The following is a 270000-nucleotide window of genomic DNA, read 5'->3' on the forward strand; positions in this document are numbered from 1 at the left end:
TTTTCAAAACGTCCAAATATATAGTTTTGAATTTTATATCTGTTAAGTATTAGCGTTCTTCTGCTAAATATTAATGCTCGCGAAATACAAAAAAATACTACGTGACAGACCCGCTCGTGCGCCAGTGCGCACAATGCTTCCAGTGCTCCCTAACGTTCCGCCTACGAACGACCATCGCATTTGCCCCATTGTGCTGTCTCGGCAGGGCTGCAACGATGGTGGTGGCTTTACGATGAACACGTTTTGCTATCGGCCACAAAAACGAAAACCGCTGCGACTGCTTATCACGGTCATGAACCGGTACGAAAGAAACGTGTCGTTGGTACGCGGACCGTTAGGGAGCACTAGGATCGTCGTGCTTATTGACGTGCGAGCGGGTTTGTCACTTCCGTATAAATTTTAGATATAAAGTTCGAAACTATATATTTAGACGAATATATATATATATATATATATATATATATATATATATATATATATATATATATATATATATATATATATATATATATATATATATATATATATATATATATATACATTGATATATAGAATAAAGAAAAGTGGATGAAAAAATAACCAGCCGTGAGCATTAATGTCTGTTAGATCTCAATAATATTGAGTCAAAACACGGAAAAACGAGCCCTTAGGTGTACACTTCTTTCCCTTATATATATATATATATATATATATATATATATATATATATATATATATATATATATATATATATATATATATATATATATATATATATATATATATATATAGTGGGAGTAATAATTTAATGGGCCAGTTAGTCTTCGTGAAGGTATGCGATATGGCACAACGGGAGCGTTGTCAACAAGGATAAATATCTTTATTTCCCAACAGTTTCGGGAGGGGTCCTCCCTTCATCAGGGGATGAGTTATACTAACATGAACTTCCACACTTCGTTGCTGCCGCGTCCCTCTTGCCTTGAAAGATGTTTGCGAGAGTGACAGAGAACTAAAAAAAGAAAGAAAGAAAGAAAGAAAGCAAAAAAAGAGAAGAAAAAAGACGAAAAGAAAAAAGACGAAAAGAAAAAAAGAAAAAACAAAGAAAGTAGACAATAGGAAGAACCCCTGTCAACACTGAGAACGAAACCAAATGTCCGTGTACGTCCACATCCGGTTATTATGCCGTGCTGGTCAGTTCTCGACGTGTGTCGGGCCACACAAGATTGTCGCCACGGTGGCGGTAGGGGCCCGGGACGGTGTGCGTAAGGAAAGGGTTTCCCCTTAATGGGTCGGTCGGCTCTTTACTTTTCATCTTCGTCCGTTTCCCTTCAATGGTCATCAAGTGGTAGGCGAACATAAACACTTTGTATGTGCATGTGAAAAAAAGAAAAAAAGAAAAAAAAAGAAGAAAAACAAAAAAACAAGACAGGACAGTGTACACGTACGAGTCAGTCAGAAAAAACAAGCATGGTCTCCAGCTATCAATCTTTGTCACCAATTTCCTCCTGGCTTACTTCTCGGAGGCAGGAGAGTCTTCCGGGGTCCTCGTTGATGCCGGCTACTAATGTTCGAAATTTGAAAATAAAATATGCCTCACACTGTTCGCGCTCGCGCCTGTTTGAGAAACCGGACTGCGGACTGCAAAAGAGTTACGCTGATATTTTCAAAACTGTGGTTTGGCAGGCGCAGATGTCTAGATAAAGGTAGCTTCGGCAGTGAAGTGGCGTGGTACCGGTGATTATGGAACCGCAGCCGAAATGGGGTGTCTGTTTGGCCGATATATTCTTGTCCGCAGATATTGCAATGTAGCATGTATATTACGTTACTGGAGTCACAATTAAGGGTTTCAGTTATGCAGAATTTGAAATCCCAGAAGTTCGCTTTGGATTCACGTGTTGTGATCATCTGTGGGCATACCTTGCATCGAGCTTTTCCGCAGGGATGGCACCCTGACTGAACTTTAAGACGTTTGTTTTTGCTCTGACAGGAATGTCCTTCAGATTTTTATCCCTGCGGTACACCACGTGAGCTGGCTTGACAAAAATAGAAGTTAGTCGTTTGCTTTGCCTGATTATGTTGAAATGGCGGGAAAGTATGTTGTTGATTCGTGGCGCTGATGAGGAGTAAGTTTGTACAAGGTTCGTTTGGGAAGTCGTTTTAGATACTCTGTTTGGTCCCTTAACTATATCATTCCTGTTCACGTTGCGAGCACGTAATATGGCATCGTCAATAATGTCTTCCGGATAATTTTGTCTCAATAAGGAATGCTTAAGGTGTTCTGCGTCGCTGTCGAATTCCCGCATATCGGTGCATACCCTTCGGTACCGGTAGGCCAGAGAATATGGTATGCCCGTTTTACAATGCTTTGGGTGGCTGCTGTTGAAATGTAGGTACGATTGACGGTCTGTAGGCTTTTTGTAAAGGTTTGTTGAGAAGTTGTCATTTTTGACCGTGACAGTGACGTCCAAGAAGTTAATGCTAGTTTTGGAAATTTTGTGCGTGAATTTATATGACGGGTGGCACTTGTTAAAATGCTCTATGAAGCGGAAAAGACTTCCCTCATCGTGGTTCCATATCATAAAAATATCGTCTAAGTATCTTCTGTAGTAAAAAGATTTCAAGGTGTGTCCCTCAATGAATGGGATTTCAAGTGAAGCCATAAAGGTGCTGGCGAAGTTTGGGGCCATTTTCGTGCCCATTGCAGTGCTACTGATCTTAAGGAAATGCTTGCCATTTAACTCAAAATGATTATAATTTAGTACAAGTTCAAAAAGTGTAAACAGTACCTCGCCACTTACATTAGTTGATGAGTCAGATTTTACATATTCAGAAACCATAGCCGCTATTACGTCCTGGTGGGGTATGTTGGTGTACAGTGAGCAGAAGTTCATGGTCACCAGAAAACAACCGCCTGGTATGTTGAGACTTGAGGTTTCGCAGATGAAGTGGTTTGTGTCCTTTACGTTATAGGGAAAATTTGGGGGGTGTTTTTTTATTAAGGAATTGATGAATTCTTATATATTTTCTGTTGATGTGCTGTTACTGGATACTATCGGACGTCCCGGATTGCCTGCCTTGTGTATATTGTGGAGCAAATAGAATCGACCGGGAACAGAATGGGCCGGTAACATTGCTTTTAACATTTTGCCGGTAATTTTCTCATCCCGGCGGAGATTATTTAGGGTTATTTTTATCTGCCTTTCAAATTCGGGAGTCGGGTCCGTTGGAAGTTCTTTTTAGAATTTTGTGTCTGATAGTTGTCGTTCCCCTTCCTTTAAGTAGTCCGACGTGTTTAGAATTACTATGCAGCCCCTTTAGCAGCCGGTTTGATGGTAATTTCAGTGTTTTTTCGTAGTTCATCGAGTGCCCTTCGTTCTGACTTTAATATGTTGTTTCGATATGGCCGATATTTTTCATACCGGAATTATCCGGAAGACATTATTGACGATACCATACTACGTGCTCGCAACGTGAACAGGAATGATATAGCTAAGAGACCAAACAGAGTATCTAAAACGACTTCCTAAACGAACCTAGTACTAACTTACTCCTCATCAGCGCCACGAATCAACAACATACTTTCCCGCCATTTCAACATAATCAGGCAAAGCAAACGACTAACTTCTATTTTCGCGAGGCCACCTCGCGTGGTGTACCACAGGGATAAAAATCTGAAGGACATTATTGTCAGAGCAAAAACAAACGTCCCAAAATTCAATCAGGGTTCCATCCCTGCGGAAAAGCTCGATGCAAGGTGTGCCCACAGATGGTCACAACACGTCAATCCAAAGCGAACTTCTCGGATTTCAAATTCTGCATAACTGAAAGCCTTAATTGTGACTCCAGTAACGTAATATACATGCTACATTGCAACATCTGCGGACAAGAATATATCGGCCAAACAGACACGCCATTTCGGCTGTGGTTCAATAATCACCGGAACCACGCCACTTCACTGCCGAAGCTACCTTTATCTAGACATCTGCGCCTACCAAACCACAGTTTTGAAAATATCAGCGTAACTCTTTTGCAGTCCGGTTTCTCAAACAGGCACGAGCACGAACAGCGTGAGGCATACTTTATTTTCAAATTTTGAACATTAGTAGCCGGCATCAACGAGGAGCCCGGAAGACTCTCCTGCCTCCGAGAAGTAAGCCAGGAGGAAATTGGTGACAAAGATTGATAGCTGGAGACCATGCTTGTTTTTTCTGACTGACTCGTACGTGTACACTGTGCTTTCTTGTTTTTTTTCGTTTTTCTTCTTTTTTTCTTTATTTCTTGTTTTTCACATGCACATACAAAGCGTTTATGTTCGCCTACCACTTGATGACCATTGAAGGGAAACGGACGAAGATGAAAGGTAAAAAGTCGACCGACCCATTAAGGGGAAATCCTTTCCTCACGCACGCCGTCACGGACCCCTCCCGCTACCGCGGCGACAATCTTGGGTGGCCCGACAAACGTCGAGAAGTCACCAGCATGGAATAAGAACCGGATGTGGACGTACACGGACATTTGGTTTCGTTCTCAGTGTTGACAGTGGTTCTTCCTCTTTTCTACTTTTTTCTTTTTTTTTTCTTTTCGTTTTTCCTTCTTTTTTCTTTCTTTTTTTCTTTCTTTCTTTTTTTTTAGTTCGCTCTCACTTTCGCAAACATCTTTCAGGGCGAGGGGACGCGGCAGCAACGAAGTTTGGAAGTTCATGTTAGTATAATTCATCCCCTGGTGAAGGGAGGACCCCTCCCGAAACTGTTGGGAAATAAATATATTTATCCTTGTTGAAAACGCTCCCGTTGTGCCATATATATATATATATATATATATATATATATATATATATATATATATTCTCAAGTAGATCCTCCATGAGCAGTCAAAACGTGGTTTAGTTCGACTTTTCAGCCAGAGTCTGGCCTTCTTCAGGAATGAGGGTACAGTTTGTTGGTTGTCAGCTTTATAGAATCCTAAATTAGAGAGGGTGCGCAAAAAATAGAAAGAAAGAAAAAAAGCCAACGAGAACATGATGTAAAACCCACTCCCCCGTCCGCCCCCTTCCACTCCTTTTTTTTTTCGACGATCACCTTTAAGATGTCCGTGGTCTGCATATCCTGTGCGCGGACAACTTAAAGGGGATCGTGGAAAAAAAAAGTACAAGGGGGCGCCAGTGAGGGGGTGGGATCTACATCATGTTCTCGTTGCCTTTTCTTTCTTTCTTCCTTTCCTTCTTTCTTTCTTTCTTTCTTTTTTTTTCGCGTACCCTCTCATTTTTGATTGTATAAAGCTAAGCACCAACAAACTGTACACTAATTCCTGATGAAGCCCCACAACGGTGGTCTAGTGGCTAAGGTACTCGTCTGCTGACCCGCAGGTCGCGGGTTGAAATCCCGGCTGCGGCGCCTGCATTTGCGATGGAGGCGGAAATGTTGTAGGCCCGTGTGCTCAGATTTGGGTGCACGTTAAAGAACCCCAGGTGGTAGAAATTTCCGGGGCCCTCCACTACGGCGTTTCTAATAATCAAATGGTGGTTTTGGGACGTTAAACCCCACAAATCAATCAAATCAATAATTCCTGAAGAAGGCTGAAACGTCGAAAAAAATAAACTACGTTGTGACTTCTCACGGAGCCATCTGCTTGACTATTTGTATATATATATATATATATATATATATATATATATATATATATATATATATATATATATATATATATATATATATATATTGCCGCGCTCGAAACAGACAGAGAACGAAGGCGATGTGTGCGCCAACAGTCTCGTGAAAAGGGACACAAAAGGAGACGACGTGCTTTCGTTAGGTCTCTTGCTCTTGACTCCTGCATAAAAACACACGCCGTCGGTTCTCGGACGCAACATCTCTGTGATCTGCTTACGTTGAACCGCGACACTGGTGGTGGTGCTGGGTGTCGATCCCAGTACTTCTCGCAAGCGACAATATCATCTTGCATTACAAATATTTAAAAGCGGGTACCATTAAATAAACTCCTAGCATCGCGTACGATTGAAGTAGCCGTATTTATTTTGGCATGGTTTGTTTATTTAAACAACTTCATTTCGGTAATGAGGTCCGCCTTGGGGGCAAAGTGGTCATGGTTCTCGACTGCTCATCCGAATGTCGTGGGTTCAATTCCATCTGTGGCCATCGCATTTCGATGGAGATGAAATGCTGGACGCCCATGTTCAGTGCGTCGTTAGTGCACGTTAGAGAACATCCAGGTTGTCGAAATTTCCGGAGCCCTCTACTATGGCGTCTCTCATAAGCAAGTTATAGTTTTGGAACGTAAAACCCTAAATTTTATTATTATTGACTTTGCTAAATGAGGTCTGTTTGAGGTGTATGACTCGCAGAGTGTTATTGTGTTGGCACTGGTCATCCGTCGAGAGCATATTCGACACACACTTTCTCTTGCTCTGTCTTTTCACACTTTCTTCTACCTTTTTCAAACTCACCTTTCGCGTTCACCCATGAAGGGTAGTAAGTCGTCTTGGTCTGGTGAACCTAGCTCCCTGCTTTTCCTTCTCTACCATTTTTATTTCTAGGATTGAAACTGTATAACCTCATGTTTCGTAAGCCTTATCACGATGCCACAAAAGGTGTTTTGCCTATGTGCTCCTCCCGTAATTCTCCACTTGTTTTGTGCACTTCAGCCAAATTCGACTGATGGTAAAAGCTGCGAGGACGTTGCAGTTTCTACGTAAACTTCCTAAGGTTGATTCCTACCATTATGTCACGATATATGCTCAATGTCACTTTTTCCCCCTCATGCGAGATACCGAAGCTTGAAGCAGCTAGAGTACAGACCACTAACACCTGAACAAATTAACTGAGTCATGTTTGCTTCTGCCCAAGTACTTCATTTACTATTACTTGTGCTGGCGGGTTTATCCTGAGTCGAAACACTTATTTTACAATACATGCTAAGTTTCAACGCAGATCTCTTTTGAAAAGGTCCTTTTTACCGTTTGCTCCAATTTACATTATTCACATTCACCTATGGAGTTGAACTCACGCGTAGCATGCCGGCAGCGTGGAAGCGCTTCACGATGTCCCGCATCGCATCCTTGGGCATTTGGGCGAACAGCGTGCAGTAGCGGCCCTTCAATAGTACCTCACCCTGGTAGTCGTGAACACGAGTCTTGAGGCACTGCTCGTAGCCGCCTAAGCTCACCAGGCTGCCCTCGAGCAGGTTGGTCGGAACCAAGCCATTGGCGGTCACCACTGTAGAAACGCGTGGGTAGTCACGGTTTATTATTTATCAAATCCGTTTCCCAATAGCGCAACAAGCTTACAGAAACAAGTTAGCGACGTAAAAGGGAAACGATGGACTTTTAACTGCAAAATTGACATATGAGAGTCACATCATGTAGCACCACATAGGACGCGCTAATCAACATAACCAGAACAGACTCGACTAGGCGTAGAGACATCATCGCATGGCCTGATTAATGCCGTATTCCGGTTTTTATCGGAGATACTGAGGCCCATGCTTGCACAGTTCTCTGCTTGTTCCTTACTTTACACTCCACGAATATTTCGATTTAAAATTTTCGCGCATACACACAACAAAGGTGTGGCCCATTGCTCTGGTTCGCATTCGCATACTTTGCAATAATCGGATAGCTATCACTGTGCCACAAGCGTTTCATTGGAAGCGATGAGTGGCACTAATCACAATAAAAGCCAGTGGCACTTCCCAAGCTCTTCATTAAGTCTGTATAAGGTACTTTCGCTGGTTAGATATATTTATCGGTTTTACTTATTTCAACATGCTGCCTTTTAGAGGGACTATGACTGGAGTGTGGAGAAGCAGACACAAAAATAAATGCAAAAATGCAAAACAAGACAAGATGCACATAACATGACTCTTTATACTTAGCATTATATTAAAGAATTCAACGACTGATAAGAATAAGAAGTGATGACGATGAAGTACAAAGGATTAGTTTTACCCGATAAAGCAATTGCAGAGTTCTCCACAGCTGTAAAAAAATTTAGTAGACGTTCCCCTACAATGGAAATAGCAGCAAGAAAAGCTTAGCGTGTACCCACCTGACCTATAATTTTAACGCGATAGCGTTAAATAGCCCTTTTCGCAGATATACGGCGTCGGTATGGGAGTAGTTGGTTGTGAGCGAAAAGTAATGATGTTGTCCATGATCGAAAAATTGAAGAAAGTGCAAATTAAATAAATAAGTAAACTTTCCGGGTCTGAGTGAGGATCGGGCCCAGGTCGTTGGTGTGGTAAGCAGGTGTTCTATCTCACAGCCACGTGTTTACTTGGAAATACTCTGAAAATAACTTACTTTGCTCAGAAATGCGCTAAAAATAACGTTCATGCTTTACAAACACACCTGTCTTGTACAATACAACAAGTACTATCGAAGTAATATTTTAGGGTACAAGCGTGCATTGCCCTCGGCAGTCAGAGCATGTGATTACCATAACAACTTCATGTTTTAAGGTTGGCCACTCTTTACAAAAGGCACCGATGTTGCTGCGCGTATTAACACAACGTAGTGGGTGCATATATAGCAAGTTCAAGAACATTTCACGCGCACACTTGCTCGTGGTTTAAAGCGCGCTACATGTTATACAGAATACAGCCATATGCGAAAGCTTAAGTGGCACAAGCCAGTTTCAACTTTATTGGTTACATTTTAGAAATGCACAATTTAAATATATCGAGTAATATCTTATGATGAAAAAAAGTATGCACTAAGTGGTTGAAGTACGCACTAGAGACCGGATATCTCTATTGCATTTAACTAGTAAAGTCGAAGCTTAAAGATCCCCCAATTTATTTAATTAAATGCATTGTGTAATGCTCTCTTTTAACTATTTAAACACTATCCTACTCTGGGCCAAATAAAGTTGCTTCACTCACTCCCTCACTCACTCACTCCTCTATGCCGATGATCAGGGCTTCACCCATGTGTTTAGCAGTGAGATACTTTTGTTTCTACAAACAGGCATGCGTAAAACAATGAAACGCAACAATAAAAGGTGACAATACAATGTGACAATGTAAAGTTACAAGGGACCTCAGCGTAAGCTACTAATTTTATATCAGAAACGGCTGATTGTTGACGCAGCCCGCGATCGAGGGAATATCAGTTATGAAATAATACCGCGCGCAAACAGGAATCTGACTGGTGCACCTTTGTTGGCCTGTTTTAATTACCTGTATTTTTGTAAATTTGACAGCGTCATGTTTTCAACGAATTGCAGTGCCACAACCAGCACCAAAATATGTGACTCATGAAAACTTAGAAGCTGTATTAAAACTCATCGGTGCGGTGAATGAAAGAAGACATATTCAATTCATGATGATGCTTGGTGGAAATAGGTTTAGCAGTTTTGATGCAGTACATAAATATAATAAATCGTGGAGAATATAAAAAAAGAAACCTTGAAAATTCAAAGCGAAAACTAAAACGTTGGAAACGACGTGAAATTTACCTGTCGTAGCAACGATAAATGAAGCCCATAGCTTTCATCAGGACAGATTCCATTTTGTTGTACCTAATATTTTGCGTGTTCGTCATATCCATGTCGGAGTATTCGATGAAGCAGTGTTTTACAAATGAGAGGTTTTGTGTGAGGTGAGGCCGAATGAAATGTACGTTGTATTTGCCCTAGTCTTCTACGCCCGCTGTTGCAGATGAGTTCAATGTTATGTGACATGGCGAGATTCTTTGAGGAGTACAAAACCTATTGATATTTATGGTACTGCAACACATTTACCAGAGGAGTACAAATAAACCAATGAGCAAACTATGATAGGATGGAATGTTTGGTAGATCACATAAACAGTTTTCCGGAAATTATTGACATCTTCCGAGTCTCAAACCGTGATTGGTAGATGCAAATAAATCATGAAATTATATTCTCATAGCCACTCCGCTGTCCCAATGAGCCTGCATTTATGAGCTGATGTTACTGCACACTGTGTTGAACTACTACAGAAAAGTACGTTAATATTTTAATGGTTGTAATGTATTACGTATGTCATATCATCTAAGTGGCATTAAACTATACGAAAATCATATCACGTGATTTAAAAAAAAAGCTGCGTTCAACAGAAAACAAACGCCTATACACACACTAAATGTATTATTTATTATCATTTCAACGGTTGCAAGAAAACAAGAAGGGCTGTTTGGCAGTCCACCATTATTTTGCAGTCATAGGTAGTCATTTTCCGCAAACAGGTACATCTATTCACTAACGCGTTAAACATAAGGCAGCCCATGACGTCTCATTTTATGAAACTGTATTGATGAAATTTCGTGTCATAAGGAACGTTTAGCAGCATATATTCGTAAAGGCATTCATGGAGGCTGATGCAAGCCCGAGCACTGTGCAAAAATGGTTCGCACCTTTAAAATGTGACCAGTCGAGTACAGAATTAGAGGGGTCACGGTCGAAGAGAACGGACGGAAGTCAAATTAAAGACCGAGGGTAGGTTAATCAAAGACAACATAATAATAATAATAATAATAATAATAATAATAATAATAATAATAATAATAATAATAATAATAATAATAATAATAATTGATCTTTTATTATTATTATTATTATTATTATTATTATTATTATTATTATTATTATTATTATTATTATTATTATTATTATTATTATTATTATTATTATTATTATTATTATTATTATTATTATTATTATATTTGGAGCAAAAGGTGTTATGAATTGATTTTTCGATTTGATCAGAACTTGTATCACATGGAAAAGGTGCGAAGAGTGCTTAGACATACACGCGTGGAGAAGGTTCTTTACGATTGTATTAAGTTACGCTCCTTATACGACAGCTGTTTTAAATAAATCACCAGCCATAGAACCGCAATAGGTCATCAGGGCTGAGAAAAAAATCTTCTGTTGTTGAATCAAGACATCCAGCTGAGCTCGACAAAAATGGCAGCATATCCACGGAGTGAATGATGGGGAGTGGGGCGAAGCATTCGTCCGTCCATTCGTTCTTGCTTCCGTCCGTTCCTGCGTACGCCTGTGTAAGCGTCCATGCGTCCATTCACCCGTCCGTGCGTGCGTCTGTTCGTGCGTCCGTCCCTGCGTTCGTCCATGCATCCGCGCCTGCGTCCGTTCATGCGTCCATCCATGCATCTGTCTGTGAGTCCGTTCGTCCATCTATTCAGCACTCCAAGTACCACCATCTCGCATCTTTTCATCATATATTCTCCATATAGAAGCACCGCCATCCAGCGGACATTTCAAGGACTAAACGGGAGGTGGCACATGCACACTTTTTTACGGCTTGCGCTTCGGGTTTACTTCCCACCTTTAAACACCTCGAGTTCATGGTATATACTAGTTCACTGTATTCATGGCTATGCGGCCCAACACTCGCTAAACCTATCTAAAACCAAGGAGGTTACACCCATCGAGTATAACGTAGCAACCCTTTCTTGTCAGATCGTGCTCAATGTACACGCCAATAGCTGCTAATGGGGATCGCAGCGTGCGCGTTACCGAAAGGCCGAATGCTCCTGTCTCTCATTCCCCCTTAGCAGCCATTAACATGTGCATTGAGCACTATCTTTTATTGTTCAACAACGCGCAGGAGAAATCTCTCACCGGAACCACCTTGGAGGTCAAAATCGTAAGGACCACTATTTCGGGTATGTGCCACTGGTGGTTAGGTTCTACTCAGGGACGCACAAGCCACGCCATGAGGAGCTTCGCCCCTAAAAGGGTGATAGGATTGTTTAGGTGATTAACATAACAAGGCATTACATTTTTTACATCATAATTGAAGTGAAGATCACAGTTTTGGCTGCTGCTCGCTTTAGTGACGACAAAACTTGGCGTTGGCCCACAGGTGTACTCACTGCGTAATGCCCACGGTTCCTTGAGCCTCAAGTGAATGAAGAGTTTGATGAGGCTAGAGGAACAGGCAGGGCTGAGTTCCCCGCTTGTTAACAGCTCCGAGACCATCGGTAGGGCCTTTCGAGAAAGCAGGTTGAGGGCTTCGTCCACATCGGCTTCGAAGCTGCGCGTTGTTGCCGCAGTGGCCGTTGGTACTCCCGTCACGACGTTTGTGGTCTCGTGGGCCCCTTCGACAGTAGCAACAAGGTGGGCGACGATGTAGCCAAGAAAGCGAAGCCTGTTGCTCCCAGTCATGCTAATTGGGCTTACTATTTAGCACTTACACACCACCCTCGCTCTTCGTACGCCGAGTGATACCTTCTTAGGGCTTCCGTCCAGCTCGTCGGCCTGACGAGCAAGCTGACATGTCCTATTTTACGTTGCCTAAGCAACACGCACTTGGTCAGCAAGTGCTTTGAGCTGCGTGGACGCACTATACTTATAGAGTAGCTAATGTCAGCGCACGCGGGCGGCTATAACTTAACGACCTGCCGACAGGCACAGCAGACCGCTCAAGCGGGCCTCCGGTGTCGAATTGTCTGCGTCATCGGATCTCCGACTCGGAACAGTGCATCGTCGTACACGCTCCGTTGAGCGCAGATTATGCGGCACTCGCATCGATAGAAAAGGCAAAATACGCGGCAGAAGCGATGAGGAAGACGACAGGATGGGAACTGCAGAGCGGCCGGGTCAACAAGGGCTCGCCTTCGCGCGCATTTAGAATAAGCTTGAACAACACGGGAAGGGAGGAAGTTTAACATACCGTCGAGCGGCACCCAAAGGGACTGGAATGCCGTCCATGGAGCGTGGACTGCTTCGAAGTAAATAAAAGCCATCGTGGAGGTCACCATGGCACGCTCGATCGCGGCTGCGCCAATCTAAGCTCTTTGTTGTGCGAGTATTTTGCATTCGGCAGCGTCACGGGCAATCGAAGGGCACCAGCCATGCCGCGTAACCGTGACAACTACGCAGGCTAATGCAGGAGACAAACAGCGTAAGCACTGTGTGAAAGACAAGGCAAATTGTGACCGTATGATGGAACCGATGACCGCTGCAGCACCCACATCACTTGGAAGACAAGTTGTTGGGTTGGAGTGCCGTAATGGACATGGAAATGACGACAGATGTGCGGATTTGACCACGCATATAAACCATCTAGCTTAATATTTACCACATTGTTCTAGTAAAACTGCCTGCAAGGCTTCTCGTGTGTTCTTTCTGTACCTGTCAGAGCACTGCCTGTGCTAACCAGTGCCTTTTGAAAGCTTTAGACCTGACTTCGGCAAGGAAGAATACATCTTTATCCAACCCAAGTATTGAGGGTTCGTATGTTGTGAGCATTATTGTGACATTTTATTGGTATTTCACTTCTTATCAACCAGTTGTTATGATACATATACATGTAAATAAATAGAAAAAGTGCGGAGCGATACAATAGTATTTTATTGCATGATGCGAAATTGTATGGTTTTATGCCACAAACGCACACATGGGCATGGCAATTAAGAGCCGTCGTAGACAAATTTTCAACAGCAAGAGGTATTTTACCATTAGTGGAGAGACATTTCCTGAGACAATTACAGCGCTTTGTTTAGTATAATACGTTTAAAAGTGGGGAGAAGCTGTAAACGTAGCAGTATACCGTGCGTCGGCCATTACAATAGGATCGCGACGGATTATTATTCGCTGTTACAGGGCTACGCATGATCGCGGCCATGTAACAGGCGGTAGTTTTACGATATTGTTAAGCTGCGTGCAATGAATTCATATGTGATGAAAGTTTACACATGTTATTATGTCACTAGGCTACATTATTTTAACTATTTGTTCCTTAAGTATAACCTTCTGGTTTCACCGAAGTATAACACCGACACGTAGGTATACATTAAACTGTTTAGAACAAGGATCGAGAAGCGAATAAAAAGAACACCATAGGAACGAACAAGCAAATAAACAAAAAAATAGAACAAGGTTCGTTCCCTTAGTGTCCTTGATCTATACGCACTGTTTGAAACTTAGATGTCACTGTTGTACTTGGGGAGACAAAGAGTATGCTTGAAGGGCACATACTGACCATGATCTAGCACTGTGAAGTGAATATGGGAATTGAAAACGTTCCTTTTGCATCCACTGCTTGATTTTTGTTACACTTTTTTACCCTATGTTCTAAATATGCACCAATCAGGCCTCATCAAGTGTGGTGAATTTCTGATCCTATGAACGTTCTCATATGCGACGCTCGAAACTTAATTCGGCTGTGATCAGATGCAGATGATTCAGCAGGTCAAACAACCATAGTTAGAACCAAAAAATGGTTTACACAAATCGCTTCATACGTCGTATAAAAAGAACATTCGGCCACCGAGTCAAACCGCCTTCCTCAACATCTCGTATTTACAATATCCTGATCTGCTTTGTATTTCCTATTATGACTTCGTTGCACAAGAAAATATATGACAATCTTGTGGAGTGTGTCAAGGAAAACAAATGTTAATAAATACTGATGGTTCTTGAAATATAGGCTGTGGTCTTTTCAGGGAAAAAAAGAAAAAAAAGCTAGGTAACGGTCAAGAATGTCAGTGAACTGGGGAGGTTGTGCTCTGAACTCATCAACATGCAACTAATAATTAAGATATTGGAGGCTCTCTATATCAATGACATTTAGTGCAATGGTTGTGACCTGAGGATGTATTAAAGTGTAGCTTTGCATGGTGTTAAAGGTACAATGGTTGTTTTTTTTTTTGCATCAGACGGAGACGAGAGAGGCAAGCAGTATCACAAAATTTTAAAGATTTGAGCGGACAAATGAAAACACGGTGGGCTGTTCCACGCTTTGTTTCCATCTGTCAGCTTGCATCGAACTTCGACAAGCGATCTTGTTTTTATTGCGATAGCAATTAAATGACATTCTTGGCTAGACTTTCCCGCCGGCCTCGACGTCGCCGTCGCCACCACTCACCGTATATGCATACGTATTTATATATACGAAAACGCAAGAAAGAAAAAAATCTACAAAAAAAGACTGGCGCGCGGAATCGAAATTCGGACCTCTGAAACATGAGTGCGAGGCGTTAACTACTGAGCCACGGAGAAGCACGCGCCTGAACGTACAGACGACAAACTATTCATAACTACCACTTACCGATGGTGATGGGAATTGGGGGGAGGGGAGAACTATCGTGCTGTAAGCATAACCAGCAAGATAGTGCATTGAGCGCGCGTCGCCACATCATCCCGACGCGGAGGTGCGCGCTCTCATCTCTTACGCGTCTTTTTTTGTCCCGCAGTGAGGAGGTGGTGGACGCTCAGTCGTGCGCTGTAGTCTCGAAGTAGGGAGGACCGTACTTCTTAGCTGGCTTTTTGGTGTAGAACGATTCTGTTGTAGTTACCGGGCACACAATGGTCACTGCAATCGTTGCACAATCTTTGCGAAAAGAGCGCGCTTTTCAGACACAGCAAAGTAACAATTAAGACGCTTATTCGTGTTCATCTGTACCTGTGAGTACGTTTTGTGCTTTATTTGTGCTTGACAAACGAGGGGCACTTTTATATCTGCTTGTCATTCTGCGCATGACTTTCCAGTTTGTTGCTACTGCATTCATTGCTTCACCTTTGCGGCAAAGCTGCGACTTTTTTCCTGGCTACACTTGCAGCCTTGAAGAAAACAAGACCATTGTTGATGCGTTAATACAGGCGACACCCCTGTACAATGATTTCCCATTCAATGTGCTGAAATGTTGCTTAATGCGATGTAAGAAGCTTTCGGCTTCATATAACCGACGTGTCACTATAGGTGGACCTATCTTTGTGAAAGAGGGACTCGTCATAATTGGCCGGATAGTCCTAAAGGAAGGACGAACAGCGCAATACTCTACACGGGGACACAAAAAAGGAGACACAGACAAGCGCTGCCACATTCAAACTCTACTTAGTCTTAAAGGGACAGTGTTTGAAGACACGTGGTGGCGCTGCCAGTATATGCCGTCAACAGAAGATACTTTGAAAGGAGGTGAGCATTGCCTTTTTACGAATATCCTTGCTGTATTTTGCTGCCACTTCCCATGCGATCACTCTCATTTCTAACATGCGTTAAATGGCATGGTGAATCCCCCTCCAGTTTTTTTTTTTTTTGCAGGTGGCTGATACCTGTAGAGCCACCAGTTGTTGTCCACAAGCAACCCTTTAGAACTAACCAGACAAGGATGACGAGGTGCCTTTCGACAAAGACAGGTCTACATATATCGACACTTGGGCCGCCTGGACTGGTGCTCCTTACATCTCTTTAAATAACTCTTAATGCATTGAATTACAAATTGTCGTCTGTATATCTGTATCGCTCAACCATGGCCTTCACTTAAAGGCTTGATATTTTTTCATAGAAAATCTGAGCAGATTCCTAATTGTGGTTTAGGGTTTTTCACATATCAAACTCCATAATAAATCGGCGTCTTGGATGACCTAGTAATCAGTGAGCTTTGTATAGGAAACATCCCACGTATCAAAACTGGGCATTACGCCCTTGACCTGGGTATAAGTGCCATTAACGTACACTCTTCTGTCTGAATACTCCGGTCATGATTCAAGTACCATGACGTCAAGGTCACGTCCCCTTGGAGCCTGTCACGAAACTGCAGGGATGCGTCACTACAGATGCGCTGAACCACGTGTTCCCGTTCGTATGAAGGCCTGTGGTAGTCCCACCAACATTTATGAAGAAAGGATAGCACTAAGCACTCCGTCTTGTGGGACACCGTGGCATGTGCTATGGAAAGTTCTAACAGCCGTAGTTAACAAAAAAACTAAACATTTTGCGCGGGTACGGACCGTACGTTAATAAAAAAATCAGCCACCGAGTTTAACTGCCCGTAGGATAATACTGCTACGTGATCGGCTCTTCAGCATGGTGTTTTAATCGACCTGCCTAGCTTGGCGCCACTTGTAGGCATGAGACTTTGCGACTGAGCCTATCCTGATTAGTTCCGGGTTAGCACTCTCAGAGATGCGCCAAAGCTGGTGACAGCATGACAGTAGTACTTTGAATTTCGCAGCCCAATCGCCTCCCCTCATAAAACCCTTTGAATATTTCTGATCGACTGACGGCCTATAAGAACTGTCTAAGCTGTTTTGCAGTAAAAATGGCTTAGAAATGGTGGTCATCTGTTCGTTGCAAAGGACAATAAGGCAAGCGTCTGGGATTCATGTTCGGGTTCATATTCCACGTTATTCGTGTTGCCTTCATGCCACCGTTTTCCAGAAACTTTGGGCTGCCCAGCGCCGCAAACTCATCACTGCAGCGGACCACGCAGTTTATGTGCACGTGGTAGGAAAATGTAGTAGGAAAATGTGATGTCATGTCAAAGAGAAATTTGCATTGTTCTTTAGTTCGCATGTATTATCAGCGAACGAGGCCTCATACGAAGGGGAGGTCAAATCAGAGCATATCGGCCTACGTTGGAAAAAGTAGCGTGTGTAAATAGGAACGCGTGTATCCATGTGCACTTTTTACGTGCCTCACATGCAAACATTTAAAGCTGATATAAGTAGTTATATGAGGTAGAGATATAACACACAACATTCAGATCAGGCATACATTTTCTCATCAGCGATCACTTGTGAACTTCGCTAAGATACTTACTGCACTGAAAAGTCTAAAGTCTACGCTTCCCAACAGCCGTTGAAATATTCTGCAAAGCTTGAATCTGTTACCTGAATACAAATGTCCATATCCAGAAAACATTTCGGACCTTTTTTGGCATTTACGTAATTATCACGTCTTCATGATACATATCACTATGGTGTGGGTGTTTAAAGAAGAAACGCTGTGCGACAACATATCTCCTATCGCGGGCCCAAAACATCAGTCTGCAAGATTGGCGATCAGCCCACCATGCAATTGATTTACTAATTTTCCGCATTAGCCTTGCAGGAAGTATGATTTATTCCTTGTTTATTTTGCGTTCCAGCTATGACACATAAACGTTCATTACCGACTGTAGGAGCCCTCAGAACGTTAGCAATACCAATATAAAATTTTGTTGCTGCCACCTCGTTATTCATTTAATAAAGCAGGAGGAACATTGAACACTATGGTCATGGGAAATGAGAGAAGAAACAGCACACTCTCCCCGATTTTAGGCGGGGCCATTGCTGACCACCTCAGCACAGGGTTTTGCTGCAGCTTCGTTTCCTGGACGAGACGTCGCTGTCTTCTTGAAGAGAAGTCTTTCAATCTGCTGCGTTGGGCCATCGCAAATGATATACAGCAGGTACGCCAACGCAACGCTGAGGCCAAATGTTCCTATGGAATTTCTCAGCTGGAAGAGATGCATGGGAAAAGCATTAAAGTTTGTCGTAATGCAAGTGTCCGCGTGTTCTCAGCTTGAAAAATCAGAAATGGTGCACTGCATTGTATACCGAACATGTATTACCCCAAGCAAATCACATATTCCAAATGGCTTGTGGTACTAGGCAAAAATTAATATTTTTAAGAGGTGTCTAAATTATAATGATAATGCAAGAATGACTGACTCCATTGTTGTGGCGCGAAATTGCACGTGCTGTAGGCAGAGAAAATTCACTTCCCTATCGCTATATTTACTCGCACGCATACATGTCCCATCTATAAATTGGGCGCACGCATGTATTAAGCGACGGGGAGTGGTACATGCCTACACGCAGATGAGTTCGCCAGCGTACTGCAAGCCCACCAAAGAATGGTTTATGACAAGTGCAGGGGACTCACAAAGACGCAATTTTTTTTTTTACAGTAGAGCTGCTTATGCAAGCCGACCATTGTAATCCACCACCAGAAAACTATCACCATGATGAACCGGTCCCCTTCTCTCATCATCATTTTTTTTCCTTTTCTTCATCTTCTTCTTCACTCCCAGAATACGGGCGCCGAGGCGTGATCAATCAAGGAACAACGCACAAAGAGTGAGAACGAAAGAAAGAAAATAAATAAATAAATAAATAAATAAAAATAAATTATAGGCAACAAAATTCTTCTCGAAGTGTGGGCAACAATTGAAGGCAAGCATTGTAGTCACAAGGCTATCAATTATTGTAATCCCAAGGTGAACACTGTAATCACAAGGTCTTCACGCTAGCTTAAAACAGCCTTGCATGGTTTAGCATACCAAAGGGGCGGGAGAAAGAAATGAGAATGAGGGAATGAGATATGAGGATGTGGAGTAGGCAAGGGAGCACACGAGAGACTTAAGAATGACATAGAAAGAAAGGAAAAGAAAGAGAGAAAAAAAGAGAAAAACAGAAAAAGAAAGAAAGAAAAAGAGAGAATCGAAGAACGAGAAAGAAATATATATAAACAGAAAGAGATCAAAAGTAAGAGGAAGCGTGATATAAAAAGAGAGAAATAAATAAAAATAGAGTGATATAATTAAGATTAACTAGGGAGGGGAGAATAAACAGATGAAGAAAGAAAAATAAAGAGCAACAAAGAAGGCCGTCCGTTTGCGCACTTCTATCAGGCTTGGAGTGACTAATCTTAGGCTCACTTATATTTTTTATATGTGCTGTGCATTTCAGTAGGCCGAGCTGTCGCATGCTGGGATTGAACGCTGTCGTTGTCGCTCTGCGTAAGGCAGGCAATACCGCACAAAGCTTAGCCATCTCTAGCGCGTGCTCGCGCCAAGGAGAAGTATTCTGCCTCTTCTTCTTCTTGGAGCGCCTTGATAGTAATATAACAAACATAAACACAACATAAACACTAAAAAACGAGAGGAAAACACCAGGGAACCACCACTACGCACCTCGTATAGCTTTCACGTTGAGTACAACTCCATATATTTGTTTTTGTTCCATGCAAAAATGTCCTTTTTTATTTAAAATGTATTGAAAAGAAGATTAGTGCCTATTCATCTCTTTCTGTGAAATCGACAAGGTTAATTTGAAGGTAAACTAGAGCTGGACGTGAAGGCCCCTTCGAGGTGATGGGAAAGAGTGTGCTAAGAAATGTAGGGGGGGGGGGGGGGGGCATACTATAGTGCCTAGACTATACTTACTATAGCCATAATACCAGTGTTACAAGGGAGGCATGATGCCTGTGCGCGCCCTGTCTTCCCTCTATTATAGAGACGCGCTAGGTTGACCTCCCGGGGAGGTTGCTACAAACTTTGTGTGTGCCTTTCACGTACAAGTTTCGTCACAGCCGCAACGCAAACGGTGGAGGGCGAAGCGCAAGTGGACTGATTCAGAGGCCATCGCAGGGCACCAGTTGAACAAGACCGGCAAAATACGCATTCTATGTTCGCTCAGGAGACTCCTGGAGAAACCAGTAAAAGTGAAACGTCACAAAAAATTTAAATTTCAAGCTAAATTGCTTTAAAATGGGACTTTTAAAGTCAGTTTGGCAATTGATTTAAATCTCCTATTTCCAAGTCTTTAAAAACAATGTGTCCCGAGTCTTATTCTTCTAGTTAATTATGCGCGTATTTTCAGCGTTAACAACAAGTAGAGTGATAATTTTCCTACAATTTATTGATCTCACGGACATGATAGATTGTATCATAGCGTTCTGTGTATCACTTTATTGATACTTGGCCTCAAATTATGATAATATTTATTGGTTAAAGGGACTGTTCACGACCCTTCACTGCTTTTCTGTTTGTTTAAAAAATAAAAATAAAAAGCTTATATCTGAAGCGTATAGCCTTGCAGCGGTTTCTCTGGAAAGTGCATAAAACTGAACTTTTATGTCTACTTTTGGTCTTCTTCTATCTGTCGGATGAATTCCCCCAACAATGGTCGGTGAAGGCGATGACAATTGTACTGCCGGTGAATGTCGAAAACTAAAACCACGTGCAGTTTCGCAGGCTTCATTCAGTTTCATTCAGGAGGCGGAAACGTTGTAGGCACGTGTGCTCAAATTTGGGTGCTCGTGAAAGAACCCCAGGTGGTTGAAATTTCCGGAGCTCTCCACTACAGCGTCTTTCATAATCGTATGGTGGTTTTGGGTTGTTAAACACGACAAATTAATCAATCATTCAGTTTTGTTTATAATAAAACAAATACATTAGTGGTTATTAGGGGAACGCACACACTTTTTTTTTTGTTCTAACGAGCAGTGGCAGAGGCCTAGCTCGCGTTTCTCCGCCGTTTGCAGGCAGGCAAATATGCAGGCAAGCGAACACACCACCGGCAGCGCCACCAGGTGCCTCTTTCAACGCGTGAGAAAAAAAAAACGCAAAAAATTGTTTCTGGCGCAACCTACATTTTGAAGGTATTGGTTAATATGTGAGGCATTAAGTCTTAAAACCGCCATATGTATATGAGAAACGCCGTAGGAAAGGACACCAGAAATTTTCACCACCTAGGTTTCTTAAACATGCACCCAAATTGGAGCACTCCGGCCTACAGCATTTTCGCATCCATCGACAATGCAGCCGCTGCAGTGAGGATTCAGCCCCGCGACCTCCTGGTCAGAAGCCGGGTACCTTAGCCACTAGACCACTGCGGTAGGTCAATATGAAGTTATTCATGTTTTTTCTAAGCAAAATAAGGCTATATTTGATGATTTCTTGTCCTACCGGTATATTAACCCCATTGCTGTTGGGTAATGCTAGAGGTCATTTTTTGTCGGCTGTGAACATCAAGTTAAAATTATAATTCTTTTTTATGAGACTAAATTGTGCCCGTTTCCACCGATGTGATGAACAATCTTCTCATTTGTGCCACATTCAGAAAAATGTTTTCTGAGCGGTAGACAGTCCCTTGAAACCTGCGCACAAACCTGCCTTTTTCTGCATGAACTTCCAGCAGCAGAATGACACGAACGATAACAAAGGCTACAGCAACACTTGCTATTGTACATGTAAATAGAAATACATACTTGTAAGAACTCGTCCACGTTTATCGGTGTTTTCGTATTGGCCATGCGTAGCAGATGAAAGAGAAGGTGTGTGAGATAAATTCCATAAGTGAGCCGTGACAGCGGCAGGAACGCCTTCCATGCCAAGAATTTGTAGAAAAAACCTTCGTAAGAAAGTTAGAATAAAAGAAGTCAATGTAAGCTGGTGGAGATGAGAGCGCTGCAAAATATGCTCCTTCACATACATGTGTTTAAGAAACAGCACGTGGTTATCTATGACCTGTGACATTAGGATTAGCTCCACGGACGTAGCGAAAAATTCGAAGTGTACCTCGTTAAAGACAAGGCGAAAAATACCTCGAAAATGCAAGAGGTGGACACCAAAGGTTTTAAATGGCCTCACGGCGTATCCTGATTTGTTTACTGAATGGACTACCAAGCTTTGATCAAGGTATGGTTCCACCACTTTTTATAAAGATCACTGCTCTTAAACATGCGAAGAACAAAAGCGCTTGTTGCCGTTTGTGAAGACTCTTCGCGTATTTGCAAATGATGACTACTCACAATTTTTTTTCTCTTTACCGTCTACGAATTCCATGATGCCAGAAAAAAAGCGCTCAGGAATACATGAACAGCTCACGTACTTCCTCTTCCAGTTGCACAGGCAATAAATGGCCAAGACAGGCCCAGAGCCCACACAAGTCTGTGGAAACCTCCGTACAGGGCAGTAACAGATTCAGCGGGGAAACGACCATCATTCCACGGAATTGTCACAAACATGACTGAAGAAAGAAGACAGGCAGACAGCAACCAACAAAGAGCTTGTGTTCTCTGTAATTGAAAGAAGGACATCTTCAGCAAAACAAACTATTAGGGCAGTTTGGTCCGGCAGCATTAACAAGAAGCCCTTCCATGATTGAAATTTTCTGGAGGGAAAACATTAGCCTGTTCTGTTACTAGACATACTTTATTGAAGGACGTCGGGCAGTGTCAACAAAGCGCCAACTAACCAATGAATTTGTGATATTAAGCCCAGGCGAGAAATTTGTGGCGTTTCTCCACAACTTGGTATCCCGAACTGGGGGCTGGTTTTTCTTTCTCCTCCTGTGCTTTTTTTATATGGTAATCCTTTGTTTCTACGATGTAAGAGTGTACTTTTACAACCTATAGCACAATCGGCGTTTTGTGAAGACCTGAAACAAATCAGGGCCTCTGTCACAAAAATCTTTTACGGTAAAATTTTTCATAAGTTGCCAGGTCTCACCGATGAACGTATATATACACTGCAAAATTAACGCCATTCATTAGTCATTACATTACGTGCAGAAATGAAATAATTGTAACACTTTACTGAAACGCTTGATATAAAAGCATGATAATAGAGAACATAGCCCTGCACACGGTCGCGAACGCATTTAGATTATAGCACTTACGTGCTCTCGTCGCTAATCATCATCTAAATACAAAGTTCAAATTACATCTCTCCCCAAATAATTTTATGGCGCAAGCTATGACCCGCAAGGTATACTAAATTAGTTCAACAATATATCAGCGCTCTGCGTTTGTCTGCGTTAAAATAAGTAAGAAAACACTTTTGTCGCAGTGCAGCCAGAAATCAGGTGGGCACTTATTAACTGTGATAAGATTAGTTTGCCGTTCCGGAGCCCGGGGCGTCGATGTTGCAAGGAAATAAATACGGCGCACATGACCAGCCAGTCAGTGTGGAACCCGCCAACGTACGTGTGTGTGATTCGGTCCAGCGACTGGCATGGCCCAGGACTATGCGGTTATCACAAGTGGTGACGAGGTCGACTGACAAACCGGACGGGCACCGCACAGGTCGTCATGCCTGTCGTCGGGAAGCTAGATCCGTTCGACCCGAGTACAGCGGAGTGGGCGGAATACCGTGAGCGGGCCGAGCTGTACTTCATCGCGAACGACATCCCGAGTGACAAGCAGACAGCCGTATTTTTGACATGCTGCGGTCCAGAGACTTATTCTCTGCTACGAGGCCTCCTAGCACCAAGCAGGCGCGCCCAAGCAGGACTGACCGAAATTTTTACCACACTTGGCAAGCACTACGCCCCTCGCGTATCAGAAGTAGTGGCAAGTTTCAAGTTTCTCTGAAGACATCGAAAAGAGGGGGAGACCGTAAGTGACTACATTGCCTCGTTGAAGAAATTAGCCGAAGACTGTAATTTCGCAACATTTCGAGAACGCATGTTGCGCGACCAGATAGTCAGCGGAATCAATGACGTAACCATGCAAACACGGCTGCTGGTAACGACGTGTTTAACCTTCGAAACTGCAAAGGACACCGCCGTAGCTATGGAGGCTGCGCGTAAAGATTCACGCACATTGAGCTGTCAGCAAGCACAGCTACTATCTCACGAAGCTCCGGAGCAAGCGAACGTTGTCACCTCGGTGAAAAATGATAGCTGTTGCTTCCGTTGCGGGGGAGGTCATTCTGCGCGTCGGTGTAAGCACGGCAGCACGATCTGTCACAACTGCCGCCGAAAAGGGCACCTTGCAAGAGTTTGCAGAGTTCAGCCGGGAAGTAGAAATTTCGACCGGAGCCAGTCTAGTCGCGTGAACAACCTGGGCGACCTGCCTGTCTCTGCTGAAGAGCCCGAAGTTTTCGACATGTGGACGCTTCACAACGCTAGTTCGGAGCCAATGCGCATAGCGGTTGAGGTTAATGGCATAATGCTCAATATGGAGTTGGACACCGGTGCTAGTGTGTCGACCATTGATGATGGCAAGTTTGCCGAGCTTTTTCCGTCGGTGCCGTTGGAGCCATCGAGTGTGCAGCTGAGAAGTTTTTTCGGCGACATGAAACGCGTCCAGGGAAAGCTCGAAGCAATGGTCAAACTTGGCGACAAGGAGCGCCAGCTACCACTATTTGTCGTGAAATGGGCGTGTCCTACGCTGTTTGTACGAAGCTGGATGAAGGCCTTCAAGCTAGGCATCGCTCAGACGGAGGAAGTGAGCGTCGTGAAGTCTACGGAAGACCTGGTAAGCCAATATCACGAAGTTTTTTCGGAGCAGCTTGGCACGTTTCACGTCGTTACAGCGTCTATATCCGTACAAAAGGGTGCGAAGCCACGTTTTGTCAAGGCACGTCCGATACCACTTGCTTTGCGCGATAAGGTTTTTGAAGAACTACAGAGGATGGAACGGGAAGGCGTTATCAAACCGGTGAAAACTTCTCAGTGGGCCGCGCCCATCGTTCCTGTATTGAAGCGCGACGGCCGGGTTCGGGTCTGCGGCGATTTTAAGATAACCATAAACCCGGTGACAGTCGTCGAGTCCTACCCTATTCCTAGGATTGAGGAACTTTTTGCGCGACTTACAGGGGGCAAGAAGTTCACAAAGCTTGACTTGCAAGATGCCTACCAGCAGGTTCCACTCGATGAGGAGTGCCAAGAGCTAGTCACCATTAACACTCCGAAGGGGTTATACCAATTCACAAGGCTACCGTTCGGGGTTTCATCAGCTCCGGCTATATTTCAGCGAGAGATGGAAAATCTGTTGCACGACCTTGACCATGTCGTAGTGTACTTTGATGGTATTCTGGTCACAGGAACCAGTGACAAAGAGCATTGGGAAAATTTGGGCCGAGTGTTGGATCGCCTGAAGACCGCGGGACTGCGACTGAAGTTATCCAAATGCGAGTTCATGAAACCAGAAGTCCAGTACTTGGGCCATATCATTAGTGCGGCTGGGCTGCGTCCAAACCCGGCTAAGACTGAAGCAGTGCTGGAAGCCCCCGCACCCCGAGCGGTCAAGGAACTTCAGAGTTACCTCGGGTTGGTTAATTTTTACACAAGGTTTTTGCCGAACCTTTCTGCCGTATTACAGCCGCTCAATAGTTTGTTGGCGTCGGGAACACCATGGCGCTGGGAAACTGATGAAAAGCAGGCATTTCGGAGAAGCAAGGAGCTATTGGCCTCTGCTGCTACATTGGAACACTTTGACCCAGGAAAGCCAACTGTGCTTGTCACTGATGCATCTCCCTTCGGGATTGGAGCAGTACTGGCGCAACGAGAGTCATCTGGAGAAGAGCGCCCCATTGGTTTTGCCTCCCGCAGCCTGGCAACCGCGGAGAAAAACTACAGCCAATTAGATAAGGAGGCATTGAGCCTGCATGTGGACTATGCCGGTCCTTACAGGAACACCTATTTTTTTATCGCAGTCGATGCGTTTTCGAAGTGGATTGAAGTGTTCCTGGTCTCTACACCCTCGGCTGAAGCAACTATTTCCTGCATGCGCATTATGTTCGCAAACCAAGGCCTTCCAGATGTGGTCGTGTCGGATAATAGGCCAGCATTTACCAGTGAGCTTTACTCCACATTCCTCAAGAAAAACGGGGTGAGGTGAATGCTGGTGCCGCCGTATCATCCAGCGTCAAACGGTGCTGCAGAGCGGGCCGTGCAGACTGTCAAAAACAAGTTGCGGATGGCTGGCCCTGGAGATATTCGCACTCAAATTGCCCGCATGCTCCTGACATACAGGTCAACACCTCACGAGGTCACGGGTTGCTGTCCGTCGGAGCTGTTGTTGGGGCGGACGCTGAGGACTGCGTTGGACCTGCTACACCCAGACCTCAGGACCAAGGTGCTGCAGAAACAACTTAAGCAGAAAATCAGATGCGACCAAGGAACAAGACTCAGGGTTTTGGGCCACCCGGGTGACCAGGTGTTCGCAAAGAACTTCCGTCCAGGACCTGCGTGGCTCCCTGCAGTCGTCACCGAACAACGCACTTCGTCCATGTATGTTCTACTGGAAGACGGACGACGGTTAACTCGACATCTGGATCACATCCGCCAGGCCCCTGAGGAACTGAGTGCAGACAAGCAAAAGTCAGGCAGCCCAGTATCTACTGGTCTTGCTCCAAGCTTGGACGTGGGTCAGACGCCGCTAACTGGTCTTGCTCCAGGCTTGGACGTAGGTCAGAGGCAGCTATCTCCTGATCGTCTTCACGACACAGAGTCTAGGCAAGATCCCAGGGAAGACGTGGCGAGAGAACCGGAACTTGCTCTCACAGCACCCAGTACTCCTTTCCTGCGTCTAAGTACCAGAATTCGACGACCAGTATCGCGCTACGCACCTTAAACAATGGTTTGCAACCATTAATAAAGGAGGGAAGGATGTGATGAGATTAGTTTGCCGTTCCGGCACCCGGGGGCGTCGATGTTGCAAGGAAATAAATACGGTGCACATGACCAGCCAGTCAGTGTGGAACCCGCCAACGTACGTGTGTGTGATTCGGTCCAGCGACCGGCATGGCCCAGGACTATCCGGTTATTACATTAACAATATAAACAAACTACGTGACCGAATAGCTCATCAGAGCATTCGAGAGTATTCGAAACTACTCTTGGCTGTTCTCGGGGCAGCCAAAGTACTCTCGCTCTATCCCTAAATCCCAGTGCTCCTACTTTCACTCGACGACTGGAACACTCCGGCTCTGAAGAAAAAACTTTCAGCGTGCTTTGGAGTGTTCCTCTTCTCCCAATGAAATTCGTCATTAGCTCGCTGCCACGGCAGCATTTACGAAAGGAGTGTGCTGCTCCCGAACGATAAATTAAGAGTTGTGACAGTTTGCACTCGCCCTGTGTGCACTTGTGCGTTCGTTTCGTGCATCTTCTTTTCAATTTGAGCAGCGCGTTTAAAGTGTAGAGCTGTGACACTTGTTAGTCCGCACTCATAATGTACATACGCACATTTTAGACGTTCTTTCTGCTTGAGCCGCGTGCTGAAATGTTCGAGCTGCTTGCCTTTCTTCGTGTGATATTACAATTTGTTGCTGTAGCATTTATACCTTCGGCCTTGTGACCAAACAATGCAAAATAAATGCTTAACTGCTTCTGTGAAGGTAAGTGTGAAGATACGTGCTTCCGTAAAAACAATTTTGTGTTATACTCATTCTAAAACACAGGCTTCAACCACGTTTTTTTCAAAGGCACAGATCAATTGATCTGTGGGGTTTAACGTCCCAAAACCACCATTTGATTATGAGAGACGCCGTAGTGGAGGGCTCCGGAAATTTTGACCACCTGGGGTTCTTTAACGTGCACCCAAATCTGAGTACACGGGCCTACAACATTTCCGCCTCCATCGGAAATGCAGCCGCTAAAGCCGGGATTTGATCCCGCGACCTGCGGGTCAGCAGCCGAGTACCTTCGCCACTAGACCACCGTGGCGGGGCTTCAAAGGCACAGACAACCGCACAGAACCCAAATTGTGATAGCCCCAGTAATAGTAAGATATTTTTATTGTATAGGCCAGTACTAATCCTCTTTCTCGGATTAAATACTAATATATATTTTTTTTTGCTTAAGTTGCAAAAAGTAACTTGTAGTGCACCACGCGCAAAAAAAAAACGAAGATGCATACAATCCGAGGTTACGCAGTTATCTCTATGTTGAGGTTTAAAATAGTTCATATATGTTTTTTAATGTCTTTTTAATTTAAAATTTGGATTTACGGCTTCGTTTGTGCTGAGCAGAACAGTGGCGCTGCCCTCGCTTGACCTATGACGCGATGCTCATGAGGAAAGTGGTTGGCTGAAGGCCTAGCAGCGCCTGCCGACGAGTTTCAGAAGTACGAAGAACGCCTGGGTGGCAAGGCCTTAAAGGAACTTTTGACGAGGGTTCCAGACTTGACCTACTTTTTTCTATGGTCATCAATGGCTTAAAATGTCAAAATGAAGGTGAGTGACCACAATGGCACTCACTCACTTTAATGTGGAGCGTTGAGCGCAATGCATAGCTTGCGAGAGTGCTTACTGGAATCACTTCTCAGTTGTTGAAGCTTACTTTTTTTCAGCTTCCCAGAAAAAAAAATCGACAAACAAAACATCCATGTGCTTCTGAAATCACTTCCTTCAGATTTAACCACTGCCAGAGAGGGGGGAATCGTTTATTTGCAACCTAAAAAAACTGGGTCGAGAAGAATCGGTTGTCAGTACCTTCAAGTATATATTTATATCTCTCTTTTCTCACCAGTACGCTATGTTGGACTAGTTGGTGCATGTTACTACAAAAATAGTCACAGCTTTTCCACAAAGGCAAATCAATGAATGCCATAGCAACAAGTTCACGCGAAGAATGGGAGGCAGATCGAAGCGTGCCCCGCATCGCTCATGTACAAATAACGCACTGAACGTACTCACAGGTACAGATGAACGCGAATAAGTGTCTCAGTTGTTACTTCGCTGTGCCTGAAAGGCACGCTTTTTTTTTGCAAACAGACGCTGTGCAGCAATTGCAGTGACCTTTGTGCGCCCGGTAAATACAATAGAATTGTTATGGTAAAATTTTGGGGCGTGCGATTTTCCCCACCGCGAGACAAGCGCATGCACGTGTGAGCGTCTACCCCCCGCCTCTCCGCGGGGCAAAGTACGCGTAAGAGGTGAACGCATCAGAGCACTTCACCGCGTCGGGTCGATCTAGCGACGCATGCTCATTGCGTCATCTCGCTGGTAATGCTGAAAACATGATAGTTCCCCCGAGATCGTCATCGTCAGTGGCAAGCGGTTGATATAAATATTTTGCCGTTTTAACGTTGAAGGAGGTGCTCCTTCGAGGCTCAGTGGCCAACGCCACGCACTCAGAAGCGTTGAGCAGACGTTCGATTCCGCACGGCGGAGTCTTCTTCTGGAATGTTTTTTTTCTTGTGGGTTCATATATATAGATACGTATACATATATGGTGAATGACGGCAGTCACCAATGTCGACGCCGACGCCAGCGGCAAAATCCAGCCGATTGTGTCCATATGATTGCTATCGCAATAAAACGTGACACAAGTAGAAAATCGAGAAAAACCAAGAACAGACCAAAAGTACGCAAAACCTTGGCGCCAAAAATTGGCGTTTTTTTCGTCTGTTCTTGTTTCTTCTCCATTTTACCCTGCGCCAGGTCTTTCAAGATCTGTTTTATATCTTTTTTTATCTTCCTTCTGTCAGTCCTATCTCAAAGCAGGAAAACGATTTAAGTACTTATCTCTTGGTTAAACTGCCCACTTTCTACAGCACATTTATCTTTATACCTTGAGCATGTGACATATGAATACTGCACGAAGTACCGTTTTGCAGGTGCTTTATGGGGCAGTACTTAGACGACTACGACCATTTCCCAGCGCACATAGATGGCTGAGGCGTGTATGAGGCTGAACATGACTTATGTGTACTACCTGTCGCAGGAGTGTTCCTTTCACTCTGTTGCAGAGAAAACCAGAGACAGTCCCACAGACGTAGGTCGGGATGTGGACAAACGGCTTGAAGTGTACGTATTCCAGCGTGTTCGAAAACCGCCTAAAAGACACAACATTAAAATTAGCCAAAACAATAGAATCTTAGGGTAACATGTTAGTAGACTTTGTTAAGCGTTGTTAGACATTGTGACGTATACTCTCCGTATAGGAACAATGTGATTAATACCTCACATCGCTGTTTCCGAAGGTAATTCCATGGAACAGATGCCAAAAGTATGTTTGCACGGCAGCCATGCTTCCGAATGTTACACACGTCACGAAAGCTAAAACAAGGCTTGCTTTTGTGTTCCTGGGAAAAATAGGTTGAAGGAAAAGCGGTGCGACAAAATCTGCTTAATATCCATGGTTCCGATCATACTTTCTCTTATATGCACTGTGGGATGCCCTACCGATTTAGAAGCACCACCATTGGGAGGGCGACCACTAGAAATATTTGCATATCAGCAGCAACATACCATAAGTGGGTTAAGCACTGCAAAAAAGAAGAAAAAATAATTAAAGTAATTTCGGGATTGCACGAAGCTTTACTTCCTATTGAACTTGGAGTAGTGTGTGAAAAAAGCCACAAAGAAGCTTCTTCGGCTCCAGAACCTCCAGCTCATCATAACATCGGACACAAAGAACGAGGTTCGAGACATTGGCACATGGTAAAAACCAGAGTAATAGAAATAATCCCCTGATGTACAATGTCTGCAGATATGCGGACGGCACTTCTTTAGGTAGTTTTTGAACTGATGGCCGAGAAAACGCAAACTACGTTAACATGAGAACAAGTGAGCCTTCTGTGGAATTCCCGGGTCTTGACTTATTATCAAGGGGTTGTGTTTGTCCTGGTCAAATTTGCTAGAACTGCATCAAGCACCAGTTATCCTACTCGTTCCAAAAGTTGAAATGTCCCGATCATACGCTGAATTGTTAGCTTACTTTATTTGCTTAGAATTGAGAATGTAATCACTTACCATATTTTTCTGAGGCAAGAAATCATTAAAGTGGACCAACAACGCCCACCAGTTAGCGTAGCAGCCGCTCAGCTGCTGTGGCAGTAGTTCTGAATCCGCCGGGCCATCGGCAATTAGGGGCAGAAGGAACGCCATGAGCACAACCACCATCACTGGAAACGTAAGCCTGGACAACAGTTCACAGCCAACCTGGTACTCATGCGTATACCATTAACATTATACCTTCCCTTCTCCATACACAAAATTATCTGCAGATGCACCAAGCTTTATCTTTTATTGGAATCTAGGTCGGGAGCATAATAAAAGTTTGTGCTAATATACATGTTGTTGCTGAAGCACGTACTATCACTGTGGCCTGTAAGAGTAACTTGTTTTCTGGCGCGTATACCTATAAATTTTGAGAGACCTCCGTAATACGAATCTCGTCATTTGCAGTAACGAATAAACGCATGATTAAAAAGAGGTGCATGTTGTGACCGGTGTGAAATTAGCGAACTTTTCTAGCTGACCAAACAGTGTTCAGCGACTGTCAAATTCGTTTGCCACCGGGGATCTGAAGGCTGCAGACGAACACGTATCTCCATAATACTCATGAAGTAAGCGATGACATTGAGCATACGGTATAAAAACATATTGCTACAAATTAAATTGAATATTGTTGGCGCTATGACATATGTTTAGGTTCATTCGAAGCCTTAAAGCGACCTGTGTGTATGCGCTGATTGGCAAAATGAATTGACAAAAAATAAAACAAAATCTCCTTTATCGGCATAAAGCTTAATCTACATCATAGAGTGAAACTCAAGCCAACTGAAATCGTCAGTCAGTACTTTTCGTAAGTTACTATTTCTGAAAATGATTCTTTATGCAAATGCTTCTGCTATATAGCCATACCTAATACTAGCACAATCAACAATAAGTTCAGACAGCTATTGATTGGAGAGCATGCAGAGTGGTTATTAGCGCTGGAATGCGGGTCTATAAGATAAAATGTGATATGCGTTGTGACTCCGGGGTACTTTTTTTCTGCTTGTATTGAAAGCAGCTCCTTTGTAGGATAAAGAAACTTATCATTTAAGGAAACAATCATTGTGAATTTTCATAGAAAACTATTGATAACAATGAGGCGTTAATGTTTTTTTTTCAATTTTGGTCACGCGTTTGGTTGGGGTGGGAGGGAGGCGATGAAAAACAAAAGAAACAATACTCTTGTTTGTTTAAGCCAAAACAGCGCATGCTAGCTCTGCATTGTTTTTGCAAAAAACTACTTACCGTATGTATCTACGGGCAACCGCCACCCAGAAAGAACGGATGGTTGAATTTGAGCCAGCCATGGAGATAGACAGGGCGAAACCACTGTCGGGCATGAAAGAGTAGGCATTATAACAATAAAAATCCGCATTGAGAAAATACAAAAGAGACAAAGTCACAGTAATACAGGAAATGCACTATCGCATGACGACAACAAAATATTTTCGGTGCATTGACGTTGTGAACGACATCCCCAGTTCATTTTCCAAAACAACAAAATCCGGCAAAAAAGACCCATGCAGGCTCTTTCTTACTTCATGTAGACCTACCCAATCACAGAAACCTTACTGACCTCGACATTTCACTTCATTGAGGGTGTCATCGCCTATATTTATACGTGTAAAATATCCTGCTTGAATAATGGAGGACTGGCCATATTATAGGTGCAATCAAAGACTCGTGTAAGTCCAGTATACTTCCGTTTATTTGTCACTTATGTGGCATTGTATGAACAAATTCTTATTTGATGCGTTGTCGTATTGCCGTTTAAAGGGTTCTTCCCAAAGAAGTGCAGTAGCTCATAGGGGCTATGGGTTGCATTGATTCTTTGTCATATTCATGAAGTAAAATTAGAGCAAGTACACACACAAAAACAAAAGTTTTTAGCCAAGTTGGTTCATGAGTTTACGTTACACACTTGTTTCTGGCGAAAGTCATAAAGTGAAAAGGGGGAAGAGAAGCATTAGATTGAAGTGCTGAACAGGGGTTGGCAAGCATCTTTTCAAAGCTCACTTGAGATTATCTATAAATGTAGCCAGGACTGTCCCCTTCATAAATTCACGGCGGTTGAGTGAAGGCAGCAAAATTTTTTTTCTTTCGTTCTTGGTCTCTATTGTAATGTTTCTTCCTGTAATACTGGAGAGATTTTTTCATCTCCTAGAATATTTTCTTTTTTTACTTAGGAGACTTGCGTGTTGGCTTCTTTTATGTCAACCTTTCAAGCATCATTAACCTGCCTTGGCTTCTAGCGCTTCTCAGATAGGAGCATAGGAGTATATATACTGGACCATAGGAGTATATATACTGAACGCCATCGTATTTACACTCCAGTTCAACATTGATATATTAGGTTTATCGTCCCGAAATTCATAATCATAATTGTTTATGAGAGACACTGTAGTGGAAGGCTCCGGAAATTTTTCCCACAAGGGGTTCTTTAACGTGCACCCAAATCAAAGCTCACCAGCCTACAGCATTTTTCCCTCCACCGAAAAAGCAGCCGCCTCAGCCGGGATTCAATCCCGCGACCTTAGCAGTCGAGCACCTAAGTCACTAGACCACCGTGGCGGGGCGTTAAGTTCAGCCACCTTTCACAAAGTGGGTGAACAATGTCGTCATAATCAAATGGTGGTTCTGGGACGTTTACTTCTAACAGTTAATATAAAGTACACTTTTACACTTATAATGTTATAAATACACCTATAACGTACAATAGATGCCGACCCGATAATCAGCTGCTTATGTTTTTATAGCCTAGCACTTTGTGTATCAGCATTCTTCTGAACTTCCTCAACCAATGACTATATATATATATATATATATATATATATATATATATATATATATATATATATATATATATATATATATATATATATATATATATATATATATATATATATATATTCTTCAGAGAATAACGCAAAGCTTTAAATGAAATCTCAACACGCGGTTCTCATTACAATTTTTCAGATTTGAACAGAAGCTTAACATAATGTGATTTGATTTAGACAATGTAAAATGTCTAAGCAATAAAATAAACGGGCAAACAATTAGTCAAACGTAGCTGCCACTACCCCCCGTGCAACTCGTTTCACTCGTGCTCTGCCAGGTTACACAGTGCTACTCGTGTCAATGACATACCTCATGAAGAAAAATGTCGACACACTTAATACACCATTGGTAATAAACTGGAACCAAGGCTTCGATGACAGTCGCATCAACTCAAACGGGCTGTCTGTGAAAACGTGGATAGAATAAAATGTGTTTTGTTTTTCAAACAATAAATAATGAGGTAAGTAAAGAAATATCGATTGTGCATAATATATTTGTGAACCATTTCTCGCATATCTATTCTGGCTTCTAGAAAATCATATTATTCCAAACCTTCAAATGTGGGCTATGGAGTGAAATGCTCGAATAAATACGTATACGTTAAAAAGATACCTATACTAAAGGCACAAACCACTCTTCAAATTTTCCTACCTAAACAATGTCGAAGGAAAGAAGGCCTGACATAAGGGCTTGTTTTGTTCGTTAGAAAGAATATTAATGTGAACTGACAGACAGGCCAAGTAAACTATAGATCTATTATTATAAGTAATTGTCCCGTGAATGTGAAGAAAGAGAAATAGAAGAACAGATTACTTGTCGTGGGCAGGGACCAAACCTGTGACCTTTGAATAACACGTCTGATGCTCTACATGCTCTACCAAGTGAGCTACCACGGTGGCTATCCCCCAATCCTCCTGGCGTGACTGAAGCTCCTACGTTTAAGTGCACATATATACCCTATAAAGTGGATGGGGGAGGATAGCTGCCGTGGTAGCTCATTGGTGAAGCTTCGAACGCGTTATTCGAAGGTCGTAGGTTCAGTCCCTGCCCATGGCAAGTTATTTTTCTATCCACTTTGCTTTCTTCACATTTACATTATAGTTACTTTTAATACTATCCCATGTACTTTTCTTGGCATATTTGTCTGTCAGTTCTTTTCAACGTTGTTTCAAACAATGTCGAATGTCATAAAGATAACGAATATTTTTCTTTCAGCTTTATACTGATAAACGAATTGTAAGATCGTTTATGTCACTTCGAGATTTTGCAACACGTCACTTGGCGATTTCTCGCCAAATGATTTGCACGCAGGTTGGCCGGTTCGCCAGTTCTACATTAATTCATGCGTATTTTCGTCACAACAAACTGTATTCTCGAGCGCAAGATTATCGAAGCAAACGTCCGCAAGAAGTAATTCAAAACACTTCTGCCGCTGATCTAAAATGCTCATGCCTTAATATAAGAGACATGTTGAAGGAACTTCATTCGTTTTGCAAAGCGAAATCCAAAACGGTACTTCTTCGTGAAATGGCGGAGCGACTAAGTGTGTGCTTGCTTTTAAAACTATAGTACTTACGCAAAAATTCTGCCTGAAGGGCAATGTACTCATGATCGAGCAAAACCCAGTAGGCACAAAATACTTTCAGGCCACTCAGAAATAGAAGGGATTGATTGAGCCCGGTGTTTTCGGTCTTCAGAAGCGACTTCGTGTTTGATACTGCCGAAAATATTTTTGCCACCTTCAGGAATGGTCCTGTGAAATAGCACAAAATTGAGTCATTCATCTTTGCGCGCAAAAATTGGTCGACAAATTAAATTTATTGAGGAAACAGGGCGTGAAAGTATAATAGCGTTTGTCACGAAAGATCACAGACATCTTGAGCAGAAGACGTTGTTTTGCAAACCAGGATTGACGGTATTAGAAAGTTGGTTGGAGCAGTAGCACCCTGTGTTCTCATATGCAGACCAAGGCCACCTTTGATTACCTCAATGTTTAGTTAGAAGGTTAGTTCTGTGAATGTAGTGACTGTGAAGGACTGAGGAGCTGTAACTATTGAGTGCAATATTTCAGCCTGCTATGCTTTCGGTGTCGCCTAAAACGCTGTAGAGTTCAAATCTTCGTTTATGAGGCAGGATCATTGTAAAATTTGAGATTGTCGTTACGTCTGTGTTGAGTTACGACACAAGAACCTACCTGACAAACAGTTGTTATAGATACTCCAATATTCAATTGCGGTGGCTACAAGCACCACACAGACAAGTGTAGAAAGCACTGTTCTGCGCAAAGAGGAAAAAAATGCCACAAGTGAGCCCACACTACTTCAGTAAACGTCTGTTTTTCTCGTCTGAGAGTTTTCTCACATTGATAACACCTGTGCCCAAGTCCACATTTTCGCTTCACCGGAACACCTGCATCCATTCACGGAGGCCTGAATTCCGTACTGCTGTAAAACTAAGAATTTTCGAACGTGTTAGGCTCTTAATTGCGATAATATGGAATGTGTAAAAGATGAAATCATGAATACAATATGAGAGCAAGCAGCATCAAAACAAAAACTATCCTTTGTGTGAGGTACCATAAACGAATAACCATGAATACACACTGAACCAATAATTCATAAAATGAAAGTCGCCACGCAAAATTTATTTGTAGCTTGTTACCTTTACTGAAGGCCTAATAATTGATGCGTATTAAATCGGCTCTCGTTCAAGACCACGCTTCATAAGGGAAGTGATACTAAAGCAATGAGTGACTCTCAGCAAAAATTAAATTGACTGGCTCTGTGTGGTAATAGGCATATCAATTATCAATGCAGTCACAAATTTTTTTTTGCTTTATGTTTATCGGAGTTTTCTGGCAAACGAAACAAAAAGATCTTGGATATAAGTCGCTGCTAATTTTCGATACAATCACGTGGTTATAACTCCATAAATGTCAGCTCCGCTAACAGCTACCTAGAGAAACTTTGCATGGATTCACCCTGCAATCGCATTTGTTTATTTACTTAATATAAAGCACCTTTCACTTGTGTTTGTGTCTCTGGTTCTAGGCCTAAAACGACCATATGATTATGAGAGACGCCGTAGTGGAAGGCTCCAAAAACTTTTGACCACCTTTAGGGTTCTTTAACGTTCACCCAAATCTGAGCACACGGGCCTACAGCATTTTCGCCTCCACTGAAAATGCAGTCCCTGCAGCCGGGATTTGATCCCGCGATCTACGGGTCAGCAACCTAGTGCCTTAGCAACTAGACGAGCTCAGTGGGGCAGAAAACTTTAGCAAATATTCCGATATGGTAACTCGGGAAAGCATATTTCAAGTAGGGGTAACGAATGCTTAATTATTAATATGCGTAGACTTTACATTAACAGTGAAAACTAACTGACGATTACAAGGAAAGTTTCATGGATGGGAGGCGCACTGCAATTCTGGGGTCGGAGTTTAAGTTTACTCTTAGATCGTAACTGACTATAGCTAAATTAGGCTATGAAAAGTATCAGCTTTATCATAGCGCTAAGATGGATCAGTGGCCGAAAAGTCGTAGGTTTGATCCCGGCCACAGTGGACGTATTTCGGGGGAGTCGGATTGGTAGATGCCCGTGTACTGTTTGATATTAGTGCACGTTAAAGAACATGAAATGGTCCAGATTTTTGGAGCCCTCCAATACGGCATTTCCCATAATCATATCGTCGTTTTGAGACCTAAAGGAACACTAAAGGCAACTATTAGGCCGACGTTGATTGTTGAAATAGCTGCCCAGAAACCTAAGTAGTATTAGTTTTGTGCCAACGAAGTGCTCATTTTGAAATAAAGTTACATTATAGTAGTACGCACAGGGTTACCACACTTCAAGTTACCCGCTTCAAGCGGAACGTGTCACGTCACTGTTGCCGCGCACAACGTTACCCGGCTTTATTGCGTGGCCGCCGGCACTAGTAGCAGCAGAACGAAAGGAGCGGGAGGTATAGCAGCAACAACGCCCGTTTAACAACTTCATGTCATGGCCTGCGAGATGGCAGGCGTAATTGGTTGAAATAAGCCCTGTAGATGGCGCAAACTGCCCCGTTTAACCAGGCGAAAATTGAACTTTTGAACCACTCACGATTATTCCCTATAGTAACGCCCGACGGTTCTTTTTTCCATGAATCAAACAGACACGAACAATTAGCATTTTTTTCCTTCTCATCATGCTAGGAAGATTCCTTATTTATTTCAGCTAGTTTGATTACTAGTGATTATTTGTAGACGGTATGTCTGACGTAATCGGGGTCATTTTGCAAACTTTCTATCGTTGCGCATGTGTTCTCGTGCATTTACCTTAATTTCTCAGTAAGTAGGGCACTGCTGTGCATAATCTTGTTGTTTTGGACGTTGTCATACATTGAGTTTTCACTATGACATAAATTGTTATTTGACTTTATGGTCCTTTTAATACCTCAGAAGTTATTATTGTAGCAAAAATGATTTCATATATGGTTGTAGGGCAGCACGCTAACGGCGTAACAGTTATTCAGCTTGTTTTCGACCATGCTCGTGTGTGCGTTCGTGCGTGCGTGTGTGCGAGGGGGGGGGGGTTGTATGTTGCTGATAAAAAGCTGAATATTCTAGCGTATGCCAACCATCACATTTCATTAAAAAGGGTGTAGTGTCCTGTAGCAGCAGATTTATGCCATCATCATTCAGGAGCGAAATAACACTTCTGTGCTTTCATATTGGCTATCATCATCTTTAATGTACGTTAATGATATCATAACATTAGTATGTGTGCGGATGATGTGAACTTACATTTTACAGCTAAATCTATAATGCAAGCCGTGGGTGTGGTAATTGGGTACGTTGGTAACTTAATCTCGTGGGTACGACGCAAAAATATTTTCTTAAATTTATGTGAAAGAAGTTACATTACTATTAGGCTAATTGATTCTGCTGATTTATATAGAGTAATCATCAACATATTGCTTTTTTGAAAATAGAGAAATAAAAACCCTACTTCTATATTCATTTAGGCAGCAAAATTATAGCCAAAACGATGATCCGTAGTTGATTTATAATGTCATCAAGAAAACCATACCACGTGATACAAGTACATTCAGGTCATTGACTGTGCAGGCCGACGGCGTACAGATACCAATACGGACGCTCGGTCTTCCACTCTTTGTGTCAGCCGTGGCCATGAGGGGGTTGAAGCGACCCTGAAAAAAATTGATTTGGGTTTTTCAGAACTCTACATTCCAAGTGAGGAGAACAGTTCAGCAAAGAAAACAGGCAGAAGCAAACCGTAGGTGTAACGTCATTTGGACAGTAACTGACAAGAGTGTTCAATGTATTCCGAGTTCTGAATGACTAAAATTGTCACCTGCTAGTCTCCAAAACAATTCAGGTTCATTTATGCCCTTTTTCGGAATCATCAGCTCCGTTAAAAAAGAAATTAAATTTCAACTGCCTTTGAAAACCCAACAATTTAGACGATGCTGGGAATCACAGCTTATTTTTATGTAGTGTTGTCAATTGCTAAAATTTAGACTTTAGGCATTAAATGTTGCATTTCAGGCACCAAAAATAGGCTAGCAATACAAAGTTCTAGCCAAGCAACAACGAAAATATAAATAAATTTTTACAAAATTCATACAGATACAATAACAATTTTTACGGAATGGGAACAAACTAAAACACGTGTACGACCTATATCTGCAACAGAAAAACAGGAAATATTGTTGTTCATGATGCCATGACAATGAACATAGCAATACAAACGATGAACATAGCAATGCAAGTGTCCTTTTTCTCGCTCCCTATTTTTCCTTATAATCTGTAGCAGGGAGAGTCAAGTGTTCATGGTCGAAACAACACACCCCTTGGTGTCATTCTTTTGGGCATATTTATAGGGAATGTCAGAGCAGGAGCCCATTGCCGGACCACTAAACACCAGAATGAAGGCATGCTTCATAATGACTGGGTCGCATCGGATGGTTTGTCCCCTGTCAGGGAACAGTTTTCAATGTATATTGCAAGCAAAACACAAGCCGCGTGCACACCACGTTTTTCTTCCTGCCTTTGTTCTCTGCGACTTCACACTCGTCTGCCGCTCGCACCATTTCAGCGGTGCAGTGCATCCGGTGTGTCACGTTCTGTTTCACTGCTGCGAGCGATGGCTTTTTGGAAGCTTGCTTAACTAGAGTACTAGGTCAAACCCGCGTAGCGTTTTGCAAAGTCAGTATTGCTGCGTGGCAAAAACAACAATTTGAAACTGCCTTTCAAAGTGTAGCTTCAGAGTAAAAAGTGCTTATATAGGCGCCTATTTTGAAAACAGACATTTACAGACAGTAATTGGCATTTAGGTACAAACGACAAACAAAGGAAAGCATAAGCCCTTTCAAAACGTTGTAAAGGCCTTTCACAGACTCCACTTCATGCTCTTATATCAAGCAGAAACAATAGCACTGCAAGGAACGAAATAGACATTCGCCTGTAGTACTGTCTGTAGTAATTACTCACCTGCATGTCTCCTTCCTGGTTAAAACGACGAACAAGATCTTCTACTACATGACGAGGTGGCTGCAGAAAAAGGGAGCAATACTGGCCTTTTATGTAGACGTCACCATTGGCGTTGCGGCTCACAGTGTGTAGACATTGTTCGTAACCTCCGAGGCTCACTACACCACCTTCCAATATGTTGCTAGGCATGAAGCCATTGGCGAGGAGCACTAAAGAAGCACGAGTGAAACTATAGGAGAGGTAACAAAAGGTTTACACAGCCATCTACCTCAAGGAAAACTAAGATAAGCACAGAAAACTATTATATTTTTGTTAGCTAAGTAGCGCGTTACGCATTTTGCGGAAAATATTTTATCACAAAAAAATACGGCAGATCCCACGTGCTTTAGCAATATATGTTATGCGAAGAATGCAGATGGAAAGTGACTGTGTTGTAACTATTTTATTTAGTAACACTTTAAGAAGTGGTGTTAAAGATATTTACAAATGCACGCAAAGACATATACGTATAGGTTAAACAGCCGCATATGTTTTATGTAACCAGTTGTTTACAGCTGTGCAACGATGTCAACAGTAACATGAGTATTATCAACGCCAGACGCGCTAAGCTGATTTAAAGTGAAATACTTGCGCAGGCACACGGGGACACTGAATGGACACACAAACGAGTGGAATTTTCGTACCCGTATGTGTGTCTATTCAGTGTCCCCGTGTGCCTGCGAAAATATTTTAAAATGCAAAGAATACATGGTAACATTACGGCTAACGACTTTTTATACTCTATTGGCATCTGATAAATACAGATGCCTGTTTGTCCTATACGTGGAAGCAACTGCTGGTGCAATTAAAATTATGTATCCCTTCACTACAGGCAGTCTGTAAATACGCTCATGTATTTTCATGTAGTATGCGTGGGAGATAAGAGCGCGTGCGATGAGGTGACGCGCGCTGCTTGCGCCATCTTGCTGGTAATGCTGAAAAGACGATTCCCCTGAGATTCCCGTCAGCAGGGGTAAGTTGTAGACATAAATAGGTTGCCGTTTGAATGCACGCGCGTGTTCCTCGGTGGCGCAGTGGTTGACGCCTCGCACTCACGATGCAAAGGACCCAATTTCGGTTCTTCGCGCTGGAGTCGTTTTCTGTTTTTTTTCTTTCATTTTTATATATATAAATACCTATACAGATACGGTGAGTGACGGCGACGATGACGCCGACGCCGGCGGTAAAATACAACCAAGAGTGTTCATATAATTGCTATCGCAAGAAAACAGCAGCTTTGCTAATGCTTTCGTGAAGCCTCAAGTTCACCGAGCAGTTTAGTATGATGTTAGTTCAGATGGTGGCCAAAATTTGGGGGTAGCCCCGCCGCGGTGGTCTAGCAATTCAGGTACTCGGCTGCTGACCCACAGGTCGCGTGATCGAATCCCGGCTGCGGCGGCTGCATTTCCGATGGAGGCGGAAATGTTATAGCCCCGTGTGCTCAGATTTGGGTGCATGTTAAAGATCCCCAGGTGGTCGAAATTTCCGGAGCCCTCCACTATGGCGTCTCTCATAACCATGTGGGGGTTTTGGGACGTTAAACCCCACATATCAATCAACATTTGGGGGTAAATTGTCGGCTCTAGACTAATTGCCGGCCAATCGTTGAGCAAAGCAAAGTGTTGGAGCGTGTCAGTGAAAAAAGCGTACGTGACATACAAGAAGCTTTCGTGATCTTGAGGCTTGGCCCAGATAAGTGCCTTAGCGAGCCATCTATTTACACAAAAAAAAGCTTGCATTTTTAAAGTAGATAAAAGGCCATGAATATTTTGTGTAATACTCTCACGATTTATTGTTCGCATGTGTGTTGTCAGAAGCAAAAGCTTGATGTTTTGAAAACATTGAGTTGCCAGTCCGCACCCGTCCTGTCAAGTACTTCTACTTGTGTTGCGTCACCGGCGCAGTTTTATTTCCCTTTCAGTGGCGTACCAACTAGCCCCCTAACGCACATTACTCATTTCGTGCTAATTGGCGCCCCCACAAGTGATATATCATGCCCCAGCCATTCGAACCCTTCCTTCTTTTTCGGGTCAGTTTAAAATTGCGAGTTCATGGAATTTCGTCTTTCATTTACAAACTAGACACTGCAAAAAAAGCAAAACTGCGATTCGGCCTACTTGGAACAATCCATCCTGAAATATTTGCGCAGGCACATGGGGACACTGAATGGACACAAAAATTAGTGCAATTTTCGCACCCGTTTACAGGTCCATTCAGTGTCCCCGTGTACCTGCGAAAATATTTCAAAACGCAAAGAAAGAATACATGGTAAGATCTCGGTTAACGACTTTTTATACTCTATTGGCCTCTGATTAGTACAGAGGCCTGTTTGTCCTATACGTAGAATCAGCTGCTGCTACAATTAAAATTATGTATCCCTCCACTACAGGCAGTCTGTAAATACGTTCAAGTAGTTTATGACGCTCATGTCTGTCTGCGATCCTCCAAGTAGCAAGGATCCGACCCATCCAACCATCACGTAATTCTGATAAAACCTAACTTGAGGTAAGTATACAGTAGTAGCATCGCACAAATGCTCTTAGCATGTATTGTGACATAGTGAATAATGAGCACATAATCTCGACTTCTAGTGGGCAGACGCAATACCTAAAGAACCACGACAGGGTTTTCGCATACCACGAGGTTATAAATGCAGAATCATGCAAATAGTTAGAACAAATACAGGAGTAATAACTAGTAGAAATGATCAAAGCTTGGAACCATAAAACGTTGAGTTATCTTAAATAAATTCATTCCTAAATAATTAAAAAGTACACAAAAGCAGACAGCACAAACACTAGCCATCAACAAATTAGCCCAAGATATGCAAAAGCACGGGCGTGCTGTGATGCTTTATTCTAGTCTCCTGCCTGCCTGAAAGCTTGTGACGAACTGATAAATGTGTACTTCATATTTGCGTACAAATATACATGTCTATCTCCTCCCCATATTTCTCTCTCCTCTTCGCTTTTTTTATGCAATGTAACCAACCCGTCGGGGCACGGCTAACCACCTAAACCTTTTTCTTATTACTCCTCCCTCACTCTTTGCGTATAGTTCACGAATGCAATATATAATGACGTCAAGTGTTCCAATATTATTAAAGAAATACCCTTGGCTATTAGGGTAAGACTGATTTGATGCTGATGCGGACAAGTAAAAAAAGGTAAAAACGACAGTAGAGCTGCTAAAATAAACGTCGCGTGCACAGCAGTCAGAAAAATCTGCTTGCTGTTTTCCTTTTACTGAAAGACCTACACAATTTCATAATTTAGAGTCCAGTTCACCCGGATCAACCGACTCAATACGCTGTTTATATGTGGGATGCTACTCACTCTTGATGACCCATGGCTGTTGCCGTTTCAATGAAGAGAACATCTTGAACAAGGCGGACGTACATGACACGCTGACGTTGGCATCACCAGCCAATTCAGAGGCTATTGGCCACACCTTTTTTAGCAACGCATCAGACACATCGGCTAGGTCCCTTTGAATGTTTATCCACTGTTGTTCAGCCACGTCCGTGGAACAGCATTGCATAGCAGTCAAGACAGTCCAGATAAGCAAGTGCTTTGACGCTGCCATCCTAACTAAGTGTCCCGCAGCTGCCTAAGAGCTCGAAATTCAGAGGCGGAAAACCTTCCCTCTTAACCGGAAAGACTGATGTGTTTATTCTTTCAAATGTCTACCGCTCGCTTTCTTCCAACAGTTCAAACATGAAACTCAAACATTTGCATGGTCTAACTACATTTTTTATCTATAGTTTATTTCGCCATCCTTATAGCCTGGTGGTGTTCTTCCAGGAGAGCAAGCCATACTCGTGCCCTCTTGAGGGCGTTAGTCGATTTGCTCACAGCTTACATAGGTCGGGACCACACATAATCATGGATCCACTAGACGAATATAGACGCAAATGGACTTTGTCTTTGTTAGCGTACAATTGTACATTGCGGAATGCTTGATATACGAAAATTGAGGAATGTGAAACACCTTATGTGTTTAGGTGAAGACAATGAAGGCTTATATTACTATTTAGGTCTTTTTCCAATATTCGCGTCATTGTGGGTTTTTGAAATTTTGTTTTAGTTAAATAAAGGTTTTCAAAATAGTCTGGAAGCACAATCGCTGAACGCGATGGCCGCCACAAATGGTTAACAACTTTACGATTTAGTTAGAAACTTCGAAGAGACGCAAAGAAAATAACGTTTTTTTTCTCTTATTAGCCTCTTACAAAGAATCCTTACGCCCTATTGCGTTGCCGGTGTTCATTGCTCTAAAACAAATTTTAAATGCGAAGTGAACAGAGCCCATTCAATCAGTTATTTTGTTTTTGGGGCGGGGGGGGGGGGGGGCACCGGCTATTGCGTATTAGGAGGAAACAAGCGCAGTAGAAGGCAAGAAGTGGTAGTTGATAGACTGACTATTTTGCGTAATAATAAAAATAACAACATGTGTCTTCCGCTTATTCATAGGTTATGTCACATAAAAGAAACTGACTTGACTTATATGGAAAAATAAAAGCAATAAGAAGTATCAAGCCTAGATGTGGCAATCGTTCTGTCTTTTATTGTAATTGCTTATAATCTGAATATTCACAGATAAACCCCCGTCCCGAAATATACACAAGGGCTCTTGTAAAACAGGCACAGGCACAATGGCGCCAAGAAGAACACAACGTATGTATCATTGCTGAAAAAAAAGTGATCGTGACGTCATTTTACACGTGCGTTTTCCTCTAAGCGCACTTATCAACAGCAGCATAAAAAAGAACACATAGGAAAATTTGTTTACTTGGAAACTCAGTAAATGCCTTTACATAGCATATCCGACTGTGATGAGAATTCTTGGTACAGGCTACGGCTGTCGAACCTGTGTTTATACAGTGGTGTACATGGGGAAGCATTTTTGTCATGGCTGCAACTTCCTTAGCTGTGCTTTTGTGTGCGGCTAGGAGGAGGAAGAGAAAGAGAATAATCTTTTCTGCAAGGAAATATTTTTTCGCAAGGAGGTATTTTTTTTAAGATGCAGACATCAACTACCCTTCTCTGCACAGGAGCTTTTATTTGCTCTCGTCACCCACTTAGGATCAGGAAAAAGTGAGCTAGCCTTATGCAAGAGCGCGATGGAGGCGAAATGCTAGATTCCCGTGTTGTAATACGATGTCAGAGCACGTTAAAGAGCACCTGAAGGTAAAACTTTCTGGAGCCCACCACTACAGTGTCTCTTATTATCATATTGTGAATTTCAGGCTTAAAACCCCTGTTATTTTTAATATTACGTAAGGATAATGCTACAGAAAGTTAATATTGCCCCTCGCTGAAACGCTGACTCGACAATTTTTTTCGACGACTTCTCATCGCGATTTGTTTTGCTTGTTTTTTTTTCTTTTGTATTCATCAACAGGTGCGTCGAGTACGCACAAACATAATCGATAAAGGTAGCAGAAACCAAGTGACTACTGCCCGAGAGAGTGTGATATGTAGCTCCGCTTCATTGCCCGTAAGGTGTAATTGTATTGCTGAAATGGTTTAATGCCGATAGAGTGTTGAGTGATGGTGTCGTGAAAAGAGTGGCCGAGCTTCAATAAATGTGATAATGAGGGCACTCGCACACTGTAGCGGTTACTTTTCCCGCCATGTATTTCAGAGCAGGCATTTTGCTTAGAGTTTTCTTGTATGCCTTTATTTGGAAGCGTTCACTCCACTGCAAGTTCAAATATGCGTAGACGACAGATCTGTAGCCGTCACCATATCACGCATCTTTTTTTTTTGTAGTCCATGCTTGCGTTGAAAGACTGTTCAGAGCTTGGACTTCTCAGAGTCGGTCTGGAAGGCCTTGTTATCGACGCCAGCTTCATTCACGGCCATCTTGGCATCTTGCTCCATGGTTAGCCTAATGTCGAAGCCCTTCTCGAGAGGATCCTTCTTTTTCTCCCACTCAACAATGGTCTTTTTGGCTGGTAGAGCTTCTTCAGGCTTCTTGACACTGTTCATAATAGCATCCTTCCGTTTTCCCTCGAATATCAGCCTTTCAAAGTGCGTCACAGGTGCTTCCGTGGAGAGATACAGGAGGTATGCCAGGAACAAGCTCATGCCGAACAGGCCGATGGCAGTGTTGAGCTGTAATAAGGAAACTTAGGTTACTTACATATGTGGTAATTTATTTCTGCAGTAACTAACCACTCTTACCCTCACTGCTTGAAGCATGTGTTTTCGTGTCTGTATACTACTTCATATTCGCCACAGACAAAAAAAGGCTGGTTACAAATGTTTTGCGGTGTTTTTTCACGTAACCACTCTGTGATTAGGCACACGGAGCGGTAAACGTTCCGTTGAGCTGCATGAAGTGGGTGTCATGAAAATTGGTTGTCTGTCCCTTTAAAGGAGCAATGACATCAAATTTCAAGATCGAGATGTACCCATCATTCGATCGCCTGGTAAGCATAGGTCTTATTGGCCAAATTTGAATGGCATCCGTCACGTGGAAGTTATTTTAATTCGATGTCAAACAGCGTAGAAACGCCACGGAGAAAAAACGAAAAATAGACTGCCTTGCGACATCGACACTAGTGCTACGTGTTCTGTATGATACATTTCACAAATATCATTCTGAGTGACGATATGCTAGTAACAATGACGTCGACGATGTGAGTGTGTTGGGGCCGACTCCCGGCCATGCTCCCTCTGATGGAGCTCCTTGCTGGGTTGAAGCGTGCGTGCGATTCATCATGTCACATCGACTGATTTTACATGTGCTCAACAGCGTGAGTACGATCATTCAGAGTGACAATGCGTGTCAAAATGTCGGGGAACCGCTGCGCAGTGAGAACCTGCACGTCGAGGCGCGGAAAAAGCAGAAATCTCGTGGCGTTTCATGCATTTCCAAGACACGAACCTCAACGCAGCCAGTGGGTTAACTTTGTACGCGTCGATGAACAGAGAGACTGGACGCCTGTGAAGAACAGCCGCATTCACTCGCTTCACTTTAGCCGAGCTGCTACAGGGTAAATCATGTGTTGGCGATCCAGTAGGGTTTCACTCGCAGTACCAGGCCCCTTCTCGAGGCCGGGGCTAAAGGGAGAAGGGAAGTACAAGTGAACGCTACTTAACCTAGCCGGCGGAAAACGCATGGAGTGGCTTTGGTCTACATCTTTAGAGACATAGCTGTAGTGACTGCACGTGTGCTCCTAGCAGACGAAATGCCAGTGTGTGTGACGTCACCATTTTTTGTAGAAGCAGCATCAGCTGTGCAGCGGCCTCGACGTGTCAGTGAGGTAGCGCTGCCAGCACTACAATTTGGCGGGCTTTCGATCTATTTTGAACTACGTTCGATAGCGGATATATTAATCAATATTACAGATACTAATTCGTACCTCAGATGCGTTCTAGATCGTGAATCGCTGCTAGGGGGTCGATAGCTAATAATTCCTGCAAAAATCTTGACATGAGTAATCTTGATCTAAGTGCTCCTTTAAGCTCTAACTTGCCTCCAGAGCAACTTTTATCATATTTTTTGTCCGCGTGGCTTGACTCAATTATAAAACAGCGGACAAGTGAAAAGAACTGAAGAGAGAAGGATAATATGACGCTCGTTAATGGGGTCCTGGCTGGAGTTTTTTAGTCTTCAAACTTCACTGCGCGCGAGTGCTGAAGGAAGAACATGAACAAGTTTCATACGTAATGCCTAGTCTTAGCTTTCAAACCATTTTCCTTTTTTATTATTATTCGCAGTAGCACTGTATCCGCATAATGTAACGAATGAAACCTCATTTTCCTTATGCGGATATTATACCTTACCTTGCCTCTATTTTGCGCATAATCACATTGTCGTATGTCGCAGTCATTGTTAGTTTGCTTCTCGAAGCTATTAATTGCTTAAAGAAAAGTGTGAGTTGACACTCTTTTCTTTCGTCTATTCTTCCCCTGTGGCTTGAGTCGTCTATTGTTCTTGTAATATGCACGAACTAGCCCAACAACAAGTTTACTAAAGTATTGTTAATTCCACAGGTTATAACTACTGTACTGAAAGCCAGCAATTGCAGTCACGCAGCACAATTCAGTGCCTACGCAACTTGTGAATAAGTAACCAAATCACAAAGAAGGTTTTGTAGGAAAGCTATTCATTGCGTTTACGTGAAGTAGCCATGTGCACTGATTTCATAGCCTATATTTCATTTACACCGATTGGAAAAATATGCTTCAATGAACTTTGCTGAGCTGATTCAACTTTTCTCTTAATAAATGATAATTCAATGATTCATGCATGCGCCTATACCAGCACGTCACAGCGCTCTTTTTAGTGCGTTGAAGTAGACGCCACAGTTTTTAATAACATCACGTGGCCATCATGGCTTGTTTGTTTCTATTGTGTCGGGTGAAAAACTTATAGAACAATTCATGTCGCAACAACAAGTAGGGTGTGTTTATTTTATATTTCGCTTGCAAATTGTAATAAATATTAAGGCTGTTAACCTGCATAACACCCGCCGCGATGTTGTAAAGATTTCAGTGCTTGACTGCTGATCCGAAGATTGCAGGATCGAATGCCAGCTGCGATGGCTGCATTCCTGTGGAGTCGAAATGCAGCCCGGGTACTTAAATTTAGGCGTACCCTGAAGAGCCTCAAGTGGCCGTCATTTCCCAAGCCCTCGACTAAGGCTTCTCTCGTAATCTTGTCGTAATTTTGGAACCTAAAACAGCAACAACAATTAGCATTATCTCTTTCATAGTTTCAAATTACACCGAACAGTGTATTCACATAATTGAATGTACATCCACCCAATTTTTTTAGTTTTCAAGGGCGAGCGTCGACCGCTGAGTTAATAAGCGCCGTATAACCAAGCATGGCGGCGAAATAAACGAGAATATGTGCACAGGCACGATGAACGGTACTGTGCAGCTGCTGTCTTCTGCCTCGTTGTTCTGAGAGACGGACGCCGGGACGCCAGCAACCGGCACTTGTCGACTCGGCAGTTCTCGCTTTTCGCGTTCTGGTTTTAAAAAATTGGCAGCCGTACATGCACTTTCACAGTGATTGTTCGCGTGCAACAATTAGCTTGGTTTGGCGAAATTCGGTGATATACCCTCCACTGCATGTTAGCAAAATCATAATCGTATTGGCAAGGCACACACTTGTATTAATTTCACAACGGTGTCTCACCTGGAAAAACTCGTTGAGGCTGATGTGCGTTTTTAGGATGCCCATGCGAAGGTATAGAAGAGGAACATGAACTAGATAGATACAATATACGAGCCTAGATAATGGCAAGAACGCCTTCCAGGAGAAGAAGGCGTTTAGCAAACCTGCGTTAAAACAAAAAAAGAACAGAAGAAACGAAATCATCAGCCGTGCTTGACGAGGGTGAAAGCTTGTCGGCGATTACGAAAGTTCAGTCACAAGAAAGAGCTTTATATATAGTTGATGACAGTTGTATACCACATTTTTCTGTGCTGTTCTGTTGGGGTAGTTAAACGAGCGAAAGAAGGGCTACAAGCCAAGCAGAGAGCAGGCTATGAATAAGCTGCTGCAGAACTAGAGGGAAATATGCTGTAGTGCTCTAATGCTACAATAAAATATGCAGCCTCTACAATTATGCTATCTGCCCTAAATCTTACACATTTCCTCATCATCTAAACTATGTACCACGCATTTTTTAGCTTTCCTGGGAAAGTCTAGAAAGATTGCGTTAACTAATAGGTGTATTTCGGTGCTCTTGGAGAAACTGCAAACTATAGCATGTTGCCTGCAAACCTTCAAGGTAACGACAGTGTCTTTAACAGGTTGAAACATAGGTGGTCGAGGATAAACCACAGGCTTTCAATTTTGCATGATTGCTGCTTTCAAATGAGCGCATAGGGTATACTATTCGATAAGACAATCGCAGAACCAAGTTTACTATACGTGATTATGAAAGCTCGATTTTGAAGCTTATTTAGTTGACATGGCGCTAACTTTTACGGTTGAATTTTTTAGCGATAAAGCGATTATATGGACACTCTCGACATTATTTAGCCATTGCCATCGTTGTCATATTCAGTATAAAGTACAAATTTATAGCATGTTCTACCCGCGTGTAAAAGCGCGTGAACGGGAGTGACGAACGCAGCTGAAGCAGAGAGAAAACGAGCCGACCGTTTCCGTCGCACGGAGGGCACATGCGATAACATCATCCTGTGTGTGAATCTTGCTCAATAGCTCTGCAAACCGAAAAGAAACGCCTGGATTCTTTCTTCTCGTGATTGGAAAAAACATGGACGCCAGGGTGAGGTGGGGGGAAGCAGCGAAAGTTCCTTTAGTGCTAAAGCATGCCCATGTTCGCAGTGGTTTGCATCACATTGAAAGTTATCGCTGAGAAGTGCAGTTCATCAATTCCGCCAGACATTAGCCTTTACTTCGTTACGTTGGTTAAAACCATGCATAAAATCTAGAGTTCCGCGAGATCGGATCCATAAAATTTAGCTGCTAGTCCAGCTTTGTATACCTATAAAACTTGTTGCTGTCATATTCAGTGCTTGGCCCTTGCATATAAAATGCTATTTTTGGCGTTATGATAGTAAAGGCATACTAATTAACAAGATGAAGCTATAGTGGACAATAACTTGCATTTTTGGCAACTAAGAATATCAGAAAAAAAACATGTAAGGTACTATGACGTTAATGTTCTTGACGTCAGTGTAGCATCAAAGCATTTATCAATATTCACGCTATAGAGATAAGACAACCACATGACTAGTATCTGGCGACACGTGCACGTAGCCCCATCTTTCTTGGGCAACAGCGGTGGCTTGCCATGACTGAATGGAAAATAGGCAAAAAATCGTATCAGACGAAAATATCTACTTACCAAAAACGACTACTCGTTATTTGCAGCACAGGCCCAGTGGAACATACTGGTAAAATTAGTGTCGCTCTACAATGCGCGTCGCTTCCCAGAGCATTGTACAGTGTGGCACCGTGTGTTTCCAATGAGCCGTGTTCAAATGTTCTGGGAAGCCACACGATATGCAGTGCGATACTGAAATTTTACCAGAATGTTCCAGTTGATATCTGCTTCATGTCACCGGAAGTAGCTCTTGATAACTCGTTTCTTTCACCAGACATACTTTTTTCGCGTATTTCCCAATAATTAATGGCACAACACTGGAGCTGCTGCCGAGTGGTCGCACGACGTACAGATGTCACCAAATTTAGCGAATGTCTGTGTCCCTTACCCCTGCTCAGGGTAGCCAGCATGTCTGAGAGTGGGCTAACCTCTTTATCCTTCCATTTTTGTTTTTTTTTTTGTTCCTACTCCTTCTCGGTGAGCAATTAACAAAACACACTTTAAAAGTGCCAAAAACTCGCCCAGCCACATTTTAAAACATTTTTGAAAAATATTGGCCAAATGCAGAACATTTTCAACAATGCGACAAAATAACCGGCACTGTAAACGAAAAACTCCAAAACACAATATCACGGTAATATTTTTTCTTATTATTATCGGAAAGCAAGAGCTGTCGTCTCACTAATTGCATAGCCTCTGTAAATAGACGCTATATACCGATCTACACTCGTTCAGCACAACTCCGTATCACACCTACGACGTCCATGTCCATTAGCGCATAAATTAGAAAACGTACATACTAGTCTGTGAGACTTCGAGGTCAATAAGTATCGTACGACTCTGCACAGCTGTCAACCGCACAGATACAAGCTTCAACTGCCTCTTTTCATCACTCGTACTGAGTTAATATTCACGAAATCGTGGGCTGAACAACGGGTTCACTATCTCTAGAGACGCTGCGGAGGAATTCCTGGTCGACAGGCGCATATGCATCATATCGATGACGCTGCTCCCTTCCTCACCTCCTCGACCTGTGGCGCAGGCGTACGCGGGCCACACGAGCCCCACTGACCACACCAGACGGTGGAATCCGCCGTAAATGGCCGTCGTAATATCGTCTGGTGGATTGCCTCGATTCCATGGCAGCGTGATGAAGAGCACGAAGCCGGTTAGTGCCAGTGATATGATCCATTGGGCCAGCTGCATGACCTGCGCAGGTTTTTGAATGTTGCAGCATGATGACGAAGGTTTCTCAAACACCCAGGTCGTGCGAAATACTTGTAGTCGACATGTCGATAGCCCAAGCTTCGACCACTGCAAGTTCCCATCAACAGTGAGTGCCCGAGAACACGCGGATCAATTACCAAGTTAGACATAGGGTATAAGCACTGTTGCGAGAATAACGCACACCTGAAGTATTACGCTACTCCAATTTTTCAAAAGTTGCGAGTTTCTCAATACTTTATGCTGCGTTGCTACGCCCAATGAATATGCTAAACCAGCAGCTTCTCAGGGTACATATCTTACGTTTTTATGAAGCTTGTTTCGCAGGAAAAGAAAGAGATAATGAAAGGCGTGAAATATCGCCTAAATGAGAATAATTTCCCGACAGTGATTCAGCAAGAGCAAACTCAGATAAGCCTAAATAATGAGATGTTAAATAAGATATTAAAGAGTGCATCCCTTTTTTTAATCATTCTGAGAAAGATATCGTTTTCTTTCATTTCCAGCCTTACATTTACACGCTTAAGTCGGCTACACGCTTACGCTATTCAAAAACACCGATTCATTGGTAATCAAATACTTTGTTGACAGAAATAATATAAGCCATTTTGTTACAAAACATATGAAAAACTAAGCGATTCAATTGTATTTTAAAGATACAGGAACATTGCGAACGCCTTATGAGCACACCTATGCACTTTTACTGTACTGAGGCTGAAAATGAGTCGTTATTGCATAATAATCTTACTCTGGTCTTGTCAAGACCACTTCTATTTTTGATTATCAGAACAGCACTTACGCCAGATCCTCACAAATGTTCTTTGGCATAGTATCATAAAAACAAAACGCTAAAAGGTGTTTTGTTTTCAGCGCCTGCATGATGCGTTCTTTGCTTTTGTTTTCCGTATTTGTGCTCTTCGAAGCCGAATATAACCCAAGCAACAAGCCTTGCTAACCACTGTTTTAAAACTTTCGGTTACTTACCACGCCAATTTTTACTTTCCCGTACTGCATCGTCAAATATCCGGCGACGACGCCAAGAATATACGTTGCGACATGCGTGAAAGGTCGGAAGTAGACCAGCTCGATTGTTTCTACAACACGCCTGTAAAACAAAAATTGAGAATGATTAACAATGTCATGTTATGCCCTCTTGTCCTCTACTATTGTGTTTTTCAAGTCCTAATCAAAAATAGCTATATAGCATCTATGTTTCTGTAACTATTTACCCAGTAAAAGATCTCCAGTTTCGTTAGGAGGCTAGAGCTTTCTGCAGGCTTCCATATCTTCCTATAACTTGCTTTCTATAACCATATGTACTATGTAATCTCTATAACCATATGTATTATAAACATGTACAATCGCGATGGAAAGAAAGCCGAACGATGCCACATCTACGCGCTGTGCTGTTGTGCATTTCATTTCGAGCAGTTGGTTTTCGGTAATAATAAAAAGCCTCCAGACCTATCTATGGTGCACTCAAGAGCCAAGCTAGCATCTTTTTATTGCCATGAAGGCGAGATTAAAGCTGCGCGGCACACTGTTCGCGTTTCTTTCTGTCACCCCAGCACAACGTCTGTTTTCAGTGCGCGCTTTGCGCCAATGCAGGTAACAGGCCCCAAATTAATGCTAAAGTTTCTCATATTTCTCTTTATTTTACCCCTTAATTGTAATGAAAGACTAGTTTAATTTTTTTTCCTCTCGCATTACCATTGCTGTGCTGTAGAGCACCTGACTGCACCGGAAATAATAAAAAATATCAGCTGTCATCGCACGCCCTAGAACAGCTTTCGCTACTTCCATAGCATGCCATATTATTTATGTTGGCATTTGAAGCTCACAAAATCCCTCATTTGACAGAAGGCATTGACAATGAAGTATGAATTCTATTACTGGAGCATAACTGAGTCATTAAAAAAACCCTGGTGAATATAAAGGCGCCTTACAAGAAAGATTCCAGGGGTAAATCTCGGCAGGCTAACAGTGAGCACGAGAAAAGCTGTTTTCTTACGTGTTGTAAAGAAAGTGTTCGCATTTTAATTTGATGAAATAAGCTGTAATCACATAATAGCTAGAAGTATGCTAGAGCCTATACCGGCAAGTCACACTTACAAACTGACTTTGCCAACCATTGGTTCCTCAGTCTCATGCTCGTTTTTTTATTCATTTTAAAACAATACTTTTATATTTATATAATTAGAAATGGATCATGTATTTATGAAAAACTAAATGTTCACCATAACTTTATGGTGAGGATGTCCACTTTTGGTTTTGCTATTTTTCTACCTTTGTGCCAATGAAGTTGACCATAAACTTCAAAGGGTGTTGCCATGAACTTTTGAGGCTATTACAATCGAAAAGTCCATAAACAGGGGTTGTGTAGAGCAGACGTTTCGACAAGCGTACTTGTCTTTCTAGAGGCTAGGACCGAACTGATTTCTTTAGCGCTAGCATGTCTGCGCTCCGTACTGTCTCCTTAATTCTAACAAAGGAGAGGGAGATAGAAACATTGGGAGAGCGGATGGGGGGGGGGGGGGGGCACTGTGACCATAGAGTTAAAATTAACTCTATAACTGTGACGGATTGTGTGAGTTGAGAAAACAAAGAAATGTGAGGGGGGGGGGGAGTGAGGATGCACCATTTTCGCTGAATCTCGGTTCACAATGGTAGTTGGAAATTCTGAGAGGGAGGGCTTAACTCGCATTGTTCTTTTTGTGTGTATGTACCATACCGAATGAATTCGAGATACCCTTTATAAATATTTATACCTGCTAACTAGAGTGTATTGAGCTTGTGAACAAGATATGACTCGATATATTTTCTGTATCTTGTGGACCGGAAGTTTGACTGAAGTATGTAGTGTTTGAGATCATTCAAGTTATGTCCTGCTACATTAAAATAATATACCATTGTTTTGGTAATTTCTTTGTAGTTTTCGTACGATGACTATTTAATGTAACATTATAGCATGTAAGATTAAAGTAGATTTCGCGAGCTAATTCAAGCCCAAATGAAAAGTTCTTATCTACATGAGCCAAATACGAACTGTACTCCTCAATGTCCACTATTTTGAGCTATGTAATTTTTAGATACAATATAAATTTGAAGTATTTATGGAAGAGGAACATACTGGCGAAAATTGCTTAAGCATGTCCGATTAGTAGAAAAAAACACGTTTTCCCAGTGTTTGTTGAAATGCATTTGGCTCTTTTAGAATAAAAAATGCCGCATATGAACGTGTTGAGAAGTTTGAGAACGATGCAGGGAATGCGTACCGACTATCCAAGTACGCTAGGCGGGCAACATCTTTAAACCTAATTCAAGGGCTAACGTGACAAGAGTTTATGCATGGCCTCTGAGATATGCATCCGACATTGGATTTCTGGGGGCAGCATTTGTTGCGGTGAAACGCATTCCATCTTCTAAATAGTGTCAAGAGGTTTGAAAGCCTTGTGACGTTAAAGTAACGCTGTGAAAGAAGGACCGCAAAAAGGAGTGCGCGTATCGCCGAGCTCCAGCGAATCAATGAAGGCCGAAGTGGACAGTCCACAAGGTAGTCACATCGAGAATCACACCCCTGAACTCCATCTAGAAGGGACCTCTCTCCTGCGCCGGCTATGGATAAGAGTGGCTTTCGCGAAGTCATATTCCTTTAGCATACGAATGAACGACAACGCTCTGTCACGCGGAGGCCCTGCACCGCATCCTCGGGGACTGTTCTCGTTACGCTGTGGCGACCCGATCACTCGCAAGCGCCTCAGATCATTTTGCTCACACACTGATCTAAGTAGAAATCATTCTGGAATGTTGTCCTGAGGAGTCGCCAAAAATAGAGGCGACCATTTTGTTGTTAAAATGTTCAAAAAGAACGGACTTGCATAAAGTAGACCGATTGTGATGCATACTGAACAAGCCTGATGGGCTGTGACGTTCTATGGGCGCTCTTTTTTGTGGCTTTTTTTTTGCATACCTCTAACTTTAGAACTCCGCCATAGATTTCTCTCATCGTAGCGTAGCATACTGGTTATGCTGAACTGGTTTAAGTTCCTACTTTTTCCATATCTCCTATTTTTCTTTCTTCCTTGCAATGCATGTTCTTGTACACATATTAGTGGTCAGTCTATGTTTGCTTGCTTGTTATCAGCTTTAATCTGCGTGTATTTCGACAAAAAGAGTATACTAACTTCATTGAATCTTATTCATAAATAATTGCCATGCTTTCTGCATACTTACACCATGTCGTTGGATGAAGCCGTGGCGGAGTAAGCCAGGTGCCAAAAGTGAGTTTGCAGAGATACCAAAATACAAAATGCCAGAGAAATAGCACACGACAGCAAAAGTGCGAACTTGGGGTGCCTATAACAACAAAAAAAAACATTCTTGCTTTATGTTCTCGGGATCACAATGTCATTTTGGATATTTTGCATGCTCTTTTTTTCTAATTTATCAAGCCCTGTTGGAAAAATGATAATCGTCAAATTGCTCTCGTGAAATCAAATGCTAGTACTGCTGTTTTTAATTAAAAAACCAGGTCACTAGTTGTCAAAAGTAATTCAGAAACCCTCTCTATAGCATTCGACGTGACTACACAGTTCTGTTGTGACAGATATAGTATTGAATTTCAAATATCAATGCTGTTCGTTATTTAGAGCTAACTGCCAATTAAAAATCCTAAATTACTACCTAAATAAAATAACGCCCTCAGGAAAGAAATACCTCCTAGTTTATTCGACTAAAGGGGGGAACAACCTGAAGATCACCTGAACTTCGCGTTCAGGAATAGAACGCAATAGCGTATTCTGGCCGCATCATCGCCGTCTTAATTACTAGGCTGCATGCTTCGGTTATCGGTGCATGCCTCAACTCTGCCACAAAAGAACAAACGATTGCACCACGCGAAACATTGGCCGTTTCGAAGTACCCTAGAATGCCCACATCAGGTGGTACTGTTGCAAAATGCCCACAACGCCTTAATTATTACGCTTGCCAATCAGCGAAGGGTCCACTACGAATCCGTGATGCAACACACGAACATACGCAGCTGGTGACTTTGTTGATTAATAACCTCCTTGCCTTCTTCGTTTATCTTTTTTCTCTCTCTCTTGCGGCTCTATGGTCACTAAATATGTCTGAGCACTTTGTAATGGGTGGTTCTTTAATACACCCACTCGTTGCGCTGTTGACATTTGTGGACACCGGGCATGATTCGACGCTTCTGCCACGCAATCTCATATGCGTTAGGGAGACTCCTCCCGCCACATGCCATTCATACAGTATTTCTTTTTCCAAAGCAGTTTCGAGCAGTGTTCTGACTCGGTGAGAACATCAGCCTGCCATGCTTAAGGCCGTGGTTCGATTCTTACTCTAACCAGATATATTTATTATTTATTTAGTGTGCATTGTTCTCAATATTTTAGTTTACGGAGAACGTTGATTTTTCACTCACAACCAATTTGGTTTTCTGCCATCAACACCACATGAGGTAAGACAAAAATGGTGATTTTATATACAATTCTGCCGATATTCATACGAAAGACCTCAGTCAATACGCATATAACTTTAGCATGTTGTCGATCTATTTGTTTATTTGTGACAACCAATACGGTAAACGTAAGCACTGTCATAAGTACAACAACTACAGGCAGTGGCTTGCATTTCCTTTACAGCGAAAACTATTATGGGATAACAACAACAGCCGATCTTGGCTAAGTACTAGTCCGCCACCGCCGACAGTGTTCATAACATTTATCGCGCACAGTGAAGGAAACGAAGAAGACAAGACGCAAACCGAAATTTTAACCCATACACTTTTCGTGGCAGTCGAGTATTCTACAGCAGAACCACGCCTGTACTTGAAAGTCGTTCGGAAAACAATGTTATACACGGGGCATGTCAGTACATGTCATATATTACACGTTAACATATGTGAAATTGATTGGTAGAAGATTAAAAAAATACCAGGCATAACACAATGTGAATTGCGTAACGAATGAATGGTTTAAAGCTTTACAGTCATTGGAAAGGATTCAGCCATAAATATTCATTTTAATCAACCACATCATCAACAATGTGCCTATAATACCACACGGACGCGTAGCGGGCACCACGCTTCTCCGCCTGCGGAATGATGAATAAGGACATAGCGGGTGATTCCCTACTTCGCGAAATTTTAATGGCTTCTGGCGTAGTGGATGGGTGTGCGTGCTTTTTTTTTCATCTTCTTTTACTTTCCTCTTTTCTCTCCTTTTTTTCCCCTCCTGCCTTATTTTCCTCTATGTCTCTCCTTCCCGAAGGAGAAGGCAGGTGGTAATGGTATGGTTAGAAAATGAGAAAAGGCACCTAATTTCTGCAACCCGGTCGGGAGCCCGGCGCAGTGCCTAAGGCAGGTGTTGTGCCCCTATAGGTGGCACTTGTCAGCATGTTTGTTCCCTCCCTATTTCCTCTGTGTCTTCTACAAACCAAATGATAATAATAATAATAATAATAATAATAATAATAATAATAATAATAATACTAATAATAATAATAATAATAATAATATTAATAATAATACTATAGCTGTACTTGCACTAATCCCTCCAAGTGAGTTTGCAACGGACTTCTTCAGAAAGGCTACCACTTTACCTTCCACAGTGGCTGGGATGTCTGTTCGGCGCAGGACTGGCGTTTTTTTTTTTTATTGAGTTTGCTACGTACCACGCGTGGTATTTACTGTGCTGCTTCGAACAGTCCATAATAAACAAACTTGATGTTGGTGTGTCTTCTTTTTTTTTTAGTGCAGGGAATTATCACATAGAAACAATACCCGAAATTTCTCCTGAGATTTTGGTTGTATATATTGTAACGGAAGCATATTTCACAGTACAAGACCGATTGAGCACAAGCCTAAAATTTGGGAATTATTGTAAAAGCTCACCTCATAAAAGCACTTACCGGCACAATGTAATATCTTTATAAAAATACAAAAAGTATATTCACTAAGTTCGCAGGACGCACTGTTACTTCATTGTCTATTCATACTGCTTATGAATTGAAGCACTGTGATAAGTGGATCTTTTTGTTAATTAATTTCTATTCTAAGGAATAGAAAGGTATAGGAGCCTGTAATATAAGTGTGCTTACCAGACGAAGAGGATGGTGAGCGGAAATGCTATGACGAGGAATATTTGAACGTCGGTGCTGACGTACCACAGGTGAATCATGCACTGCAAGATGACAGAGTACAGGAAAACGAAATATCACTTCTACTGCGGAAATTCATCTGTAATACCAGAAAGTAAACTATATTGGCACGTGAGTAGTTTATGAATGTTGTGCGCGCACACAATGAAGTCTGCACGGACAGTTCTCAGGCAGTGAATATATATTATAATATTTTGAGGTGTTTATTTCTTTCAGGTGTTAACGGCAACTTCAACTGGTTTTCAGTATATTAAATCTTAGCAAGAATCATGCTTATAGGGGCAAAGCTCCTTAAGGTGTAAGTCATTTCCTCCTCCGTTTGTGTGTAGTACGTATGTAACCACCGTTAGCGTATGAATTGCTAACTAGTTGGCGTTCTGTGTATATGTCCTTGGAAATAATGTCACTAGATGGCATTAGTAGTTTTTGTATAGTTGACGTTGAAAGAGGATAGATGGTGCTGTTAATATAAGAAATTCACAGCATATTCACGGAGTGAATGATGATGAGTGGGGTGAAGCGTCCATCCATCCATCCATCTGTCTGTCTGTCTGTCTGTCTGTCTGTCTGTCTGTCTGTCTGTCTGTCTGTCTGTCTGTCTGTCTGTCTGTCTGTCTGTCTGTCTGTCTGTCTGTCTGTCTGATCATCCATCCGTCCGTCCGTTCGATCCTATGACACCAGAGCACCCATCGGATGAAGGTGTGGACATACTGATGAGTGGAAGGACAGACAGACAGACAGGCAGGCAGACAGACAGACAGACAGACAGACAGACAGACAGACAGACAGACAGACAGACAGACAGACAGACAGACAGACAGACAGACAGACAGACAGACAGACAGATGGACGGATAAATGCATGGGTGGACGGATGGACGGATGAACACTTCGCCTTCTCATCATCATTCACGCCGTGGATATGCTGTGAATTAATCTTATGATGGGGCCCACTCGATGCAAATAGGAAGTTGAGTTCATGGCTTTATAGCGGATGTGCAGAGCCACGTCTTCGTCTCTGTATAGAGTGAGCGAGCAGCCTGTTTTTGTGGATTTTTGTAGGGTGCCTCAATATTCACCCCTCCACCCCTCCTTGTAAGGATGGCGACATTCATTGTTGGTTATTATAAACTGAGGGGCGCGAAAATATGGTACACAAGGAAAACAAGGACACAGATGATGTGGTACTAGCAACTGTAAATTTTTATTCGGGAAAGACATATTCAAAGCACCATGCAACCTTATGAATACCCAACGAGTTGACAAAAACTAGAAGCTTTGCGCTCAGTATGCCAACTTCAAGTGACGTTTTAGACAATTCATGCTCCCTTCCTGCAACTCGATAGCCAAAACCAACTGTGGTAGTGAAAAGCAAAACCAACTCGCCCAACTTCTTATCTTACTGTATTCAATGTTCATATGTCCACCATTAAAGTGCCCCCCCCCCCCTTCACGCCTCGCGTACGAGAAAGGTCTTTCGAAACCACGCGCCTACATGGGCGCCATCAAGAAATAGGCATCGAAATGGCGCAGATGTAGAAGGAGGAGCATCGAGCATGTATGAAAGTATGCTAAGAGCGCCCTTTCACAAAAGGGCAGTGACAAGACAGCCACCAGACTCGACGAATATAGAAAAAAGTTTTTTTCCCTTTTTTTAAGTTGACCTATTTGTCTATGTCGAAAATTTTTTTCTTACTATAGGAAAAAAAAACTCAAATTTTTATCGCAGTTCTCTTCCCTTTACGACAGAATATCCTTTATTTTTTTTCCACAACCTACTTTTGTCCTTTCCAGTTTTCGGCCACCAGTACTCTATCATCTCATCACGCACTTATTTCCATTGCTGGCCTGTTCAGTTTTTGATTGCCGACTCGAACCCCCCCCCCACACACACACACACGCACGCACAAATGAACATATATGCAGCCGTCGAAGCGTGTGTGTGTGCGCGCACGCACAGATGCTTTCAAGACTTGTACTTCTACCTTCACAACCAGTATCACTAATCATCTTTCACTTTAGGACAAACGATTGTTTTCTGCTCAATTTTTATGTACCCACCCCTTATGTAATGCCCCGCAAGGGGTCTTTAAGGAAATAAAATGAAATGAAAATGAAATGAAATGAAATGACTGCATGCTGCAGGACCCAAAGCGAATCTTTCTTTGTTTTCTTGTATTTTTTCAACGCTGGCCTAACTTCACTATAGTGAAAACTTGTCATTGGTATTGCCCATCTGTCTGAGCAGCACGCGTAAACAGTATTGCTCACGTTTTACGGAGTCTTGTCAGTGTCTCTCAATCTATGTTAATATCCTGAACTATATTCCGCGTTGCGCCAAAACGTGTTGACCATCGTAATAGGGGACAATTGAGTGGATGCGAAATTCTGTGCAAGATTTCGGCAACACGTAGTCTTAATGGTTTATTAGTCTTGTTCGGAATTCACGTGACCCTAAAGCCAACACCTTACATGTTCTCCGAAGCAAAAAAGAAGAAGAAAGTGACCCAAATATGCTAACTTGCTTTGAATTTTACGATATTGGCATGCAGGCCGATATTTTTACCTGCAGGTTTGTCTTTATCTGTAATTATAGAAGATGACAAATGAAATATTTTCAGTTTACAAATTGTCCTAAGGTATGATTCGCGCTTACGCGTAAAGGTTCGTTTCACTGTGCGGGACGCAGCGTGGCGTACTCTGGCAGCACGATGCTGTTAGACAGCCTGCCGTGCTGTTCAACTGTATATATGCCGTTGTGGGAATATATAGCTTAAAGACTGACGTCAGGACATCAACCCCTCATTCCGTTAGATTGTACCACAATTTTTTGTGTAAACACAGTATGTAGTTCGTTGACATTGGGTTAAGTGGTTTTCGTTTTAATCGGAGACAATAACTTTGATGTGCTTGTAGCTAGAGAAGACATCTCACCATTTTGTCAACGGGGTAAAAGTTGTTGAAACTGAGTAGAACAGCCCACCAACGTTGGATGCATCCGTCCACCTGCTGCTTCAAAAGTTCTTGGTCGGCAGGGCCATCGGCAAAGTGCGGTAGAAGGAAGCACGCCATCACCACAGTTGCAATGGGAATCATTAGCCTGGAGAAAAGCATTAGGCAGACACATAACGAGATTTTTTTTTAGTTGCAAGCTGAATTACGAAAATAAAAGTTTACAGGTACGGGTTTTTGCATCAGTCAAAGTTGCATTTCCCGCGCGAGTGTTAGTACATAGTGAGCCTGAAATGGACCTTAGTCGTAGTTTTTCAATGCCACCCTGAGCTCACTTCAGGCTGCAGTGGCGGCCACTGGTGTGTGGATCACTTTGGTCATCGCTTACCTAAGCTTGCGCTCGTGATTTCGTTTACAACACGTGCTAATAAAGACTAGTTCGACAGTGCACGTGGTAGTTTTTGCAGGGCTTTACAGATTTGGTGACTCTAACAATGAGCCATGGTAGCTCCTTAGCGTGGTTAGCTTTGCAAAAAATAAATGTAGTGCGATCTTCTTTCACTTGTAATGATCATTCGCTAAACATAACAAGACAAACGGCTTGTGCACATGAGAATACAAGAGTTGTGGAATTTAGGGGCAAGGTGATATCGCCAGCGCTACTGTTGTAATGGTGCACAAGAGCTCCATCGCACGGGCGAAAATTATTACGTGAGCTGCGCAATCTTACCGGATAGTTTGTTCACCCGAAATTTCATCACACGTATGCTGAGTGGCATAGGCTTTTTTTTTTGCATTTATCCCCTTTTTCCTTGTCCCGTGGGTGTCAGCTCACAAAACGCTCTGTGTCTTCCTCAAGCAGTCAGACCTTGCCCCTCGATTGTTATGCGTGACATATAGCAGCTGCAATTAGCAGGATCGGACGACAAACTCTCTTGAAGAAGTCACTGCACAAATCAAGCTTGAATAGTTATGTCGCTTCTCTGTCAACATGAAAATAACTCTCAGAATATTCTATTTCTCTCTCTCCCCTTTTTTTACACCACCGCTTCCACCCTTGCCCCTACTGACCTCCGTTCACATGTTAGCCGTTTGTGCTGCACGATTACATCGCGATAGGCAGTAAATGTCAATTTTCAATTTATTCCTTTACTTGTTTATTTATTTCTTTTCTAAATAAATAATATAGCAATGCTACCGCCCTTCTTCATTTGTTTGTCACTTCTTGCAGTGCTCATTGCTGTTGATAACATGCTTAATCGATCAACATAACCCATTAAGATATGACACGCAGAGGGTGCTATATGCTGTGGAGGTCTGTCTACACCGCTGCAGCATTCTAATGATAGCCTGGTTTGACTTATGCATATTGCGATCTGAGACAGTTATTAAGGCAAATACATAATCCTACGGAAGACGTAGATGAATCGCGCAAGAGATACAATGCAAATTAATGGTGAGCAGACCAACCAAGTTGCATTTAATTTGCTATGCTACTCTGACACTGGGAAAATCAGGGCAGCGAAAGAATAAGAGAAGAGAGCCCAAGTCATACACGTGCACGCGTAAAAGCGATCATTGTGCATTCACCGATGGTCACAGAGCTCTCCTGTGCGATAACTACTTCAGAATTCGTAGTGGGGTCGTGGCTAGGGCTAGAAGGAATGTCATAATGATTGCTATTAACTTGAGAAGTTGGGGTGGCGCCGCCTGGCGGGATGCCTGGATGACGTCACGGCAAGGATGCTTCGACGCCTGCCGTGGTGCGCCTGCGAAACATGCACTTGCCCTGTACGCTGTTCCGCTGTTTCCGACAGCTTTTCGCTTGACTCAAACTTCAGATCAATTATGCAAGCAGCATCGATAATGATCCTGGTAAAACGATCAAAAACTTTGTTCAGTTAATTCACCAACGCGTACCGTGCTCCAACTTATGGACTTAAATCAGGCTTGTGTTGTCGCGCAGATGAATTCGAGGATGCGTTCGAATTTTCGCCGCAGCAGCCACAATGCGACGTGAGTAAAGAGCAAGAGCGTGTTTGTGCTTGGATATAAAGTTATTCTAAAGCATTTTCCCGTATTTAAGTGGTGGTTTTTGCCGATAAGATAGCATATATACGTTAACGAGCAGTTCCTTTCAGAACTATGATGTTTTTTTTTTTACATCCAAAAGTTTTATTCGTTTCGGACACGTGCATCAATCAAGCCACGTATATTTTTTTTTTGCCTGTGTACCAAGCTCTACGCAATGCAGTTGCAGAAAAAAACAAAAAGAACATGCAGTATCGAGGCTCGCGAAGCAAATCGCTTGGCCGAGAATACTAACGTAACTGTTGTATTTGTTTTTTTTTATGTACTTGCTCACTCGTCATGTAGTTTCACGCTTCCTTCGAAGTAGTTTCGGGGCTTCATCTCACTAGAAAAGAGCTGAGGTTCATTGCGAAAACTTCATTCAGCATCGTAGCAACAGTGCTGTTACATTCGTATTATGTACCGGTTAGGTAGCCCACCCGTAAATTGATTTTCTTTGCATTTGATTACAGCCGAGCTTCATTAACTTTTATGTGGATATGACGTACGAGACGAGGCACTGACTCACCGAGGCAAAGATTGTTTAATTATTACGTGGGCCAAGTCACCGAGAGCCCTATCGAAACCGTTCGCAACGCTATTTTCGACTTTCAATCGTGTGCTTTGCAAATAATTGTTGTAAATAGTGCTCCTACGTGAATTAACTATTACCGGTTGTGGCGCGGCATTTACTCGGATCAGTACTTCATGAAAATGGTAATATACAGGCACATAATAGTGGTTTAGAAGAAATATTTGCGGAATTCAAGTACACCAACATCTCAGCATTTTCCTGAGTGTTTTGTGTGGGATTGTATCATTTTTCAACATTCCGGATTTATCAAAAGATTTTTATGGTAGATTCATCTAACGTATTTTTTACCAAGACGCGCTACTTTTTTCAAATCACCTGAATAATCTCCATAAAAACCACGATCCACTAAGTGAATTTGAAAACATTCGAATTTTATTTGTATTTCTCTAACCCCGAAATGTACACCAGCCCCGCCGCGGTGATCTAGTGGCTAAGGTACTCGGCAGCTGACCCGCAGGTTGCGGGATCGAATCCCGGCTGCGGCGGCTGCATTTCCGATGGAGACGAGAATGCTGTATACGCCCGTGTGCTCAGATTTCGGTGCACGTTGAAGAACCCCAGGTGGTCAAAATTTCCGGCGCACTCTGCTACAACGTCTCTCACAATCATATGGTGGTTATGAGACTTTGAACCCCACGTATCAATCATCTATCAACAATGAGCAGTTATCACCACCCTAATGCGTGAGAGCGGGCACATGGCAGGCGCAGAAAAAGGCGATATTCAGTCGCGGGGCAAGCGATTCCTGGCCGTGACGTCACTTCACCTCGACCGCCACCGCCAATGTTCGTTCTTGGGGCTAATAGCATGAACTGAAAACTAAGACAACATCACACATGAACACGAGCGCTTTTTAATCTTATTGTTCTGCGGCTTTTGCAGAGCGAAAGCTCCCAGACGATCGCATGGACATTGGGTTTTAAGTACCAAGATGTAACAGATGTTCGTCAGCTGCCAAAGAAGGTGAAATATGTTATTGCCAGCAACTTTTCAAGCGTCGTGTGCAATTATCTTGAAAGGTTATTTACGGACAGCCATGGTGGTATATATAGTGGCTAAGGTACTCGGCTGCTGATCCGCAGGTCGTGGGATAGAATCCCGGCTCTGGCGGCTGCACTTCCGATGGAGGCGCAAATGTTGTAGGCTGATTTATCAGCGCAAAAAAGACGGAACTTTTAGAAAAACACACACCCACACAGCGCTGTGTGTATGTGTGTGTGTCTTTCTGAAAGTTCCGTCTTTTTTGCGCTGATAAATCAGTCTAAATAATCATGTAATCATTATGAGCCAAGTCGCCTAAGCAACAGTTTTAGCAATGTTGTGGGCTCGTGTGGTCAGATTTGGGTGCCCGTTAAACAACCCCAGGTGATCTAAATTTCCGGAGCCCTTCACTACGGCGTCTCTCATAATCATATGGTGGTTTTGGGACGTTAAACCCCACATATCAATAAATAAATAAATAAATAAATCAGCGGTGTACCAGTGGTTCTGGTCCTCGGCTGCTGACCCTAACGTAGCGGATTCGATCTCGACTACGGCAGTAGGGATCGAACCCGCAACCTGGAGGCGAAATGAAGGCGAAACGCCAAAAGCATGCGCACTGTGCCATTTCGGTATGCGTTAAATAACACAAAATCAAGAAATTTACTGTCATTATTGTATCGTGAATTCGGGACGTGAAACCTCAGATTATTAAAGGTTATTTACAAGTAGTATATTGATATCTGTGCCACTGCGTTGATTAAATACTTTTGCGCCCTAATAATTTCTTTCGATTACATTTGTTGCTGGTACTTTCTAAATATCTGTGACAAGTGCGCGTTAGGAGGTTTCGCGCACACCGGACAAACTGTTATTGTTTTGGTCTAGCCACATACGGCTTTGCTGTAAAATATAATCGCTAGGCTACGCCATTATTTTCACTAAGAGAGCAGAGAGTTTGGGATAGTGGCCACTGGCTGACTTTACGCATGACAGAAAGAAGATAGAGCAAGCGTAATAAGAGATAGGACGATGTTCAGTTTGTTTTTCATCTTTTCCGTCGTCCTTTTACGTGCCATTTTATTGTCGCTGGTCTGCATTTTGTTTTTCACTACCATTACCAGCTAGTCAATAAACATGTCGCATTAGGTTCCAGAAAAGAGTGGTTGCTTCATAGAGGCCTTCATATCTGCAAGCACCAAGGTTTTTTTTTTCTTTTTGGATTTGGGCTCGGCAACACACCCGAAAATCACGGCGTTGAGCCCGAACACAGCGGTCACTTATCGATAGCGGCGAAATGCTAGAGGCCCATGTACTGTGCGACGTTAGTGCACGTTAAAGGACACCAGTTGATCGAAATTTCAGGACCCTTCACAATGGCGTACATCTTAATTATATCGCGATTCTGGCTCGTAAGAGCCCCCAACATTATTACAGTCAAGTTAATGGACCTATGGTGTATATGGCAAAATGGCTTGCCCGACGCAGACTACGCCTTTAGTTTACATCTCATGCAAGTACTACGTCACCGATGACGCTTTGTTTTGGGCGCGCGGAGGCGTTTGGGGCATGTGTTACTTAAACTCTGCATAGTTTGGCAGCAGTGGCTTGAAAGCTTATTCTCTCATATTTCTTCCATAGCTAATAAACCTGTAGCAAACTGTGTGTACAAACACCACGGCTTCCTGCCGTAGTTACACTAAAAAAACTTTTATTTCTGACCAGGGCTAGACATTACAACAGTACAAGAAACTACACCGTCAGGAACTACAAATTTTTTGCTTCTACTAAACTTTTCACTATGGGAAGGCAATGGTGTTTTCATACAAATTTTTCAACTACATTTCAGTTTTTCCAGTGAAAGTTTCTTACCTGACGTACCGACGAACAGCGGCAATGATGTAAACAGCTATAGGATTTTGCTTGCGAACAACTTCCCGGGACTGGAGCAATAAATATGACATCACAAATCCACTGCAGAAGAAAAAAAATACACATGCCCTCACTCACACAGAAACTTCAATAAAAAGAAAATATGAGCACTGCATTTGATGCCTGTGATTGTGCTGACCTTAAAAACAAAAATGTTGACACGCTGAGGAGGCCATTGAGCATCAATTGAAAAAGTACTTTCTCCGACAGGTCTACAAAGATAAATGGTGTTCCTGCAAAAAAAAATGACGAAATTGGTGTTACAGTCACGGTTTACTCAACTACACACAACGCCATGTTGCTTACTCGTCCAGCTGAGACCATAGAGATTGAAAAGGCGCCCTTTCTATGGTTTTAACATGCTGGAAAAGTTACTGTATGGATTTTTGTGGAAAGAAAGAATGACATTCCGCAGGGCGCGGGTTCGAATCCCGACTGCGGCGGCTGCATTTCCGATGGAGGCGGAAATGTTGTAGGCCCGTGTGCTCAGATTTAGGTGCACGTTAAAGAACCCCAGGTGGTCTAAATTTCCGGAGCCCTCCACTACGGCGTCTCTTATAATCATATAGTGGTTTTGGGACGTTAAACCCGACATATCAATCAATTATCAAAGAATGACATTTATTGACTCCTAATATCCATTCTGGTAAATCAATACAAAGAAGAGGAGGAGGAAAATGTCTAATAATAAATCCAGAACGAACGTATGTATGTCGTACGTGTCGTATGCCGATCGTCAATGGTATAACTAGGACAAGTCAGTCATAATCAGCTGATTATTGGAACGCAATATTATCAAGCGAAAGAAATTGATAGATTGCACCAGCCCTTGCAGATCTCCTGCAGATTTGTTACATATGTTTACATACGCTAATGTCCGTGCAATAAAAACAAATTAGAGATATTTATAAGTCAAAGTTTTAATGCATGTAAAATGCCTCTCAATATTTTTTCTATTATTTGTACAGCAATTATATGGACACTCCTGGTAGACTTTCGTCGTCGCCGTCATGTCCCGTATATGTATACTTATGTGTATATGGAAAAAAAGGCAGAAACATATATCAAAGAAAAAAATTCAAAGCAACCGACCGGGGATTCAAACCAGCGATGACTCGCTAGACAGCTCTACCACGCGCCCTGCATCCACCTGTATACTAACAGCGGCCTGGAACAGCGGCCTACTTATATATAACATTTATGGCTAGCCGTATGCATATATCAGAGGAACTTCCCGTGTATATGTGTGCGTCTTTCTTTCGCATTCTTCGTTGCGCTTCGGCGTGCTCTGCAAGTTTCGAACTGCTTGTGGTTCTTCGTATGACATTCCGATTTCTTGCTATTGCATTCATGACTTCGCCGTGATGGCGAAGATTTGACTTTTTCCTAATATTCCATTTTTTTATCTTTTGTATCTTCGGTACTTTTTTCTAGCACTCATTTCTTAGTGACAAGATAGCCCCTCTAGCGTACACTTCGCCATGTTTGTCATACATAAACACAAAAAATTAAAAGCACCTCGTGACACGTAACGCTATGCCACTTGATCAAGGGAATTAGTTGTGGCGTGCTGTCCGTAACTATTTCCGCCAAGCAAGCAACACATACGAACTACGTTTTTTTTTTCACACTTCCGATATTTGTCACAAAATGTTTAAGAAAAGGTCATTAACAAAGCTAGTGAATTAGCCATTTATACTGTCGATTGATATATTTGCTAATTCAATGCGCACTTCTTCGGGCATTCAGCATAATTTGGTACTCAACAGCCATAAATGAGCTACGTACCTATATTATGGTTTAGAATAATTTGTTTGTATCGATAAAACTAAAAAACGCCAGGACTGCGTGTAAAGCGCCACACAGCCACAGCGAAAGCTGGAAGAGGGGCATTTCAATAAACCATAGTATGCTGTCTTCGGGCTAGTAATACGAGTATCCAATACGCCATTACTCGTTATTTTGTCAAGGTGGGAAGCACTTACTACGGCAATATTCGTCATTTTGCGAAGAAACGAAGTACCCTCTGTTCATTTCCAAGGCATTATGCGATAGTTCTTCACGCCATGCCCGATGACGACGCAGAATAGTGGGTGATACATTTGTAATCGGTTGAAGGCATACAACGATCCTAAAAGAAACCTGATCACTTCAACAAACCTTCGAAATTTTGCGAGTTGGTACAGGAATATTTTCAGAATGAACTTCTCAGAATTAGTTTATTGTCAAGCTGAACACTGCGTTCGCCACAGCAAGCAACCTTTGGCTTAGTTGTACGTAAAAATAATCTATATATAAATACACTCTCCCTCCACACCTGATTTTTTTACAGCGAAAGTTGTAATGAGATCACAAATCCGGTCACGCGTTGCGCCGTGGTTGTCCGCTGCCAGTATCCGTAACCACTGTCGCACGAAATAACAATAAAATCCTAGTACCAAGCACACAGTGGAGCTCGAACCCGGGTCCGCTGCGTGCTAGCACAGTATTCTACCACTGAGCCATGCCGGTGCTTAGGACTTTTTGCAAACTTGCCTTAGGCAGGCTTGATGTCAAAAGGAAATCGCATATTATGAGTAATAAAGTGTTTTAGAAAAGGAAAAAGACAACCACGTGTCACACAATGTGATTTGTGTAACGAGTGGGTCGTCCAATGATCAAACCCTTTACAAAAACGTGTTCTTGATCACCTATTAACTGTTGCGCATACCCACTTCAGGTACAATTCGTATTTGCCATCAGCCACTGCATGGAGAATTGCCCAAAAAGTCATAGCAAGTGTTTAGCGGATACCACGCTTCTCACAAGGGAAAAAATGGCATATTGAATGCTGGCCTATAAACCAGAAATTATTATTATAATGCCATATTGGGTACCAAGCAAGTGTGCCTGCAGCAGTTGCCCAATGAGTCTTTAGAAAGGCTCTGCAAGGCCGCTCTTTTAGCTTTCGCTGTGACTGTGCAGCGCCTTCAGTAGAGGCCTGGCGTTCTTAAACACTTGTGGACGGGATTGGTGTTTGGGCTACCGTACTATCACACACACTACCAGCAACAGTTACCACTGGTTTATGACGGATTATACTGGGTAAACGACAGGGGCCCAGCCAGAGCTGTGGGGGGAGGGCAAAATTCTCAGGTTGGCCTCTCTCTCTCTCTCTCCCTATATATATATATATATATATATATATATATATATATAGAGAGAGAGAGAGAGAGAGAGAGAGAGAGACGTTGCAAGGAAGGAAGCGCACTGGCTCCGTAGTATAAACGGAAGCGAAAAAGCACGAATAACAAGGAAACACTTTTATTAATCACATACGTTTCGGCTGGTGGGCCAGCCTTTGTCAGTGTGACACGTACCCCGCGTTTTTTCACGCACAAATGACGCATGAAATGTGCTCTCAGGTACAGATGAATGCGACTAAGCGTCTCAATCGTTACTCCGCTGTGTCTGAAAACAACGCTCTTTTTGCAAACGTAAACTGTGCAACAATTACAGTGGCCTTTGTGCGCCCGGCAACTGAAAGACAATAGTTCCGGTAAAAGCCGAACGCCAGCCAAGACGTACGATCCTTCCTACCGCGAAATAAGGGCACGCGAGTGAGCGTCAACCCCCTGCTCGTTGCGAGTCAAAGTGCGCGTGGAAGAGCGCGGCTGCCGCGTCGTGATGATGTTGCTACGCGCGCTCATTGCGCCATCTTGCTGGCAATGCTGAAAACACGATAGCTCCCCCAGAGATGCCCGTCAGCAGCGGTAAGTGGTACTTATAGATAGCTTGCCATTTGAATGTTAAAGCACGTGCTTTTAAGTGGCTCGGAGGTTAGCGCCTCACCCTCACGATTGGCATCGCCATCAGCATAAGCTTGTGCTTGCTGCGCTTGGCCGGACGCTGCTGACTGCTTCGCTTTCTGCGTTCTGCGCTGCAAATAAACCCCGTTACAAGTGGAGGATTCTGCTGGGTTTCGATCACCCTGGAGCTTCGGAATCGCATTTTACCATCCACTATGCCTACCGACGCAAGCGCCGCTCCAACTCCTCCACCGGCACCGCCTACTGTTCTCTGCGCCGGTTCTCTGCGTCTGCGAGATCCCCCTGTTTTCTCAGGCACAGAGGGCAAGGACGTTGACGACTGGATTTCAATGTACGAGCGAGTGAGTACTCACAACAAATGAGATGACGCCGCCAAGTTGGCCTACGTCTCCTTCTACCTGTCGGACGTGGCCAAGCTGTGGTTTATAAACTACGAAGCGGAACTCCCTACAGGGTCGGTCTTCAAAACGAGCCTCACACAAGTTTTCGGGCGGCCTGAGGTACGCAAACGCCGTGCCGAACAACGCTTACATACTCGGTCCCAGCAGCTTGGTGAGAATTTCACAAGCTATGTTGAGGACGTTCTGGACCTTTGCAAGCGAGTCAACGAGTCGATGTCCGAGCAGCTTAAGATCAAGCACATCATGAAGTGCATTGAACCCGATGCTTTCGAAATGTTGCTTTCTAAGAGTCCTCGCACTGTCCTTGAACTGATCGAGTTATGCCAGAGTTTTGACGAGTTGCGCAGGCAACGTCTTTCCACCCGACGTCCCTCGGTGCTCGACGACTCTATGTCCAGCCTTTCCACCCTTGGCATAGGAGAAGACCATGCCCCTCTTCTCTCCAAGATCCAAGAGTTCATCCGCGCTGAGGTCGCTCGTCAGCTCTCTTTGATATCCTGCGTACCCGATCAACCACGCAGATTGACGCCTACACTCCGTGACTTCATTCAAGACCAGGTCGCACAAGTTCTTCTTCCCGCCCGTGAACCGCCCCCAGTCGCCGCACCTCTCACGTACGCCGAGGCCGTTGCTCGACCTCGACAGCCTGCGTTCCAGCCAGCGCCTATGTACTCACCGCCGCCCTTTTCGCCGCCGACCTGTTCACCGCCGCCTATGCCGATACCACATCGGCCGCAGTTTTCTGTCCCCCAGCCGCAAGTCGGAGTCTACTCCGACCAATGGCGGATCTACGACAACCGTGGCGGTGTTGGCCACGTGGCACGTTATTGTCGTCGTCGCCAGGCTGCTCAGAACATTCGACGAATGCCCTCTTTCGACCCTCAGTTTTCTTCTACGCCTTCAAGCCCTCCTTCCTCTTCCTTTTCTTCTGATCCTCCACACGGCCCAACCCGCCGCTCCCCATCTCCACGTCGACGTTCGCTTTCCCTTATGCGTCGCCGTTCCGGACCCACCGACCAGGAAAACGAACGACCGCAGTTCCCGAGGCACGAACTGCGTCCCCGTCGCCATGCACAAGTCCTCGCCCCTGTCCAGCTAACGTCATTGAAGTGTCAGTCGATGGTATCGTCGTCATGGCGCTTGTCGACACTAGAGCCGCTCTATCCGTCCTTTCCATCAACCTGTGCTGCAAACTCTGCAAAGTTCTGACGCCATTATCCGGCCTCGCTCTTAGAACGGCTGACGCACAAAGTGTAACACCTCTCGCAGCCTGTACCACACGAGTCGTCATCGAAGGGATTGTGTATATCGTCGAATTCGTAGTGCTGCCCTCGTGTTCCCATGACATGATACTCGGCTTGGACTTCCTTGCGAAGAATAATGCCGTCATTGACTGCTGTCGCGCTGAACTTGAGCTATCTGCACTTTCTGATGTTGACGCTGTCGAAGCCTCCCTGCTGTGTTATAAACTGTTTGTTTCCGACGACACCACCGTACCACCGCGCTCTTCTCTGCTGGTGACTGTGTCGTGTGACGCTATTTCCGACGGTGATGTTTTATTTACGCTCTCTGTCTTGTTCATTCAACGCAAATGTTCTCCACTGCCCGTTGCTCTCTTTACTCTCCACCAAGGCGTCACGAAGACGCTCGTGTACAATACGCTAGAAGGGCCTTTACCTTTATTCTATGGTGAATGTCCCGGTCACGTACATCCGATCGACGCCCGTCACATTTTTGACGCTCCATCTAGTTTACTTTCTTCGGACCTCAGCACACTCATTTCTGACTCGGTTGTTGACCAGTCACTCCTTGACGCTTTCCACCACTCCATCGATGTCGCAACGTCTTCTTCAGAACGAAGCCAGTTAGTGAACCTGCTGCAAAAGTTTCATACTTCCTTTGACAGCCACGCTTCTGGCCTCAGTCGCACATCGAACATATCACACAAGATTGACACAGGAAGCCATACGCCTCTATGGCAGCGCTCCTACCGAGTCTCAGCGTCGAAGTGCCGTGTTATTGACGACCAGGTTGCTGACATGGTCAGCGGGGTATTGTACAGCCTTCCAACAGTCCCTGGGCATCACCGGTCGTTCTTGTTAAGAAGAAGGACGGCTCCATTCGGTTCTGTGCGGACTATCGACGTTTAAACAAGATCACCCGTAAGAAATTTTACCCGTTATCGCGAATAGACGACGCCCTTGACTGTTTGCAGGGAGCAGAACACTTCTCTTTGCTCGATTTACAGTCTGGATACTGGCAAGTTCCTATGGAAGCATCTGACCGACCGAAAACAGCATTTGTCACACCTGATAGATTATACGAATTTACCGTTATCCCTTTCGGCCTTTGTAACGCTCCAGCCACTTTTGAAAGAATGATGGGCACTATTTTACGAGGCCTCAAGTGGAACACATGCTTATGCTACCTCGATGACGTAGTTGTCTTTTCCACTGATTTAGACACCCATTTAAATCGTCTAGAGCACGTCCTCACACGTCTCACCGACGCCGGCCTTCAACTCAACCTCAAGAAGTGTCGCTTTGGTGCCCGGCAGCTCACCATTCTCGGCCACGTCGTTTCGCGGGACGGCATACTTCCCGACCCCGCCAAGCTTCGAGCAGTCGTCGATTTTCCGAAGCCAAAGAACTTGAAGGAACTTAGAAGTTTTGTCGGCTTGTCGTCATACTTCCGACGCTTTATTAGAAATTTTACTTCCGTTTGTGCGCCCCTTACGGACCTTCTTAGCGGCGACAAGGACCTTTGCACCTGGTCACCAGCATGCGACGATGCATTCACCAAATCACGCCACCTGCTGACTTCACCACCCATCCTCCGCCACTACGATCCTGCCGCTCCCACGGTGGTTCATACTGATGCCAGCGGGGTTGGATTTGACGCTGTGCTCGCGCAACGAAAGGCAGGGTTTGATGAATATGTCGTCGCCTACGCAAGCCGAACTTTGACGAAAACCGAGGCTAACTACTCCGTGACCGAGAAAGAGTGTTTAGCTATTATTTGGGCTCTTGGAAAATTTCGCCCCTACCTGTATGGTCACGCATTCGACGTCGTCACTGACCACCATGCCCTTTTTTGGCTATACACACTTAACGACCCTTCCGGACGACTTGCTCGCTGGGCGCTCAAACTTCAGGAATACGACATCCGCGTTATTTACAGATCCCGTCGTGAGCACACGGACGCCGACGCCCTTTCTCGCTCACCCATATCGGATTAAGGTGTTTGCCTCTCTTCCCTCGAGCCTGCACTTACGTCATCCGCCTTGCGCAACATGACGGTGGAACAACGAAAGGATCCCTGGATCAGTGGCCTCATAAGCATTCTTTCTGATCTTCTCACTCCTTCGCCGTCTCGCGCTCTCCACCGCCAGGCTAGCAACTTTTGCCTAAGGGATGATCTTCTTTATCGACGCAACTACCTTTCTGACAATCGCAAGTGTCTCCTTGTGATACCCCGCCATCTTCGAGCTGCTATCTGCGAAGCTTTTCACGCGGACCCACAGTTCGCCCATGCAGGCCTCTTCAAGACATACGCTAGGCTTCGACTCAGATTTTATTGGCGTGGCATGTATAACTACGTGCGAAAATTCATTCGCTCGTGTGCTCAGTGCCAACGACAAAAGTTACCTCCCGGGCAAGTCTACCCGTCACAACCTCTTCCTTGTCCTAGTCGACCTTTTGATCGCGTCGGCATTGACATTTACGGACCACTACCATCAACTCTAGCTGGTAATCGCTGGATTATTGTTGCGATAGACCATCTGACACGCTATTCCGAAACAGCTGCGCTGCCGACTGCCACAGCCCGTGACGTTGGAACGTTTCTGTTGCAACGTTTCATTCTGCGTCATGGTGCCCCTCGCGAGCTCTTAAGTGACAGAGGCCGTGCCTTCCTTTCTGACGCCTTGAAGGCATTGCTCAACGAATGCCGAATCGTGCACCGCACAAGTACAGCGTACCACCCTCAAACGAATGGCATGACGGAGCGCTTCAACCGTACTTTTGGCAATATGCGGTCGATGTACGTCGCCTCTGATCATTCAAATTGGGACCAAGTTCTCCCGTTCGTCACCTACGCGTATAATACTGCCGTACAAGCTACTACTCGGTTTTCGCCATACTTTCTTCTGTACGGACGAGAACCTTCAAGTACAGTAGACACTATTCTTCCATATAAACCTTACGAGTCCGAAAGTACAACTCTGTCCGAAGCTGCCCGACATGCTGAAGAATGCCGCCAGCTTGCCCGCTCTTTTTCTACCGAGGACCAGTGGCAGCAGCAATCCCGCCAGACTGGGGACCGTTCGGCTCCAAACTTTCCACCTGGTTCATTGGTATGGCTTCGGGCACCTGCTACCACACCTGGCCGCTCCGAAAAACTTCTTCCCAAATACATCGGGCCATACCACGTTGTAGAGCGAACGTCACTCGTCAACTATATCGTGGAGCCCGTCATCCCATCCACAGACCTACGCTGCTGCGGCCGCGACACTGTCCTCGTCTCTCGTCTCAAGCCATATTATGACCCATTAGTCGTTTCTTCTCCCTAATCCGCGAGTATGGCGTCTTTTTGTGCGGAGGGCGATTGTAGTGAAGAAGAGGAGCTTCAGCGGCATTTCTCGGCGCCTCAGGGGCATCGCCTTCAGCATAAGCTCGTGCTTGCTGCGCTTGGCCGGACGCTGCTGACTGCTTCGCTTTCTGCGTTCTGTTCTGCAAATAAACCCCGTTACTATATATATATATATATATATATATATATATATATATATATATATATATATATATATATATATATATATATAATTATATATATATATATATATATATATATATATATATATATATATATATATATATATATAAGCTCAATACACTCACTCATCATACAATAGTTTCTCGTCTAAACCATGGTCACTTCAAAATACCACCCCAACGTTACATAACCTCCCGCCCGTGCGCTTTGATCGTATTCATCACAAGAAAAGAGTTAAACCACCATTCAATCACCTCAACGTACATAAGTATTCATTATTTCCTCATTGTCTATCATTGTGGAACAAGTTACCGGGAGAAGTGGTTAATGCAATCGTTCGCCCATCTCGTCAATAATCTATCTCTTGATTTTTTTAAAATGCTGCTATATCTTATTTATGTTCGTCATTGGTGCTGCGAATTATATTTTTGTATTGCTATATATTTAAGACATTCCTCATTCATGTTGCGAATTTTCGTAACTTTTGTACCTTTATTGATGGTTTTTCATTAATCTCACTGACAGTTATGTACCCACTCCTCCTTGGACCCAGATACGGCAGGGCCAGCAGTATTTGTAATATATATATATATATATATATATATATATATATATATATATTGTGAATATGTCCCAGCGCCATACCTGATTACTAGACTGGTGTGGTGCTGGACACTGGGACGCTGGCACGCTGGACGCCTGCTTGCTGCACATTGGGACTCCCATTATCGGCCGAAATCTGGCTTTTAAATTCTTTTTTAAAAGTTTAGTCATGCACACGTCGTAACTATTTCTTTTCCCCAACATTTGAGAGGCTTGGTGGCTACGTTACTGGTAAATGATGACCATTAGTATATCCAGGAGCGTAGCCACAAAGTATTTTAAAGGCAGTAGGTGGTGTTACCCATACTTTATGTGTATTTGCGCGTGTATATACACTAACTTCAAGGAAGGAAGGAAAAGAAGAAAGATGAATAATTAAGGTCTTCCAACAGGAGGGGAGGGGGTGTGTTCCCTTTTATCCCAGGTGCTCCAGTGCTAATACCCGTGGGTGTTGGGGATTTCTGTGACTGCTGTTGAAAGGGATTAAGTCCATGTCCGTGAGCTTACGAGCATGGCACCGTGCCTGCTAAGTTACCATGGAGGCATTGAAGTTCTTAGAGCGCGTAGTGAAAATATGAATACTATTCACTTACGTGCAAATTCTGGTTGTATTAAGACGTAGCAGTGTGCATAGATAACCCAGAAGATGAGGAAAACCTTGAAGCCACTGAGGAACACCAGGTTCTGGTTATCTTTCCTAGCTGTGGTCTTCAGGAGGCGTTTTGTGTTGCTGATTGCAGAGAAATACATGAACCATCTCAGTGGCAACCATACGCGCACTGCAAGTATCAAGAAAAAATAGAGAGGGGAGGAGAAAAAGGGCGTACAGTGGGTTAAGAAGAATGTTACAAACACAGATATGCGATTCAGCAGTTACAGTATCACTGCTGTGACAAGTCACGAACGGCCACATGAGTAATGTTTTTAAAATTTTGGGAGTTCGACGTCTCCAAGGCGTGACGTATGCGGTACGTCAGAGTGCGGATCTGGAGACTTCGACTTCTTCGATGTTTCTAAAAATAAGCATATGGGTGTGCTTGCGTTTTGAAAGTACAGCTGCTGTCGCCTTACGTCGTACCCACCCCTTTAGGCTTTGAAGCAAGACACCTTACCTGCTAGGCCACTTTGACCGTCATACTTTGCGGGAAGAGCGCAAAAGCGCGATGGACAAAGAACTAACACACAACGCAAGCCCTGACGAACAACTGTGAGTAAAGTTATTACACCGGAAAATATAAAACCTAAAACAGAAAACAAGAATAAACCCATCACGTGCACACAAAGGTGAAAAGCAAAACGAATCTGCAACTTGGACATTTCGACTCATGGCGGATTCGTTTTCATTTTCACCTTCAGGTGCACGTGATGGCTTTATTTTTGTTTCCTGTTATCAGTTGTACATTTTCCGGTCTAACTATTTTACACACAATTCTTCGTCAGTGGTTGTGTTGTGTGTTCATTCTTTCGTCTGTCCCACTTTTGCGCTGTTCCCCTCAGATACCATGTACCATCTGACCCTTCAACACCCTTCTGCACCGTGGCCGTTTTCATCAATAATGCGTGTCAAGCTATGTTCGCATTTTCGCCAATTCGTCAGCACCTTATCATGCATAGTGTTTGGTTAAGAAAGAAAGGACAATATCGGCCTTATTCCTATACCACTGGTAGATGGAATAAAAAAAAAACTCTAATAGTTTAGTCGGCTTTGATTGTTAGCAAGACTAGGCTTGCTTATCAAGCTTTCATTATGACGCCTTAAAAATCCCGTGAAAGGCTTTATTCACAAGCAACACAACATTGCGAGCCATCTGTATTCGCAGTGGCGAAGCATTTTAAGCTGCTCGAATACACAACCGGCTTTTTTTCACATGTGAACGTAAATTGCATGCTTAAATTCCAGTACTTGTCTCCATTTTTTACGTCATCGCTTATGCATCTGTCAATTGGTAGCATGACCCGAACCCCATATCTCTATTTGTGTCACCTATCATCACTGATTTAACATTTATCCATTTATTTTTAGGGTTACTGACTGAACTATTGTCTCCAGTTATGTTAATATGTCTTCTGCCACATAAAACAACTTTGAGCTGGCCTACAAATATTGCATTGCTCATATCTCTAATATATTCAGGCGCTTTTTTTTTCAACACTCTGCGTTCTGACATGCTCGCGACAGGATAGCTATATATACCACATATCAACTAGTTCTTAAAGTCATCTTTATAGTTCTTTATTATTACATATAGAGGTAGAAGAGACAACAATATTTTTGCAGCACCAGATATGTCCTCACCCTGTCGAATATTCAGTTGCGTTTTTTCGACCCATCTCTAACAAGCCACTTGCGCCTTTGAAGAAACACTAGTAGCAAATCCTAAGTCGATATTCATTGCGGAAATAGCGGTCCAGAAACCTCGTAGTGCTACTTTTGTGCCAAGGGAGAGCTGATTTTGAAATAAAATCACGTTTTAGTGGTCCGCATCGCGTTATTACACTTCAAGTTACCCGCCTCAAGTGGAACCTCTCACATCACTGTTTGCGTACACAGCGTTGCCCAGCTTCACTGTGGTGACGACGAAACTACCTGCAGCCGAACTGAAGTAGCGGGAGCCACAGCAGCAACAACGAACATCGAACGATTTCCGACCATGGCCTGCGAGATGGTAGACGTGAGTGGTTCGACTGGGCCCAACCAGATGGTACTGCCTGTCCAGTTTAACCGGCAAAAATTGAACTTTATAACCACTTGCGCCATTCCCCATAGTCACCTCCGGTGCTTATTTTTTCGATGAACCAGACATACAGGAACAAGCAGCAATTCGATACGTCTCTTGATTCACGGAAAGTTCTTTACTTAAGGCGGCTAGTTTGATTACTAGTGATTATTGGTAGGTGGTGCTTTTGACGTAACTGGGATCCTTGTGTGAATTTATTTTCGTAGCGCATGCTTTCTCGTGCATTTATCTTGATTTCGCAGTAAGTAGGGCACTGCTTTTGATAATTTTGTCGTTGTAGACGTTATCGTACATTATGCTTTCACTCTGACCTAAATTGTTATTTGATTTTAGTGTCCTTTATTAGCCTAAAGCATGATGTCTCTTATGGTAACGTAATGTATACCTGACTGTCGAACTGTCAAGATGTTTCTTTTTGCCAAGGCATGCTTGTTTCTTACGCATGCTTGTTTTTTATTCTGCATGTTTCAGCTACTGGTCAAGATATCTTTGACTCTTCCCGTTTAAAACGCTTGCTTCACTGTTTCTCTTCTAGGGGAAAATAATTTTTTGTTTAGACAAACCACAGTTTTGTGCAATAGGGTGTAGTTTTCTACACATTTGCAGATATTTTTTGTTTATTTAATTTTGCTACAATAACAAATTGCGATTCTGAAAGATTCACTGCAGCATGCTCAACCCAATCTTACGGTCAGTTGTTCATTTAACAAAAAAAATTATTGCGTCTCATACCCTATAGTATTTTGTAACTCGCGAAATAAGGTAGAGGTATGACACGCTGACTCTATAAAATTTGAAGCGTAGGAGTCTACATGATACAAACACAGACTGGCTTCCATGTCCGGTGCCGGGAGCGAGATCACGATCCATTCAATAAGCGTCCCTATAATAAGAAGTAGTCCAAGAACGCTCAAGTAATATCTGAAATACAAATAAAGAAAAAATAAACATCAATGAGACAAAAAAGGACAATATTTTGTTCATTATATGTAGCTTAACCTTCCAACAGTGTGAAGCATCCTACGAGTACCATTCTATGGAAGTCGAGGTTGTTCATGAAGCGAAGAGTGAAACAATGATTATCGAATACACACACGTAACACGCGTTACTTTTTGAGCACGCGGTGACAAGAAAACACCCACGATCGGCAAAAACAAATGCATGGGTTGGGGGGGTCTTTTTATATTAGTACGTGTTCAAAATCATCATGACTGAACTAATCCTTTTTCACTGCTCTGATAACATATACAGGTTTTGGATTCTTAAATTGACAGTATATTAAACGAAAGCATGATAACAGCTACTCAAAATAATCTTGCACAAGCAGTTTTTACGATTTGCTTGGTGTGATTATCGCGAGCAGTTGGAGTTGTCAGCGCCATAATAAACAAAATCTTTTTCACTGCCTTCTTTGTATCATTACTGCGGTAAATGTTTGTATTTTAAACGAAATCAGAATCTTACCTCCTGACAACCCCATTTTGCTTGATCCACCTGCCCGACTTGTGTTACTGTAGTTTATGATTTGATTTTACACTCGCCCAGTTCACTTATATTTCAGGGACATGATGTAGAAACAACATCGAGGCATAAAGGAGCAGAGCACGAGCGTGAAGAAACAGGAATGAGTCAGACACTTGTTTTTGCCAATCGATAGCAACTGCGCAACTGTTATCAGCTGCGTTTCATCGTGCTAGTGGTCTGCCACAGGCGCTCAGCAATAATCGAATGGGGTCTTGATGTTGTGTCGACATATGCTCCTGAATAAGAAATTATTTGAATATGTGCCAAATTTGGTTACGTCTGAACAGGACCGTTCTGGGAGACGAACAAAAATTATTGAATCAATCACCCGCGGAACAACGTTGATTCGTTGCAATGTCGCGACCGTACAGCTAATTTCTCTGAAACTGATCTACAGTTACAACCTTCACAACGATAGCGTTTTACCGCCAGAAAGCTCAATTGACGAAGAAGGTGCACTTTGACAGTCAGCTGTATGTAAGCTAGCAATCACCACACCTTTTCGTTCGTTCTTAACAAGCTTTGATGCGTCGATCTAGTACTCACATTGAAGCATATTGAAGTTTACTCAGTTTCTTTGGATCGTCTGTCCGGCAGCCGGTAACCGTTGTGTTTGCGCCATATTGCTTGAAAACTGTAGAGGTTGTTAGAAGAACAATATTTGCGACTCCCCAAATAAAATGTGAAATAGCATCACCAGTTTTTTACTAAGGTTCAATAGTGGAACAAAATGCACTTGAAAGCGTACATCACTACTTTACCTCCAGCTGCTAAGAACTTGACTTCCTCCTCTGTGCATGAGTTGAGAGTGCACAGTCCAATACGCAATGCCTTCTTTCCTATTTTTGCATTTGTCGTCACTGTTAGAGGATTCAGCCTGCCCTGCCAAAGGAGTGCAGCAGCAAAAAAAAATTAAACAATGGCATAATTATGAAAACGTTCATTTGCTCACAAGTGAAGAATATTGGAATGACATTGGCTTATTTGATCATAGCATGAGCTGTGGCATATCGCTGAACTCGATTTTGGTATGAAGTGGTAGACAGCACATGACAAACCAAAGATTTGGTTATATTTTAGACAGTGAAAGAGCGGTGACCTTTTCCCCATCCTTTGTTTTGCCCTTGAGGGTCGTTCTTTTACCAAACACAGAGCCTGTTTATAACCTAATGAGCCATGTAGATAGGACATTCTTTTAAAATACAAATTTGTGACGTGTAGTATTGTACCTGGCACAAGCAATTGCTTATTCGATGAATATCACTGCACGGGTACAGTTTTATGTCATGTCTCCGTAGATTTTAGTTGCGAAGTACTTCATAGTGAACCGAGGCACTTTGCGAGAAAGAAAGAGGTAATATAAGAAAGGTAGGGAGGTTAATTACACTACGTCCAGTTAGATAGATAGATAGATAGATAGATAGATAGATAGATAGATAGATAGATAGATAGATAGATAGATAGATAGATAGATAGATAGATAGATAGATAGATAGATAGATAGATAGATAGATAGATAGATAGATAGATAGATAGATAGATAGATAGATAGATAGATAGATAGATAGATAGATAGATAGATAGATACGCTAAAAGTCGCTGAAGTTCGTCAAAATCTTGAAACCCAGTCTCGCACGTGGTAAGAGCATTTGTTCCAGACATGTGTGGCATATACGCGCATACCGCGACCAGCGGTATGCCGGTATGTGACATACCGGCATACCGCTGGTCGCGGTATGCGCGTATATGCCACAGAGAACTGACAGTTTTGATAGGGAATTGACAGACACACAGATTTTGCATCTTCATTAGCAATCTATCGTGTTTTCATGACTGCTTCACTTCTTAAGACTGGGATTGGTTCTTGCACGAGGTTTTCGTGGGCATATTGAGAAGCTTCATAGGCATGTTCATTGCCCGATATGCCGCGGATTTGGAAGCCATCATTAATCTCATTAAGAGACGACAAACCATGAAAGCCTCTAGTTTATCCGACAAAATAGAGCTACTGTAGATATCGAAGTTAATCAATAGGCGTAAAGTAGCCAACATCGGAAGGTATAACATGGAAAGAATTTAGCAGGCTGTAAGAAGCGGCAAAATCCTAAAGGTTTTAAGGCAAACTTGTGCATGTGCAAAAATCTGATGTGTGTATCAAGAGAAGAGAAACGCAATGTCATATAATTAATATGTATAGGATAGTTGAGGTGGTGAAGGAGTTATACAGAGAGCTGTAAAGAAGCCGAAACAACGAGGATGATATCGTTAGAAGCAGTAAAAGCCCAGAGGAATCGGAGATCCTTGCAATAACGACAGGGGAGGTAAAGAAAACCCTAGACGAAATACAAAGAGGCAAAGCCGCGGGTGAGGATAACGTTACAACGCACCTGCTTGAAGATGGCGGAAAAATCGTGTTAGAAATACTGGCCGCCTTATATATGAAGTGTGTCTTGACAAAACTATTACCAGATTCTTGGAAAAACGCCTACATCATTTTAAATGAGACATCACGGACTTGAAAATTACAGGCCTTTCAGCTTACTGTACGTTCTCTAAAAAACTATTTACAAAAATAATTGCTAATAAAATGAGGGCGACATTAGAGTTTAATCAACCAAAGGACCAAACAGGATTTTGTACCGGCTACCCTACAACAGGCCATATCCATATATCAATCAGGTAATTGAGAAATGTGCTGAATACAACCACCCCCTATACGTAGCTTTTTTAGATTATGAGAACGCGTTTGACTCAGTCGAGACATCAGCAGTGATCCAGACACTACGTAATCAGGTGATCTTCAGCCTTACATAAACATACTGGAAGAAATCTACAGGGGATCCACAGCCACCATAGTTCTGCTTAAAAAAAAATTAAGAATCCCAATTATGAAGGGTGTAAGGAAGGGAGACACGATCTCTACAATGCTAATGACCGCGTGTTTACAGGTGGTTTTTAGGGCCCTAGATTAGGAAGAGTTATAGGGGTAAGCGTTAATGAAGAGTATAGTAACCTGCAATTCGCTGATGACATTGCCATGATGAGTAACTTAAGAGATGAATTGTAGTTCATGATTACTGAACTGGACACTAAAAGCGGAAGAGTAGGTCTGAAAATTATTATGTACAAAATTAAAGTAATGGACCGCAGTCTCGGCAGTAAACAGCATTTTGCGATAGGTGGAGAGACGCTTGAAGTTGTGGAGAAATATGTGTACTTAGGACAGGTAGTAACCACAGAGCTGCACCACGAGAGTGAAATAACTAAAAGAATAAGGATGGGGTGGATCACATTCGGCAAGCATTCTCAAATTATGAATGGTAATCTGCCACTAACCCTCAAGAGGAAGGTATGTAACAGCTGCATCTTGCCGGTGCTTGCCTACGGAGCAGAAACCTGGAGGCTTACAAAGAGGGTTCAGCCTAAATTGAAGATGACGCAGTGAGCAATTTAAAGAAAAATGATATGTGTAACATTAAGACACAAGAATAGAGCAGAATGGGTCAGGCAACAACCCGGGGTTAATGACATCATAGTTGAAATCAAGAAGAAGAAATGGACATGAGGTGGGCATGTAGCACGTAAAGAATAACCGCTGATCATTAAGGGTGGCAGATTTAATTTCCAGAGAAGGCAAATACACGAAGTGGAGACAGAAAGTTAGGTTAGCCGATGAGATTAAAAAGTTCGCAATTATAATGTAGCAACAGAAAGCTAAAGACTGGGTCGATTGGGGGATCATAGGACAAACCTTTGCTCTGTAGTGGGCGTAGACATGATGATGATGATGATGATGATGAAATGTGATTTTATGTCCTTAGATGAAGAGGTGGTGGATCAGCTCTCTAATTTTTAGCAGAACTTACGGCACACGTATATAGGCTGGACCCGTCTTATCAACTTCGGCCTGCGCCCCACCGCGGTGTTCTATGGTACTCGGTTGCTGACCCGCAGGTCGCGGGATCAAAACCCGGCGGCGGCGGCTGTATTTTCAATGGAAGCGGAAATGCTGTAGGCCCGTATGCTTAGATCTGGGTGCATTTTAAAGAACCCCATTTGGTAGAATATTTGTGGAGCCCTCCACTACAGTGTGTATCATGATCATATGGTAATTTTGGGACAATAAACCCCACACACCAATCAATATCATTGACTTCAGCCTCCTTACGGACTCCCTAGACTCGAGACAATGGCGCTTTGCCGACTGTGACTTGGTGTCGCCTTCACCAAGTTTTTTGCCTTCGGAATCAGCATGGAAGAGAGTAGTGCTTGTGATCATTGCTGCAGTGATGGAATGATAGAGCACGTTGTTTGTGATTGCCCTCGCTACAGAGTGCACAGACTACCGCTGGCTGCTGCGTTAGCCCACCTTGACGACAGACCCTTGTCAGAAGAGTCAGTACTCGATTGGCGACACGATCTGTCTTCGCGCAGAAAATAATTCAAAGCCTTATTGAACTTTTTGCATGGATGTGGCCTACTGAATAGGCTACAGCACTTCTGCTCTTATTTTTTTTTTTCATGCGTATACTTCGCTTGAGCTTTCCTTGTCATCTTTGTTCCCCTTTATCTCTCCCCTTGTGCAGGGTAGCAAATCGAATGCCACAATTCTGGTCGACCTCACTGCCTTTCTTTCAATTTTTTTCTCTTTTATTCTCTCTCTACACAGTTACAGCAATAACAGACAGTGGTAATTTAAGTGAGGGCCTGGTAATAAAAACTGGTATGATCAAGGTTTACCCGATGAATGCAAACAATAAAGATCAGAATCCCAGCACAACTCTAACTCGGGAATTCTGCGTGACAGTCAAGTATACTACTACGACAGAGCCGCGTCTTATCTTAAAATTGCTTAGGAAAAATACCCTATGCTAGCTTGATGCTGGTGCAGCGTGAATTTTGCTTGCATCTCGGGCTATCTATTATTAAAGAAAACCAATAAACAATAAAATATACTCCTAGGTGTCACGTCGCGTTAACGTCAACTGTAGTTCCAGTGTTGGCTTCTTTTTTTACAGTAGAGTAAAAAACGTTACATTTGTATTCCTATATTCTGCAAGCTATATTCAAGTCACTTTTTTCGTCATCATTATCAACACTTTCCTTCTACTTTCTTTTCCACCCCCTTTCCTGCGATAAGCCTGAGTAGGAGGCCAAAAAAAGGCATTCAGGACGACTTCTCATCTTTTTTGCCAAATACCTTTCTCTTTGTCTCTGAAGCATACGATTTGTGATTCAAGCTATATACACATATTCGCATCATCACACTGTAAAGCGCACGTAGTTTCGAGTACACTGACGTATGTGCTCTAAATTGAGCGCTCACTTTATGTCAGACCACAGGTTACTATTTAAACGCCAGTGCTGTCGATGTTCCCGGCAAGCTCAAAACGTATACACACATACTGAAACTTGTCAATACAGCGCGTAAAACTGGGATTGAAAATGTAGCATAAACAATCACTCGCCGACTGCTTCGCATGAAACCAATTCTAGCAAATATTTGATCTGCCTAGTTTTTTTTATTCTCATTTCTTAGAACTCAGATCATGTGCTACTTTCGAATCCTGTGCAATTTTTTATTTTCATTTCTTAGAACTCGATTGCGCCCGCGATTTCTTAATGTGAACAAACGAGCACATGGGCGTCTTCGCATTTCGTTCTCAGAAAAAAATCGGAAACAATTTCACCAAGCCTTAGATGTATGCAGCAGCTGCGAATCTATATTCTCAACCCAGAAGTTGACGTTAACCATAAAGACATGCCGTGTAGATGCTACCTTAATGTTTTTACTTGCCTCACTCTAGCTTTGCAATTCCAGTCCAGCATTGGTAAACAAACCTACATGTATACTCATAGGTTAAGAAGGTCTCCTTCTGCTAATCCGGCATTGCCTTTTTTTTGTTTCGTTCATTAAAATATACTTAGTCATACATAAAGGCACACACAAAGTGCCACCAAGTTCACTAGTCATGCAGCCAACCTTTCATTTTTCTGCTACCCTGCGCGCTTCTCTTTCTAACAAATCTGTTAATATTTTTTGTTCGTAGGACCCGATAACCGACGCATGAAGACAAACGCAAGGCGTTGAGAAAGTTGTTCGTTCCGAGGATCCCGCTATATTTGGTGCCTGTCTAGCAAGCGCTACCTATGACAACAAGAAACAAAATCTGTCGGTAGGTCTGCGCGAACGCAACATTAGAAGATGCGTCAGTAACGTACGCATTCCTATGCGTTCTTTTTCAACAATTGATGCTGTCTCGATCGTGTCCTCGGTAGGGTTACCAACTCTTCGATGAAAGAAGTCGGGGTAGTAGCGGAGGGGGGGAAAGGGTACGCTGACAAGGAAAGCCAGCGAAATCAGTTCGCCTCATCGCGCTATGTTCCAGACAAATTCATTTTTTCCTTATTGTTGCGGCCTTTTATAGTGATACTTTATCTGGCTACACGTGGCTCGCCATACTGCTACAGGCTGGAGGATGTACTCGTTGTTGCGTTAGATACGTGTGCACTTAGTGTTCCGTAGCGTGGCACACGTTGTTGGGCGCATAGGGGTGCCCAGTGTTCCCCTTCAGGGGGGCGGGGGAGGAGGGACAGGTTTTATTGCAGCATTTCTTCCCCAATTAGGTGAAATTATGGGGCAAACTGCAATGCATGCTTATGGTTGGGTGTGCGTTGCGTCTCATAAAAATTGTTAACTGGACGTTTCGCAACACCTCCGGGAAACGTAGCTGTTTTTAGCAAGTTTCTTATCTAACGGAAATTTTCACTAATAGGCAGGTACCCATATGCTTTAATGCTGTCATAAACTTGGGTTAACGGTGGATCAGTGGCTAGGGTGCTCTGCTGCTGACCCGAAGGTCACGGTTTCGATTTCAGACGCAGCGGTCGCGTTTGGGTGGAGGCGAAGTGGTAGGCCTATGTACTGTGCGATGTTGGTGCACGTTAATGAACACCGAGTTCATTTCCAAAGCCCTCTACTATGGCGTCCTTCATAATCATATCGTTGTTTTTTGATGTAGAACCCCACATAATTAAAATTGTTTTTGTGGGCTAACGAACTAACTTGATCACCAATGCTGATGTAATGAAAGTTTTTCTAAAATAACTAATTTTGTCACATACAGGTTATTCTTTTTTAGCATCCCCTTCACGCTAACATCTGAACACAGCAGCCGTTGTCATAGCATTATTTTTGACAAGGCTAGACACCGCGGCCATGCATCAAAAAAGCTGTCCCAGCTGCTTTTTTTTATGCATGGCCGCTCATATACCAAATGGCTCATATAACAAAAGCGCTCATATACCAAATGTCTTCATGGTCGGCGGCAGTTGCCTTTGTTATTTTGTGATTTTTGCTAACAGTTCTCATTGACCACCTTCCCGTCAGCCTGTCGTTCAACTTGCTCTCGCAACCATTTCATTCGCACTGCCCTTCTGTGAATTTCGACAGCATGTCCTGTAGATTCACTTGAACCCTTCACCGTATTCAGAAAAGCTCCTTGATTTTAACGTGACTTGCCACCGCCGTTAATGCAGCGCGCTTGAAACGCGTTTGCACGTCTGTGCTGCCTTGGCGCCGCCTGAAGCAGTGCGCTCGAAATGCCTTTGTTCTGCATTAAAGGTGGTGGCAAGTCAAGTTCAAGTCTAGGAGTGTTTCTGAATGAGGGAGCGGGTAACTGCATCGCCCTGTCATGGAGCCGCCATGTCCAGCCGACATTGGAGGCTCCAAGTCCGTACCACTCTCAGACTACCCTAGAAAGATCTTTTTTCACATGAGCCTTGTGGGATAGTGGCAAGCACAATGCCGCGATAGCTAGTTACGCTAGAGTTTCAGATATCCAGGGGACTAAAAATCTTTCTAATTCTATGACCCTCCCAATGTAATGAAATATATTGAGTGTGATTGTTACTTCATTAAATAACGCTTCGACTGTATATACATTATTGAATTCCTAATAAAATACACGTCTACACCGCAACCACAAATTTTTAAAAAATCCCCGAATTCAGCTAAAGTAGCTTACTGTAAATTCACCAACAGCTTGAAACTTCTTCACGAGTGTCTCTAAGACCGACCAGGGTGGGTAGACGAACAGGGTGCAGTACTGTCCCTTGTGTGTCACCTCTCCTTCGGAGTTGAACACCCTGGTCTTGAGGCACTGCTCGTAACCTCCGAGGCTGATGAGACTTCCCTCGAGGATATTGTTAGGTAGCAAGCCATTAGCCAGAATCACTGCATAGAATGGAATAGCACCAAATTGGAACAAGCCGCCAGTCTAGTTAATGCTGTTTTCCTACCGACCTTTGAATGTGAACGCTCAAAATAACACGTTTTTCATAGTAGATAAAAAAGTAAAAACTCTTCGTAAGAAGACGTGCTAGCAAGTTTAGCGTTGCTGGTGCAGGGGAGCCCTCTTAACCTCCTCCTTTACCGCTTCTAGCCTTTTACGGCTGAAAGAAGAAATTCCCTTTGATTCTCTACATTAATAACCGCAAGTGCGTAAGCAAAGCTTTCTTTTTTTTTTTTTGCTGGAGACGCACAAAACCAGTCAGTTTGCGGTCAAATTATCGAGCTATATTTGCTGAAGACGTTCACTTATGCATAAAGGCATACTGAAGAATAACAGTGGCTTGGCTTAGATTGACAAACTACATTCTGAGAACTCTAATGCCATATGTTTTACTATCACAAGTACATCATTATCGGAGAAAATCAAGGTTAAAGTTCCATTGTTATATTTCGTGCAAAAATCTCTGCGTGTGATGTAAAAAATGCAAAAAAAAATTTGGGTATGTTGGAGGCATTGGCTTGATGAATTTTTCATAAACTTCGTATACGAAGTCCATGGCACCCACAGATTACAATGTACTTCAGTTTTCTTGATTGAAAGCTACGTAGGATCCAGCTGACGTCTCGGTGTTTGATGCGGCAATCTCAAGGTGGCGTCGCCCGCAGTTTCGTTGCTTGCGTTTTCTCGCTTACTAAGGATCGTGTACCGGTATGAGCGGTATTTTTTTCGTGATTGTGAAATTGTACTTTGCGAATACGAACACGAGTTCCGCTCTACGCATCACCAGTGACACATTGATGCTTTTTTTTTAATCGAAGAGCTATGTATTTGTAATACAATGAGTGATAAAATATTTATGCTTGCACACAGCCCTTGTACATGCGCTTATATGAGAAGAGGGTGAGCGTATCCAGCTGAGGAAAACGAATCTCTCAGTTCGTGAGTGAAAACCAATAGCCAATCCCAGTTATACAGCGAAAACGTTCTATTGAGTGTCAAAGCACCGTTCTGTTACTTAGCAAAGTCGCAAGTGTATTCGTTAAACTCAAATTTTGTTTAACGAATATTCTTCGCACACGCGAGACAGGATAAAAAGTTTGAAAATTACGAGGCCTCCCAATGTGACTGGTAAAACATGCCTTCTCTGCATGCTTTGCGGAACGCAAAACAGCCAAACCAATGGTAATATGGCTCTTTCATTAATGTAACAGTCGGAATGCCACAGTAAAGGCGAACAACTAGCACGTTTTAAACTATTACCCCATGTTCGCCCATTGCTGACATTCGAAATATCCGGCTGCACAAAGGTAAACGTAAAGAAAGAAAATATCTGCTTACTCCTGATGGCCCATGGCTCCCTTGCTCTTGTACCCTTGAGTATTTTGAACAGGCTTCCAGCGCACTCTGGGCTTAGCTCAGGGCTGGTGGCGAGTTCCGATGCCACTGGCATCATTTTCTTCATGAGCATGCCACCAACATCCGTCAATTCTGCCTCGAGGCTTTTCGTTGATGTCTCTTCACCGCTGACGAATGGCGAGTTGAGCCACGTCTGCCCTGCGAGCACTATAGCCATCACTAGACACACTCTTTGGTGCATTTTCGTTCACGCTGGCTTGTTGATTGCCGACGAAATCTTGAAAACACTGCGTCAGGCAGTGTTTAAGTCGCCCAAACCTTTCACTGGTGTCTCTAAGTAGAGTCACTTGCTGTCAACCATAGCTTGATGTATCACTCTTAAATGCACTGTCACCGAAGACGGAGTTCCATCATTTTAACTCTTCTACTTCTGCTAGGTAAGAGACTCGATCAAGGAGGCAATTGGATGTCGCCTTGTTTTGAAAGTCAATTTAGAAGTCAAATACTGGGCGCCCTTCTCAAATGCCGATAACACTACAATCAATATAGCATTTTTCCGAATTCGGCGCGTTCGCCCCTGCTGCTCGCCGAAGAAACGTTCTTTCGCGAAATCTTGCCTCACGAAAATACTTTGTACGCGACTTCGTGCGATGAGCAGGTAACTTCGCTAAGTTGTCCCGAAGCTCACCCTCCTCGCCAACAAGGGGCAGTATGTATCGTATAATGACAGCAAACATTGGGTGTCTATTGGACGAGTGGGCTTTCCTGAGTCAATCTATAACGGTGGACACGGAGGTGGCTCACTAATGAGTAAAATAAAGAGAGAAAGAGAAAATGCACGCCGACAACGCGCAGCGAAGGGCCTTTCATGCATCACAATGTCGCCCTCGCGAAAGCAAGATTACAGACGATTTGGCACTCATCCCAAATGACCCTGGCGCGAGATGCGTGGCGCGTTCGTTGGCGTAATGCTGCGCGCAGCAACCACAGAGTTCTGCCTTCGATAATTCGTGTTTACAATCATTGTCGGGTTGTAGAGTACATATTTAGTGATCACCGATAAAAATTTATTTCACTTTTCATGCCTTGATGGGCGTATTGTCGCTTCTAATAAACACGTGTGAACATAGTGTCCAGGTTTGTCCAGACTTCCGTTGCCTAAATGCAAAATAAACGCAGACGTGAACGGAAAGACTCCGGAAGGTATGACTGATTCAACGTTAGCGCAAGAAACTTGGCTAAATTCATTTTAGTTCAGTTGTTTATTTTACTATAGATTATATTCTTAATATCATCAATGCAGAAACAGCTTTTTAGCTTTACTCTATCTCTACCCAACTTCTAGGAATTGTGACGACGGACGCATTTCACAAACAAAAAAAAGCTTGAAGGCAGCAACTGATTGCCACCTCGACTACTGCGTTTAAGCAATCCCATTAGGGCTCCAAGAACTTGACATGGAATATTATCATCTACGGAAATGATCTTCTAGTAAAGCACTGGCTCGTATAATTCAGCTTTTCTTCACACTAATAACATTATAATAGCTAGGGGTACTTACTGAGCCGCAACCACAATATGATTATAAGGCATGCTGTAGTGAAAGGTTCTGAAAATTTAGACCAGGTGTTCTTCTTTAATGTGTTCTCACATTAAATGGTACACGGGCTTCTACTGTTTCGCCTTTATCAAAATGTGCCCACCGCGGCCAGGATCCAACCCGGGACTTTCAGGTCAGTAGTCGAACACAGTAACCACTATATCGCCACGGCAGACTGTTGTTGTCGTTGTTGTTGTTGTTGATGCTGTTGTTGTTGTTGTTGCCGTTGTCGTCGTTGTGGTTGTTGTTGTTGTCGTCGTCGTCGTTGTCGTCGTTGTTGTTGTTGTTGTTGTTCATTGCGAAACATATCTCAGCGAACTTCAGAGCCTTTGGGCGTATCTATCTATCTATCTATCTATCTATCTATCTATCTATCTATCTATCTATCTATCTAACTATATATTTATCTATCAATCTCTCTATCCACCTACGACTTTTCGCTCTCCTGGGTGTTTCCAAATTGGCACCGATACCAAAATTAGTATGGTTTAGCATGGCTGTATAACGAGAATAAATTACTAGTCATAACATGAAAATCATGACATGTACACCATGAATGTCATAATTTACATTTCAAGCTCTTGCTGCCCTTGCGGTGGTTTCGATCACATGACACGTTGCAAAATTGATATGGTATGACATGACTGCATGGCGAACACAAGTGACAGACCCTAACGTGGAAATCATCACATGAGTGTCATGTAAGAACATGACTACATGCCACGCTCATGGTGCGCTTGCGGTCATTTCCCTAGCTTTGCATATACCAAATTTGGTATTACGTGACGTGAATGGATGATGAAGGTATATCACCGGTGCGAACATGATACCTCTCGAATGCAGCTTGCCGCATTCAACGTTTCGTTGAAGATGCGAGTTTTTTTTTGTTTTTTTTTTTTTGACGAGGCTGGCCTGCTGGGCAAGACGGTAAAGCATAATAAAACAGCTTACAGGACGCAAATACGGAGACAAATTCAACAAAGAAGAAGAAAAAGCGCTTAACGCCAACTGATACATTATAGTGAAATTGATCACCGCATATGGTACAGGCTCGACAAGGCAATGAAAAGGTGTGCAATACGAAACATCCGCTCTTTACTTATTGGGCGTAGAGATAGCCAATTTCCTTTCCTAAGAGGGTCACATAGGGAATGCTTAGTCAATTTTCTTTATCGCAATCGATTTCACATGCTTCGATTGATTCACGCGTCAACTTGACCTTTGCTTCCTCAATTCCTTATCTCTCCGAAGATTTTTTCACCAGCAGAAGTTCTACAGCGTCATAGTAGTGTAATTAGATAATCACTTATCTCTCCGAAGATTGTTTCACCAGCAGAAGTTCTACAGCGTCATAGTAGTGTAAATAGATTCTAGCGATCCCTAAAGCTATCGTTTGTACACTTGCCCGCCTGGTCGATATATCTTTTCCCGCGGATGAAGCGGAAATTGTGAGTTATTCCTTCCTTGCGATTCACGAAATGTTCTCTGTGTGTGTTATTCAGTTTCATATTTTCTTCATGACATCATAATTGGCCAGTGAACAAAGTTTAGAATATATTTAGGGGTGAAGAATTAAATATACACCATTGCGCACATCGATATCTTCTTGGTATCATGCGTGATTCTTTGCGAGGCTGGAGCCACGGCAATCATTTACTTCTTTTGCAGTGTAGCATAATATGGCAGTATACGGTTCGTTGTATTTTATATGCGTAGCATCTTATGGCGAAGTGTAATGCGGTGTGCGTGTGGCGTGGCCACGCTTACTGCGCATGCGCCATCTCTCCCCCCTTTAGCGTCAGCTTGCGGAGGTGGAAGGACACTCTCCTTACGGGAGTGGCGTGAGGAGGTGGGGTGGAAGAGTTGCCGTGAGCGCTGCCTCCCCTCCACACACTTCACGGCAGCATCGGCGCGAAGCTGCTACGTATGAAACGCGAGCTCTACATGCCCAAACGCAAGGGCAGCGTCGGCGAGCAAACCTCGCCGTACGCAACGTCGACGTCGAAACCAAGCGTCAGCGTCAAGCCAACCAGAACGCAAACGATAACGGAAACGTTAACGGAAACACCGAGTCAAACCAATGCAGATGTGGTGTGCGCCCTCCGCGCTGCTTGACATTGCCTCATGGTCCTCTTTCACGAGAGAGGATGTAATTTTTTTACTGTGCGCCGACAAAAAGTTCCAGGCATATAAAGCAAAATAAAATTTCTTTGCCCGACTCGAGACTTCAGAGCATCGAGATATTGAGACATCGAGATAACGAGCTACCGAGCTACACTCCCATGCTTGAGAAAGTGGTTGGTTGATTGCTTCCTTAACACCTTGGCGCAACCCACCTAGGGGGATAGGCCATGAATGGTATGGTGCCTTGCTTTTTAAATTAATTCACTTCTTGAAAGGGATGATTGGATTAATTAGGTAATATAGGTAAAAATTTAAAGGTGTTAGATTTCTAAAAAAACAAACAGAAAAACCTTGAAAAGTAAAACATTATAAACACACAAAAAAAAGAAAGTGAATGGTGCAAAACACTTGTAAAAAACGAAACACTTTCATTTTGTCGACATTTACCATTGTGGAATGAAAGTCCTCTGCAGGAGAAGATGCAAAGCTGACATGCGAAAAATTGCTCAATTCAGCAAAATTTTCACTGAGCGAAATTTTGCCGCCAAACATTTGTTTCGATGGTCGCCTGATACGGCTTTTGGGGGTGTGCTCAAGATGCTGACGAACTCTAAGAAGAACATGCCAAGGTCATGCTACTCAATGCTGATCAAGACAATAATCTAGCTCATACCGTTGTTCAAAATTCTGTATAACCTCTGTGTCATGTGTTGGCCCCTTTACTGCTGAACCAGCCTCAAAAAGCCGATGAGCTCCTCAAATTTTTTCTCCATAGACTGACTATCCTGACACACCACGAGCAATTGCTATGAACAAGGCACTCATAAATGACGTTTAAGCTGGTATCCAGCCGGTGATCGAATAAGTGCCTGATTCTGCATTTACAAGCTATGCAAGCCGTCGGTGGGCAGCCATATCCATCTAAACAAACTAGTATGGTTCGCATTGCTAGTAGGGTTCGCACAGGTATCAATAAGCATCAGTCGAACATGGAAATGAACACGCACAAAGCGAACTCTGTTGTCTTGATGTTCTTTCGTTGATTAAACCTGGAGACTGCGTTATACTTACCGCCGAGACGCTTTCCACGAAGGTCAAACATGTGCAATCACAGGACCATTAAAGCACAATTCAAAAAGAAGTCTGGTTTAAAACAAACAACATTGCATATAAAATTTGTCAGTAGCTAGATAACAGGTGTTGATGATATCCATTTGAGGTATTCTTTATTAGAACCCCGCTCCCCCTTAAATCTTACATTTACGACTAAGCATCGGCCAAAACTAACTTTTGCCAAGTTGGTCGCCATCTGTACAGGCGATTTCACGCTGTATACATCTAAAACTATTTTTTGTTTTGCTTTGAGTATTACCTTTTGAAGAATAGTCAATATGAAGATCACTGTTTACTCACATAGGCGTGCAAGGCGATGAAAATTGCTGGAAGTGTAAATATTATGATTGTTATCTAGCGCAAATTGTTTCTTAGCTTAATTTAGGTGGTAATAATTACTTTTCAATGCGTTTCGCAAGTCTTGGATAAAGCAATCCGAGCAACTTCACGTGCATCCAGCGATACTGAAAGTGCCTTGTTTTGTTGTTTTTTCCAAAACTTAGAGACCAAAACTTTTCACTTTAGGTAGATCGTCCTCGTTTTTCTTCGGATCATATCGCAGACGTTGGAGCACGAAATTGAAACAATTGGTGTGTAATCACCGTGCTATAGCAATTTGGGAAACTGGTGCTATTATTCTAGTCATTGCACTTAGCTTTCTCCCTTGGCGCAGTGACGTTCTTCTAAGCTCTGGCGAGGGATGATTACCTTGCCTGAAAACCTTTAGTAGGAGAAGTTGCAGTCTTCCTTAACTCACCTCACTTCCTTATGTCGCTTGTTTTGTTTCCACACTAGGTAAAAATGTGGATGCGAGCTTTCTTATTTTCCTCTAAGGAAAAGGTATAAATTTAGTGCACTATACTTATGACCACCATGCAAAGCGTTTTACGACAGCAGAGATGGTATGACAGTGCGAACGCCTTTATTGTGCCCACGTGTCACATGAACAGTAACAAACAACGGATGGTAGTAAAGTACAGTGTCGCAGTAAATAACTTATGCGTGTAGACCACAGGGCACCTTGTTCATGATTTGCCGTCACCGAAACAATACGAGCGAAGCTTTTTGTCAACCTAGTGATTTTTAACGTATGTGGTTCAGGCCGAAGTAATAATTACGGTGCCACCAAGAATGTCTGCTCGAGAGGTCTTGATGAGGAAAAAAAAACGGCTTGTTTCCTCTCACAACTGGGTGGTTATTATAACTTTGACCGTTGTTCCCCATTCTCGATAGCAGATGGCTTGACATCAGTCGACGCCTTGCTCTTCTCAGAGTCACTCTCGAAAAGAAATTTTTGCAGGTGCGCGACGGGTGCTTCGACGCACAGGTGCAGGGCTAACCCGAACACGACGCTGAACCAGTAGATGCCCATGGAAGTGCTGAGCTGCAATGTAGAAATGATAGGGGTTAGGAATTCAGTGGACTTAGAAAGGGGTTTTTGACCCCATGTACTGCACTCACCGGTTCAATAAGTTCAGTTTCGCATGACAATTTTCATATTTAAAATACTAGGGCAGGTATTCCTTAGTCTAGAAGGAAACGTTGCTCTGATCTTATCAGTCATAAACTTAGGAATTAAGCCCACACGAAGGATCAATAGTCGGAGATGTTTTTTTTGTTCGGTCTTATAGCAGTATTGATCTCAAATAAAAGAAAAATATGGTTTGGTAAGTTTCGGGATAAACCACTTAAACACAAGGGCAAGGTCTATAACCGGTTGACATTCTTATGCGAGATTATTAGTATTCGTTATTGCAGCTACTGGCAATTGAATAAAAGAGCGCACTTAACTCTGATCTGCGCACACACCTCATTTGCCATATGAGCATAATTTATTAACAGGAAAATTTTGCCTTAGACGCCGTATAAAGCCCCAAACTTGAAACCGCATAGAATGATAACATGTTACAAATCATCGGCTTTATCAGTGACTCGGCCACTAACAGTTTGACGTGCCGCAAGTGCAAGTTTAATTATGCTTGCTCAAAAGTAGTATCGGTGTCACACGCGCACTTTTATTCGCGATCAGTATCTATCCATATTAACCACGACCCGGATTAGATGCCACTACATAGTCATTTTAAATCACGATCTGGCGTGATCGGGATCAACACAATCGCGATTCGTTCATCGCGATCTGCCAGAGAGATCGCGATTTTGCTGTCATCAGCACCCCCTGGCCGAGCTTATTGAAAGCACAATAAACAAGAAAATAGACCATAGTTTCATAGACAGACTTTAAAACAGCTAGACGTTTATAAAAAAAGGAAATTCTAAACTGTTTAAGCTGGAACAATACCTGAAATATCGCATATTTTAATGTTCGAAACCACATGTAGTTATGGTAGAAGCAGACGACAAGCAGACGACCGTTGCCTTCCCCGCTCAGTTCAACTCTCGCACCATCAGAGCTGTTGGAGCACCTTTTGACTACGTCGTAACGAACACGCACCTTGTGGTCGCGTTAAGAGACCTAAACTTACAGTCATTGACCACTGGAAGGAGCAACTGCAAGACTTGAGGTGCCAGAAGTGAAAATCTGGTGTGTACAACGAGATCTATGCTTCGCTGTGACTGGATGGCTACGAGTGAGGGCCATCGGAAATAAAAGCGAAGGCTAGGAATCTCCCTTAGCAATACAGGTAAGTGCAAAGAACCCTCTATCGAACGATGGATTTATGAAATCACATTTGTAGTGACACGAAAAGTTTTGACGTTCTAGCGTTTCTTCCACGAATAACAATGCGGATAAAGGCCTCTATGGAAAAATCGTACGCCGAGTTTTGTCAGAGACGTCTTTTACGACACGCAATCAACGCAAACGTCGCCTGGTGCATTTCATCTGACTCAAGCTCGAACTTGATTAGCTTGGGCCGTGTAGCAGCGGTCATAAAGTTGATCGCGATCAAGAAAACCGATCCAGATCGCTCTGATTGTGATTAAAGGTACCCGTGTGACACCGATATAGGCATCCCTGCTAATTTTTTTAAGCTGGCGCAAAGAGGGCGACGTTAAGTCAGCCTTTCTTGCTAGCATTTTTTGTTCATTTTGGGTGGCCTCGTCTTTTTCTATACTTTAAGCGTTTCCGTAAACATCATTGTTCTCTTAAAACTTGAAGGGATATTCAAAATTTACTACAATAGTCCACGACTTTCAAATTTTAAGAAAAGTTCTAGGAGGTTAGCTGGCATCTTTAAAACTTGTATGAGCAGGTCCGCTTCCTCTGCCATGTTGAGCAACATCGGGTGATGACGTAGTTTCACTGACAAAAAATAAGTGAGACCTCCGCTGTTTATTACAGCCTTGGATATCTGTGCCTGAAGCTTGCGTTGTAAGGCGTAGAAAATGTCACTTGAGTGGGCGAGCTGCCCGTCCACTTAATCTTTGCGGCGTTCGAGAGCGTGTAAAACTAAATATAAAAATAAATAAATTACATGAGCGCACGAGCGCACAGCGTCAGCTATAGCCACTCCGTCCTTGCGACTTTCACATGAGTAAAATGAAAAATAAGCACAAATATGACGTGACCAGGCCCTTTTCCCGGACGGGGAAGACCGCAAAAAGTACGCCACTTGAGAAGCGGCCATGAATGAAAGTGGTGGTGCTGGTAAACGTTTTATTCTTAAATACTCTAGAGAGTTCCAAGCTGCGACAGTGACCTGACGAGGGCAAAAACCTGGAAGACACTTGAGCTTCGCTTTCAAGAGTAGAAAGCATTGCATAATCGAGCCGCATGCTCACTATCACCTTCTAAACTGCTAGCCTGCTTTGATTCTCGGTTTTTACCTCAACCTTGCCGTGGAACACTAATGACTGTGCGCGTAACACTGGCAGTTTTAAACTATCTCAGAATGCTTACTTGCAATTCAGTTGCGAAGTGCCCACAACGCTATAATTATCCTTATCGTGAATCAGCGAAGGGCCCATTACGCATCCATAAGGCAACACGTGAACATACGCAGTTGGTGACTTGGTTGATGTTTTTGCAGCTGATGATGACTGAATATAAGTATTTTGTATTGGGTCGCCTTCAAAACACCCACTTGTTACGCAATTCGCTTGTCTTGACACCTGGAGCAATTCTACGCTTCTGCCATAACGAGACGCCTTCTACTACATGACATTCGTGTGTTGTTTTTTAACTAGTTTAAAAGCAGGAATCTCTCGTGAAATCCCCTGTTTGCCATGAAGGTGGCCTCAAGTTATTTACTACTTATTTTATATTCGCGTCTTTCTTGATTTTCGTGTCATGGATAGGATTATTTTTCGCTCTCAACCAACGACGTGGGTACCGGAACTTCTGCGAAGCGAACTTTTTAATGCTATCGCGTTAGTATGCATTTGTAATAATATGGGGGGTGGTGGTGAGGGGGGGATCTGGGAATACAAAATTTGTGGTGAGAAAGGCCGAAGCATCATATCAGTAGAAAGTATAACTAATAGTCCAACCACATCAACATAATCCCCAGCTATGCTTTCGCCTTCACGTTTTTAGGAAGTTGTAAGCATACCCCGTAGTTTTTTTAGTGTCAACAAAACAAAAGACGTTTGAGACTGCATACCTGAAAAAACTCGTTCAGCTCAAAATTGGTCCTCATATTTCCTGTGCGGATGTAGAACATGGGAACGTGTGTCAGGTAGATGCAGAAGGTCAACCTTGACAAGGGCCGAAGCATTGTCCACGAAAAGAAGCCGTCGAACCATCCTGTGAGCGGAACCACCACATCATTGTATGTGAGAAGCAACAGCAATTCGGTACTAAATCATCTCACTTTTAACGTTTCTTTATTGAACTCTCAGTGCAATTCTCTTCGGTTTTTCATTACAACAAGCGCACGTGAGAAAGCAGCCATCACTTTCGCACTAAGTTTCGCGTGTTCCATACGTTTGGTAAAGTAGTACAAGTTGTCCAACGCAAATTTAGGCAACCAGGGATATCGTATTCACCGTATTTCAAAACGCATTTGTATGTGTGTGTGTGTGTGTGTGTGTGTGTGTGTGTGTGTGTGTGTGTGTGTGTGTGTGCGTGTCTGTGTGTGTGTCTGTGTGTGTCTGTGTGTGTCTGTGTGTGTGTGTGCACGCGCGCGCGCGCGCGTGTGTGTGTGTGTGTATGTGTGTGTGTAAGTGTGTGTGTGTGAGAGAGAGAGAGAGAGAGAACCATAACACAGTAGGAGTCACCCATGATCGGCATTTCAGGTTACGAGTTGTCTTATATTTTCCTATTGTCTAAGCTCGAAGCTTCGAACAGTACCACCTTTAAAAAAATCTGTGCCGAAGTGTCACGTGATATTCAATTGTTCCAATTTACAAATCCTATGAAAATGTCTTTTATTATCTCGGCAGTGATAATCGAGTACTGCTTTGGTTTTCTACGCCGTCATGATACCTATCATTACCTACTTTGTATAACGTTAAACTGGTTTTGTTGGGTACCATTTTCTCAGACAACGGTTATAAAACAGGGGCCTGTTGTGTCACAGTGTTGTAAAATGCTGCAGGCATTGACAAGTTCCTGAACCTGATTACCACCAGTGTAGAGACGAAACGCAGTTTGTGCGCACTGTTAGTGTTCCCTGTGGTTATCCCGGTCTTCCTTGTTTTAAATACAATTCATAGCTCGGAAAACTAATTAGTGAGTTGACTCCCTCAGACTCAGATGGGGCCGTGAGTCCGACAGAGTTCGGCTGCAGAAACAATTTATAAGTCGAAGTGCGAGTGAGCCCTGAGCGGGAAATACATTTCGCGAGTGAGTATGAGTGAGTTTCACCATTGACTGTCCTTTAATCATTATCATATCTACTCATATTTAGCTATAATATCAGCGTTATGTCGGCTAAACAATGTACTGAAGTATATTCACAAGTATTCCAACAATGCTGTATACCTAATTTTTGTTGATCCGAGGCGTGAGTTATAGGGCGGGGCACCGTGACATTACCCCGCAAGCTTTTTCAGGGGCAAGTTCTTGATAAATATATCTCATGTGAGTCATACTCACACGGGACATCTTTTTCTGCCTCGGACGATACTTACTCACCCGAGATATCTAAAATATGTGCTTACTGGATTTGAACCCCCCGTAATTCGTATTTGAAGGCTCAAGATATAAAGCCGTATTGTAGAGCACCGATTACTTGAGGTATCGGCGTTAGAGAGAATTTACGCATATATGACTGAAAATACTAATTGTACGCTAACGGAATCATGAGTCGACTAACTCAGACTCACTTAAACAAAGATAAAGCCGCGAGTTTGCTTCTGAGTAAGTCCGGCTGAGTAAAGTGTCCGTGAATTTAGGTCGTAGTGACTCTGTTCGAGTAAAATCATAGTGAGGCGTAGTCCAAGTGAGGTCGATTGGGAAAAAATTAATGAGGAAAGAGATCTTTTAATGATAGATCTTCGTATCGAGACAAACTTGTGGTCCTATTTCCCTGCAGCGCTTAAGAAGAAGTAGACTTTTCATTTTCTTGTAGATGAAGTATCTCGAACATCACGCATTGAGCATTCATGAAAAAAGGCCGTAAAGGCAACCAAACCAATTCTATTTCCTACGTTGAATTTACGATTCTCTTTCAGCTGTCCTTGCATGAATTAACAATATATAACGGTATTTATTTCGAAATAGCTTGAATACGCACAGTTTGCATGATTGCAAAAGTTGCATTTTACGCAGACTTCTGCTTAGTACTATTAAGGCCGTATGCCACGTTGGAATTAATATTTTGTATACTTCTCATGCACCGATATGTAGTAAGCTTCACAGAGAAGTTATTTCGACTCTGCTGTACTGCTCAGTTATGCTTCAGGGGAAATGACCGCAGGCTCAATATTGGCGACAGAGACTGAACCGAGATGAAGGCCAAATAAAAGATTGGTTGTACACTGCGCTTTGGTTTTGTGGTTAGGGCACTCTACGTCAGAGATAAAATTCCGGAGTCCTCAAAATTGGAATGCTCTATAACCACCATAGTTTTTTAAAGGAACAGTCCTGTAATTTTGTTCAGCTCATGTGCACGTTTATGTAGATGCACTTGGTCTCATTGCTTTCAGCCAAACATTTTTACTTCATATGACCTCACGTTTCGAGCCGCCATCGCCGCCTGCCCTTGCACGCTCTCACTCGCACATAGAACGCACGACGCGTTGGCTCATGTCAATAATTTGAACTTTACACGTAACCTCACGGCAACAGCAAGTACGAAAGAAGGCATGAAGTGTCGATACAACAGCAGTAACAATAAAGCCTGAAAAAATGCATTGAAAGCCGTAGTATTGTGGCATACCTCCCCGTCCGGTGGCACTGGCGTAGCAAGGCCACATCAAAGCGACGCTCCAGAGTAGTCGATGGAATCCACCATAGAGAGCATTCACGGGAGCACTCGGCAATTTGCCTTCATTCCATGGAACCGTCACGAACATGACGAATAGCAGCAGAGCCAACGATAGCATCCACTGTGCTACCTGGAACCACTGGGCCCCGCAGCCACCCGTGAAATAGAACGCTCAAGATGTATCGGACGAAAAAAATAACAGTATTACCTATATTAACAGCATTTCGAGATTCATTCACAAATAACATGAATCTTAAGAAAAATCAAGGAAATATTGGGAGTAACATTGTTTCCAGCCTTATCACATCGATCAATATGAAACGTGCACACAAGCGTACATCCAAGGGGCCCTATTAGTTCTAAATATATGCCGAATGGGAGTGCTCAACAAAATCGGATAGAAAAACGACTCAACCCTTACTGACATATCAGGGTCCAGTAAAACTTTCGTAAATAGTTATTTGGTAATTGGTAAATGTCAGAATGCTCCCAGCGTACGACCAACATACTGTTTAAGCATTGTGCACCCCGCCAGGACGGGATTATTCAAATGTGCATTTATTTCACTATGAGACTTATTTTGCTTCATACCACAATGTATCCCTGAAAATGTTTCTGAATAGGGATGGTAAACAGCATTGACTATGCTATGATTGCGTGTTTGAGCCCTTCTTTACAGTTAGTAGGCTAGAATATTTTAAATAGATCTAATCAGCATTATAGAGTTGCCAATTCGAATGAGGGCTGAGGGGGGAGAGAAGTTTGAAATGTTCAAGTGAGAAATAAAAAATATCTTACGCGCCCAAAAGGCACTGATCCGTGGCAGACCGACAGGTATCCGGCAAATATACCAGCCACATAGGACACGACATGGCAGAACGGCCTCACGTAAATGTACTCCAGGTGGGATAGGCTGAGGCTGCGAAGTAGAGAAGATGACATCAGGTGATAATATGTGCATATGTCGACCGATGAGCGCAGTGGTACCGCTTAATGCGCCTCATAAGAATCCTGTTTACACGTCTTCGCGGTCAAGTCGTTCGTAACCCTTACTCAAAACTACTGCACGCACGTTTAATCGAGAACACCGAGGAAGATGAAAAGTTTCAATGGCTTGCGCTTTTCATTAATCCTTGACCGTATATAGCATGATGTGCTAGAATCACTGTAGTGCCTTTCTTCTCTGAACATATCCAGCGTTGGTAGGCAATCTCACTAATGGTGATGTTGCATTCTGCATACTATTGCTTGATTCATTGCGTTTTTACTGCTTGGTCCAGATTAGTTAACTCGGTGCACGATAGAGTATTCCACGCAGCTTCGTCTTGCAGTAGCGGGTTTCACCAGAACTCTGGCAGCTCGGTCTCATCAATTCCGGTGCAGTTGGGCACCTCGACTGTCCACAGCACTTTATCGAGGTGGTGTTTAGTCACCCTGCGCACCTGTCTACCTTCCGAAAATTACGTCATTTCACAGTGCTAAATGATCTGCTTGTTCACTTCTTGCCCTGGTTGATAACAAGATAACACAATCTGACAGTATTGTGACAACAGTGACGAGACGACGAATTGTACGCTCTCTATATTATGATGTTCCCTGACTCTTTGTGCGTACGCCCGAAAACCATCGGCTACGTCGAAGAAGTTTCGACCCCGGTTTTACTTGGCGTATGCATAAAAACTACTGGGATGACCTCACGCGGAGAATTCACTTGTTTCACTGGCAGATTTGGCTTGGTACAATCCGAGTGCTCACTCCAGATTTCCGGCGGCCACTCCGGACCTCGAAATTCAATTCACCATAACTATGAATTTATGAAGCATAGCCCGGGTAGCACTCTGCTCCACAAAAATAATATAGCATTCTAGTTCTCTGAATTTGGCTATATTTATGACCTGCTGAACATACTTCGCTGTGTTTGTCGGGCAGAGTTAAACTTGAGCAACGTTTTTTACTTTTGTGCAGTGAAACTGTGATAATATATTGTTTTCCTATTTACAATGTTTAAACTGATGGAAAACATAGTATTAAGATGAACTGGCGCTCTTTGTCCATGAAATGGCCCTTGCGCCATAAAACATCAAACATCATCATGGGAAACACAATGTCATAGATGTTGTTTAATGACTGCAGAAAAATAAGATTTTGCTGCTGGACAATCCAATGTCTGAATATCGCAGCTTTTAACAAGAAAGCCACATCGCAAGAAAATATCTGTAGAAATAAAGAGAAATAACAAAACAAAAAAGTACTCTAAGGTTATGAATCCGAAATGTGTTCATATAATGCATATCTGATATGCGTCAGCCGCTTTGAACAATGCTGAAAATTGATTTCAGAAAGGGCAAACAAAACAAGAGATCAAGCGAATAACATGTCATAGAAACAAATTATCATATACAAAAAAAAACATCACGTCGAAGGGCACAAAATATTATTCACGAGAGAAACTTGTCATGAAGAAAATAACATCACATCACAAATAATTACTTATGAGAACTAACAGACAGTGTTACCAAGGAAAGTATTAAAGGTTTTATTATTAGTAATTGTTGTGTTAACGTGAAGGAAGAAATGTCAATGAAAATCTTTGATTCTTTTCTTCTATTCTTTCACCCTTTATACCTTTGCCCAGTGCATGGTGCAAACCGGAGATGTACTTGGTTAACTTTCAAGCTTTTCCCTGCACCTCTTTTTCTTTCTGTCTATTGTCTGTGAGTTCTAATTATTTCGAGTCTAACAAAGAAAAAAAAAACGAGCCCGTAGCTTTCCACTTCTTTCCTTCATGACCAATTACGTCATTTAAGCACAGTTTCAGACAGTAACAAAGTATACTGCACTGTATTGGTCACTCTTGAGTACAGCCTCGTTGTAGTTAGCCGTATGTCATACTACCCCACAACCGCAGGCCACAATGGCGGCCTCGTGTAACCGTGAGAACTTTAGGCTGAAACTCGCCTTTACGATCAATTCTCCGACATCGGATTTCTGTCATGTGATTTCTAAACAATAAACTCTGCAGTTTAGTTTTCCACCAGTGCATGGAATTCTCAGAGAAAAAAGTGGTTTGTAATGTTTCTCTTTCCATTTAAATCTTAAGGTTAGAGATGGTAAAAGCCAATATTGGTGTTTTTCAGAGAGAGAGAGACAAGAGCGACAGTGGCAGACAATTTCGTTTATATCGAATTAAAATTACAAGGAAGCCTTCGTCATCGCGGTAATTGAACGGTAGTCTGCTGCGTGGACGTCGTGGCAGGAAAGATGAGAGCTAAATGGTACTTCACGGATCTCATTTCCGAATCTAAACAATATAAAGAAATGGCTTGAACCTAGTCAGCATCGATAGCATATACCACTCGAAGCATAAACGTATTATCTACAGGAAAGTGCCTCTTGCCGCTAAAACAAGGAAAAGCTGGCCTTCGGTGTCAAACAATTGCAATTCACCTTCGCGTTGCCATCTGGAAGCTAAGCCGTGACCTTGTCCAGCAACACATAAGGAAGCAAACAGTCTGCTTCATGAAGTATGTTGGGCTGTCCACGTGGCGGGCATCTCTTTAGACTACTAATAATAATATGGCTGTGCTTTAGTCATCCCCCTTTTCTCATCCTGTATACTATCTGCCTCTCTGCCTTGGGCCTTTCTAATATTTGCTTTCCGGTTATGAAAAGACAGCCTCATGACGCGGGCTGAGTGTATTGGTATTGGCATCACCTCCTTCAAAAGTTGACTGGTGTGTTCAGCTTCACAGACTTTCAGTTAAACTCAGCAAGTTGTAGCTGTTCACCAGCGGCATCAGTCTAGTGATAAACACAAACAGCACTCCTTTTTTTCTGTGTGGGTTCATTCTGTAAAACAAAGTAACAGTGAAAAAAAAGTGGGAAAGAAACGCTGTAATTGAAAAATAGTTCGTGGTGGCCCCATAATCGTCCACTAAGAAAGTAAATGTGCTGCGTGTGAAGCGCAAAAACGAATAAGAATTTCCTAATAACAATATGTTAGTAACTAACCTAACATTACACTATCATGCAATGCTGCCATTTAACTTCCGAAAAAAAAAAACACAATATGATTATGAGAGACGCTGTAGTGGAGGGTTGCGGAAAAGTTGACCGTCTGGAGTTCTTGAACGTGCGCTGAGTTCGCACAGTAAAAGAGCCTGTACCAGGTCGACTCCATTGAAATGCGACTGTCATGGTCGAGATTTCCTTTTGTTTGGTCAAAATAAACCTTACTGGCCGAAAGTTACTTTTTCATGACAATCTAATTCGATACATCTCATGCCTTCACACGTCACTAACCTGAGTCAATAGAAAAATTGTAATAAGCATTGCTGTATGTGACTAGCTGTGTTTGGAGACGCAACTTGAGCTTTTCTTCGCCCTTTGTAGCAGTAGCATGCATGGATTCACTGACTCAGGTAACACTGCGACTTTTATAATTGACCTACCCATCTGAGAGCAGGTTACCTGATCGCTCTACAATAAAACGAGCGACACGTGCAATGCTACTTCATGAAAAAAATGAACAAAGACTATTGAAATATTTTTGTTTTCTTGGGTCTTTTATACTGGTGTTGCAAGTTCCTAATCTCTCGTCCTCTGTAATTTCCATGGATAAACCTGCTAATTGCAAAAGCTGCGGACATGGCCTCTCTGCGCTAATCACCCAAGTCATCGTAGGGCTCTCATCAAAGCGAAAGGAAACTGTCGCCGCCTGACAACGCACAAAGACAGAGTATTTCCGCACGCGCAGTATATTTGATATCCCCGTTCGGGACGGAACATTACGAAGCAGCATTTCTGAATGCATACTGAGAAGGACGTCTGCTGCAGTGGCGTAGTGGCTTCGGTGCTCAGCTGCTGACCGCGGCGGTCACATTCCAGTGAAGTCGGAAAGGTAGAGGCCCGTGTACTGTGTGAAGTCAGCGCACGTTAAAGAACCCGATGGTCCAAATTTCTGGAGCTCTCCACTACGGCGTCTCTCATCGTGGGTTTTGGAAGTGAAACAGCAGATGATATTATTATTATTATTATTATTATTATTATTATTATTATTATTATTATTATTATTATTATTATTATTATTATTATTATTATTATTATTATTATTATTATTATTATTATTATTATTATTATTATTATTATTATTATTATTATTCGAAGGACCAAGCAAAACGCGTAGTTGAATTTTAAGGAAAGTGTTTGTTGTTGTCCGAAAGAGCATGGTTGTACATATATTCAAGCCGTTTTTTTTATTTTAGAATTGCTGTTCGGGTGCTCACAAAAACATTGTGGCCCCAACGTCACTCCAGGGAGCATGAGAAGGTCGTATTTCCTACATCACGTTTTATCTGCAGTGAGGAATCACATAGGCACGATAGCAAATAATACAGCTAGTAGCTATTACATTCAACATATCGGTGCTCAAGTCAATCGTGTGTACTTGTGGTCCGACACTGCTGACGATCAAAACAGATTATGGTGTTTTAAAAACGCTGCATCTACGTACCGCCGTCAAGAAAACGCTCTCTGTTCGTCAGATGACAGGCACCCTTTCATTTAACTTCAATGCACCTTTCTACTTTTTACAAGCGCAAGGTGTTGTCGCTTCACCACCCTATATTTTACCAGACTCGTGAATACGGTGAGCTCAATTAATGCTGCTTGAATTTAAAATGTTATTGCAACAGTGATGTTGGAATGTCTATCTTCGTCATGAGATTAACCTAAATTATTTAATACTATTTTCAGTTGGTTGCATTCGTGTTTCTGTAAGTTTGAGCCCGTTATATTTATGACATCATGCGTATTACGTGTTGCCAAAAATTACTTGGAAGAGTTCACTAATTCATATTTTCCGAATTATCCAGATTGCATAAGTAGCACCTTCGTTCTTGAATTACGCAAATTATTTGCAATCTGCTCACGAAATCAGGGTAAGACTCCAAGTTCTCACAGTTAAATTACGGAAAGGTTAATGCATACAGGCAAGGCCCTCAGCAGCATAATCCTAAAAAACGTACTGGACTTCACTCATGCTCTACCTTGCAACGTAAATAAACCTAATAATCCTTTTATTTTTTGATTGATTCATCAAATATAGGCGTTTTAAATATTGATTTAATAAAAGATATTTACTCTTGCACTTCCAACGAGAATTTTGCTCCTTTCCTTAATTGAGGCTCTTTTTGCCTCCGGTTTACACTGACGAGACAGCAGCCCAAGCTTACCCTCTCGTTTACATCTGCAAACAAATGCGCCCTAAGGAATATTTCGTGAAGTATTTCTTTCAGGCACATAGTGTGATCAAATACCGGGTAGCCAATCATATGTCTACCTGGTAAACCTCACGGCCTTTCCTCTACCTTTCTCTCTCTTTCTCTCATGTGGTGTGTGCGGTGAATTCTGAATCAATTCGGTCATATACATAGTTTTCGAGTGCCAAACAATTGCGTAGAACTATACATTTTCCGTTAAAAATACACTATAACTTCACCGTCTACCCTACGTGTGAGTTATCGCGTAATAGCAACGTCTTTTCTCCCAAATGCCACAGATATATTTGGGTAAATGTAATACACTTAACACGGAATCTACGCAATTTTTTTTCTTTACTAAGTACCCCACATCATTTTACACAACACTTTGTAGTCACAGCACTTTGGTGCTCACGTCGTTGGTTGTGAGCGAAACATCATCTTATGCGTGACCGAAAAAACTGACAACAATGCAAATAAAATAATTAACATAAACTCCTGGAGAATATTGGGGATCGAACCCGGGTAGATTACATGGCAAGCGGATGTTCTACCACACGGACACACGTCTTCATGTGAATGCGTGAAAATTAACCTCCTCTGCTTGGAAATGCAGTGAAAGTGCCTCATGCTTTACAAACACACGCATCCTGTATACATGCTTCACAATATAACATGAAATCTTGCAGTTATAATTTTTAGTACAAGCGCCCAATGCGATTGTACGGAACAACATGTGATTATCGTAATGACTCCGTGGTTTAAAGCCAGTAACCCACAACAGCAGGCACTCACGTTCTGAACCTGTTTCCTTAAGGTCATGTAATGGGTGCATAGCAAGTTAGAAAACGCTTCATGTACTAAATTTCTGAGGTACGTACTACTATAAGAGAATATCCCTATCGTGCTCAACTCCTAACGGCGAAGCTTTAGCATCCCCTGATTTTTTTCTGTATATTCCCTGTGGTGTCAATATAAATAATTTACTCTTAAAAAAAGTCCTGTCGACAGTTTTAGCACGTCCTATCGTCTTTCCCGTCATGTTTTTCCAGCGCTATAACGTCATTTATAACGTTTTTTTTCTATTTACCGTGTGCTGTGATACCTTGGCCTTGTATGCTTTAAGCGGCTCAGTTTCGAATGATGGTCAAGGATTGAACGACAGGCTTTGGTACATTGACTTTTCGTTCCGTGTTGCGAGCAGGCATAAAGTGTGTTCTTGTCAAGCAGGCCAGGACGCATGGGGGAAGGAAGGCCAAGGAGAAGCTCTCGCTATCCGAGCTGCAGAGGAAAAAGTGTGGCTGAAGTCGCGTGCTTTTGCAGGAGAGTAGTGGGATTCCTTGGTTACGCCGTCGTCTCGTGTTGTCTGCATCACCACTCATACGACCACGTTGTTGTTGAAAGCCGGCTAGAGTTTCTAATGTGCCTTTTTATGCAGTTGTTGCACTTCAAAGATGGTGCAATGTATTAGAAGCCTATACAGTGAGCGATGGTCTTCACGGTAGCGAGTTTAGTTCACATCGCTTGCGTTCGAAAGCAGTTGTTTTCAGAGCTCGCGACCACTTCTCCCAGAATGATTGACGCCGCAGCTTCGCTGTTTTCCTTCAACACGGTGCTATTCCGTGCCTCAGCGATAAAAGGCGAGAAATCCAAGACGAGAACGGTAGCGCCTGCGGCTTCTATAATGCGAAAGCCGGCGGTGACCGGTTCCCGTGTGCGACGGTCACAACTGTCGGAAAGCTTTGCCCAGTGGGCTCACTGGAGCTTGCTGAGTGGAAAATTACAGGTGTTCTAGACACACAAAGGTTATTTAATAGTTGAATAATTGTATTCAACTGACGCTTTGAGGGCAGTAACCTCATCTGTGACCAAGTTTTTTTTGGTTTTTTTTTATCGTCGCACCCAGCCGACCCGCGTTGCTGCTTATGTGCACGTATATCATGACACACACTGGCAAAGAATGATTCGGAGACGCTTCAAATTGCTAAGTAGCAAGAGAAAATAAGATTTCGCCCTTACATTATATTCCGTACCATGAACTTACCGTACCTTCAGAAGAAAACAGCCTGCCTGTGGCGATTATCCAGCCGATTCTCACCATTGATCGTTTACCTTCAGTGGATTAAACACGAGGTGCAAAGCTGCAAGTTTACTGCCGATCCACAATATGGCGCGTAATGAGGCTGCGAGTGGCACACGCTGCAGGCGCTTAACAAGCGGTTATCACAGCACGTTTTGTCTTAACCGGCACAAAGGTTTCGCTTTTGCAGCTCGTCTATCAAATGGGCACTGCTACCCGGCACGTCTGACACCGGCTCGCTATAGGCTTGCCTCCCTCTCACCGGCGCCATTTTCGCATGTGCGAGTGCTCTGAACTGTGACCACCGTGACTGTGGCCAACTTTGCGAGGAGAAGCCCTCTACTCTTCCCCACTTTCGGCTTCACAAAATGTGACGTAACAGCCTCTCCTCTATACTCCTTCCTCCATGCAAGGACGAATATGATTATCACGTGTATGAGTGCAGAGGCCTTAATAATGGAATAGTCATTACCAAAGTCGATGTGCAGCAATGTTTAAAATACCGGAAAGTTGAGCTAGTTGGTAAGTACTCATTAAAAAAATTGGGCGTGCAAATACCGACAGAAGAAAAAATTGAGACATCAGACACGCCGGCGTTTCTGATGTTTTGACGTTTTTCTTTCGTCCACGCTTCCACACAAAGCCTTCTAGAATGAACAGTACAGTAAGATCTATCATTCACAAATTATCGTAGGTAGGTGGTAATTGCGAGCAAGGTCCGTGTCACATAACGTAGGTAGTAACGACACCACGTGGTTCCGATGCTTACACGCATATCTGTAGCAGCGGGGTATAAAGAGTACAAAAGGAATTCAGCTCCGTCTTCTTCAGCTCGTTGAATTCATAAAATGGTTTCACATTTCGTCAGATTGGCAAAAGTGCAAGAACTTTAGGCAAGATTCTCTGTTTCGTGGAGAGGTTCAGGACCAGTTCTGCACTACAAACTGACATTTATTTATTGAAAGGGCCACTTGGTGACCACCATCAAGAGGTTACAAGCACGAAAACCAATAATAGCAACATTTATGAACGCTCTCTCTTGACAAAAACGGTACTGATGCGCGGTTTTTACAAAACCTGAACAGCATGTATAGGTTACAAAGACGTGCATGGCAATCGTCGGGTCACGCTGAAAGGCGCACAATCAAAATTTAACGTGTTAATGCGCACATTAAGCTCTGGTAAAGACACAGCATCGCGCATGCTCCTCCTAATAACCACAGAACACAAGATACTAAGACGACTGAAACGTGGAAGAAGGTTAAAGACGACGAACCCAGAGCAAGCCCTAAGGATGGGGGTGCTATGTCACACAGAAAATAATCAACAAATGAAACCCAGCACTGTCTTAGTAGTACGAAAAGATATTCCTATGTCTGCTCTGGACGATTGTATTGATGATGTAATCAGTCCTTTCAAGTTCTATGACAGCGGATTACGCTTTACTTTTGAGAAACCAGAAAATGACGTCCTTCAGGTTTTAAATGTATCCTTGCATTTGCATGAAGCTTGTATCTGCTATATATACAATCTGTGCTCTGCAGAAGGGTTTCTTCAGTATGATAGCGTTCCTTCTAAAGCTATAAAAAGAGGGGTCGCTGTAACTTGTCTTGGCGTGTCGTTCAAAAACTCTTCTACGCCATCTGTGCAACCAACTTTTTCCTCCAAAAGTACGCATCTTTTGCGTTCAGAATACCGGCGTTAGCAATTGCTTCCCTGTGTGAGAAGTTGCTGCATACAATAGAACACCCTCTTAAAATGCACAACAAGAAAAAAAGAGAGTACAGACCATCTAGTACCTAAATAAATTATCACAAAAGAAAACAATGTAGCATCAAGATACCCAGTCAATGTTGTAGTTTTTTTTTTGCCCCTCAGTATCCAAACTGTGTTTTCTAATGGACAGGATGCCTCAGTTGCGTGAGAAGCACAGAATCAAGCTCAATGATTGCCAGTCTTATGTCATTTATGAAATTACACTTTGCTGCGGGCGTATATACATCGGCCAAATGGAGGCCGATGTTTCACTGACAGGGCACGAGAACATAGGTTGAATGTGCAAAATGATTCGAGATAGCACCTGACAGACCACTGTCACAGGTGAGGTTGGGCACGAGAGCTCAAAAAAAGGCAGGGTTCAAAAATGAGTGAGCGAAAAATTGGAGAAAGAAATAACGCAGGCGTTTCTTATCAACATAGGTGGCGGTCGATGTATCAGTGAGCCTTCCATTTTTCTCTCCAAAGATGAGATGGCATTTTTGAAAGGCCATGTATGAGTAACCTTTAAAATTTAGCTTCAATTAAACAGGGCTCAGTTTTATTTGTTGATTATCTCATGTATTGAGCATCCTCGTTCTTCCAGTTTTGCTGTGAGTTCATCGTGTTTAACCAGCTGCTGCATTTTAGTCGCCTTTATCTCTATGTTTTCTGTGGTGATTGTGGGGAGCATGCGCGATGCAGTGTCTTAACGAAAGCTGTATGTGTGAAGTACCATGTTGAACTATTTTTATGGTGGCGGAATCGCTGTAGGTCTGTGTGTTCAAATTTGGGTGCATGTTAAAAAACCTCAGGTACACAAAATTTCCGGAGCCCTCCACTACGTCGTCTCTCATATTCATATGGTGCTTTTGAGACGTTCAACCCCACATATCAAAAACATGTTGAACTGTGATAGCGTGTCTTTTAGTGTGATTCGACATTTGTCAAGCACGTTTGTATAATCTACGCATGCTGTACCGGTAGCTTTGTGCCAGTTCTGGTTTTGTTAAGAGATAACGTTCCTGATTGTTGCAATTGCTGGTTTTTGTGCGTGTGGCCTATTGATGGTGGGGACATGTGCCGCTAATATAACGCACTTTCGTCGAATAAATTTCAATGAAGATGATGATGATTATTATGATGATACTGATATGTGGGGTTTAACGTCGCAAAACCACCATATGAATATGAGAGACGCCGTAGTGGAAGGCTCCGGAAATTTCGACCACCCAGAGTTCTTTAACGTGCACACAAATCTGAGCACACGGGCCTACAACATTTCCGCCTCCATCGGAAATGCAGCCGCCGCAGCCGGGATTTCATCCCGTGACCTGCGGGTCAGCAGCCGAGTACCTTAGCCACTAGACCACCGTGGTGGGGCCGTCGACTAAATTTCGGTTTTCAGTGCAGCACTGGTCTGGTTGCACTGTCTTTCGTCCTGTCTTTAGTGCTGATTTATTTTGCAAACGACGCTTCAAATTGCTAAGAACAATGAAATGAAGAGCTTGTTACTTAAAGATAGTACGCAGCCTAGCCTTCGCACTGAGGTCAAAATAGAACTTTAGCGTGTCAGGCTATACCAGAATACCACACGAAAGCACACCGATGAGCACTGGTAGAGTGATCACGTGAGCGCGTGGCCAATGGCACTGTCAGTGCCGCATAACAGCTATTCTTGTAAACTTTGCACATGCTATAGGCATGTGCTCTGCAAGGCACTCTTTCCACCGTGCGCAACACTTCATCCATTCGCTTGTTCGTCGTCTGCTAGCCGCATGCTTATCTGCTAAACTGATGCATCCGGCATTTTAAGTTATTTCCTTCTTTGCAGTTTTCTTCAATAAATATTTTAGGTGTAAATTGTTTTATACTCATTTTTGCATTTATGCACCAAATCTTAATCCAGATGGTCCTTAAAATGCATGACGCACCAGCTTACGGTTAGCCGAAGAAGAACGAGCGCATACTTGAAGGGATGCGTGGTGGAAAGAGTGTATCGCAGAGCACATGTTGCGCTTTTGCAATGTTTCCAACGATGGTTGTCACGCGGTGCTGGCAGTGCCGTCGACCACGCACTCGCGTGTTCACCCTAACATTGCTCATCGCTGTACACCATGCGTAGTCGTAAAACGGCACTAAAGAATGGTGAAACTGTGGCACGGTTCATGCGTTTTGTGACATGCGAGGGTGCAGCAACAGCGACTTCAAATGCCAGTGTGTGTGTGTGTGTGTGTGTGTGTGTGTGTGTGTGTGTGTGTGTGTGTGTGTGTGTGTGTGTGTGTGTGTGTGTGTGTGTGTGTGTGTGTGTGTGTGTGTGTGTGTGTGTGTGTGTGTGTGTGTGTTTGTGTGTGTGTGTTATCGCGTAACTGAAGACAGCGCATTATTTGTCATTGTTAATGAAGGTACGCGTTAGGCGCAAGCCACTCGTTCCTTAACGTAGCTCCCGTATAAGTGACGACGACTCATTAACTATCAGTTCACGCGCCACTTGCTCTACGCGCCGTTCTCGCCATTCGTGAAAAAGCCGAATATCGACTATACAGAACGAAAAACTTTCATAGAAGCTTTTTGTGATGATTTTTTCCTATATAGTTTCCGCTTGCTTCAGCTGCGCATTGTAAGTCTCGTTCGATTGGTATTACAGCGGGATTGTAAATCTAGTGTAAAATTTAGTTTACTGGCGTCCGTCCAACTAGTGCTTTATTGCAATTTCAATTTGACTACACAGAAAGTAAAACAATATGGTTAACAACCATTGTACGTGTCAAGTGTTTTTATAAATTGACTTGACACTTCTAGCCACCTATTAGCAAAAAATAAGTGATATCACCCGCAACCATTGCTTGAACTTATTCATGCTTCATGATCTATGAAGTATACCGCGGCCAAGTTTTTCGACGCTTGATTGAAGCAATCCCAGGCTGTGTAAATATCAAATACTGGAAGTCAGTGGCAACTTCAATACGTTTTCTTACCGCAGGTAAGAATATGAACAAGAAAATGTCCGCAAGGACGCACGCGTTTTCTTTTGTCCGATTTATTTTTAGAAGTACACATTGCTAGGCGGATTTTTTTTTAATGGCGCCAGGAAAACCCTGTCAAGCTGCTACACTACAAGTTCGCACATCTGCTCTCGTCAGTTGCGAATCTTCATTCGCCTAAGATCCAGCTCTTGTGTACGAACATGCATGAGGCTAAACAAGAAACCAATCCAAATTCTTAACACAAGCTTTGCAGTTTAAAAACAATTATTGTTATGACAGAGATCGAATGGCCTACCACCACTTGAACGCTGCTGTCAACCAACAAGCTTCCTCACCAGAGGCCAGCAATGCGACCGGGAAAAGATAACTTAATTATTTTATATGCGAAGTGTTATAAATATCATTATAGAGTCTACTCTGTAGGAGCGAATTACTTTTACATAGATGTCAATTTTTCCTTTCTAATTGTTCATTCTCCGAATGGCAGCCTCATACAAACCTGCTTCAACTTCCCTGGCCCATTTACAGATTAAAGCGAATGCCCTGAAAGTGAATGCGCAATGGACTTTCACTCCGGTCAAATCTCTAATATCACCTAATACAATAATACTAAGGATAACCACTGCCACATCCAGTCACACTTGGCGATGCTGAACATCATGCTGAGCACGTAGCGCTTTGAGAGGAGGAGTAGCTTTGTTTGGTGCCAGTACAGAGTTCGATGGCTCGTCCCTGTGCCTAAGCGGCGGTGGAGGTCACTTTTGGGCATGCAAAATGCATCTAGTCGAATTATGCTGTGTATATACCGTTGCGCTTTCTTCAAACACTGCGGCTACTGCCAGTTGCAAGCTAGTTCAGTTACCCGTAAAAGAATATATGCACTTACACGCCTCCACTCACGTCACCCCCTTTCAAAACGAGAAGCCTCCCACTTCCACTCTGTTCACCCTCTTGCCGGCAGGGTTCATTCAGTCACCGCAGGCTTACCTAATATCCGCTGTTCCAACCGTCACGGAGTATGTGACTCCCCACTTGTATATCTGGTACGCAGTCAAGCCGCAGCAGAAAAGTGCCACAGCGAATGAAAGCACGGAGGAAGTCTTCGGGTACCTGGGAACATGCATATTAATGTCATATATAGTTACGTTAACAAGATGGGATCGGGCTACACAACTTAATAAAGCCGCGGAAACATTCAACTCGGGTTTTTTTTTTAATAAGGCGCATTACAGTCCAATTTATTAATTTAAAAATATGGGTTCGAGCTAGTTGATGCCCCATGATAACTTACTTCTTCACCAAAATGTTTAGAGAACAGAAGAAACGACAAAAAATGGAAGATCCCACGTAAAGTGGGAATCGATGATATGCAAAGCGCTATTGATTAAGGTTCATATGTCACTTGAAAATCAGCTGAACGCTACGAGGCAGTCGTAAATTATGCCGTACATTATTTCAATGTCATGATTATTTTGTTCGGACGCTTCATTAACCTTCGTCGTCTATTCGGGCCCCGTGATACCAAATTACGAATATGTGGAGCTAGCCAAATGGCTGTGAGTGAACTGTGAGCGTAGCATGTCGTATTTTACATGACACGCATGTCATGATTATCGTGCTTAGACGTGTCGTTTACCTTCGTTATTCTTTCACATCACGTAATACCAAATTTTACATATGTAAAGGTAGTGAAACGGTTGTGAGCGCATTATGAGCGTGGTGCATTGTCATGTTTTTACATAACACACATGTCAATATTGTCATGTTTTCACCAGTCATAAACCTTCGTCCTCCATTGGTGTCACGTAACACCAAATTTGGTATATGTGAAGCTAGTGAAACAACCTTGAGCGCATCATGAGAAATCTGTTGGTCCGGATGGAGTTCCAAATGCTTTCTTGCGTAGATACGCTGAATGGGTTGCCCGATACTTGGAAATAATCTTTAATGTCTCCTTGCAACAAAAACGGGTCCCAGACGACTGGCTTGTAACAAAAGTGGTCCCGGTACACAAAACCGGAGACAAGTAGAATATAGAAAATTACCGGCCAATCTCCTTAACCTGCGTCTGCTGCAAACTCCTCGAACATGTTATATCCAAAGCTATATATCAGTACCTAGTAAATGCAAAACTACTACATCCTAACCAACACGGCTTCCGACAAAAGATATCAACCGTACCGCAGCTTCTTGAGACCATCCAAGACTTTTCAAAAGCAATAGATAACGAAAGACAGGTTGATGCAATATGCCTTGATTTCGCAAAAGCCTTCGATAGGGTTCCTCATAACGAATTAATTAAGACATTGAAGCAGATTGGCATAAATAACAATGTAGTAGAATGGGTCAGCTCATATCTGACATGTAGGACGCAGTATGTGGACATAAACAGCTACAAGTCTGATCGTTTACACGTAACATCTGGAGTCCCTCAAGGGTCCGTACTCGGACCGGTGTTATTTCTCGTTTATATTAACGATATTTGTTCCGACAATAATCAAAATATTACTGTTAGACTGTTCGCCGATGATTGTTTACTTTATCGAGAAATATGCAACCATAATGATAAAAAAAATACTCAGCGATGCCTTGGCATCTATCGAGAAATGGTGCGAAACATGGAAAATGCAAATAAATAAAGAAAAAACGGTTGTTTTGCGAGTTACAAAGTAAAGCACGTCAAAAATTTTGATTATCAACTAAGTTCCACTGCGTTAGCTACCGTTAACAGATGTAAATACTTAGGAGTAACAATATCTGAAGACCCGAACTGGACCCAACATATCAGTAATATTTGCTCTACTGCTGAAAAGAAGTTATGGTTCTTACGTCGCAAATTAAAACTGGCTCCAGCCCCCGTAAAGTTAACAGCGTACTTAACAATAGTAAGGCCTACACTGGAATACGCAAGCATCATATGGGACCCTTATCAAAAAGGATTAATTAAAAACATCGAGCGGGTACAAAGAAGGGCGGCTAGATTTATTCTTTCAAAATATTCTCGTAAATATTCTGTTACACAGATGCTGCAAGAATTACATTACGGCCCCTCGTGGACCGCCGTCGCATAGCCAGACTTAAATTCTTGTTTCTGCTTTCCCAAAATACATTTAACTTTGATGCAGAGCAGTACCTAATTCCCCGTCAAGTGCGGAGTCTACAAAGTGACCACTTCAGAAAATATCTAGTTCCTCAATGTCGTGTGAACACATATGAATACTCTTTTTTCCCTAGAACAATAAAAGACTGGAATGTATTACCCGATGCTATACGTGATTCTCAAACTGCAGAACATTTTGAAAACAATGTTACGAAATATTTTCTAAGCGAATCTTCGTAAACGGTGATTGCTGTTTTTGGTGTGTGTGCCTGTCATCTTTTGACTATGAATCTATTTGCTGTAACTTGTCTCATGTACGTTGTAGGATGTATTATTGGGAAGTGTATTTTGTGATGTATGTGATGTAGCATGTAAGTCGTAGAACGTAGTATAGTGATGTATTCCTTTTGTATCGGCTATGCATTTCTTTTTTACGCATGACATGACGGTTGTTATGTCAGTTTTCTACCCCACCCCTGTAACGGCCCAATCGGCCAACAGTACCTGGAAATAATAAATAAATAATGAGCGTGGCATGTAGCCATGACTTACATGACATGCATGTCATGATTTCCACGTTAGGGTCTGTCACTTATGTTCGCCATGCACTAATGTCATACCATACCAGTTTTCAAATATTACATGTGAACGAAACCACTGCAAGAGCACAGCAAGACAATGAAATGTAAATCATGACATTCATGGCATACTTGTCATGATTTTCATGTTATGACTACTTACTTATGCTAGTAATACAGTGATAAAAAGAGAATAAGATGGTGCGGCGCAGTGCGCGTGTGAAGCGTGCTTAGAATAGAGCCGCTAGAAGAAAAGAAAGAAGAAGCGGCGTTCCATCTATAAACCAATACCGAGCGCACGTGATTATCCCGTTGGGCCGTGTCATTTACCTTCGCCCTCTATTCGCGCCACGTGATACCAAATTTGGTATATTTCGTATATACGTGGTAATTTGGTATAACTCGGCTGGTAAAACAATTCGATCTTACAAATGAGACACCTTTCGTTTTATGGCCGATCCCCCGTGGTGGGTTGCACCAGGACTCTGAGGAATAACCAACCAACCAACCACGTCAGTCTCTCTGTCCTCTACATAATTTGGTGCCGTGAAACCCGAGGAAGACACGTCCAGCACCGAAGAAGAACCACCTGCGACGCAGCAGAGGAATAGTCCGAGCCGCCGCTACAAGGCTCATCACGTCGGCGACCGAAGCTCTACAAGCTGGGAATCCTTCTCCGGCCGATCTGCAAGTCATCTTGGATAACCTTCAAGACAAAGACGCGACACTTGCAGATTTCAGCAAAAGAATTGCTGACCCCATAGGCGACGATGCCGAGTATGACGAGGAATTGAAGGCAGCTCTCTCATATCATGACAAGATCCGCATCATGACAGCCATGTCCGCTACCTTTTTAACTCAGCTTCAAGGCCCGCTGAAAGCAATGCACCTGTAGTAACTGCAGCAACCGAGCCTCAAGAAGTCTCCGCTCAAGAAAGTTCCCGATCGCTGCCGCGAGTTGCTCTACCGAAGTTGCAGGTACCCATTTTCACTGGGGATCTTCGCGCGTAGCACGGCTTCCGGGAGCATTTTAAAGCCACGACTCACAACAATCGCGAGCTTTCGGATACTGTAAAGTTCGCTTATTTGAGGTCGTATGTAACTAGACCAGCAAAACGTGCGATCGAAAGTGTTTGGCTGGAGCAAGCGAAATACGCGGTAGCTGTAAAGGTGCTCCAAGAGAGGTTTGGCCGTCATACAGCCCTCGTAGACGAGCACATCGACAGCTTACTTGCCATGGCTACTGTGGACCGTTCCTCCATCACATCACAGCTGCGTGAACTCTACAAAGAAATATGCTTTCACACCAGCTCCTCGGATATGCTTGGAGTTCAAGCGTTAGAGTACGCGGTTATACTTCAGCGTGTTCTCATGCGATCGCTACCCGAAGACATCGCTGTTCTATACCGGCAACGTATGAAGGAGGCCGAGGCGAATGACAGGGCTTCTCCAAGGTCACGTCAAGAAGAGGTGCGTGACATGATGCAGTTTCTTCGTATTTAGATCTAGAGCAGAGAAGAGAGCTCCCGTTCGAGGTGCCTACGAAATCCCAGCGCCGTGGGACACCAGAGAAGTGATCCTGACTTTCAGCCACCGGTACCATCAGCATTAGCGCTGGCCGCAGGATCTGCAACGAATGGTCGACCATGCCTGCCGCGTACTATGCGGACACCGTGAGCACACCATATTTAACTGTAAAACCTCTATTACTTACACCATTGTCATCATCATCATCAGGCGTAGTGAGGCTGATGATGATGACTACTTACGCCTGAGCTTTGGCATAAATCAGTAGAAATCCCAAGGGAAGACACACATCTTGTCATGGTGGTCATTTAGTTGTCATAAAGTTTGTACGTTTTATTTTTACTTATGTAAAAATTAAACTCGTGCGTTGATATAAAATTGAAAAATTCGGCAGATCCCACGTACCTGGGAATCGACGTTATGCGAAGCATGAGGTTGGAAGGTGACCGTGTTGCAGTTTTTTTTATTGAGCGACACGTAATGACATGACGCTAAATATATGTACAAATGTGGCTCGCACAGATATATGTTGAAGAGTTGCAGATGTTTATATAACCAGTTGTTTTCACTTGCATAAATGGAACATGCGTATTAGCAACATCAGAAGCCCATATGGAACGCTCACGCTCGCGAGGGAGCTGGCCGTAGACACTGCTGCATAAATCAACTTCAGCACATAGCAACTAACTACAATTGATGTTAACCGGACGTGACAGCTGTATCAAAGGAGTACGTATGTAATGTTTATAAAATTGGGTAGGCAGCACTGCAACCACTATTGACGTTTAACAAATATTAGCGTCTATTTGAAAAGTAGTTCAGAGACCGGGCGTATCTCTGTGGTAAATGGTTCATTGCCACGCAGAATGCTTTGGTTCCATTTCAGCTGGGAACCTGATATTTATTCTTTGCATTCCTTTGGTCGACGCTACCAATGTCGGGTATTCATTAACGCTGGCGTGTTAAAATTAATCGTGTGTGTTCTCGTCGTTCCTGGGTAGAAACTAAGTGCCAATTACCTGTGGCACATACCCGCATACCAGCAGCACATATCCGCCCGTGTGTATGTGCCACTGTCTGGTAAAAAGTGTTTGGCGATGTACGCGACGAAATTGTGACATTATTCATGTTTTGACCAGCGCGTCATATTCGTCAAACGATCTTACCCTTCCATGATAGTTTTGGTTCATGCCAAGTTAAGAGGGAGACCACGAGAGCACCCAAACGTAAGCGGTTAGATAGATAGATAGATAGATAGATAGATAGATAGATAGATAGATAGATAGATAGATAGATAGATAGATAGATAGATAGATAGATAGATAGATAGATAGATAGATAGATAGATAGATAGATAGATAGATAGATAGATAGATAGATAGATAGATAGATAGATAGATAGATAGATAGATAGATAGATAGATAGATAGATAGATAGATAGATAGATAGATAGATAGATAGATAGATAGATAGATAGATAGATAGATAGATAGATAGATAGATAGATAGATAGATAGATAGATAGATAGATAGATAGATAGATAGATAGATAGGCATGCAGGCAGGCAGGCAGGCAGGCAGGCGGGCAGGCAGGCAGGCAGGCAGGCGAGCGAACGGGCGGGCGGGCGGGCGGGCGGGCGGGCAGGCAGGCAGGCAGGCAGGCAGGCAGGCTCAAAGTCACCGAAGTTTGCTAAGAAATTCTCATTTAAAAAGGTTGCACCCGTGCGTGTTTCATCTGTTGTCTAAAAAATTTGTGCAAGAAGTACCATAAACTAAAGAATTTTTTATTAATGTGTTAGTTATATAATTTAGTTATTAATCAATAAAATCCTGCATATTCCGCTGACGTACAGGCAAAACTTACTTGTCGTAAAAACGTCTACTCACTGGCCGAAGTCTTAGTCAACCTCTCACAGTATCTTCCTCACAATCGTTCTAACCTACAAGCGGCTTTCAGTGTCTATCATCTGCCACTTGTCACAAAGGTTTGCAAGGAATTGGTGGTGACATCACTGCAATACAATGCCAAATAGTAGCTACCAACCGTCCAAGTCTTTAGATGGCGACAATCAAGAATAAAGTCTTACCTTAATATTGCCAGTGCCATTGGAAGCCCAACTACAATGAATATTTGAAGGTCAGCGCAAACATACCACAGGTGATTGAGGCACTGTAAGAAAAAATACACACTTCCTAATATGACACGCTGGTACTGCTAGACCTGTGCGAAACCACTGAATACAAAAGACGGTGTTCGAAACGGCAAATGCTTAGGGAGAAGTATATCACTCTAAATTTTGAAGGCTACACTTGAATAGCTCTAAAGCAAACGTCCGGTCAGTTTATGCACTCTGTATGCACTATGCTGCGAAAGTTTTTTATCGAGGTTACTTTACAGTGATAGCTGTGATGGGCTGTCACATGAATCTAAATTCTTCAACTTGCATACGTCGTAATTATTCTCACAAGTTTGGACTCACACACTTCCAACTGTTGTGCTTTCCCCCTATCAAATCACACCTACCTGAAGTGAGTCGCCGCACCACCCCCAAGGTTGCATTCAGATCATCCAATATTTTTTCGTGAGTATCAATGATTTTTCCTACCTTAATTTACTATCTTTCTTATTGTGGCATTATAATTATGAACTTTCCCGAAACGACAGAAGGAACAGGAACTCTGAGAAAACCTAATGTCATCAACTATACAAAACCTAAGAATGTTCAATTATTTCGAAAAATGCAGCATGTCCTGGTATAGTGAACGTGCGCCGATTTGATAATTCAGTCCTTTTATTTTTTCGGATTTTTTGTTTCAGTTTTCTCGCCATAGCGTCTATTAAACTCTTCACTGATTCATTTAGCAGTCCGGCCGCTTTTGAATGACTTCGACGATGCTCGCTTTTATATTTGTGACCTGAAACATTTTTTTACTTGGATATTTTCTAAGAATTGCAAAAGAAAAGCTTTTGTAACAAAAAAATCAAACAAACTACTGTAAAACGCCATGCAAGCGCCCCCTCCCCCTCCCGCCGAGGTAGCGCCCTCTCCCTTTTTTGTCAGATATCAAATAAGCGATAAGCGCCAATGAGTGGTCCGGGACCGAGACAGTGCCTTCCCCTCTATTCTGGTTGGGTTACTCTGCATCGTATAGGAGGCGCTTGCTAGGAAATTTGCGGTATGCATTCATTAGGGATAAATGAACAAATGTAGGTCTGCCTGCCTCATCAATGATGATTTGTCATGGTCTGTTTAAAGATTGATGGTAAAAAAGTCTGTCTACTGCATTCTCGAATCAGCAAAAAAATAATGTGGGGTTCAAGGGTGATGGCAGAAGGAACCAACATACATACATACATACATACATAAATACATACATACATACATACATACATACATACATACATACATACATACATACATACATACATACATACATACATACATACATACATACATACATACATACATACATACATACATACATACATACATACATACATACATACATACATACATATCTCCTATGGCATTCGACCGAGCAGCTTTCGAACGAAATTTCCAGACCACCGAATTCACTCACCATGATGTGCAGTGGCAGGAAGTTGTTCATGAGCGCTGGCACAGCCCAAGGCCTCTCTATGCAGTTTCTCTCGTGCAAAGCCAAATTGTCTTGGTCAGCTGGCCCGTCCACCATCAGGGGCACCAGGTAAAAACACAGGATCAGAGCCATTGTGGGCACTGTGACTCTGGACAATGAAAAATCAGAATCCTCAAATGTTTTATACCACACAATAGCACCATTTTTGTTACTTTGTAATGCAGAACACGTCAGTGTTCCCCAATTAGTTCAGTGAAGTAATGCAGGTTCGCTGAAAGCTGGGTGCCTCTTTTTGTTTGCTTCCTTCTCTTAATTATGTAGATGAAGATGAACTCATATTTTCTTGCCCTGTTTATTTGCGGGAAATACTCACAGCAAGAAATGAAAAAAACTAAAAAGAAGGAACGCACGTGAGCAATACTGTAATGGATAGTAGGGGAAAATGAGCGCTTTAGAGTCATGCTGTGACAGGCAGCGCTTACAGATTCGAAATAAATTCACTTCAGCAATGTAAAATGCCATTTCTCATGCTACTTCTTGCACGTTTATAGGCTCATCAATAGATTGATGCAGATATTGACGCAAATATAAACATCGAAGCCGTCGGTATGGAAGCATTGAAGAGAGTTTGTATAATCTGGAAAGCTATTCACAACCTCGATGTTTCTTCCTTACGTGGCATCTGTAATCACTATAGCGTTAAGGAGACGAGAATTTAATTTCACCTTGTGCCCTCAAGACTCTCTGTAGTCCACTGGGACTCTTAAAAAGATTAAATAGGATTAAACAAAATCCCATGGTCATGCAGAAAATTCCGCTGTGTACTATGGAATTTTCATTTTGAGCAATCACAAATTTTCTTACAGTTGATTCTCTATCATGCCTGGTATTTCAGTGATTTTGGGATTATTAATGCTCACCACGAGGTCCGCCGTTCAATTACAGCTCTTATCTTTCCCATTCAAGCAATTACAGCCCATTAAGACAACAATATATCAATCTTCAGATGCGCGCAGAGAAACTGCATGCAATTAGATTACTCTACAGTCCCATTAAGGTATCTTTCAAAGATACGCATTCGAATATAAGAGAATTGATGTTGATTGATATGTGGCATTTAACGCCTCAAAACCACCATATGATTCTGAGAGACGCCATAGTGGAAGGCTCCTGAAATTTCAACCACCTGGGGTTCTTTATTATGTTACCAAACCTGAGCACACGGGCCTACAGCATTTTCGCCTCCATCGAAAATGCAGCCGCCGCAGCCGAAATTTGATCCCACGACCTGTACGTCAGCAGCGGCGTACCTTACCTACTAGACCACTGCGGCGGGGCCTCGAATATGAAAGGATCACCTCTCTTGTTATGTGACGTTATGCAGCCCCATAAATGCCTTTGGTGGGTAAAAAAGGTCTTTAAAACTTTTATATGCATTCGCTTGTTTTACAATTTCATGTTGTGCGCTCAGAATATTAGTCCAACCATACTACGGATATGTCACTGTGATGTCACGAATACATACATACATACATACATACATACATACATACATACATACATACATACATACATACATACATACATACATACATACATACATACATACATACATGCATACATACATACATACATACATACATACATACATACATACATACATACATACATACATACATACATACATACATACATACATACATACATACATACATACATACATGGGGAGGAGGAAGAAAGTTTAAGCGGAACGACAGGGAGGTTAGCCAGTTCTTAGACCGGCTGGCTACCCTGTGCTGGGGAAAGGGGTGAGGGGAATGAAAGATGTTAAAAAGAAATGTTGCGAAGAGAGGGAGAAATTACAAAAAAATGCGACAGAGGAAAGGCAACATCAAAGAGTATAAGACACTAAAGTCTGTCACTGAGGCCAGTTGTCCGCAAAAAGCGCAGCAAAGCTTTGACAGCCTTCTGGGCTGAGGATGGGCTCGGCCAATGAACCAGAATCCTTTGTTCCGACAAAGGACGATTGTCTAGTCTATCCAGAGCTTCAGTGAGTTCTTGTCTTTGCGCGTTGAAATGGGTGCACTCACACAGAAGGTGCGCGATGGTTTCTTCGCAACTGCAGTAAGTGCATGTAGGAGAGCTGGCCATCCCAATGAGATAAGAGTATGCGTTCGTGAAGGCCACTCCAAGCCACAGGCGGCATAGAAGAGTCTCCTCAGCTCGAGATATCCTTGGGGGAAGACGAAGCTGCAGATCGGGATCCAAGTTATGGAGGCGCGCGTTTGTGAAGTCTGTTGAGTTCCACTGTACCAGTGTGAGGTCACGTGCAAGCGAATGAAGTCTTGTAGCTGCGTCGGTTCTTGAGAACGGGATGGCTGTGTATTGGGTACCATCGTGTGCAGATCTAGCGGCCTCATCTGCGCGGTCATTGCCATATATACCGCAATCACCTGGTATCCACTGATAGACTATGCTGTGCTGTTTTTCGGTTGCTTAGTGATGAAGAAGCCTTATTTCAGCTACTAACTGTTCATTAGGTCCATGGCGAAAGGGTGATATAAGACATTGAAGAGATGCCTTCGAGTCCGAGAAGATCGACCAAATTCCCCAAGGTTCTTTCACTATAAACTCCAGAGCTGCACGAATGGCTGCAGGTTCTGCAGCTGTCGACGACGTCAAATGCGATGTCATGAATTTAATTGTGATGTGCCTCGCGGAAATAACCACCGCCCCTGCAGAGCTTACTGAAGACACCGAGCCATCCGTGTAAATGTGAAGGCGTTCGTTGTGCTTCTCTTGCAGGAAAAGTAATGTGGCCTGTTTCAGGGCTAGATGCGACAACTTTTTCTTATTTTGGATGCCAGGAATTGTAAGAATGGCTTTGAGTGGGTGTAGGCTCTATAATGGTATCGGCGGCTGTGCTGCATGCGTGAAGTGCAATGGAAGCACTGCGCAATGCTGAGCTACAGTGTCGCTGAACGCTGAGTGGGGCCTAGAAGTTCGAAGTGAGGCAAGGTGATGAGATGGAAGCCGAGCGAAATGTCTTATGTGCATTCTCAAAGCGTCTACGCGGATGTATGCGTTGACTGGATAATCACGCGCAATGATGACTGTCGCTGCTGTAGACGCGCATCTGGGAGACCAAGGCATATTCTCAGGGCTTGGGCTTGGATCGACTGGAGGACGCGCAAGTTTGTTCTTCGGATCCCGCAAAGCACGGGTAAGCTGTATCGCATATAACCGAGGAACAGAACAGTGTAGAGTTGGAGCATTGCTCGTACCGATGCACCCCACGTTTTTCCAGCAAGAAACCTAAGTACGTGGGTGATCATGGTGAGTTTAGTTTTCATGTGGGCGATGTGAGGGCTCCAGGAGAGGTCGCGATCAACTATGACTCCTAGGAATCAGTGGGTCTTCACGTAGTTGATCGTGTGTCCGTTGATTTTAATAACATATGGGCTCATAGCCTTATGCGTGAATGCTATAAGCGAGCATTTCCCTGATGACAGCTCTAGTCCCCGTTCTTCCAGGTACTTTGTCGCTATAGTAACATACATACATACATACATACATACATACATACATACATACATACATACATACATACATACATACATACATACATACATACATACATACATACATACATACATACATACATACATACATACATACATACATACATACATACATACATACATACATGTCTCTAAGGTGAAAATTTGGTGTCATATTGACCTGATAATCACCAAAGTATAATCATGATTTATTAATTATGGGTCTCAACCATACTCTGACAAAATTCATGGTGCCATGAGAAGCATATCCAGAAAATTCAACGTAGCGTGCAAGCTGTATTTTGCCTTTTTTTAAGGGGTGGGGGGTGTAGCAATCCCCACGTTCGCGGTAACATTCAGTTTTTTGGAATTCGTACATTGCTGTCCAGGTAAATGCAATTTATATAACCACTTAGTTGTTATAGAAACGTCTTACTGAGAGGTCGCATGTTCAATTACAAGTCATGGGGGAGACATTCATGGTAGCGAAAAATGAAAACGCTTGCCACTTTGATTTTGCTGCACCCCAGATGTCCATACCTACTCCGCAACCTTTCAATACGGCTTCGATTGAACTAAATATATCTAGAAAGCTTTACTTATTATTTACCTCTAATACCCGGTAAGTGCAGAAATCATTATTGAACTGTGTTTTTCTTAGTGTACCACTTACTGACCAATAAGCCTTCCTTTTAAAATTTACTGTGGAAGATTTGTAGCCTTTCTGTATCTCGTGGTGTCTTGGAACATACGTGATGAACTGTTGAACAGCTTTTTATGAATTCTAGGAAGAAGCATTCACATAGTGGAATTCCATCAATATCTTCCCAAAAAGCAGTCACTGTCGCGCTGGTGCTTCTCTCGTGCCAAAGACACTCTTTTAAACGTCAGGCATGTACGTCAAGTGCCTATTTATTGCATTCTTTCCTCCTGATGGTTAGCGCTTTGATACTTGATGTTTTAGGGCGTTGCCTCCGGGGTCGGATTGATTGATTGATATGTGGGGTTTAACGTCCTAAAACCACCATATGATTATGAGCGACGCCGTAGTGGAGGGCTCCAGAAATTTCAACCACCTGCGGTTCTTTAACGAGTGCCCAAGGTTAAGCACACGGGCCTACAGCGTTTCCGCCTCCATCGAAAATGCAGCCGCCGCAGCCGGGATTTGATCCCGCGACCTGCGGGTCAGCAGCCGAGTACCTTAGTCACAAGACCACCGCGGCGGGGTGACTACAGGATCTGCTCTCGTTTTAGGGGCGAAGCTCCTAAAGCCGTGGGTCTGTCCCTCCTAGCTCGTGGTACGTGACCACCTAGTTTGATGACTCACTCAGCAGGTTCTGACGGACGAACTTACGGACGGACGGACGGATGAACGGACACAGACAGACAGACAGACAGACAGACAGACAGACAGACAGACAGACAGACAGACAGACAGACAGAATAGTAAAGTAAAATTTCACAATCAATAAAACACCTCTATTACCGTAAGACGATGCTCGGTAAGCAAGAGATGCGCAAAAACAAAAGGCTGGTACAGACTTGAGATTCCCGCATCAAGGATGGATGGATGGACGATTCATGGTTTACCGATAAAACTCTCCGGAGCTTCACCCCACTCATCATCATTCACTCCGTGGATATGCTGTGATTTTTATATCTAGGGGCGATACCTTCAAAGTGGCTGAATACCTTTTTTATATTAAATAAACAACACGAACCACAGGGCATAGTAAAGATAAACTTGTCTGACTGTACCTAGTCCGGTTGAGCTTTGTTTATTGTGAAATTGGATAACTGGAAACTGGACAACAAGTACGTGGCACTGTCATTTTTTTTATTTGAATAATCAATTTTCGTCAGCGTTCATAAGACCACCTACTGTTTTGCAATACCCCGACCCATAGATTCTAAGCTGTAACCCCATAATCACCTCAGTTAACTAAATTTGCCACTTTAGTCAGTTATTTCAAACTAGCAATGCAATAAATGTAGAAATAAGATAAAAAAGTAGCACTGAATGAGAATGAAAAAAAAAAACTCAACCTCTTAAGCAACAACGCCTAAAAAATCTCATAATTACGTATCTCTTTGTCATTGTTTTGAGAGTTACAAGCCTGTGCACAAGCTGCTGCACTTTTAAAGAAACATTATCATTTCGGCGTCATGTAAAGATGAACTGCTGCGTGCGGGGACTTCCTTCGGACAAGTGTAAATTTTGTAATAACAGGGTAGACTGGAGCCACATTCTAAGGGCATGCCCGCAGGTCCACGTGAGAGGTGAATTGTCAGACCGTAGTTGGTAGGATACCGCTCTCCTCAGCTCTGACTCGCAATTACAAGCCCGCTTGATACGGCAGGCTGAAGACGCCGCCAAGGCCCATGGGATCATGGCTCTCATCTATACTTTGTTTCACCTCTTTGGTTCAGCACTACCAAAGCTTCGGGGTGTAAAAAATCCACACGGTTGCGCAGTGAAACATAGTCTCAGATAAAAGTGCCTTGAAAACGATAAGGTTGTCTAAAATTGGCGTTTCTATGGTGCCACATCAATACGTGATATGTTTTTCTTCATCGCGTTCATTTATTACGCATTAAATTGTTTGTGTCGGTTACTGGCAGTAACTGTGGTTATAAATCAACATGGCAGCCCCCATGCCGAAGCGACCACCCGCTTCGATCCGATTTTGCTCCTGCTAAACGCCCACAGCGCTGACACCAACATATAAATGGTGAAATCAGCCATCGATTTGTTTCATGTTCCTCTGAGAATGAAGCATCTGGTACGTTTGGTCGTTATTAGCTAGATATGCTGCTTGCGTCTATAGCCATATCTGATAAGCCTAACGTGCCGAGGCCAGGGCTTGGGCTGCGTCGCCATACCAAGAACGCTGCTTCTCCAAATATTGGACATGCAACTTTGCACAGCGTTCCGCGCGAGTCTAATGCTTCTTCGGTGAAACAAAAAAAAAGATAGAAAAGATTCATTGCAGCGAGATGCGGAAGAAACGCGTTGACAAAGAAGAAGTAGTCATGCCAGAGCCACGAGGAGTGTCGGAGAGCCACAAAGTGAAGTTATTCACCGACATGAGCGTCTACTGATCTTCATTAGAGCCACAAATCATATTCTTAAGACGCCAAACTTTCTGAAGTTGAAGTGTCATGGCTTGTCTGACAGTTTTACTTAATTTTTAAAGTAATAAACCATCCATGTCACATGCAATGAGTGTGCAAAGAGAAGTAAGTGAGCGGACGGCGTGCAGACGGTGAGCAGACGACATGGCACGGATGAATACATGTGAAGGGGCTAATCGCCTTTCTTATTGGCTGGTGGCCTTGTAGCCTCCACAGTGCTGAAGGGAACTTTTGAAACAGAGTATAGGTTGGGTGCTTCTCCCCTCGTCTTAAAGGGGAGGAAGATATTTCTGCTACTTAAATGAAGTTTGTTCATCATCATCATCGGCATGACGCATACACTAATGTTTGTATGCTTCAAATGTCCTTGAGTCGTTAATCTTTACTATATTTAAGTTTATCTTCAAGTAATATCTTTAAGATTGACGCAAACAGGTGTGGCCCATAACGCCGACAGTTCTTTTTTTCTTCAATGTAACAAAAATTACCTGAGTACGTACCTGATGTAACGTTTTATGATTCCCACCAGGTACATGGTTCCTAAGCTTGTTTTGCTTGTTTTTGGTTTTGGCACCATAAATGGCAGTACAAACCCGCTGTGAAGAGAAGATACATCATTTGTGAATTCGCCAATTTGTGAGAAGTCGAAGAACGTTTTTGTATCTCGGTGAACTATATTTCTGCTTATTACCCCTGGCATCGATTAAAGGTACTCAGGGGTTACGTTTTGTTTCTTACCTGTACATTTTCGTTCTTTCATGGAAACTAGAACTTAGGTTAAAAGTGTAAAGAAAAGCAAGTGGTTAGGTAAAAGAAAGAAAGAAAGAAAGAAAGAAGGAAAGAAGAAAAGAAAGAAGAAAAGAAAGAAAGGAAGAAAGAGAGCGAAAGAAAGAAAGAAAGAAAGAAAGAAAGAAAGAAAGAAAGAAAGAAAGAAAGAAAGAAAGAAAGAAAGAAAGAAAGAAAGAAAGAAAGAAAGAGAGAAAGAAAGAAAGAACGTTAGTAAGTGCATCCCATGCTGACACACATAGAACCGCCCAGCATGGTATGAAAAAAGAGCCCGAAATTCGTTTTACATACGACATTGATTTCATTTCTGTTTCCCGAATTGAAACAAAAGTTCAGTACGCCTGAAGTATCCCAGTGTCGATAAATTTAGGTACAAAATTTACAAATCATTATAGCTACAGACTCTTGGTCCTCTTCGAAGTGACACCAAAGAGAAAAACAATTTTTCGCGTAATAGTAAGTAAAATTTCACAGTCAATAAAACATTCGCTCATCAGTTTCTCGTTTGGTGCACAAAAAATAAAGTCGTTTCCTCAAATAAGAAATCTCTACCACGAAGGATTAAATGCACCTGCTTTTGAAAGTGATGTTTGACCGAGCTGATTGAAGGTTGCTAAGAAAATCACGAAGGAGCTTGGGTGTATTTGTACATGCGCAGTGTGCGAAATGAAAAGGTGCTTGGAATCGGCAAATAAAATCAGGTACGCTTGTGGTCTTATTCAGCACAATCGAGACAGCAGGAACAGAACTGACATGACTCAACCATATCAGGCAGCACTACAGATAATGAACAGAGTATGTGAACAATACTCTTCGCGACTTTGTCGTACCGTCATAAACTCGTCTTCTAAGTCAGCCTCGTCAGCAAAATAATTATTGCTAGTGTAAGTATGCAGGCATAGCGTAGAGTCAGTAATGTATTATTAATAAAGTATCCACGTGGAGCCTAAAGGGAAGAAATGAATCGCGACACTTCCCGCCCTTTCAATTCACCTCTTATTGGGATGCCTCGTGTTGTCTTTAACCACTTTCACGCATTGTTTCATTGTTTCTCGGCCATGCATTTATTTCTCATTTCGAGCAACATAGTTATTTTGAGGCCACAGAGTGATTTCATGCTAATCAGCTGTTAGAAACTTACAGTAAACTTTCTTGATAATGCGATGTCTTCTGATCGTGCATTAAATTAGGCGTCTTTCTTCCGTTCACCAACTCTAACTGAATAAAATGGTTTGAAGCTTTCTTCCACTCACTTACAGTTTTTTTTTTACAAACCAATCTAGCAGTTGCCGGTCAAACATCGGCTGATATGTGTGGTGGTGAAAAAAAGGAATAGCATGTGCTGCGTCCCGGAAGTTCTCCGGGCTACGTGGTCTTTTCGGCATGATCAGTAGACAGATACATCGTCAAGCGTGGCTAATGAAACGCAATCATCGTCAGACGAAGAAAGAAAGGTACAAAACGTGCAACCATGCACCTTTTGCGACTATATTAACGAATGTCGTTGGCGATACCTATACAGCATGCAGCACCGGTAAAAAATTTATGTTCGGTCACATATAATAGTTTGTATTTCGTTGACTCAAGGAAAAAAGGAAAACAAGAAAACCACTTTAGCACAACCGCTGCGCTACCATGAACAGGGGAAAGGGGAGATTGAAAGAAGAGTAAAGAGAGAAAGGGAACACACACAAACATCATAAAGTGGCAGTTTTATGGTGCATACGGTATCATTACGTGTCTGGAGCCCCTCGTGCAAGTCCGTTGTGCGTGGAAATTTCAATATTTCCATCGGTCCTTTAATTCACGGCTACTTTTCGCACATCGACTGTAGGCTATCTCAGAACATATTATGGTACAGCGTACTGGGAACGCGGGTACAGACAACGGACGAAGGAATAACAATTCAAAACGAGCACTGAACAAATATGAATTACAAACTACTCCACCTATCGATCCTTTTCCAACGTGTTACGGTGGCCGACTTTTTTGTACACGTGATAACAGGCTAGATATCGCTTGAAAGTCATGAAAAGAATCCCAAGACAATGTCAAGTGTCAGTGGCAGCTATTATACTTCGTTTCGGGTACTCACTCTAGGCTATTAGCAAACTTATTAAGGCAGCTGACGTTTTGCAATGCATCGCGATTCTTTTCCTGACGTTCACTCGATACTATGTTATATGTATAGCAGGGTCACAACAAAGGTGTACTAAAAATATCGAATCTCGTCCTGAAATGCTCCACGTGTTGGTTTATATCTCTGTCTGGGTGCCAAACGGACGTAATTTGCCACCCTCTATGGCACAAATACGTGGAATACTTGGTCCTATGCCCTGCCCTTGAAGACAATAGCAGGTCCTGAAGTTCTTGTTCTTTTAGTTACAGTTTTTGTTTTCGTTTAAAGGCGGATTTTTACGTAGCCACAGAAAAGCCTGAGTTCCCCTATAGTCTCATTTCTCAATATCATTGCCCGTCTTACTCGCTCATTTTGAAGCTATCTTAATTTTTTTTTCATTCAGAACTCCAAGCGATATTTTAAAACTGTTCTTTTTATAGATATGCAAAGTACCACGTCAGTTGTTATAAGCACACCAGCAAACAATTTTACAGCGAAAGCTCTTATGAGGCCAAGACAACGGTCACGTGCGCTGTAGTTGTCCGCCGCCGCTGCCGGTAACCACTATCGCGCGAAGCAAGAAAAAAAAGCTTGGTAAATAAAAGGCACCAGGACACAAAGATATTCAAACCCGGGTCGCCTGCGTGGCAGCCTAATACTCTACCACTGAGCCACACTGGTGCTTGAAACTCTATGGCAAATTCGCCTTAGGATGGCTTGATGAAAGGAAAGGAGTCATGGTAATACAAGAAGCGTTTTATAACATCACAGAAACAACCAGGCAATACACAATGTGAATTGCATTACGAGTGGGTCGTCGAATGCTCCAACCCTTCACAAAAGCTCCAGGCATAATTCTTCATTGTCGTCAGCCACATCATAAATATTGCTAAATGTCCTTTGCATATGTGTAGCAGGTACCACGCTTCTCCGATTATTGAATGCCTACCTACAACACAAAAGTTATGAGGGATTATAGGGTAGTGGATACCGGTGTTACGGAGTTGCCTTTGCGGAATCGGAATGAATCCCGAATCATCCCACCATTTCGCGACCTCGGAATCGAATGGGAACAAAATGGCGACAAAGCTTGGATGAATGAAATGGGAATGAAATTAAGTTCATTTTGCAGGAAATGAAATGGCAATAAAATTTTCTGCCTTTCCGAAAATTGAGCACATTTTCGTCGACGTGCGGTTTTTTTTTTCAAAAATAAAACACTAGCAATTCAGACCCTTGAATTTAACAATAAAGCAGCAATTTAAAAAGACTTGGCTGATTACAAGCAGGGTTCATTCATAAGCAACGTGCCTACTACAATTATGCCCTCTTATAAAATGCAGAAAAAATTGTGGCTAACCTTTATAAGGGCTCGTTTTCTTTGTTAGAAACAGTATTAATGAGAACTGACTGACACTTAAGTCAAGGAATGGATAGGGGCAGTTATTAGAAGTAATTTTAATGCGAATGTGAAGAAAGAAAAGAGAATAAAAAGATAACTTGCCGTGGGCAAGAAGCGAACTTGCGACATGTCATCACTTTTCTTTCTTTGCATTTACAATACAATTACTTATAATATTATTCCCTATACCTTCCTGGCCATGATTCTCTGTTAGTTCTCATTATTACTGTTTTTAACACAGAAAACTAGCCCTTAGCTTAAACCTTCTTTCCTTCATTCATAGCGCCCAAATCAGAGCACATGGGCCTACAACATTTCCGCCTTCATCGAAAATTCAGCCGCCGCAGCCGGGATTCAATCCCGTGACCTGTGGGTCTGCAGCCGAGTACCTTAGCCGCTAGACTACTACGGCGGGGCAAGGAATGAAATTACAACAAGCTCTAATGCACCGGAAATGAATTGGAATGAAATAAAGACGTTCATTCCGCAACACTCGTGAGCACCCTGCAAATGTTATTGTAGCAGTTACCAAGAAGATATTTAGCAAAGGCTCTGAAAGGCCGCTCTTCTCAGCTTTCACTGTGACTGTGCAGACCTGGTGTTTTTTTTTTCCTTCCATTAAATGTTTCTCTCTCTGTTTTATTATTATTATTATTATTATTATTATTATTATTATTATTATTATTATTATTATTATTATTATTATTATTATTATTATTATTATTATTATTGTTATTATTATTATTATTATTATTATTATTATTATTATTATTATTATTATTATTGTTATTATTATTATTATTATTATTATTATTATTATTATTATTATTATTATTATTATTATTATTATTATTATTATTATTATTATTATTATTATTATTATTATTATTATTATTATTCCACATCTTGCTGGTTTCATGACGCAAATATCTCCACCTATTTCTCAAAGAGGACTGGTTGACGTAGAATACTGTGACCTGAGCAAGGCTTTTGACGTAGCCAGCCACTCACTGTTTTTAGTTAAACTTGCAAATTTTGATGTTTACTTATCCGTTGTGAAGCTCCTGCACAGCTATCTGCTTAATAGATCATCTTAAGTTGCCGTAAATGGCCAACCATCTTCTTTGTACAAAATGACTAGTGGAGTCTCCCAACGATTGGTATTAGGCGCAGTCTTATTTTTAATTTACGTGAACAATGTTTCTTCAGCAATTCGCTATTCTTCTTTTCTTCTGTATGCTGATGACATCAAGATATTGAAGAAATTTTATTCAGTTAACGACTTCGCTTGCTGAAGCTGGATTTGTGTTTTTTCTCCAAATGGCGCGACAATAATAACCTTTCTCTGAATACCTCGAAGACAAAATTCATGAGTATATACCACGAAACGTCCATTCGTGTTATTTCCGTACTCTGTGAATACCATTTTGTTATATAAGGTTCATGCATTACGTGATCTAAGGGTTCTTTTTGATAGCATGTTATTTTTTTTTTTGCTCACACTAAATGGGCTGCTATGCGTGGCCTTCGTTCTCTCGGCTGTGTTTGCCGGATCTCTCGAGAATTCAGTTCCTCTACAGCCTTCAACAAATTGTACACTGCAATATGTCTTCCTCAACTCGAATATACATCTACATGTGATCTGGAATGGCATCGCTGAATCAGGCAGGGATTCCATTGAACGAATCCAGAAAAAAATTATAAGTATTTGCAACCATCGTTTTGTTAGAAATCACTATGGATCTCGTTCTAACACTGCCAGATCTTATCATTGCCATTACTTCACTGCCGACAAAATTGCGCTGGCCTGTTTTTTTTTTTTAATAGTTCATGGTATGATATCCTGCCCTTCACTTCTCAGTTGTGTAAGTTTTCGAATTCTGCGTAAGCTAACCAGAAAGAATCAACCATTCTGTGTACCTGCCAACTTACTTCAACATTATTTTATTCACAGAATACAAAATCTATATAATGTCAACTTTCATGGTATTGATGTTTCACACAGTGCTGTCTCATTGTTTTTATCGCAGCTCTGCACTGTCTTAACATAGTTTTTCACAATGTACACAGTCTTCCCTTTTCCTTCTTTCAGGAAGGTTTCTACATAGTTGTGTATAGTTCCCCTGTTTTTCACTTCCATTCCATGATTCTTATCTTGTCTCTTTTATTCTTCACATTTTTCGCTGATTTCTGTTTGTACGTGTGTTTCCCTCCTTTTGTTTGATTTTTCAGAAAAATGTCTGTACTTTGCTGTTTATTTGTATCTTTTTATTTTTGCGTGTGCCTGCACTAGGGCCTCATGGTTGTTTCCGGACACGGTGAATAAATGATTGATTGATTGATTGATTGATTTGCGTAGTTTCTACTGGAGGTGCAATACTCTTTTAAAGAGACAGCGGAGCTGCTGGGCCCCTATGTAGTCCTGGCTTTTGCTGTTTTGTCATGTTTTGCAGTTTTTCTCTTTGTTTACTCCTCTATTTCTTTCTTATTTTCTCTTCTCTTGGTTTTTTCTATATCTTCTTTTTTGTGTTTATTTCAGTGTACTTATTTAGCCTATAACTTTCTTTCTCTTTCTTTTTGCGTTCTTTTCTTTTTATTTCTGTATTTCGCATTCTTTTTGTGTTACGATATGCTCTCTTCCCTTCTCATGTCCGTCCTCATCCTCACTTCTCTTGTCTACCCCCATGCTGTATGATAATACACAAGGAAAAGCTATGTCATGCTAGCATTTTTCTGGAAAGCCGAGTGGTTAGGACGCTTGTCTTAAGTTCATGGTACGCTAATTCAAATCCTACCTCATAAAAAAAACTTTTCAACAAGAATTTCTGTTATTTCTACATTTCTATCTTCTTCTTTCTTCCTTTACTTTGCTTTGTCTTCGTTTTCTGACCACTAGGGTTATCAGAGGCCCCAGTGGAGAAATCAGCACATGTTTTGGGGAAGGAAGCAGAAGCGAGCGAAGAGCGGTAAGAAGATGTAGAGAGCACGAGCAGGTGCACGATGAGGATCATTTCCGTTTTTGATGGACAAATAACGGCACGCTGAATTGGCGTTGCTGTGGACAATAATGCTGTCAGCTTCTCTTCGAGAGGGGGTGGGGGTGGAGGGGGAGGCGTCATCTTAGAAGTCAAGGTCACAGTAAAGTTTGTTTGCTTAACCACTTTCTTCGCCCCGTCTTTCGTCCCTTTATGCACTAATTAGTTACGTCTGAATGCAATTCGAACTGACTAGCCTAACTTGCATTTCTGGCCCCGCCGCGGTGGTCTAGTGGCTAAGGTACTCGGCTGCTGACCCGCAGGTCGCGGGTTCGAATCCCGGCTGCGGCGGCTGCATTTCCGATGGAGGCGGAAATGTTGTAGGCCCGTGTGCTCAGATTTGGGTGCACGTTAAAGAACCCCAGGTGGTCGAAATTTCCGGAGCCCTCCACTACGGCGTCTCTCATAACCATATGAAGGTTTTGGGACGTTAAACCCCACATATCAATCTATCAACTTGCATTTCTGATGCTGCTTGAGCACGGTTGAAATTTGGGCTGGTCGGTTGACTTCATCGAAGAAAGTAGCATTGGTTGACCTGTGTCTTGCGTTCAACCAGTGCTCTTTTCTTTATTAGTTGTTCGACTTCCGTCAATGATTCGCGCAAGTAAACAACGGTATGTATGCTTACCTTAAGAAAAAGAAGGTGGAAACACTCAGAACAGCGTTTGGCAATACCTGAGAAGGAACTTTGGCGAAAATTTCCAAAAGCGAAAATAAGTCATCTGTAAAAAAGGAAGAAATTGACTGATCAGAAACAAACATAAAAAGCTTTTTTTGTTTAATTAGAAAGCTGTTGTTTACTCACAACATTGTGGCAAAAAAAAGAAGACTATTCAGTCGGTTCACTAAATTAAAAAAGTGCAATTCCAGTCAATCTATAGAGGGGCACTGTGAAGGTAATGCATATTATATGAAAAGGTATCTTTGAGTACACCAATAAAAAAGCCTTGGTCGTTCCTTAAATAGAAGCCATGACTACGTTATCACTAGCGTTGCCATCAGACTCAACTTGCAATCACCAAGGCTAAAAGGATGTTCCAAATTCCCGTAAAACACTCTGTAGAGAACGAAAAAAAAGTAAGAAAGAGGCCAATAGATTCGCCAGAAGTTGGGAGCACTCATAGGCATGCACAAGGTTCCCCTTCAGGGGGGGGGGGGGTGGAGATATTGTCCGTAGTTGCGCCCCCCAGTCTATAATATTATTGTATAAAGTTTTTGCCCCCCCCCCACCTCCTTTGAGTCGCTGTGCGCCCCTTTCTATAGTATCCATGTATGGAATTTACTTTGCGCACCCCTCTTAGGTGACTAGAAAAGTCGCCGCCTCCCCTGCCCTTCCTTCTCCCATGCACACCTACGGAAACAGTGGCTTTAAGGCTACACAGGCCTAATCTTATTATTTCTAGAGAGATTACATGGTTGTCATCAATAGCAAATAATGAAATAAATGCTTAGTTTGTTAACTCATCATCATAATGGTACTTTTGGTCTCAAATATATTGTTCTCAGCCCTCGCAGATACTCTTCACTTAATCGATAGCTTAGTAGGCCACCTAAGGAAGATTTTTACTTATATTAATTGTTCTCAGTTTACGCAGGTTAGCCAATACACTGTGTATGTTTAGGTGCGAAGCCCTGCGTATAATAGTGGTTCGTACAGTTCATATCTGTAACCTTGGCGAGAGCAAACTAACAGTGCCATTCTAAGTTTCCACGCCGGGAAGAAGCGCTGGTTGACCAGTGACTTGCGTCACTGGTCTATATATATATATATATATATATATATATATATATATATATATATATATATATATATATATATATATATATATATATATATATATATATATATATACAGAAGAATAACTTTGGTTGCCGCAAGGTTATAAATATGAAAGTAGATGCGCTTTCACATAACAACTGTTTATTGTGCCGACGTTTCGACAGGAACCCTGTCTTTTTCAAGGCATTATGCCTTGAAAAAGACAGGGTTCCTGTCGAAAAGTCGGCACAATAAACAGTTGTTATGTGAAAGCGCATCTACTTTCATATTTATATATATATATATATATATATATATATATATATATATATATATATATATATATATATATATATATATATATATATATATATATATAGTCATTCGCCTTTTTTTGTGCACTCAGGCAGATGGTTTTACAGGGCTATATGTATGGACGTATGTTACAAAACTGGTGCTACATAAAACGCAGTTTGCATCGGCTATAGACTTTCTGAAAGTGAGCATCACCACCTTTCAAAAACGCAGTGTTTTTGAATACCTGCGAACTCCATCTGTCCAATAATGTATGCGTGCCCGTAGACGACCCAAAACATGAGGAACACTTTGATTCCACCGACAAAGTTCAAGGGGTTCTTCTTCCTCCCGACGTCTGTCGTTCTCAGCAGCATGCGCATGTTGTTGATGGCCGAGAACATGAGCAGTATCCTCAGTGGGGTCTCTGCTGCCCCCCGAACAAAGAGAAAAAGTAACACAGCAGTTTGTAAAGCAGGTTGTCTGAATAATTATTTGCGGCACACATCGCTTTATTTATACGGATTAATCTCAAAAAGAGACGGTGACATTTCTCGCTGCTGGAACGTATTACAAAGACAAGAGGTGTTGCAATACTCGATACCATTTGACCCGTTCAAAACAGCTGGCATCCCAAAATCATCCCGCAGGGCGCGGGTTCAAATCCCGGCTGCGGCGGCTGCATTTCCGATGGAGGCGGAAATGTTGTAGGCCCGTGTGCTCAGATTCGGGTGCACGTTAAAGAACCCCAGGTGGTCTAAATTTCCGGAGTCCTCTACTACGGCGTCTCTCATAATCATTTAGTGATTTTGGGACGTTAAACCCCACATATCAATCAATCAATCAATCCCGAAATCATGCAAAAGAAAGGAAAACAAAAAATGAGAAAAAATCAGGGAGGTGAACCAGAAGTGTAGCGAAATCTCAGCACACGGGCCTGCAACATTTCCACTCCATCGGTTGGGCGCAGGTTAAAGAACCCCAGGTGGTCAACATTTCCGGAGCTCTTCACTACAGCGTCTGTCATAATCAAATAGTGGTTTTGGGACGTTGAACCCCACATATCTATCTATCTATGGCTTACTGCGCGTATTCAAGCGTGACGCGAGCTATTTCACTTTACAGCAGTGATTTGCGTGCAGATGATTGCAGTATGTGGCACTAAGTTAGTGCCATACTCTTTCGCCGTTCGCATTCCTACAATAAGATACAGCACGATCACATGTGCATGCACGCATTTCGCACATTTAGTATAAATTTGATGGCGTACCATCGCGACGCAAATCAATCTGAATAGGGGAAAGTGTGGTGTGCAACTCAGTCGAACTGCCATATGCATTGAGTGTCGCTAGGCGAATCTGTGCTTTCAGCCAGCGTCACTGTAGCGCTATAAAATCTTGCTATGGGTGGCACATTTGCACCGCGTGTGTGTCCCGAGTGCCAGGCATGACTGGAAAATGATAAGTACTACATTCGGCGCATGAGCGCAAGCCGGGCAGGGTGATGCCGCCTAGAGGATTTCAGGCCTCTCCGCTCTTTCTGCCGCGGGCTCTGACATCATTCTGTTCAGACCAGTGTGTTGCGCTGCATAGACGTACCTACGCCTGCTCTCGTCACTCGACAGATATGGATTGTCAAGCCTGACAAACGTTTTCGTGGCGTGCTGGTGTGCTTGTTGGCGTCTCGAGAAGACCGTGTTTTTTTGTGTCCGTGAACTGCAGCGTGGATACGATTTGTGCACTGGGTATTCGCAATCCGTACGACTGCAAATCTGGATGGTTGGGCGATGTGGCGTGGAAAATTTTCTCCACAAAGGAACCGAAGTTGCGAGGGTTCTCGTTTCCTAAGGACAACCAAAGAATGAAATGGGGGCGTGTCATTTGTCAAGCTTACGTCGACATCCGTTTTCTTCGTGACCCGAAGGTACGTGCGTCCGTACTACCTATTACTAATTGGTTCCGATGGCCCCATCTCCACAATGTTCCCTTCTTGCTCAAAAATAAAGGTGTCATGGGTGCTTCTGACTTGTTGGCGTAAGCCCTCGCATCAAAATTATAAGCGCGCTTGTCAGTACTTTTTTAGAACAGGCGTTTTTCCTTCAGCGTCTGTGAACGTTTTGCTATTGATGATTAGCATCGCAGACTTCTAGTATTAGCTTTGTTTACAAGGTTGGGGAAAATGGGAGGAATGCGGTTGCATTGCTTAGTGCGTTGGTTTTGTCCGTAGTATTTTATTGCGGGTGTTCTTACCACTTTATTGCGGCATTATAGTTTTGTGCCAGTCTCGTCAGCACTTTAGCCTCACAAGTTTCCTTAAAATTTAGATGCGTGTAGACACTTACAGTAAAGCACTTTTTTTTAAATGGTTTTCAGGTGTGTAAGCTCTACTTCATGCTTGAAAATTTAATGAACCATACCAAACATACCAATGCGAGAACCGGCCCTGCAGTAGAAGCGCCCACGGGGGCTTTATTTTAGAACCAGTACTGACATTTTCCCCAGGCCCTAAGTTACATGAGCGACTACGCACCACTACGAGAGAGGCCAGAACAAAAAAGAAAACGCCGCTTATTGTGTTGGTCACAAGAGAATTTCACCAAACAAAATATTTTTTTTCTCTTGCAATGGTCATCACCCTGATATTGTGCTGAATAACATACTTGTAGCAGCAGCACACACTCTCCTCTATAACTTCCTGTCTCTGAAGACATGTTCGAAAGAGTACAAACAAAACTGCGGAAACTTTTCAAATGAGTGGGAACAGTTTATCTGCATGTTATAGATATTGTGTGTACATGCGTGTGTGTACGGATAAATAAAAATGAATAAAGTTTACCCTTTTTATTTCGCCCCTTTATTGGTTCCTCAAATTTTGCTCATTTAGATCAACCACACGTTCGATAGCGCACAGTATTTTTCGTGGAACAAATGGCGCCCAGATAAATCTCCTAACACTTTCAAGTGTAATGCATTACTTAAACCAGTGATGTTTTTACGCAAAGGGCAGAACATAGCTGTTAAGCATGTAAAACTTGCCGCGAACGCTTTATCTTTCAAACGTAGACAATGGTAGCAATAGATTCACAGGCTCCCGTAGCGCGCTCGCTCGGGCAAGACGAGTGACGTCACAGCGGCAGTGAGCAGGCCTGAAGGTATTCTTCTAGGTGGCATTGAGCAGGGGTGGAATACTCGATGTGTCTACCTCGTAGACCGCCCACTTCGACATCTGCTGACAGGCTGGAGCTCGGAGAGCAGCGCGCCCACTCCCTCCTGCTCACCTTCTGCAACGTCATTTTGCCGTCACATTTTCAGAACTCTCGACGCAAATGAGAGGGACGAAACGCGTTTCGCAGTAACTAATTCTGTCTTCATAGAACCACTTTTGGACTCATATCTCTAATGCCAGGCATGAACTCTAATTACTTTGACCCTTGAATTAGGTTTAACACGGCCGCCCACCTAACGTACTTGGAGGGTCGGTGCACAACTCCTGCATCGTTCTGAAACACTTCAACTCGTTCATACGCTTGTTGAGACTTGTGAAGCATGGTTAAATGTCCTATTACTGTACATTTCGTCCAGTTTATTTTTCTTTACGCTGGGAATTTGTTGCGGGTTCGGTGGGTCGACGCGGTCGAGAGCACCATAACGTCACGGCTCTCTGCATTTTTACTAACCGAACGGGCGCTACCGAAGTGGACACTCGCACTAGGTGAACATCTCGAAAATAGCTCGCCAGGATTCTACCGCTAGGATGTCGCTAGCTGAGTTTTGCCTCCCGGTTTGACTTAGCCAAAAGCGATGCTTTCAGTTGTTTGCGGTTTAACGCGAGAGCGTTAGAAAGCTCGTGTCGCAGAAATTCCGCTGTCGGCGTTGGAACCGTTGGTTATGAGCGGAAATTCGTCCGAGAGTGAAAAATTGAGAAAGAAGCAAATTAAATAAACAATAAAATTTTTGGTCCCAGTAAAGATCGAACCCGTGCCGTTCGCGTGGCAAGCAGGTGTCCTACCACATAGCCGATATGTTACTTGCAGCTGCTTCGGGAAAACACACTACATAAATGTCATGTATATAGTGGAAGGACTTTCCTTTATGCATTTCGTTCGACAGGTGTCCCGACGAAAACAAGCCTATTCTGCGCTTTGTAGGCACATTTGGGAGGCCATCAAACTACGTCAAAAGAGGCCGGGATAGTGCAGCCATCGCCGCTAAAAACACACAGGAACTTTCAAACAGCTCTAAAAATGGGTAATCATGTCAATCTAGCGGAAAACATATGCTTTTCTAGAGGCATTAATCAAGCAAAAAGCGAATGCTAGATGAAGTGCTGCTATCTGTGAGGCATTGTGAGACTTTTTATGGCCTCCGAAGTGGCCTGCGCGCGGCGTATCTTTGATGCCATGGGGCTCTTCCTTTAGATCAAAAACCCGTATGTACCATTCGCGCGCGCTCGCTGGTACTATATCTCTCTCTCTCCCTGTGCGCGCGCTCGCGTGTGTGTGTGCGTGCGTGTGCGTGTGTGTGTGTGTGTGTGTGTGTGTGTGTGTGTGTGTGTGTGTGTGTGTGTGTGTGCACTTAGCGGTTGAAGCGTGCACTAGGGGCCGAATTTCGGTACCGCGTTCCACTATTAAAGGCGAAGCTTAAGGGTCCCCCAATTTTTTTTCCTCGCGATAGTACATACCTTGCTTCCGCAGTCTGCAATGTACGTGCTGTGGACATTCTGGCCTGTCGAGGAAGGCCTCCTCGATGTTTAAGAAAAAGTGCACACATTTCTACGATATGAAAACGGTGAAACATGCGCACAGCTGGACTCAGGCTGAGAAGTTTCGTGTTTGATTTGCGGAGGATGTATAAGTATGGCAGTTCAGGGTGTTGGATGGCGCGACGTGCTACCTAAATATAAGCTGCCTCAATGCGAGCCCATTGAGGCACCCTACCTTAATACGACTGCGCATACAGAACTCGCTTTGTTCTGGTGGGTAGCTACTTTATTTCATTTTTTAACTGATTAGCGCGCTCATATACGCAATTTTATGCGAATAGCAACACTTATGATTGTAATAATTATGTATCGTAATGATTAATCAGCAGCTTGCTACTCACGATCATGCTTCTTTCGGGGCAGGTTTCTTCGCTGGATCGCATATTCGACTATCGTAGCGAGGACCACGACAGATGCCAGGCAGCATAAAAATGCCCTGTAAAAAATTGTGAGAGTTATAAAAGACTTCGATTACAACTATGGATCTAGTATGTATGCGATCATGATGGTTGTTTTTTGTTTGTTTTTTTAATATATGTAGTGTATCCTGCAGTTACCTGTAACTCGCCTTACTGTCGTAGTTCTAAGGACTTTAAAGCACTCGCACACATGCAGGAGTTTTTCGTTTCTAAAAAAACAAAAAGGAGAATATGGAGTACTAAAGATATATGGCTATACCTATATCCACATAAAACAGGAATAAAAGTTTACACTAAACGAAAAAAAAGCCCACCTAATCAGAAACCTATCTCTTTCAAAAGTCGTTCTACACCATCTACACGTGAAGTTGGGTTCAGTTCGACGACGGGCCAATGTCTGAGCCTTTAAACATTAAAGTCAGTCAGATTCTGTTTATAAGACACGATGTCGTTGACGTGGTACAAGTGGGTGATGTGGTAATACGCGAACACCGCTTCATCTCTTTCCTCATAAAAGATTTCCGACCTTAAGGGTTTAATCAAGGTGGTAGGATATCACATGAATTTACCGGATATCCGCGCAAGAAAAAAAAATGAAGGAATAAAATGTTTGACATAATGGACTGTCTCCTTGTTGGATTCTTTTTTTCCTGAAGAGTTATCTGAGCTTCGCTATTGTAAAAACCCCGCATACGCTCGGAATTGCCGGCTCACAGGCAGAACGGCTGGGCTTTCAAAGATAGCTGCGGAGCTTTAAAGGTTTTAGTTGCTCGGGCTAGTGCGAACAATGAACCGGGGTCATGTGGCTACAATCAAACATCACGCAACAACAAGTCGCATGACTAAGATTACGCACCTACTAGTCACGTGACTAATGTCAGGTAAAAGCGTAACGTCTAGTCATGTGGCTAAATCATGGAACATTGCGTGATAACTAGTCACGTCACAAAATCTCACAAGCCATCGCGTAATAACTGTTCACGTGAATAAAAATCACGTAGCATCGCTTAAAATTTAGTCACATGACTGAAAATCCCGTAAAACTTTGTAACGTGATAAATATCACGCACGGAACATCGCAAAACAGCTAGAAATGTCATAAGTTACCAACTTAAACCTCGTATTCCAACTTAACCCCCCCCCCCCCCCCCACAAGTTTTTACGCCATAACTTCACGAGGAGCTTACGTTAGAGCTGTTCGCGGATTGGCAAAAGGCGTCGCTGGCGTCTCTGCACAAAGTGGAGTTGGACCTTTGATTTATTTTTACTCCTGTGCACTACGTCAAGTTTTCTCAAAACTCAAAACTAAAAAGAGCTCATGCCAGTTGATAGTGATGTGAACAAAAATAATGCCCCTGTAGTCACGCTGGGCACAATTGTGCACATTAATTTTGGAGGTGCGCGAAACACCGTGTCCGTTGAAATGACCTCAAACGCGTTGTGCGCATTTGTGCAGGTTTCCTGAGTAGACAACTATAGTGGTCATTTACCTTCATTGGCTCCATATTGCTACGGAGTATCACTTTACTGGAGACGCAATCACGTTCGACGATCACTCGACGCGCCGCAGACCAGGACCACCATCAGCTGTTTTTTTTTTTAGCTCAAAATGAGCACAGCAAAAAAAACAAAAGTGCTTCCATTTTATAAGCATAATAGTTCAGTCTATTTAGGAAGGCGTTGAATCTGACAGATTGCATAATTTATATAATAAATTACCCACAAGTTGACATGAAAAATGAAATTTGCGCAAAACAACCCATACCCCATTTTCTATCTTGGAATGTAGTAGTAGGCGCCTTGGAATCATGCCTATTGAATTTGATGCATTTACGAGCTGTGAATGTTATGTAGTGACTGACTGGGGTTAGCGAAAGCGGTCGAGCAATAGCGAATTGTATCTACAAAAGAAAACTTTGCGAATTCAGGCGTTGGCGTCCATTCCGGAAGCATAGAAGCATATTTAATGTTAACTTTGTAACCGGTGGTCAGTTTCAGCGATTGAGAAAGCAAAGCGTTCCATGCATGAGCACAAACAGTGTTATCCACTTGTGTGTAAATGTCTTGCTTACACTGTGCCCGCTTGGAGCTTCGTCATCTTTTTCGGGTCATTCGTGCGGCACCCGTTTACCTCTGTTGTGATGCCGTATGAACTCACCACTGGAAAGAAAAGAAATTAAAAAAATGATAACTTATCATAACCGCATGGTTACATAATTACTACCACACAAAAAACTCCACCCCTTTCAGCAATATCGCCTTATTTTTGGTATTATTACTACACACACTCATATATATATATATATATATATATATATATATATATATATATATATATATATATATATATATATATATATATATATATATAATTGGTGACAAAGATTGATAGCTGGAGACCATGCTTTTTTCTGACTGACTCGTACGTGTACACTGTCCTTTCTTGTTTTTGTTTTTCGTTTTTTTCTTCCTTTCTTCTTTTCTTCCTTTTTTTTCTTTTTTTTCACATGCACATACAAAGTGTTATCGTTCGCCTACCACTTGATGACCATTGAAGGGAAACAGACGAAGATTAAAGGTAAAAAGAACCAACCGACCCATTAACGGGAAACCCTTCCTTTACGCACGCCGCACGCTGACCGACCCATTACGAGGAAACCCTTTCTTTACGCACACCGTCACGGACCCTCCCGGCACCGCGGCGACAATCTTGGGTGGCCCGACACACGTCGACAACTGAACAGCACGTGATAAGAAACGTATGTGGACGTACACGGACAGTTGGTTTCGTTCTCAGTGTTGACAGTGGTTCTTCCTCTTTTTTACTTTCTTTCTTTTCTTTCTTTTCTTTTTTCTCCCTCTTTTTTGTTTTTTTTTGTTTTTTTCCCCTTTTTTTTAGTTTCCTCTCACTCGCGCAAACATGTTTCAAGGCGAGAGGGACGCGGCAGCAACGAAGTTTGGAAATTCATGTCAGTATCACTCATCCCCTGATGAAGGGAGGACCCCTCCCGAAACTGTTGGGAAACAAATATCATTATCCTTGTTGACAACGCTCCCGTTGTGCAATATCCCATACCTTCGCTATATATATATATATATATATATATATATATATATATATATATATATATATATATATATATATATATATATATATATATATATAAAGAAGTGTACACTTGGGGACGACTCGTTTTGCCGCGTTTGCCACAATACTAATGAGATACAACCAACAATATTGCCAAGGAAATTATAAAGACCTACAACCAACAATATTGCCAAGGAAATTATATAGACCTACATCCAACAATATTGCCAAGTAAATTATATAGACCTTTATTACAATTGTAATGCCAGTGTGAACAAAGAAAAGTGGGTAAAGAGAAAGAGACAACTTGCCGCGGGCAGGAACCGAACGTGCGGCCTTCGAAAAACGCGTTTGATGCTATACCAACTGAAATACCACGGCGATTATCCCTCCTGCAACTTTATTGGGTATATATGTGAATTAAACATGGGAGTTTAAGTCAGTGCCACCAGTAGCCATGGCAGCGATTGTGTCACACTCTATATGAGCCTTTTTGGCGTAACGTACCACTTGAACTTATTACGAGCTGGCAGCTGACCAATGGTCCCTCGTATGCAACCTAAAGGCACCACGTCTGCCAGTATGAGACCCTCGTTAATGAATTAAGGAAAAAAGTGTATAATAAAGGGCTTGTTTTCCCGCGTTTGACACAATACTAATGAGATCCAACAAACAATGTTGCCAAGGAAATTAAAGGGAAATTTATTAGACAGACTTCTAATGTAAATGTGAAGAAAGAAAAGTGGGTGAAAAGATAACTTGCAGTGGGACAGGATCCAAACCTGCGACCTTTGAAGAACGCGTTCAATGCTGTACCAACTGAGCTACAACGGCGGCTATCCTCCCAGCCACTTAATTGGGTATATATGTAAACTAAACGAGGGAGTGTCAGTCAGCTCCAACAGTGGCCATGGCGGCGAGTGTGGCTCTTTATGAGCCTGTATGGCGTCACGTAGCACGTATACTTATTATGAGCTGGCAGCTGACCAATGGTTCTTCGTATACAACTTCAAGGCATCAAGTCTGCCAGTACGAGACCCTTGTTATTGAATTAAGGAAAGAATTGCATACTTAAGGGCTCCTTTTTCCGTGTTTGACACAATATTAATGCGATCTAACAGACAATAATGCCAATAATTCCAAGAAAAGCATAGCGGAAGTTATTAGACCAAATTGTAATGTGAATATCAAGAAAAAAGTGGGTTAAAAATAATGTGCGCGCGCACGCGCGCGCGCGCGCGCGTGTGTGTGTGTGTGTGTGTGTGTGTGTGTGTGTGTGTGTGTGTGTGTGTGTGTGTGTGTGTGTGTGTGTGTGTGTGTGTGTGTGTGTGTGTGTGTGTGTGTGTGTGTGTGTGTGTGCCACTGTAAACAAATACCCCTGCTGTTGTATGATCAGTTCGCTATCCCCATTAATATTTCTTTACGTTTTACGCCCCGAAACCACGACATGTTTAGGAGGGACACCGTAGTGGAGGGTTTCGGAAATTTTGACGATCTCTTTTTCTTTATTGTGCACTGCCATCGAACAGTACACGGGGCTTTAGCATTGTGTCTTTATGAAAATGCGACCGCCGCGACTGGGATCGAACCCATACCTCGCCGTGGTGGTCATGTGGCTAAGATACTCGGCTGCTGACCCGCAGGTTGCTGGATCAAATCCCGTCTGCGGCGGCTGCATTTTCAATTGAGGCAAAAGTGCGGTAGGCCCGTGTGCTCAGATTTCGGTGCACGTTAAAGAACCCCAGGTGGTCAAAATTTCTGGAGCGCTCCACTACGGCGTCTCTCATAATCCTACGGTGGGTTTGGGACGTTCAACTCCACATATCAATCAATCAATCCATAGGGTCTAACCCGTGACCTTCGGTTCAGCAGCCTACCACCATCTTGACTACACCGCCGCGGCAGAATTGAAACAGCGATCGTTTGCCTTCGTTCTCAGGTGGTCCATAATATTAATTGTTATCCATGAGGATGTTGTTGCCTTGTGTGAGTAGCTATTCCGGGAAATGAACAGATTTATTCATAAAGGGTTCACTGAGGGAAACTGCAAAGATATTACGCGAAATGTACAAGCACCTCATATTCACACATCTTATTAGGGCACATTAAAACCTGCTGCTATCACCCTTATTAATGCGGTGCCAATATGGCACGTTCGTCAAGCCTATTTCAACATAAATATACAAAGTAGATGATATGGGTATGATTTAGGGTGGGGCGGGGTGAAATGAGACACGGGCCAAAATGCGACGTTTTGACTTTGCCGGCCCCTGTAGCTAACACAAAAACTTTTTTTTCTTTTTTTTTTTCAGCGATAAGTGATGGGCCTTATCTACCTTTTCATGTGTAAAAGTTGATGATTGTTCACAGCTTTTGCGCCGGAAAAGTTGCGCAGCTGGTGTCAGTGTGTTCGTGACCCGTCCAAAAGGGGTGAAATTCTGCTGCGAAATTTTTGGATTCGTGCATGACGCTATTCCTGCGTTAGTGCAGTAACGTAAATAATTATTTGGTTACTTTAGACTATGAGCTACACAACACCAAAAGTTTAGATCGTTTCGTGTCCAGAGACAAAGCAATTTTCTTTTTAGTGCTTGCATGTGAGAGAAGCAAAACACGATGAAAAGGCATCCAGTTGCCTTTGACTGTGTCTTATCAATAAACCATTAACTTACACTAGTTATATATTATATTTCTTTGTTTTAAAGGGATCGGACATGCAAGAAAATATTATACAGAGCTTCGTGGGAGGTAAACGACACAAAAAGCACAGATTGCCATTCAGGACATGATTCCCTCCATTCCTACTGCATCAAGGTTTTTCAATGCTTTCAAGGAGGCTCTCTAGGTACGCATAAAAATTGCCGGCATCTCCAAGTCAAGTCGTGCACAAACACGTCTTGGGATTGAGTTTCAACAAGGTTTCTCCAATACCCTAATAAACAAGCGTTAGAAAACTTCTGAATCTATTACAGCTTTAAATTCATTGCCTCACAAAATCCAGCGGACGAAGTTAAAAGCCATGAAATGCCTAAGAAGTTCTGCATCAAAATGGCAGAAAAGGTGAAGAAGATACATCAAAACATATCTAGCCTCCAATTGACGAATAATCCAACGAGGTGCAAGCGTTTAACAAAACACAACATTAGCACAAAGAAATGCTGGCGGTGTTTGATCTTCTAGGAGTTTCAGAGCAACACAACACCGCGTTCTGTTTAGATTATATCCGTGGAGCCCAACGACTGTAAGACTGTGTGAGCGCCCACAGGATAAATTTCAAGTCTTCCTACTGCAAAAACTACATGAATGAATTTTTTCAGTGTCTCGTTTTGCCCCACGCAGCGTCTCGTTTTGCCCTGCAGGTTGGGGCAAAATGAGGCATCTGGAGGATTTTTTTATTTTATTTTAAAACAATGTTTAGAACAGTGGCAACATGGCAATATACAGTACATACCTTGTACCCAAAGGAAAGTTCCGGCATTGATGTTTCTTAGTAAGGAGTGAAGTAAAAATAAATATTTACTATATTGTAAAATTTTTGTCGCATTTTATCCCACTCTACCTTACACGTGACTGCATCAGGCGCGTATAGCTATTGTCGCAAACAAACAAAACTACACATGAGCTCTTGCTGTTCCCCCACGTCCTACACAAGTGACAGATCAGTTTTCGTCCACACATTCAGCAAACATTCATTGATATGCATTGTGTAGGCAGCTTCGCATTAACATAAACTGATCACCGCGTGCAGCCGAAGAAGGATAAACTGGAGATTGCTGGAGCGGAAGCTACCGAAGCAATAGTGAAGTCGCCGCTTGCCACTTTGCATCGCCCCAGACATCGAGCCTTTTCATATGGAGTTCACTGACAAATCTAGTAGTTTGCTATGTAAATATAAATGCTGGGCTTAATGTGTAATAGAAGCTGGTTGTCGTAAGCGAGCATATTACTTTGGACTGTGCATTAGGGATGTGCATAGGTGGGCAAAGTCAGTCATGAGTCCATCAAGGCAGACTCACTCAACCTCAGATGGGGCTGTTAATCTGTCTGAGCAAGTTCTGATGTGTACTATTTTAGTGATTTGGAGTTCGAGGGAGTCTGGTTACGGAACATTTTTGTGGGTCTAAGTCTAACAGGGTCCCTCTGAAGAAAGTTTTGGTGAGTCTGAGTCCGAGTGAGCCCTAAGGGTAAAGTATATTTCTTGAGTCTGAGTAAACACCACTTTTCAACCGACCTATGGCTGGATTGATAAATCTTAATCGTTATATGTGCTGTTATCACTTTTTGACAAGTATCCCCACCAACTTTCTCAAGCGTCAACCCTTTCAAACCTATGGAGATGTGGCCGCCAAATGTTTTTCCCAGACGTCCAGATTTTCCTTTCAAAACAAGTAAAACAAACGTAGACGTCGAAGAATGAATTTGCGGCATAACTAGTCCTCGTAAGCTAAAAAAGGTTCTGTTTTTTTTTTTCGTTTTGGTAAATAAAAACATCTTTTCGCCCTTTCAGCAGTTTTTTTTTTGTCGGCCTAGTATCAGGTGGCCGAGATTTTACTTCACTTACAAGATATCATCATGTACGCAAACCTGTTTTTTTTTAATAATTTCTGTGAACAATTGGAATGATCGCTACCACCTACAAGACAATTGAGGTTTCTTAGTGAATATAAATTCGGCCGCAAGAAAACAACCACTATAGATACTGTACAAAAAACTTGTTCACTTCACTACAAAAATTGTCCTAATTCGTAATGTGTAACAACTAGCTTAACAACTGACCATATGAACACTATCAATATTCTGAACAGAAAAGCGACATAAGCCTAGTATTCGGGAACACAACTTCAAGCAGGGATTTCACCTGAACAGCTGACGTCACCGTAATGTAGCTTCTTGAGGCGGACCAGAAAACACAATCAACATCTTCAAGAAGCTCATGCCAGCTGATACACTACTTGGCCTTGATCGCGGTGGGAGAATACTTCAGGCGAGTGAACACCGGGACTATCCGCTGCCCGGTAATATTCGGGTTCGGGCTGGAAAGTTATCTACTCGAAGATTTGAGTGTGCAAATGTGTTTTAAATTTTGTTGCTGTTTCAAAGACATGTGACCTCTGTTAACATACAGATACTTGTTTTTTTTCTGTTATGAATCACTTCATGTTTCCTATGCCCCTCCTGTCTGGACCAAAACGCTGGTCTGCAGTATTTCTAAATAAATAAATAAAGTAAATAAAAATATTCAGCTTATACTTCATCATATCGCACCCACCTCGGCAATCGTCGAAAATCCACACCTGTATTCCGCTTTCGCTGCGAACTACGTGGGTTGACACAGCTTCTCGATCGCACTTTTTCTGACTGTTAGGATTCGTTTACGAAAACGTTTGTTGGAGAAAACAAATGAATGAATGACTCGAGATGACACTTATTGACGCTCGTTTCCTTAGGGGCATTTTTTGGGGGAGGGGGGGGTGTACCAACACACAAAAATTATGAAAGAGATGCGGTTGATCGAAAGAAGGAAAGAAACACTGACGTTCAATGAAAAAAAAAAGCTATAGTACAGTGACAGCGAAAGTGATCCATTTTCTAGGAGACCATGGCCGCAATCGTTTTCGTCACACCTGCATGTTTCCGTTCACCAATAAGAAACTATATTATCTTTTATACCAGTGCCACATGTGTACTTCTGACCGGCATCAGTCAGTCCGGATAGGATTTTCTGGTCGCTATCGAGGCGCAGATTATGATGACCTTCCTGTTTAACCTTTGACAGGTAACCCGATCGCTAGTTTCTATGACAACAACGTCAAAACACAGTTCTAACTATTCCCTTTCTTATGTTTCTGTTATTGTGGTAGATGAGTCACTCTTGGTGATATTTAATGGTACTGGCATTGCTCAAAGGGTTTCTTCAGTTTGGAGACCACTGCGCAAAGCTACTGTCACGCCAAGTAGATGAACACATGCTTAAACGTTCCACCATCCACGAAGTCATTGTAATATGGGACGCTGTAAGTACCTGTGTCGTATACCGGCTCACACGCACGAAAAAAAAAATCACAACACAGACGGACATGCCACAAGCGAAACTATATCAGATGCAAGCGTACAGCATGTTATTATGCGTCAGAAAAACATCCGCATCGTAGAACTCTCCATAAAAACCTTTATTTATTAGCATGCCCCACGTATACGACCATTGAAAAAAGCTAATCTTTCGATGAATTTTTGCCTCAGTGTTCTTAGTTTTATTATTCTATTTTGAAAAAAAAAAACTTCAGCACTACTAAGGCACGCAAGCTGCCGCAAATAACCCGCCTCCATTAAATTCTGCGGCGCGCCCGCGGGAGCATCCGCGAAAAATGACGCCACGCGCCGCGCGTACGGTAAGCGGGCGAGGAGAATCAAGGAGGAAACGCGCACGTGGAGGAGAGTGTCGTTACTTTCCCAAGATCAAGGGGTTTTATGCCCCACTCCCCCGTCCCCCCTTCGATGTAGGAAAGCCCCATACGTGGGAAAGTAGCGGCGCTCGTTTATCGTCACCACAACACCCTCGCTGCACTGTCCTCCTCCTCCCTTATCACCCCCTCTTTAGCGGCGCCGTTTTATGTGCGTCGCATGGTTGATATCGCGCGATAACCCAGTTTTCTCAGATTTGGAAACCGTCACCCACGTGCCGGATGTGCTTTGCGGAGTTTGCCAGCAGCTCGCCACGAGTCTTCAGTCCGGCGGGCCATCTATGTCATGCCGCAAATGAGATAATCGGTCCATCCCCGCCAAGCGGTCGCTCCGCGGCGTTCGCTCACCTAAAGTATGCTTGCATCGTGACCTTGAGTAAGTCAAGTCGGAACTTAAAGACTCGGGGAATTTTTGTATGCCAAAGTAAACATAGCACAGACGTGAGGCGGCAGATAGTGTGCACTTCCCACAGGTTTTCACGTTGGCACCGAACACGCATCCGTTATACGCACAATTGATCGCAAAACCAGAACGGTATGAAATCTTAGCGTACATTAAATTCACACATTGCTATTATCTGAGCAATTTCAATTAACTCAAAGAGCCAATCTGAATTACTTACTTTTGGTTGTTATGAATTGCAAGTCGTTCGCTGAGCAAGTGGATGGAGCGCATATTCCAAACCTAATATTTGGGTTAGAGACTTTTTCATTGGTCGATCCGTTGATAAGAGCGCGTCTGCCCTGAAACATAGAGCGAAACGTTTCTGTGATGCACAGCAAAATATAAATGCTTCTGATATAACAGTTGGGAGGCACCGAAAAACACAAAGCTGCCAGAGACGTATAGGCCGCATTAATAATTTGGTGAGTGTTGTATGAATGGCTCAAGAATACCGTAAAACAAACAATCCTTCTTCCCTCCTTTAAAACACTCCCCTCACTTTCTAGACAAAATTACTGTTAATATACTAAAGGTACTCTAACACAGTAAGCCTAATAAATAATTTTACAAAACATACATTCCTATTTGCGCGTTAAAGGGGTACTGACACCAGTTTTTTACGATGAATTTACGCAGCCATACAAATCTCCTGCGTACAGAGATGGCCCTGAGCTAGTACAAAGCTCATCAAATACAATCAGGTATTTTATTTGGATATTGAGGTCAATTTTCCTATGGCGAAAACATCGACACTAACTTGGCATCAGGCTACAGGACTAATTCTGCTGACTTCACGCAGCAGTCTGGCTAGTTGTAACAACGTTAGGGATCAAAACTTTTCATAGGGCCGCTTGTGCATCACCAACGGAGTCGCTGAGTGGAACTGTGCAAACATGGTTGATTCATTAGTTGATATGTGGGGTTTAACGTCTCAAAACCACCTTATCTGTCCCAATATCTTGCGCGAGCACTTGACGCGATGCTCACATCGCGTTGTGACGTGGCTGTACAGTAAGAACCGAATCTAGCTTTTAAAACATACTGTAAATCATTTTCATCATGTGCGCTGAAATTTAGCAGTACATTTTCTGTGATATTCCGGAAAAACAACTGAAATGTTTCTTGTCAGTGCCCCTTTTTAAATACTTCGAAGCATCGACAAGCACTGAGAAACACTAAACGCTTAGACTTTTCATGGAAGCTCAATCTATGTTCCTTGGGTGCTTGAAAAGTACGTATAATTGACATGTGCTTCCACAGGTCCGCACAGCTTTACATTCAACAAATTTTGTGAGGACACGTTTCACTTTAATTTTTTACTGATTTTATGACGTAGAGATTAACAATGTTCTTTGCTTTTTTACATTGTAAATGACCCGCCTCGTTTTAGAGAAAAAGCACTTGCAGGACCAGATGTAGTGGTCTGTATAACACACATTTCAACGTATTTGGTGTGTGCTGGTGGCTAACCAACAATACGCTTCCATCAATGTGTTTGACTGTATTACCGAAGGGCCCAAGTTTTCCTAATGAATTCATTACCGAAGTTCATGAAAGCTTCTAGCAATGATTCCATAAAATGTTAGGTATAATGCCACCACGCGATCGCGGAAGTGTTTTATGCAGGGGTACATCATGACTCCAGAAACGTATTTTCGTCACGGATATGACGTCGTAATACTTACAATAACAAAGTGCGAAGAAAAAGAACTAGAAGAAAACATTGGCCGCGTATCGGCTTGCTTCGCTGCAAATGTTGTCGAAAGGCAATAGTCTTCCGTCGGCTTTTGTGTGTGTGCGTGTGTGTGCATAGCGTCGCATTTTCAGCGCAGCCTAAGAAACACTAGGTTCTTTATAATTATGTATCTATGTATTTTCTAGTAAAAGAACGCACCACTTATTACGTATTCATGATGTGCCTCAGATACGCGTGATATTTGCTTTTTCGATCGATAATGTACACAAGTATGAACGCATGCCACAAGTTCAAGATGGCTGGGTGTTTAGCAAGTGCTTAAGTTTTGGCTGGGTGGCTGAACCATGTGACAGACAGACAGACAGACCAAAACTTCAGCTTTAAAGTATTCGAAAAATGGCTATCGTATTTAAACGTTCTGCCACCGGTAGTCGAACCTACGGCCCCTCACTCTCAGCGCGCGGCGCGAATCACCTCGGCCACAGAAGGTACATTGTTCAGCGGTTTAATGGCGAGCTTCTTATATAAACCATTCACCGTTGACGGTAATCTGATATCAGTGGCTTCAGGATGGTCTTATCACTAGCGAAATGGTACGAAGGACACTAAGGGGGCGCTTTGAAGGTTGTCGCCTCGTGGGTTGTAATGGGCGCGTGCCGCGGTCGCTCATGTGCATATTCTTGTCTCATTACGGGTGACTTGTACGTCTTGTGCTTTCACTGCAAGTATGCGTTAAAGTTACATAGAACAGAAAGGTCACTTGGCTAGTTGCAGCGGCCACGTTTGCGAGAGGAGTGCGCTGTTCAGAGAACTGACAATTGTCACAGATGTTAGTTCGCGCTCATTCTGTGTATACTTGTGTGTTCGTTTCAAATGTCCTTCTTTGTGTTAGAGAAAACCACTCCAAGTTCCAAGCTTTGGCACTTGTTAGTTCGCGCTTCTCCTCGTGTGCTTTTCGTGCGTCTTTTCTGCTTGAGGAGCGCACAGCAAGTTTCGAGCTGCTTGCCGTTTTTCCCGTGACATTGCAATTTCTTGCTATAGCATTCATTAATGCCTTCACCCTTTTGGAGAAGCAATGCCGACAAACGTGCAACCATCTCTGTTAAAACTCGTACATGTTCGTGTTATAGTATTTCTATAACAAAAGAATCCGCCTCCTTTTTTTTTCTTATGGCGAAGCACCATGAGGGGCTATATCTTGTCCTGTGTCCATTGTCGTGGCTACATTATATGGCGCAACGTTCCGGTAATGTGCGGTATATGTGAGGCGCAAAAAAAAGGTTTACAATATAGAAATATTAATCATAAATGTGACAGAGAAATGTAAAGCACCTGCAAGCACAAATTCTTTACACTAGCTGGTGACTTCCACGTAGACCTTATGGACGTGGCTTTGTTGTCTCTTTACGCCACTTTTGTCCATCGATTTGCATTATATGGGGCAGCGTTCGGATACCGCATGATATATAGTCGAAATACATACACCCTTAAATGTTTTTAAAGGTTCATTAATAGAGTAACGTCAGTAATAAATGTGACAGAACACCATATCTGACTCATTGCTCACCGTGAGCTCACTCGTCATGTGAAATCTATCGGCGAGCGTCCTGAGCAGCAACCTGGCGGGCTTGATGAAGAGGGAGCAGTACTGGCCCTTGAACTTCACATGTCCATGGTCGTCGAGCACGCGCGCCTTGAGGCATTGAGAGTAGGAGCCGACGCTCACCAGGCTGCCTTCCAAGATGTTGGCCGGCAGCAAGCCGTTGGAGAGGAGCACTGCACGCAGAGAAGTATACCACCGCCACCGCGCAATGGGCGTCAGCTATTTCGCTCGTTCCTCTCGCAGAGCATGCTTTCAGAAGTGGCAATAAGCACCTTCTACAAACGGCACAGGAGCTTGCAAGTGAATTCCCGCTTATCCTGCGGAAGGTGACCACTGATACAAGAAGGTGTCGGAAGTCATGGTGCCTGTTAGTCACGGTATGCTCAGAGGGCCGCCTTTTGAGCCAATTAAGTTCCAATGTGGATCATCATCTACCTGCGAGGCACTTTACACTCGTCCTAGTAAAAGTATAGATGAATTCGGCACTGCGTTCCTTTATGAAGAATCGAATTCAAACAAACAGTTCCGGCGTGCACCTATAAGGGTCGTAGATATAATTAGGGCGGGGACCTTTCCTGGACGCCCCGCCACGGTGGTCTAGTGGCTAAGGTACTCGGCTGCTGACCCACACGTCGCGGGATCGAATCCCAGCTGCGGTGGCTGCATTTCCGATGGAGGCGGAAATGTTGTAGGCCCGTGTGCTCAGATTTGGGTGCACGTTAAAGAACCCCGGGTGGTCGAAATTTCCGGAGCCCTCCACTACGGCGTCTCTCATAATCATATGGTGGTTGTGGGACGTTAAACACTACATATCAACCTTTTTTGGAGAAAGGGTGGGGGTTACTTTTTAAAGAACACTTTCCACTGGTGGAAAATACCTCCTGATGATTATTTTGCAAAATATGAGAAGAAAAAAAGGGCGTTATTTTATTTTCTTCCCACAAGAGATGTCACCTACACGGCAGCGAAAGCGCTCGGAAAACACGATGTTCGAAAATTTTCTCAGCTTGTTTTTATGAAAGCGATACATGTTTCTATAATAAAATAATGCAGTCCTCAAAGAGAAATTTAAATAGTTTTCTGCGAAATTGGGAGTAGTTTTCTGTATTATATATTTTAAAAGTTACTACATTTTTAGGTTTTTTATCTTTTCAGCAACAAAACTTCATTTTTTAATTACTACACAAATATAAATGTAGGGTATAATTATTCACATAAAGCACTATCAGTGCTGTAAATATAAACAGCAACTCAACTCGAGAACGAGCAAGTTTCAAAAACACATTGTTTTCTGAGATGTTTAAAAAATACTTAAGTTACCCAGAATTATAGAACATCAAGTCATCTGCTTCTTTATTACATCTACTTTCTACGTAGAAACACATTTGTGATATATAGGTTGCGTCGATGTTTTACTTGTTGGAAATTTACGAAAATGCACTTTTCGTAAAATGGCCGTCAGCACCCGGGAATGCTTCTCAATTTTTTCTTGGTTCAAAGTTTTTTTTTTCATTTTAAAACAAAATGTGATTTTGAGCTGCTCAGTCATACTGGCATTATGTACAAAAAACGAAAGAATCGTAGATGTTAAGTATACCATGTTTTTTTTTTTATCTTCCGTGGATCAACCCTACGAAATCGTTCGCATTTAAAAACTCACCGCCTTTGAGAGACAAACACAAAACTTCAGCACTTCGCGTGCCAGTTCTGTTTTGGGGGTGGAGCGAGAAGAGAATAAATATTTTAAATACTATAACTTCCTTTTTTCTTAACCAAACTATCTGAAAAAGAAGGAGGTGTCGATTCGAAATACCAAGCAAAGTAAACGGAGGAAGACAGTCACTGGCGTATCTCAGTAAAGCTACATGATTAGAGGCATCGTGCATATGTATAAATTTGTGTCCCAATGGCGTAAAAACACCTTCTCGTTAATCTTTACGGTCCTCCTTTTAATGTAACGAAGTGATCGCAAACGGAACCTTCGTATGCGATAATTAAATATTTGTAACTTAAACTTTTGCTTGGATTTCCAATGCTCCTAAGTGTTCTTTGCCACGTTCTTTAAAGATATACTTAACATAATATTGGCTAAATTTTTACTTTAGAAGTAAGTCCTCTGTACGCGCTTTTATTAAATTCTAAGGTGCAATGACGTAAAACCGTTCCGTCCTGTTTTTCTCCCGTTCCGCCAGGCCTTAAAGTTGAGTCTCGCATTGGAACAAAGCAAGACTGTTGGTTGTTTGTTTAAACTAAATACACTTATACCAATTTGGTTTAAGAAAGATATACTACGCTCTTTTTATTCGCGTTTGAATTATACTATGCTTGTATGGGGCACAAGTGACAAGAATTTAAACAAAAAGGAAATCTTGCAGAAAAAAAGGCCTCTGTCTATTCAAAAAATATTGTGGTAACCCAAGGTAGATGTCTAGCAGTCTGCTATTTAAAAAATCATTGTATACACAAAGCAAGACAGGTGTATGAATAGAAGCTATTACTTTACATTTATAAAAACAAACTCCACACAATGACAGTACAGAAATGCGCCCTAAGAAACTCGCTCCGTAAGCAACTAATTCACGTCCCTGCTACCAGAATTGGCAACGGTAGAGCTCTAATTACATATCACGCCCCACAGCTTCTAAATCGTTTAGGTGAATAAACAAACTTTAAAGTCACATTAACGTAATTCAAGTATCACATCAAATATCAACTCTTTCATGAAATAAAGTAAACATTATGTTCCTGGCTAGGTTCCACATATATTACACTGTCTCATCTTTAGGTACAAATCCCGTGTTTATCAGACGTATGTACCTACATATGTGTAGATGAATATATGAGTGTAATAAATTATTATATAAATATGTATTTCAATACTGTAAGTGTGTGTCTTTCGCATTTATTTTTACGTAATGTAAATAACCTCGATGTCTGACTTTGAATGCCTATGCAGCATATTTTGTAAATGTTTGTGCTCTTGTTGTGTTATATCATTTTGCTGCTCCTTGTATTTTGACAATATTTATTGTAGCACTGTTTTCTGAACGTTTTGCCATTTTGCGTAGCGAAGCCACATCAGGCCGAATGGCTTTTAGCTTCACTTCGTGTTTCTGTAACTCTCTAGAAATTAAATCTGTTTATTCATTCATTCAGAAATGCCAACGCGAGCACTAGCGAAAACCGCGAAGCAACTTTTTTTTTTTTTTGAAGAACTCAGTCATACACCTTTCCCATTCACCAGGAAAATCCCCTTAACTTTCTTGGCAAAACGAATAGCGTTGCCTGCTCTAAGACGATTTATTTCCTACCGGATGACATGACTCGATAAGTGCACCGAAGCGAAGAGGCGTTGGTTGGGCTGAGTTGGTCAAGGTTGCACCTGCCTCCAACTGGTTCTCCTTCCCATCGATTTTGTATCCTGCAGTGGCTTGAAACAATAGCGGTAGCTTGCAGCAAGACATTGAAAAATGCTTCTTCAGCAAAAAAGAGTTCCCGGGGCCACCTTGTATTGGGCGAAAGCTTCTCGACGACGTTATAAGCCCTTCAAGAATACTAGGTAGGCGCTAATATATTATTTTTTGACATCAGTGATGCGCAACCACAGTCGAATTAGTAGGCAACCATTTTTTATTGAAAGAGCGCACTATCTGGCTATTCTGTGAAAGTGTGAATTTTGCTCCGCATATAAATGAGCTGGTCAGCGTATGCAGATCATTTTGACGTGTAACGTTTTGACGTCTCATGACCAAAGATTTCGAACCAATGGTAAAGGACCGACAGAGAGGTGTAGCTGTATCAGGACAACCTAATGACCTAACCATACGTGCCATAAGGAGTCAATTTGAGATGTGACACTTTTTTTTTCATTTTCATTTTTATTGCATAACGTGACACACGAGGGTTGTGGGAATCCACCAGTAGACTTCACCCAAATCATAGAAAGCCAGTGAGGAAAACTGGATACGGATTTCGGAATAGTTCTACATCATTTTGCGCCTGGTTACACTAACACGTGGCAGAACACTAGAGCAAGAATAATGTGTATGCGAGACGTAACACACTGTTACATATTTATATAACAAATAAGTAATGTGGTTAACTTCAAGCACTCTAGGAGACTCGTTGTCATCACCTCAATCATCGTCATCATGTTGATGTCCCGGTGTATATGCCATGCACAGGCAGCAACGCGGCATATATCGCTCCTTAGAAAAACGTGAAAATCACACAATAGCATACTTAAGTGTGTACACTATTTACCATGTAGGGTACACACTTAAGTGTGTACCCTACATGGTAAATACCTAAAATTGACAAAGGTAATAGTGTACAATTGACCAAAAGGTAAAATTGACAAAGGTAATAGTGTACACACTATTTACCAAAGGTAAATAGTGTGTACACTATTTACCTTTGTCAATAAAGTAACATATAACTCGAAATTCCAACAATGATGTAATGGGGCGCATCTTTGTTGCGTCTGATAATTGGTGATTTTAACAGCAACACAACAAGAGAAAAAAACAACCTACATGCAGGATTTGAAATTGACGCTTGCTTTACGCCGAAAAATAAGCGTTGAACAATCCTTTCCCCTCAGCTCGGAATGACAGTTCACAGGCATATTTCTATTCCCAGTTACACCCCTAAAAAAAACTTACAGAAAGAAAGTAGTCGAGCTGGTATAAACCTCAACATCTCTACAGCAAGCAAATGAAACAAAACTCAACAGTGTGGTTGTTTGAGTGAGTTTGTGTTACAGAAGTGGTCATAGATTCGAATGAACCAGAATAAGAGAAGGAGGCAAGACGATAGCAAGTACATGAGTAAGCGTCATGCGAAATTTGCTATCATCTTGTCTCCATTACTTATTCGGAGTGGCCAAATGTGCAGAAGGTGCTGCTTTGAAATGAACGGACACTTTCGATATAATATGTCCCACAAGAGGATTATCTATAGATGCCCATCATATAAGCGAATGTAGCCTGGCAATGAAAAAATTGCGCTCGAGAAGGAACAGCGTCGTCAATTTGGTTCCTCGGGCAGAATTGACCATATTTTACTTTCGTAACCTAATGTATTTGTTATATACGGATACATGCAGCATAACTATTCGCTAAAATTTGGTCTTATGGGCAATTCAAGTTTAAGAGTCGTTTTTGAATACCTTACCTGCTCTTCTAACTTGCATGAATCGTGACATGCACAGCGTGATATAGTCCCCGCTGATTTTTTTTTTCTTTTTATTCTGAGGGAGTAAAGCTCTGTCAATTTCAACATATTACGGAATACCACGGATTTTCTTTAGCATATCCATTGATGATAAAAACTACTTTTTGTCCCTTGTTCTTCATCAGCGTTCTCCCGCATTTTGCTTGACCTGCCTTCCAGTTAAACCCGCTATTACACGCACAATTAGGGGGGGAGTTAAGTACAAACATTTTATCATAATTACTTTCTTACACGAAGTACGCGCCCTCAGAAGCTCACTGGTCGAGAAATAGAGCAGTGGTCGGCTGCTGACCACAGGTCGCGGGATCGAATGCCGGTGCGGCGGCTGCATTTTCTATGGAGGCGGAAATGCTGTAGGCCCGTTTGCTCAGATTTCGGTGCACGCTAAGGAGTCCCAGGTGGTGGAAATTTCCGGAGCCCTCCTCTACAGCGCGTCTCATAATCATATGGTACTTTTAAGACGTTAAACCTCACATATCAATAAATCGAAATACTGTCATAATGTGGGCACTGACGACCCAGTATTGTAATTCAATAAGTTTTTTTTTTTCGTAACTAAAGTTTTTTTTCTGGTTGGTACCCTCCACTAATAATAAGCCCAGCATTTGGACTGGCCGTAATCTCTCAATTTTTCGATTAAATCTAGTGGACGATTTCTATATGATTCCATGTTCGCTTTTATCATAGATATATATGTGCCTGCCTGAGCTCGTGGGTCACACATATTGAGGAGATTCCAGCCAACTACTTGGATGAAAACAGAAGGGAAGACGACACGCCACTGCACTAGCAACTGAATCTTCATTGAAGCCTACCTTGCATTTTTCTACCATTTGGTGAAGAATGCAGTGCTCACTTATTCCCAGTTTGACTGTTTGGTCTCAAGAATTTTTCGTTTTCGCTTTTTCTTTTAGTAGTGTGGAAGGCGGACTAATGCATGATTGTCAACTTTCATCGATGGCCATGGCTTCTAAAATTTTGCGCGTTAGCTTGTCTTTGCTCCTTACTGAAACCTGCATGGCGTACAATTGGACTATGCACTTACATTGGCGATTGTGAAAGGCAAGATATTGAGCAGTGGTTCTTTCTAATGATGCCACATGTTCACTTGTCCTATCATTGAGGCAACCTACTGATAGGACATCAATGAAAGTGGACAGTGAATCAGCTCACCTTCCAAGCTATTAAGTGAAAAAAAAAAGATTTATGCGAATAAACATCCAATCTGGGAATCGGTTAGCATTGCATTCGCTGTCTTATGCTATAAAAATGCTAGAAAAGTTTCAATAAAGGTTCAGTTGCTAGTCCAGTGACGTGTCGTCTCCCCTGGTATTCTCGTCCAAGTAGTTGGCTGGAACACCCTTTATATAAAAGATGAATAACTCTGAATAAATGTTACCTGTGTAATACCTCTAGAATGTCATGTTATATTTTATTATTCTACAAGCGGCTCAGGCCACTTCCACTGGATGTGATATACAAGCGGATGTCTGTCAATTACTTTATTACAGTTTATTAAACTGAAAATCCACTAGCTGAGTTCACGCGAGATATCACTGAACGCTGGCTCACCCCGAAAAATAAACCCGCTATAGAGCGTAAAGAAACACTCATGGAAAGAAACGTTGAGGTAGACAAAGAAGAGATGGTGCCTGTGCGCCAAGGCTGCAGCCGGAAAGAGGAAAATGTGCGTGTCGTAAACAAGCGTGTGGTCAATTGCATCATCCTATTGAGCCCGAAAATCGTATTACCTGCCAATACAGCATCGAAGATATCCTTGTTTTCGTAGTTTTGGTTTTACAATATCCACACACCGAGGTCTTTGTCACTTGTATATGTGCTTATAACCGGTCACCATTTCTAAAACACGGGAACAAATGAAAAATGGCACGCGTTGACTCATACTCACGTTACATATTGCCTGTATACGGGCAACATGCGCAGTATACGCTGGCCAAACGGCAGACGGAACAAAACAAAACTTTATTTTCATGCAGCCTTTCTATAACATAAGCATTTTCCGGAGCCCTGTACAACGGCGTCTCTCATAATCATATTGAGGTTTTGGGACGTCGAACTCCACATATCAAATCAAATCACATAGGCATTGACTGAAATGGGCTATATCTGCCCTCGCATTTATTTCTGCAAAAGTAGTGTACCTCGCTAAAAACAAAATAAAACTGGCCCCCAACGAACAAGTACGCATTGCTGATTCGCACTGCATCGGCAACCCTAAGCGACCACTCTCGCTTTTTCTCTCAATTCAAAAGGTTCACCTGCAGCGGCACGCAAGCTGCCGAAGAAAAGTTCACTGCTTTGGATAAGAAAAATGTTGAACATTTTTTTTCGGGACGTTACCATCAGGAGTAAGCAGTTAATCGCGTGATCCGCAAGGCATGCTCACTCTTTCAGACGTTGATAGTGCTTCGCTAAATCAAAAATGGCTGCCTTATCTGCTCATCAAATTACGTTTCTTTTGCTCACTGTACACAGCGCATGGTATTGAAATGTATATTCGTTTCAACACCAGGTGGCCCCCACCGGCATTTGTTAAAGCAAGGATCACGTTTAAAAGAAGCAATGCTTTTCCCATTTGTAATTATTGGCGCATTCTATGGATACCGCTAGAGCATAGAAGGCGTCAGACCTATCAACGTAATAGTGCCAATACACCCAACTGCTTGACACTTCCACCTGCTCTCCTTTCATTTGCACAGAATCAAGGTACTCATCTGTCGCAATCGCAAATAAGTCGAGTCGTTGAGCCGTGGGTACGATTATGCAGCCCGTGTACATGCAGGAGCATACGCTATTGGCCAACGCGTCACACACCTACGAATTAGTGTTTTCGACGCGCAACGTTTGATGCCCTAACAAGCCCTCATGTCAAAAAGCAAAGGCTGTCAATCTAGAGGCGTAGCGTTTGGTGTCGGCTCTACACCAAGCGGTTTCCGGCTATAAAGCGAACCCTGGGTCTCAATTCTGGCCCATACACGTATACGTTTCAGACTTCTACACAAGCAGTAACGATCATCGTGTCACTCGATATCACATCAAGCCAAGGCTGGTCGTGTAAGCTTCCTACACACACTGCGTAAGCACATCTTTGAGTCATGAAAAGTATGTGCGAAGAGGTGAGATATCCCGCTATACAATGGCGCAAAAGATAGATTGTCGAGATTTCTTCGAGAGAAGCAAAAGTAAACGCAAGGAAAGCAGCATGTACCGAGTTTATATATACTCGTAGAGGAAAGTGTCTGCGATAAATACGAGCTGCCTCATCAGCCACCTGGACAACCTGCAGCTGCCAGAAACCCAACAGCCGGAGGATACCATACCTGAGCTCCCCTTTTGCAACGTCGTGATTCGCATTTTCAATTGGTTGTTGCTCTTTTAACGCCATAACAAAACTGTTCTCGTCGATTCGCGAAACCGTATGCAAGTGCCCCTGCGAAAGCATGGAACGTAACTCTGTACTTTTTGCGACAAAAACGTGCTTCATTGCGTGCAAGTACTTCATATGTTAAATTATTGGCGTGTTTTCTGTATGTACCTGCAATTAACTATTGCGAAAAAACGCATTCAAGGTTTTGTCAGGGAAAAAAAAGCAAACGTGAAAAAAGTTTCTTAACGAATTCTTGTTCGAAATATCTCGGTGCGCCGTCGTATGACGGTTGTAAATGTAAATAGGCTGCACATATAATTACCTCTCTACAGATCTCTTGTGGATTCAACTTCATTCGATCACTTAAAGCTTTAAGGTGACAGAACTTGAGTGTATATAGTTGGTGTTTCATGTAGGACACGGTGAGCTCTAACAAAAAGGCGAGGACAGTAAAAAAAAAACGAGAGTACACAACCAACAGACCTAAAAAATAGGGGTGTTGTGGGACGTATGGGCTAAAACGTAGCAATTAAGCTACTCCGAACTACGCGGGGAAATCCGGCTGCTATTTTTTTAAACAAACGTGTACTGCCCCAATACGTCACGATCAAATATACAAAGCCCTGCCAGCCTGGTGCTTTCGAGGGACAATTAAAGGATCATAGCTTTAAATGCAGAAAATTGTTACTCTCACGATGAACTTCTTAACGATGAGGCATAATTTATAGTATAAAATTTGTAGTGTGATTGGTGTACTTAACGTAGGAAAATAATTTTGTATTGAACGGCATAATCTGCGTGTAGCCCACCGCCAACAGATTTATCACATAGTTTATTTGGTGCAATGCTGTGTCACGTTCGATACATCATTTTGGGAACGATATCTCATTCAAGATTTTCCCACTCTCGTTTCATGATTTTTTGCAGCATTTGTAGCCTACGTTGTCACAACCCTCAAAATGTATTATTTAATAAACGTCATTCTCACGCCTTATAAGCTATGTGCTTCAAGGAATGTTCGAAGGGAAAGGTCATATTTTTTGTCGCTGCCTTCATAAATAACGAGAGCCGGGAGAGGTTAGTGTGCAATTGGTACGCGCGAAAGGCGGCAGTGTCCCCTTACGTGGCATTCTAGCTATTGTACTTGCAAAAACTATATATATATATATATATATATATATATATATGTGTGTGTGTGTGTGTGTGTGTGTGTGTGTGTGTGTGTGTGTGTGTGTGTGTGTGTGTGTGTGTGTGTGTGTGTGTGTGTGTGTGTGTGTGTGTGTGTGTGTGTGTGTGTGTGTGTGTGTGTGTGTCACAATTTTTGGCTTATCAATTTGCAGTATATTGTAGTCATCTCAAACGCATCAGTGGATTGTTCATATTTTGTGTGCCATGTATGATTTGTATCTTTTAATTGCGCGCTTTGCAAGAGAAAACCGCCATTTTCTTTTTTTATACAGAAAAGCCGTATGTTCAGACTCTGTGCTATCGACGTTGCGTTGTGGTTACGCGAAAAATAGCCACGTGAGCATACTAGAAAAGAAAGGGTCTAGCAACAGAAGAGGAGGGAAAGTGGGTTACGTGAAGAAGCTTACGTAAGGCGGGAGATTCAAGATGGACTGAAAGAACGGTCGCATGATGAAGCTTACATAACACCCGAGATTTAATTTGCTTTTTATGGACCCTGAGCCGTTAGTATTGTTGGCAAGGCCACAGAAAAAAAAAAAGGTCTAGCTGGAGAGGACGGTCTGATGATGAGGCGCAGACACAAAGGGGGATACGGAATTAAATTTTCTTAACTCGTGCTATCCAAACCATAGACTGAAAGGAAGCCACGTTATGCAACTTAAGCAAAGCGGGCATTTCATAAATTAGCGTGAAAGTGGGGTCAAGTGGTAAAGCTTACATAAGGCGTGCGATTCCATGAGTGGTGTGAAGAGAGGACCACGTGATGAAAGCGTGGGCAAGACGGGTGATTGAACTTCACTAATTATTGACAGGGCAGCTGTCGCCTCTGACACAGCATAAAGTGTACTCGGTGTGACAGGAAAAGGCTCAGCCGGAAGAGAGGAGTCCAGGGTAACCCACGCCGCCCATAGCCGTCGACTAACCAGAATTAAATGAATGAAAAAACAGCAAACAAAATTGGTGTTGAAGTAACTGTGCTTAACTGAAAAACAGACTTGATGGAACCAAGGAAAGTGCCTTGATTACTACTGCGCCCCTTCATCGTTTTGGGGCGCTTCCTTATGACGTAACAAAGTTGCCGTCTTACCGCCACGCTCAGTTTCGATATTTGCCTCGATTAAAGAATTGCAGTGATAGACGCCTCAAGTTTTGAGTGTTTTTATCAAGAAAATTGGCATGCGAAAAATAGACATCCAACTTCGAATAATATAGTATTTGTATATTGCTTTAAACCACGACATGGTTATGAGGAATGCCGTCGTGGAGAGCACCGGAAATTTTGACCATCCGGTGTTCCTTAACGTGCACCTCAATACTAATACAAGGTATTCTGGTGTTTTGTCGTCATCAACATGTGGCCACCACGCCCAGGATTCAATCCCACGACATTGGGGTCAGCAATCGAGCACTCCACTTTTCCATAAAGGCTACTGTTTCAAACATATCAAATTAACAAGTTTTTGTCAATTAGATTTTTCAGAGTAGCATTAGTATAAGCTAAATATATGCAGCTGGACATAGATTTCAGCAAAAAAGTAGATGCCTTACGATCATAGCTTTCAAATTGCATTGCCTTCTTGCCTCCTTGCTTTCTTGCGCACAGTTCTCATTACAAGTAAAAAAATGATCGCTTGCCTTAAATCCACTGCTGGGCTGTAAGTATTGTAATTGGTGTTGATCATGTGTTACAGGGGTATTGTATTGTCATCGACCTTGCTTAAAGCTATTGTGCGTTACATCTCCCTTGTAGGATAAAAAAAAAACTTTGCTTTCTTTTGTGGCAAGAGTTCGAACGTTTACAGATTGGCTTCAAAATAGTGATGCGACCAATGTAAAACAGTTGGATCAATACTGTCTTTCCCGTTCTTCTTTTATACATGTGCATGACAGTCATGTTATTCATCGTCGAGGTGATTTTAGTTTTATTCAGATAAGAAACACACCGATGATAATGATGATGACGATGGTGCCTTTTAATAACACTTTCTTTAAAACAAGCTGGTGGTCAGTAATCACCAAGCATGTTTGATGCAATTTTGTATTACACCATCTATCGCAGTCTAGCATACTGGCTTTTTTTTTTCTTTTTTTGATGGAAGCTTCTGTTGTTATAGTGTCGCGGCTTCTGTCGCGGCTTCCATTTTGGTAAGCTAATCCCTACCCTTCCCTGCCCCAATATTCTAAACATATTTTGCTTATTCAACTTCTGAGTTAGTTAACCTAATCATTACAGCCCAGTCCCTCTCAAAATTGCACGGTGCTTTACTCATTTCAAACGAAGTTAAACTTACATGCCCCTTCACTGCCACATTTGTGCTTATTTCTTGGGCTCCTAGTGCCAGTCCGTCCACTGGTCTCCGGTTAACTTGAAATTCAAAGAAAAGCAGGGCTGGCGTTGGTGGCTACAAGTTGTGCTAAACTGGCTACTTTCCGACCCTTCTGGCGATAAAAATTTCAGGTTGGTGTCATGGCTACTTTTTGGCTACTTTCAATTTCTCGTATGGCACATTAAGTTGCCATTTCTCAATTAATTTGGAGACATAACAAACTTTTTCCAAAACTGGTAATATATCAGCTTATCCGCGTAGTTCATCCCCCCCCCCCCATGCCGCACAGGCTGCTACACATGGACATGCCCCTAAACAACGCACGAAGCACCTGCCAATACAAAGTGGCGAAGTTGCATTCATGCTGGCAAACGTGTAACTATATTACCGGTGTGGACTCTGCTATCACACTGTTCACGCTGCCCATCATTTCTACCGACGCCAGCCGTAAGTTTCTGATCGTGATGCAAAACGCGTGTTGTCGTTACACTTTACAAAATATAGAGGTCGGCGACAAAATGGAGCTTGACTGTTCACCTTAACGAGCTTTGACTGTCCGAACCTGGACAGTTTCTATGTAAGCTCAACTAATCAAAATTGATCTACTCCTTCAAGAAATCGCTGCTTCAACGTTTAATGTCCGCGCTGCTTTCTGGACTGGAGTATAAAAAAATTACAATGTGCCTGGCAGCAGCTATATCTATTCTACGTAAACTGTGAATGGTGCACGGAATTGATAATTTATTCTTCACAATTTATTTGCGGCTTGAAGATCAAGCAAGTGCAGAAAGCTGTGCTCTTATTTCTATGGCCTTCTTTATTCAAAAGGGTATTTTTTATGGTCAAGTAATAAATATCTGATTCATATTCTACTGATAATATCGCTCTATTCAATTCAAGTACAAGTACAAAAAACAAGTACAAGTGCAAAAAAGAAAAGAAACAAAGAAAGGAAAAAGGAAATAAAAGGATGAAAGGATGAAAGAAAGAGAGACAGAAAAAAGAAAGAAAGAATCAAAGAAAGAAGGAAGAAATAAAAAAGAAAAAAGGAAGAAAGAAAGAATGAAAAGAAGAAAAAAAGAAAAGAAAGAAAGCATGAAAGAAAAAAAGATTGGATAAAAAAAAGAAGAGAAGAAAGAAAGAAAGAATGCAGGAAAGAAAAAAGAGATAAAAGACAAAAAGAAAAGAGAAAAGAAAGATATGAATGGTGCAAGAAAGAAAGAAAGGATGCAAAAAAAGAAATAAAAGACAGAAAGGAAGAAAAGAAAAAAAGATATGAATGATTCAAGACAGAAAAAAAGAAAAGAAGGGAAAAAGATAAAAAAAGAGGAAAGGATGAAAGAAAGAAAAAAGAAAGAACCGAAAAAAGAAAGGAAGAAGGAAGAAAAGAAAGGAAGAAAGAAAGAAAGAGGGGAAAGAAGGATGAAAGAAGAAAATAAATAGAAAAAAGGATGAAAGAAATAAAGAAAGAAAGGGCGAAAGAAAGAGAAAAGAAGAAAGGATGAAAGAAAGAAAGAAAAAAAAGAAAGAAAGAAAGAAAGAAAGAAAGAAAGAAAGAAAGAAAGAAAGAAAGAAAGAAAGAAAGAAAGAAAGAAAGAAAGAAAGAAAGAAAGAAAGAAAGAAAGTCGGGCACGCAGCGCTTGCCTCCATTAGCCCAATTCAGGAAGGGTTTCTTCAGTTGTTTTGTTTAATTTTGTTTCAACTGTTTGCCCATTACGAGTGTAAATAAGCCAAATCCCAAGTCACTGCTGTCTGGTCATTTTTATACACCTTTGATATAAGCCTTCAACAGTGGTCGAGATAACAGGTATGCTTGCTTCAGTCTTCCATCAATTTTACCTTGTTCTTTGTATTTCTTGCCTTCCCAAACAATGTTATCGTAATTAACCCTGTGTATATTTCTCAGCAGCCCCACTATATCCTCGACTAGGCCTTTCTGTTTCATAATTTCGCATAGCCTTATCTGGTCTGCGTTGTCATAAGTTCCCTAAATATCTGGAAACACCATCTATAAAGATCTATATTTAGGGGCTGAAATTCTTATTCACTGTTTAGACATAGCGGTATTGTCCTCTAATCGACTGCTTGCCCAGAATGGTCTTGTTTTAGGGCTTGAATTGCCATTCTGTGTGTCGCCGACGCTACCGTTTGCAGTCAGTACAATTTGATCTTTATCTTCTTTGCCTTTACATGGAGGATTCATCTTGCCTTCACGTCAGTGCTTAGAATTAATATTCCTTTAGTAACTTGTTCTATAGTACTAGTTCTTCTTTGCCATTTGAACCCAGCTGTTTGGTTGCGTGTAGACATACTGATGTAACCCCATCACCATGTCGTAGAAGACATTAGCTTTCGTTTTTTATTTAATATTTATGCTAACCTTTATTCTCTCCAACATCACATCAATAGTTTGGGATCTGGTTGAGTATAGATCATACCATTTGTCAGACTGAAATTCTTGCTGATAACATTGCTCGTGTAACGCGGCACGTAATCTTCTTCGAAGATATTTCCGTTTTCTTTTTCATTTGTGGTTCTTTGCTCTTACATAGTTCCAGAATTTTTTGTTGCGCTTTTACCCTTTTTGCAAATTTGCTGCACCCACCATTCAATTTGGTGTTTTTTCTGCTATTTTTCTTTTCTTCTCTCGGTACTTGGTGGATCTAAGTATTGTCACTTTTTGAAATCTGAGCTTTTTAGCCTTTTATGGTATCACTGTCTTGACGCTTGCTTACTGACATTTATAAATCGCTTTATTTGTTTTATTTCACGATTACCTCAATTTTCTACTCCCACTGAAGTATTTACTTAGCTATGTTTTTGTCATCTTCAGGTACATGACCTTTTTTATGTTGCCTCATAATCATTGGATGCTGTTGTAAATGCCTCAACTTGTTTTTCAGTCTTCTGTGATCTCTGCTGTTTGCTCTATTCAGCTTTAAACATGCTGGGGTCACTCCTTGCTGCCCATGAACTGGCCCCAGCATGCGATGAATCCCCCAAAGTTTTAAGTTTCTCATCACTTTCCAAGCTATAGATTTCGCATAGTTCATTTGGTCTATTAATTCATAAACTATTTCTTAGGTTGAAGCGTGGTCGACACATAATTCTTTATTTCCTGCCTACTACGTTACTTTTCATACGCACCTATATTTTTCTTAACTACTGCAGTGACCTGTTACTAGCACAGATCCAGTATACTTCAGTCATTTTAATCAGTATATTGGTTTATATTGTTGATGTACGCAATTAAATATCCGATTGATGTGACCTGTCCTGTCTGTCTGAAGTTGTTTATGTAGATTCCAATACTGTCATTGAACTCATAACTTTGATCTCGGAAATCAGTCCGCCCATGTACGTTACAGTGCATACATTGTCCCAAACATGCAATTCCATTCAACGTCCTTGATTGCACATATGTAATGCAAATGTTTCTGGCATTTCACTTGTATGCCGCACACCTGCAGCATTGCGGCGCCATCTAGAAACCGCGGGAAACAACTATCGGGACGCTGATGTTAGAGAGCGGGTGGTTTAATGGTTTCGTCGCGTGCAGGGACTATTTGTGTTTCATTTTCTATTTTTAAACAGTGACCTTGATGACGACTTTTTCCACCACGCAGCAAGACACCAGGAGAAGGGACAGTGACAGTGCAATGAGAAGAATATGTGCATGCTACACTGCCGGGTGAACAGCAAAAAAAGGGGGGGATAAGTTGATTGTCATGTTTCATTGATGTAAGGAAATATTTAGTTCACGGGTGCTTAGAGGGGGGGGGGGGGAAGATAACTTCGTGCAAATGAGAGTCGAACTCAAATCTTCGGCATTAAGTTGGAGCACTCTATAAACTACAGGGGTGTGCGAATATAAGGAATTTCGAATTCAAACGACTTATTTTCCTAATTTGATGCATATGTTCTTGAGTCGATTTATGCACATTCGCATTTCCCCTAACATTCGAATTGATGGCTCCACGTAGGCGGTTGCAAATATTTGGACGAGGCGTATATTTGAAACAGTAACGAACTATTGAGTATTACGCATTCTTATTTTTACTGGAAAGCATTTCCGCAGTGGTGTATCAGTCTCTACGATGCTCTGCTACTGACCCGAATGTAGTGGTCTCTATCCCAACTGCAGCGGTCACATTTTGGTGGAGGCGAAATGGTTGAGGCCCATGTACTGTGCGATGACTTTGCACGTTAAAGAACCCCCGATGGTCCGAATTTTCGGATCCCTCTACTACGGCGTTTCTAATTATCATATGGTGGTTTTGGGAAATAAAATCCTCAGATGTTATTGTTAATATTACTGTCACTGTTAAAACGAGGTTTCAATAAATCCCCAACCGAGACTCCAAAGAGCTTAAATTATTTGCAGTTGTAGTGGGCCGGCCAATGACCCTATGAGTACTGGTTGGCGCTTGCCGTGATCATGATTTGTCGCATAAAGATCAGCAGCGCCCCTGAACCCGCGTTTCAGCCGACGCCCAAAAATCCCGCACAAAGCCTTCCGTCTTTTCGGTAAACGCGGAGAACAGCTCATCAATGCTTCCGACTTCGACGCTAGCGAATGTGGCGAAGCCTTTGCAGTGAAGCACCGCAAAGCAAGAAAAGCGCAATGATATTTAGTGAAGCCATAGCGCTGATAAGACAGGGACCACAGAAAGAGGACGGGACGCGCGCTCATCCCGTCCTCTTTCTGTGGTCCCCTGTCTTATGAGCACTTCACTGAACGTAACAAACCAACTAGCCCAAAAGTATGTTCTCTTCAAGCGTTTTGATGGCCACGTGTGAACGTGCTGGTAGGACGCATAATCGTGCTTGGGATTACATATACTACCGTTTAGGAAGCACAATCGTGCATGCGTACTGCATACTACCGTTTGTTGCATAGCTATGCGTCATACCCGGTAATTTGCTATGTTTTGCTGTAATCACTGAGAAATCGACATGTTGTGCGCGTTAAACTTGTGCTCTGTTTCAGCTTCATCTCCCTCGTCGACATACAATGGAAGCAGCTTTTTTTAAGAGGCGAAGCTCCTTAGGAGCTAGCTTTGTCTTCCGTTGTGGTCAAGGTAGAGAACCGTTGCTATAACCGAAGCATTTGTGAAACACGAAAAAAAAAAATGGTCTTGCAAAAAACTTCAACATAGACATAGGCTAATTGAACGGTAAGCGAACGCTGTTCCCAGCTAAAATAACCTATTGAGAAGAATATTGCCCCGCCGCGGTGGTCTAGTGGCTAAGGTACTCGGCTGCTGACCCGGAGGTCAGGGGTTCGAATCCCGGCTGCGGCGGCTGCATTTCCGATGGAGGCGGAATTGTTGTAGGCCCGTGTGTTCAGATTTGGGTGCACGTTAAAGAACCCCAGGTGGTCAAAATTTCCGGAGCCCTCCACTACGGCGTCTCATAATCAAATGGTGATTTTGGGACGTTAAACCCCACATATCACTCAATCAGAAGAATATTGATCAGTTAATCTCTACTAAAATGTGCCTAGAGGTTGAGGCTTCTCAAGGAAACCTGCAACACAAAAGCGCACGTCGAGTGCAATATGTCTCTCCAAATTAGTTATATCAAAGTGGTATCTTGCCACCGGTAATATGTAGGGTTCTTGGATGTACTTTCGGGACATATCCTGCTCTCAAGCAATTTTCTATATTCTGCTCCTTGAATTGCCTAATATATATATATATATATATATATATATATATATATATATATATATATATATAGAGAGAGAGAGAGAGAGAGAGAGAGAGAGACAACTTAGCGGTTGCCTTAATTTCATTTCCAACGGTTTCAACCAGCGGACCAGTCTTCGTCAAAATTTGGGCAAGTCGCAAACCCTGACGAAGACCGCTTCACCGGTCGAAACCGTTGTAAATAAAATAAGACAACTGCTAAGTTGTGTCTCTTCTTTTCCCAAGTACGTTTGGCCTATTGGAAAAACTTCTTCAGTATATATATATATATATATATATATATATATATATATATATATATATATATATATATATATATATATATACTCTTTTTATTTATCAGGGGCAACACTCGGTGTTAAATTATGGTCACTCACCGATACAATCGTCAGACCTTCGCCCACTGTTTTTTCACCCAACTTTTTACACTTCTTACTTTGGCGTCTTATATATAAATAAAATAAAAAGTATGAACAGTACACCACTTTTTGAAAAAAGAACCAACTCTATGCAATAACTATTGTGCACCCTGCTACTATGTTGTTATGGCATGTACAAGTTGTTTACCTTCAGAACATCTAAAGTGGTTAATTTATAGGCATGATTGTTTGTAATAAGTGAATTACCAGAACTATCTTCAATGGGCTCGAGCCTCATTAATCGAAGTTTCATTAATTCATCTGAAAACAGTCTATTGTCTCTTGCTATTTTGTAGTTTGTGTTTGAATACACGCATATTTGAAATTCGATTCGATATGCGAAGGCAGCTTTTTTTTTTTCCTTATTCGTGTTGGATTCGTATTCGAAAATCCAAGTAATCCTGCACCCCTACAATTAAGCTGTACCACATCGGTTATACTACCATCCGTTTTAAAAGCGCAGTAGTGTGTAAAGATCAGAATATTTAGCCTTATAATTTTGAACCGCGCCACTCTTCGCCAAAGCGACATACATATATCTTGGTTGTAAGTGGCTGTGTTTAAATACGGAGCACAGTCGTGACGTCACGGCAGCTTAACAGGTAAATCTCCTCTCACGCATCGCGGATTATTCCTGCTGCTCTAAGTTACCTCTTTGTCCACTTTTCTTTTCTTTCTCCATAACCTTTATTTATTTCTATTAAAATAACTCCTCTGGAGTCATTTTTCCAATGTGGGAAGTAGCCTGTCAGACAAGTCCTTGATCAATCTCCAAGCCTTTCTCTCTTATTGCTTTCTTTTTCTGTTTTCTTTTTTTCGCTCTATTATTCTCTTTTTCTCTCTCGTTTTATTAATGGTTTAATGGAGATCAATGAAAGTTTTGTGCGGTGAGTAGGCAACTTCTACATAAAAGTGATGCCTTCTCTCTATATAGCTGTTAGTTCCGTTGTTGATTATTCGGAGGAAAATGCCTCCCAGAATATATTCTGGGTGTGCCGGGGCATTAATTTATGATATACTGGTATAACGGTTCAATTGGATCGGCCAGGCAGGTTACGTAGCAGCACGACCAAAAATCTGAACGAGTCGCTCTCCGCATGTTTACCGAGTAGTTACTTCGATTCGATGTCAGCGGGATAGTGCCGATGGTCAAGATGTTATTTGCGAAATAAATGAACCAGAATGGGTATCGTGATGGCTACTAAAACTGGTCATCTGATGTTTTAGCAAGCACCGTAGCGACAGCAAAACTCCAGGCGCACATTTCTGCAGCTTGACAAAACTAACAACATATTTCGTTTTACTACGGCTCAGCGCTGATGTGGCGGTAATACACAAAGTTGGTGCTCCAAAATGCCCAACAACATCTCCCCTGTAGCCCCCGCAGTATATCCCGGCGTGCACCACTCACTTCTGATAACCCAGGGCTCGTGTCTCCTAAGTGCCAGGAATGCCTTGAAGATGCTTGCGGTGCAGGCGGTGCTCACGTTGCTCTTGTCCATCAGATCGGACATGGCCGGCATCGCGTTTCGCACCAGTGTGTTGAGCAGCCGTTCCACGTCGTCCATCAAGTTCTTGGTGCCGGCTCCAGTCATAGATATTACTGGGCCTGCTTGGGAACTCACGCTGGGAACAACAAACAGCAAGCAAAGCAGAGCGTGGTGCGCGGTAGCCATAATGGCGGTGGTTTGCTGAAGAAAGGAAGAGGTTTGCAGCACCGAAAATCATTCGTCGCCGTCAAGAGGAATCCCCCGTGGTCTGCTAGTACGGGGAAGTAAAAATAAAGAATGGTAAACGCTGATACATGCAGCAGCATAGGCTACGCCATTGCCGGCTTAAATCAAGAGGAAGGTGTGACTCTGGGTGCTGAGTCTTTTTCCTGATTACGTAATGAGACCTAGGGGCAATGATACACTGTCTCAGGCAGAAATTTTTCTCCTCAAAGAGACAGTGGGCTTCTCTTTTGCTGGTGTTGGCAGGCACAGAGCTCAATTCACAATTTCGCCTCAGATATCATATAGGTAATGATGTCCTGAAAAGCACGTGTTGCAACGAAGCTGGTAACGCTTCAGCATGAATTATTATTGTATCTTAGATTGAGCTGTACAACGCCATGTGAGAAGTGTCTGCGTTGTCTTGCGAAAAGCTGAAATACTTTTTTTTTCATCCTTTCTAAGGCAAATCTCTAACTCTCGGTCACTCAAAAAAGGTATCGGTGTACACAGAACAGTTTCGTTATTTATAAGCGTCTTTAACACTTGAGTGCTGTATGCATTGGTCCAGCGAGACTTGTGTGGCGTAAATTTGTCACGAATATTATGCCACCAAAGAAGAAAGAAAAAAATCACACCATATCCACGGACTGAATGATGATGAGTGGGGCGAAGCGTCCACCCGTCCGTTCGGGCATCAGTCCATCCGTCCAATTGTGGGTCGATATGCCCGTGCGTGGGTCTGTTTGTCTGTCTGTATGTATGTCCGTCCGTCTAGTGAACACTCCAAGTACCACTGTCTTGCATCTTTTCATCATATATTTATTATAAACAAGTACCGCCATCTAGCGGACATTCCAAGAACTATATGAGAGGTGGCTACCTACTACATACGTCGAGGACGAACGACCGACGGCATAAGGAGCTTCGCCCCTAAATGTCTATCTCCTGTGGCACATACCCGCTCTCTCGGGTATGTGCCACCGGTGGCACATACGAGTTTATAACCACCGGCGGCCCGTGACGGCGTCCAACATAGACGTGCCATCGTCGCTGGTTTAATGTAAGTGCGAGGTGTACAGGGGGAAACGAGCTGCCGAAGTAGAGCAGTGACCGTGGCATCCAGCCAACCAGAAGCACCCGCGTTCCAGGTGCCTGGCGCCACAAGCCACTAGCGCTCGTCATCTTTTTCTCCAGCCGGATGGCTGCCACTAGCGCTACGCTACAAGGTCTCTCCGCCTAGCGTGTTACGCAATAGAAAATAAATGTAAAAAATGTTAGAAGAACATATAAACATTATATACATGTGCGCCAATTCCTATGGTGTCCACTTGAAAGTCCGAATGTCATCAGGGTAGAAGGCGTACGAAGTAGTCCGATAGTTCCAGCGGGTGGCACTGGGAACCACGCAGTGGTCGAGGAGCCAGCAGCAGTGAGCCAATTAGTGGGGCGCGTTGCAAATAGAGTCGGTGCAAGTGGTGCGAACGCCGTGGTCCACGCAATGCCAATCGTCATCTGCTGCGGCTTCCTGAGCGCCAACAACAGTGCATCTGTCGACAAACGGATGCACATCCTGGGTGAACCGCAAGTCGTGTGCTGTGAGTAGAACTGCTGCAGCCCGCCATCAAATGGCGATAACACAACGGGTGCGTAGGCGAATGGTTTTCCAAGAGAGCGGATGGTATAAGGTTTGTGAGCTGGCACAAGCGCCTGCGGCGTGGCTCTTCAGAAAGATTGGACGAAATTTTCACGGACACGTCTATAAAACCCTGGCTGCCACTCGAGACGTTGGAGAAGTCGTGATTGGGCTGGCAGTGTACGAGGGTTTGAGTAGCAGGCACTGGTGTCCTGGGGAAACTGATGGCGTTCAGCGCAACAGAAGGCTCTTAGTCCATAGTTTGAGTGGTGTCGCGGGCTTTGACAGGTGTTGGGGCAGGTGTGGAGTCTGGAGGCAGGCCAGCTGGCTTAGCTGAGATCGTATAATTGTCCGGGGCACTTCAGCTGAGACGGGTCTAAAGATCGTAACATCGTGGTGACACTGGAGGTATGAGAAGTCGTTATAGCAGTGCATACCGAGAGCGAATCAGTAATTATAAGTGCCCTGTTTTCATTCATCGGAAGATTTCGCAGTGTCATGATGACTGTCATGAGCTCCGCTTGAAAAACCGGAGTGAAATTGGGTAGCCTCACGGCAAATAACCAGCCAAGTGATCGGGAAACTATTCCTACGCCGGCCCTTTTCTCATTGACGGAAGCATCTGTAGTAATTAAGTTACGTGTCTGTGTACACTCCAGGAAATCTGCTAACTTGTTCTCTAAGAATTTGCGAGATTGAAATTTAGATTGCGAAGAAAAGATCTCATCATATTCTATACTAAGAATTTGGTTTGAGTTATCAGATGCAACACCTCACTAATGCTCATATTTATACTTGCCAGTTTCTTTTGTGCATAGATTATTTGCAGTGTATGAAAACGAGGCCAATGAGCGAGAAAGAACGAATCTGGGTCACTGATGAAAACATATTCAGCTCTTCTCACTGGTAAGCTGTAAAATTTTAGAAATGCCTGTTCTGTTAACAAGCGGAATCGACAGAGCAATGTAGGCAGACGCGCTTCCTGATAAATAACATTAATTGCTACAAACCTAGGAAACCCCAGACGCGTGCCCCGCCGCAGTGGTCTAGTGGCTAAGGTACTCGGCTGCTGACCCGCAGGTCGCGGGTTCGAATCTCGGCTGCGGCGGCTGCATTTCCGATGGAGACGGAAATGTTGTAGGCCCGTGTGTTCAGATTTGGGTGCACGTTAAAGAACCCCAGGTGGTCGAAATTTCCGGAGCCCTCCACTACGGCGTCTCTCATAATCATATGGTGGTTTTGGGACGTTGAACCCCACTTATCTATCTAAAGCCCAGACGCAATCGTAGAGCTTCGTGCTCCAATAGAACCAACGGCTTTGTTTTCTATGAGGGTCCTCCTGAAAACAAGACACATCCAAATTCTAAAATTGGGCCCATATGAACTTTGTATAACATACTATGGTGTGCCTCCACACGCCAAATTTGCGATTACTCATTCTTCGCAGTAAGCCTAACGCCCGTTGAGCCTTAGCCGCGATGTATTTTATATGTGGACTCCAGTCAAGTTTTTCATTGTACAACACGCCCAGTTATTTAAGGGTGTCTACTTTCTGATTGTACGCAATGGCAATTGAAACAGAACCAGCTATGAGAAACGCCAAAAGAGCACTTTTATTACATTCAAAATCATTGAAATTGAATGCAGCCATCTTTCTTGCATGTTCAAATATATTTGTAATTCTTGCTGAAGAGCATAAATATCATTTTCACTAAAAAAGAAGGCTATATTATCAGCATACACATAGACATAGATATCTTGGCAGGTCGGTATGGAACTCATTAGTATGTTAAATAAAAGAGGTGATAGAACTGCTCCTTGGGGAACTGCGCGACTCTGTTTGTATCTAGGTGATAAACATCCATCCTTGACACAATAAAACTTCCGTGAGATCAAGAACACTGCTAACCACGCCGCCATGTACTGTGGGAAGTTTATAGTTATCAGTGTATTCAGCAAAATCGAATGTTCAACGCTATCATAGGCTTTTGCAATGTCAAGAGTCACTAGTGCCTTCTTTTGTCTTCTTTTTTAGCAAGCTGCATTCGGCTCTCTAAGTCTGAATGGGCACGCCAAATTTAACAATCCGATCTAAAGCCAATTTGTTGAGATTTTAGTATTAACTTGCCTTCTATCCAACTAGTGATCCTGCCGTGCAGATCCCGCTCTATGCGTTTGGCTATGTTAGAAGTTAAGAATATAGGTCTTATATTTTCTATGTTGAATCCTGCTCCCTGTTTCTTAGGTATTAGAAATTCCTTCGCTATTTTCCATTCATAAGGAATTCTTGCATGCTTTTCAGAATAATTGATAACATTAGGAATTTCACAGGGAGATACCTTGAATAATATTTGGATCATAGACACTGTAATTTCATCCGGGCCCGGTGCTGAAAGGGGTAACTACCTTATCACGCAGGATAGTTTCGACATTGTAACTTCCTCAAAATCAGCCTTGTTTGTGCGATTCTGCCACTTTATAGGTACAGTTGATGTAAATTTACCCTCTAAGCATTTAGCGATTAAATGTAGAGATTTAGTCATTTGCGCTGATGATAGAAGTTCATAATCTGAATTAACTGGTGATGGCTGGATCTTCCTTCTTCTCATGTATCGAAACAGTGCTTTCTTATTTCTCGGTTTTGAGAGGAAGTTGTAATGTCGGCGATCATACTCCCATTTTGGCTTTAGGGAACGTGCGTTTAAAATTAGCTGCTGTAAATTTATAATCAAACCAGTTTTTAGGTGATTGATTGTGAATAAGTTGCTTCCAAGCTGCTTGGCGACGGGAGTGATCTCGTGTGCAATCTTCATTCCACCAAGGACTACAAGGTGCCCTTTCAGCCGATTCAACAGTAAATTCAGCTCGTTGATAGGCTCTTTTAATAATTGCGTTTAGCTTCCTCGCTTTGAAATTGTTGCTTTCGTCGGAGGAAGTCGATAAAGCTGATGTTAGGATATCTCTAAATATATTGTAATTCACAAAGACTATTACTTGAGAGCAAGGAGCGGTTCTCGGGCGAGAAATTTCTGAACTTATAGAAAAATTATCGCTATTTGTGGCACAGTCAAGCGCTGACCAGGATGAGCTCTAAATACTCGAACTTAGGAAACTTAGATCTAAAGCTGATCGACATCGATTACGAATAAATGTGGGGGTTCTGGTGTTTAAACACGATAGATAATCATCTGTTGCCTACTCCGACAAACGTCTACCACACTAATCAGTTTTAAAACCCCAAACACATGTGATGAGAGTTAAAATTACCGACTACAATTTTCTCCTTACACCATAATCTGATTGCCATATTCAATCGCCTAGTGTCTTGTACACCGTCTGGAAAGTAGACATTAACTATGGAGAAAGGTTGGCAACCGAATAATGGGACGTCTCTTGCGAAAATTTCGCATTCTGAAGACATATACTTGTACGAGATTTTCGCATTTAAACTTATTCTGTTAGAGATAAGAAATGCTAGTCCTCCACCTCTGTACGTACGGTATAGCCTAAACGAACGTTAATTGGTTGATTGATTGATTGATATGTGGGGTTTAACGTCCCAAAACCACCATATAATTATGAGAGACGCCGTAGTGAAGGGCTACGGAAATTTTGACCACCTGGGGTTCTTTACGTGCACCCAAATCTGAATACACGGGCCTACAACATTTCCGCCTCCATCAGAAATGCAGCCGCCGCAGCCGGGATTTGAACCCGCGACCTGCGGGTCAGCAGCCGAGTACCTTAGCCACTAGACCACCGTGGCGGGGCAACGTTAACTGGTTAAATGAAACACTTTGTCGACGGAGAGCCATGTCTCCTGCAATACAATTACATCTGGGGTGAATTTCGAAGACAAATATGCTAAATCAGTTATTGAAGAGTGAATTTATCTACAATTCCAATGGGTAATCTTAGGTGACTCTATTTTTCCGAAAGAATCGCCTCCGCGGCTGCCTTATCCCGAATGGTTTCTTTTCAGAAATCTATCTTTGAGAGGTTGCATGCTTTGGTGAGGTTTTTTTCTTCGACAGAGGGGACCCTAGTGCGTTTTAGTGATCTAGGGTCCAAATCTATGTCATCAAACTCCCCCGTTTCGTCATTTACATCAATCCTTTGGCTCTGTTTGTCATCTAGAGATGGTCCTGCGTCTACAAAGTTAGACGGTGTGGTTGTAGTTTTTACTTCATTAATCGGTCGTGGAAGCTCTGCAGTCTGCGAGATTGTGTCATACGCTGTCGTTGAGAATATACTAGCCACTTGGTTGGGCGAAATTTGAGATAGAGCCTCACAAATGTTTGCAGCAAGGCACTCCATAGCCTTTTCCCTTGTTCTTTCGAACACTTCCGCTATGGATTGGGGCACAGATGCATCCGCCGATGTGATATGACAAGCTGCTACCCCTGCATAACCCTGACCTCTAGCCTGAATATCAGCTAAGGCCTCTTTGTGGGAGCTGCGTCTGCGATCTGCGATTTCGAGAATTTGGATTTCTTGAGCCTTAGCAGAGCAATTTGAATTGTCCGCACTGTGTGCTTCATTGCATAGACAACACTTTTTTAACCTGACACTCATTTTAGTTGTTAGGCTCCCCACACATCTGGCCTCTAAGAACGGACCTACATCCTTGCACCGTGTGGCCATAACGCCAGCATTTTACGCATTGCAGCAATCAAGGCGAGAGTGGTTCGACTTGATAGATAAGGAGCCACGCCTTGATTTCCGTTGGCCGACTCGATCCGAGAAATGTTACGATTACCGACTCCGTTAGGACTTTGGTCTTATAGACCACACGGCTACACCTATGTATGAAGATTGCACCAGCCGCTGCAAACATCTACAATACCTCCGATGGTGTCAAATTAATGTCTACGCCTCGCACAAACCCTTTCACGCATGCTAAGTGATAAGGTATGAATGTGCTCACCTGGTGGAGGCAAACATAGAACACTTCAAGAGGTCTTGAACACAAAGCTGGTCTAATGACAAACAGAGGATACCACCCTTGCTGAAAAGTCGGACCTCTGAGATACTCTGGAAATGAGCTGTGGCTGCTCGCAGCTCAGCTTGAATTACTTTTGGATTCTTCGTCCGTATGGTACCCTCATTTGTTGGGACCAGGGCCACAGGAACTGTGGAGATACCGTTACGCAAGAAGAGGTCCACGGGGTCTCCTGCAGTGAAAGAAAAGCGGACCAGAGGAAAGCCCCTGCTTTAGGTGAAACAAACAGCATGCCTGAACTTACAAGCGTAAAAAGCACTCACTGATCAACAATAGCTCTATAAAAACAGTATGAAAGAATGAAATTGAGCTGCAAACACGCAAAATTTGGCCATAATCCCCAAAATGAGTACGGCTTTCGCGAACGACAGAAGCACCCACGTTCCAGGCGCCTCGCGCCACAAGCCACTACCACTCGTCATCTTTTTCTCCAACCGGCTGGCCGCCACTGGCGCTACGCTAAAGTTACAAACGATAACGGGAGACGAACGCGTGACGCCATAAGGAGCGTCACGAGCCCAAAAAAATTTAAGGTAACTTCGCCCGCCAGAATCTAAACCTCCAACTTCATGGCCTGCGATAATAAACGATCGGTGCCGTATCGGCTGAGCTGTTGAGGCAAATGCAAGGTTCGGTACAAACACGCCTTATATCTCTCACGCATTCTCTCTCACACAGTGCTATTAGGGGGTGATCGCGGCGGTGCTGCCATTTGTGCGCGTTGGCATGTAGTAATGTGGCATTACACTTACTAAGGGTGATGGAAATGATTCATCGACGACGCAGTTAAAGCGTTGCGTCCGATAGTAAGCGCCGGCTCACAGCATGAGGCCATAGGTAAAACATATCTATAGCAGCAAGTAATAATAATAATAATAATAATAATAATAATAATAATAATAATAATAATAATAATTAAACACTGACCCCGCTAGCATCGGTGAGTCACCCATGACGCAGGTAAGTTTTTTTTTGCATTTCACTTCGTGTGAGCTTGTTACGGCTCATTGTCGGAGTAGTGCAGCTTCCACATGAACCGACGATGTTTTGCCACCGATAATAAAACTTTTGCAGTAAGTGCTGCAGGAAGGCCACGATGTCGACGGGCGAATGTCACGCCTTAGAGGAGCGAGACAGTGGCCAGTGGGACGTGGAACACCCGCGCACGTTCGCGGCTCAAGCTACAAAGGCCCATATCGTGATGATGAAGATCGGTGTACTAGCTAGCGTATGCATGAACACAACGTATGTTACTCTTTTACAGGGGAGCGCACAACGTGGCGTTTCTCTCCTTGACTGACAACGCTTTGAACAAAGGCACATCAAGCCCCAGTGTTTATTATGTGCTTGTTGATCCCATCTTTGCACAGAGTTCGCGCCATGCTATGTCCAGGTGTAAGTTAACCGTTCCGTGCAGCTACCACGACGGTTAAAGCATGATAATGGGTATTGTCGTCGTGATAGAGATGTACCACTAAGCGTCAATATAGGTTCATCCACACCAAGAAATGCTTTATCTACCAAAGACCAATAGAGGTTGTAAAAGCTATCATAATTCATTATAGAATAAGCGCTGCATCTGTGGATATAGTTTTCACTTTCATGTTATACCGACATACACCATGTTATACCGACGGAGGGGTCAGTCATGCTATCTTTTTTCATTTATTGCAGATTTCCTCCATACGTGTCGATTTTCCGCTTTTATGAGCGCAAACAATTACTCTAACGTAGTAACTTTTTCGCCTGTTCATGTGAGGGTATATGGCGATTGCCATGCGTCTGCACCCTTTCCGATTGAGGGCAGAAGAACAACCAACGTGTTCAAAAAGCAGTTTGTGTACGCTATCACTGCTTCTAAGAAGATAGATAGTGATCTAATGATTACCGAAGATGTTAGCCCGGTTTATCGCCTGGCTTGCTACTCCAGGTGTCGGGGAATGATTATGACAATTGATATGTGGGGTTTAACATCCCGAAACCACCATATGATTATGAGAGACGCCGTAGTGGAGGGCTCCGGAAATTTCGACCACCTGGGGTTCTTTAACCTGCACCCAAATCTGAGCACACGGGCCTACAACAATTCCGCCTCACCCGGAAATGCAGCCGCCGCAGCCGGGATTCAATCCCGCGACCTGCGGGTCATCCGCCGAGTACCTTAGCCACTAAACCACTGCGGCGGGGCGAATGACTATGATATGCAATGATGCATGAGATTTGCCGTCACAAACGCTCATATATACTCACAGCAGTCGTTCATAAATTTTGGTTAATTCATCCTCAGAAACAGCAACAGCGCGTTTCTGTTGCACATTGCACAAACGTTGTTTTGCCGCGGGCCGAGAAGATACCCCTGTTTCTAGCTCAAGCCACATGACTATCAGATTTTTTGCATAATAAGTACCTATACTTATAGTCGTGGCTAATAAAATACCCAATGGCTAATGTTTGGCGAACGACCAATAGGTGCTTAATGCAAAAAATATTTTGATTCGTAAGTGCATCCTCTTTGCCGTTGGTAGATCGTATTGACTATATGGATAGCATCACGATTGTCACTTACAAATTATGTCTTTGTGAATACCATCCCAGTTGATCTTGACGCAAAGTACTGTAAATTTGCCTTCCACTGCCATTATTCACTGTGTGAGGAAGGCACAATACATACGCGAGCTAAATGCTGCCATAGGTCCGAAAAGTCAGGCTGAGTTCTCACATCGTTTCTTTCGGAAGTGATTTGAGCCGAAAAGCACCAACTTGAGCTAGTTGGGCGAAATTCATTCCGAAATGTTTTAACTGCACTAATACAGAGACAACAAAGAAAGTCAGAAACAGCACATGCCCGCGAACGCGAACGAAAGTCGTGCTTCCGTTCTGGTGGTTTTGGTTGTTAAGGATCGGGTAGCTTGATATTTTTGAGTCTAATTGTATCTGTTCTCTTGTGTTAGCTTGCTTTCAAGGATTATCAAGGTATCCCAGCAATGTCCAGGAATTCTCCTGGGTAAGGCAGTTTGGCATGGGCAGCCTCTCTTTGATCAGATGCGTTACCCCTCTATCTCTTTCTATGCAATGGCATTAGCATCATTCCCGTTGATCTGGTGCCCTTGGGTAACGAATCAATCTGGTTGAACAACCCAAAGGCAATTCAGGAGCAGCTTAGGGCGATAACCTCCGAGTACGAAAGCATCACCGAGGTACGACAGTTTAGCCGTGGATGTATCGTGTGCCGATCACCTGACAACGATTGTGTTGTGGATCATCTGAAATGCTCATCATTTGCCTCTATCCCGGTGAGTTAATATTTCCCCCCTCATCTTTCATGCACCAAAGGCGTTGTACGTGGAGTTGACTCGCATCTCGGTCCATCTGAGACGCTGGAGAAACTCTCCTTGGCCTGAGTAATAGCTATCTACCGGTGCACTTGAGTAGTAGACAACGTGAAGGTAGCCACCAAGTCAGTCATCGCAACTTTCGCTGAAACATCGTACCCATACAAATTAAAAGCTCGGCACTACTCTTTCGGGTGGAACCATTAGCATCACGGCCCCTGCAATGTGAAAATTGTTGGTGTTTTGGTCATAGTGCTGGTGGGTGTAAATCTGGAATACAGTGTTGCATTTTTGGTCAGGGTCACTCACACACTGACTGCACAGTCCAAGCTGAGAAGTGCTGCCTCTGTGAGGGTGCTCATAAAGCAGATTATTGCAGTTCTCCCGTTCACTTTCTAGAGAAGCAACTGTTAGATAGTAATGGACAGGAGACGATGCTCAAGAAGCGAGTGTCCCACCTGTCCCGTATATTAGGGAGGCGATCGCCGGGCTAATTCCAAGGGACGAAGTATCGGCCCCCCGAACCGCACCACGAAAACGTGGACAATTTAGAAGTGGTCCTTGTTGGCGCGCCAGCAGACGCCGGTTGTGGCCCAAAGAACAAGTCAGAGCCGAGAGTTGATAAACAAACAAAATTATATTCTCATTAACGGCAGATCGAAAACAACACACAAGAATGCACACTCCACATTAGTTGCATACAATATGTCACCAATCAAACCAATCAATCAACGTACTACACAATACAATCGGCCACACTCAAAACAACGGACACAGACAACAATACGCACTACAATGCAGTCGCATGCATTGAACAACCAAGACACTTAAGGACTAAAGCGATTGAAAACCTATTCAGTCCAAAGTTCTTGGAACAAAGGTCTGAATGATACTCTTCCGAGAATCACTCACTCAAAGTCCAGCGTTGTTGTCGTTCCATAGTTCTCGAAGTTTCTCTTCCAGGAAACCTCGCGTCCTCAAATGGCCACTCTCCAAGCTTCAAACTTCTTCGCCGGAAATCCGTCGGCTTCACACACGCAGCTGTTGCCCGCGTCTTCGCTCGATAGCGGTAAACCCACGCTCTTGCCTGTAGCTCGAGCCGTCCCTACGGACCAAAAACTTCGCCGACTACACGGTGGACTCTCTACGCACTCTGGCGCTCACTTCCGTCTCCTCCTGATTTCTCGTCTCGGCTGCTCGGTTAAATACCTTGCGCGCGACTTTCCAGATGTTTCTCGTCATTTCGTCGGCGCGATACGCAGCGAAGGCTGGGGAGAGGCACGAGACGGTTCGACTGCCCTCTCCGGAGGATGATTCACTCGGTCTGACCCCGCCTCCTTCGTTCTAGAAAAATCGCGGCCTTGCTGGGACGCCGATGTGGGGTGAGGAGGATCGTCTGCGAAGCCGTGCTTCTGCAGGGAGAGCGCGCGCCCGGGAGCCCTGGATGTTTGCTTTCTTTTTTTTTACCTCGCGGCGTTTCTGCCGCCCGTTGTCGCAAGGATTTGGCGGCGCGCTCTTTTTTTTTAGCGCTCGTTCTGTGACACTGCCCCCCACTTTGAGAATATTATCTCATAATATTCAAAACCACACAAACGAGCGCGAACAGTCACCACACATTCTCACAGACTGTAACACAATCCGTCGCTCATGACACTTCACATTCACAATAGATCACTTAATACAATTTGTACATTGTAATTCAATTACACCACACGCGAAAACACAACCACAAGCACATGAGTACAACACTGCACCACACATTCCCAATAATACAAATGTACAAAGTTCTCTCATTACAACAATGGTCCAATACTATACATCACATCACAGCACAACACTTTGACACTTGTGACACAGGATAACACAACGTTAACACAACATATGGCACTCAACACTGCCAACCACATTCTGATTTCACCTCAGCACCTATCTTGAGTACTTCGAACAGCGCTTGCGCCCCTTTTTGCGGTGCTCGCTCGATCTCTTTTTGTGCTTCCACGTTCTTTTTCGGCGAGCCCTTTCCAACGACGATATCTGAGGCGTCGTCTCAGCCATCGTTGTCTCTTCCGACACCGTTAATGCGTCATTACACTCGACGGGTCCTGTCTGTTTATTTACCCGCTTGATAATGCTTCTACATTTTGCCCGGCTGGCCATCTCCGTCTCCTTTACACTGTCAGTCGGTTGAGGTCGTGCCGACGTACGTCCAGTTGCTCGGCCTGTGAACTTATTCGACACGATCGTCTTCTCCTTCGCTGTCTCTTGCGCCGCAGCTTCACCTTGGGCTCTAGTGAGATCCGTCACGGGATGCTCCTCCATTGTATCTCGCGGCCGCTGTGTTGGCGAGGGCTCTATCTTCGGGTCTTCTCCCAAACATTCTGGATCACTTGGCCCTCGCGCCCCGTCGATGTTTCCGATGACAAGGTCATACAGGGGGTCGTCATGCATAAAGCAGTAATCTTCCCGCTGAAGTACGGGGTTTCAACCTCAATTTCTGCTTCGGGAAGCATCTGAACCGTACGGTCAATTAGGCAAACCGGTTTCGTTCTGCCTGTCAACTCACTTTCCCGTACCAAATTTTTCCGCACGATAACAGTGGAACTGCCGGTATCTCTTAACACCGTAATCTTTTTGCCCGCAACCTTTCCAGGCAGTGTTGGCATTCCTTTCGTAACACCGGTTGGCTGTTTTGACATTACAGCACCCACAATAGGAATTTTCTCCCCATTTTTCAATTCTACGAATCCATCGGTGACGGCATTATTATCAGATTTCGGTGCCACTTGCACACAGGATACCTGGTGAGTTTGACTCACTCCGTTCCGACAAGCGTCTGCTTTGTGCCCAGTCTGACCACACTTGAAACATTTTACTACCGTAGGGCTCGTAAAGATCGTTCGACAGTTTTTCGCGCGATGACCCACTCGGTTGCACAGAAAACATCGCGGAATGCTCTCTGGTGCACGCTTCTTTTCTTCGGGAGCCAATTTCTTCGACTCCTCGGGACAATCCTTCTTGACCTTGGCCAAATTAGTGCCACCTTGCGCTTCCAAGAATTGATCAGCCAATTCAAGCATGTCTTCAAGTGAGTCAGCCTTCCTCTCTTTTAAGTACAATGACAGGCTTGGGTGGCAACTAGTAAGAAATTGTTCTCTAATTAGCAGCTCTCTAAGCTCATCGTACTCCTGCGCGGTCCCTGAAAGTTCAATCCATCTGTCGAAATAATGGCAAAGTCGGGCGGCATACTGCGTAGCCGTCTCCCCATCAGCTGGCTTCCCTGTCCTAAATCTGTCTCGGAATCCTTCCACAGTGAATCTAAATCGCTTCAACAAAGCAGCTTTCACCTTGGCGTAGTTGGCTGCATCGGTCGGCGTCAGCCTACCGTACACACTGAGCGCTTCACCACTCAAGCAAGTACTCAAAGCAGTTGCCCATTGATGTTCCGGCCAATTCTGGCTCTTCGCAATCGTCTCAAATCGGTGAAGGTACGCGTCAAGGTCGTCCTTCCTTTCATCAAACGCTACGAGCAGCTTGCTCGGGTTCAAGCGGAAGCCATGATCTTCCCGTTCGCTTCTTTCAACTCTAGCTTGGACGGGAGTTTCGCTTCGCTGTTGCAAACGGAGCCGCTCGAGTTCCATCTCGTGCTGACGCTGCCGTTCCCTTTCCTCTCTTTCTTCTTTCGCCCTCTCAGCTGCCAGTCTTTCTTTCTCCAGCTCCAACTTCAATTGTAGCTCTCTTTCTTCCTTCGCTCTCTCAGCTGCCAACCTCTCTCGTTCCAACTCAGCTGCTTTTTCTTTCTTGGCCCTCTCAACTGCCAACCTATCTCTCTCCACCGCCTCTTTCTCCTTCTGGCTTACCCACTTCCGTAGTTCGGCGCCAGAAAGACCCATCTTCTCACCAAGAGATACTAACTTTTCGAGATCCATGGTGTCTCGCAACTCGCAAATAAAACCTTGCCGCGTGCAAAAAGTATCTGCCTAAATCAGTCTATCGGAACACTCCCCTGCACTCGTTAACGAGAACACTGAACAACACACAAAATCGTTCCGATAGCACTATCAACAACTCGAGGCTCTTTCTTACTACTTTGGACACACTGTGCACCAAAAGGTCCTGTCGCGGACGCCAGATTAATTGTCCCACCTGTCCCGTTTATTAGGGAGGCGATCGCCGGGCTAATTCCAAGGGACGAAGTATCGGCCCCCCGAACCGCACCACGAAAGCGTGGACAATTTAGAAGTGGTCCTTATTGGCGCGCCAGCAGACGCCGGTTGTGGCCCAAAGAACAAGTCAGAGCCGAGAGTTGATAAACAAACAAAATTATATTCTCATTAACGGCAGATCGAAAACAACACACAAGAATGCACACTCCACATTAGTTGCATACAATATGTCACCAATCAAACCAATCAATCAACGTACTACACAATACAATCGGCCACACTCAAAACAACGGACACAGACAACAATATGCACTACAATGCAGTCGCATGCATTGAACAACCAAGACACTTAAGGACTAAAGCGATCGAAAACCTATTCAGTCCAAAGTCCTTGGAACAAAGGTCTGAATGATACTCTTCCGAGAATCACTCACTCAAAGTCCAGCGTTGTTGTCGTTCCGTAGTTCTCGAAGTTTCTCTTCCAGGAAACCTCGCGTCCTCAAACGGCCACTCTCCAAGCTTCAAACTTCTTCGCCGGAAATCCGTCGGCTTCACACACGCAGCTGTTGCCCGCGTCTTCGCTCGATAGCGGTAAACCCACGCTCTTGCCTGTAGCTCGAGCCGTCCCTACGGACCAAAAACTTCGCCGACTACACGGCGGACTCTCTACGCACTCTGGCGCTCACTTCCGTCTCCTCCTGATTTCTCGTCTCGGCTGCTCGGTTAAATACCTTGCGCGCGACTTTCCAGATGTTTCTCGTCATTTCGTCGGCGCGATACGCAGCGAAGGCTGGGGAGAGGCACGAGACGGTTCGACTGCCCTCTCCGGAGGATGATTCACTCGGTCTGACCCCGCCTCCTTCGTTCTAGAAAAATCGCGGCCTTGCTGGGCCGCCGATGTGGGGTGAGGAGGATCGTCTGCGAAGCCGTGCTTCTGCAGGGAGAGCGCGCGCCCGGGAGCCCTGGATGTTTGCTTTCTTTTTTTAGATGCGGAGCATCTTATACTCGCGCCTTGTAGTGCGCCGTCCGCGCCGTCCGCACCGCTTCTCGAACATTCGACAGCTGACGCGCGCGCATGCGCCGTCGCCCCGTCGCCCACTCTTCCACCATTTGTGCATCCCTTCCTCCTCTACACACCGCGCGCGCTTCACTCCTCCACCATTTGTGCACCCTTCCTCCTCTACACACCGCGTTCGACATCTACAATTCTCCTGATTCTCCAGTGGACGCGCATGTGGCGTCGCGCTTCGAGAACATTCAACAGCTGACAGTGCATGCGCCGTCGTGCTGTATATATACTCAAGGTCGGCGCTCGCTCGCTCAGTTGCCGCTCGTCGGTTGGTTTGTACGGCGCGTCGACGTCCAAGGTCGCGGTGAAATGAATTCCAACGAATCCACAAACACAATGATCGACGTCCCTTCGACCAGCGCCGCCCTTTCGCATACGTGTGTACGTGTTCACTCATTTAACACCCCCTCCTACAACCACGTTAACCAATTTAGCCATCGACCCAAGTAAGTCGCAATTTAACACCCCATTTCACAACCACGTTAACCAATTTAGCCATCGACCCAAGTAAGTCGCACTTTAACACCCCGTTAACCAATTATATGGTCCGCATCCTCCTCAGTGTTCCCCCGAGGGAAGCTGCGGGTAATTTTTTTTTCTTTTTACCTCGCGGCGTTTCTGCCGCCCGTTGTCGCAAGGATTTGGCGGCGCGCTCTTTTTTTTTTTAGCGCTCGTTCTGTGACAGCGAGGTGATGGCAGTTATCAAGGAAAAGACACAAGGGTATGCTAGGGTTACCACTCGACAAAATGCAATGACAGAGGCTAGCTTTTCCCAAACAATTGAGGCTGCAGTAGAAATGCAGTATCAAAAGTAATGAGCAGGTTATTTACCAGCCTCTCAGAATGCTTGTATCAGATAGCGTGCGCTCCGTTAACTAAGCTGATGAATAACTCAGCAGCTCCTCCTCAGACAAGTTCTACACTGACATCTCAACAGGGTAATAACACTACATACCAAGGAAAGTAAAACTACCTCTTCTGTGATTCCCAAAAATTGTGTCACGACTCCTTTAAGGTTTCACAGTAACATCACGGAAATCTTTTTACAATGCAACACATGTTATCTTGCGCTTGCATTTATAAACTGATTGACCTTGCCTGTATCGCATACAGCGTTCTCCTCTATTTTCTTCTTATGTCCCCAACCACTGCGTAATCTTTCAAACATTGTGGCACTATTATGACGGAGAGAACATTGCTTTGTTATTCCTCATAAACTTCGAATGTGCAGTGCATGTCTGTTTTCCCACCTACTTCACGTTCCATTAATTTTCTTGAATAAATCATTTTCAATAAGCTGTAAAACAAGAGCTTCACAGCCTGAATGTGCAAAAACAAACTTTTTTTTCATTTGCGCGAAAGTACAACGCCTCAGGCAATTCCCAGTCTCATATACAAAGATATTGCACAGTGTAATGACTGCTATACATATATCAAGGTAATATCACAGTTACAGATTTTTGAAAATGGTTACATTGAATTGGGACTATTGTTTAGAACACCGTGAAGTAGAACTACTTGACAGTGTCACAATATAAACACACATGAAGAAATGGCGCGTGGCAACTGCAATAATTTCGGTGTGAATCAATGATGGTGCTATTAGTAAATGCATGAAATGAAGGTATACCATGCTTGTAGCAGTTCTTGAGTATACGGTGCAACGTTTGTGCAATTTTATAACAGATAATTTGTGTTTTTGCCATTTAAAACGCCTTAGTCGCTGATAAATGTGCTGTGTTTCCAGCAACCATACGAAATACACAACGGATACAGAACAAAAACTTCAGAAGTGCTTCTTTTGCAACTCATATAGTAACACATATAGAAAAAACAATGCACGCACCGCCCTTGCAACACTCATACCTTGACAGATACACAAAAAACCGTACACGTGCCACTCTTGCAACACTCATAACGAAACAGATGCAGAAAAAATCACAGGATACCCACGGAGTGAATGATGATGAGTGGGGTGAAGCATCCGTACGTCCATCCGTGCATCTCTCCAGCCATTTGTCTGTGCTTCCCTCCATCAGTGCGTCAATCCATGCGTCCATCCGTCCATCCGGGCATCCGTTTATCCGTTTGTCCGTACGTTCATTGTCTGTCTGTCTGTATGTATGTGCATTCGTTCGTCTATCCGTCTATATGTATGTCTGTCCACTCGTCCGTGCATGCGTTCGTCTATCCATCCATCCATGCATGTGTCCATGTGTGCGATTGCGTTCGAGAATGCAGACGGCGTGCAGGTAACACCGACGAGACGCGAGCCAAAAAGCCGAGCGTGAGCGTCTTCAACGTGCCCGCCGCTATGTTTCGTCCATGCCCCAACAACGATCTGCCACATACGACGACTATCCAAGAGACTGAGGGAGGCACTCTTTTCTCGCGCATTCAGGAAAAACGCGTGCAGCAGCCAATCGGAGAGTAGCAATACAGCGCCATCTATGGAATATTGTTGCGTCCCGCTGCCAGTGACGCGTTCGAGACTCGCGTGCTGTCACCCCAACTTAGTTTCGCGAATGCATTGACTGTAACTAGAAGCTGACCATGGTGTCGTGAGTCGGGCGCGCTGGCACCACAACTAAGCCCCGCGAAATGCGGCGGCTGTTTCGAGAAGCGAAAGAGTCGACGCTGTTTCTGGAAGCGGACGGGTTGCCTTCACACAACTAAGCAATCGTGCCCTTCGAGCTAAGGGGAAGTCGGGCTCGGTGTTGACGGTTCACACCCCTTGATTCCTTCTCTTACTGCGAGCTGCCCCTGCCTTTCGTGAAATGGACCGTGGTACCGAGGGAGTGGGAGAAAGGCGGGAACGACGGGGGTAAAACGGACGTTTTTTAAGGTTGTCCCGCCATGGTGGTCTAGTGGCTAAGGTACTCGGCTGCTGACGCGCACGTCGCGGGTTCGAATGCCGGCTGTGGCGACTGCATTTCCGGTGGAGGCGGAAATGTTGAAGTCCCGTGTGCTCAGATTTGGGGGCACGTTAAAGAACCCCAGGTGGTCGAAATTTTCGGAGCCCTTCACTACGGCGTCTCTCATAATCATATGGTGGTTTTGGGACGTTAAACCCCAGATATCAATCAATGTTTTTCAAGGTTAATGAATTGGGTGCTAGAAGGGCTAGAAGAGTTCACGGTGCCATATCTGGATGAGGTGGCCGTATTTTCTAATTATTGGGAGTCGCATTTGCAACATACTCGAACAGTGCTTGAAAGGATCAAAGAGGCGGGTCCGACTATTAAAGCCGAGAAGTGTCAGTTCGGTCAAGCCCGTGTCACGTATTTTTGACACGAAATAGAACACAGAAAACGGAAACCAATGAAAGCCAAAGTAGCGGCGGTAGTCAACTTCCCAAGGTTCGTAAACAAAAGGGTGGTGCGAACATTTCTACGAATGACAGGCTATTACCAGCACTACATTCTAAATTATTCGGAGCTTGCCAGCACGCTAACCGACAGCCTCCAAAAACATAAATCGGAAGTGGTAGCTTGGAGCACCGAGAGGGAAGAGGCTTTCCAAAACTTTAAGAAAGCTTTGTCTTCTCGACCTGTCCTTGTCGCGCCAGACTTTAGCCGAGAATTCATTCTCCAATGCGACGCCAGCAACCGAGGTCTAGGTGTCGTCCTGGCCCAACTTAACGAGGGTGGTGAAGAGCATAAGGTGCTTTATCTCAGTAGGAAGCTGACTCCCCGAGAAGACGCTTTCAGTACTTCGGAGAAAGAATGGTTGTCCATTGTGTGGGCAATTCAAAAGCTAGGATGCTATATTCGATGCGCGAAATTCCCGGTCGAGCCTGACCACTGCCCACTTTCATGGCTGAAGCAAATGTCCAATAAAAACGGGAGGCTGTTGAGATGGAGCCTCATACTACAGGAATATAACTTCGAGGTCAAGTATAAAAGGGGGAACCAGAATAATAATGCCGATGGACTGAGTCGCGGATTTTAGAAGTCGAACACTGATTTTCTTGTAGCTGTTTTTATTACTTACATGTTCCTATTGCGGTTGAGGTCACGGCACTTGAACAATTGTTTTCAAAAGCAGACCACCACAAAAAAATAGAAGGTAAAATCATGAGAGTTATAGCGTCCGGTGGGCTTGTGGCTCGGGCAGGCCGACCAGAGTGTGTGTGCTTGTGCTGTGTATCCCAGGGACAGGGTCACATGGCACACGAGTACCGAGGCCCAGAGACGTCGAGTGTTTTCACATATCGTGTCGTTGTCAGATATCGTCTTGACGCTTCGGGTGATCTGACATTTGGTCACCCTCGAGTCGAGTCTTCCAGCAGCGGAAGAGTCTGTTGCGTCTCGCTGCCAGTGACTTGTTCGAGACGGGCGTCCTGTCGCCACAACTCGGTTCCGCGAATGCGGCGACTGTTACTAGAAGCTGACCATGGTGTCGCGAGACGGGTGCGCTGGCGTCCCCCGCGGAATGCGGCGGCTGTTTCGGGAAGCGGAAGACTCGACGCCGTTTCTGGGAGCGGATGGGTCGACCTACATGATTGATTGATATGTGGGGTTTAATGTCCCAAACCACCATATGTATGAGAGAGACGCCGTAGTGGAGGGCTCCGGAAATTTCGACCACCTGGAGTTCTTTAACGTGAACCCAAATCTGAGCACATGGGCCTACAGCATTTCCACCTCCATCGGAAATGCAGCCCCCGCAGCCGGGATTCGATACCGCGACCAACGGGTCAGCAGCCGAGTACCTTAGCCACTAGCGGAAATCTTGTAGGCCCGTGTGCTCAGATTTGGTGCACGTTAAATAACTCCAGGTGGTCAAAATTTCCGGAGTCTTCAACTACGGCATCTCTCATAATCATATGGCGGTTTTGGGGCGTTAAACCACACATATCAATCAATTACCTTAGCCACTAGACCACCGCGGCGGGGCTGGGTCGACCTACAGAACTGAGCAATCGTGCCCTTCGAGCTGAGGGGAAGTCGGGCTCCGTGTTGACTGTTCGCACCCCTTGATTCCTCCTCTTACTGCGAGCCACCCCTGCCTTTTGTGAAATGGACCGATGTACCGAGGGAGAGGGGAAAGGCGGAATGACGGGGGTAAAACGGACGAAGGGGGATAAAGAGGAGAGGGGCCTGAGAAAGCCGAGGTGGCGGGCGCCGGATCAACGAGGACCAGTAAACGTTTTCTCTAAATGTAAATAAATAACTTTTTCAGGTTTCCTAAATAGAAGTCCTGCTTTCCTCACTGGCCTGATCTTGGCCATTCCATCCAATATACCCCCCAACGCTACAATATCCTCATTCATGTGAAGTTTGCATGTACTTCTATGAGACAACGCCGTCTATTATACTGTTCGAGAGATACTGCCTTCCTTTTTTTTCTCGTCTCTTCTCCTTTCGGTTTCTCGTCTCTTCTCTCTGTTACGAAACACGCAGGATAATGTTAGACTAAGAGGAGCTTCGCTCCTAAAAACAGTACACGTGCCGCTCTTGTGACCCTCACAGCGTAACGGATACAGAAAAAACAACACATGTGCTGCTCTTGGAACACTCATAACGTAACAAATACAGAAAAAAACAGTACACGTGCCGCAATTGCAACACTCATAACTTAGCAGATACAGAAAAAAGAGTACACGTGTCATTCTCGCAACACTCCTTACGTAACGGGTGCAGAAAAAACAGTACACGTGCTGATTTTGAAACACCCATAACGTAACAGATGCAGAAAAAACAGACATGCCATGCTGCTCTTGCCATACTCCTAAGGTAATGGATACAGAAAGAACGGTGCACGTGCTGCTCATGGAACACTCATAACGTAACAGATACAGAAAAAAAACAGACGTGCCATGCCGCTCTAGCAACACTCAGTACGTTACAGGCACATAAAAAATAACAGACGTACTGCTCCTGACAAAACAAAATAGGTTTTAAAAATAATGAAGGTACAGCACAAAATGATGACTATATGGTGATCTTGCAGTAGGCAAAAAATAATAAATAAACAAACAAGGCATAACGTAATGAACGAGCTGCTCTTGCAGCAAGAAATACATTAATACTGAAAACAAATAAAACGAAACAATAACCTCCAAAAAAGTATGCTCTGTTCTTGCAGTTGTTATGTTGAAAAATAAAAACAAGCAGAAAAAAATGAACATATTGCGTTGAATATCACACAAAAGAGCACTTGAAAAAGATTATGTTCTGTTTTCCTCACACCGACCTCGTCAGGAACCGGCTCCATCCTGAGCTCGTGGAGCTAGGATGACTTCCTGTGCGGCAGCTGTACGTTCCGCCGCCTCCGCTGTCCGATAAAGCAAGGATGTACTTCCCTCTGCAGTGAGGTCCGTTCTCCGCATGCTGCAGCTCATGTCCTTCAACTCCTCAAACGTACCTGCAAATAACCGTGACTACTTTGCTACTAAATGTCACCTGGAAGACGTGCTTGTAAGAATCGGCGTGTCAACAAAATAGTATTCTTTCAGACGAAAAGCCACTGAACCAGTGGCATCCAGTAGTGGTGCTAAGTGCGACTTACAGTTTATGCACTGTTCATTTCGACATACCAAAGTCTTGCCGAAACTCCTGTTCAGTCATTACCTGAAGTGCATCTAAAACCTCTGAACAGCCTCTTTAAAGGCTAACCAACTGTGTGTCCGGCTGCTACTCACTTGCAAGCTCGAACTTCATTTCTCATCTGTGCTCACAGTATCTTTATTTCTTGCAGTCATGACTGGTTTTTTCATGAAGCTGCAATATGTGCGTTGGTCTACTTACCCTCAGCAGGTCGGCTCCCTGCTCCAGGCTACGGGCACACTGCGACTGCATGTCGCTCAACACATCGGTGCGAGGTGGCTGCTGTCGCCTCAGTGGTCTCGCTGGCCTCCGTCGAGGTGGCGCAATGTAAGGCTGCTGCTCTGAGAACATGAACTGTTTAATGAAGATTGATTGATATGTGGGGTTTAACGTCCCAAAACCACCATATGATTACGAGAGACGCCGTAGTGGAGGGCTCCGGAAATTTCGACCACCTGGGGTTCTTTAACGTGCACCCAAATCTGAGCACACGGGCCTACAACATTTCCGCCTCCATCGGAAATGCAGCCGCCGCAGCCGGGATTCGAACCCGCGACATGCGGGTCAGCAGCCGAGTACCTTAGCCACTAGACCACCGCGGCAGGGCGAACTGTTTAATGGAATTGCACTTCATTGCACATTACATGTTAAGGTACTGATGCTAATTTCCTGTGCTAGTAGGTTTTTCGCTGCAGTGTGAAAGCTGATTTCAGCTAACTGCTTGCAAATGAGCAGCACTTACCAGATGGCACGGCCTCAACATCGGTGGCAGCACTTGTCGACGGCTCACGTGCAGCTGCAGTTGGAGCACAAAAGGGAATGAATGCAATGTGGTCTTCCCCCATATGTACCCACAATTGGCTAAGTGTAAAAAAAATATAAGTAACTCTGGCACATACTGACGTGGAACTGGCGCCTGCCACAGGCGTGCTTGGCCCCACCTCCATAGATGCCGGAGGTGCATCATCCTGGTAAGTGTGAAGAACACACGTTCCCTTCACTACACTGTGATGCCATCCGGCATTTATGCAAACTCCGCTACTGCTACATGAGCACAAGCAGTGTCCTGTGATGATCAAGTAGGTAACAATCACATTTCTTAAGTGCGTGTTTTACTGAATGCCTGCAGCGGAAATTCTTTCACAGAAAACAATACACCTAGCAAGCTACACCAAAACTCGTTAAAATGGTTGCACAGGTAATAGTGTCGTTCCTGTGTACATCAGCTTGAGGAACAAATTGCAGATATTAGGCGTATGTTTGCAGAGTTTCGGAATGAATTATTATCGTACACTCAGCTTACCTTAGTCTGGCGGTCGCACGCCAGTCAGTCGCATTGTGCTCGTCAGCTGGATCATCCGGCCATAAAAACCAGGAGCGCGCCCCCCGGCCGTACTCCTGCGAACACACACACATTGTAGGGGAAATTGGTCAGACTAGTTGGCGTTTACTCACCGATGTAGCTCGGCAATCGCGGCGGCATCTTGACGCGCATCTTGAGCCTGCTTCCACCCCCAGTTCTGCCACTGTTCTGCGGACTTGGTGGTGGGGCCCTCGGTGTCGGACACGTGCGCAAGCTCGTTCCGCAGACGATGCCTGTCCACTGCCGGGAATGCCTGGCTCAGTTCCGAAGTGCGTATGGTGGGCTCGGGGTGCTGCTGCATAAAGGAGAGCACCAACTCCCACTCATTTTCAGGCACGCGGACTCTCCTTGACTGCTGCGTCATTTTCTGTGTAACGGTTCGAATCGTCGTGCTGGTTTTGTATTCAAAAAGCACAGTAACACTAGAAGCATTAGTAGAAGCAGCCTGGTGGCAAGCACCACTACCAAATGCCACGTAAAACTGTGAAACCACCTGGTGCTACGTCGAGACACTCCAACAAATAAATTGTCAGTCACCACACTTTTCAATATCAAGCTATGAAAACATTGCTTCTCCTTTTTTTTTTATCTTCACCTATAACAATTGTTCATTTATTTGTGTGCTTGCTACATGCAAAAATTTTCTTCTCGCCTATTGGCTGTCTGTTTCCCCCTCTACCTTTGTTCGACCACGCCCCCGTTTTTGCAAGAACGCTTACAAAATAGCACCTTGGGCCAATCTTGTATTTTTGCAATGTGTTTATGCAATGCTCAACGTTCACTTGTGCGCGTCCGGTCGCTTGAGTGGAGGGCCTGAATTAGGCGCATGAATTCGAGTGCATTAGACTTCCATTGTAAATCACTGTATTTAATTAATTGGAGCCGCTAAGCTCTCCCGTTCGTGCAGTGTATTGCACAAAGCGTATTGCAATAATTGATTGAGGAAACGGGGCAATCGTCGTATCGCTATTCGCGGCGAGATCGGGCTATAGGTGGCAACACCGTCCCCGCGAAAGTGGGGATCAGCGGTCGGCGGCGCGTATACGAATACACGCAGCGGCGCTTTGTTGCGGGCCGTCGACCTGATTGCCGGCGGATAAAAAGCACTGACTACAGTTTACTGTTAATATCTGCGCTCTTCTCTACTGAATCGATTCACGACGCCATTGCAACGTTAACATTACCCGCGAGTAAAGCGCATTCTGCCTTTCATAGGGATTGTCGCACTGAATGACTCGCTTCACGCTTTCGCACTAAATCACGCCTTTGCTGTGTTGTTTGTACGTCGTTAGCTTTTGTTCCGCCTGCTACGCACTGCTGTAGCATAGCTAAACTACTTATTTACATCTTTATCATCTGCATGCTACAAAAAGGAGCTAAAAAAAGATTGTAGAAAGCCCGCATATCTGTACGATTAGTTCAGTACCACCGTTCGCATATTATACGCATATGATTTTTTTTCTCTCACTCTCTTTATGATGACATGTGGGATAGTCAATAAGGGTAGTCAAGAAAGCTTAGTGGCTGACAGCGCTTTGCGCTGCACTGCGTTTACTACGTGTACGCTCATGTTCACTCCTAAAAATATAAAAATCTTGTACAACCGTGAGTTCAGCAGAAAGCTTTCATCGATGGGTTACGTGCATGGCAGTGCTACAACAAAGGTTTGGTTAATGGGACAACCATGTTTTTTTAGACAAAAAATGACCACTGATTTCCGTCAGTCACTAACAATGCCACACAAACGAAGACAATGTAAAAAAAGATGAAGTATATAAGTGAAATCATACGACATTATATATAAGGCATGCCGTCAGAATTAAATTTTCAACGTCTGGACTCTATAAATCTTTATTAAATCTAAGCGCACGCCCCACCGCAGTGGTCTAGTGGCTAAGGTACTCGGCTGCTAACCCGCAGGTCGTGGGATCGAATCCCGGCTGCGGCGGCTGCATTTCCGATGGAGCCGAAACGTTGTAGGCCCGTGTGCTCAGATTTGAGTGTACGTTAAAGAACCCCAGGAGGTCTAAATTTCTGGAGCTCTCCACTACGGCGTCTCTCATTATCATATGATTGTTTTGGGACGTTAAACCCCACATATGGCAATCAAAGCTAAGCACACGATTGCGCATGGTAACTCTGCTTTAACTACAGTTTAAGTACCAATGTGTCACAGTTTATGTGATGACAATATTTCTATATAGTGGTACCATGGCCTGATAAACACAACTAAGGCTCCTCGCATGATCTATAAACTACACTCACTACAGTGCCATAGTTGTACACAGTATCAATAGCGTGCAGGTGCAAGACTTAGAGCGTTTTTTTTACAACCGAGTGGCTATAAAATGCTGCATTCGCACACCATTTATTAGTGCTCATGTTGGGGAGGATGTCCAGAGCATTTGACGATGTGCTTGAGAGAGGAAGCGGCACCCACACTGAAATCATTCTGGTGAGTGGAGTGTACGACGACAATAAACAGGTCTCTGAAAACTTGCACTCGCCGATCGTACTACAATGCATTAGCAGATGAGCAAGACCAAATGCTTTCGTACGTCATTTCAGGCATACGTAGAAACAGTTACACTCGCGCTTACATGACCGGACAAACCACAATTTGAGAACGTGCATGACGTGCGCGCACTTAGAAACACGACGTGGCTAGAAGACAATGCATGAATCAATGCACACTTCGCCACTTCGGCCAGTTGCCGCTAGGCGGTGACTCTGCTCGATGTCGCGGCATATAGACGTCTGATTCTACCTCTACCCAGGCGGCGCTGCGAAAAATGCCGACAGCAGCGTCCCCATTGCCACGCCAGCCATAAATGGGTAGTGCACAGAGAGCTGTCCGCAAGCGAACGTGAATAGGCCCTCCTCTTTCGTTGGTCTTTAGGAGCAGCTTCCTGAAAATGAAAGAGCTGACAAGCTTCTTCCTTCAATCCAACCTCGCTTCATAAAAGTATGAAGCTTATTAAGACGAAATGCGGCCACAATGCAAAGATGTTTCGATTATTTCGGCATTCTGCGACTGGCACTTGAGGTGCAAGCGACCATCGCATGACACCAAGTTAGAAATAAGCACTCCGACGTGCGTTCTGTGCACTCTAAATCAGGTCCTGGTTAAATGCTGGCTATATCTAGGAAACCATAGATAAAGAATGTCCTGTTTCCTGACTATATCTAGCACTTTAAGTCAGATCTGATTAGAAGTGCAACGCCTCAATGTGTTAAACTTGGGTATGCACATGGTGCCAAAGCGATGAAGTGCATGCACGAGCAATCTATACGACAGTGGTACGAAGCTCACTTTATCCGTCCCAAATCACCCTTGTGATTTTCGCGTTGCAGTTGTTCTTCATAGATTTCTTGCCTGATTCGTGCATTGTACTGTTTTATTACGCGTGCTCAAATGCTCTGTTTACGGTTGTGTTCAACTGAAGATGCATGTTTGTCCACTTTCTGAGTGTACAACGAAACGCAAAACCGATGCCTCCGAGATAGCTCCGGTAACCACGGACACCAACGGCAAAAAAAAAAAGATATTGATCGTGGTTGCTATCATTTCGTGATTTACCTGTATGATGCACGTGTTTCCCCTTCCTATAGTTAAAGCCCACGGATTTATAGAGCGTTCAAAGCTCTACGTGCGTAATGCTGTGTGGTGGCGACAACTTCAGATTATTGGTGGTCGTGGCGTGTGCGATGTTCATCGCGGGCGTCACCTGACTGTTGCACCTCGTGCACCACAGTCAGAGGGTCTGTTAAGCTTCATAATCAAAGTTACCTCGCTTTTCTGTCAAGGCTACTTAAAACAATAACAGGAGACCTACATTATCACACTTACTCAAACAAACGGCTGTGAAAAACGCGAGTAACACGCTTACCCAACACGTTTGCAACGGCCTGTATTTAGGGCTGTCGCCATTCTGCTTTGCGAAGGCTACGGAAATCAGTAACACGGAAGTCATTTACGTCCGTGGCAATTCACCATGCAATAGTAGTGCAGACTGGGGTCTTTTTTTGTAGAGCGCGGAGCTTTTGTGTCTCCTCTTGTTTTCGCCGTCGTTCAGATGAGTGAACCGGCAAGCACTTGTTTTGTTAAAGGTATGAGAGAAGTTGATTAAGAAAATAAAAGGAGGCCCTGGTAATGGTTGATACTTGGGTGAGAAGGCACAGAAAAATAACTTCTGCTGTTCTTCTATATGTTCACGGTTTTACCCACCGCCTAAAAAAGGTTGCATCAAGATATGACATCCGATTGGTTATTTTTGCCAGGAACAAGCTATCCACTTTATGTGCTAAAGTAGATGGACGAGTCGTCAATCATATAAATGTCCAGCAAGATACATGTAGTTTTAGTCATATTCATAAATATGTATCCTGTATCACTGGTGCTGTCTACCCCATACGCTTGTCATGCAATCGTGTATACGTGGATGCAGACAGGTCGTTGTCTTAAAGATAGACTTCGAAAACATTTTAATTCTCTTAAAGGCCACTCCGGTCTTCATCTAGCAGCCCACTGAAGGAAATGCGGCTGCCTGCCGCTCTTTGGCGACAATTCTGTGTTGTTTTGGCATAAGAACCAAAGAGTGCGCGAAGTTACTGAAGCTGCGCATGTTCACAAGAATTCTGAGTGGGAGTGTTTCCTCTGTGGCCATACATGATAAGGTGTTAAGCTTTCTTGGTATTGCGAGACGCGCGTGCTATTCCTGACAGGTTTTTGTTGGTTTGGTCCCTCGTGCATTTTTTTTCCTCACACTTTGCCCTTCCTTGCTTGTTATCTTTTCCTTTATACTTGGCTGCTGCTGACCCGCAGGTCGCGAGATCAAATCCCGGCTGTGGCGTCTGCATTTCCGATGGAGGCAGAAATGTTGTAGGCCCGTGTACTGAGATTTTGGTGCACGTCAAAGACCTCCAGGTGGTCGAAATTTCAGGAGCCCTCCACTACGGCGTCTCTCATAATCATATGGTGTTTTTGGCATGTTAAACCCCATAAATCAATCAAATCAATCGTTTCCTTTATATATTGCCTTGGTCTTGCAACAAAGCTTCAGTCCACTGCGCTTGTCGGTCCTTTTCTCTCCTGTCGTGTTTCCATCCGTTTTTCGCGCAGTACATTATGGGTCTTTGGACACCTCTCCCATAGCGACGCCAAATTCCAAAGCTCTGCACGCTGCACGGTGCCAAGAGCTCTGTAGAGTTACGGCACTTGCGGAAGGCCGCCAAGCTCTCGCACCAATTACGTATGCATTACGCAGTGATTACATTGTTTACGTCGTTAGGGCTCCAGTTAACAGCCGTCGATCTCTTGTTCTCACACCCTCTTCTTTTTTTCGTGGGCGCACTTGCGTTTTTTTTTCTTTTTCGTACTGCGAGCCATTCTTTTTTGTTTGTTTTGTTTAAACGCGAGCACATTCACTGTACTTCGCCGTGCAATCACGTTTGCCTGTTCGCTCATGGCTCGCAGCGCGTTCAATTGAATGAACGCAGGCAGCATGCTCACCGCAAAAATAAAATATGAATTTCATTCACAACATTTCTTTGATCTTGTTCTAAATGCGAAGCATTTCTTAGCGAACTACGGCGACTTTGAGCATATCTATCTATCAGCCGCGTAAACGACTTTTAGCTCTCCTGGCCGTTTCGACAATGGTATCGATACTAAAATTGGTAAGGCATTACATGACTGTATGACGAGCATAAGTGACTAGTCATGGTCTTGCTGCTCTTGCAGTGGTTCCGTTCACATGACATGTTGCAAAACTGATGATGATGATGATTATGATGATGTGTGTGGAATTTACCGTCCCAAAACCAACATATGATTATGAGAGACGCCGTAGTGGAGGGCTCCGGAAATTCGGACAACCTGGGGTTTTTTAACGTGCACCCAAATCTGAGCACATGGGCCTATAGCATTTCTGGCTCCATCGGAAATGCACCCGCTGCCGCCGGGATTTGATCCCGCAACCTGCGTGTCAGCAGCCGAGTACCTTAACCACTAGATCACCATGGCGGAGATGTTTCAAAACTGGTATGGTATAACATGACTGCATGGCAAACACAAGCGACGGACCCTAACATGGAAATCATGACATGCGGGTCACGCAGCAGCATGACTACATGCCACACTCATGATCACCTCGTGGCTGTTTCGCCAGCATCACATATACCAAATTTGGTATTATAGGACGTGAATGAATGGCGAAGGTATGTGACTGGTGCAAACATGATAATCATGAGATGCTCTTTGTGGTTGATTGATTGATTGATTGATTAATATGGAGTATTTAACGTTCCAAAACCATCAAATGAATATGGGAGACGCCGAAGTGGAGAGCTCCGGAAATTTCGACCACCTGTGCTTTATTAGCGTGCACCCATATCTGAGCTAATGGGCCTACAGCATCCTCGCCTCCAGCAAAAATGCAGCCGCTGCTGCCGGGATACGACCTCGCGACCTGCGGGTCAGCAGCCGAGTACCTTATTCACTAGACCACCTCGGTGGGGCATGCGTGGCAGCCGTGGTGGAGAACCGAACAACAAGCCTGATCAAAGCGTGGACGACGGATCGCGGCAATCATTGGCCGATCGTACTGGACAAAAGTTTCGTTGTTTTCTTAGAAGCATTCTTGATGCAGTTTTCGTCATTCACCCGAAGCTTGGGACAAGCGAAAAGGGATCACAAATAGCGCAACAGCATATGAAGTCAGCGCATGTTATGTAAGTGACCGCCAGCGGGCATCTAAAAATCTTTGCCATGACGTCATGCAGGCCATCCGCCAGGTGGCACCAACCAATCTTCTTGGGGCTGATATGGTGTGTCAAATTTCAAGAAATTGTACTAAATCTGTCAGTATGGTTCTTTAAAGATAGTGTTTTTGTCCGTTTACAGACTGGAACCGCTACAGAGGCACGTGCTTTGTGCAAAATGTATAGAGATTTTTCACTACATTGATCTTTTTTAAAGAACACAATACTATTCAGTATAGTCGACCTTGAACTTATAGGTCATGAAAACATTACAATCATGCTATACACTAAAATAATAAATAGCGACAATCACTGCACAGACTAATCGCAAACAATACAAATAATACACGCATAGCCGAATGTTATTAAAGGGTGTCGTTGTAGGTACGACAAGTGCTACAGTTTTGGTTACGACTGAAGGAAGGAACAACATTTAAGGGCTTCATTTTGTTTCTTAGACACAGCATTGTGACGAGCCCTTAACATTTTCAGTCCATGTGACCCATTTGGGTCTATTTGTTCGAGCAAATGCAGCTTAACTTGAAGCAAATATTTTAGACCATCACCTTGAATTTCTCGCATGCAGATCATTACTTAAGGTAAGTTCAGCAGTATGGCGCTAAATATTGCATATCTGTGATGAACGGAGGGTATTAATGCTACGTTTCCCACCGAACGTCAACTTCTTCGTTCTCGCGATCAGTAATTAGATCCTCCTTGAAGTGGGGATCGTTTTTTACACAGCATGTGTGATGATAATACAACTGAAGGTTCTTCAGTTGAGTTGAAATGGTTTTTTTGTTTTTGCGTAAGCTGTGTTGCAAATTCCGTTTGTCACCAATTGGCACCTGTGGGGGTGAAGACTACACTATGCTCTACCTGACTGAAGAAGAAACGCAAAAGATGCTGGAAGAGTGTAATTCCGATCTTTCACAGTGCGGTGGTAAAGTTTTTTGGCAGTGATGCTTACAGCAGCCGCTACATAGAGGGCAGTGGTAAGGGCAGATGCGGTGAACAAGATGATTCAATTGGGACGACTCCTGGAACTAAGAATTTGATGAAGTGGAGGAGATTGTCCGTTTTGTATAATAATTTTGAGTAATAAAACATACGTTGCCAAGCGGAGTGGACTGTATTCGGCTAGAACGTTCTAGCGACCATTGATGAACGACCAATGAAAAATTCAATGATGAATCTACTCGACATGGTTGTAAAGCGCAACAAAGTCATGGCCATGGTTAATTTAATCAGCCACTCTGCGTTCTACTTTGACATTATATACAGGGTGTCCCACATAATTGAGCCAAAAATTTGATAATGAAAGACACTTCAGTGGCGAATTGAACCAAACGCGTGCTACTCGGACTAATATTTAGGAACTCGAGCTATTTTTTTATTTCTCCCCATAGTAATTATTATTATATTTAATCACCTATTTTCTTTTATGAGAAGAAAACCCAAAATATGAACACTGAGATGTAGAGCACTTTCAGAAACCACCGACTAAATTGTTTTCTGTACGATACGTCTAGCGCTGTTGTTTTTTCCGCGTTGTAAAGAAAGCCTATAGCAGCACTATAGCAGTGCGCTCGCTTTCCGTCACACGGCTTCTTTTCACGTTTCGCGGGCTTTCTTTACAACGTGGGAAAAATAACAGCGCGACACGTATAGTACAGGAAAGAATTTAGTTGGCGGTTTCTGAAAGTTCTCTACGTCTCATAGTCTGTGTCATAGTCATAATTCTGTACGTCTCAGTGTTCATAGTTTGGGTTTCCAGCTCATAATTTGAAAATTAGGTAATTAGGAATATATAATTATTTATTATGTGGGTAAATAAAAATAGCCTGAGTACCTACAGGCTAGTGCGAGTAGTATGCGTTTGGTTCGATTCGCCTCCTAAGTGCTTTTCACTTTCAAACTCCTGGCTCAAGTTATGTGGGACACCCGGCTGTATAGCACACATAGAAGTGGACTGCCCGCATGTTCGTAAATTTTTACAATACAGCATGTTGTAGGAGGAGGGTGGTGGTATATGAGAGATTTCAATGATCTCGTAAACTCAGACATGACCTGAATTCAAAGAACAAAAAGAACATTGCAAAGTTCTTATGACGCAGAAGCAAAGTAGAAAACAAACGAGATGAAAGGCCCACTATCAGCCAAGGCCAACGAGTGGTTCGTTACCTTTTTAATGAAAGTCGGTGTCTGTGTAGCATTTGCAATTAAGTACGTAAAGTCTAATCATCGAAAAATCAGCCTAACGTGTATACGTGCATAGTCAAGGAGTGTGAAATGAGACAACGGTGAAAAAAAAAGTAATGAGCGTGACTACACGTGACCCATCCACAGAAAAGGGTATTGAATGCACGGTCAAATTTTGCTTGTCTGCAAGGTAAGCTAGAGATATTTAGTGCAATTAAAACTTGATTTAAACAAACTTGATTCTACAAATTTTCCGAACCGATTTGGAAATTTCATTTCCAAACAGGCACCCATCAAATTCAAGTTTTCATTAACTGGCATTGACGAAGATGTCGCACTGAATTCCATTTAACGAAGTCTCAAGGAAATAAATGAGCGAACATGTAGTGATTTCTTCCTCATTTTTAAACAGACGGCATTTTTTCGGGCGTGCGCTGTAACACTACCACGTGAAAACATCTATTCTCTCCAACTTCGACCCAAGTTTTACACTGACGATGCTGTACGCAACAGTTGGTAGAGCTTTTACATACCAAATGGCGCTGGGCAATGACAGTTAGTTGTCCTTGCAAATATTCCCACACGAGCACGGTGGTTCCTTTAGTTATTAAATGCAAAGCATTTGTTTGCGTACTGCAGGTGCACTTTCCCCGTCCTATCAATCTATCTATCTATCTATCTATCTATCTATTTATCTATCTATCTACCTGTCCAACGTCTTCGTCTGTGTGCTCTCGTGATCATCCCCTTAACTTCGGGTTAACAAAAATTAGTCGGGAAGGGTATGATGGTTTCACGATTATGACTTGTTGGTCATGACATGAATAATGTGACGATCCCGTCGCACACATCATCAAATCGTTACAGCAAGACTGTCACAGGTCCCGTTAATTAGTAAAGCGATCGCCGGGCTACTTCCAAGGGCCGAAGTATCGGCCCCCCAAACCGCACCACGAAAGCGTGGACAATTTAGAAGTGGTCCTTTTTGGCGTGCCAGCGGACGCCGGCTGTGGCCCAGAGAACAAGCCAGAGCCGAGAGTCGATAAACAAAACAAAATTATATTCTTAAGACTGGCAGATCAAAAACAATACACAAGTATGCACACTCCACAATGGTTGAATACAATATGTCACCAATCAAACAACGTACTACACAGTACAATCAGCCACACTCGAAACAACGGGCACAGACAACAATACGCACTACAATGCACTCGCATACATTGAACAACCAAGACACTTAAAGACTAAAGAGTTAGAAAACTTATTCAGTCCAAAGTTCTTGGAACAGAAGTCTAAATGATACTCTTCCGAGAATCACTCACTCAAAGTCCAGCGTTGTTGTCGTTCCGCTGCCCCCGAAGTTTTTCTTCTAGGAAACCTCGCGTCTTCAATTGGCCACTCTCCAAGCTTCAAACTTCTTCGCCGGAAACACGTCGGCTTCGCACACGCAGCTGTTGCCACGCGTCTTCACTCGATAGCGGTAGACACACACTCTTGCCTGTAGCTCGAGCCTTTACCCCTCAGGTGGAAATCCTCTTCTTCTCCACTGCTTTTTTCTCCTCCTTTGTCACGGAAGACAAAAGGCTTCGCCCACAAGGCGGTACACCCTACGCACTCTGGCGCATACTTTCTTCTTCTTCTGCTTTGTCACTAAGGACAAAACCTTCACCGACAGACGCGGCGGGATACCCTACGCACTCTGGCGTTAACTTCCTTCTGCTTATCTCTCATCTCGGCTGCTCGATTCAATACCTTCCGCGCGAGATTCCAGAAAGTTCTCATCATTTCGTAGGTGCGATGCGCAGCGAAGGCTGGGGGAAAGGGCGAGACGATACGGGGGCCGTCCGCGACGGATGACTCAACCCGGCATCACCACGCCCCTTTCCATCGAGAAAATTCCAGGGCTTGCTCGGCCGCCGACGCGATGAGGTTTCGTCGGCGAACCTACGCTTCTGAGGGAGAGAGCCGCGCGCCCGGGGAGTCTTTGGATGTTTGTTTTCTTTGTTTATCGTGGACCTCGCGGCGTCACTCCGGCGTTTCGTCGCGAGAATTTGGCGGCGCGCCCTTTTTGAGCGCTCGTTTTGTGACAAAGACGTGTGGCACATACCTGAGTACCCCTTTTCTGAGAGTGGGTACGTGCTATTTGTATCCGGGTATGTGCCACAGGTGATTGAAGTTTAACCATCGCGAACTGATTTACAGTGCAACACCAGTGAACACATAACAGGGAAGGAGCAAAAGAGAAAGAAAAGACGGCCACTTATGGCGATAATCACACTTATAGCGATAATCAACATAGGCCTCAATAACCTAATTCTTTTTTATGCAGTGTGACGGATGGTTCACTAATGCACTTGCTACCCATAATCGTTATATGATATGCCTCAGCGATTTCTCTTGTTAGTTGGTTAGGAGGCTTGAAGATGATGGTGGTTCTCTCAAAAATGGGACGACAACCGCATGACCTGCAGTGTTCCGGTAGATGAAGTTACGCGACTCTTTGAAGACATAACTCAAGCTCCCTTAAACGAACATTCACACATCGTTTCGTTTGTCCCACGTACTCCCTACCACACGATAATGGAGTTCGATACACAGCTTTTTTTACGCATGTCTTGTACTTGTTCTTATGATTTACGGCGCATCTCTCTTCGGCTTGTTTGTTCCTCAGTGCATTATGAGCCATCGGTCAAATGCGACGTACCTTATGTTTGGGGAAAAAAGGATGTCGACGCCATACCTTGAACCTACGTTTATCAGCCCATGCGCCGATTTGTGTACATAAGAGAAAACTCCTCTTTTTCTTTTTTCATAACATTTTGCTTGAGCTCCTCTGTGTTTCACGAGCTTAACGCTCCGAATCATCGACTCACACACAGAATAAATCACCTTGTCAGGATACCCAGCATCTACGAAGCGTTTTTCTTGGCTAGGAAAAGCAGTATTCGACGTCTGCACACAGGATTTTTTAAGCGACGCATTTAAGATTGTCTTTGCAATCGCACTCTTCACAATCTTAGAATGGCCAGACTTGTAGTGTAAGATAGGCTTCACTGATCTTGGGTCATATTTCCAACACAAATGATTTTACCAAAGGTTAGCTTTAGGTCCAGAAATTGTAGCTCGTAATTCCTACAGACTTCGTGAGTGAAGGGGAGACCTATACCATGCTGACCGAACAACTTGAGAATGTGATCAACATCCTTATGGTGAATGTCTTTGCGAGAAAAAATTACAAAATCGTCGACATAACGAAAAACGGCACTGCAGCACTTACTAAGGTGACCCTCCAGCTGCCTGTCAATGTAGCCTAAAACAATGTCACTAATGATAAGGGCCACGCACGACCCTATAAAAACACCGACTTTTTTTAAATAAAGATCCCCCCCCCCCACGACACAAAGGTACTCTCAAGGTAAAACAACAAAAGTTCTTCAAAGAGTCACGCGACTTCATCTACCGGAATATTGCAGGTCATGCGGTTGTCGTCCCATTTTTGAGAGAATTACCATCATCTTCAAGCATCCTAACCAGCTAACAAAAGAAATCGCTGAGGCATATCATATAACGATTATGGGTAGCAAGTGCATTAGTGAACCATACATCACACTGCATGAAAAGGAATGAAGTTATTTAGGCCAATATTGATTATCACCATAAGTGTGACTACGCTACCTCGGTGCACCTCTTCTTCTGCGCATGTCGTGATGTAAGCTGCCAGTACCTATATATATATATATATATATATATATATATATATATATATATATATATATATATATATATACCCGGCACCGCGGCGACAATCTTGGGTGGCGGGACACACGTCGAGATCGGAACAGCACGTGATAAGAACCGTATGTGGACGTATACGGACAGTTGATTTCGTTCTCAGTGTTGACAGTGGTTCTTCCTCTTTTTTACTTTCTTTCTTTTCTTTCTTTTTCGTCTTTTTCCTCCCTCTTTTTTGTTTTCTTGTTTTTTTTTCCTTTTTTTAGTTCCCTCTCACTCTCGCAAACATCTTTCAAGGCGAGAGGGACGCGGCAGCAACAAAGTTTGGAAGTTCATGTCAGTATAACTCATCCCCTGATGAAGGGAGGACCCCTCCTGAAACTGTTGGGAAATAAATATATTTATCCTTGTTGACAACGCTCCCGTTGTGCCATTGCCATATCCTATACCTTCACGAAGACTAACTGGCCCATTGAATTATTACTCCAACTAAATATATATATATATATATATATATATATATATATATATATATATATATATATATATATATCACTTTCTTTTTTCTAGTAAACAACAGTTGTGAGTCAGCGCCGTCTTTTCTTTCTTTTTTTGTCCTGTGTTTTCTGGTGTTGCACTGTAAATAAGTTCACGATTGATCATAATCAACTGACCCAACTTACCGTCTTACTGCTATTGAAGGTCATATCTACACAGAAACGGCGACAACAAACATGGGTAATTTTAACGTGTGAAAGTTAATAAACGCTAACATCGGCAACGTCAACCCAACGAATACAAAGAATAAATGTAACAGTCACAGAAGAAATTGAACCCCTGCATTCAGCGTGGCAATGAAGTATTCTACCACTGGGCCACTCCTGCGGTCGCGGAACTACTTTGAAAACTGACCCTCTGCAGGCGTCATGCTCGAGAAACGCGAATTGTGGTAGCTGTACTGGCTATCGAATTTCATAAACATTACGTACCTACTTCTATGATGCAGCCTTCACGTGGGCTCAACGTCAATTGTAATTAGACGCCATCCACTGAAGTTGAAGTTGATTTATGTAGCAGTGTCCAAGGCTGCCATCCTATGAGCACTAGCGCTTCATATAGGCTTACCACTTCTGATGTTTTCTATGATTCATGTTGCTCTTAGAATATTTGCGTAATTGTAAACAACTGGGTATGTAAAAGATATGCGGCTTCTTAACGTAAGTCTGTTGGTGGATTCGTACATATCTTTAGCGCAACTTTATAACGTTTCACTCTAAAAAAACTTACGACACAGTCACCTCCCATTGGCATGCTTCGCATAGAATCGATTGCTAAGGTACGTCGATCTGCCGAATTTTTTAGTGGGTTACGGATCCAATGGCGCCAATGGTCTTCTTCAAACTTTCTTGCTCTGCCTGTTCTCTCAATAGTTGCATTCACTCTTTCCATCTTTGAATATCGGCAGCTTGTCGAAGCTTCCCGTTATCATCTAGCTCACTTGTATAGCCCGGACATGTGCGAAATTCATTCTTGAGCTGCACCTGCACAATTCTCGTACACGCAGGCGTTTATCAGTGGCAAATAAAATTGCGTAGAATTGTTAGGCTGATGCTACGCTACAGTTTTCAATTTTAAGGACCAAAGTCCTTAAAATTGAAAAATTCGAAGCTCTCATCCTCAATTTTTCGAACGTATCGATTTACCGAAATAATTTGAGCGTCGTCATCACTTCTGTAAATGGAGTTATATATAACTGTATAAATATTCAGCACCATTGACGACGCGAGTATGGCCCCATAGTGGGCAAGAACCACAATTTGAAGGGGAAAATAGCGCATTCTTTACTCGAGCTGCTAGTTATACTCATGGTATTTTTGCTACGGCTACAATCTGGAGCTGACTGCCAGAATCAGTGCTCGAGGAAAGCCACTTTGTTCATCAAAACCTGATCACCTTCAAGTCATGTCAACCGCCATCGCTTTCAAGCGCTAGAGAAGGAAGAAAGGGAAGCCGAAGCAATCCTTCGACTTTGAATTGAGCAGTAATGGCTCTGACAACATGCGGTCCCGAATGGTAACCGACCTGCGAAAGCTGTCTCCCCACTTCAAAATGCAACATAAAGTTGGTCAGGGTAAGCGACAGTCTGCTGATGCCGGAAACATTAAGCAAGGACGTGATTACGAGTGCCTTTCAAAAGATAAAAATATCCCAACTCCAAGGACGAACGCGAATGAAAAGAGCAAGCGAGTAGCTACAGATAAATGCAACATTAACCTTTCCAAATTTGGCGAAAATGAAGATGTTTTCATAGCCGAGGAAGTCTTAGTGCATGACAGACAGAAGCCGAAGCTCGCCGAGTTAGACGCGGCGGACATCATGAGGCAGCTACGGTCAGTTTTACGAGAGAATGGTTCCTACGAAGAAGAGGACCTGTGGAAAACACTGACTACTTCACAAGCTCAGATTATCGTTAACATTCACGGGGTGATCACAGCTTTCCTGGACCATTTCCTTAGATTCGAAGTTCCAGATTCGAAGACTTCAAGATTCGAAGACTTCCATACGTTCGTGTACAATGACAGTACCGAATATGAAGACGACGATCTGGATTAAAGGACTACCGGGTCACGTAAATATTGCAAGCTTCAGGACGTGATGGCTTGTGATGGCGTACATCAACGAACAAGTGCGATCTCCTCGGACGGCAGTTTTGACCTGTCGACCGGGGGCGGTGGAGACAACAAACCGACTACGTGTACCATGAGGCACGTCTGTAGCCAGGTCCCTTCACTGCACCTTCACCATTCACGTGCGCTGAAGGCCACGCAGCAGACATGTGATACCGAGGTGCAGACACAAAGATCTGAGCCTGCTCGGATGAACGAGTTGAACTCCGTTCTGCAGAAGCGCGACGTACAAATTACGCAGCTCAAACATATGCACAATGTTATACGAGAGAGTCGAGCCCTAGAAGCACAGCAGGTCCATATTAAGATCCGGATATTCAGACCTCCGTCACCACCACCGGCACCAGTGGCACCACGGACAGCAAAAGTAAAAAATATGAGCACCTAAAAAGGAGTGGAAACACACAGGCATGCATGAGCCAGGACTAGATGCAAGCTCGCAGGCGCCAAAGCCGTGGCCACTGCTCTGTTCGCTGCCATGACATCAACCTAAAGCCGAAGAGAATCCCCACTTTCTTTTGTTTGACCAAACGTCATCACCAATGTTCCTGATACATAGACGATCATCTCCATGTTATCGTCAAAAGTTCGAGATCACGAGAGCCTTCTCTATCGGTTTGAGGCCTCGGCCAGGGCCAAGGTAGCGTCTCAGATATCATTCGCTTCAATACAAGGCTTAGGAGAAGCCTCACGCCTTACTTCGAACAACCTTGCCGTTGTACCCGTGGAGTCGGTAAATAGCACCACTACCCAAGGCAGAGGAACAATGATGTTCAATTCCCACTCTTTGAAACACTCTACCGAAGCGCCAGCCGCGTCAGCGATCATCACCACAGTCTCGACAAAGGACCCGGAAAAAGTTTGGTGTGTTTCCTATTGTACCAAGGCCCCACCCAGTACCTACACCACCGCTTCCACCAAAGGCCGCAGGGAAATCACGGGCCCAGCCCATTGAGTGACCATCCCGGCTATTCTCCCCCTCACATAGGGGATCACCTGCATCTCGACTCGCGGCTGAGGAGCGGCCATGTTCCATTCCCACTCGTGAAAATGCTCGGCCAAAGCCCCAGTCTAGTCAATGATCACCTCAACATTTTCGACCAAGTATCCAGGGGACCAGTGCTTTTCCTTTCATACCAAGGCCTCAGCAGGGCCTACGCTACGTCAAAGGACACCATCACTTTCGCCCAAGGCCGATGGGCAGCGAGGGGCACAGACCATTAGGTCAAAATCCCGGCCACTATCCACGTTCCATCAGGGATCACCCGGCTGTCGACCGAAAGCAGAGTTAAAGCAACGTGTGCCTCCCTTGAGCCCGAAAACACGAGGAACTCTCCCGATTGACAAGATGCTCACAAAGTGAACAGAGTGGCACAGTGCCATGAACTACTTGGCCATCACAATCAGGAGTCCACTGCGCGCCGGGACGTTGAGTCTACGTGGTCTAGCGAAGGTGTATCACCTGCGAAGAGGAAGGCCGAACAGCAGATGTGCCGACTAGGGCAGATGGTCAAAACAACGAAGCTGTAGTACACGGAATGAGAGATCGGTGTTGACATGGGCGAGTTGCACCGTTCTCAAGGGGATTTTTCCTACAGTACCTTTACCACCACCGTACACATGGTAATAAGACATCTTGAGTCTCAATGAAACAGTTGAAGGCGATGTGAAGGACGGAACGAGTGACTTTGGAGAAGACGTTGTAAGCGGGCACTTTTTGGTGGTACTGCAAGCCTTATGTTGCTTTTTTGCATGGACTCGGCTATTTTTATTTTCCCAATCTCAATTAGAGCTATTCCTTGCTTTCATTAAGTCTACCTGCCTTTTTTGTTATACTTATTTGTAAAGTACATTCGTACTACAGTCACGTAAATGCAACCTTCCAAGTCAAGTAAGTGTGTATATGTCATTAAAATTCATATTCCTATTGCGAAATTGAAACCAAAACCTAGGAAAGTCATATTTGCGTAGCAAAATCTGCCATCACCCCTCCCGGCATACATCATGTTCTAAAAATCAATAGAAAATGGATTAAATCGGCTTAATTGGTCCATAAATGGCGTGCTTCTCGGTGTCAGAGCTCAATAATAGGAAGCAGTCCTCCAAAATATTTATTTATTTTTTACTTTTGCTCCTTTCGAAAGCAGAAATATTGAAAAGTGATGCTAAATATTCCTCTCGAGTAGTCATTATTTGATCTAATTGTGCTATTGGTAAGTGTGCCCTGGAACAAAAAATCAACATTTAAAGAAATTGGTACATCTCACGTACAGTGGGAATTGATGATATGCGAATCATGAACGGAAGGTTGATATGTCACTTTAAAATCAGCACAAAGTTACGAGGTGGACGGACATAGTGCACAGTCAACACAAGGAGAAATTGTGTGCGTACTCACGTATTTAGTTAAGATGCAAGTATGTTGTTTTTAGTAGCGTAATGACGGCACCACTAACGTTTGCAATATCAGCACCGGCAGTGGTAGGCATGTAAATTATGCCGTACATGACTTCCTTCTATGTAATGATTATCATGCTTGAGCCTGTCATTCGTGTTTGTCGTCCATTCACGTCCCGTATTAGCAAATTTGGCGTATGTGAAGCTAGCGAAAGGGCCGCGAGCATGCTATGAGCATAGCTTGTAGTCATGTTTTACCTGACACCTATAACATGATTATCATATTTGGACGTGTCAGTTACCTTCGTAGTCTATTCACGTCACGTAATACCAAATTTCGTATATGTAGAGCTAGCGAAACCGCCGTGAGGGCATCATGAGCGTGGCTTGTGGTCATATTCTTACATGGCACACATATCATGATTATCATGCTCGCACCAGTCGTATACCTTCGTCATCCATTCACGTCACGTAATACCAAATTTGGTATATGTGCAGCTAGTGAAACGTCCACGAGCGCATCACAAGCGTGGCATGTAGTAATGTTCTTATATGACACGCATTTCATTATTATCATGTTTGCAGCAGTCGTATACCCTCGTCATCCATTCACGTCACGTAATACCAATTTGGTATATGTGAAGCTAGTGAAACTACCTCGAGCGCACAATGAGCGTAGCATTTACTCATGACTTACATGACATGCATCTCATAAGTTCCACGTTAGGGCCTGTCACTTATACTCACCATGCAGTCACGTCATACCACACAAGTTTTAGAGTGTCATGTGAGCGAAACCACCAAGCAGCAAGACCATATGACATGTAAGTTATGACATTCATATTATATATGTCATGATTTTCATGCTATTACTAGTCATTTATGCTCGTCATAGTCATGTTATTCTATACAAATCTTGGTATATATCTCATTATCAAAACAGCTAGGAGAGTTAAATGTCGTAGGCGGCTAGACAGACAAATACATTAGGGGAAAACCGCCGAAGTTCGCTAAGAAATGCTTCGCATTTAATAAGAAAGCCCTTCAATTAACTTGGAAGGAAATACCGACTCAACATAAGTATCATCTGCCAGTTTAGGTAATCAAAAAAGGCTGTTCATTTCTGACACGTATTGCTGTCAGTGCAAAAGAAAGAGTTAGAACTATTTGGCTTATTTTACGAGGGTTTATTGAAGGTTTCCATGCAGGCACTTTTTTTTGCTTATAAAGTTTTATTGAAACACGCTTAGCACCCACGAAAACTTTTAGTGGTCAGACTAGCAACCTCGGAGACGAAAAAGAATTAGTAACACAGGATTAAAAATTACTTCTCCAGCAAGATTTTTTCTTCTGGAAACACTCGACACTAGGTCGAGCCCTCATTCCTGGACACATGTGTGAGCTGTATCTGCTAGAAGTACTCTTCATGAAAATACCAAACAGGTGGCGTGGGTTCAAGCTTCACGAAAAAAAAATCCCCGTTCCCGATTATTTGGGTGCGGCTAATCAAATGACAGCTTTCAAATGCGAAGCAGTTTTTAGCGAACCAAACTAAATTCATCGCCCCTATACCTATCTAGCAGCTTACATGTTTGCTCTCATGGTAACCCCCTTCAGTAGCTGTATACCAATATTATCATCAGAAGGTATATGACGAGCATCACTTAATCTGAAGGCGCATGACAAATCTGACTGACAGGTCATGACGTGAATAGGATAGCATACTTATTATGTGCGCCATGATACCCTTTCTCTCCGACATGTGTGGCACATAGCCTGTGAACACGACCCGTGAAATTTGTATATTGTCTTTGTCAACCCAGGAACGGGTTGACAGACATAGACAAAGGTGATTCATTGTCCATATCAACCCAGGAACGGCGAAAATAAGCACATGGAATCATAACGAGAGAATGTTGTGGATCCTGTGTGGAAAAAATTCGGTGTTGGCGTCGGTGGCGTTGGCGGTGAGCGAAATATCTTCTTGGCCATGAAGAATAAAAATCATGATTTCAGCAAAAATAGAACTCTAGTGCTCTTCGCGAGAGTCAAATATTATACCGTTTTATACCGTCAAGTATTATACCGTTATTATAGACTTCTAAAAGTGAATCCAAAAAATCCAAAAGATCCATAAGAATCCAAAAGATCCAAAAAGTGAAGGCTGATGACAGAGCGAAGCTCCTTTGAAGCCAGTATACGTCATTTTATTTATTCTGCTAAGTTTATCGCCATTGATCGGTGTGCTAGTGCTTCGCAGTCGAAATACGAGTGTCTGGCAGGCAATGCAGCGCTCTTTAAGCGACTTGTATGCGCATAAGTACAAGCGGAGCGGCGTCGGCGCAACAGCGCGGGATCGCTATGTGCGCTGCGTGTGCTCTGCGAACGGTTCTGCTCATGACGTCGTGCCCTTGCTCGGAGAGGGGTTTCGGAGCGGCTCAGCCACGGCGCAACACATTTGCCTAGTCGGTATGCACGCTAATGTGCCAGGGTACTCCAATTCTTTAGTGACGTATTTCTGTCACGGATATGACACAAATTTAACACAAGCGAATTACAAAGAGTGAACTTCGAGAAAAACTTTTTTTTTCGGGCGAGAGTTCAACCTCTGACTTTTTAGGCTCCGACGAAAAGCGTTCGGTGTTCTACCGAGAGAGCTAGTGAGGTACTTGCAACACACTGTTGTAACGCACTTTATATCTCTCACACATTCTCTCTCGCGCCATGTTCTCTGTTGCCGAAGCGGGATGGTGCCGCCGTCTGTGAGCCGTGAAGAGAAGTAGTGTGGCATGACACGTACTAGCAGCTATTGAGAACTACTCGTCGACGACGCAGTTAAAGCACGAGTCCGAGATTGCGCGACGTTGCGCAATCTCGTGTGGCATAAGTGTGGTATATAGTATAGGCAGGAGCGCAGGCGTAGGTTACTCCACTTCTCAGCAGTGCGCACCATGCCGTTTCTCTCCTTAAATGACGACGCTTTGAAGAGGCGCATATGGAGTAGTAGGGTTTATTGCGTGCTTGTTGAAGTCATCTTTCTGTGTTATTCGATTAACGATACGCTGTGTCCAGGTATATGTTAATAACTTTAGTTACTGCAATGGTTAAACAATAATCGTCGGCAGTAGTCGTCGCGATAGAGATGTGTAAGCGTCAATAACATCGTTGCGTCCATGTCGAACGGTTCTATAGCTGCGAAACACCAATTCATATTGTTCAAGCTCTCAAATATCACTATACAATAAGCGCTTCTTCCATGAAGACACGTTTCACTATCGTGTTACACTGATTTCTAAGGCGAAGGGATCAGCCATGTGTGTTTTCTTTTTTTTTTTAGACGATGTAGACTTTCATAAAAATACTGTGAAAGTCAGGCGCCTGTCAATCTTGCGCGTGATCTCTATGTCGAGTTGAAAGTGCTTTGTCTCACCTATGACGACATCGACACCACTAATTAACAAACTAGTTAATAAACTTTTTATTAACGAACATTAGCGCAGTTGATCATATTGAAAGTTATAGCACATGACAATTTACAGCATACCCACTAGTTTAAAAAATCGCAAAAGTTGCACGGAATTTGAAATAGTCAGTGAATGGCCTCACTAAAAGAGCTTACTGCCCCCGGAATCGACTGCCGCAATTCTTCTTTTTGAATCATTCAGGTATGAGTGCAGTTACAGAGATTTGTCGCGTGCTTTGATTGCTCTCTTTTTTCGTCCCGACGAGCTCGCTGATAGTATAGACCATTTCACTCAAGGCTCCCTGGGTGCCACCAGAGTCCTTTCCGAGCTGTTGTTACTGCACGTGACCCCCCAAAAATGAGCTGCTAAGGCCGTCACGTCGGCTTTTGTACTCTCGTGCAACAGCCCAGAAAGGAGGAAATCCTCCTCTCCGTAAAAAAGGTCCATACAGGGCATAGGCGTATCAGCCGATTGGGGGGAAGGGGCGTGAGCCTTTGCACTGAGGAAAGTTGGGGGGGGGGAGAAACTGCCCCCCCCTATTTCGACCGTGGTCACTCTTGGCTGCACGCTGGGAAAACCAACAAATAAGACGAACAAATAAGGCGAAAACCAACAAATAAGGCAACAAATAAGGCAACAATAAGGCGAATCACTCAATTATGTTCTTACGGGAGAATGAAAATGTTACGAGGCTATGTTGTAACATAGTGAAATTTCGCCAACATTTCCGCTGTGAATATTTTCCTTTTAGGCTCTTTGCGGTGTGGGTCGCCTTGCAACGCTTTCGCGTATTGTGCTGTAGTATTGCAGAGCAGGCAAGCACTTAACAGGGGCCGTCTATTATTACAAAACTTGTTCATGCTTTTATTCTGATGTGACTCATTGATGCAGTTACAGATGGGAATGATCAAACTTTTTAAAGACCAGTCAAAGCATTTGTTGCTTCAAGAAAATAATTTTCTTCGAAAAGTATACATCATTACTGCTGCTCTGTAGAAGCTGTTAAGAGCCGATGAGTGTGACGATTCGTTTTTGATGCTTAAGTTTTTGCTCACTGAAACGCCAAAAATTGTTTCCACTTCAGTCTCCGATAAACCTGATCAGCCTTGCTTATGGTAACTTGGAGCCACAGCGAAAGCTTGCCGAACGGCCACGAATAAAGTAGTGGACTTGAGCTCAGTAGGAATTAAGCTCAGCTTTTGAGCTTGGCCCACAACTTGACCCACCAGACCGGGGAGAAGGTGAAAGACCGTGGTTTTCGGCACTACAGAGGCTCAGTTAAGAGTCAAGCTAGTTTGTTTTCACTCAACTTGTATGATCTTTTACAAGTCAAAATACATATTTTACCACTCAAAATAAAACAAAGAAGCACACACGTGCAGCGCTGCTTATTTCTCTCTATTCCTCTTTCTCTCAGCAAGTATGTGCTCACAGAGATGTATACGTGCACAAACTACTATATACGACGTTATACTCATAATCCTTCTCGCCAGCTGCTATAGGTAGCCGCTGCTTATGCGATTGGCAGCTAGCCTACTTGCATTACATTTAGAAGGAGGTGCTATCTGGCTTCGTGACATCAAGTAACAAGCAGTTGATTTTATGGCACACAGAAAATTTCAAGTGCCGTAAAACTAACGACAAACAATATGCCTTGTCAAAACTAGTTTATTCTCCTATTTTTTTTTACGTGGTTGTGCATAAGTGGTTATTACGCGATGATTCGTTTTCGCCTCATTTGTTGCCTCGCGTAACAAGCTGGTGCTGTGTACATGACAAAGACTGTTTACACCAATCACATACAGCCGACGACCATTTAAAAAGGAAGCAACGAGGGATAGTTTAACGCTATTATAACCCACATTTTGTTCTATCAAAGGAAAATTTTGTTTACACCGTTTGTTTCGGCGTATTTATGCAGCTGCCCCGGGGCTCCTTAAGAAATGTTGAGTGTGAACAATGAAGTACGCCCCTAACACCAGAAACTATACATCTTCAAAGAAAAGGGTTAAAAAGTTTGTAATAAGGTAATAGTAATATAACAATAGAAAAAATGTTAATGGTACGCTCAAGAAACAGCGTTCAGACTATTAGCAAACAAACAAAATTATAATACCCACAAACCTGAATATATGCAAGAAGATGTAATACTTATTATGAAAAATGTGACTGCAATCATCTGTTGAAAAGTCATGGTTGGTCCCCGCGTCATGGGAATCGGCATAAAACATGAAAGTAAAACGCTCCTTTAATGAGGTAAATAAATGTTCACTGTACACTTATAAAGGAGGGTTTGCCGAATGTATGTTTTGGTGTTTGGTAGCTATAGCCGAGTTAAACCTGAATGTATTCTCGTTGACGCTTGGTACATCTCCATCCCGACGAAGCATAATTAGAGAAAAAGCGCAATAGCAAGATGAGCGACGCATATTGGACGCGGAAATTGCGCTAAGGGTGCCATTTTTTGGTCTGTTTAACTGTGATTGAACTTCGAAGTATCTTTGTGGCGTCGTGAAACCTCTGTATATTGTATATGCAAGTTTATATCAAAGTGTGAGCATGTCGATGAAGTTCTCTCTTAATATATATATATATATATATATATATATATATATATATATACATACATACATATATATAGGCAGGCATGGAGGTTGAGTGGCCGTAGCGTTGCAAATAGTCCAGTAGATCCTCCGTGAGCGGTCACAACGTGGTTTATTTCGACGTTTCGGCCTAGAGTCTGGCCTTCATCAGGATCCTGATGAAGGCCAGACTCTAGGCCGAAACGTCGAAATAAACCACGTTGTGACCGCTCACAGGATCTACTGGACTATATATATATATATATATATATATATATATATATATATATATATATATATATATATATATATATATATATAAGAAGTGTATACTTTTGGGCTCGTTATTCCGTGTTTTGACGCAATATTAATGACATCTAACAGACAATAATGCCGAGGAAATTATACGAGGAAGCTATTAAACCGATTTGTACTGTAATTGTGAAGAAATAAAAGCGGGTGAAAAGATAAGTTGATGTGGGCAGGAACCGAACCTGCAATCTTCGAATGACGCGTTCTATGCTCCACCGCTGAGCTGCCACGGCAGCTATCCTCCCAGCCACTTTATTGGGTATATATAGCAATTTAAAAGAAGGAGTGTCAGTCAGCGCCACCAGTAGACATGGAAGTGAGTGTGGCACACTCTTTATGAGCCTGGGTGGCGTCACGTGGCAGGTGAAGTTATTACCAACTGGCAGCTGACCAATAGTCCTTCGTATACAACGTAAAGGCACGAAGTCTGCTAGTACGAGACTCTCGTAATGAATAAGGAAAACAAGTGTATACTTAAGGGCTCCATTTTCCGTGTTTTGACACAATATGATGAGATGAAACAGACAATAATGCCAAGGAAAGTATAGGGGACGCTATTAAACCGAATCGTACTGCAAGTGTGAAAAAATAACTTGCCGTGGGCAAGAATCGAACCTGCGACCATATATATATATATATATATATATATATATATATATATATATATATATATATATATATATATATATATATATATATATATATATATATATATATATATATTCATATACCACTGATACAGGGAGCAATGACACGCAAAAGAGAAGCCCCGTACATGCTTCGTGACCTTGTGCGCTTTCGCTTTCTGTTTCATTTGAACGCGCGACGTGCGACCAGCCTTCGGTGAAATCCCACGTGTTCGCGCGGGCGTGAAGCGGCCTCCTGTGGCTGGTGCAGGAACTTTGCAGCTCACGATGTTCAACTCACCTAGGGACCGGCTACTAGGGTATACGGTGCAGTCACTTGAGTACATGGCGTAATTTGTAGAGAGAACAGCGCACAATTTTTAGCCGATTTTGAGAATTAATTGTAAATTACAAGCCGCGTGCTAAGATACAATGTTTGGCTCGTGTGTTCTCAGGTGCCTCGATTACTAATTGACAGTGTTTTCTGATCATGATGAAAAAAAGGGGGGTCAAGGAGCTTTTTTATATAAACAAATCAAGACAAATTTCGGAAAGTTTTTTTGTACTTAACAAGTTTCAATCAGATCACAAAAAACAATGATACTTACTGATGTCCCTTTCTCGCATTTCCATACACCCTAATGCGCCCACATGTCTGAAGTGTTATTTTTGCCGTTTCGTACCCGTAACATCCTATTGTCCGCATGACATCCAAAATCAAATAAATTAAAGTTACAAGATTGCGTGGACATTTTTAGAAAAACCAAGCGTCTCATGTGTGTTTTGCTTTGAAGCCTCCAAGCTTTCGCAAATCTGACATCACTACATGTTGCTTGACCTATCAGTACGTTTATTGGGTTGACCAAAAACTTACGGCATCCACTATGTGTTTAGAAGTAATAATCTATTTTTCAAGTTATGCTGGGTGTGCGACGCAACAAGAATAGCATAACAGAGAATCACGAGGCAGTAAGAGCATTGTGCCATTTACTGCGCGATACTTTCGAGTTACGTAAAACAAGGAACGACACGCAAGGGGTAAAATGTAATCGAAAACACGTTTATTAGTCAAACATTCAGTCTAGAATGCAAAAGTAGGAAAGGCTAAGAGACATGTGTCTCATGACTAGACCACACATTTCTTTGTCAACGTTATAATACTACGGAGCCGATGCAATCAAAAGCATAAAATGCAACATTTTTCTACCCCTGTCTCTAACATGAAGTTCTTGAAACGGCAGAATCACATTGAAGTTACGACGTTAGCTATTTTTTTAACGAGTGATATACTACAAAGAAAAGCACGTAGGTGTCTCCTAGTTGTGTTTGGTCCCTAAAAGCATGAAGGTCTCGCAGAAGCTGAAGCATGAACATTTAGGGTGCAGCACTAAAAAAAAATACTGCCATGACAGCCGCTTGTAGCAATGTTTTTTATATATGTGTTTCAGTCAGTGTTTTTTAGCGCTGAACCGTGAATGTTTTGCCATGACACATTTCACCCCAACCAAAATTCTGCCGAAGCACCGACGCCACACATCTCCTTGTGCACCAATGTGCGTTTGCTTGAGCAGAAACAAACCAATTTGAAAAAAACAACAAAAGCGTTTATTTGTCGCATTTGTCCCTTGTACCCAATGTTAGCTTTTTAACCTGTCATTACTCTCATCAGAAACCAACAAACTAAACTTATTACTCTTATTCTTGAGATAATTTGTCAATTACTGCTTCTTACATTGCTTACGGCGTTTATTGTAAAAGCTTAAATTTGAATTGAAATCGTTGACTCCCCTTGTGTTGCGTTTTTTCTATGGTTGCCCGTTCTTTATGGTGTTATGACAGACATGAAAAATTAAAAAGTAATGATAAAACATATGATCGATCATATCAGTGATATCAGTGATTATGAAGAAAATGTAGGCAGGTGAGATTACTGCAATAATTGCTCTCAGGAACTGTCTGCTTCTTATTTAAAAAAAGGGCACTAAGCGGAGCGGTACACTTAAGCTTAAATATCCTCCACTAGCTCTTCGTGCAACACTTTTTAGAGATAGGCCTCACTCCATTCTTCTAGTGTGCTTTTTATGCCCACCAAAGCTTGCTCTCTACTTATGATTGAATTATTTAGCAATAATTGAATCCAATGTCTTTGAAACAATTGGGTCTGGTGTCTAAGCTGTTTTTAAATAATAGAAGCATTTCAGGAAAGGCACTCTCACAGCAGCGACCATAGTGATCGCTACAAAATGTGTTGCCGTATTACAACAAAGCAATAATGTCATTGCCAAACACAATTTGACAAGCTAAATGGTTGAAATTATTCTTCTCGGTATTTATGAGGTATTGAAGGAACACTAAATTATGGGACCAGAACGAGAACACGTGGCTTTAGATTTAAGATTACGATGATGCGATGCAAACGTAAGATGATATGAAATGTTGAGCATTATACGAGATGCTGAACATTGTGTGGTTACTAGTGCCACTTGTCCATTGATGGCCTGCAACTGCAGCAACACCTATTAAGTAGTGCTTAACATTCGCTCTACGTCGTTTTCTTAGAAAATACTTTACAGCAGTAGTAAAATCAGGTTCTCTTCACCATGATGTAGAAGAAACCACTTCTCCCCACTCGGCGCCCGAGGCGCACCACCCGTGGTGGTGTAGCAAAGTGGGAGGAGAAACGTACACCGCTATCCCAATAGCGGCTGTTGGCTTGCTGGTCGATGCCCCACCTCGTCGTGGACGCGCCTTTTGAGTGTCGAGAACTCGTTCGAGGACTGTTTTGACCCAGTCACTTCCTCGGTGTCTTCCGGGAACACGAGGCTATCTGCAGCTTCCAGCTGCCGCAGCTACTTGCTGCAGTGTCTGTCCGTTGGTCTGGTGCCGATTGGCGTCTTCATCTGTACTTCGTTTTTTCTCCCAGCCAGCTTCTTCCTTCTTCCAACTCCGTCCACAGCAAGCCAATCCTGTCGGCTGCGCCAGTAAAATCAGGTTCTCTTCTCGGTGTAGAAGAAACCACTTCTCCCCACTCGGCGCCCGAGGCGCACCACCCGCGGTGGTGTAGCAAATTGGGAGAAGAAACGTACACCGCTATCCCAATAGCAGCTATTGGCCTGCTGGTCGCTTGACGATGAAGCAGAAGCAACGCTGAAGAAGTTCAAGATGGCTGAGAAAAACTTGTATTTACAGATTTTACAAAACAATGGACATCAATGTTACAAAAAAAAGAAAAAAGAAAAACAACTTCGAAATGAACCGACTTCAGTAGACCGACCCTACGGGGATCGGCGGAGCCGATGGTGCCTAACACCGCAAGCTCAGTTCAGCGCCATCGGCTCCGCCGATCCCCGTAGGGTCGCCCTACAGAAGTCGGTTCATTTCCAAGTTGTTTTTCTTTTCTTTTTTTTTTGTAACATTGATGTCCATTGTTTTGTAAAATCTGTAAATACAAGTTTTTCTCAGCCATCTAGAACTTCTTCAGCGTTGCTTCTGCTTCATCGTCAAGCGACCAGCAGGCCAATAGCCGCTATTGGGATAGCGGTGTACGTTTCTTCTCCCAATTTGCTACACCACCGAGGGTGGTGCGCCTCGGGCGCCGAGTGGGGAGAAGTGGTTTCTTCTACACCGAGAAGAGAACCTGATTTTACTGCAGTGTCGATTTCTTTACGCTGAACTACAAGTGGCTGTACATAAATAAAAAACTATAAATATACTCGGAGCTGCTTCACGACCATGACACAAATCACGGTACAACCAACGGCTCAAGACACGTATGTATCAAACGATGGCGAAGATTGCAGGAGAATAGTTACGAAACCAATGACTGCCCTCTTAAGCACGTCAACAATCGGTAGCTTAACACAATATGATCCTCATGCGGAACTCAACAGTCGCAGCTAGCTCACCGCAATTACAACATACGACACACACCACTTATACGCTCATAGAAAGGTATACGCTTACATGCCAAATGCCACTAATGCCCTGAGTGCCAACAACGGCAAAAACTACAGATGTGACTTCTCAGCGTCTGTTACAAATCCTGGGTTATCAATGGCGCTTTTCTTCTCTAAATTGCCACTGTAGTTGCTGCTCTCGGAGCCGCCTTTCTCAATGTCGACTTCCGTAGTAGAGGGGTCATCGCCCTTTCTTTGCGACGCTTTCGAGCTAATGGACTTGTCGAACAAAATCCTTTGAAGATGGTAGGCTGGTGCTTCACAACACAAATGCAGCACGTAGCCGAAAAATATGCTGTAGCAGAATATTCCAAGAGACATCATTAGCTGGAAAAAAAAAGAAAAGAAACGGTTATATGCAATTACTTTCTAGTAATACATGTTGCAGTATCTCAAGAAAACTATTGTTATCTGAACCCACGTTCATAGTATATAGTCCCATGTTTTCTTCGGGGATCATGGTTTACGCTGAAGTGGATGATAACTTCCGTCTATTTCACCAAAATAACTGAATATATCACAAGTTTCTTACTCTGATGTTTTCATCTTCTACCGTGTCAATAATTGTAGAAAAAAACTCCATCCGCTATAAAATCTATACATTTTCATATATAGAAGAGGGACAAATGGCTTATGGCACCCTAATTTTTCCTGAAGTAAAATTGTGAGGACTTCAAGGCGTAATGACAATTAGATTGCGGTTTTGCATAACTCCGTAAACAATATCTTTTTCTTATTTTATTTCGGAGCTTACATGTGGAACATGGAGAATATTTAGGTCCACATTTTTTATTTAACAGACAAAACTGGAAGAAAAGGCCCTCTCACAACAGAGACTGTAGTGGTCGCTATTATTGCAAAATGTGTCCATCTTTTACAAGAAAGTAATAATCTCATTGCTAAACACAATTTGACGAGAAAAAGGGTTAATAAGCTTCTTGGAACTTATAAAGTCTTGCAAGAGCGCTAAATGACGGAACGAAAACGTGGCCTATGATTTACAAATATGATGATGTGACGCATCTTCATAATCCTAAATTCTATATGTACAGATTTCATATGTACAAGCTTGTGAAACATACAATGGATGGAATAGGGAGGACGCAGTATCTCCTTTTTTGTCACGCTTTGGGTGTGCGATCTTCTATGGTTTATCTAACACAGAGTGCGTTCGGCAAGTACACGAAAGTATGAACCCTCTCCCCGAAGGGAACACTGATGGGATGCGAAGCAGCAGCGGCGCGCCCGGTGTTGACCCGGTTGAAAGAGATGTCGACGTGCGTGCTGGAAGAACGGTTTGAAGCGAAACTCGGTGTAGCGTTTACTCGAGTTAACGTTTGTTTGAAACGCAATGACACGGAGGGGCTCAGATTTCTTGGCTCGCGTTCGTCGGTGTTACCCACGCGCCGTCTGTATTCTCGAACGCGATCGGTGTTCTTGACTCGCACCTCGTCGGTGTCGCTGGTCTTCCAGTGCCGGCGCTTGCGTTCGGCTTCCCGGGCTCGCGCCACGTCAGTGTTGACGTCACCATTCGCGAAAGCGATTGGCTTCATTAACCATCGCAATGCCGGTGACAGCTGGGAAAGGTACGCGCACACGAGTGGGAAGCCTGCCCCAACGGCGTGCCACCCGTTGGCGTGAACGCGCGGCACGCAGTGGCGCGGTATCAACATTGTCGGCGCCACGAGATTCTCGAGGTGCGCCTAGCGTGCGCACCCGCCGGCTCACAGCTTCTCACAGACAGATGGAGAAAAGTGGCGCGGGTGAGATGATGCCCACGCGAGGAGTGGGCTTGAGCGTTGCCAGAGGTGAGAGGGTGAACCGAGAAAGAGCTGACACATGGCAAGCGCGCCGCAGGCGAGGGAGAGAGACGTCACCACGCACTGCTAGGAGTGCATGAGCTACTTGGCACCGCTCCAACACCTGCGGTGAGAGAAGCGGTGTGGACGGAGGAACAGCGTTACACAGGGTAGTCAAAGAACTGCTTCGCTACTAAAATTCGAGACACCGAACACAGTAAATGCTGGTCGAAAACCTATAAGGGTTGGTTGAAAGAACGGACATGCGCCATGTGCCAGTTTACAAAATGTGGTCTACCTATGCCAGAAGAAATGCTACTGAGATTTTTTTTTTTTGAGCACTATGGAGCATGACGTGTTCAGTAAAAACTTACCTGCGTGTATTCGTCCAGTTCGAAGTTGGTTCTCATGTTGCCCATGCGAATCAGAAAGAACCACAAGTGGACCAGGTATATGCAGTAAGTAAGTCGCGACAGAGGCCTGAGGGCTTTCCATGCGAGGAAAGCGTTTAAGATGCCTGTGGAAATGTCGAAAAACAAAACGAAAAGAAATACGATGCGCGTAAGATTATGCAGTAGTACATGGGTCTACTAGCAATGTTCTCGTAGCCCTATGCTGCCCGTTTTATTTAGCTGTTATGGAGAAAGCAATGTCGAACGACTCAACATCAGGGAGATGGCGTGTAGCCTTCCAGATGTTGCTTCGTTGAATGCACAGCAGCGGCTTCGATAAAAAAAAACGTCTACTCCACCTGACTGAAAAGAAACGCTCAGCACAGTGGACGTCATTGCATTTTCAGTCCATTTACTTTTATATAAATCACATATACACGTGCAAAGGGACAATAATTATATACGCATATTATTACGGCTTCGTTTTATCCTCCATCTTCCCGCTGGTTTGTAGTCGGCAAATAAGGGGCCATGTTTTTTTTGTTTTTTTTTAGTTCTGATGCAAGTTAGACAGTTTCGATTCTTCAACGTGGCACTGTGCACAAATTCTGCATATTATTTTCTAGTATCTCCATCTTCTATATTTTTACAATGTATGCTTCTGTTTTTATTGCTTGTCTACTTGGAATATTACCACAGGTTTGTATTTATTGACATGCGTATTTAATTCGATGTAACATACCTTGAAATTCTACCCTGTCATTGAATTTGTTCAAAGATTCGTAATCATATTAACTGTACCTCTGTTCCTGACATGTACTGAGGTACTCATGAGTCTGTAAATTTACGTTGGCCAAAATACACTAAACATTTAGAATATAGACGCCCATGCTCTTCTTGTTTCTGTGTCCTTGTAAATGTCCGCACTAGTTCCCCGGAGTCTTTATCTCTACCTGATACTTGGCTGAACAGTTTATTAACTTACCTCCTCTGCCTGTGGCGCAGGCGAAAGATGGCCAAGCAAGTGCGAGCGCCCATAGAAGCCTATGGCAGCCGCCGTACAGGGCGTTCACCACGTCGCTTGGGGCATTGCCTTGGTTCCAGTACATTGTCACAAACATCACGAAGCACGCAAGCCCAATAGACAACAACCACTGTACCGCCTGGATCGCCTAAAAGTGGCGAGGAGAAGAACGAGGAATGGTAAGCAACAAGCGAAAAAAAAACGCAACTTCATAGATCAAGAGGTCGCAGATTTTATGCGTTTACTGTCTGCTAACTAAACTCACTGATGACCAAAACGCTGAGATGAAAATTAACTTTATGTTTTTATGGAACAAGGAAATGCATTGAGCCGCTTTTCCCCCACAGAAGCATTGGGTGCAACTGGACTCTCGGTGTTTATGCATAAAGTGTTTACCTCCACTATTCAAGGCACGTAAGAAGTGCGTCATCCCATTATCGTCTCCGAGAAAGGTACACAGCCCCACCTGATGCATTCGCTGATTCGCTGCGGCTTCAACCACGCATACGATTTCGCTGGTGTCACCGAAGCCGCAGCATAATCTACTGCCTCCAAAAATAAGTTAATTTTAACAAAAAGAAAAAAAACTAAAATGGGCTTCTTTACAACCCCCCCCAATCACACTGGCTTGGAGGCTGTGGGGTTGCGATGCTGCAGAGTACGAGATTGAACGGCACGATTCGCAGACGCATTGTGATGGAGACGAAATGCAAAATCACTCGATAGCAGTTTTATTGTGGGCGCAGTAAATAAAATAGGGTGGTTAACCGAGTGCCCTTCACTATGTCGCATCTTACTAAGCAGTTTCAGGAAGTTTGATCACATAATTCAAGATGTCTTGAACATTTTATGTTGTTTTTTTTTCGGTTATACTCATTTATTTATTTATACATTTATTTATTTATACATGTATTCGTTTATTTGGCCCTCAGGGCGCATAAAGGTGTTACAGAGAGGAATGCAGAACACAAAAACAACAAAAAAGTGCTGAAAATAGAACATAGAAGTCCAACGAAATAATGAGGGTACCGGTTCATACAACACTAAGTTATTATAGGCTGAAGAAATAATCAGTTGGTGCACTCTTGAATGATGACACGTCCTTGATGCACGTGAAAGAGGAGAAGGGCGTATGCACTCGGCATCGGGTTTGGCAAAACGGGGTCTGAAAGAACATTAATGCGGCAGACGGGAATGAAAATTTGAGACTGATGACCAAAGCGTGATGATATGTATGAAGGTCTTAAGATGAGTTCTGGTTTAAGTGAATTGTTTTCATATACGATTTTTAAAAAATACATGGGTGAGCCATTTGTCTTCAAAATTTCAAATCTGTTATTCCAAGGTTCAAATTAATAATGAAACGCTAGCTGTGTGGGAACAGTCTCAGTTTATGAAACACGCTGAACGATTTTTAACAGATGCAATGATAGTTGTTAATGTTTTGACCGGATACCCAAACAGAAGAATCATACTCGAGCAGCTGTCTCGTTAGGGTTTCATTGAGTATAGTGATCTTTAATAACGGAGAGCTTTGCGAAAATTTCTGTGTGTGTATCCGAGAGATCTGTTGGCCTTGTTAGTGATTTATTCAACGTGCGCATGCCAAGAAAATTTATCGTTGAGCTTAATCTGTATAGTTTCTTTCATTTCAGCTCTCTGGCTCCTGGCTGCGTATAACCCAACCAGAGAAACTTCATATGAATGTTCGTATGATCAACAAGGTTCGTTAGCGGTAGAAAAGTGCAAGAACCCTTAATGAGTAATTTGTCTAAGTGAATTCATAATCAAACTCTGCGTCCACGAAAAAGAATGTTTAAAGTTGAGCCACGTTGGGCATTAAATACGGGACCATTTGAAAACTGACTTGCGAAAATACGCAGTGGCGTCAGGCATTTATTTGCTACAATTTTGCTATATTCCTGCAGTCATGCCTGTTTGTAACCATTTAACACCATTAAAAATTGGCATTCAAAACAAAAGAACCAGTCCACGTGTGCTTACGGGATATGCCAGCAGTGTGTGCTTTAGAGTGGGGCATAATTCCCGAAAAATGTAATATCTCTATTTTAGTTGACATTTTGTAGTAGTTCTCTCGCGTTTTGTTGCATGCTTCATGGAAAAAGATCTCACTCGACCGGTGTTTTGTCATGTCACCTGACTGAAAAACTCATTTTGACACCATTTTTCCTTTATATCACAGTGAGTTTCAGAACTCCGTGATGCAGCGAGCTCTTACCTTGTGAATAGGTTTGGTTCTGTATTCCAAAGCAAGGTATCCTGTCACGAGGCCCACCACGTACGAACCGACGTGCGTAAAAGGCTTGTAGTAGATTAACTCTAGAGAAAGGTATGTTTTTCTGAAAGAAAGAAGACGCGAACTATTGAGAACATGGTCACGCGGAAGAAAGGAAAAAAAGGGATTCCTAAGTGATATCTATAGGAAAGGAAATGTCTTTAGACAAATAATGAAACTCCTAAGGGGCTAGTTTCTAAAGCAAAATCCTCGCTGAATTGCGTGATAGCAATACTGAACGTTGTTTCAGCTCATCGACCCGAGAAAAACCAATATGCTATAGAAGCACTGGAGCTGCGCAATTGGGATAAAATAGGGGTGCTAGTCTCACCTTTGGTCGTTAGTCGCGACGCTCATGGAGTATGCGACATCCCAGTAGTAAATCTGAAGTACGGTCATCACGCTGAAAGCAGCGGCTATCACAGCTGATAAAGCCAGGCCAATCTTTGGGTGTCTGCGCCAAAAGAGAAGATCTGTGTCTGTTCGCCATACTTTTAAATGTGAAACATTTCTTGGGGACGTGCAGGTACTTCGAGCGTGTTTATCTACGTATCTATCTCTCTTTCTATCCATCTAGCCGCCTATATATGTCTGGGTGCTCCCATGATCACCTATTGAACCTGGTGCAGACTAAAACTGGCATTGTTGGGTAACAGAGTTTCGGGAATATTACTGCATGGTCATGACATCAGTAAACGGGGAAATCTTGTTGCATACGTCATCACACCCTTTCCTTCACTGGTTTGATTGATATGGGGAGCTTAACGTCCCAAAATCATCATATAATTATGAGAGATGCCATAGTGGATGGCTCCGGTAATTTCGACCAGTTGGGTTCTTTAACGTGCACCCATATCCGAGTACACGAGCCTACAGCATTTTCTCTACCATAAAAAATGCAGCCGCCACAGCCGGGATTCAATCCCGTGACCTGCGGGTCAGCAGCCAAGTACCTTAGCCACTTGACCACCACGGTGAGGCGCCCTTTTATAAAGACACGTATGAAACATACCTGTGTAACATAGACCGCGGTACGCAGGTATGCGCCATTGGTGATTTACAGTTTATATACACCCCGTAATGACGAGAACAGACGTTAGTAAGGTAAATGTGACAGCGTTAAGCGAAACTGATATTGGGAATGTATACCCTATGAATGCAAAGATAAAAAAGCCGCCCGCATTTTCCCACTGGGGGAACACGAGTAAATGCATCGCACAGGGGCGGAGGGGGGGAGCGGAGTATCGCATGAATGGTGCGTTATTGGGTATGATTTGGGAACGCCTAATTGTTATTTCGTCTTTATTATTCTTAGTTATTGAATGAAGGAGAAGCGTTGCCTTCAACGAGTGGTGGGACGCTGATGTGTGATTCAGTGCCTACATATACGGTTGTGCAGCTCGAGTAGTCAGTTTTTACTAGCAGACGCTGCCTGCGTCGGCCTTGCGTGGCGAGAAAGGGGAGGGAGAGACAGTTGCTATGAGACGAAAGTATGCAGCACGAGACGCAAGGCGCGAGCATGCGCAGCCGGGTTGCCGACGCCGCTGCCAAGGCCGGATTGGCGAGTATACGTGCGACTATAAAATGCTCCGCATTTACGAAATCAGGTACTCGGCAAGAATCGAACCTAAGGGTTCTGCATGGCAGTCAGGTATTCTACCACAGAGCTATCCTACCAAGGTGCTTCAGAAAAAGATAGCATGTAGGCGTAAGGTTGGTGCGACTTCAGTGATCGCAGTGCTGGCTATCTAATGTTATACCAAAACAATAAATATTACATATGTTAACCTGTGTCACCAGTGTCATGTTGCTTTAACGTCAATTGTGGTTCCAATGTTAACTCCACTTTTATAGAAATCTAGTAAACAGTACATTTGTATTCTTACCATTCAGCAAGCTATATTCAGGCGTTGCCCTATCCAAGAGAAAAATACGCTAACTAAAGTAACGTGTGTTATTCACCCCGTCACACCGTAAAGCACACTTCGTTTCTGTATGATACTGACTTCTATGCTCTAACGCGAGTTCTGACGTTATGTCATACCCCAAGTCACCCAGTGAAATCACCAGCTGACGCCGGCGTAGTGGATGCTCCTGGTAAGCCTATGATGTAGACGCAACATACAGCACTTAACGTCGACTCACCTAATAAATGTTGCCTGAAAGCAAAAAAATTAACATACGCTTCAGCATTACGCTTCGCGTAATGATTGATATGTGGGGTTTAACGTCCCAAAACCACTATATGATTATGAGAGACGCCGTATTGGAGGGCTCCGGAAATTTAGACCACCTGGGGTTCTTTAACGTGCACCCAAATCTGAGCACACGGGCCTACAACATTTCCGCCTCCATCGGAAATGATTACGCTTCACGTAACCAACGTCACGGACTCTTCAGTCTACCACTGATGGTGCTGGCATAGTGTGCACGTTTGTGGTGGAGTCTTTACGCAACTATGAACATACATTGCTCGCATTGGCATATTTAAGACTCGTGTATGCGCATAAAATATATGTCTGTGTGGTTTGAGTACTACATTCATCCACATCGTCACGTTATGCTCCGTTACAAGGTCCACATTGCCAACTTATTAATGCATGATCCACACATCACTGATTCCTACGGTGCTTGGGATCGGCCTAGTATTTAATACGATAGCGTTAAAGAGCTCGTTTCACAGAAACACAGGTCTAGGTGTCGGCAGTGGCCTCGTTGGTTGTGAGCGGAAGATCGGCTTTTTCCGTAAGCTATAGTTTGAGAAATATGCAAATATATAATAAAAAAAATTCTGCTTCGAGTGAAAATCGAACCAGTCTTCTGCGTGGCACGCAAGCACTGGCAAGTTTCGCAAGTGCTTTCAAATGTCTGACTTCTATGTGATAAAAAAAATGGGTAATTTGCCTGCCCACTGCGCAGCCTGTGGATGTGAAGCACGATTTCAGCAGACTAAAATACTGGGACATAACAGAAACGCGTGTGCTCGTGATGTTTTGGAAGCGTTCTTCATTAAGATGAAAAGTGATAGCTGTATAAGTGAGGCCTCGATATCGCTCTACGGTGCAGAAGTGACCTTTTTGATTAATAAGGTGCGCTAGCACGTGATGTTCGATGTCCCATCTGCGCAGCTATGTTTGCTTTTCCTTTTTAACCGACGCTCTACAGTCAATAAAAACAGTTGGTAGTTTGCACTCGACCGGTTTAAGTGTTCCTTTTCTGTGCTGTCCTTTCTTTATTAGCACAATTTAATCCTCTATGGAATAAACCAACTAGCCTTTCAAGGCGTCCTAAGCCACTAACACATGTCGTGTTGCGTGGCAGACATGTAAAATCACCCCGTGCGTGAAAACATGCGATTTGCTCAAAGAGTGGGTGGTTTAAAGCTGCCTACCCATTACACAGTGTACAGCTGCGCAGGTGCGCGAGGCAACTTACGGACGCGTAGCGGGTTCTTGGCCTATTTGCAAAAGGAAGAATTGTGGGGTTGTGGAACTCCACAGGGTTATTTGAAGTCATTCGAGGATAGCTTGGAGCAGCCAACGTTACGCACGCAAAAGTTCATTTCTTTGCAGCATCATTATGCGCACGAGGCCCGATTTGACTATCGCGTCTATATACTCTTGAAGGCCACGCTCAAGCACACTCTATGCTGAAGGACCGTTTACTTTGCGCTGTCAATGCACAATAAAGAACACCAGATGGTACAAATTGCACGTTAAAGAACACCAGCCTTCCGCTACAGCATGTCTCATAATCATGTCATGGTTATGGCACGTAAAATACCATATGGTATTATATTCTAGCATACTTAGAATTTTGCCCCACCGCGGTGGTCTGCCCCGCCGCGGTGGTCTAGTGGCTAAGGTACTCGGCTGCTGACCCGCAGGTCACGGGTTCGATTCCCGGCTGCGGCGGCTGCATTTCCGATGGAGGCGGAAATGTTGTAGGCCCGTGTGCTCAGATTTGGGCGCACGTTAAAGAACCCCAGGTGGTCGAAATTTCCGGAGCCCTCCACTACGGCGTCTCTCATAATCATATGGTGGTTTTGGGACGTTAAACCCCACAAATCAATCAATCGCCGCGGTGGTCTAGTGGCTAAGGTACTCGGCTGCTGACCCGCAGGTCACGGGTTCGATTCCCGGCTGCGGCGGCTGCATTTCCGATGGAGGCGGAAATGTTGTAGGCCCGTGTGCTCAGATTTGGGTGCACGTTAAAGAACCCCAGGTGGTCGAAATTTCCGGAGCCCTCCCCTACGGCATCTTTCATAATCATATGGTGGTTTTGGGACGCTAAACCCCACATATCAATCATGAATCAATACTTCGAGTTTTCTTTCTTTTCCAAATCATTCACATATCATCTTTCGTGAGCATTTTTCGTCTGTCCTTTCTTGAATAACTGGGCAACTCAGCAAATTCATTCACTGTGTGCCATGCTCAGCGTTACGCCCCTAGTTATGGCAAGACCGCACGGAGCGTACCCACGTTTATATACGAACCAAACAGGAACGACGATCAGGTGCCGGAGACATGAATAGGGCGCCCTATGCCCCTAGGGTATTGTGGCTTGTCAACAAAGCGAAATACGTCACTAAAGATGCGCACGTAATATTACATTCAAACGGGGTCTTCGCGTGGATTGAAATGGTTTGTTCGGTGTCTTGTTAGGATAAAATTCATATACTTGCGTTATGTCAGCAGAGCGACGTAGCCAATACTTTATGTCTGATATTATTATTTGGGGATATGGAGATTTTATTTTAATCCAACATATTTGTATTACCATGATTCTACTGTGTTTCTATTGAACCATTTAAATTTCAGAGGTTTTATAAACGGCAGTCAACCCCTTGCTAGCTCCTTTTCCATTCTGGTTCCCCATCACGAAAATTGGTTCGCTGTCTGTGGCGTGATTCCGATACGCGTAAAAATAGAAAGTTATGAAAAGTCTTGCGATACAAGGCCTACATGGGCCAGGGCGTATTAGAAGGTCAAGTTTCATAATGTGGACCTCTTTTACGGCACCTCAACCTAAATGCAAAACCGAGCTGCCTTAGCGGGAAAACAGCAATATGTACCTCCTATACGTGAAAACAACCACTGCTGTATGGTGCATTCAACAATGTCAGTATAATTGGCTGCCTGTCCTAAAAGTTAGAATTTCAAACAAGGCAGAACATCCAATCGCAACAAGCCGCTCTTGGTGATTATCAATATTCGGAGGAAAGCTTACCTGATAAATATAAGTGACAGTGGAAGTGCCACAAAAACGAAAAGCTGCATGTCGGCGCTCACATACCACAGATGTTGCAGGCACTGTAAAAAATTTACAAAAAAGCGCTTGAGAAGATTTTTTGTTCACACGCATTTTAGAAGAGCGTATGTTCCTGATTTCCATAATTTTTGGAAGCCCCGACCCATTAAACATTCCTAGTGTGCAGCGTGGTCCTGTCCCATGAGTAGGAGGGGAGAAACTTGCTGCCTTCGAATGAACTATTTCTGGATCATCAATCACCTGAGTCTTGAATGGGGGAGCCTCTCTGCGCTGTGTTTAAAGACATGCTTGTGCATCGTTGCCGCAGCCAACGTCGTCGCTGCTGTTCTCTACTCAACGCGTGCTTATAATCTCTTATTAAAAAGCTGCGCAACACAATAGCTCAGTTCACGTAAGGGCGAGTGCGAGGCAGGGGAAAGATAGCACAACTCAAGAAATGCAAGGCTCAACGAACGCAGCAAGAATAGTCTGCCAAGCTGCACGAACGTTGTGAATGCTACTCCCTCTCCCCACACAAAAAAAAGTCTGGCTACACTGCTACTTGCTGGTCACTAGAAAAAGATAGCACTAGTTACAATAGCACTGACAATATAGCACTTGATAACAGCACATATTCTTGTCTATATATAATCACTACTACATTGTAACTAGAATTGTGGGGCTTTTAAATTCGTTAATCTGTTTACCACCTTCACCAAGCATCAGAAGGCATTTGCAAGAGTAGTTCACGTATCGGCGTAATACGCTTGCTAAAACCCTCAACGAAAGTGCTAGACTCATCCTAAACGAACTGTAAGAATAATATCAAACGTTCCCAGTGGGGCGCGTCGAGCAGGGTAATGTGTACGTACCATGTCATTCATCGAGTTGAAGTTGTTCGCATGCACGAACACAGTCCACCAATTTGAAATGCAGCCCTGCACTTCACTCGCCACGAAATCTTGATCAGCCGGGCCATTGACGAGTAGCGGCAGCAAGAATGTACCGAGGATAACTCCAATTATTGGCAATGTCAACCTGGTGAACGTAGACAGGTCAGAATTACCGTAAGTTATCCGACTATAGCCCAGCAGGCAGTAATTCGGCGAATAATTAAAGGGGAAGACATATTATCGACCGACAGGAATACTGAAACGGCTATGAAAAGTATCGGAGCCCGAGCACTTCAGTCAATAGCTGAAGACCTCTATGATGGCATGCCATGAGCCCTTCAGCAATAGAGTGAGTTCGTACGTTTTGCTCAAGTATGAATGTATACGATGTCTCGGCGGAGTGGTGTTAGCGTTTTACGTCAAGCGAGGGACGACCAACATATTCTTCGAAGCAACGAAACTAATGAACTATACGAAAGTCTCCACCCACAGCAGTGTATACTCTAATTGTTAATATCGCTGACGAGTTTACAGACTGATTATGCACTGTAGAGGGAACGAAACATTGAAACGATTGGACTGCCATATTTAGTCTCATACTATAAAGTGCCCACTTCACGTATGTAGAACATAGCATGATAGCGAAATTGTCACTGCCCCTTTACGCTTCCACGATCACTTTCTTTATTTATTACTATTATAACAAGTACATTAATGCTCCTAGTTCCTCCAAGGGACAGTGGTGTCGGGTGGGGATGAATGTGCCAACAGGTCAGCCAGAAGCTGAATCAGTCCGTCTATTAGGACTGTTGTAGAAATATTATCATTGTATATTTAGTTCATGGTTGAATTTAATTATTGAGGACGCTTAGCCAGCAATCGCTGAATGCTTACCTAAGGTAACGCTTGGAGCAACCAATGAAGAAAACGATCAGCAGGTTCTGTTTGTATAAAGCTTGTCGAAAGACAAGCAGTGAATACGTTAGCGCGAAGCCGCTGAAAGTAAAAAATATATATACATAAGAATAATATACAACCAATTGATATAGATGCAATATAACAGGCGGATTTGTTGATCTGTGTTCCGTGATTAGGCCGCTACGTGTAACACTTATCTCCCGGTTGTTGTTTAGTTTCCTAGAATTGGTCATCTTTGGTTACAAGTTCAATGATGTTATTGCTTTTGTGATGGATGCAACTATAGTTTTAATTAATATTTTACGTTAGTTTCACCACCCAACTTGGGATTGAAATCACTTTCTCGTAAAGGGCTTTGTATGGTCATAGCCGCGGAGGTAGCTGGGTCTCAATCCGTCTTCTACAGAAACGTCGTAACGACAACGTGTAGGTCACGTAAAAGATTTCGTGGGATCACAACTGCAGCGGTGTGTTACATTAGTGATAGCCCGATCATCATGCAGTAAAAACTGAGACGAACGCCAATATGAGGCTATAAGGTTTATTTACGCAATTACAACTTTCGCGAAGTCACCCAATAACTTCAATATTCACAGTACAGTCAACAATACGTTCGTTAGAGGCTTCACCATCATGTTTTATCAACCATTAATAATTTGCACCATCTTGCCGTACACTGCGGCAAACGTTGTAGTAAACTTTTCGGTTAATTGTGAATTTACCAAAGGCACCATGTAAGACAACAAAAGACGGGGTTATGTTAAGTGATGCTACAAAAATATTGCCGCAACTTTTCAACTTCTCTGCAGTTGCCCTCCCATTCAGCGAAATTGTTTTCGCGGTTCTGTATACAAACACCGAGAATTGAGATAAGTCTCTATGAATTCAACTAGAGAGAAGGCAATGTGTGCAGACAAAAACACCGAAACACCAGCATTAGTGTTGTTCCTTTCACCTCGTTTGTGTCTACGTTCATCCACCGTACCTTTTCTTATCATCTGATACATACTACTCACCTTAGGTACAGGAACGTGGATACGCTTAGGAAGCCGTTGGGGACTATCTGCGAGAGAAGCTTCATGTTGATTTCTCCTATACTGAACAGGTTGTCTGCGTACGAAACAATGAGAAACACAAAAATTCAAAAGAGCAACGAAGAAGGGAGCGAGAAGAAAGAAAGGTCGATAGAAGACTCGTTTTATATTGGTAACGCCCAGACCTCCGTTCACGCTACTGATAATGACGTCATTGTAGCTTTGTTGGAAATGCAAAAATCGTAAGACAACGCAAAAAGCCGTGTAGGAAAAAATTGGCTCAGCCAGGCCAGTGTAGCTAACGATACAAAAGCAAAATGCCGGGTAGGAAAAAGCAAAAGTACCCATATCTTCCGCTATTTGCAGTGTCAATGTAAGAACACATCATCTTGAAAGAAGAAAGAGTAAGAAACAGAAAAGAGAGAAACATTTAAAGTGAACGTGAAGGTCGAAGTGCAAGGCAAGGGCAAAGTGCACGTGTTATTTCAACGGGTAATATCGAATTCCTAATATACAGTTCACTTTGAAACGACCAGCAAAGCGCGAGAACAGAACGACGACAAAGAGACAAGAACTCTTTGTCGTCGTTCTGTTCTCTCGCTATAACTATCGTCGTTTCATACCAACAAGCCCAAACTTCCACACTTCCAAGTGACCAGCAGAGGTATGGTACGCCAGGTTGACCCGCCAGCAGCTGTTGTATAATCAATAACCGAAGGTACTCACTCACCTGAGAATTCGAGTTGCACCATTATGTAGGAATGGCCGTAAATGACCCACAGGATTAGAAGCACCTTGAAGCCACCCAGGAAAAGAAGAGGTCGGTTCTGCTCCGTGTTCCGGACGGTCAACAGGTAGCGTGTATTGCTCAAAGCGGAAAAGTACAACAATGTTCCAACTGCAGTGCCATCTGTGGTGGAATAGGGATCAAAGAAAAGTGTTGTGACAGCAGTTTGCAAAGCCGGGAAATTTCTTTATTGAGAAAATCAATACCATGTGAAGCAGTCTGAGTGGTGCCGCTTATGCCACATTTTTCGCTTTGAGCCAAGCGTCACAAGATGGTTCAAGTTTTTCGTGTAAATTGAATAGTTGAGTGGATACCTTGTGCTTTCCAGCATGCTGAGTGCACTAGCCTGTCAAGGTTGACTCATGGTTCGACGTGGCGTCGGAATTCGCGTGAACTCATAGAAGTCACTTTCATCGCCTCGATGTGCCCGCTATACAAGGTGTACATATCACACGCTGTGATGGGAGGCACTGAACTTGACTATAGCTTGATGAGTTTTATATATGTAATGTCTGTTACGCTGAAAAAAGCGGAAAACCGACTCTGACACCTCAATTGGCACTGTGCCCCGCCGCGGTGGTCTAGTGGCTAAGGTACTCGGCTGCTGACCCGCAGGTCGCGGGATCAAATCCCGGCTGCAGCGGCTGCATTTTCGATGGAGGCGGAAATGCTGTAGGCGCGTGTGCTCAGATTTGGGCACACGTTAAAGAACCCCAGGTAGTCAAAATTTCCGGAGCCCTCCACTACGGCGTCTCTCATAATCATATGGTGATTTTGGGACGTTAAACCCCACATATCAATCAATCAATTGGCATTGTTCCGACATGACGCTTGCATAGGGTTGCCTTTCTGAAACAGTCCGAACTCCGCGGTAGAATACTTGACTGCCGTACCGAATGCTTGGGTTTGATCGTGGCTCGAGCCATGATTCTCATTCTGTGCGTTTAACCGATTGACAACGCCACCGAAACTCGAACTGCATTTTCTGTGGCTCGGGCTTCTACGTACTGTCACGTTAAGATTTCCGAATTCTCCCATACCTTCCAATGCCAACTTCGGTCTAGGAAAACCTGAATATGTGATCACGAGAACACCTAGAGGCAGGCAAGCAAAGCAGCTAGCTAGCTAGCTAGCTATATAAATACGCTCAAAGTCACCGAATTTCGCTAAGAAATACTTCGCATTTAAATGACCCTGACTGCCTGCCTTCTTTTATAATGTTTTCGTGTATTTAATGTGGTTGTAAACAATGAATAAAAATGGGCATCAAATGAGTGCCTGCGGTCATATAGGGTGTAATGCAGATACAGCAGACAACGCTGACATGTTTCATTCAAAAGAGAAAGCGTTTTGCACACAAAACGTTTCGCACGTGCACTTATACAGAAGTGCACGTGCATGAGTGTCAGGATTATGGAAAGATAGAACGGAGAGGGTAAAGCATAGCCAGCATAGTATCGTCATGTATGGCGTCTTATCAACAACTCCCGCAATACACGCTCTTTGAGGTCATATGTGAAGGACAGGCGAATCACAGCTCCACACTTTTTTCAGCAGTCACGTTGAGTACAGCTGCATAACGATTTCGTGTAAGTAGATGCTTCGAAAGATGTGAATCGATGTTATCATTCTCTTGTTACTCCTTTTCGGTGACTGTGTGCCCTTTCACACTCGCTCGGTGATGCGTACATAGGCCAAAATTATGATGGGATGTCTCAGAGTGACTTCTTTTCCAGTGTGTGTGCAAGGGGAGGCGGGATGTGCATGACATTTATTTCGCAGTAAATTATAGATGTGTTATTGCGGCTAATGCCTTTAATTTAATTTCATTTCATTCCTCGTGTTACACTTTTGTTTCCAGTTCCAACGTTATCAAAACGCGGTACCAGCCGCCATTGGTCTTCATATTTCATTATTACGAAATACTAGTGAGGTAACATATCTATACTGAATGCATCCACGCAAACCACATCGTTAACTTCCCTAACAGAACGTGCAGTGACTGAATCAGTGTATGTGATATAACGCGTGAAGAAAAAAAAAGGACTTGGAAAATAGTCAAAAGAAGCCATCAAGACCGCTTGCCAGCTGGATAGTTTTTTCGTTAGTTATTATTTTAAACTTTCTGTATAGTGCGTCACATATCTGATCAACTCGGAAGGTCACATCTGGGTTTTTTTCTCAAAACAGGAACAGCGGACAAGTCTCGTGAAATCGAAGAGTAAAACTAAGTTGTTCTTTCCAAGAAAATAAAGGGAGATTCAATGTTTAAAAAAAAGCAAGAAAAAGCCGACGGCAGTCTCGTAAGCGTTATAGGAGCGCCTCTTTTCTGCTTTTCGCTCTGATCGCTCTGAGCATCCAGCCGACACCATGGGTGTGACGATCCGCAAGACCTTCTGCAAGCTGCTCCAACTTTCTGTGGCTCGCTGGATGTTGTCGCAATGAGCATTTGGCTGTTGCTGTTGTCGTCATCATTGTTGTTGTTGTTGTTGTCGTCGTCGTCGTCTTCGTCGTCGTCGTTGTTGTTGTTCTTGTTCTTGTTCTTGTTGTTGTTGTTGTTGTTGTTGTTGTTGTTGTTGTTGTTGTTGTTGTTGTTGTTGTTGTTGTTGTTGTTGTTGTTGTTGTTGTTGTTGTTGTTGTTGTTGTTGTTGTTGTTCAGCCAACGAGTCCCATCATTTGACCTCTCATTATAGGTGCACTCTCAAGGTGAAGCCTATAACATGCGATAAATTATGATAGCTCTTTCACCATCCCCATTCATACGAGATAATTGTATCAAACGTATCTGGAAATTCATGGTTCTCGAATATAAAATAGGTTTACTACGAACGTGCCAGGCACATACGCTACGAATAGGTGATCCGCATACAGCTCCTATTAAATGCAGCGATTTCGACAGCTCAAAGGTTACGCAATATATATATACGGAGCTGTGAGCTCACTGCGTGATTCTGGTGCACTGTTCTTCCCGGGTAAATAATATGACGCCGTTGGCGTTTTGGCACATGGTAAGGAACATTAGCGTAATGACCAGCGTCGCGTTTGCGTGGACGTATACGTATAACAACAAGATACGCGTAGATTGCACTAGTGGCGCAAGATTGCAAGGAGCTAGTATTAAACATAGATAACCTTCTATGTTTTTATTAGTAGCACACACCATGACTATACTCACCTGTTTTTTTTTTTTGGTTTCTGTCGGTTTCACACGCAATGCGCGTGTTACCTGGTTTTGGCGGGAACATTTCGCGTGACATTTGCGATTTTAGTAACGTGACTAGCTGGTAACGTGACTATAGCTAGCCCATCACAGTTATTGCATTCCACCCTTGACAAATCGGCGCGCATGTTGTGAGACTGAAGTGGAAGATGAAGAAGGGGGAGGAAGAGCACGTGCCCATTCATGATGATAGTTTTTCTGTTCGCGCTACTCTGCGCAACTAGAAGCTTAAACAGCTTCGCTGTACAAAACAAAACAAAAAACAAACAAATAAGACATGGCGCAAGGGCCCAAGACTGGACGACAACAACGTGGACGAACCCGGCACCGCAGTAGTATTTCTCAACTTTTCCAGCACGCACACCTACACCATTGTGCTTGTCAAATGTGTGGCCTAAACGAAGTTACCTAAGCGCTGCGATTGCACACGCAGCTGAAGCATGGCTCATGTGCAACAGCGCACTGAAAACGTAGATGAAGAAAGGCGTAGAAGCAACATGGCATTTATACACAGTCTTTGCCGTCCCTGCACACTTTCTCTGCGCTGTCGTTATTATAGCGATGGACTCTGAATGGGGGGATGTCACGCGAATTTGGCGATAGGAGAAAAAAAAAGCGCACGCACAGAAGTAGCGAAAGCTGAGCGAGTTCGTACCGATTCATCGTAAGAAAAAATTACAAGCAGCACCACTGGCCACACTCGTACAAAAATGCGAGTAATTCAGTGCTAACAGCGCTATCATCTGACGCACCAACATATAGTAATGTTCTTTTTTACCCTTGCGCTTGACGTTGCAGCCTCCACGTGCTTCCATTATCCAGTCTGCAAGTGTTGCCACAACGACCATGAGCACGAGAATTCCCAACACTGCCCTGTAATTGGAAGGAAAAAAACATCATGACCATCGATATAGTAAGAAGTCTGCCGACTATGCAACGATTCTTTGCAGAACCGTAGTTTCATTCTTTCATCATTCACAGACATCCAATGTGAGCGTTAAAATGCGCTGGGGTTACGTTTCTCGATAACGGCAAATCAGTAAGCTTCAACTTTGCTGCAGCGATGGTGCAGTGGCTGCCTTTAACGAAGACGAAGAACTCGGAAACACCATCCATCCCTCTTGAGTCGAAGCTGATTAATCTGATAGTTGCCGGAACATCTCCCACTTTCATGAAAAGTTTGCTACGATGGGAAAAGTTGAGGGCAGCTACTTCTTGCAGAAACTCTCTGAACTTCTTGGTCATTGTTTCATTTCCGTAAGACTGGAACAACCCGGATTTTTTGCTTACTTTGTGTAAGTGGATGTATTTTTCCTTTGGAAGAAATAACTAGATAAATAAATCGTCGGAAAACACTATGCTTACATGGACACTGCTTGAAGAAGCGTCATGGTCTTGGTAGAGTTCGTGCGGCAGCTTCTGACGGTGGAGTTTATCCCATATTGACCGAGCACTAGGAGTCAAAAAGAAAGAGTCAATAACGACTTCATTCTGCATAAAGTACTACCAGAACACTACAGACCCCATTGGTGAGGAAAAAAGTCGCTGCTGTAAGCCACATATACAATGGATAGCAACAAGCACCCGCTCAAAGCAGCTGAAACGTACGCGCTCTATTTTTACGACTCAATGGCATCCGTCGTAGACCACGAATCCTAAGAATATAATGACCAGGTATTCCGCCATAACACAGGTTTTCCTCATACCGCGGACATTTAGGTCGAGGTCTGCATTTGAAACGTCTCGTTTTGAACAATTGATCATTTTCATTAATTTCGCGTGTGTACCTAAATCATAAGCACGTACATCCAGCATAGTATGTATGCCGACCTGTCACACTTCCTTTTTTGTTGTCCAACTGCTCAGAAATACAGCTTTTACCCTCCTCCTTCTTTTTGCATCACCACCTGGTTCGACTGGATCGGCACCGAAGGTGAAGAAGAACAGCGTAGACTGGTCACGAAAGCGGTCAAAATACTCCGCTTTTAGTTTGTAGCTGAAACAAAATTTTATTACTACTACTGCTACTACTACATACACACTCAAGCTCGTAACGAAAAATATTTTCTTTTAAATGTTTCTAGCAGATGAGCTATTTTATATTAAATCTGCTTTCAAAATCAAAGCTGTTGGTTCTATAAAGATAAACGCTTTGGTGGTGTTCTTTTTCCACCTAGTATTTATGTTTTTATTACGAGAGGTCATTCAAGTAGCACGTTGAAATGAAAATCATGGCCTTTGTTTTGCTGTGTCACCCCAGGCTGCTGTGAGTCCTAGCATGCATAGTGCGAGATTGGACACTCGTTGTGAACGTACTTTTGGTGGCCAACACTTGGAGGTCCTTGGTGGTGCATGTCGACGGAGTGCAGATACCGATTCGGTAGTCTATGCTGGCAAATTTGTTGTGCGTGGTCCTCGTGAGCGGGTTTGTACGGCCCTGCAAAACAAGAAGCATTGTTGTCACTCTATCGTGACTCGTTTGCAAGACTGTGCTCAAGACTGAATTAATTTAAGCTGATTAAAGAATCATATGAAAACTCTATTTGCATTACTATCAAGGCAAACGGATAAACGTCAGAAGGAAAAACAATTTCGAAAGGCCCATTTTAGTCTTTGCTTTTTTTTTCTCTGATGAAAAACCTCATTAGTGGCAGGGAAATGTGCCACCATTGAATTAACTTCTGTGTGTCTTTTTTATTGTACTATAGTGGTGGTTTCTCAAAACTTGCTAACTTTCAATCTTTGGATATTTTAGGACGCAGTGCGTAGCCCATCTTCACCCGACAAGAATTTAAGCATTCGCCAAGACGTCATGGTGCAAGAACATGCAGGAGGCGTCGTTACACATGTTCTGTTAGTTAATTAATTAACCTATTTATTTCCAACTCTTATAAATAAAAAAAATCTTTTATGGTAGAGGAATTGGGAATATAAATTCATCTTAAGACAACACCAGCACGTCTTTTCTTCCTTGCCAAGCGTCGTTTCACGGAAAGAGTGGCTTCATTGGTAGTCTAGATGGCTAAAATGCTAATGTCGCGCAAGTGAGCGATTTTCCGTGTACACTATAGGCCTGATTAAAACGAGTTTGCTGATTGCCTGCGCCGAAGAGTGTGCCACTGAACCGCGGGGCGCACAAGTACATCGGAGGCCATGGTGTAGTTGCAACGCGGTTAAATGCCCGTCACTCGCGTGAGGCTCATTCGTGAACTACGCTTGACGTAAACGTCAAGGTATTCAAGAGTAAACATAAATATTGATTTCAGCAATGCACTTCCAAGTTGCGTTTGCGAAATATAAATGAAGTAATTCTGAATCCGTACTTTTAAAGAAAATAGAAAACCAATTAGAAGATCGCTCGAATTTCGGCGCTTACTTGAGGTGCACAAACCCTCTGCTGTGTGACGTCATAGCATGACAGCGTCTCTCCACGGATTACTTATAGGTTCTTGAGAAGATGTCATCGCCTTAATAAACGAGGAGGTATACTTTGCAAGATACACCTCTTCGTGTGGCCCCCATTCCTATCAATATACGGTTCCTGCATTGCTTCACCCCAATATCATTTGTGCGAGCAAAGACTTATCGACGGCAGCCACTTACCAAGAACTCCCCAATCTTGTGAAAGCTGTCGACGAGCGTGCTCATCAGGTCACGGGGCACTTTGAAGTGCAGCGAACAATACTGCCCCTTCATGGTAGCCTGGCCGTCTCTGTCGACCAACCTAGTGCGGAGGCACTGCTGGTACGAACCGAGGTTCACTAGGCCACCCTCAAAGATGTTGCTGGGGAGAAGCCCACTGGACAAGAGCACTGTAAAGTGGAAGCACTCACGTGTGAAACAAAATATCTCGAGACTCATCATCACAATAGTATTACGCTAAGTGCTTAAGGAGAAGTTTATGTTTACCGTAAAGTCGCCAGCTCGAATTGTGTTGTTCCGCCTTAGGAATGTGATCTCCTTCTGACCTCCGAGCACAGGGATCTTCTCACTTATCTTCTCTGAGTAAGCCGGTGCTTACAAAACACTCATCAGCAACTGATATTTTGTTAATGCGCAGGACTCGCAGGGCTTTAGTCCATGTGAAATGAAGTTACATGAGAAGTGAACGTTCGCAGCATCCCAGTCTACATTGTATTGCCCCAGCCGAATACAATGTAGTCTGGACGCGCGAAAGGTATCACAGGCGTGCCGAGACTAGAGTGCCTTTGACACACGCGATCAAGTGATCTAGCCTAAACCAAGCGAAAGCGCAGAAACAGAAGCACGACACTAAATACGCGCAACGCTGTTGTGCAACTTGGAATGCAATCGAACAGCGCCTAAATACTGCAATGCACCCCATGTACATTGTGGCTCAAGCAAAGCTGCCATATCAAGCATTGTTAAAAGTATTCATTGTGTGCGTCCAATTAGAGCTTGTAGAGCTGAGGTGAGGAGCGATCAGACTTGAGCAGCGTGAAGGTTTCCTCTCGTAAATGGTCACCAGGACAGCAGAGAATATAATGGTGAATTGGTGTATTTTAATAAGTGTGCATGAATTACCTGAACAGTGTCATCACTTTTTTAGGTCGTGCGAACAATCTCTCCCTTCCTATTCCTGTTTTAGCTCTCTCCCTCTATTTTTCTCCCTATTGCTCTCGTTTTTCGCTTTTCAGATAAACACTGAGAACGCGTCACGCCAGAGAAGTCGAAACTTCTGTAATTATAAATTCATATTGATTATGCCCTTAAAGTCTTTACGTACGCCAATGCCTGCAAGAATATCCCGGGACTATATGCTCGCAAACGGAAATTCAGCCCAAGTTAGTTGGCCAATCAGCTAGCTCACCCACCATGGTGGTCCAGTGTGGCGAAAGCACTCGGCTGCTGACCCGCAGGTCGCGGGATCAAATCCCGGCCGTGGCACCTGCATTTTCGGTAGAGGCTAAAATGCTTGAGGCCCGTGTGCTTGGATTTAGGTGCACGTTAAAGAACCCCAGGTGGTCAAAATTTCCGGAGCACTTCACTATGGCGTCTCTCACAATCACATGGTGGTTTGGGGACGTTAAACTGCACATATCAATCAATTATCACTATTGTCACTGAAGGCACGTTGATAGGAAAGTATATGTACCAGCGCACTGGAACATTTTCTTTCTTTCTCTTTCACTTTACGGGATAGATGATGTATGAGGCCTATGCTATTTGTAAGGGTGCAATAGAAATATCACTAAGGAGTATTATCTTTCACTACTGGATAAAGACACTCACCGTGATAATTTGCTTTTATTTCCCTTTTAGCCTTAACCCAGGGCTTTAATTCACTACGTCGTTCGTATCTTTTAGGGGGAACGGCTGAAGTGAAAGCGTTAAAGTGGGCGAATGAACAATGAAAGCTCACGCTACTGCTAAACCCTTGCTTGTCAAGAACTGAATAGCTATCGTATAGTTTCTTCCTAACAGCAGTAACGATGGTACAGGTAGAAAACTGCACTCTGCAAAAAAACATTGCTGCGTACCTCAGCAAAGGTACCACTTTCAACTGGTACCACTTTCAATAAGCGCACGAAGGCGCACTCAGACTTTGGCAATGTCGGACAACTGATTCGCGTTTGTGGTCTCAGTCCCGGACACTGAATCCCGATCTAATTAGAGTGGCTACAAGGTTTGCCGAAGTCTACCTGAAAAACAGCAACTGCAATGATGGTGTAGTAATTATGGTGTTCGATTGCTAACCTTAAGCTCACGGTATCGGAGCTTGGCGGTAGCTGCGGCATTCTCAATGTTGGCGAGAATGATTGAGGCCCCTGTGCTTAAATTTAGGTGCGATTTAACAAACCCAAAGGGATCAGAAGTACTGGAGCCCTCCTCTACAACGCCCCTCGTGATCCTATTGTAGTTTGGGACAGAAAGCTTTAACACACTTAATATTACTCCGAGAATATCTCCTCATGACAACGAGAATTCCATCCTTCCTTTTGAGCATAATACCTGAAAAACAACTACAACGGCTTCCAGAGTCCCCACGCAAAAAAAAAAAAAAAAAAACTACAACGGCTTTTTTCTTTTCTTTAATTGCTCTCTTAGGGACCATTCCGTCACGCCAGCCACCACTGGTGAGGACTACGCGCTTAGGCGCTCTAAGAAAACTACAGTGAAGCAACTTTTTTTTTGCGTCATTCGGTCGTGTCCGTAAGTCTTTTGTAGAATGTAAGGAGGGCTGTTATGACGTCCGCTCCTCTCTCCCTTCGTGCGCATCCTTTCAGGTGGTTGCGCCATTTGTCATGACGTCGCGCATCCGCCCGTGGGCTCAGTTCGAGTATATGGGGTGAATCGGTATAGGGGCAATCCCGTGTCGGTACCAACATAGCCAAACAATGACGCAACCGAATTAATTCCGAAGTTGAGGTCAAAAAACAGGCTTCTGGAAGGCCCACAACACTCACTAGGATGAGGGAATTTCCGCTTCGCTGTTTAGTAAGCTCGCCGCGTCAAGCTGCCGGAGAGCATTCATACGTACAATACGTATTTCATGATATCCCTTCGTCTCAACTTAATCATCAGCTCGCACTTCTCCGGCTTAGTACTGTATCTGTGCTGATGTGTTCGCCTTTGCGCGTTTGCTTAATATTTCGACATTAATTACACGGACGCTGGTGGTTTATATTTTGGAAGCACTCAACTTCGGCGTCCCTCATAATCATATTGTAGTTTTGGGAAGTCGAACCGCAATATTTTTAATTACGTGGACACACAAGGTATTATTTCGAAGTTCCATGTGCATTTCTTCTCTGGATTTTCTGGTACACGCACGTTTGCGTCCTGCAGTTGCTGTGACATCACGTTTTTTTTTTTTTTTCGCTGTTGCTGTTCACTTGGAGAAAGTGTAACGCCCTGCTACTGCAAGCGGGCAACCTGTTCCTCCAACGTTTGTCCACTGACCTATTTGCTTACAACAAATGCACACATAAAGGCGTGTTTTTGTGCCATTACGCCATCCAATTCGGTATGTCCCGAACCCTCCGTTGACGTGACGCGGCACGCAAGATTTTCCCTTTCGCACACTTACGCAGTTGCACGCGTGGCCTTAATATAAGAACTCTTTCACTAATTTTCGAATCGACGAACGGGAGAGGTAGTCCACTTCAAGGGCGTAGCCAAAACATTTGTTTCATGAGAGAGAGGGGGGGGGGCGGTTCTATCAACTTTATCAACTTTCTATATGTTTGTGTATGTGTTTGAAGTTGTAAAAGACTATGTCTACTTAGGGCAGGTAATAACCGCGAAGCCGAACCACGAGATTGAAGTAACTAGAAGAATAAGAATGGGGTGGTGCACATTTGGCAAGCACTCCCAAATTATGACAGGTAGATTGCCACTATCCCTCAAGAGTAAGGTATATAACAGCTGTATCTTGCCGGTACTTAGATACGGAGCAGAAACCTGGAAACTTACAAAGAGGGTTCAGCTTAAATTTAGGACGACGCAGCGAGCGATGGAAAGAAAAATGGTAGGTGTAACCTTAAGAGACAAGAAGAGAGCAGAGTGGATTAGGGAACAAATGGGGGTTAAGGATATCATAGCTGAAATCAAGAAGAAGAAATGGACATGGGCCGGGCATTTAGCACGTGGACAGGATAACCGCTGGTCGTTAAGGGTAACTAACTGGATTCCCAGAGAAGGCAAGCGGGTTAGGGGGAGACAAAAGGTTAGGTGGGCAGATGAGATTAAGAAGTTTGTGGGTATAAATTGGCAGCAGCAAGCACAGGACCGGGTTAACTGGCGGAACATGGGAGAGGCCTTTGTCCTGCAGTGGACGTAGTCAGGCTTATGATGATGATGATGTGTTTGGGTGGGGGGGGGGGGGGCATAGTTGAATTTTCTTAAACCCCCAGAACTGGCTACGCCAGAGATGTGCATCTGTAGCTTACAACTGTAACTGGCCTTCCCAGCCACAATTACATTTCAGAATCGATGATTGATCACGATGCACGAAACGGGAGTGGGTGCGGACGAAATGGTGAGCTTCAAAACGCTAAACGTCCGTGCACGTGCTGGTACGCATGCCACGAGTTGAAAATGATATCGGCTTGCTGGACTGATCTGCCATTACACAGGTACAATTGTGGTGGTGGTCAACCAAGTACTTACGTGTAATTATTATGATTAGAAACCGGAACTTTAGACAGGAAAATAGAATGCTTTAGGGGTCTATACCAAGCCCTAAAAACTGCCATTTAGGCACAAATGGGCGTTAAAAACTATCGTTTAGGCCTATATAGGCGCAATTCATAATTACTTCATTAGCGTGCTCAGGACAAATATTCAGCTTCTAACAAACACAGCAGGCAAACTCTGTGCTTTAGGAATGCTAAATTTTATTTTCGATGAAAAGGAATAGCAAGAAGCACAATTCATTTGAACAGATGTAAGTGAAAGCTGAAGTAATTTGACATTGTGGAAAAGGCTATGAAAACAGTGACAAACAAGCATCATCTCAGGGTTTTCGGCCTTGAATTGTGCTTGGTTTCAGTCAGTGTTTCTTTTATTCGAAAAAGAATGCTCAACGTTCTTGCTTTATCACACACTTGCTTTAGCACACACAATCTGGGATTTTTTCTAAGGCAGATTGAAGCTTTGAGGCAACCCTGTCAGCGATGGGTCCATTGGAGACGAGGCAAATCTTTTATGCACGTCCGAAAAAAAAATGGGTATCCTTAAGCTTCCTCTTTAAGCGTTGAACGCGATAGCTATGCTGTTCTTGATGCATACTTCCATTACTTAGTGCATACCTTTATTGCATGATGTTACTCGACAGGTTTAAAAAATATTAGATTTCTGTACAGTATAATCGATAAACTTGAAAGTGGCTTGTGTCAGTGAAGCTTTCACATATGGCTGCATTCTGTGTAATATGTGCACACGAGTTCTGTGCAAGCGAGTTCACAGATGTAGATATAAAAATAACAAAGTCAATCTGTGTACCCGAGGAATCACCACAAAATGCATGCTTTCGCGCAGATTCAGGGGTTATTTAAATAAACTGGCAGTTGCGTAACCAATTTTGGAAGCTATTGTTGACCTTTCCGATTTCTCACATAGACCGTTTCTCGATCGACGAACGAGTGCTGTGATTCAGCGGTCCGTTGCCTTAGAAGGTCATTTTACGGCTTCTGTTTATTCCACACTGCTCGGCAGACTTCCGACAGCAGCCGTTATGAAAAACATAAATGCCAACAAAGCTTATGTATAGGCTGTAGTTGGCAGCGCTAGGCTAGCTTAGTTTCGGCTGATTAGCGTACGTTGTAGATTCACTGTACTGTAGCCTCCCAAACGCAACTGCGAGCTGCACTACTCTTGAACCTAGTGACGGGGATCTACAAGGAGCAGTGTATACACTAGCGTTAGCCTCTCCTCACTTCGCTACAGCCACGCTCACGCAACCATGCTGCACTACTCTCGAACCAAGCGACAGAAATCTTTTTCACCTATAGCACCTGCTAGCGCTGTAGGTGCTAGCCTCACTTTTCCTCGCTGGGGTACAAGACCCGCCCACGTAAAAGCGTGTTTAAAGTGCGATGCTATCGAAACGTTCGCAAACGTCACATGCGTCGGAACGCATTGGCCGAGTTTATATATACGTTGGCTGTGGTAGTGCGTGAATTTATGATCTATTCTCGCCGATATAACACAGTGTATGCGCGCGTCGACCCTACGTCGAACCACAATCGCACCTTACCAGTAGCCAAAAGCATCAACAAAAAAAACTAGCGCGTTATGCACGTGTTGTCGTTAATATGGCCAGCATAAGTGCTTCATGTTTTCCTTTATATGAAGAGCTCATTTATGCAAAACGTTTCTCGATGAACGTGAAAAGGCTTTTTTAGGCACTGAGAAGCTCATATAGACATGAACCTTAAAATAGGCTCTGATAGGCACAATAAATATTTGATTAAAATGTTTCCCATCCCGTAGTTTGTGTTTATATGCAAAAGAGGCTTGAAACGGACTCCAGGATAAAATAGGCATTTTGCTTAAAGTTCCGGTCTTTAACTATGATGATCCGTATTGGTAGATTTTTATTTATTTATTTACAAGTACCTACAGGCCTCGCAGAGGCATTGTGTAAGGGGGGTCAATACAAAGTAATAATAATTTGGTTAACAGTCAGTAAGAACAATTTAGTACGTCAACAACGGCAAAAAATATGCCCAAGTACGAAAGAAGTCGTATGTATTCCGCATGAATAGGTAAGTTTAAAAGATGTAAAAGAAATGCGATAGCGTGTTGGACAGATCAAAATGAAGCGTAGTGAAACAGACTACGCAGTTTATTGTGCTGGCTTGGATTAATGAACAAAACTTTAAACAACAGCTTCACTGTGATGATGATAATAAATAAGGGGGGATACATGAATCCAGGGAGTAAGTAGACCAGCTAAGCATTATTAGTGAAATGGTTGAGAAGATGCTCGCGAAATTAATTGTGATTACGCTGGAGGGCAATGCCGTTTAGAAGATCGTTCCACAGTCGTATGGCACGCGGGAGTGACGAGTAGTTAACAGCATAAATGGTGCCATAGAGGCGGGTGTAGCTGAGGCCTTTGTGCAACCTGTGTGATAAGTGAGAGGAAAGTTGTAAATGCGCTAGCGGTGATTGAGTGACGTAGGCATGTTTATAGAAAAGAGACAAAAGTGCCATGTCACGACGAGTTGCTAATGGATGGAGTGAAAGTTCGAGCATTAGCTGGGTTACACTGGACAAGTTGTTATAATTCCGCGTGATAAAACGACAAGCCCTGTTCTGAACAGCTTCCAACTTCTGTATTAAATATTTTTGGTGAGGTGAACAAATAGATGATGCGTACTCTAACTGGGGCCGGACAAATGTTTGGTAAGCCTGTTTACGTACGTGAGGAGTAGCGGATTTTAGGTTGCTACGAAGATACCCCAATGATCTTAAAGCATTAGCAGAAATGGTATGGTCGACCCAGGAAAGATTTTGTGTGAGGTGAACGCCTAGATACTTATACCCTGTGGTTCTAGCCAATCTGTTGTTACTGATGTTGTAAGGAAAGAGCGAACAAGCTGGTTTACGGGTAAATGAGATAATTTTTCATTTTGAAATGTTAAGAGTCATTAGCCATTTTTTACACCAGTTGTTAATGCTATCCAGGTCACTGTGGAGGAATTGGTGATCATCCACACTTTTTATAGAGCGATAAACAATGCAGTCGTCAGCAAATATACGTATACTAGATGATATATTATTTGGCAGGTCATTAATGTAAATTAAGAATAGTAAAGGACCAAGGACGCTACCTTGCGGTAACCCTGATGTGACAACGGAAGGAGGACAGAAGTAATTATTAACAACGGTGAACTGCTGCTGGTGGTTAGAAAGAAAATTTCGTACCCATGACAAGGTTAACGAATTTAATATTTATTGTTTATATATTTATTTATTTATGAATCTATGTATATGATTTCCTTTTGTGTCGTATCGGAGCCATTCCATCAGTCATCACCGTTGAGTTATATATATATAATACAGGCGGGTCATTCAGGCAAAAAAGTTGTATGCTGTTGTCACCTACCTCCCATTTTGCATTTGCAGTACCTTTTTTTTTTTCAAAATTAGCAGTTTGTTCTCACTAGCTTTCAATCCGTACATTATTAATTATTCCTCGGTTTCGCCACATACTTTTCAATCTCCATTTTTGCTGTTTATGTTGAAATAACACTGAACATGAAAGCAATGCAACGGTAACAAGTAATATCGCCACGTTCCTTCCTCAAGTGCTCTTATCACCCCGTTACGCTGTATACGCGATTCTCAGTGCAAACCGCACGCATGCAGCGTTCGAGGAGCTTCAGGACTGCAGTAGATTTTTTTGTTAGGATTAGGCCCACTTCGTGAGCATTTCAGATTATTCTGGAATCCACGTCGCCACCTAGCGATAACGCTAGAACATTCGACGACAAGTGTATAAATGCCGACACGTTTCACCGCTTGTCAGTTGACCGACGGCCGACGCTGCGTTTGCTGCTATCAGTGCAAATGTGCTACTGTAACCCGACTTTCCGTTTACCGGGCACAGATTCACCCAAATAAACCGTTCGATCTGACCATCCTCTCTCACAAAGTAGCACACGTCAAGATATTTCGCGAAAATTGGAAGTGCATGGATACATAAATGCGGGATAATGCTTTTGCTGTCTTAAGTTCATTTGCAATGCACGTTTCTTGGTGGCAACGTATTTTTGTTTTGTTTTCGTTCGTTAGCATCTTTCCAAATTTCAGTCCCTTCGCAAACGACCTGGACTGCAGTGCGTGTAATTGCTTATTAATGAATTTGGGCAAAAGCGTACCTCCTTCAAATCACTACTGGATTAGCGCGAAAAAACGACGCAATATGTTAGAATATACGACGACGTAGCGCAGTGTGATTTTGTGTCGTGCGCCGTTTCTTTTCGCCCAACCACAAACCGCGCATTACCAGTCTGTTTTGTTGACCTTTAAATGGGATGCGTAATTGCATGTGTCTCAACTACTATCCTCAAAGACATCGTTAAAGAGCTAATGTTCTGTGTTTATGGGCACTTTGCGGCCATCATTAGAATGTCTGTTGACATTCATCTAAAGATATAGCACAACAAGTCAGCCATTTGGAAGTAAGGAAATCACTTAGGCGCGAGTGCGGTAATATCAGGCAGAGAAAAGCATTTTCTGATTAAAGAAAACAGCTACTCCCTCTACTGTATATGTAACAAAATAGGACAGTTTTTTTTTTTTTGCCCTGTTTGGAAAGTATACCGTGAATGGCGTCACCACGCGCAGAGCCATGTCTCACTGCCAGGCGGGGCATCGCGGCTTCCGGCCTTCTCTTCACTGGCTTGTCTTAATAGGCAGGACGCTTAAGCAATTAACAATGTCGACTTGCCCATACACGCATACAAAAAAAACAAGTCATGATTTCGTGCTCTTAACGGGCGAGTAGCAGTGAAGGGCCGTTCATTTCATTTATTTGTTTATTCTTTCGCATTTCATGTTTTGCCCTTGCGCCGTTAAACAGCATAATTCATCATCAAATGTTTCCAGTTTTCTTAACTGCCGATTAGCAGCGCGCTCTTTGAGAGGTAGCGCAGACACGAAAGTCGTGGCTTAGATTCCGGCTGTCGCGTTTCAATGGAAATGGGATGTTAAGAGCGTTAAAAAACACCAGATGGTCTAAAGTGTTGGAGCCCTTCACTGTACGACTCACCTCGTAATCATATCGTGAGTTTCACACGCAAAACCACAGATATTATTATGAGAGGCAGCGCAATAATGGCCATCGTGTTACGTGTAAAGCTTAGGTCGAAGCATAACAGTGATAAATTAAACGTATTAAAACATTCACCTATTGAGCCCCTGGTGGCTAACTTACGAAGCTACACCCTTCGTTTGCAATTTCGTAGCCGAAATGTTCGTAGAGTGCTACTGTTGTGGTGATAAATTTATAAGAATTGTGCAGCATCATGGGACAACCAGGAGGAGATATCAACTTGGACTAAACGACCAGGAAAGAAAGAGGCACAGCCGTTTCATGCTAGCGCTCCCCAGGCCTGCAGATATGGGCATATGCAGAGTAACTAGAATATAGTGGTATTGAAAGCGGCAATGGCGACTGGCTGCAGAGCGCTCATTTCTTTGCTGTTTCACAATGATTGCCGCACCGCAAATCATTTCCCAACCCGCTATTACTGGATTCGCGAAAGCCTTCGTCTGGTATTACGTGCTCCTGAGTTTCTTGCAACATAAATGTGGGCGTTAATACTCCAAGCCACAGATACGTGCAATAACTGCCTGAGGCGAACGTAGGTAAGCGAGCTCACTCATGCATCGGTTCACTCGGACTCTTCAGGCTCTAATAAAAACCAGAGTCTGAGTCTGAGTGAGTCTCGGTGAGTGACATTTTGATCAGCCGGAGTTCGAGTGAGCCCTAAGCACAAAATATATTTCATGAGTGAACTCCACAATTTTCGTTCACCTATATGGGGGCGGATGCGACGCCCCATAATATTAAATGATCCATCAGAGTTCATTTTTAATAACTTGATGTGTTCAATTAAATGTCTTGTCATTTTCTAATCTCCAATGAAAAAAAAAGTTGTTGAACCGGTACAAGACTTAACAGAAGCACACTGGACGACTCTCACGACTACCCTCATTGTTTCTAGATTTTTTTCTAAGCTTTAGCAAGATGATTAGAATAATTTCTAGCTTGTTTCTAGGTCGTTGAAACAAGCTTTACCGAGGTAATATCAGGTTGTTTCTACGTTGATTCTCAGCGCAGAGAGACTAGAGTCAAACTAGAGACAGTCACAGACACAAGACGGATGTACAAACTCCAGAGAAAGAAACTTGCGCTGCAGCCGAGCGTTAGCACCACTCATCATAGGAAGGCTAATGACGACGTGCACGTCGTTGTTAGCCTTCCATCGCTTTGGTCTCTTCTCGCCACCGCCGTTGCCTTTCCCGTTCTCTCGTCCGCTATGGCCTTCTTTTTTTTTTCATTGGTGAATAGTGGTGTTACACCAATTTAAGTGGTCCATACCTGATAGGCCGCGCAAATCATGGCGTCCTTACACAGCTTCACGATGTGAAGACTTCACGTCGCAATTAACAGGGCGATTTCCACAAAAAATATAATCTACAAACCATCAGCATGAGCTACGAAATGTGGAAAACTGACCAGTTGTGCTTATTGTGGTGGTTATTAACAGCGCTATTACACTACGCAGTATCAACACACAAACACATTAGTGCATCGAAAGCCTGGACGGGAATTAAACACCAGCTTAGAAAGCAATAAAGTTCTGTTCGATAGTATAGTTCATACCTTAGTCCAAATGCGTACAGCCAGCCTTTCAGAGGCCGTCGGCAACAAGAAAGCAGCTGCCAACAGCAGTCGTGACCTCTCAGGCATGCCTCAGACATCGCGTTCCACCGCTTCACCTTTCCGTTGCACCGGCCAGCCCTGCTGTCGCCTATCGGTGTCATTAAGTTCTAGGGCAAGCTGATTCCATATCATAGAATTCTCTCATTACGTCAACAGCCGCAAATGGCACTTTGTGAATGAACTTTGACGCTTACTGTTTTTTTTTCGCATATTCTAAATTAGCACAAGTGCTGCCACTGCCCACGCACGTGTGGACGACTATACAGCACTCGTTTTTATAACACGGGCATTGTAAGCTTCCTGACCTCGCCACTGCCGGGCTAAACTATCGAGCGCGAGCGCAGTCTAGCCCAGCCGTTACCTTACGAACGTCTATAGCCTTACGAGTACGCTTATCTCGTCGCATTTTTTTTTTTCTTACGCTTGCGCTTATTGCGTATGGGGTTCGGCTTCGTGAGGTGCATTCATTATAGGCGTGGTTTTCGAAGTTGCGATGCTACAGCCCTTCATCTGCCTGACTTGAGAGAATCTATGGACTCGTTTGTTTTCCATTACCACTTCAATGACGACGCTCTTCTATAAAAATGAACGGCACGACATAACACGAACCACAACGGTAATGCCTCCACTATATTCAGTTTAATTAATTTTGTGACAAACACCCTTAAACAAAACATCACACTAAGTGGACATGTTTTTATGGGTAATCGTGTGTATTTTTTCACATGACTCAAAAATATTTCTGCAGTTCCAGCACCTATGTTAAATATATTTTTGTGTACCTTCTACTATCAAATCTCTGCATGGTTGTTACTGTTAAAATGAATGAATGAACCAATATATGAATAAACATTTATTCCTTCATTCAATCAATAATTCATTTGAACTGTTGGAATATTCTATGGCTGTAGTAGTAGAAGCTACACAAATATTTCTATAGCGAGATTCACACGTGCAAATTGGGGTGTAATTGCAAATTGTAGCCTCTTAAGTCTGTGAGCGAGAATCTTAGCGATATATAATATACTGTTGACAACGTCCGCCAATAAATTGAATTCAACGCAGTTTGTACGTATGGAGAACACTTGATGTAACACACGGCACAAATCTGCAACTTCATTGAAATTACACTCAGCGGGCTGTTTGCGTCCTATATTTAGTGCCGCATGAAAGAAAGCTTCCAACGCTCACAATGACCAGTATATAATCTTACTTCACAGCTGTAGTCTAAATAACTTTGCGATCTGTACTATCTCCTCTTGCACATGGTTCAGTGTGCTGAATATTGCTAGTATCTATAGAACACTGATTAGACTGTAACTTTTTGTTACTCATTTTAAATGAACAAATTTGTACCACTTTGTTACCACCTATATAGTAATTTTAAAAATTTTAAGACCACAACATTAGTTTTTATACCACTATTACTTATTAACTTATGTATAAAAAAAGTGAATTCAGCTCGTTTTTTTGTTTTTCTTTCCTTGTTTTATTTTTCTCCTCGTGCTGTTAAAATCAAGCTGTATAAATGTGGCCCATAGGCTGACAGAAACTGACTTTCTTTTTAGTAATGTTCATTCAAATACGTTCTTAACGGTTACAGGGTTTTGAGCCTGTACATCAGCACCATTAGTAGCGGTCACCACTGCTGATAGGTTGTAACAGTTACTAATGCTGCCGTTAGTAAAACAATAGAATATATACAGTACCATACGTAACAAGCAGTAACCGAATATTGGTAACTATGACACCCCCCCCCCCCCTATTTTTTAAGTGGTAAGGGGCAATTGTTAACGTGATAACCACACTGTGGCAAGCCACCGGGGGATATGAACAACCTGTAGCAAAAAAAAAAAAAAACAAAGCAGACTCTAATTCAGCCTCTTCTGCAGTCTACTTTTTCCACCCAAGATGGAAACATGTTCCATCCAAGATGAAAACCAATCGCAACGGTACCACATCTGATCATTCAGAAAATATATCCCAATACGCTACAGGTTATTTGGCCCAGAGAAGAGGGGTATGCCGTAGTTTGACTTGCTTTTTTTTTTCATTTCTTACTTTTCATGGCCCAGGCATCCTTGTTCTTTAATCCGAGCAGAAGCTTCACAACACTCGACGAACAGGGAATGCTCAGGTCGGGGCTTCCAATCAGGTCCGACACGCTAGGAAGAAACTTGGAAGCCAGCACGTTGGTCACTTCGGTGAAATCAGCCTTGAGCTTCTCTGTGGGCGATGCTGTGGTCGTCGTCGTCGTCGTCGTCGTCGTCGATGTTGTCTCTACACCAGCCACCGCGCTGGCAGTTCCGGTGAAAGAGTACAGTACGGCGCATAACAATAATAATACTCCCGCCGTTTCGTGCGTATTCATGGCGTGCACTGGGACGGACACTACTCCACCGTGTTCGCGATATTTCTTTCACTTTAAAGCAGGTTGAGCAGAAACATCGGATAATATAGGACCGTTCCTCTCTCGCTCTCCTGCCAACCCGCTTTTTTTCTTTCTTTCGCTTCTCCCCGTCTTTCGTTCTCTCGTTTCCGTTGGTGGTAGAGGAGGTCTCCGAGAATTCGCTACTCGTTTAGAAGTCTAATGCGAACGAGCAACGTTCAAGCAATAAATGAATACTCTCGAAATTGCGCGCTCTCTATGACGTCACTCACAACGTTTCTCTTGTTTCTTTTGTTTTTTAAACTGGTCTGCGTGGGGCGCTTCCCCGAGAGGACCTTGGTTCGCCGGAGGCATTCGCGCCAACCAACAGCGAAACCCTTCCAGTTGAGCATGTCGGGCCGGCCAAGTTATTTACTTCAGCCGTAACGACGATGCTCTCCGCTACCCTCTCCCATCATCATTCGCTGGTCCATACTTTCTCTCTCCCACCACCTGGTTTCGTAGTATTTCGGCGGAAGGCTGCCTACGTGATCATGCGTGCATGAAGGGGTGGAATCTAGTCGCTTGGGAGGGCACTAAGTGAACGCAGTTTGTGCGCTCGCTGGAGGCGATGAGGAATAGCCCATTTGCAACGTAGCGTGCCTCCGAAGTGACTGTCTTTTGTTGTTTCTTTCGCCTTCATAGCGACGCACCGGTCATTGCACCCCCGGAACATTCGCGTTCTAATGGTTCAGCCCACAGAAACATCGTTCTTTGTTTTGTTCTCTTGCTATTGTCTTGAGCGAGGTCTAAACTGTCCATTATTTTGTCTACTTCTCTTGTTTGCTTCTTTACTAAGCTCTATGAAGGTCATGGTCGTTCACGCATAGTGCGTGTGGGTATGGGTTGAAATGAACTAATGTTGGTTTGTTTATTGACGACCCTATGTTACTCCCTCGATTGTCTATGTGTAGCATTTTACAATGTTTTCAGAGAACTTCAACAACCTGTCAGTCACTTTAATCCGATATTCTTACCTTTTTATATATTTATTATTTCTTTTATACGGTGTCGTATAACAACATGGCACCATATAGGATAATATTTCCGGTTGTTTCACCATCGAGCGTTTCGGGAAACACTTTCACAACTTCTTGAAGCTACGGGGCCCGAGTGAAAAAAAAACAAGTTTTTCCGTATATATAATTGTTGGGTTTTTACGTCCCAAAGCCACGATATGATTATAAGAGACGCCGTAGTGGAGGGCTCCGGAAATTCCGGCCATCTGTATTCTTTACCGTGCACCTAAGCACACATGCCTCAGGCGTTTCGTCTCTGTCAAAATACAGCCGCCATGGCCAGAATTTAAAAAACAAGTTTATTCATATGTAAGATGTAAGGTGCGATAGATGTCCACACATGTCAAGATGACACAAACTAGTGGTCAGTTACCTAAGCTTCGCTAATTTTGTAATCACTTGGTACTTTAAGGCACAATCGGCACATACGAAATGTAGCCGGTGATCTCACAAGGCGCATATACTTGGAATGATATCTGAAGATAACATGGACTTAGAAATATGCAACATCGAAACAGGGGCACAGATGCACTGCTTTTCTAATTACATTTGTGACAAAATGTGATTTTCTGCGCTGCAGCACACAGGTAAGTGGAACGCCTGCGCATTTGACCACGAACTTGAAGAATTAATATCTTGAAACTGTTGGCGCCTTCAAAGGGACCACGCCGTAATAATTCAAGGGTTACAATTTAAAATGTGTGCAGTATTGTACTGAATTTTGTTAAAATAGGTATTCAATACTAGTTAAAAGACCATTTTAGAACAGGGTACGCAATGGTAGCGTTCGTTGCGTACGTACGTTGTTCAGGCCACTCAACGTAGGTACGCAAGAGCATATGTGAACGAATGAGCATCGGTGTCAAACGCTAACGGAAAGCTTAGCGTACCAAGTTTGAAACCTGTCTAGTAATCTACTGGAAAGCCTCACTATACCATATATGAATGTACGGCGCCCCTGATAGCTTATACTATGAGGAGTCTTTTTTTTTTTTTTGACAGAGAGACTGTTTACGAAGCTGTTCCTATCCGACAAACCAAAAAAAAAAAAAAACCTTGGTCTTGAATGTCTCAAAAGAATAGGGAAGCGCCACTACCGAGTAAAAATGAAATCAAATTTTTCACGAGAATTTTTATATGACCACTCAATTCTTGGCCAGTCCCTCACAGTGGGTGTCAGCCACAGAAGTAGGTAAACGAGAAAAAGAGGAACTCCGTGGATCATGTAAAAAACTATCGTCAGAGAGAGAGAGAGAGAGAATGGGACGAAAGGATAGAAAGAGTGGGAAAGAGAAGAAAGAAATAGAAGGAAACAGGAATAAAAACATTGAAGAAAATGAAGAAATAGAAAAGGAAAGTGAAAATATATTGAAGCAAAGAAGGCCGCTCAGCTTTGCACTTCCTTCGGGCTTGCTACTGCTAGTGCAAAGCTGCTATTTTTTTTTTTTGACAAAAAAGTGTTATCTGGACCGCATTGGCGTTATTTTATTAATGGTTATTCTGCTCCTCCGTTGCGGTGCCAAGTTCTAGACGTAAAAACAAAAAATAGGCATCTCATTCGGCATCGGTCCGTTGAATCGCCTGCGAGAGTTTACAGTCATGTCGGAGAAAACAGCCATCAGCTTCCTCGCATTCCTCTCGTCAGCCCACGTGAAGCGCCTCATAGAACTGGAATTCCCAGCTATAGACACGTGCACACTTCGCGATTTCAACAGTTTTAAGATAGACATTCACAGTGTTTTATGAAATACCACACGAAAGCCCCGTACGCTTATTTGGTGCGGTTGTGAACCTCACTGCGATGATGCCTATAAAGCAGAAATATGCACGATGAAGACAGTTCGGAACCGTCTAAAGACTGCACATGCGCTTCACAGCACCGGCTTCCCTGCACCGACTGGTGTAGGGTGCGTGATCGCAATGATCACCTCAAATGCCCAGTGTCGTGCGTG

General features: G+C 43.3%; 6 protein-coding genes across 9 annotated transcripts; 1 reads left to right on the forward strand and 5 right to left on the reverse strand.

Moving 5' to 3' along the window:
* Nucleotides 1–6984: 6984 nt before the first annotated feature.
* Nucleotides 6985–12284, reverse strand: LOC142790025 (uncharacterized). The gene is made up of 2 exons (XM_075885044.1): nucleotides 11858–12284; nucleotides 6985–7211 (listed from the first exon to the last, which is right to left on the reverse strand). The coding sequence occupies exons 1-2, from the start codon at nucleotides 12147–12149 to the stop codon at nucleotides 6985–6987; spliced, it is 519 nt and encodes a 172-aa protein (XP_075741159.1). The 5' UTR covers nucleotides 12150–12284.
* Nucleotides 12285–12684: 400 nt separating this feature from the next.
* On the forward strand, nucleotides 12685–16329 carry LOC142790026 (uncharacterized). Its single transcript, XM_075885045.1, has 5 exons — nucleotides 12685–12715; nucleotides 12811–12993; nucleotides 13079–13216; nucleotides 15688–15903; nucleotides 16030–16329. The coding sequence occupies exons 1-5, from the start codon at nucleotides 12685–12687 to the stop codon at nucleotides 16035–16037; spliced, it is 576 nt and encodes a 191-aa protein (XP_075741160.1). The 3' UTR covers nucleotides 16038–16329.
* A 1516-nt stretch (nucleotides 16330–17845) lies between these two features.
* Nucleotides 17846–43947, reverse strand: LOC119161374 (nose resistant to fluoxetine protein 6). The gene is made up of 15 exons (XM_037413815.2): nucleotides 43698–43947; nucleotides 40324–40532; nucleotides 38900–39020; nucleotides 36188–36278; nucleotides 36021–36103; nucleotides 35403–35579; nucleotides 34136–34229; nucleotides 32234–32317; nucleotides 30962–31127; nucleotides 30392–30474; nucleotides 30169–30291; nucleotides 29922–30042; nucleotides 22368–22554; nucleotides 21745–21887; nucleotides 17846–18208 (listed from the first exon to the last, which is right to left on the reverse strand). Exons 1-15 carry the CDS (start codon nucleotides 43945–43947, stop codon nucleotides 18026–18028), a joined length of 2115 nt encoding a protein of 704 aa, XP_037269712.2. The 3' UTR covers nucleotides 17846–18025.
* Nucleotides 43948–46016: 2069 nt separating this feature from the next.
* LOC119162145 (nose resistant to fluoxetine protein 6) lies at nucleotides 46017–92420 on the reverse strand. 2 transcript variants are annotated; one of them, XM_075885059.1, is made up of 15 exons: nucleotides 91601–92420; nucleotides 89996–90204; nucleotides 82730–82850; nucleotides 82515–82602; nucleotides 81273–81364; nucleotides 78299–78484; nucleotides 68259–68352; nucleotides 68060–68161; nucleotides 62524–62689; nucleotides 59531–59613; nucleotides 56642–56764; nucleotides 53393–53513; nucleotides 52207–52393; nucleotides 49522–49664; nucleotides 46017–46481 (listed from the first exon to the last, which is right to left on the reverse strand). In XM_075885059.1, exons 1-15 carry the CDS (start codon nucleotides 91857–91859, stop codon nucleotides 46161–46163), a joined length of 2295 nt encoding a protein of 764 aa, XP_075741174.1. In that variant the 5' UTR covers nucleotides 91860–92420; the 3' UTR covers nucleotides 46017–46160. The 2 variants fall into 2 exon arrangements, with proteins under 2 accessions (XP_075741174.1, XP_075741173.1); XM_075885058.1 differs by having other exon boundaries at nucleotides 81267–81364.
* Nucleotides 92421–97360: 4940 nt separating this feature from the next.
* LOC119161373 (nose resistant to fluoxetine protein 6) lies at nucleotides 97361–180265 on the reverse strand. Of its 2 annotated transcripts, none has more exons than XM_037413814.2 (15): nucleotides 179920–180265; nucleotides 160205–160413; nucleotides 157120–157240; nucleotides 149020–149107; nucleotides 146870–146964; nucleotides 142015–142194; nucleotides 140343–140436; nucleotides 132870–132965; nucleotides 125657–125822; nucleotides 124162–124244; nucleotides 117856–117978; nucleotides 104585–104705; nucleotides 103739–103925; nucleotides 101018–101160; nucleotides 97361–97839 (listed from the first exon to the last, which is right to left on the reverse strand). In XM_037413814.2, the coding sequence occupies exons 1-15, from the start codon at nucleotides 180182–180184 to the stop codon at nucleotides 97654–97656; spliced, it is 2157 nt and encodes a 718-aa protein (XP_037269711.2). In that variant the 5' UTR covers nucleotides 180185–180265; the 3' UTR covers nucleotides 97361–97653. The 2 variants fall into 2 exon arrangements, with proteins under 2 accessions (XP_037269711.2, XP_037269710.2); XM_037413813.2 differs by having other exon boundaries at nucleotides 142015–142197.
* A 51470-nt stretch (nucleotides 180266–231735) lies between these two features.
* Nucleotides 231736–267054, reverse strand: LOC119162144 (nose resistant to fluoxetine protein 6-like). 2 transcript variants are annotated; one of them, XM_037414614.2, is made up of 15 exons: nucleotides 266663–267054; nucleotides 253279–253487; nucleotides 251992–252112; nucleotides 251041–251128; nucleotides 250454–250548; nucleotides 246399–246578; nucleotides 245651–245744; nucleotides 244611–244712; nucleotides 243696–243861; nucleotides 242803–242885; nucleotides 237902–238024; nucleotides 237514–237634; nucleotides 235236–235422; nucleotides 234233–234375; nucleotides 231736–232386 (listed from the first exon to the last, which is right to left on the reverse strand). In XM_037414614.2, exons 1-15 carry the CDS (start codon nucleotides 266970–266972, stop codon nucleotides 232111–232113), a joined length of 2298 nt encoding a protein of 765 aa, XP_037270511.2. In that variant the 5' UTR covers nucleotides 266973–267054; the 3' UTR covers nucleotides 231736–232110. The 2 variants fall into 2 exon arrangements, with proteins under 2 accessions (XP_037270511.2, XP_075741168.1); XM_075885053.1 differs by lacking the exon at nucleotides 266663–267054 and adding an exon at nucleotides 264542–264624.
* Between the last annotated feature and the right edge of the window lie 2946 nt (nucleotides 267055–270000).

The sequence above is a fragment of the Rhipicephalus microplus genome, unplaced genomic scaffold (assembly GCF_043290135.1).
Source record: "Rhipicephalus microplus isolate Deutch F79 unplaced genomic scaffold, USDA_Rmic scaffold_65, whole genome shotgun sequence".
Taxonomy (NCBI): Eukaryota; Metazoa; Arthropoda; class Arachnida; order Ixodida; family Ixodidae; genus Rhipicephalus; species Rhipicephalus microplus.

Excerpts from the sequence above, each read along its gene's own strand:
- LOC119162145 (XM_075885058.1), bottom strand. The coding sequence starts at position 91,859 with ATGCACCAAAGAGTGTGTCTAGTGATGGCTATAGTGCTCGCAGGGCAG. Across the intron at positions 82,851-89,995 it reads AAGCTGTTGGTGAATTTACA|GGCAGGCTGAATCCTCTAAC; the intron begins GTAAGCTACTTT and ends CTCCTTTGGCAG. Across the intron at positions 49,665-52,206 it reads CTGCGCCACAGGTCGAGGAG|GTTTGCTAAACGCCTTCTTC; the intron begins GTGAGGAAGGGA and ends GTTTTAACGCAG.
- LOC119161374 (XM_037413815.2), bottom strand. The coding sequence starts at position 43,947 with ATGGCAGCGTCAAAGCACTTGCTTATCTGGACTGTCTTGACTGCTATG. Across the intron at positions 40,533-43,697 it reads ACAGCCATGGGTCATCAAGA|TGCTCCTCGCCAATGGCTTC; the intron begins GTGAGTAGCATC and ends GTGCTTCTTTAG. Across the intron at positions 35,580-36,020 it reads CTATAACAACTGTTTGTCAG|GACCATTCCTGAAGGTGGCA; the intron begins GTAGGTTCTTGT and ends GCTATTTCACAG.
- LOC119161373 (XM_037413813.2), bottom strand. The coding sequence starts at position 180,184 with ATGGCTACCGCGCACCACGCTCTGCTTTGCTTGCTGTTTGTTGTTCCC. Across the intron at positions 142,198-146,869 it reads GCCCCGAAAGAAGCATGATC|CAGAGACCCCACTGAGGATA; the intron begins GTGAGTAGCAAG and ends TTCGGGGGGCAG. Across the intron at positions 125,823-132,869 it reads ATCATAAAACGTTACATCAG|AGTCACAGTGCCCACAATGG; the intron begins GTACGTACTCAG and ends TTCATTGTCCAG.
- LOC142790025 (XM_075885044.1), bottom strand. The coding sequence starts at position 12,149 with ATGACTGGGAGCAACAGGCTTCGCTTTCTTGGCTACATCGTCGCCCAC. Across the intron at positions 7,212-11,857 it reads GGAACCGTGGGCATTACGCA|TGGTGACCGCCAATGGCTTG; the intron begins GTGAGTACACCT and ends GCGTTTCTACAG.
- LOC119162144 (XM_037414614.2), bottom strand. The coding sequence starts at position 266,972 with ATGAATACGCACGAAACGGCGGGAGTATTATTATTGTTATGCGCCGTA. Across the intron at positions 242,886-243,695 it reads TCAACTCGATGAATGACATG|TGCCTGCAACATCTGTGGTA; the intron begins GTACGTACACAT and ends AATTTTTTACAG. Across the intron at positions 234,376-235,235 it reads CTGCGCCACAGGCAGAGGAG|GCATCTTAAACGCTTTCCTC; the intron begins GTAAGTTAATAA and ends ACATTTCCACAG.
- LOC142790026 (XM_075885045.1), top strand. The coding sequence starts at position 12,685 with ATGCCGTCCATGGAGCGTGGACTGCTTCGAA. Across the intron at positions 12,716-12,810 it reads GGAGCGTGGACTGCTTCGAA|CGTCACGGGCAATCGAAGGG; the intron begins GTAAATAAAAGC and ends TGCATTCGGCAG. Across the intron at positions 12,994-13,078 it reads AGTTGTTGGGTTGGAGTGCC|TAAAACTGCCTGCAAGGCTT; the intron begins GTAATGGACATG and ends ACATTGTTCTAG.